Genomic DNA, 243,793 nt, shown 5'->3' on the forward strand with positions numbered 1-243,793 from the left:
GAAGCATACTGTATCCTTACAGAATTAGAGCATAGTCTGGCGCTTGCATCTGTAGATAGGGCTAAAATATGTCTAAACAGTGTTGCTGAACTATAGGACACAATCCAGCAAGAATTCGACAAAAGAGAACAGGAGGGAAGCATGAAGTTCTTTTTTTTTTTTTCATATTTCAGAGGCCTCCTATCTATGAGCTGAGGCTTCTGGAAAGTTCCTATTTTAGCACAGCGTCATTCTTTCCAAGGCCAGGCCAGTTGCTCAGCTGAAACAGCTGCATACGTAATGCAGCAGTGTCTAACAAAGGAGTGGCTCGAAAGCAGCATCATCATGCCACTGTACCATCCTATAAATTATATTGTGCTTCAGCCTGCGGTGCCAGGGACAGTGAAATGGAGAGAGATAGTAAGGGAAGTAAGAAATAAATGCAGGGGAGCTGTAGACAACAATCAGTGGGAGAGAGATAAATAGCAGCAATTAGATAGCTAAGATGCAATTGTCATATCAGATGAGATCAAAGGTCCCTATAGTCCAGCATTCTGCCTCCAGCAGTGATTATAACCAATTCTGCACAGGCAGGTATAAAACTCCATGGTGGACAATTCTGACAGCCAGACAGATTTGTAAGCAGGGTGTACGGCTCTCAACTGTAGAAAAGCATCTCTTTCTGTGAGTAACACCTGCTCCCTCTACTGCTATAGTTAACAGCAGTTTCCCAACATGAACTCTTTGTGGTCCCAGGTTTTCCTGGCATTCTATGGAAAAGAGAGCTGATACTATCATAGATCCAGTGTCTCATGTTCTTTCAGATACACATTTGATTCACATGGGATGTAACACAAATTTGCATCCCTCAATTCCTTTCTCCCGAGTTACACCCTCTTAACCCCTCTGCTGCTATCATTCCAACAGGCAATGTGGACAATTTTCCATTAATTGAAATTGTCGTTCTCTCTTCTTGCCCTCTGGATGCATCTACCACTATAGCCATGTACATGAAACTGCCTGAGTTCTGGCTTCTGTGGCAGAGACAATGCAGTGTGCTGGAGATTTCAGTCTTACCTTGTGCAGCAAATGCTGCACAAGGTCTCATATCAGCACATACATCTTCCTAGCTAACTATCGGCATGGACAAACATTTTCTTTCCCAAGAGAAACTCTTATAGGAGTGATTTAACCTTGGTTGTTCCCAGGTTGTTTTTTTTCTCCTGGAGTGGCCATTTGTACCATGGAGTAAACAGCCTGAACATCCATACCCTCATGGCTTCTCTTGGGAGAGCAGTGACTCTCCCAGAAGAAACTGAATTTCTGTATGAGGCCTTTGTCTTCCTCTCCAGAAGTAGAAAGTTATATAATAAGAGGCCAGATTTACCGATAGACTTTGGATTGCTTTTTTTGTCTGTTAAACCAGGTTTATGGCAGCTTTGTATTGCTGGAGCAGCAGGAAGCATCCAGAACATACCAGTGAATGATGCCTATGATATTTATAATGGAACCCATATTTTCTCCAACTGTGTTTTACAGTGGCACTGGAAAACGGTTGAGATACTAGACACTGTGATCAGTCTCTTGCAAGGTGGGAAGGACACATAGGAAGGCTTAGAGCTCTTTCCTTCTTTCATTCCTAGCAGGGCTGTAGACATTCTGAAAAAAAAAGCATAGATTTACAGCAAACCTCATATAATTAACCCTGCCTGAGTACTTTTAAGAACATCTCTGTAGTGCCAGAACACAAATGTATTATCATCACAACACCCCTGTGAGGGATGAAATTACTATTGTTCCAGTTTTACACCTGAGGGAATAAGGCAGTTACTTGCTCTGGGTCAGCCAGAGGAATGCAATAAAGACAAGGAGTAACCACAGATCTGAGCTTTAGCACAGCACTTGCATCATGGACCAGGCTTTTTCTCCTAATGCATCTTTCTACTTTTCTGTAAAGCAGGGGTTCTCAATCCCCGCCCGGTTCTCAATCCCTAGTCAGCTACCCATCCGCAGCACGGTTGGCTGCCAGACCAGAAGTGGCTGCAAACCAGCAAACCATGGCCCCCCAGAGCTGGGTGGAAAGGCTGCGGCTCCTTTTACAGGGCCTGCGGCAGTGCAGGGTTTGGCCCACTTCCCACCTGGTGGTAAGAGTATCCTTACCTATCTTTTGGTTGGAAATTCTAGCCACGGTTGGCTGCAACTGCTGGGCTGTGGTTTGCCAGGCTGCAGCCACTTCCAGGCCGCGGCATACAAACTTTGAGAAACCCTGCTCTAAAGCAAACTAGATTTGATTTGATTAGATTAGGTTCTAAAGCAATGGCTCAGGACCCACAGGTCACATACAGCCCAATCAGCACACTGCTGCAGCACTTGTAACATCCTGTTAAAACATTTTTAAATGGACACACAGGAAACAAGTCACGTGGGTGCACCCCACATAACACATTGAGAGCTGTAAGTGTGGCCCACTGTAGCAAATAGGTTGAGAACCACTGTTCTAAAGTAAACTAAATTAAGGCTTTTCTGATCAGTGTGTTCTTTAGATATAGATACATATTTAGAGCTAGAGAGGATACATGTTTGTGAATTCTTTGTACCTTAGAACTGGGAGTTGAGGTGTGATGATTTTTGTGATTTTCCACTCACATATAGATTTAGCCCTAGGCCTCAGAAAACAGAAGGGAAGTGGGAGTGTGTGAGGCTGTAACATTGCATTTACCTGGCTATGTGTGATGAAAAGCTGGCTGTCTGTTTGCCTTTTTGTACCCTCTTTTTTTAATTTAGGTTTGATAAAAGATATATATATTATTTAAATCAGATTTCTGATTCATCTAGGGACTGAAGTTAGGGTTCAGTCCTGTGGTAGATCCAGAGGATGTGCAACAGAGTGCAAGAAACTGGCAGAGGCATCACAAATATTAGTACCTGGTCTCTGACTGCTGAGAACATCATGATGTCTCTCATTAGAATTAAGTTTCAGGTACCATCCTAATACTACTGCTGGATACAACTCATGAGCAAAGTGCTAATCAATTAGTAAATAAGCAGGATACCTGGGAGCTGGTAGTGCTGGTCTTGTATAATCCACAGCCAAAATCTTTTTCAAGTTCCCAAACAGTTCCTTTATTCAAAGTCCTTCTTAGTAAAGGACAGTCAAACAAATAAAAAACATGACTGTTTCCCTTCAGACTAACAAATGAGACAGTGCTTCTTCCCCTTCCAGCATTCAAGACTTTCCAGCTTCAACAAGCTCCTCTTACCTTCCTTGCTCACTTTCAGCTAGTGCCTTTTGAATGCTCCCAGCCAGAGATCTACCCAATAGCCTGTTCCCTTCTGCCTGGACCTCAGAATCAAGCAGGTCTAGCTGCCCCTTCTGCCTTCTTAAAGGGACTTGATATATTGTTACAACACTCTCCACTGTTTTCTAACCTGGGGAGGGCAACCTGCAGCTCATATGCAACCAGTGGCACAGGCAGCTTCTGTGTGTGGCCCATGGCAGACTGAGGAGGGAACAGGCAGCATAGTAGCAAATATGGCACAAAGTAAAAAGCAGATCCACAGATTGGGCAAAAGATGGGGATCACAGTGGCACTCAGGGAATGTGCAGGGCTAATTTGTGACACGCCTGCCAAAAAGGTTGGCCTCCACTGAACTAACCTATTAAAATGTCAGAATTAAAAAGAATTTGTGAATAAGCTGTAGAAGGGCTTAATAAATTAGGGAATTGCTTATGCAAATGCTCATAGTTATAGCATATGCCCTGGGCAGCAAGAAGTTACACAAGACACAGAGTAAGATATTTTCTGTAGTTGAAAATCTGCATGTTTCAATGGTTATAACAATTGTTGCACCTTTCATTAGAAAAAAACTAAAGTGAATATGGAAAAGATGATTAAAATTGAAGATGTAAATCAAGACTTTCCAGTTGGTAATTTCAATTGTGATGTAAATGACTGATTGAAGCTGCCTTGATTTAAATTAATCTACTGTGTCAGTGTGTTCCACACCAATTAACCAACAAGAAGAAATAGGAGATTGAAAAAAAAAATCACCTGCCGTCAGGCTGTTATGTTCCTTCTCTTTAGTAATCTTCATGTTCCTATTTCCTTCCTACCCTTCTGCTCACACAAATAATGAGAAAACATCCAGCTTCCTCTGGGAGGAACTGCCACTGCCCACACAAAGTGCAGCCTCTGGGCACAACTTGCCTCAGGCTCTGCTGGGAACACTACTTTTGTGTCAGCACGTCTGGGTGCAACATTTCAGTGAGGACCTGCCTGTGTTTTTCCATGGCTGCCTTTTGGAGTATCTTAGTAACTGCTTTCCTGGGATAGTCCTTTCTATATATGTTTGTGTGCATGTTTGCTTATACATATGCAACGGTATGTGCATGTGTTCACGCCTGTACCTGTATGCCTCTGCTTGTGTGTTGAGTGATTCATTAGTGTTCATGTTTTAAGGCATGTGGAATCTTACATATGTATTTCTTAGTATGCCTTGGAATTTGTTACTGATTCTATTTTGATGGCTAGGTACCTGGGTTTGTACAGAAGTACACAGATTTTTTGTACAGGGATTGTTCGCATCTTGTTTAATCCACATCAGGTTCATGAATTAAGAACAAGCCACTGCTCTTCTCCATCTGATAGGTAAGCAGCATATTCTGAAATAGAAGACTCCAAAAACAGCTGGAGCACCTCAGCAGTCCTACACAGCTGTTTGCTTCAGCTATATTTATCCCAGGATAGTTTACAAACCTTCATCTTTACAGGAGGTTAAGGAACCTAACCGTGAAGAATCTGGGCTGTATTATATTAATTGCATTGACTGAGTCTCTGCGTGTGGGTTTATGTGCATCTCAGGGACTAAGCCTCTGACTTGTAGGCTCTGCTCTGCATAACTGCAGAGTTCTGCCAGGAGTTGATTTTTAAAATGCTTTTTTAACTGGAAGGGTGATTTCTCTCTTTTAAACTTTGAGGTGTTTGGTTTGTGTGATGTTGTGGCAAAATGGAATAACCATGGCTGGATTCTTTTGTACATGTTTGTATGCTCATTTAGTACCTTCTGCCAGCCTCCTCTCCATTTGTAGTAGTCTCCTTAATGGATTACAAAACCACCAGTGCTGGGAGAGGCTGGGCAGGCCTTGGTTGGGAGGTCATGTTTGGTATCTGTGGCGCGGTAGACAATTCAGCATAACAGGTACCATGCTGGGAGCCGATAAGCTGCTATAGAAACAGGCACTTAAAAATAACTATGCTAAATTAACATAATATTTTGATTATGACAAGAGAGAGGGAAGGAGAGGTCCCTTCTGTGCTCCCCATTGCATCTTCCTTCATTCTTCTTGAATTGCAATTTTTAAATCTCCTTCAGGCTCTCTCCATTGCCTTTAATTGTGGGGGAGGAAGTAGGAGCTCTTTTTGACAGCTATCACCCGCTCCTCTGCGGTATCTCTCTGTTTACAGTGGGTGTTTCCTTTCTGTCAGAGGGAGACAAGGCGATTTCCAAAATAGCTCTGCATCAGTGAATGCAGCCAGCCAGCTCTGCCCCTGGTGAAATGGAGGGAAGGGGACAGTGGTGATCAGCATCCCATGGGAAATTTCCACTAAGGTATTGGACTTCAGAGCTGCCATTCTGGTTCAGATATTAAAATGGGAACTGCCTACCAGCAATTGCCCCACTCCCTCATCTTTCCAAGGAATTAATAGACAAAGATTGAAGTAAAAAAAATTCTTTTGGCCTGAAACAGCTCAGTGCTCCAGTAGCATGAAAGTCTATCTTGCTGCCTTGTGCCTCACTGAGTTCTGATATACCTCACAATCCATACCCTTACAGATCCAGCTCAAAGGAGAAATCCACAGTGGATTTGTTGATGCTTACTACCATTGCTTTGGCCCTGACACCCAGATCCCATCCACAGCTCAGCTCTGGCCTTCTGTGTGTAAGGATAGGAAATCTCTACAATCCCCCGTTGCCCAGGGGAATGCACAAGCCTGGGGGCTGTAGCAGGGGGACTGCATGTGCCTGCGATGTCCTTAACTCAGTGGGTACATCTACACAAGACACTTTACTGGTCATGAGATTAATTTAACATGCAATAAAGCATCACCACCTACACAAATGTTGGATTTACTGTGTGGTTTGCTAATACCAAAAATACAGGTACTAGATTAACTACTGTGCAGTAGTTAGACTAACTACTGTGCAGGAGCAATTTACTCCCAGTCAGCTTAGGCAGCAGGGGGCCACAAGGAGCAGGAGAGGGGGAGCGGGGAGCTCCAGTGCAGAGCTCAGGATCACAGCCCAGCTTGGAGTGTTGCATCTGCCACCAATCCCAACACTGCTTGTGCCCACCATGGCTCCCTCCAATCCCAGCACTGCTCAGCTCCCAGCTCCACTCCCCCAGGCATGGGCAGGGAGTGGGAGTCAAGTGAGGCATATGCTGTCTAGGCAGTGGCAGGGCTGAGGGGATGGGGAAGCTCTCTGTCCCCAGCTCAGTGCTCTGGGAACAGGCAACACCCTTGTCCTCTCAGCAGGCAAAGCGAGGAGAGAATTCAGGGCATTGCTGCCACTCAGCAACAGGGCATTGCCCCAAGCCAGCACTACCAAGCCAGGCTGCAATCCTGACCTCCATGAGGCTAGGAGCTGTCCTTCTCTCCCCGGAGCCCAGGCCTGACCCCCAGACTCCCTGCCAGCCCGGGGCTTGCACTGAGGGTTCCTGGAGCTCCCACTGGACAGAGGAGGGCAGGAGGGCAGAAGCAGCCCTGGACTCAGCTGTTCCCGGTGGAAGCAAATTTGTTCCTAACTCAGACACACATCTAGACATTCCTGGGTGCAGTTTACTGTGCCTTATTTTAATGCACAGTAACCTTAAGGCTCAGTAATTGTACATGTAGGGCACCTATAGACGAGTGTTGAGGCTGCCCCAATGCACTCAAATTCCAGTGCATTGATTAATCTAGTCTGCTGGAGCTTGGCAATTACCACACTTCAGCAGCACTGCTGTGTCTCATGTATCAGTGGTCCTGCATTTAAAAATGGCAGCGGAGGCACTTGAACTAAAGGTCATCAAGTGAGCCTCCACTGCCATTTTTAAACACAGGGATGCTGATACATGAGACACTCTAATTAAAGCACTGCTTTAATTTTACCCACCCCTGGAGCATGTGTAAAAGTGCCCATAGATGCATCCAGTAGTGCTTAAGCTTCTGACCCCAAGAGCAGGGTCATTCTGTAGGCCAGATCCTGCATGGGGTGGGTGCACAGGGTCAGTCCACAGGTGTGATCTGGAACACTGGCCCGGCCCCATGCACCAGATCTAGCCACAGAGGAACCTGACAGAATCCAGCACACTGGATGGTGTCATCTCTTCTGCAGGGCTTCCCTACAGGTCTGGAAATTAAGTGGTTGGGGATTGCTAACAGTGTTAATTGCCACAGGCCAAAGGTTGAGTAGCACTGCCTTAACTCATCCCATCCTCCAAGAACATGCCTTTCCCATAGGCAGCTGTTTTACCAGCACACTAAGACCCAGGCTTATGAGTGCTATGGATCTGGGTGCTTACTTATACCTGAGGGACATGTCTACATGAGACACTTTACTGTGAAGCAGACTAATTTTCTGTGCAGTGAAGTGTCACTGTTTACACACGTGCAGCTATTAGAGTACATGAAACTAACTCCATAGCAGGATAGTCTGGTAAAATACAAATATAATCCTGCTGCAGAGTTTTTTACTGTGCAGCAGCACACATTTAGATGCTGACCTGGTAGCAAATTGCTCCCAGTCAGCCCAGATAGCTGTGGGCCAAAACTCCTGCTTAGCTTAGTCCCAAGCACTGGAGTACAGGGGGCAAACTGTCCCCAGCTCTGGAGGCAGTTCCAGGCAACACAGAGCTCAGAGCTAAGCCCCAAACTCCAGGGGGTAGGGGGTGAGATGCCCCAGAGCCAAGGACAGCCCTACCACCCCAGAATGCAGGCCTGCCGCCAGTGCCCCATGCCAGCCCGGGGCTACCCCACAGTGCCCTCTGCCAGTCAGAGGCTGTCACCTGGGTAGGTGTGGTGAGAGATAAATCAGTGGGTGGGACTTAGAACAGTAACCATTTAAGTCATAGTGGTGAATTATGCTATAAGTGAATTAACATGTGTTTACAGAAAGTACTGGAAGGGAGCAAGATCAATATTGGTGAAGTGGGACAGGCCAAAAGGTAATTTAGCAAGTGCATAAGTGGTACAACAAAGATGAAGAAAAAATATTTGAAATATTAACAAGATGGAGAGAAAAAAGGAGAAGGAGAAGTAAAAAGGGTTTAGGACAGCATTGAGCACATCTGAACCATTTAATAGCAGAGTGGAATCTAGGAAGTCCTCTTGATAGACCAGAACAAAAGCAGTCATTCACTATATGTGTAGCACTGTCAACTGTAAACAGATACACAGAAGATTGTTTTTCATTCCCTGGGTGTATTGTTTGCTACTTCCTTCACTACCCCACACCTGAAATAATTGAACTTGCCCTAGAGGTGGTGTGGCACTTAAAAGCCAGGCACGTGATGAGGAAGGAGTTACTTACAGAAAGCATGTCTTGTTCTTATCCTACTTGCGACAATAGAACAGTGTGGTGCCAGGGAGATGGTCCATAAATCCAGAGTGGTCTTTTGCTGAAGAGCCAGTGGTGACGTTCTTATGATATACCTTTGAAAGGTTGCAGCAGTGGTCACTCTTGGATTTTGTTAAGGAAGTTTTTAATTGCTATATGATGTCTGATGTCAGGATGCAGACTATGAGAGAAAACTGGTATCTACTCAATGTTAGTTGGTCTTATTGGCAGCACTGCTACATTCTCATTTTGTGCCTTGTGAGATTCTCCAGGGGACTCCAAAGCATCAGACAGAAGACTGAATCTGGCCAGTCCAGATCCCAGTTGCAGTTCACTGATTCTGCACTTTTTATTTTCTGTCTGTGTCAGCCACAAAGCATTCAGGTCTGGTGGCCTGTAACAAAGTCTGTTGCATCTTCTCAAGTGTGGACTCCTTCCTTGCCAGCAGGTTGACAATAAGAGACTATAAGTTCTTAGTGGTAAGAAAAAGGATCAGGATATGAAAAAGATGCTTAATTGTGCAAATTGGGTCAAATGGAGGATAGGAAAAAGGAAGGTGAGAGCAAAGCTGTGTATGAAGGTGAGAACAAGAAGATTAAATGTGTTGTGGAAGGAGAGGGAAGACCATTCAATCATTACTGCTTGTTGCTCAGTCTGGACTATTTTAAGCAGGCAGATTTATTCACCAGGGGGCTCAACACTCATTTCCCAGGATGCCACCTCTGCTGGTTTCTATTAATTAGCAATAAATAATAAATGTGAAGGTAATACCACAGCTTATACCACAGCTTTATATAGTACTTTACCAAGGTCAAAAGAAGCAGAGCCACTGTCCCCAAGAGCTTCCTCTACAAAATCTAAGAAACATGAAACACGAAGATAGGCCAACAACTGGGCAGGGGAAAGGAAGAGCATGAGAAGAAACACTTGCAGTGCAGGTCTTAGTATGCAGCCAGTGACTGTTACAAGGTTTGGTCACTTTAACATATAAATTTATGCAAGACAAAGGGGTAAGCATGGATAGTGCTGGAAGTTAAAGCAAGGTGAAAGGAGATGGTCAAAGGAGAGAATGGAGACATTTTGCACCCAGAATTGCAATGTAGCCCTGGGAACAAGCAGGTTTGTGAGAGAAAAGACTAAAGCAAAAGTGAGAGGCAGTGGCAGAGTCATTACCACACCCACTTACTTGTGACTCTACTTTTTCTTGTTCCTGGCTCTCCTGCTAGCAGGGACCCCTTTCATTAATCTTTTCATTCACATCAGTCTTCACCAGAAGTTTTGCCTTTCAGCAGTTGTATTTGTGCCATAGACCATCAGAGCACAGTTTGTGTAACTCAGATTAATGATGAGTTCTGCTGCTACATGGACACAAAATGGGTATCACTGCTCTGACTAGGGGACCCCATACAATGTTACCTGTGGCTGCCGTGTCTTAATGGACATAGCAGTTAGTGTCATACCCATTCTGCTTCTCAGTGTGCTTTCACTGACCTGTCTCATATAACATTGCAGGGTATGCTGGAAGCCATTGTATACCAATGATCCTAGGAACACAAGGCTCAAACTCCACAGACCTCATGGCTGCATAGGATTTGATGAAAACAGGAGCTGGCTTGCAGGAATCACTTGGCATTTTTTCATGGGTGGATCCAGGATTACTAAAGAAGTGTGCAGCAGACTACCCTTCAAATCATGCAGTGTAGGGGTGAGGTATGGCTGGAACACTGGAGAGTCAGGGAGTGGGTGCATGAAGGAGGGAGGAAGGAGTAACTCTGTGCACTTCTCTGTACCTAGATCAGCTAGGGACAGTGTGGTATCAGCAGAAGTGGGGAGTGTCCACACCACTCCAACCCCCTTAGATCTGCCTCTGAATCTGGGCATCTGGAGCTGCGATCTCATAGAAATAGTTTCTGGAGAAGGAGCTCACAGCTTTTCCTTGGCATCGTAGTACTCAGTATAAGCAACAGCTCCTACCAGTGCTCACTTTGCATCTGGCAAGCCTGCTGTTCAGAGCAAGCTGGAGTTCATGAGAGCTGGCTTTTGGCATAGAGCTCAGAGTGAGTAGGAGTCAGTCCTTGTACAGTACATAGAAAAGGGAGGTACATGCTGGAGCTAAGTCTTAGCAGAATGCCAGAGGGATTAGGAGTTTCACCGAGGGCTCAGATGTGATATTTTTTACTCCCTGGTTTTTGAAGTACAATATTTTTTAAATAAGCATTTTTTCACTAGAAAAGGAGACTCTAAAGGAAGTAACTAGCTCATCATTAATCAAAGAAATCGGCCTTGTTCTATTCTGTAAGACTCTCATGGTATTTCTTTGGCCTGTTTTCTTTCTTTCCCTAGATCTGACCAGCTCTGATCATCCTCATGAAAGTTAGACCTTTTTTCATACAGTTTGGGGCTCTGCTCCTAGATATGCATATGCTCTGTTCTTTTTTGATAGCTACTGAGTGGGAACGCTCCTTCTGCCAAACCCAGATTCAAGCCACTTTATGGGTCATTTAACTGGTTCAAAGCAAAAGAGAGCATGCCATAGTTGCATGCAGCAGAAAGAAATTGCTGCTTTGGAAATTTGTAGCAGTGCGGAAGGAGATTATTTAAATAAAAAATTAGAATTACAAATGAGCTCTTCAAAGGACAGCTGTTCCTGTTGCTGCTTGATCTCTCTCTGTACAGTATCTGAGCATAGAGAGCTCATGGCAGGTATTTTTAATCTGCTAACTTCATTCCAAAGAGCTGCTTTTGAAAGTCACGAACAGCACAAAAATAAAGACAATGGCTAAGTGTTTCATCTCAGGAGAGACAGAACAATATTAATGGTCAGATTCTCTTTTTGGATGCATATGCATTAGAGGCAATTATTTGGTTCAGTGATGGATTTTGAGAGAAGAGACAGGAAATCAGGGAAAAATAAGAGAAGAGAATTAGGAAATAAATTAGCAAGTACAAATGAATAGTGACCAAGCAGGTTCACTGTGATGATTCCAAACACAAACTGAAGCTCAGCCCTTTAAAAAAACTGAGTGCTCTCTCCAGCAGCAAAAGGGCTTGGTAAAGCAAGTCAGATTAGCTGGATGTGCAGGTGACCCAGAGAAGGAACAGCAAAAAACACTGGACAGGGGTCAATAAAACCAAATGAGGTCTGGGTTAGAGGAGGGCTGGATGTTGATTCCCACAGGCCAGTTAGTGTCTCAAAGCTTTTCATGTTTGACAAGTCAGATCTTCCTCCTTTTCCTTCCAGCTGTGAGCCCACACGGGAGAAACAAATGTCACTTGATGTTGCATTTTCCCCACCATAGTAATTTTCATGGTGGCACAAATGCTGAGCAAATGAATGTCACTATTTATATCAGGAGCAAGCAATTATTTCGGGCGGAGGGCTGCTTCACAAGGTTTGGTGAGCTGTCGAGAGCCACATGGGTAGCCTTGCCTCTTGACAGGTGCCCCTCCCACTGCCATCATCTTGGGACTGGAAGTCCCACCCCTAAACCCTGACCTTTGCCACCAGAAGTCTCTCCCCTTGCCCCCAGAAACACTCCTTTTGGGAGGGAGGGTTGCCATCTTAGAACCAGAAAAAAACAAATCATACACTAAAAGTCAAACATCTACTATAACATACTTTAATTTTATTACAAAATATATTTTTGTCCTGATTTGTGTTTGTGTACTGTATATGGAGGTGATTGCATAATAACTCAAAAATAAATTCCTAGTCTTTTATATTGTGTGTGAGGGAGTGTGGCTGTGTGTGGGGGGCATAGGGTATGTTGGGGGATTGTGTGGCATTTGTGGGGTGTGGGTGTGTGGCTCTGAAATGCACTGTCTGCTCCTGCAGTCAACACAGGCAACAATTGGTGGGGGAGAGGGTGTCTGTGTGTGTGGTTTGTGGGGTGTGAGGGAGGGTGCGAGGACCACCACACACACTCCCCCATGACAGCAGGTGGGGGCACTGGAACCTGGCTCTGGCCAGCGCTGAACATCTCAATGAGGAGCACAGCCCCCACCAGGCTGTTTGTTTCCCCAGCCCTACCTGCACTCACAGGGCACAGGAAGCAAGCCCCAGGCCCTACCCACTAGGCCAGACAACCTAGACACTGGAGTCAGCTGCTTTCCCCACCCCAGCCCACTCCAGTACCTGGGGCTTACTTCCTGTGCCCCCCAAGTACAGGGAGCACTGAGAAAACAAATGGCCCGGCAGGGGCTCCACTCCTCGCAGTGCTGGCATGAGCCAGGAGCCAGGCACCAGTGTAAAGCAGAGCATCCCCCCCGCCCCCCACCACTACTGCTGCTCCCACTGCCTGCCACGGCTGTGCACCACGGGGGAGTGTGGAAGGGCTCCCCAAACCTCTTCCCCCTCACACCTACACCCTGCCCAGCTGAGCTCCATGCTGCCCCCAACCCCTGAGTGAGGGCTTCGCACTGTAGTCACCTCCAGCCCCAACCCCATGCTTTGTGCTCCCGCCCTGCTGCAGCCCCATCCCTGCCCCCAGCATCCCTACCTGCCGCCTGGAGGGAGTGGGACACCAGGGAAGCCTGCAGCAGCTGCCCTGCCCCATGCTAGTGGGGACCACTCTTCCTCCATGAGAGTGGGAGCAAGACATAATAGGATATGTTGGGGGTGGGCGTAGGTGCCTTGCTCCCACCTTTGTGGGTGGAAGGGCTAAGCAGGGCACAATTTGCTGGGGGGCCCTGCAGGTTGGATGAAAGCACCTGGTGGGCTGGGTGTGCCCTGCAGACTGTATTTTGCACAGCCCCGATCTACATCATTCACATGACAAAAGGTACTAATAGATTGTGCTATTTTATTGTGGCTGAAGTTGATATAGTCTGTGGTGGTAGAGTGAAGGCACCTTGGAGCTGCCTACACACTCCTACCACCCTGGGCAGGTGTTCTGTGGGATTGAGGGGCCTGATCCTGTACTCCTTGAGATTCCCATACAGGATTGGGCCTCTCAAAGCCCTAGAAACATCTGCCCAGCTTTCCCTGTTTGTAGAGATGTGCCCCAGGGGCATCTTTTTGCAAGCAGGAAAACCTGTGTGGGTTCCAGAGTGGAAGCCAGGACCCAGAGAATCCCAGGCATCCTGGCCACTGTTAGGACATCCTGATTAGATGATGAGATAGTTACCTTCCCATGTAAGTACAGCTTTGGCAGCAGATGGGAGGTCAGCCATGAGTTTTGCCTGTTGGTCTGCTGTAGTAAGCCACGCTTGATCCCGTGCTTTTGCTTTTGTGACTTCTAACCATTCTTGGCTATGCTTCTGGACTCTCACTTTTTGACAATCCCGCTTAGATTTGGTATTTTTTTCTGACTCTAGAACCCTGATTTGGCCTGCAACGTGGACTCTGCTCCTAGAATTCCCCCTTGGTTTGGGTACCTTGGATTCTGGCCCTGTCTCTGGCCCTCCCTTGGTGCCCTACCCACTAAGCTAGACAACCTACACACTAGTCCTTCCATTTCTCTTTCCCCATTCTTGGTCACTGCAACCATACCTGTTTCTGTGTCCATTCAGTGTGGGTCTGTCTTTGACTCTCTGTGACATGTCCCACACACTCAAGCCTCTTGCTGAGTCTTCCTAAATATTTCTAAAGACATTCTTCACAGTAAGTGTTGCCAGAATTTGGAGTGGGCTTCCAAGGGAGGTGGTGCTCTCCCCTACCTTGGGGGTCTTCAAGAGGAGACTGGACAAGCACCTAGCTGCGGTTGTCTGATCTCAGCGCTCTTTCCTGCCCAGGGCAGGGGGTTGGATTCGATGACCTACTGAGGTCCTTTCTGACCCTAACATCTATGAATCTGTTTCACTGTACCCCTTCATCTTCCAAACCCTTGTAATCTCCTAACTGGTTGTAATCTCTGACACTGCTGGCACTAATTCACATAAAATGCTATCTTCATTGGCTCCCTGTCCTGTAGGGTGTCAGCTCTTCTCAGTTCTGCCTTTTTTAGCTTTGCCAATGACTTATGCTTTGCTTGACCATTTTTTGCTGCTCCCACAATCGTCTTGGTGTGTTTCTGCCCTTCATGTCCTTGAGCTCATGGGCAAGACCACTAGCCTCCTCACATTCAAGTTTTTCCTAAAACACTGAGGAACGCACCAGAGGATGGTTGGTTAGGATAGGCTGGTGGAGCTTTAGGGCGGTTTGTCAAATATTGCCCAAATAAAAAAGAATAAAAAGGCATTCAAATATTACAAAACCTGCCAGTTTGGCCAGTTTCCACATCAGCCACTCTATCCATACCATCCCTTCTCTTGGTGCATATAGCTGTTCTTTTTTTTTTGTACAATCCCATGCCCTGAGTAGCGTGTGCTTTCTTTTCTGTTTAGAAAATGCCTAACACATGGACAATGCTACCAAAGTGAAGGAATACACCATAATAGTATCAGTAGCAAAGGGAGAAAGATTAGACCATTCTGCGTAAGGAAGAGCATGGTCATGTGAAACAGTGGTGCCCAAGACATGTTGCCTGGAAAACAGCCATTTCATTGCACACCTGACTGGATTAATGGGCTAATAAAGGTAGTTTGCTTGCTGAACACTTCATTGCTTCTGACTGCTCTCTCCAAAACAACAGACTGCTTGCGTAACATGTCATGCAGCATCGCTCCTGGAAAAGAGCATTTTACATCTGCCTCAGCAAGCAGGTATCCCTCAGCCAGTCTCCTGCTATGGGGACATTTTTATGTGGCTGAGCAAACAGGTGACTGGCTCTTGCCATACTCCTTCCACAGAGGGATTTGCTTATGGCTGAAAAGGTCCTGCTGACTTGTATGTAGCTTCAGCTAGGTGTTCTCTGGAACTGATCATGGAAATCAAGAAGTCTATGGGCTGATGAGAGGTAATGCATTGCTGGACCTGGTACTGACCAAAGGGGATGACCTAGTCAGTGACCTAAGAATCGAGGAAAGCCGGGTGATAGTGACCACGAGCCGATCACCTTTACTATCCATCTGTGACAGGAGTATCACTATTGGAGCCTTTCCGGGAGTGGCTCCGCCCTCCTGTAATGGGCCAACCGCCTGCTTACTCATCTGCCACACCTTGATCTTACTTGATTAGTAGGTTGTTGTAATCAGCGGGAGGCTGCCCATTTTTTGCGCCCCGATGACAGGGGGCACTACCTGCAGCTCCTTTTCCTCCCCTACACCACAGCCCAAGCCTCGCAGATGGTGTTGACATGGTTTGACCTGGGCCCTGTTATGTCTTGGCCCTCCTCTTTACTCCTGGGGCTCCTCGCTGCCCCCCCCTCACTCTGGGGTTCCTTGCTGCCCCCCTCTCGCTCTGGGACTGGGGCCAATGCATCCCACAAATGCTGTGCCCTCTCCAGTGCCAGGAACCCCCATGCTACTGGGGAGTCCCTATGAGGCCTCCTCCAACCCCTAATAGCCTCACCCAGTCCTCCAGTCAAAACAGTGAACATAAAAACACAAAGCCCCTGGGCTACAACATAAAAACTAGACCATCTGGTCAAACCAGATTCACTCCCTACTAGAGAGTGAGGGAGAGTGGGAGGGAGGGCTCCCCAACCCCAGCAGAGACCAGGGGATATTCACACTGCCAGAGTTCTCCCCTCTGTCTGTCCTAGCTGAGTTCCTGCTCCCACGGCCGCTGCAGAGGAACTGCTCTCCTGGCCTCCTCCCTGGGCTTAAGAAGGGCTAAGCCCTACCCCTTCCTGTCAGCTGGTTTTACTGGTTGCTCCCAGCAACCAGCACCCAGCCCTGGTGCCTGGCAGCTGAGCCTCCCCCTTCCTGCCACTAGGGGTCTCTCCCGAGACACCTCCACTTTCAGGCGCAGGGCACCTGAGTGCACTGCGACACCATCGCAAAGCTGGCAAGTCAGTCAGCAATACAGAAGTCCTCGACTTCAGGAAAGCTGACTTTGACAAGCTCAGGAGGCTCGTTGTCAAGGCTCTAAGGGAACATGACTCAACAGGAAGAGAAGTCCAAGAGGAGTGGTGGCTCCTCAAGGGAGCAATCCTGACAGCACAAAGGATGGCCATCCCATCTCAGAGGAAGGGTAGCAAAAGGACACAGCAGCCCCCTTGGCTCAGCAGGGAACTTGAGGACCTCCAACACCTCAAAAGAGACTTATAAAGGATGGGAGGCTGGAATTGCCACCAAGGAGGAGTACTCAGCACTGGTCCATACCTGCAGGGAATGGATCAGGAAAACCAAGGTTGCAACTGAACTGTATAAAGGATAACAAAAAGTCCTTTTTCAGATATGTAGGGAGTCGGAAAAAAGCACTGGTTCAGCAGAGGTAACACTGGACCCCTGCTGAACCAAGTGGGACAGCTGATAACCAACACCCAGGAAAAGTCCAACTGCTTAATGAGTACTTCATGTCCGTCTTTCATCAGTCCAATGGGATTGCCCTGCCTAACAAGACATGGGACGGCCAGGGTGAGGATGTATTTATACACAGCATCAGTGTTGATCTAGTAAAAGATCACCTTGAGAGGCTGGACACGTTCAAGTCAGCTGGTCCTGACAGATTATATCCTAGGGTACTCAAGAAACTGGCAGGTGTCATAGCTCAACCATTGGCAAAAATATGCAAAAACTCATGGCGCTTATGTGAAGTACCTGAAGACTGGAAGAAGACCAATGTGATACCCATCTGATCCCGGGAATTACCGGCCAATCAGCTTTACCTCAATCCCCGGTAAGATTCTGGAGAAAATTATCAAAAAGACCCTATTGGATAAGCTGGCTGAGGGCAACATCCTGTGGGATATCCAACACAGATCTGTCACAGGTAGGTCTTGCCTGACCAATCTTATCTTCTATGATCAGGTGACATACCGCCTAGACAAGGGAGAAGAGATTGATATCATATATCTGGATTTTAAAAAAGCCTTTGATCTGGTGTCCCATGACCTCCTCATGGAAAAATTGGCCAACTGTGTCCTCGACTACACCACCGTCCGATGGCTGGGAAATTGGGTCCAAGGTTGGACCCAGAGAGTAGTGGTTGATGGTAGCAAATCATCATGGCACTCTGTGACCAGTGGTGTCCCGCAAGGCTCTGTCCTTGGACCGGTTCTCTTTAACATCTTTATCAACGATGTAGACATTGGTGTTAGAAGCGCATTGGCTAAGTTTGCCGATGACACTAAACTTTGGGGCATGCCATCCACACCTGAGGACAGGCTAGTGATCCAGGGTGACTTGGATAAACTTAGTAAGTGGGCAGATACAAACCTGATGATGTTTAATACCAATAAATGTAAGGTATTACACCTTGGGGAAAAAACCCTGCAGCATACTTATAGGCTCGGCATACAGACGCACAGGCCCAGACAGAGACAGAAAAATGCAGAGAACCAGATGTGTGGGCACACAGAGCTGGGCTCCTGGGCCACTGGACAAAGTTTGCTCTGAGGTATGCATGCACCCACCGATATGCAGCTAATGCCGGAGCCTGGAGCAGATGATTGTAGCCTCCCGGCTACAGCCAGCCCAGGCTCTGGGTAGCTGCTGCCAACCACACCAGGGCTTGCAGCCACCCAGCTGTCTACTGGGAGCAGCCCGGGCTTTGTGGCTGGAAGCAGCTGCCTAGAGCCCAGGCCAGTGGTGGAGCAAAATGGTTTCCTGTGCCGTGCTTGGCACACGTGCCAGGGGTTGCTGACTCCTAGTCTATGAAATCTACGAAATGGGTAATTAGTCCAAAATTAAGTGCCCATTTGTTTCATGTATCTGGACTAACTTTCATATCCAAAGACAGTGGGAGGAAATCTGTCATCACTCTACATGTGATCTCGCCCACTCCTCAGAGCACTGCTGCTCTCCTTCAGTCTGGTGCTGAGAGACTGCCGGATGGCACTGTTCTGATAGTAGGAGGCCATTCCCTGCTAGGTTCATTGGCAGGGAGTGGCTTCCTCTGTACCAGTAACACATACAACAGATCTGGGCAGGGAAAACCAGTGCTTCTTCCAGTTAAGATACAGACTGCCCAAAACTTGTGTTGTGGTGGCTGGCATTTCTTTCTAGTGGAAATGTGTTTGTTCAGCAGAAGTTGGGCAAAAGGAGAGACTTGCACATTTGCAGACTAGATACTAGCAGATACAAGCACCAAATTAGGTATAGGAAAACTTTTACCTCGTCCCTGATGAGGACAACATTCATGCTCCCAGGATATTTTTTTTGCCATAGACATGTGTGGATCTAGAATGTTGAAAAGGGGGGTGCAGACAGTGAGATGCATCATCATATAAAACAACACATATTTTTTTCCAGTTCAAAATGAACTAGAAACGTTACTAATATGCTAGGGGCATAGGGCTGTATTATTCAGTTTAGGGTTGAAGCAGAAAAAACATAACTTAATTGGAATGAGTTAAAAACAATCTGGATTACTGTGAAATAGGAGTATTATTACCAGGAGCAGCTAACAGACAGCAGAATTGCAGAACAAAGGCTAGGTTGATTATTGCAACATCAAGACCATGAAAAAAGAAGAGAGGGTCATTAACACCCATGGAATGAAGTGGTTAAAAGGGATCAAATATATTAAAATGAGCCATGAAGTCACTTGACACTCTCACTGCTGCCTGACTAGAAATGCTCCTTAAACTTTGAGGGCAGGAGGAACGGGCAGGGAGGGAGGATTGCACCAGTGCACCTCCCCTGAATCCACCCCGAGCATAAATGCCAGGCAGGCTCTCTGGAGTGGACAACAATACTACAGATAGGTGTGCCCTGCCTTCCACTTCAGATCTGCAAACGGGCACTCATTGCTTCATGGGAATGTAGCAGTCCACCCCAACATCCTTTGCCTTTCTCACACCTTTTCTGCCCAGAGGCCCAGCACATTTGTCCCTCTCCACCACCACTTGCCTCCCACAGGACTAGATCTTGATCAGTCACAAAACAGGGTAGTACAGAAGACTGACTGCCACCAAAAGGCAAGACCTCAGGTGGGTGCTGAGAGCCTTAGTGTCAGACAAACCAAAGGATGAGAATACCATGGGGGCGAGCACCAGATTCTTCAAATCCCTCTGTGCCTCTATCTTTCAAGATTCATCCATCCCAGGGCTCCTGTCCTTCCAGACTCTTTCTGATTAAAACAATTGAAACTCACTTTATTGCTGCTGCTTCCAAACACAGAACTGTGGCCAGTGTAAGGGTATGCAATCACACTTATCCTAGTATGACTCTGCTTTCTCCTTCATCACCCTCAGCAATACCCTCCATGTCAGTCCCTGCCCAACTTCACTGTCACCATTACGCGGCATGAGATTTCCCTAGAATTGGCATTCTTGGTGTCTTCCTCCAACAGGGCATGATTTTCCTTTTATTTCCTTCTTGGGCCTCTTTTTTCTGCTGGTAGGGCTCACACTACCATAGTTTGGCGAGACATATCTGAGCATATAATTAAAGCAGTGAAAGATCCTTTGTCCTTCTAAACACTAGAGAAGTCAAAGGGAAGCCCAAATTCCATGAGGCACAAATACACCAATGTAGGACTTGCACATGACATAATGTTTTCAGTTTGTGTTTATTACATCTTCACAGTATATATTACAGTAAAGGTGAATGGCACTATTCCACTTTATATTGTAATGACACAATTCAGTGATGATGACAAAAAGTCATCAGCCAAACAAATTATATGGTGGATAAGCTGCTATGGGTCTGTTGGGGGTCAGGGACTCATTCAGTAAAGCAGCTAACATAGCGGGAACTTCAAACTGAAACCGTGACCCATACCTTAGTCAGAAATTTGCATGGCAGCCCTTAGGTTCTGTCCAAATTGCAATTCAAGCCTGTGCTAATGGCAGCCTTGTTGCCCAGATACCATGGTGAGGAACATGCAGAAAAATCTAGTTAAAACATAACCATCCTTAAAGTGCTGTTCTTCAACGTTCGGCATCTTCTAGTGATTCAATTCTTGAACCAGATTACTGATTCCTGCTGGTACTTATGGCTAAGAAAACACCTTAATTTGGATTCTGAGGTCTTCTACCAAGTTACACAACTCAATAATACCAGCTGGTAGTGAAAGTGTCCTCTTTGGTAGAGTTAGTAATTTAATTTTCCACTGACACTCAGATTTTTGATGTTTTTTAACAATTTAGGTTCAAGGTGGTATTTGGTTAGCCTAAAGAAAGGTGGAAAACTCTTTTCTGATCATAATAAAAGAGAAGGACTATATAAAGGAAGAGAGAGGCAGGTGTTCCCCTTAGTGCAGTGTGATTTGCTCCATTCAATATTTGAAGGCAAAGCTGATCCTGAACAGGAATGGTCTAGATTTATCCTATAAAACACAGCAGCATGAAAGGCAAAGGGCATTGAGATATGTGCAAATATAGGAGGTGCTTCACTAGGTGTACAGAAGCTCTGTAAACTCTGGCCTAGCAAAACCCACAAAATCCTACTTGAAGTACCAGAGGGTAAAATTAGCTGGGAACTGGACAGCAAGTCATCTGGGTACAAACAAACTCAATGGGTTTGCAAGCCAGAAGGACAAGGGCTGATCATGTGAAGCAGAGACTAGAGATGAGAGTCACACCCAAGTTGAGCCCTCTCTACATACTTGGAATATGCATTCTCCCAGGAAGGACCTCAGACAGCCTGTTTCTCCTTCCTGCCTTATTATACAAATGGTGAGCTTTTGGTCAGCCTCACAGTTCCCCTCCTCCCTCTCTTCCCCTGCCACCCCTCCATATAGGCAGGCACCCTGGTCTTCTGCCAAGCATATTGTATAGTCTTGAATTAGAGGTACAGCTCTGTAATAAAGCCAAGAGGAGGCTTTAAAGAAAAATAGCTCACCTTTACTAAGTGTTTATAACACACACATATACACGTATTTTTATTTATACATTATTTTGTTGAAACTGGAAAACTAAAAGGAAGCACAGCAGTAGCCCTAACAAAGCAGCTATGGACTCCTAATAGTAGAAATGAAGTAAGGACAACACCAGCTTTTGCCTCAATGTGTTACACCCTGCCAGCAAATGTAGCATGTGCAGGTTTAACAATGGAGAAAATGGATCCAAAACTGTGGAAAAGCCAAACTCTTTGGAAAGCCATTTCTGGGGTAGCTGCAAAAACATGCCTTGGTTTGAGTTCCATGATCTAACACTTCTGTACTGGAGTAAGCACAGGACCAAACAGAACTGCAGCAGCCCCTGCTCATAGGATAAAAGGAAATGTAGAAATAATATGTAAAATTGTTCCCCATTGCAAGGGACTGATAATGGGCAAGTAATGACAGGCAATTGGTGTGCAGAGCACTACACAGCTAGTGACAGCTGGAGGGACATATGTGGGGAAATGTGGAAGGTATACAGAAAGAAGGGAAAGGTGGAGAACAGTAGAAGGCAGGTGTAGAAGAGCTGGTATAGGATGGCAGGGGAGAAGTATGTAGAAAAAATAGGCATATGATTCTGGCTGAGAGGTAGGTGTGAACAAAGGACAAGCAACATGGACAGTAGGTCTGTTTCTTCACAAGGTTGCAGGGACAGCCTTGTGAAGATATAAGAGGGAGGCAATCTGTCCATAATGAATGAGGGGGTAGGTTTTCTGGGAGAAGCGAGAAGCACCCAGGGAGAGTGGAAGGGAATGTGCTTACAAGTGAGAGGCACTCTGGGATTGGCATGAGGTATGCTTTGATATTGCTTTGTATGCTGTAAACATTTCATTTGTGCCGCACTATAAGTAAATGTTCAGTTCCAATTGATATATATTCTGTTACAGTAACTGGAAGCCTGGCATAATTCTACATCTCCCATTACTGGCTGATCTTACAACTGGTGTGAAGGAAACACTGGCTGATTTCACACTTGATATCACTTACGTATCATCCTATTCTAACATGCACCATCTAAATCATAGAAAAAAGTCTACTGCAGAACATTACATAATTTATGTGTAAATCCATTTTGCTCAAGTGTATGCTCACTCACACGTCAGTTCCTTCAGTACTAAAATTACCAAGATTTGGCCTCTCACACCTTCCCTGTATAGAAGGTATGGCTCAACCAGTACACTACAAATTATATCTAAAAGGACACAGATAGCTCCACATCCCGTGATCTGGGATAAAAAATAATATTGGAAGCAATTTCAGATTCTACTCCAGTGCCTTGACCTCTGAAACAATCACATTTTGTTATTTTTAAAGCATTTTATCTCCGCTCTTCAAATTGACCAGTTGAATTTGACTGTCTACAAAGTGCTGTCAAAAGCACAATGTAAGCTACATGGGAAGAAACTACTTTTCTTATATCCCTTTCAGCTACTGCAGCTTTAGGTGTTTCTTGTAACTATACTGGGCTCAAAATTTTCAGAGGTGTGATTGTTGGTGTCCCTTTAATAGCAATATAAATTGAATTAAAATCAGGTTTATTTATCATTGGTGATAATTTATTCCAAAAAAGTGTTTACCGTGGCTGAGACACAGTCACCATTTTGTTTTAGGGGTGTGATTGGTGTGGGGGGAAGGTTTCTTAACTTGTCTATTTTAATTCAGACTGACATTTGGCAGAAAAGACAAGAGCTGATGCCAGTTTTTTGTGTGCTAGGCTGTGCTTGAAGGGGGAGGAGAGAGAGCGAGAGAGAGAAGGAATGCAAGAACAGTCAGAAAAATAACTGCAGTGGCTTCAAATGGAGGGTTTCCCGTTAATATATATTCTTGTATTTGTCCTGGGGGAACATTCTCTAGCATTGACCTAAGGGGGTGAACCTAGTAGAGAGGTAAAAAAGCTTATTCTAAGTCTATACATTTAACAGCCAATCCATATTATGGATAAGGTAATGCAGACTTTGAATCTACTTTAGCTATCCAAAGCAAGACACTAGATGAAAAGCAGAGAAGAAGGGCTAGAGGTTTTCTTCCCTCTGGATTATTGGCTTCTTGGAAGTACTTTTAAGGATTTAGGAAAGCACTGCTGATGTTCACATCCCCACTTTCTTTCCAGCTCTTCCCCATAGAAGGGACTGCAATGCCATCAAGCTCTGTTGCCATGAGTTGTCAGGCAGCTTCAAGAAATGAGTTTGGAGAGGACTCCACTGAGTATGCATCAAAACGTTCTACATACATTTTAACATGAGGCACTGATTTGTTCAACTGCCTAGTCTGTTCCAAAATCTGTTGTGGGAGTTTCATATTCCAGTCCCCCCTGATAATTTGTTATGGATGGGGACAGTTAAACAAAGGAATTGGGTCATACAATTACAATTAAAAGCAATCATCCAGGGCAGTCTTTTAAACTGAGGATCAGTCATGATAAGATCTCCAGCTGATGGAAGAAGGGCCCCTTCTCCTCTCTAACGCAAATTATCTCTACCCAGTCATCATCTGTTGAGCTTTTCTAACCCCTCATTCCCATTCATGCAAGGACTGCTCACTTTACTATCTTTTGGCCATCTGTTCAACACCCCAGACTTCCACCTGTGCCATGGTATTTTCTAATTAGCCCTGTAGCAGGCTGTCCTGCCAAAGGGCTGGGATATGTCTGAAAGCACTAAAGGTGGTACCTCTTAAACTGTTCTGAAGTCCTTATGTGACTTGGATGATTCTTTGTATGTTTTGAAAACAAGAAGTAGTAAGAATTGTCTTTGTCCTCTTCAAAAAGCAGTGAGTTCTGTCAAGCAGCAGACCTAACATATTACAGTTGATGCATCCTGTGACATTGTATGGAGTGTGTAGCTGTGGAAGAGTCTGGATAATTCCACCAACGTTATCTACTAGGTCCTGAAGAGCCACATATCATGTCAAAGGAGGTTCTTTAGGTGAAAGCATTCAATGCAGTGATAGTGGTGTCACTGACACAGGCAGGAGGTTGCTTGGATTGGAAAGTAGAGCTCTTTCACTCCATCCTCACCTTCATTGGCTTCGCAACACAGTAAGCCTCCCTTCTGTCCAAAAAGATCCTAACATAGCTCTCATGGGTGCAACTATATGTTCATTAATGTGCTGTAATTATGGTACATTAAGCTGAGTACCTGTAATTACAGGTACTAACTTAATGCACTGTAATTGGCTCTACTGTGCAGTAACACTGGTGAACACTTTTTTCATGAAGCTAATGCGCAGTAGATTGATTTTACTGCGCATTAGCACATTGGCATGGTTTTTGCCAGCCATGCTAATACGCAATAGAATTCGTCTACTTCACCTTCTCACGTAGACATACCCAGTAAATCTTGTTTCTGCTGCTCCCACATCATATGGAAGGATATCAAATGGAACAGAAAGTGTTGCCTTCTCCTCCAGGGCTTACCTGAACAAAACAAGCAGTAATTGGACCTTGTCTTGGGATATCTGACATGACAACACATGACAGCACATTTTGTACAACACATAAGAAAAGTTAAAGGCATGAAAGCATATATACTCCATTCTAGAGCTGTTGGTTTCATGTACCAATTCATCTTAATGCAAGGAGTCACTTGGGCACTTGCTTGTTAAGGACCAAATTGGGTGCATTCAGTCGCTATCAACTTTGATTAAACTCAACAGGAGCTACATCATTCTCAGATAAAACCTAGCCCTGGGTGCAGTCTGGAGTGAGTGTATATAGGATGCCACAGATTAAATGTCTCAGAGGGGCAGGGAAGCTCTCTCTAGATTATCTGTCCGCTAACCAGAAAGAAAATAGACTCCAAATACTCTGTAAGTACTGTGGAGAGATGTGTGTAAATGTTTCTACCATCTCTTAAGTAATCTTCCTTGCTCCTGTATATTTCTTTTACTCCTTCAGTATAATAGGCCCCTCTACACAGTTTAATTTTGTTTGGCTTGGTAAAACAAAAATATAGTCCAAGAAACATCATCAAATTATTTCATTAGTGTTTTGCTTCTCTGTTTCCTTCTTGTGCATAACACCAGATTCCTTTAAGAGATGTCTCTCTAACCCTAGTTTGCTGGGTTAACTGGTCCTATCAATGAAAAGGATTCATGTGCCTGACTGAAGAGGTATATTCAAAGAAAACAATGGCTGTACTCTGGGTCCTGCAGAGTTTTTGCCCCTTACAAGCTGGTCCTCTTGTGTTCCTGTCCCTGCCACTTATGTTACAATTCACTGGCAAAAGATGAGTTTAAACAATGGTTCTCAGCTCAGAGTATGAAATGTTCTTTCAGACAGTTCCTCTAACAAAACAGAAAGCTGGCCAATGAGATGGTGCCTCTTACCAAGCAGCCTGCAAACTGAAAACTGGAGAATCTGCATTGTAGAATAACAGTCTAATCAGATGTTGGGAAGAGCTCTTCCCATTTGAAAATACATATGGATTCTGTGCTTTTCTGAGCTTTGGTTGCCCTAAAGAGCTCAGGAACTATCTCTGATCTGTGCACATGGCTCTGCAACAAGACAGTATGCCTGAACTATAACAACCACCTGAATCCCAAGAGTCATCTCAAAACAATAACATGGTAATTTAGGCACCCTCTTTCTTCTCCCCTTCTTTTCTAACCCAGGTACCGGTTTTACTCAGTGGTCACATTACAGATGCAGTCCTTGGAACACTTATAGGCATAATCATGATTGTAACTCATCAGCAAAAACACCATTCCTCCCAGAGTCGTCCCTAGAGGTGTGCGGGACCTGGAGGGGAGGGGGATAGAGTGGCTGGAGCCAGCAGAGTGTGGGGGTGTCAAGCCAGCAGCGCTTGGCAGCGGTGGCAGAGCCGGCAGCGGCAGCAAGTGGCCACAGTGGCAGAGTCTCGGGCCCTGGGGCAGTCACCCAGATTCACACCCCCCCAGGGACAGCCCTCACTCCTCCCATGAGAATGCGCACAGTGACTAATCTACAGACATTATTAATTCCCCAGCTCATTCTGCATCACCTTAAAACAGAGCTTGAGAACTATGTCCTGCATAATATAGGTATGGGTGACTTGATAGCCACTTACAAGTATGTCAAGGGTGAACACCAAATCTAGGGGAACAACTCTTCAGAAAGGCATCCCCAGGGAGGACGAGGACCAACTGGCACAAGTTAATTGAGGAAAAAATTAGGTTGGACATTAGGAAAATCTTCTTTTCTGTAAGGGTATCTAAAATCTGGAGCACACTCCCAGCAGAGGTGGTGCAGTCACCATCCTTGGAGGAGTTCAAGAGGAGGCTGGACAAGCACCTCGTTGAGCTTGTTTGAGCCTATTAATAACCTCCTGCACATGGCAAAGGACTGGACTTGATGATCTTACAGGTCTCTTCCAGTCCTTTGATTTTATGATTCTATAATGTATGGACACAAAGATCTCTTTGATATCTACAAAGCTTTTTTTTTTTTTTTTTTTTTTAACTTTGCTGCACTTAGCTTGGAGTCCAGTTTTTCCTGCCTACTCCTTAATATATCAATGTTTTAACCCAAACTTGGAGGATAGAAAACCCAGGGATCACTCTAGCTACAGATTTTAGATTCTACTCTAATTATATTATTTTACACCATGGTTGTCCTGTGACACAGCTGACGTCTGTTCACAATTTCCTCCTAAACTATGTAATAAAAATGCGGCAAATACAGCAAGTACTGCTTCAAGGCTTAACTCTATGCACTATGTTTTCAGGGCACTAGTTATTTTGGAACAAATTCCTCAGATAGGGTCCATGTCTCTATATTTGCCTGAATACTGAACATTCAATTGGCAATCATTAAATGATAATAACAGTTGGTAACCAATAAATATTAATAGTATAACCATGACTTCCATGTTTCTCCATCTCTCTCCATCATGTCCCCATCAGGCAATACATGAAAAGTGTGTTCGGCCATAACAAATGTGCCTTTTGTTCCCCGCACTTGTTAGCAATTAGAGGGGAGAAATATCTCATCTTGGATTCGTCTTGGTACCTAACAGTTGCCTTACAAGAAGTTTTTTGGGTAGCAGGAGCATCTTTTTTTGGTTTTGTTTTGGTACATTGTCACACAGAATGGGGCCAGACTTAGGAGCAAAGCCCATAGGCTTAACTTCAGTGTAAATAAATATCTGTAATAAATAATAATTTGTACCAGAAGAAATAACAAAGCCATTCTAGCCAGGGAGGAAACTGAAGTTCCTTGACAAATTAATAAAAGTATCATTCAGCTTCTTTTCCCCACAGAGAAGGACTTTATAGTCAGGGGTGCTGTCAGATAGGTAGGAAGGGGCTGCAAGACGGTCACTACTGACCTCACAATGTGTGTGTCACCTGGAAGAAAGAGCTGACTCAGTTGATCTCTTCCTGAGCTGGGAGGAAGCTCAGGTCCTGTGGCCTTAGTTCCTCCCACCCCAACCTTCAGATCAGAGTCCTAGCCACCTGTGTGAGTGAAGCAGTGCTTTAGATTGTGCTCAGCGACACTGGTTTCATGACTACCCTTAGCATCATCTCCAAATGTATGGAAGAGGTTTGAGCCAGGAGAGCTCTAGAAGGATGGAGGGGTATATCAGCATTATTTACAGAATAGCCTGTGGAGTGAGTTTTAGGAGGCCCATCTTCTAGGCAGATGGCCCATTGCACCACAGAGGATACATTTCTGTTCCAGAAAAAGGCAACAAATTCAGGATGCTACCAAGAACCAAAGCACATACACAAACTCAGAGCACTGTGTTTGGGTCACGTTCTGGAATGGGCTCCCCTTCCACTCCCCTTCCCCCTCCTTCTGCTCCTGTACCACTGCTTTTTTTTAACAACAATGGAGTTTCACATTTGGAAATGGTTTTGGCTGCTGTGGGAAGCTCATGGTTTCTTCTGGCCCCAATCTGCTCTAACTGAGCCTCCTCTGGGTTTGAGTCAACAGATCTGTGTAAATTTTGGATCTCAGGAACCTGGGGTAAGAGTCTTTCTCCATGAGGCTGTGTATTTTCCCCTGGGCCTCATCAAAGCAAGAAGGAGAGGGCTCCTGCACATTTCTTCTTGTCACCTCCCGTGTCTGGAAGTCTATGTTCACCTAGGAAAAATGTCCAAAAAAGAAGTTGATATAAAGTAAGCCTGGGCTTATACGGTTAAAACTGTTTGTCACAGACATAATTGTTGTGATAAAAAGCATGAGTTGGGGCAGGAGTTGTAATATACTATTCCCCAATTTTCATACTTAGGCAGCTTACAATAGGTATTTAATATATATTAATTTCTGTGCTATCTTGAGATGCTCAGGACCTTTGCCACTTATATTTAGGTTCCTTATTATGGATTTTGATGCCTATCTTTAGACACTTATTTTAAATCTGAAACTGTAGACCCCTGTCTTTGTTACTCCAGCTAGCCCCTCACTGATGAAGAAGACTCTTTTACAATACTTTTTACAAACTTCACTCTATGCATGTCAAAATTAATAAAGAATGATTTTTTAGGGGCTCAAGCTATTAGTAAAATTGGATTAAATGGCTTTATATTATTTTATTTTGAAATAAATTGTTTGGATTTTCTCATCATTTGCCATTGCATCAAAATATATTATGCCAAGACTTTTCTACTAAAATTAGTATAATGTTACGATGAACCCATGTGCTATAATTTTCATAGATTTTGTCTTAATAAAAATATGTCTTTATCCTGGCTGTCATGAGAAAACTGACTGAAAAGGCATCCCTAGGAGACAGTTTCCCATTGCTACTCTGTTGAACTACTTAGGCTTCCATAATTATATAATAGGGAATTATATAATCAAGGAAGTAGACCTCTGTGTCTTGTCTCATATGTTTGTGGCACTGGTTGGTTTCAACATTAGACTTGTGGGATCAGAACTCCAGATTCTAAGCCCATTGGGAATGCATTAAGCATAACAGGACACAGATGATCTTATCCAGCTCCCATTATTGTGATGAAAATATTGTTATCCACTTCAATAGGAAATAAATTTGACCTCAGATTGCCAATGCTGGCAGGTCGCAAGTTTTGATAAAAGTCTGAGTTTTCCTCATTGACACCACAGAATCTCCCATAGTCCAAAAGAGAAGAAATGGCAAACTCTCTCTCAGGGATGCCTTTGCAGTCAGCTTTCTAAAGATCAGTGTCATTAAGGCAGGTTGTTTTTCAGGGGAAACATTTTTAAGAAATTGGATGTATATTCACTAGAACTCCTGGCTGGGTAAAGATATGATGCCACAACCTGAATCACAGTATAAGGTGTGACATCATCATCTTGTTAAAGGGACAATTCCCAGCTCTAAATTCTGTACTGGTTACTTAAAGAGTACAAAATCTCGTTGGTGAAACTTGTGGCAAACCAAAGTGTTCCCAACCACTCCTTTTTCTTCCATCACTTAGAGAGTTTTCTTTCTAGGCTTGCCTCTGAGACTAATCCCACCAGAAGGCATATGACTACCAACCTCTCGAGGGGCTTGCACATCAATAAATTCTTCAAAGATCCTGTGAGCCTTTGATGCCAGTTTGGTTGCTGATCGGGTCTTTTTAAACTCTTCACAGGCCAGCCAGAACTCCAGGTTCTCCTCGCTGAACTCTGTCTTTAGGAACGCGCGGAATGCAGCCACCCCATCTGTGAGGGGGAAACATTGGATTTATGCATGAAAGGAGAAGGAAAACAGGAAACAACTTCAGGCAGGTCCAGGTAAATCCTCGCAGATACTTCATATTCATCCATTCACCCATTTGTGACTAAGTCAACATTTTTCAAAATACACCATTTGTAGTCTTATCTCCTGGGTTTCTCTTTACTTATTTCCACACAGGAAGGACCCTGGATATTCTAACTGTAATGACTACAATAAACAGGAAAAGGAAGAAATGCTGAGTGATAACTGCCTCTCTGGGTAGGTGATCAAAATGCTCTTAGCTATTTTCAGTGCTCACCATTTGGGGGATTTCAGTAACATTCCAGGCCAGCTGAGGTCACATGTTGTAAACCTAGTAGAATTTATTAGGAAATGTGAGTGTCCTAATTTCTATGCCTTGGTGTGGCAGAGCACAGGTTGTGCCTGCCACTTTAAGGGGTCTGAGCAGGTGGCAAACAGCCTGCAGGTGAGAGCAGACCCAATCAGGCGGTCACATGTTAGGCAAGAGGCTGCCTGATTGGTGGAGAGGCTGGGTGCCTGGGTATAAGGCTAGGCCCCAAGAGCAGGGCTGGCAGTTGCTGCAGGGGCCAAAGGAACAATATCACCCAGCCAGAGATCTGCTGCTCCCAGAACAGCTTGGAGATTCAGGATAGGAACTATGGGGATGGAGGAAGTTCCTGGTCCTGGGGCATGACCTAAAACTACATCCTGCTAGGGAGGATGGTGTGGTGGGGCTGCTTGTGGTGGGGTAGTCCTCAGGAAATGTCACACCTGTGCCTCCCCAGTGAAAGGCAAGAATGGGGCAGTGGAAATCCTCAGCCTCAGCTGCCTTGCAGGGGACCCGGTGGAGGGGAAAGGCTAGGGGAGTGCACCCTGACAGAAAAGCACAGGGCCAAGGCGCACTGAGTAGGGCCTGAGGCAGGGTCCAGGCTAATTGAACAGGCCTGAGACAAGGCCCAAGGGGCATTAGGCCCAGCAGCCAGTGAAAGGCAGGATATTGAGGCCCCAGCAAAGGACATGCAAAGAAGGTCCAGTATGGCGGGTGTGGCAGCGGAGCTTGATTGGCTGCTGCAGCAGCTGGGCCGAGGCTCCCAGATGATGACCCAGAAGCACATCAGGCACATCTGGGATGCCAGTTCCAGGTCAAACCCAGCTAATAAGGACCCACTGGGCCCAGTGGGGGGAGCGCAATGCGGAGGTGGAGTTTAAAGGACACAGTGTGCAGGAGGACCAAAAGTGGCTGCAGTGGTTCCATGGCAGCCACACTCCAGAGGGACAGCCCCTGCAGGGGCAAATGGTGGAAACTGTAGCAACAAGCAGCTCTCATTGGAGCTGGCTCAGAGGAGCTATGTCAAGTACCAAAGAGCAGGAAATTGGACCTTGGCAACCATGACAGCCAGAGACAATCCAGGAAAATCTGCAGGCAGCACAGTATAGCTGTGAGTACTGGGGCTGGGCACAGGGGAAGGAGAGCTAACTTCCCTAGCCTCAGTATGTGGACAGTGTTGTGATATGGACTTTTTAACTCCCAAGCTGGGGAGATGTACCTGTGTGGAGGATTTTGTATACTTTTGCATCAGTGCCAGGAAGACACTGTTGCAAACTGTGATTGGACATTGTTTACCTGTGTTGTCATCTGGGAGGCACCAGGTGGATGTGTAGGAGAGGCAGAGCCCCGAAATGCGGGACCTATGACATCTGTGTGAAGGCTGTATGAGGACAAAGAAGATTGGCCTCTCTTCCTTTTTATAACACCAAACACACGGCAGGTGTGGACTTATAGTACTCCCACAGACGCCCAAGCCAGCAAACTGACTACATACTGGGGAATAAGTACACCCTCTCTGGTCAAGAATTCTTGCTGGTCATCGAAGGACAAGCATGGGAGGTTACAGGGGCATGAGGCCCAGGTAGGTTTGAGGATGCCTGAAGCCAAGTTTGGGCTGGGTGAGGCTGAGTACAGCCCAGCTAAGAGGCCGGGGGGAGTATTAATGGATATGGATGCCATGTGCAAGGCATGGGACATGGTATAAGGAGAGGTTTAGAGCTGTGTATTCACCATTGGCATCAGGGCAATTAAACGGGCAGCCTCCTGTCTGGGAACAGCTTAAGTTACATCAAAGGCACAGCAGGAGAGGCAGGTGGGTGGACTGCCCTAAACAAGTGGGCAGGCCAATATTCAGACCAGCCCCGGGACGGCCCACTTGTTACACCTGGCATATTCATAGAATGAGCCCATGTGGATTCAGCTGTTATATTTCCTTTCTCTGCAAATCTAAGACCAAGATCAGCCCTGGAGAAAGTGGAGCCAAAATCTATGAATTATGCTCATCTACTCTAGGGCTGAATTTGGCCTATAACATTTTTCCATTATGATGCTCTAAACCCTTTGGACTTTTACCATGGGGCAATTTAAGGTTTATGACAAGAACCCTCCTCGGCCAGCATTACCCCGTGCCAATTTTTATCTCTAAAAATAGCTACAGAACAAGGGATGGTAATCAGTGAGAGGGTGGAAGAGGTCTTTTGGAAGTCTCTGAAGGTTCCAGAAAGGTTGTTTCCAATCCCTCTTCCTCCTGGCTTTCATAGGTAGGGTGAGTGGAGAGAGTAGGGAGCACTTCCTGCAACTATACATTGCATACATACTCATATATAAGTGTGCCCACACTTGTCTGGCCTGTTATGAGTTTGCCTTAGGACCTGGTCTCACAATATCAAGGGCTCCTTAACAAATCCTCATATTTTCTTGTCTTTGTTTTCTCCCCCATGCTATGCACACAAGAGAAAACACTCACTTTGCTGCATAAGTTTCACATACAGCTCCAGTGCTGGTGAGCACCTCTTCTATTTTGATCTACTTTAACCCCTTGCTGCGCCCTGCTTCTGCACTAGATGCCAGACTTGAGCTGGCAAGGAGACTGAGAAGCACTTATTGAAACCCTGTGAGCACTGCAACCACTGTGGTTTGTGCCCCCCAGCACATACCCTGTATGTTTCAGTACAGAATGTCTTGGGCTGTGCTGCTGGTTTGGAGCCTGACCTCAATCACCTATCCTTCTTGACAGGCACAATGTGGCTGTTTCTATAAAATGTGTCTTTTTCCACTCCATGTTCCTGATCTTATTCCTCACTCTTTGGGACAGGGAATCTCAGCCTTGTTAACTGCAGTCAGAGGGGGAGCTACTTTTGTAGCCCTGGCAATATCCAGCCCCAACAAGAACTGCAACATTTAGGTATGGGCCTACTAAGTACCTTGGGAAGGCTGCAGGACAAGAACATCCCAACAATTCATTAGGCTGAGTAGAAACCGCTGGGCACATCTCCTGGGGCAGCAGTATACTGACTAGAAAGGACAGAGCTTGGCTGCATATAAGCCCACTCTCTGAGCTGGGATGGGCAGTCCAGGCCTGCAGGCTGCAGCAGAAGGAGCTGGGAGGCAGAGCTGGCTGCCAGGGGAAAGGAGGGACTGGGGGAATCGAGGCTACTCCTTATGAAGGTGACAATGGTTAAGGCCTTGAGGGGACTGAGCTTGACTTAGAACCAAAAAGTTAATCCTTTATGTGTTGGTTGTCTTTTCTTTATTTCAATTTATGATGGGAGGACTGGATTGTGGTTGTACAGGAGGTCGGAAGGTCATGGAGCAGGGTGCCAGGGGTACTCTCTGCTTGTGAGGCCAACTTTGATCAGAGACATGTAAGGCTGGGGCTTAGGAACCCAGGGAGCCTATACACATGCACCGAGGCTGCTCCCACACACTGCTAATTACCATGCTTCAGCAGACATCAGCTCATTTGATGAGCTTTAGTTAAAGCACCCACACTGCCATTTTTCAGCATGGGGATGCTGATATATGTGATGCACCAGGCACTTTAATTAGAGCACTTTTAGAGCCACTCTAATTAAAGCACCACCACCCCACTCCCAGGGCACATGTATAAATGCCCCAAGAGTCCAGGGTAGTGGATCTGGGCTGAGGATGCTCATCCAGACAAAAAGGGGCAAAGGCCAAGAAGGCTGAAACCCGGACAGTGGTTTGGGGCTTGAGGGGCCCAGTGTCTCTTTGGGACCAAAAGATCCCATACAAAGGGGGAAATGAATCATCTGTGAGGCACTGCCATAACTATGGGGGTGGCTGGAAGTCATGATTCTAGCCACTAAGACAAATAAGACCCTCTTAAAGAGGGAGTACACCTATGTACAAAGAAGTAAAAGGCACACAACAGGACACTTTACATTGTATAATGTGACTTGTATACAGGGATTACAGAGCTGCAGCACTGGAGAACAGCAGGGTGGGGGGTTGGCATGCTGAGAAAGATGTACCTGAAAGAGATGATGGCCCTTCCTTGAGCCTGTAATGCAGGGCATGTCAGAGATCTCACTAGCCCTCTTTCTCACCCCAATCTCATTATTTTCCCTCATTTCAATTATATCCTTTTCTCTTTCTTTTTTCACTTTCCCTCTCTCTCTCTGTTCCTCTGCTCCTTGCTTGCTTCCTTGCTTCCTTCCTTCCTCTGTCTCTCTTCTTTTTTTCTCATGGCTATAGGAAGAAGAGACCTCCCCTGATGCCACTGGCCAAGAAGCCCTTTGCTGCCAGGGGCACATACTACTTGCATGCATTCTTCACCCATAAGAATCTAATACTTGCCCTTTTCCCAAAGACTTCTGTAACCCCCATGTGCCAGGTCTCTATACATGGAAAAAGCCCTTCTCTTAGGTCAGATATCTGGAGTTATTTGTAATTATCTGGAGACCTGCAGGTCATTGGACCTGATGTAAGAGGGAACATGAGGACAAAAGTGAATCGTCTGTGGGTGGGGTTGTTCAGATCCTAGGGCTGACTGGCTCCCTCTCCCTTTGTCCTTCGGTCTCTGGCTGATCACCAGTATTTCCAGTGTGGGCAGTAGCGGTTATGTCTCAGAAAATGAACATGAGATTACTGAGTGCTATTAAACAGGTGCTGCACAGTGAGGTTGCACAGCAGTTTATGATGGGAAATGAAGCAGTATGTTGTATCTAAGTGAAAATGTGGGGTGAATTTATGTATGTGGGATGCCACTACCTGAGTTAGCTTGCATGTTTATTGTAACACCTTCCCACTCATAAACTGAATCTTGAGAGGGTTCATTACAAAAGGTCAGAATTTTTGCTTCAAAGTTCATCTCATCTGAATGAACAGCCTGTCTCAACACAAGGCTCCAGCACTGTCAGATTCAGTACTGGCTTGAAGAAAAGAGCATCATCTACAGCAGTGGTCTCCAAATTTTTTTGATTGCTCACCCCTATCAGTAAAAAATTTTTGAACACACCCCCTCAATATATGTATATTTATATTTGCGCACCCCATCAGTAAAAAATTTTTGAGCACACCCCCCCAATATATATATATATTTATATAAATATACATCTAAATAGAAGTTCTAATATTTTCTTCCCGCACCCCAACGGATCGTCTTGCACACCCCCTGCTGTGCACGCACCCTACTTTGGAGACCACTGATCTACAGGGTCATCTACTGAAATATCAATTTGAGAGACTTGGAACAGCTAGGAAGTCCAATACATAAAACATATACAGATAAAGTGCAGAAATGAAGAGCAGGATTAGGAGCCTTCAGGTATGGCAGCATGGGCTATCCACAGAGTAAAGTGGCAACCTTGTCCAAAATCATGGTCCTTCAGGAAGTACTTATTAGGGACAATGGCCTTTAGGATAGGTCTCATATACTTAGTTAGACATTTGACTCAAAAAAGGAGCTGTGAGTGTAGAGATCCTTGAAAACCAAATGAGGAAACAGTCACCATAGAGCAGACAGGATAAAGACAGTGCATAGAATTCCTCGACTCAGGGGAGAGAGTCAGAGCCCGTAAGAAGAATGGACCAAGGAGGAATCTGCAAGTCTGTGACAGCTGAGCAATGGCAGGCTAGTCACACTCTTTTACGCTTCCCTTGTGAATATGAGCCAGATCACAGATACGTTACTGGTTTTACTCACTTCTTACTCAGCCATAATGCCTGCTGGCTTCAGTGAAGATTTAGCCTGAATGAGGACTTCAAGATTTGTCCCTTTCTGTACCCCAAAATAGCAGTAAAGTATACTGCAGAATGAAGGAACGGATTGTGCTATAACATAATCTTTCGCCAAGATCTTCCTGGGGCAGGATGATTCCCTTGCTGCTCCCAAATCAGGGTTGTGTCTTAAAGGCATAAGTTAGCTCTGTAGGCTTTAGGTAACAATCATATATAGTACTAAAACACAGCTCATCAACAATTTCATTTATTCATCCATGCAACTCACCTTTGAATTAGGTTGGTATTATTGTCCCTGTCACACAGAGAGGAACAATGAAGCAGGGATGGTCAATGACTTTCCCAGGGTCGATGACAAAGCTATGATTAGAACTGATTGTGTTCTTGACCTCACCTCTGAGTTTCTTCCCTTAAATCACAGAGAGTAGATTGACTATTGCAATAAGGAAAGGGCTTTGCCGGCCAGAACATGATGGCTGTCAACCAAGGCCAGCCTCATCAGCTTAAAAAAGATCTAAAGCTAACAGCTTAAATCATAGACCAGGAATCTAGCCATGCAGGAAAGGGAAAGCTATTAATGATTATTGTTTAATGCTGTAAATGTGATTGGCACTTTGTGTAGGGAATGATCCCTGTGGTAAATGGAGGAATTGCTCAGCAATAGGAGAAACCATGGATCCTGGGACAAAGGAGACAAGGCTAGGATTCTCTGGCAGCATGTTGGCTGCACAGGCAATGATGAATAAGAGGTGGGGGAGGATGACCTTCTCTGACCTTAGATGAATTCTGTGGAAAGCACAGAATATGGATGTGCTATTCTGGCTTGAAAATAACCAGAAAGGAGCATGGGCTCCTATCCCACGATTTTGTGATAATAATGGCAAAAGGTAGGAAGAAAACACAAGAAATTGTACACTGTGAAGAAAGTGGGGGGAAATCTTCACAAAACTAAAATGAAAATTTCACGTGAAGATCTTTACATGTCTGACTCTGACCTGAAAACAAATTCAGGGTTTAAGGACACACTGTCCTGCTGGATGAATGACAAGCCATGTGTCCATTCCTGGGAGGGTTGCAGAACAAGATATGCCACTACTTGCATTTCTTCTAGCATCCTGTCAAAAGGAATTTCCATCTGGCAGACTAGACCATGTCTCCTGGGCATGGGATACCAAGGGAGGCTTACTGTTCTGTCACTTATTGCACATACACTCTCCAGACCAGACTGAACTCCAGTCTCACAGAAGTCATCATTAATCCTCATGAGCATGAACTGAGAAAAGATGCCAATATATAGCATATTAGAGTCACTTCTCCTGTCTGTTTAATGCACAAGGAAACACAAAGCACAGAATGTAGGATGCCCTTCCTGTGCTTTCACATCCCCAGTTTTTTTCCACTACTATATGCACTTAGAAAATGAAAGGTCTACATTATTGTTGGTGGAGCAACATGCCCTGCCCTGTCTCTGGCAAATAAAGAGTGAATAGCAGTCTACGCTCACAAAGGTGCTCCTGGGAGGGAAAATAAGACTCTTTCTAGGCTCTTGCTGCTCCTTGGATGTGCTGTGAGCTTAGGGACAGAAACCCCGAGCCAGGGGAATCCATTTGCATTATGGTTTGAGGTTTCCTGTGACCAAGAAGTAAAGCTACTGTCTCAACAGGGGATCTCTTTATAGTGATATTTAATCACATTTTGATTTAAGAAATACTTCCCCATTCTAGTCTACCCTCCTCATGTAGCTCTGCAAGTATAACAAGACTTGGCAACCATTTGAGGGGGGATTTAATAGCAGCCTTCAACTACCTGAAAGGTGGTTCCAGAAAAGATGGAGCTTGACGGCTTTCGTTGGTAACAGATGACAGAACAAGGAGCAATGCTCTCAAGTTGCAGCAAGGGAAGTTTAGGTTAGATATTAGAAAGGAGGGTAGGAGGGTAATAAAACACTGGAGCAAGTTACCCAGAGAGGTTGTGGACTCTGTATTCTTGGAGGTTTTCAAAACCCAGCTGGACAAAGCCTTGGCTGCGTTGTTCTAGTTGAGGATGGTACTGCTTTGAGCAGGGGGTTGGACTAGATGACCTCCTCAGGTCCCTTCCAACCCTCATTTTCTATGATTCTATCATTTGTCATTCAGTTCCTGAGCACATTTTATGGTCTAGCACATGCCGTAACTGTGGAAATTGTGGAGGCAGAAGAAGCCCAAAGCCTCATTCCAGATTCAATTTTGACCCAGGCAGGTGAAAACTGTCTGTATCACAAGTGAGTTAAACCATGGGAGTCTTTAATCAGTTTGTAATCCACATAGGAATTTCTATTCCAAAACAGACTCATGGGTCACCTAGTGAAATGACGGTCTGTGGCAGATGCATCAAGTGAAGTGTTATACCTGCATAACACTATAAACCACAGGGGAATATTCTCCCTGAGCCTAGCTGGTGATTAGCTCATGCACTGAAGCATAAATTGAAAATTACACTAGACTGTTTACCTGGACAGTTATAAGGAAATTAGGGTGACATGATTCTCTCCTTTTTCAGGTGTCAGCTGATAAGGTTTCCTGGGGTTGGTCATATAGAAACACTTAAGTAGTCACAAGGTTCCTTTACCTGTCAAATGTTAGTGCTAGTTATGTTGATGTGTGCTTCTTAATAGGAAAAAAACCTGCAGATAACTGATTTTTTGTCTGCTTCCACAATGAATCTTTGGAACTTCTGTTGCCTTTCTGATGCAGGTGTGCACAAATGAAAATATCTGCAACTTGCAAAAGATAATTCCTGTCACCCAAAGGTCACCACACCAAATAAATACCACTCTAGTTTACACTGGAATGATGATGTTCCAATGGAATTACTTCATATCCAAACATCAATGTAACTGAGAATAGACTTTGACTCTCAGACTGGCAATTTTGGAGGATTCAGGTACAAAAATATAATCATGGAATATGTCTTTAGAAAGTGGTTTATTAGATTACTTATGTCATTAATCACTGTGTAATTTCTACAGTGATTGCTATTAGAAACCAGCACTTGTCATCAAAGTTGTCATGATTACTTCCTAGTTTAGATAAAGGGAAAAACTGGTATCTGTGAAACCACACTGGAACCTGTTAATAAATGTTGACACTTGTGGTGACTATTATTCTAAGATTTTGTTTATTTTTATTCTAAGGTTTGGTTTATCATTCATATCTGCCAACTGAAAGAGGAAACAACTTGTATAATTCCAGTGCCTGACACCTTAGTTTCATAGTTTTTGTAATTGAAATTTCCCTTCAGATAATTGTACCACTTAGCTTTCTTCACATCCTAATATGGGAATCTGGAAGAACAACTGCAGCTGGTCATTTTTTAATTGACATTTTATATTTTGACCAAAATACCATATAAAAATAAAATATTTCCTACCAATCATTTCTTGCTCACTGAGTTATTGTTGTTGAAATATTATAGCACCTTTTTTATTCTCAGGTCTTAAAGCAGTTAATAACTGTCAATTAATTCCTTCACAAAATGTTTCAAAGAAAGACAGCAAAATTATATTTTATTAAAACAAAATTCTGCACTGGTTATACAATCTGTCTAAACAAATAATCCAGCCTTTCCCCCCTTGCCATGTAATCCTTCATCACCCATTTTCACTTCTATACTGCCCACACAACTTCACTGTGCTCCCTTGTTTTATTCCGTTATGGAAATGTGCTACTGAATGTATATTGCTGATTTTACTATTTTGCTTATAACTTCCCCAAATTATGTGTTGTTGGGGTAGAATATAGAATAATATTTTTCTGAACAGAATTAGAATGATTGATCTGTTGAGTGGTATGAAAGTGGGTTGATTACATGCTTTTTAAGGCTTGTATACATAAAACTTTAATATTTGTATTCTCAGCCATAAATTATGTTCTGTGGCAACTAAAATAGCATCAGTTTCTTTCTGGTGAGGAATGCTGTAGGCTGGGTTGTTCAAAGGCACTTAAGGGATTTAAATGCCCATTGGATTGCCCATTAAAAGGAAATGGACTTGGCAGCTAGATCCCCAGGTGACTTTGAAAATTTCAGCTGCAATCTGCATTAGGGTTGTAGCATCATTGCAGAGGAATGAGATTATCCAATTTATTCTTTATTGTTCTTTTTCAAATGTTAAGGAAAAATGTAAATGGGCACATCTACACAAGATGCTTACTTCACGGTAGGCTAATTAGGTGTGCAGTAAATGTCTCAGCATCTACATGTGCACCCCTATTAGGCTGGAGTAAACTAGTTTACTCTGCAGCAGAATAGTGCTTGTTAATACAAGTACTGTCTTGCTACAGAGTAAAAATCTCCACATCAGCGCATGTGTAGATGCTGCCCTGGCTGGCTGGGGCATGAGGGTACTTCATTGTGGAGGCTACCTGCTGGCTAGCCCCATGCTGAAGAACACTGGCTAGCCCCACATCGACCCTCAGGACATGCCAGCTGGGACTGCTCCATCCTGGCTCAGTGTGCTGTAATTCTGGGCACACATACTGTGATCCTGGAGTAATTAGTTCCAGAGCTTATTGCTCTGGATGTAATTGCTGCACATTAATAGGCACATGTAGATGTACCCAGTGTCAGCTAGTGTCATTCCAGTGGGGAGTTACTGAATGATAATAGACTGTATAGCTGGGGGAGTGTGGGGGCAGGATTCTTATTCTCTCCAGAGTCCTTTAGTCCTCCACTGATTCTTCTTCATACTGCTGCCCCAGCAGGGCCTGTGCTCTTGGGGATTCTGTGTACTTGCACTGTGACTGAGGGGAGAAGATGAAGAAAGTGGGTTCAGAAGACAAGGAAGGTGCTGCAGGAGCATTTCCCTAACATAGGGAGGAAGTTTAGCCACCAGGGCCAGATATAGATATTATGTTTTTATTGGCATAAGTGGTCAGATACCAATCTATACCAGTAATAGAATGGAAATTCGGCACACATAGCCAGTTTAAAAATGGTGGAACCCTGTCTAAGATTTGCCCCCTGCCCCCAAGAACAAATGTGTGTTCTGTTCAGAGAACCTGATGTTACTCCTTAGCAATAAGGGTGCATAGTCAGCCTGGTACAGCTGGAATGCTGGACACCCAGTGCACCTAGATTCAGGCAGAATGTCAAGGGAGGAGTGCACACTTCTCACCTCTGAAGTAGCAACAAGTAGCAGTGCTGAGTGTCCCATGCCAGTCTGGCTGTCTCAACTCACTACCGGCAAAATAATTTATGTAAACCTCTGCTCAGTGGTCAGAAGCCCAATCTAGTGCTCTCTTAAGAGCAGGGGTGGGCAAAATATAGCCCACAGGAAAGATCCAACCTGCTAGGCCATTCTATCTGGCCTGTGGGGCCCCTAAAAAATTTAGAAAATTAATATTCATCTGCTCCTGGCTGCCTGTCAAAGATGACAGGAGACAGGGGCAGTAGGACCCAAGGGGAGCCAGCAGGACTCAGTGGCAAGGCCAGCCCAGTCCCGCCCCAATCCGCCCCCAGCCCCCTTCTACCCTTCCCCTCAACTGGAAGCCTCTGCTTGCTGCAGCTTTCACTGCTTCCCTACATACCCACTGGCTGCTCCAGCAGCACGTGGCCCCTGGCTCCATCACTGAACTGCAGGAGCACAGGGCCCACGCCAGTACCCCAGGGCCAGGAACAGGAGAGTGTGTGTGTGTGTCTGTGTGTGTTTGTGTGCATGTATGTGTGTGTGTGCGCACATGCAGTGAGGGAGGGAGAGATAGTGTGTGTGTACATGCGCACGCGTAGTAAGGGAGGGAGTGTGGGGGAGACGGTTTGTGTGTGTGCATGCACGTGTGTGTGCGCACGTGTGTACACATGCACAGTGAGGGAGGGAAAGCGTGTGTGTTTATAGGGCGAGTCCCACACACGCACCTCACCATACCATACATATACACGCCCCTTGCCCTGCCATACATGCAGGCCCCCAGCCACCCTCCCTCACACATTCCAGCCACCCTGCCCCCCCAGACACAGCCCCCCACAAACCTCATCTCCACCCATACCTCACATATCCACACACCAACAGCCCCCCACAAACCTATACCCACCCCTCCATGCCCCCCACCCTCCCTCTCCACAATATACAAGAGTAAGACTTAATTTAAGCTATTGTGAAATCACCTCTATGTACACTACACAAACACATGTAAATATTTTTTGAAATCAAATGAATGATGTTGTATATTTTTTATTTTTAGATTACTGTATTCTGGGTTTTGCTATTTTTCTGGTTATGAGATGACAAACCCCTTGACTGCTTGCCTAAACTCGGTAAGTGGCCCTCCGCCTGAAATAACTGCCCTCCCCTGCTTAACAGTATGTATAAAACCAGAATTTGACCCTATATGAATTACCCCAGGTTACCTAGTAAATCAATATAGGATCAGGATTAAAAACCAAGGGATTTTTTTCCTAGTCTGTCCTCTACTTTCACTGGACAATACCCCTTCCAGCAAGCTACTGTGACTACTCCAGATACCTTAGCTAAAGATGATTATGGTAACTTATTATGGAGGGCTATTGCCCATGCACTCTGATCATTTAAAATATACTCTGTCCATATTCCATCCTCAGCAAACATTTATGAACAAGTATATATTCAGACAGAGCATGGTCTCTACTCACATTTATGCGACAGAAGTATATCAAAGGAATCTGCCCATCTTGTAGCTTCCTCTGTTGATAGTCTTCTAAAAAAATTGAAAGAAGGAAGTGATAACCATTCATTATTTATGCAAAGAGCCTTACTACAAACTGTTGAGGAACTTGCCTGGAAAGCTGCTAGACTTGAAAAAAGTTTTATTAGACCATGACTTTGGATTAGCCAAAGTAAAGAGTCTGTCCCAAGAGTTATAGAAGCCCTAGCACATGTTGATACAGGAGCCTATGGTAATGGTTAACTGTAATGTCCAGGTACCCAGCTAACTGCATTCAACTGAGCTGCCTGCTGTGGACTTTAATCACAAGACTTAGAACATCAATTAAATGCTTCTTCTACCGTAGGTCAAAATAAGGCCATAGAGTGAAGTTGCTCTGATCATCTCACAACAGGGCTGACCACTCAGAATTATATTTGTAATTATAACAGGTCAAATTCCATCCTCAGATATATGCACACAGTTTTCTCTTACATCAGTCAGGTTGGACTGCATATCCTGTCTGAGGAGAGAATCTGCTCCAGTATATGTATGATCCAGGTATTGTCTAAGAAACTTGCTGCTTTTTCAAGGTCTTAGGTTTCCTTCCTATCTTTCTGGCTGTGGGATTGGGACTCAAAGCCTAAAAAACACAGTAAAAGAAGGGAAATAAAAAGTAGAAAGGGTAAGCAGGAAAGGCACATTTATACTTACTTCAAAGCCCTGTTGGGCTTGTCAGGAAGAATAGCTGTGAAATCATTGCATGAGTCTGATTTATGAGATAGGCAGCCCAAGCGAGTCCTCATCCCTCTGTTCCTGCAGTCAACATGGGGGAGTAGGGTGTGGATGGGGGAGAACCAGAGAAGATGACAGTTAGAAATCTAGCTAGAAATATGTAATGTAAGATCTCAGTGGCTCTATATCTAATGAGATCTCCATGTAGGGACTCTGAGGATATAGCCTTTCTGAGAGTAGCTGGGATGAGATTTTTGTTTGGGCAGATAGAACTGAAATATCCATCCCACTCTAAGCCCTTGCTCAGAAGGTAGTCTGCTGGTAAGAGTGGTGAACTGAATTGAAAAGCCACAGGCTTGGAATGGTTCCCTGTGAAGCTCTGTGCTAAAGGATAGAAGGGGAAACTGTAAAAGCATGTCAAAAATCAGTCCCAGCTGTTTCCCAGTACAAGAACGGCACAAATATCATGACCACTCACATGTAGGGAGGCAGAAAGGATGAGAAATTGGCTCTATGTGTCATCTTATAATACACAGTCATAACAGCCTACTGGGATTTTGGACTCTGTAGACTCTGTGGGCTCAGCCTGACCAGGGCTAGTTACCACAATAAATACATATTTATCCATGCAGGGAATCACTTTATCTTGTCTTCTTCTAAGACATGTTCAGCTCTCCACACACCCATCATATCCCCACCAATCCAGTGTTTGGGAGACACACACACAACATTGTAGCAATTGCGTAACAATTTGACTGGGAGGTGGCAGGCACCAGGTCATCAGAAAGAAAGCTAAAAGCAGGCATAGAACATACAGATGCATCGTTCTATACTGGCACATTCTATATTGTTCTACATGGTGTTTAAAGGAACAAGAAATACATCATTCATTATCTCTTATCTAGCACAAAGACTGGAGGATTCTCCCTACAGCAAATGAGACCATCTTCTTCAGGTGATGAGAAGAGGAAAATTCAGTAATCTAGCCCACACTCTTCTGGTATTGAACCCCGTCCTTAACTAGAAGGACCCTCTTCACAGATTCACAGAAGTTTCTCTTAACTCTACTGCAAACAGATGGACAATTGTTTTTGTGACTGCAGAGGGGAGCAAAAAATGTTTCTGTTCCGTATAGAATTTCTTTGCAGAACACTTTAACATTAGTCCATGACCCAATTTTCATCATGCCCAGTTTTTTCCTTTCTTTTTTCTCCCTCAGATAGTTTACATTATAGCACATTTTCATATAATTTTAGAGCAGATTAAATGTTAACTGAATGCAATAAGTAAATCTCCCTGATGCATCGTGAACATCTTGGAGAATTTCACTATTGCAAAATATCAAAATCTTTAATAATAGGAATTATAATTGCACCAAACTATGGACCTATGACCAAAGGATTGTAAACATTGATGCAGAAACATTACATACAAAAGGGCATGCTCTTCTATAACTATATGCATGATTCTGGTGCTCTTTGTGTGTATTCTACGACCTTCTTGGTACCTTTTACAGCAGGACTTAGCCCTCCTCAAAAACCTTTGTCCTTCCTGCTCTGACTGGTTGATTGTTCAGCAGAGGTGTGACATGCATGATCTCAACACCACTTAAACTTCTCTGATGTCTAAGATCATCAGGGAATAACAGTACAGTACATGGAAGACAGAGACACTGCAGCAAAAAAGGGGCTTGTCATTGGTGGAACGCTGACCTGACTTCCAAGACAGCACATGGGAGGGAAAATAAAAAAGCAGGATCCAGGGGAGGTGGAAAAGAAAAGGCAGGCAGGAAGAGCTACACTGCATTGAGCTTAAAGTCTTATCAGACAAGGGAGAAGGCAACAAGATAGGAAGGGGTGAAAAATGCATCATTTCTTTTTAGTTACCTCCATGGAATCAGCAAGGCAGCCATGCAGGCATCCGGTTACCAGTTAACCCTGTAATTGTCTGGTTTGTAAGGCAGTCAATGCTGTTTGCAGGAGATAAGACCGCAGGGAGAAAGGATTTACTGTTTCATGTACTGTCACTTAAAATCAAAAAATCCTCTGCAAAAGGAGGGGCAGCTGTTCTCAACCCATTTAATTTTCTTGCCTCCTAAAATGGGGTGTGTTGAATTTTCAATGGAAGCTGTTCAAGAGTCGAAAGTTGATCATAGCAGGCAGTGCTGTCCCTCCTTTAAACTGCTAAGACCGAGGTTTAAGTCCAACTTCAGGTCTAAGTGAAATAAGCCAGGCAGTCTCAGCTCACCAAGGAGTGGAAGGATTTGACATTATGGTACATGCCATTCAACACCATTGGAAGTCTCTCCTCAATGGGTACAGTTCAGGACTGAACTGGTTAAGAAGACCAAACTACCTCTTGCCCCTGTCATCCCTCCACGTCATGGTTGGTGTTACTGGCACTTCAACTATCCTGTAAATAAAATAATATGAAGACTTCATGCTTCTGTTGATGCTGGTTCTCTATCCATCACAGGCTCAAGCATTCGCATAAAAAATACAAGCATAATTTCTGGTATATCCAATCTCAGGGAATCTTGGAGTCTGCCTGCCTGCATATAGCAGGGACAGAAATGCACAATCTGTGAAAGGCTGAGGGGAAGGAGAAAAGGACAAAGAAGGTGGGCAGGGATCTTAGGCTTCAGCACAGCTGCTGCTCATTTCTTTGCCTGCTGAATGAATCTCGTTTCACAAAGAAAGCCAAGGGTGTACCAGGCAGGAAACTGGTGGGACTCAGAGTGGGATGGACCTGCACTTAGTTTACCTCCTCATCCCAACAGAGGGGAGGCATCTGACTACCATGCTATCCTCTGACCCTTAAGGGCACTTGTACATGTGATGGGGGTTTAGTCCTTCAGGGTTATAGTCTATGCCCCCTAAATTGAAACAGTGGGTTTTATTTTTCTGTCCCTGTATACACATCATTATCCTGGTGGCTGCAGGTGCCCACTGAAAGCAGAAGTGGCAAGGGGCCTGATCCTTTTTTTTTCAGTGGAGCCTGCCCACCTCTCCCACGGTGAGCTGCCAGCAGGCCAAGTGGCCCCTGAGCTGCAGGGGTCCCTCCCTGATCCTTTCCTCTGTGGTGGCAGTGCCCCCTGGGGCCAGCTGGGGGGGCTGCTAGCAGGCCAGGTGCTGCCCCAGCTCAGAGTCATCCAATCCAACTCTTTCCCAAGCCTGCCCAGGCTTCCAGTGCCCCGTGCACTGTCCCTGCTGCCTTCTCCAGCCACCAGCAAAACCCACCTGCCCTCCTGCTGCCTCCCCACACTACCAGAGGCAAGCCAGCCTGTTCCTGGGTGGCCCCAGGTGTCCTGGCGACCACTGGCAGCTGCTGAACGTGGAAGTAACTAGGGGCCTGATCCTTTTTTTTTCCAGCGGAGCCTGCCCACCCCTCCCATGGCTGGGGAGGGAGCTGAAAAATTAATGGCTACAACGTTCCAAGTTACAGCCTTGCAAACTAAACGACATTGAGATGTGGTTTAGTTCGTGATGATGCACACTCATTTAAAAAACCCCAAACTCGTGTACGTGTAAAGTGTGATGCCATTAAGTCACGCAAAGGGAAATTTTCATCACGTGTACATGGTAACGTTGACATATGTACAGGCACCCTTATAAGAGACCACTTAGCAGAAGACAAAGGAGTGGAAGAGAAAGGGGACTATCTGTGGAGTGGAGAGGAAAGGGGGCTGCCCATGTTTGGGCCCAAAGAATTTCCACAGCTGCTACTGCCAAATACAGCATCCATTTTAAAACCTGATTACATTAAAAATGCACAAAGCCTCATCCCTACTAAACTAATGGAACAAGGATTGTGCTACGTGCCAATGAGTGCATTTTCTTAATCCCTATCCTGACCGTCTGCCTTCCACTGTGTTTCAGCTGAAATCAATCCCTGTAATTCTTAAGCCCCTTTGAATTTCCTCATTAACACAGTCTCATCCATGTTTGATGCCATAACACATGATTCCCTAGAATCTAGGAGCAAAGATTTCTCTTTCCCACTGCCATACTAGCACTGGCCATTGAAGTTGGAGCTGGACATCTATTGACTCTCCTCTATCACAGACCCACACACTGGATGCTTCTGCCAAGGGACCACTCTGCACTTGTCTTGGGCTTCTGATTTACCATCGTTCTGTCCCCTCTGCACCTTCCCTCTCTGTCCTACACAATGACTTCTCCCACAGTGACCCACACAACTGAGCCCTGGTGAACTTCGCCCAGATCCCAAGGGATTTCTCTTTTCAGTACAATAACCACATGTCCAAGGATGGTGAACATGAGGCTCTGGTGATCTCTCCTTTCCATCCTCCAACTTGCCAATATTTCCCTCTGCTGCAGATGAAGGTAACTGATTAAACCTCAGTATATCCAATCTGTGACCATGTAGAACTGGTTCCTGTAGAAATCTGTGTACAGAGCTCACCCCAACAGTTTCACCACACAAACTACTTCTTTTCTCTCCCAGAGTAGATTGTCAGCATCATCAGATACATGGGTTGAGGGACCACAAAGAGGACCAAGAGGGGAAATTTGTTGCGACTGTGACATGCAACTTCAACAAGATGATATTGTGGAATCATCCCAGGATGTTAGTTAAACAAGAATAAAGAAGCCATCACAAGGGAGAAAACTAACAGCACATAGGTTTAAAATGTGAGATCAGAGATTTCTAAAGAGACTACATCCACATATATATGCAGAAAGTCAGATGAATTCAGCAAGGAAAAGGCATTCCAGACAGACAGACAAACACAGAGACATATAAGAGATACTCACTGCCTTTGACCTGTCCTCACGGCCTGTGGGTCTTTGCCAATTGAATGATCGGAGAGGCTCTACAGAGAGAATAGAGCAGTCTCTTAAGATGCAATCCCTTGCATGGGATGAAAGTCACACTCAGACACACTCCCCCACCCCACCTTCTTCAAGCAGCAGCACAGCTGAAAGCAGCTCTCTCTGTATCAGATCCAGTAAACACTAAAGCAGCCTAATGCAGCAGGCTGAGGCTTGGCTACACCGCAGAACTGGCTCACACATCTCATTGGTGGGATTTTAGAATAGCCCACCTGATCAGAACATTTTGTTGCATCCCTCATCATCCACCTCCTTGCTAACCTGATCATAAATCCCTTATATTAAAATAGTCTGCTGCTCAACTTATTCTATACATGACAAATGTTCGCAAGAAAAATTCAGATGGGATTCCCCTGTAAACAATCTCTGTTGTTATCAGCCTGATTAAGTTGGAAGAAAGCATCGACCTGCATCATTTTAATAAACTCCTCTGAGGTTTAGGAGAGTTACTGCTCTTAGATCATAGATCATGGAGGTTTTCCACAGATAGCGACTGACAAAGAGGAGATACTGGAGAGTTTAATTAAAGAGCCCAAGTGTCAGCAGGGCCAAATCAAATCTGTTAACAGGGAAAGAAGGCTCCTTATTGGACCTAACATGGTAAACATAGGGAAAAAAATCCACATGACAAGTTACAAATGTGCATTTCCCCTCTGCTCTACTCAGACCTGCTGTTATCTCACTTTCTCTCATGGTTCCTCTCACCTGACTTTCTCTGCTAACCAAAATTCCCTGTCATCTCGCCCCATAGGATTTCACTTGATATTTCTTTTTTGTCACAGTCCTCACTATTGTTCCAAATCCCCCTCTCCCTCTCTCTCATATGCAGATCAGTGGACTCTTCTATTCCAGACCCTTAGTCCTGAACTGGCAGAAGTGTTAGAATGGCTACAAACAGACATCTCATTTGTCCTGGGATAAACCATTTTATCCCAGAACAAAGTGCAGTTGTTTAGACATCCTTCTCTATTGTCCTAAGGTAAATCCTAAAAAGGTTCACAGGATAAGAAGTACTAACAGTTAAAGAATTATCCCAGGATTGCACCATTGAAACAGTGGCAGAAAAGCTGGTCTGCTTTCAGCCGCTCACTAAACCCTGATCAAAAGTGCAATGTGTGTACATGCTAATCCAGAGATATTTCTGTACCAGGACAAGCAAAGGCACAACTTGTCTAATGTGACCAGGGACAAATGCAACATTTATTCCTAACCACTGAGAGTGCGATTTATAAAAGCACATGAGAACATGTCTACACAACAGTTGGGCAGTGTGATGGAGCACACGTAGGCATATCCAACAAAGTCCACCTAGCACAGGTATCAATAGCAGTGAATACATAACAGCATGGATTTTTGTGAAGGCTTCATAAGCTTGCCAGGGGTCCTCAATATGATGCATTCAAGTCACTACCAGCACCAAACTCAAGCCACTACATCTTTGCTGCTAACATCAAGCATGCTAGCTAGATTAAAACTTGGTCATGTGTAACTTTTCATGCTGAATTGTGCCTCTGATTTCAAGACAGACATAACCCAAATGGTTTGAAAATCGATGAGGCGTAGGTGCCTAAGTCACTCTTTACAATTACTTAACAGTTTTCTTTGAGATTGTGATGATCTACTGTTATCCTCCCTCCTCTAATACCAAACACCAGCCCCTTTGAATCCAGATCCTAATTATACCCTCAGGAAAGATACGAAGTTTTCCCCTGGGTTACACAAACATACCATTGCCTTTCTGTCTTACTGCTCCCTCCCTCCATTCTGCCTAGAATTAGTATTGTCCAAAGCCTCACCTGCCCTCTTCCCAAGCAAGGGCTCCTGGAGTTTGTGTTCCTTGCATCAACTTAAAACATGTCTTGATACTACATATCATGACATGGGCAGTGTCCTCAGAAAAGAAACTTATGAGTGATTCAAAAATTATTAAGGATATATGGAGGGTGGGGGAGCATCTTTTAGCATTGTAGTGGCAAATTGTTGGCTCTTCATCTCAGAAGTATTGTTTTATAACGTGGATTTCTCTGGGAAATTACTCAAGTATTCTCATCTGAGTCTACAGAAAGTCCTCGACTTACAACTTTTCAAGTTACAACGAACTGGTAAGCTGGTAAATCTGTTGTGGTGGGGGAGCAGATCAATGCCCCCCCCCCCCTTCCCCCCTAGCAAGGGAGGAATTGGGGCTGGGGCTGGGGCTGAGACAGGGGGCTGCCCAGCCTTGGTTTATTAAAAGCCCAGAATTGAAGAAATGTGATAGCTGATACAGCTTTCTGGCATAGTTTCATAGTTTCATAGTAGCTAGAGTCGGAAGGGACCTAGGTAGATCATCTAGTCCGACCCCCTGCCTTAGCAGGAAAGAGCACCGGGGTCAGATGACCCCGGCAAGGTGCTCATCTAACTTCCTTTTAAAAATCCCCAGGCTAGGAGCCTGCACCACTTCCCCTGGAAGCCGGTTCCGGGCCCTAGCCGCCCTGACTGTGAAGTAGCGCCTCCTAATATCTAATCTAAACTTACCCTCCGCCAGTTTGTGACCGTTATTCCTGGTCACTCCTGGCAGCGCACGGGGGAACAGGGACTCCCCCAATACCTGCTGATCCCCCCTGACCAGTTTGTAGCAGGCCACAAGGTCCCCCCTTAACCTTCTCTTGTGGAGGCTACACAGGTTCAGGTCCCGTAGCCTCTCCTCATAGGGCTTGCCCTGCTGACCCTTGATCATACGAGTGGCCCTCCTCTGAACTCTTTCCATATCGTCCACGTCCCTCTTGAAGTGTGGCGCCCAGAACTGGACGCAGTACTCCAGCTGCGGCCTGACCAGTGCCGCATAGAGGGGGAGGATCACCTCCCTGGACCTGCTCGAGATGCATCTGTGGATGCATGACAGGGTACGGTTGGCCTTCTTGACTGCCTCCCCACACTGCCGGCCCATGTTCATCGTGGAGTCAATGACGACTCCAAGATCCTTTTCCGTCTCCGTGCTGGCAAGAGGGGAGTTCCCCAACCTGTAAGTGTGGTGCCGGTTCTTCCTCCCCATGTGCAACACCTTGCACTTATCAGTGTTAAACCCCATCCTATTCTCATCCACCCACCGTTGCAACCTGTCAAGGTCAGCTTGTAGCCTATTGCACCCTTCTAGTGCACCCACATCCCCCCACATCTTAGTGTCATCATAGTGGCATCAAAGGTTAAAAGTCAGAGTTTGTACGGTATGAATACTCTTGTGTTCATACTGATCTTGTTCAAATTACATAACAATCATCTTGTTCAAATTAAGTAACAATCAACTTCAGCCTTTATCCAAATTCAAAATAATGTCACAGAGTTCAGCTAATTTTTAGCATTCCTTTTTTTCTTTTCTTTTCTTGTTTGAGCTACTGAGGCACTTCTGTTTGAGCTACTGCAATATCAGGAGAAATACTATTTTTGTTATACTCCCATCTAGATCAAAATTGTCTCATACAGAAAATCTTGCAAAAGGCCAGATCTTCTGGGCTTTACAGCATCTGTTCTAGAACAACAGAGATCCCTTCTGGATAGCTTACTTCCAGGATCCAGACATTTAGACTTTGCTTGGATCTGAATTATATCAAATCCCTGAACCATCAATTCTAGATGTCATGAATCTGGGGACTGCCTGTGAATCTTCAATCTGCTTTATATCATAGTAACTCCATTTGTGTCAACAGTTTGAGCAGACTCAAGCCAATCATTTTCCCTTCTGACTTCCGAGATTAGAGTTGTTAATGCATTTATTTCTTGAGGTGAATTTTGGGCCATCCCAGGAGTCTCTGTAGAGACTAATATTTCTCTCCATTACTTTCCTAGATCAGAGTTCAGTTAATCAGGAACAAAATAAATGCACTGTATTGACACATGTGCCATAGCAAATGTAATTAAATTGAAGATAAAAAGAATTACATTTTACAGTGTAATAATTTAGAAAGCTTCTGTGAGGTAGGGGAAGAGGTTTATAGCAAATTCCCTCTAAAGTAGCCCTCATGTTTTTGTTTTTTGCAGCCTTACTACACTAGCTTCTATTTAAAAGCTTTTAATAAAAATGTAATTTAGATATTAGATTTGAATCATGTCCAAAATTTTAAATCTCTTTAAGAAATCTTTTAGCGCAGTTTCCTGATGACCTACTAACTGCAGGCATACAAATCACAAATGTGTGTTTTAGTCCTATGAGGTTATCACAGAGGACAGAAGGACAGAAGGAATCACTAGAGAGGTTAGAAAGCTTAATGAACCTATTCCCTTTACATTTTATCTCTTCTTCACCATCATGCTCCTTCCTTCAGGGCTCTGCAGCATCTCTAAATTCAAATAGTTCCCTGTCTTCTTTATGCCACTGATATTTTGCTCATAACAAGTTGATTATTGTGTTAGTTATTATGATTACGGACATACTTCTGGTTGTTACCCGCCGGACATGGCTTTGAGATGCCCCACTATGTGAAAACTCTTCTACAACAGTTACTTCCACTGGCCCAGATTTGGTTGGATCCAGGCTGTCTTGCAGATAGTCAGTGCTTGTTATGTTGCTTGTCTCTCTCTGGTTAAATGGATTCTCCATCATTCGTCCTTGCACAAAGCAGCAGAGTGGTATTCTGCTCAGAGGGCTCCCCACAAACCCAGAACTATCCCCTGGTCTACACAGCAAAATGAAGGTGCAAACATGTCACTTGGTAGCGCACACATGCAAATTTAATCTAACTAGAATGGATAGCACTAGCTGTAGACATGTGGCAGTGTAGAGTTTTGCACATGCTAGCAACCAGAGTACCACTGCTGTCTGCTAGGATAGGGTTTCTTTGTCTTTTTTTTTTTGTTCCTTTTATTCTGCTTCTCCAGTTTGCTGAGCCCTCTTCACCACCCTTCCTTTTCTCCTTCACCTTTTCTTCCTCTTTTTTTAATCTTTTCTTATCTTTCCTTCCTGACTGTTCATCTCTCACCCAGACCCTTGCTATTTTCAGCTTCATATCAGTGTCCTGAAACTACCTGAATTGCTCCCCGGGCACTTTACTCAGTATAGGAACATTGGCTGCTGCAGAGATTCCCTAGTGTCTCTTCTGGCATCTCTGTGGCAACCCTCCTCCTGCAGCCGTTCAGTTTACCCAAAAAGCAGTACCTGGGTGGGCTTAGGTCAGGGAAGCACCAGGGCAGCATCCACTACTCTTTAACTTTTCTTCCTAAATTGTGCTGACCTTTTGTCAGCCACAGTTCAGGATTAGGCCCCAAGCGTTGCATTTTTAAAATGTTACCAGTGCCTGATGTATGATATGAGAAACTCTGCCAGAGATCCCTGCTGAAGAAAAAAGTTTGGGATTATGTGAATGTCACATCCCTGCCACTTGAAATTAGCCCTGCTATGAGCAGCTTAATGGTGAAGTAGAAAGATGTGTAAAGAACCATGAGAATTATCCCCCATGTGACATCTCTACAACAGAGTCAAAAACATGCTTGGAAAACATTCAAGGCTGTGTAGTTTAGAGTTTTCTGAGAGGCTCATGGCTTCTGTTTCTTTGGGACTTCAAAACCTTTTCTTTACTGGCATAAGCAGATTGAAAAGACTGACTTGAAGCCTGCTTCCAGTATGTGGGCAGTCAGAGGAATCTGGGCTATAAAGTTCACTTTGAAACTTAAAGACCATAATTCAATGTTAAAAATAAAATATGGGCTATTAAAAATCATTTCCAAGGGTTTGCCTCCCTGCACTTCAGCACTGGGGGCATGCTTCAATTCTTCCTCTGTGTCAATGATAAAAGTGGCTTCCAAACATGTCTGTCCCTCTTGGGCATCATGCTGTGATAGATGCAGCCAAACAGATTCATTCCACTGTGAGATGGTTTCTTGCCTCAGCCTGTGTGTTCAAGGATCTCTCTCACTGTTTCCTCCACGCAGGCAGTATGAAAAACCCTATGGTCCTATGAGTTTATTGCTTGCGTATTTGTCTCTCCCAGTTCTGCCCCAACCCTCTCACTCTCCTCCCCTCCTGGCATTTATATTCTAATCACTCTCTGCATCTTATGCATTGCTCTATGCATGTCCTTTCCCAGCATCTGATAAAGTGAGCTTGGGCTCATGAAAGCTTGTGCTACATATATATCTACTCTGGTTAGTCTATAAGGTATAAATCTGCGTGGCCTTCTAGTATGAAAAACCAACAGCCAGGCAATCAGGATGGCTCCCAGGTGATATCAGTGTGCAGGCATGGGAATGGAAGCACCAAGATTCCCTTTTAATGTGATTTACTCTGCTTCCAGAAACATTCTCTTAGGTAACCCACCCAGGTGCCATGGCCCCGTGGTATGTGAAGAAATGTATTTGTGTATGTGCACATTGGAGGATGCACTTATGCATTTCAGAGCTGATGATGGTAAATGTAGAGCAGAGACACTGAAAAGATTTAACATCACATGAAGCTGTTCAGTGTAGCCTTGGAGCCCTCCCAACTTTCAGCCTCCCTGTTGCAGCTGATGTCAATACAGCAGTATCTTAAATGCAGTTGGAACAAGTCCCTTCAAAATGGAGCTATTGTTGAGAGTGACAGATCTTATGCAGGAACGTGTGAGTTATACAATCCCAAACCCAACTGTTTTCACTGGTAAGATTATTATTTTTCTTAGCATGTTATATAGTGTCTATTCTTAATTACACCCACAGCTGTTTTGAAGCACAGGACACTGAATACATGTGATGCTGTGAGCGCTTTAATTAGAGCGGCTCTCAGAGCTTCTCTAATTAAAGTCCCCCCCCTCCACCTCAGAGCTTGTGTATAGATGCCAAAGACTTACATCCTTTGTGCCCAATCTTACTTCCTGGCTCCCTAAACTGTGACTTGGACCATGAACGCCATGTGCCCCCAGAGGCTGGGGGAGCACAGCGAGCTTCCGCAGGTGGCAGCGTGGTGGTGGCAAGCAGGGAGCTCCTGCAGGCACCGTTGGCAGTGTGGGAAGGGTGGCAAGCAGCGACCTGTGGTCAGCAACCACCCATAGATGCCACCAGCAGTGTTGGCGGCACCAAATGGTGATCGCAGACCGCTTGCAGATGTTGCTGGCGGTGTCAGCAGCAAGAGCAGGGGGGTGGTGAGTGGCAACCACCCACAGGCGCCATTGACAGTGTTGGCGGCACCTTTTTGCAGGGGATCCACCACCATGCTCGGGGGTGCACATGCACCCACGTGCACCCCCTATGCATCACCAATGATTTGGGCTTTCACATATGATAGTGTTGCAGGAGTAGGAACTGAGAGTGAAGACAGTGCACCCCGCATTCCCATGTCCTGATGTGCCTATTCACAGACAAGTTGCTACTGTATAACAGTGTTTGCCACAGATGTCTGTCAGGAACCAGAAGCCTTGGGGACCCTGAGAGGCAGAGATTGAGAGTCTGTGCTTTTTCCCCAATTACCTTGCTATTGGAAAAACGTTTTGATCCTTTCAGTCCAAAACAAAACTGAAGTACTATAAAGGCCAATGGAAGTGGTGGGGCAGTGAGGTATGCATGGTAAGGTGGAGTTGTTAGCACAAGTGGCCAGAATCAGATCAGTACATAAACATCCTACCCTCGCTGGAATACTTATATCCTTTTTTCTTCTTAATCCTCTAAATCTGAAAAGGGTCAATGCTATAGTGGTTCAAGCAAGGAGGAACATCTCCAGCTCCACAGTATTGTTTTCTAAAAGTTGTGGTATGCCCTGTTCTTACAAAGCAGAAGAACAGACATCCAGCATTGGGAGGCTGACTCCCAGAGAGATCTCAAATATTCGGAGACAGCGAACTTCCCCCTCTTTATTGAGGAGGACTAACACACTGGCATTAGTCACAACAGCATGAATAAATTGAATGCTGAATATTAAGAAAACCAGCAGACATCCTCCTGTGCAGACATAGGGAATGTCTCTGCTGCAGTCACTGCTGTACTACGCTGTGTGGAGTAGAGACAGCGTAAACCTGGCTTTAAGCTGGCTAGCTTGGATCTCTGTGGCAGTCCAGCCCCAGCAGCATGAAACTCAGCATGGGCTAATTTGCTCTGCTGAGAAGCTGAGTAAATTAGACCATTCTGACTTCGATGCTGCTGTGGCTAGGCTGCCATAGGGATCCAGGCTAGCAAGTCTAAAGCTAGATAAAGTATATGCCGTATTTAGTCAAATATAAGATAACTCACAATAATTAGATACTAGGGCTGTGCGAAGGTTTGGGTGCTGATCTGATTCAAAGGAGATTTGGCCTGATTCGTCAGCTGAATCTCTGAATCAAATCAGGGGACCAGTTAAAAGGTCTGAATCTATTCAAAGCTCTCCAAACAGATTTGGAAAAGATTTGGAGAGCTTTGGCGATTTGAGCAGTCCCTGCTGGCTGGAGCAGGGAGCTGGATCCGGACTCCATGCTGGTAAGTAGGGGATGGGGGAGGGGAGGCTGGAGGAGGGGGGAGGGGACCATGGGGGAACCCCTGCCAGGCCCCATCCCCTGCCTGCTCCCCCAGCCCCCCGACCAACCCCCACTGGATGTCTCAGCCCCATGGCTAGCCTGCCTGGCCCCAGCTCCCGGTTGTTTAAAGAAAAACAACCCCACACTCACCAACTCCTGTAGCAGCCTTGGGGCTTCTGGGAGAGCCCCCCATGCAGCACAGGGCAGTGGGGGGCAGCAGGGATCACTCCCCACCTCTTCCCCCCACCTGGCAGGAGCTGACAAGTTGAGGCTTTTTTTTTTTTTTTAAAGGGCCAGTAGCTGAGGGGGGGGTGGGCTGCCATGGGGGGGGCAGGAAAGTGGGTGGAGTTGGGGGGCTCATGGCAGAGCCCCCCAGGTGGCATGGGGCAGCAGGGATTGCCCCCACACCTGGCAGCAGCTGGTGAGGGTGGGATTTTTTCCCCACAAAGCTGGGAGATGGGGCTGGGTGGGACTAGGAGAGCAGGCAGGGGATGGCGCCAGTTCAGAGGTTTGGCTGATTCAGCAGCTGCCAAAGCTCCAAATTAGATCCAGTCGAATTGATTCAGGACAGTGATTCGAATCACTGAATCGAATCACTGTCCCCTGAATCAGCCAAATCTGAAGTGAATACTAGCTGCTTCGTACGGGCTTATTAGATACTAAATTAGAAATTTGTTATAATTTTCCAGGTATAGAATCTAATTATTGGAAATTTGCCGTGAATTTGACCCTGTCCCAGGAAGAGCAGAGAAAATAAATCTAGGGGGTCAAGTGACAGCATTGCCTTCTACTCCCCCAGCTTCTTCCCCCTCCCTTACTGTCAGGACCTGCTCTCCCTGAGCACATGGAAGTGAGGGACAAATCTGAAAACATTAACCTGGAAATAAACATGCCTGTAGTAATTTGTACAAAATTACTACAGGTACATATTGACTTAGTTCATCCAGAAATTATGCATTTTGCCTTTTTTTGACACTGCTGCAGGTTTTCACATTGTTACTCCATAAACACACTTGTAAGCAGTGCTTTTGTACTGACTTATATGTAATGCAAACTTTTTTTTGGAAAAATATGTTTCTATATGTATAAATATATATATACACCTATACCCTTACAGTCCTGTATGTAGTACAAACTATTTTTTGCAAACATATTTATTTCTATATATATAAATAAATATATATACATCTATGCCTCTACAAACCAGTCTCGTGACTTCTGTGGTTCACTTGACAATCCAAAACACACCTGTACAGTTACACCATCCTCATTCCCATTACTATGACTATAACATGCACCCACTCTCCTAAGTACCTGTGGGCCCACATGCCCTTCACCTTTACTTTTAGCCACCATAAATATACAAAGGAACCCTCCGCATTTCCTTCCTGTTCCCCCCTCCCTGCAACCCTCCCTCTCCTGATTCCCCAGTCCTGTCACTCATTGCTATAATCAGCATTATCATGGTTGTCCTGGTCATCACAAACTTAATGTACATTTCCATAATGTGCATTATGGTGATTTAGATGCACATCTACACGTGCATGCACTCAGGCGCATTGACACAGTGTGCGGACCAACTTGGGACTAAAGTTAGTCCCAAGTTAGTCAACGTACACAGTGTTAATGTGCCTTAGCGCATCTGCACAGGTGTTAAGGTGCTTTAGCTATTCATGCCTAAATTTGATAGCTGATTTTGCAAGTATCAAATTTAGACACAAATAGTCTAAAATCACCATTTTAAAGGTGTATTAAGGGCATTAAGGGACATGTAGACCCACACTCTTAATGTGCCTTTAAAATGGCTAATGCACCTTAAATTGGCACATGTAGGTGTACCCTAAAATGGGTAAACACATGGCTTCATTAAATCTAGACAGAATTTCTCAGGGAAAAGCTAGTTGATTCATTGTCCTTTGAGCTACGTGGAAAAAGGGTGATCATGGTCATGAAAAATCTTTGGTGGGGGCTGTCAGAAAACCCAGCCCAAGACTATGCTCATCAGTACCACACTCTGACTCTTTAATTGGACACTCTTTAAAGCAGCAGCATGATTTGACTGGAACAGCTCTGAAACCACCCCCTTTACCTCCCTCCCCCCCTTTCCACACACATGCTCTAAACCTAGAGGTATGCAGATGAAAATGTCTTGGAGCTGTCTCTTGTGGCTCTTTTTCGGTACACTGGAGAACAAGGTCTTCAGAGCAGCCACAGAGGGGTGCCCCAGGGCATCATTACAGCCATCTCTGGCTATAGAACAAGTGAACAAGAGCAAGTGGGTAGGGAATGCCCAGGAACAGCCCGTTGGGTCATGCTGCTGCCCTGGTGTAGACATGCTTTAGAAAACAAGGCCTAAGAGCTGTTGGTGGCTTTCTGTGCAATCCTGCTTCATCAGGATGTGGCAGAGCCCGATGATTATGGGAGTGACGGTAATGAATTCTGTATGTGTTAACATGTGCTGCCCTATGGATATGGGGTATTGGATACACACCAGCAAGTGAAGTTTGGTGGAGGCAAGGTTAAATCTGTGCTAACAAATAATTTGGGAAACCTGTAATGGACCTGAAGTTTCCAAGGGAAGTGTGACATAGAGATCCTATGAAGTATCAGAATCACTGACTATCTAAGTTCAGCCTTTAAGACCTTGTGGCTGCAGCTGCAATCTATTTGAGACCAAAATGGCATGCAAATCCATCTAATAGGGATGGAAGCTATGTCCATGTGCATTCTTCACTGCTGTTCCAAAGCCTTCAGAACCACAGTGTACAACAGGGTATGCAAGCCTCATTCACTGAGAGGGAACAGGACTTTTGACAACCCTGAAGAGGTGCTAGGTAGTATGGAGAATTAGCTCCCCATCTAGCACAGGACTCTGGTGCATGTTTAACTATAACCATATGAGTAGTCCCATTGATCTCAGTAGGACTGCTTGCATGATTGCATTTAGACACAAGCTGTAGCACCTTGCTCGTTTGGAAGCTCCATGTGCTATTTCAGTGAGGGCCAACCTTTGTGGCAGGTGTGCCACAAATTAGCCCCCACGCCATCCTTGAGTATCACTTCAATGCTTTCCACTTACCTGATCTGCTGCTCAGCTTTCTGCTCCCTTACCAAGCTGCTGCTCTGCTTCCTTCTTTCTGCCCTGGGCTCCCTGCCTGATCTGCTTCCAGCCCTATCTGCCACTTTTTTGCCTGCCCCCTCTCCAGCCTGCCATGTGCCATATACAGAGGCTGCCCATGCCTCTTGTGGCAGCTATGTCTCAAGTTGGCCACCCCTGTGCTATTTCACTTGTGAAGACATTTGTTCAAACATGGATTCTGACAAAAATGATATGAGATAGAAGAGCTCCAGCTAGTCTCCAGAAGACCTTTTATTTTTCCTGTAACAAATTACCCCATAAAAATTATCGGCTTGGGAGGCTGAGCTGGAATAACAGGGGTAGAACTGGCCTAAGGTGCATCAACAGAGTTGCAGTTTGCTGGATTTCCACATGCTATTCCAGGCTGAAGGACTGACGGGAATCCTCAGCTGAGCTGGAAGTTTGTACAGGAATTGCTTATGCTGATCCTGACTTCGGTCAGTATGATGCTTCTGCTCAGGAGAGGCTTTGGGCTGGAACATCAACTGAGTTGCAGATAGGGGCTCTGGTGTGGCATGACAGAGTTATGTAGAGCTCCAGTACTAGGGTCACCTGGGAAGTCTTGCTCAGAACTGAGGTGAATTTGTGGAATTATGTGGGTTCCTGATATTAAAATAACAGAAGTATCATGGACCTGGACTGAGATACATTAACTAGAAGCCACCTGCAGATGCCTGCATAAACTTTAGTGCTATTGGCCCCTCTTATTTCTTGATCATTCTCATTTACCAAGCACTCCAGTGCATCCAAAATAAAACAAAAATACTGAACTGTTCTAATAGAATACTCCATGGCTGCATCTACACAAGATGCTGACTGGGCAGTAGCTCATTACTACTGCACAGTAGCATCCCATGGCGTAAAGCATGACAAAATGCTGTTGTGCAGTAGTAATGAGCTACTGTGCAGTCAGCATCACCTAAAAGCCATTTGGCGATGATACTGCTCAGCCATTTAGTATACACAAGTACTAAATGACTGCACAGTAACAACTGCATAGTCAGTGTCTCATGTAAATGTGGTCCATGTGTAGTAGGCATCCAATAGCCAGTAGTGCAGGTAAATACAGCTCTCCTAGAATAGACCCCAACTAACCCCTTGTCCCCAAACTCTCCTGCTATCACTGCAAGTTTTCACTACCTCCAACACATTCTCCTTTCACTCCAATTAGTTTTATTTTTAAAATACTCAGTAATGGTGTTAATCGTTGGTGTTAGTCACAATGGCATGTGTAACCTGGGATGTCGAGTATTAAAAGAAAATGTGATCCATCCTTTAAAAAAAAAAATGAATGAAACTAAAAATACAGTGAAGACATCATTTCTGCAACATAACTCCAGCAGCATTTACTGTTATTTTACCAGAGTAAAAGGACCGTAGCTAATCCAGCTAATCCAGCTGAAACAGACATCACCCCTAGAACCAGAGTCCTCTCTCCTAATACCATCCCCGGTGAGGTTAGGGGGAGCGTGGGAAGGAGGTTAAGAAGAAGGAATACACAGTTCTTTTTGCAATTGCTGATTAAAAACAGTGCTATGTTGCTTAGACCATGCCACAGAAAGATTAACATACCAAAAAAAGCATTGTGGTGACATTAATTGGGGTGACAGTAGAAGGTGATCTCTCCCCCTCCCCTCTGTGCCCATGTGGAGGCCTGTTATCCCCCACAAGAATTAGTGATAGCATAAAGAAAAAGCCACCGTTGATATTATAGCTGAGCCGCGAACCAAGAGGCCCACAGCCCTGTCATACAGAGGCCCAGCCAAAAACCTTCCCTTTGGTAGTAACGAACTCCTGGGTCTTACCTGTCTTGTAGCTGTCAGCATGGTGGTGGCTACGTGATTTTGGCAAGTGCCTGACGGACATGGCTCGTTGAGACCCTGAATAACAGGGTCTGCAGCCTCCTGGTACATCAGAGAGCGTGAAGGGCAGCCAGCCTGACCACAGATATCTCTAGAATAACTGCAGCAACATGCTACTCTCTTAGCTTCCCAGCTCTGCATCTCATAAAAAGAACAAGAGCTGGTGGAAGGAGGGGGGTTATGAAAGAGAGAGAAGGGGGAGAAGAGAGAGAGGAAGCTCTCACAGATGCACACAAGCACAGCAGATAGAGACACACAGAGACTTGTGCAGGATGGCACTGCCTGACTTGCTCTCATTATTCCAGTACACTGGCTGCTGCCTGAGGCTCACTCCCCAGAATTCACTTGTTCTGTGTAAAAAGATGGGGAAGGGGTGGGGGGAGAATTATTCCTTGGGGATCACTGGAAGAAGGGAAGGAAGGAAGATTAGGACTCACCTGTTTGGGGTTGCTGCTGCTGTTATTGTCAGTATTATTGATATTTTAACTGGAGAAAGAAAGGGTTATGTTAGAGGTGAGAAAATAGAGCCTGTTATTATAGGAAACTGTGGGTGGTTTTACACACGTTTCTAGATTCACTTATTTTTTTGACTACTTAGTTCTCCTTTGGTGCATAAAAAAATCCTAAAAGCCCTATTTCTCAGGTATACTCAGGGATGGTTTAAGGGTACCCTGACCCCAGACCTACCAGATGGTGTCTTGTGCACACCAGCCAAATCAGAATCACATACAGCTCAGCTGTTCTGTATGGTCCCTTTTGCCTGGGCTAGGCCATGAAGAGTCCAAAGGGATTCAAGAGGCCAGTGTGGACCAACGTAGTTTTTTTCTTCCTAAGGTGCAGCATCTGACAGCAGCAATGAGCTTGGAGCTCGCTCTTTGTGGATGCCCTGTTCTGGCCAGGCCTAAAACCCCAGCAGTAGCATACTTAGGGGAGGGCTAACTGGGTGACCGCCTGGGGCCCCACACTGGCTATCAGCTTATGTCCTGTGAGGAATTTGTGTTGTAGATGGAGCAACATAGGAGATGCAATGAACCTAGAATATACCTCAATGTTAAAAAAACTCTTTCTTTCTTCAACTTACTAAAAACTTTGCTCTTTCTTCAGCTTATGCCTCTAAGGGGCCCCAGATGTCTCTCTTGCCCAGAGCTCAACAACCCTAAGGCCACCACTGACCCAAGTTCTCAGCCTCCCCAGGAAGGATCCTGAGTACGGTGGGAGGGGATTGAAAGCCCCTATGTGGCTTAGAAGCACAAATGCCATTGAAAATAAGTGGGACTTACGTTCCTAACTCAGTTTTTTTAAATCCCACCCTTATCCCTGTTCATTCCAATCTCATATTTTAATACTTTGATGGAGACAAATATGACTTTGGGCACATGATTTATCAGGATCATAAGAAGAAATTGGTGAGGTACTTATGTGAATCACATAACCTCCAAGCAGTACTCATTCTGTTAGCCACCTGCTCCCAGTTGTGAGGCTTCTCCCTCTCCATTTTCAAAGAGGCACTTGAGGATTTAGCTACTCAGCTGCCATGAATAAAATCAATGAGTGTTCAGTGCAGTCAAATATGAGTGCAAACTTTGAAAAGTGCTCCCTGCCTGTAGCTGCCAATACCCAATGCAGCTATTAAATTGAGAGCACACACCTCTGGTGCCATTTTTTATTCATTTATAGGACATAATGACTGGCTCGAGGTCACACACAAGTCTGAGTAGAGCTAAGAATAGGTCCCAGACCCCCTGAGTTGCAATCCAATGTCTGAACCACCAGGTCATCCATTTTGCTTCATGACCTAGTTATCTAACAGGAACATGGCTTCACTGTGGGTCACTCTGCATGGGAGCCATCAGACTGTATTTCATTCCCAGCAGGTAAATAACCTTGGAACAATAATTAATGTTTTAAAGCACAAGGGGACAGATCCTGTCCCCTGTCCACAGTTGTAGAGGGCCTTGCCTGCAGCAAAAGCCATGCAGATCTGTTGCCACAGGATGATAGTTTTAGGAGTCACCAGATGGTACCAACAGGGCATCAGAATTCAGGAACAGAAGTGGGGCAGGTGAGAAGGAGTTGGCACTCAGTACAAGGAACCACTGATCATTTGGTCAGCATCATGGGACCATAATTCCAACTTCCAGGGTAGCCCCACTGCCCCCTTTTGCTCATACAAAGGGTTCAGATATCTCTTTCCCAACCCAGCAGAACCTTCCATGCTATTCAAGCTTTCTCGGTGGCAAGGATTTGTCCCTGTGGAAATAAAGACGCCTATTAAGAAAAGACAGCAAGAACTACAATGCAGCCTCCCCCACCAAGATATGATGAAGAGACTTGAATACAACTGTAAGAATTAGGAACAGCCACAGGGCTTGATAGAAGATTCTCTGGGACTGGGAGATAAGGGGACAGCTCCATCCCTGCCAGAAACTGAGGGCACTCAGGGACAAAAGTAAGAAAGGTACAAACCCAAGCTAGGAGGCAGGCCTAGAAACAGCCCCAAAGATGTAAGATCTCTGAGTCAGTTAGAGATAGCGTGCAAAGATTTGCTGCTCCCAAAAAGGAACAAAGATATATATAAGGGCTTTATAACAGGTTTGCCAAAAACTTACTCAGAATCAAAGTTTGCATTATAGTCTGATTTAGGTCCTCTCCCTCTGAGCATTAGTAGATCGCAGCAAGAACCACAGACATAGTCCCAGGCTGGGAAATCTGAACCACGTAGCAAACCCAAATGGCCAAGTTTGCCTGTCCTTGTGAATGGACCTTATAAATAACTGAAAATCAGGTGCTCAGGTACCACAGCAATGAGTTTTGTATTAAAAACAGCATGCCTAGATAAGCCAAAAACAGAAAGGTTTGGGACATTGTTTCTGGAACACTAGATAATGAGAAGATCAAGGCAGAGACTCCCTTTAATGGTGTCTGTACAGGCCACAATCATAGATGGCCTCTCTGGGTTCTGCTTTGATACAAATAATCACTAGCAGTGCCATCTGAGACTAATCTGCCAGAGCTGCAAGGTTTTAAGCAGCAGACATTATCCACATTTCTCCAAATAGTTCAGATCTGTTTTCACATAGAGTTACTTTTGAGAGAAGCCACCCATAGCTGTCTCCTTTCTGGAGCACATAACCATCTGATGTGTGTCCAAGACATGCAACCAACCACTTGTTCCCTAGAGCATATGTGACCATCCACCCACTCCTGGGAACACATATCTATTCAGACTGCTGACGAAATGCAGGGCCACCTACCTCCTTACAGGTCTTGGATTGTTGGCCTAGCCATGGGATGGGTCATTTCTGAATATGTTTGCAACATGGTGCACAGAACTACATAGCCTAGAACAACATTGGTGCCACTTGCAGAGGATTTGGCCCCAACTGTCAGTCACTAACTGTGAATGTTTTATATTTGTAGGAACAGTTCCTCCCGCATGCGCCAAGACTCCAGCTGTGTGTGAGAAATCAGGCAGTTTGTTTTTTGTGTGTGTGAAAGCCTAAACTTAGAGAGCAAGATGTTAATTCAGGGAAAAAATAGGCCATATTTATGTAACTGTGAAAAGTCACAGCAAAGGATACAGATCCGATGAGAGAGAAATATGGGCTCTGAGCTAACAGCAGAATTACTTTATTCACTTTGCCTTGTTTAAAAGTTACAATAACACATTCATCACCCTGTGCCACACAAAATGGCTCTCAGGGTCTTTCACACAAGAATAGAGGCCTCCTTGTGTTTGTATCTCCAGTTGTCTGTAGGACTTGGTAAGCCTTAACCACATTAGTCCCAGGGGGAGTTTCTGCTTAGATGGACTTGTGAGGTCTCTTATTCCACTGTTCACTCAGTGTCTCAGTTTTGGGTTGCTACCTTAAGACATTATGGGCTGATTTTCAATGCTGAGCATCCCCAGCTCCCACTGTTGTTAAGTAACGTCTCTGGCAAATGTACAAGTAAAGGCGCAATGGGCTCTGACACATGATTCCCACAATCATGCTTTCTGCCAGACCACACATGTGTGGCAAGAGGCATGATTCTTGGATCAAGCATCAGATCCTGTCACGCCTCATTGCTGGTGCAGAAGGAGCCCAAGTTCACAATCCTGGGCTCCCCCTACACTGGCAAGTAGCAAACTCCCATGGTTGGAAGCTCCCATAGCAAGTTACTGTGGCACCAGGTTAGGACCACCAGCCAGATCCAGCCCACAGACAGATGGGGCACTGTCCATGGAGCCTGCTGGGCAAAAAGGTTGAGCACGATTGGACAAGCCAAGAAAGGTAGTTCAGAAAGGAGACATATCCTCACTTACACAGCACTACAAATGGTGATCTTTGATGGCTGTACATGCAATATGGAATTAAGGTGAGGGAGAGGACAGTGAGGAGCAGCACTGTGGCCTGGCACAAACATGAGGCTCTTCCCATTCTGCAAGCATTCCCATTCCCATTCTGAAGCTTTCAGTATGTGCAAAAAATGTCACAAAGCTTCCAGAAGCAAATATATCTTTGAAACTCATGGAAAATCTCATACCACCAAAATAAGTGTTAAAAATAAAATTTAAAGGCCTCCAGGAAAGACTTTTCTTGCCATAGCACCCTATAATAGAAAACCCTTCATGAGACGTCCCCGTCCCATGCCAATCAAAACCTCTTCTAAATAAAACGACTTTAGGGTAAATGCCTTTGGTAAGAAGCTTCTGGGGAATACAATTTTTGTGGAACTGGCATTAATTTCGTCTCTCCCTGAATCCAGACAATGATGCTTTATGTTGCAGTGTCGAGCAGAACCTAAAAGTAAACTACAAACTCCTCTTGCTCCAGCCTAGCCAGGACTAATCTGGGCCCTGTTGCTCTTTCACTGTCTTTGGCTTATAATGGAGCTAACTCTTCTGCCAAAAGCAGCTACAAACTTCAAGATCACTTGTGGTTCAAAAATCCATTTTGAAGAATGTTTTTCCAGCTGTGTGACATATGCACAGGCCTGCACCTCAGCTGTTAATTATTCAGTTTAGTCCCCATGTGGCTGAACTAGCCTCTGGCAGAGTGTCTGAGACTCATTAATAAATAAAGCACACAGAGAAGGCATTTGTGTGTCTCTCTTGCCAACGATGGAACTGGGACTGTCTGAGCAAGGAGTTAGAGGCCCACTAAACCAAGTCATTTGTCCTAGTGTCCAAGCTGCTGGATTTGGCAGCTTTGAAAACAGTGGTAGAACCAACTTAAACACTTCCCATAGGTAAAAGCTTCTCAGCTATTTGGTCCTTTTGTACTTGAGGTCCATATGCTTAGGGAAACACCCTCTGTGGTGGGCTAGTAGGTGGTGTTCCTGTGTTGAGCCACCCATCTCACTGTGCCCAACCACCTTCCAGGCCCCTAGTGCCTCCCTAGGGGCACCTCATGTCTGGCTGACCGCCTTCCTGAGGCACACCTGCAAGCCTGGGGGTAACACCACCACCACCCAGGGTCTGGACTGATCTTTGTCCTATGCCCCCCAGAAAACACAAGCCTAGTAGTTCTTAAGCATACTTGACCCACTGCAAGAACTTGAAGTGCTTCCCTCAGTCTGAAGCACAAATAGTGGTTTCCCTTAGCTGAACCAAGGGGACTCCAAGGCATAATCTAGGTCCTCTCCCAATAAGTCTCCCACACTAGGTACGAAGGAGAACTTTATTGGTTACCAGGAGTAAGTTTAGAATAGGGTACAGGGTAGAGCAATATCAGAGAAATCCCTTAGAGCAAACAGTGGCATGGTAGTCTTTGATTACATATCTGTGTTACTGCAAGCTATATATATATAGTTAGACCCCAAGTAGCTTACTCACATGTATCATCCGGAGGCAGATGGAGATTTCTTCTGAAGGCAAGCAGTTCATTGAACATGAGTTTCAAGAGAGCGAGCGCAAGTTTCAGATGGTCTGGCTTCTCTGAGAGTTCTCATCATGGCTGCTTCCCCACCTTCTGGGCAGTCCTTAACTTCTGAGCATATGACCTCATTTACCTGATCCAATGAAGGCTAGCAGCTGTTGGCTTCCATTCAACCAATTTGAAATGCATCACTGCTTGCCAGGTAGACTGGCAGGGTCTCTAGCCCCCTCCCAGTCATGATGACATTTCTTAGAACAATAGGGAGTTTAAGCCCCCACCCGGGTGTGTGAGGCCAGTCATGTAGCCAGAGGGAGCAGATTTCCCACTCCCTCATGAATGTAGCTAGCTCAGGTTATGATTCAGGGTTACCTGAAGCCAATGGGGCCAGGGGTGTCTGCCCTCTGCAGTGACCACAGTAACCAAATTGTCAGATTGGTTACCCACCTGATAGCAGAGTTTGGGGAAAGACAGAGATGGCATTCTGCCAGACCCTCCAACTTTGACTGAGAGATCTTAATGTTGCTTCATTCTTAAATTTCTGTTAGCAAAACCTAATGAAAGCTAGACTGTGGGTATTTGATGACAGAAAATATACCCAGAGGGGCACAAGGTACTAGCTAAGTTAAAAGGAGGCAGGAAACAGGCCAGTACAACTCTAAAAAAGGGCAGCAATCTGCGGAGCAGCTACCTGACGTACTTGAGACACTAACTCATAGGCATTCTCATACATCATCTATCACTCAACCAATGGGTTTGTAAACCCATTACATCCTTGGGCTGACCAGTTCAACTCCCCTGCTAGTTTGTTAACATTCACCAATATTACCTATCCCAACTAGCTGATTTTAATACTGAGACTCAGCTGCCTTTTCTGCGGTAGCAGCACATGAGATATCTCCCTGCAGGGCACTACCTGTTTAAGATAAGCAGCATCATGATACAAAGGTGCAGAACACTGCTTTTCCCATGGTGGCTGAGTAACTTAAAGGCATACGGCAGAGGGATCATGGGATTTTGCATTTGACCCCAGGTCTCAGAACCGCAGTTGTTTCCAGCTGGATTCCTGCAGTAAACAGTGGGGAAATCTCACAATACATAACACTCAAAGGTTGTGAGGGAACCCACTTGCACTGCTGAGCAGTTACTGGAGAAAATGTCCCTGTCACATGGAAGCAATGATGCATAGTGAGTGAAGAGTTAGTTTGTCTCTGTAGACACAGCTATTGTGTACTATCTGCACCAAACAGTGATTACTCTGCAGGATCTCACTACAGAATTTTGCACCTGGTCTATTCACTTTTTGTCCTTCTGGATGTTGTCCAGAGTAGGCAGAGACAAAAACCTGTTCCTTGGGCCATGACAAGTCAGGTAAACTCCCTGAAGACAAGACAGAGTGGATGTCAGGTCATGAGGACAGCAAACAGGCTGAGGTGGACTGAGGGCCTGAGTTTGGAGGGGAGATGACCAGAAAGATGAAGGTCTGGATATTCTCAGAGGGGAGACAAGTAGCAAGGATAACTGTCTGTTGATCAATGGGTTGGAGGGAAAGAATGGGACATTGAAAAGAATCCTCTCAGCACACCTTGTACCTTCTTTTTCGGTGGAGGAAGTATAGTTTAGTGGTTTGAACACACAAGCTAACAATTGCTAAGATGAAAATGCAGCTTTTTGACAAAACTGTCCCACCTTCTTCCTGCTTTTCAATAATGAATTACATTCAAAACTGAAACAGTTACTGGAGCGATAGGCTACCCAAGGCCTTCATTTGTATTTCTCTGCCAACTCATGAATTACCGTCAAGTTAATTTTAACAAGCCATTCTACATCACCACTTTGTATTGCTGCTGGATTGACTCATGCTTGAGGCAAAGGCAGTTAATATTCTTAACCAGGGATGAACCTAAGGGGAATCCCATCACTGGTTCCATGTGGAACAATTCAAGGACAAGTCTCTTGATGAGAATCATTTCAGTGGGGTTATGTGTCACTGCACAGCTGAACAGGTGGAAACTGAAGGTGGGAAAGATGCTATTGCACAAATGAAACAGTTTCCATGTCCATGCATGTATGAGAAAGGCTGGATAACACCTGCATGCATGAGGGAGGTTTCAACTCCCTTAATGAAAACTCTCCAGGGGCACTGGAGAGAAGAAAGGTATCACCCTGATGACTGCAGATGTTAGAAACCAATTCAAGCTATCAACTGGAACAGGCGGCTGATTAGCAGTGTGCATTTAGGACATAGGCGGGCCATTATTTGGGCCTGGGGACCACGTAGGGAGTATTGATGAACTGTCATGGGTCAGATTAGCAACCCTCCTGTCTCATACACAACAACTCACCAAAACTCCCTATGTGGGATGGGGCCACTGGCAGGTGGGGAGCAGTATTTGGGAGCAGGATGGGCAATCCACTCCCTGCACACCCTTGCCCTGTGGGGGAATGGGGAGGGGTGTGTGCGGGGAGGTATATGCATGTGTGTGGGGGGTCTGGCTGGGCACTAAGTTCCAGGAGTCAGCCGTGGGTAAGGGCAGGGGGCAGGGCCATGTGCAGCAGAGATTGCCCAGGTGGTGCAGCCTGTGGTGCTCCGCATGGGAATCAGCCCTGCTGGCTCCCACCTGGGCCAGCCCACACCACACTCCTGCCTGCACCTGCTGGCCCTGCCCCAGCCAGCATACAGAGCTTACCAGATGGGCTGCTCCCAGTGTGGCAGCTCCCTTTGCCTCCTGTGGTGGCTCCTCCTCCTGCTCCTGCCCCTGCTGTGCTGTTCTGGATTGGTGGGGGGAACTTCAGATGGGCAGCTTCTTGTGCAAGGGGCTCTGGCTGCAGCTCCTAAATGCTTTCCACCCACTCCACCCACCTGCAGGTGGCTGCTCATTGCGCCAGGTGAGCAGAGCAGATGGAAAGCAGCTGGGAGCTGAAGCCAGAGCCTGGTGTGCTGGGGCAGGAGCCTCCTGGCTGCAGCTCCCCCCCTGCAGAGGCAGCTGTGGGGCGAATCCAGTCAATTTCTGGGCGCCCCCCACAGACCTGATCCAATCAGCTGGCAGGATGGATCCAGCTCACAGGCCCACCCTGGGCAAAGATGCCTTACAGAAAGTGCCATGAGTTAGCGCACCACAGTACCCAAGTGGGAGTGGGTCTCGGAGCCTGCCTGCACCAGCCCTAGCCAGCATGGCGTGGGGGGCACTCCAGCAGCCTCCCAGGAGGCTGTAAGACCACCGCCTTTTCCAGGCCTGCCCCTGCACTCCCACCAGCTGGCAGCAGTGGGTGGGGGGAAGGGGAAAGACAGAGCCTCAGTGTTGTGCAGCCCCCACCAACTACCCCTGCTGGGGTCTTGGGGGGAGCCAGACTGGGCCCATGTGGTGGGGGGGCTCCCTTCCTTCCCCCCCCCCCATGCTAACATCTTCACAACGGCAGCCTCATGGCTGCTGCACCCGGAGCTGGGTTGGGGGAAAATGGAGTCCCCCTGCCATGCAGGCCTGCCTGGCCCAGTTCCTTACAAGACCTCAAGCAGAGGCAGCTGGGTCCATGAAGCAGGGAGCTCCATTTCCCCCCAACCCTAGCTCCTGGCACAGCATCCCTAAGGCTATCATTTTCAACAGCCAGGGTGGGGGAAGGACTGGAGCCCCTCTGCCACATGGGCCCAGCCCAGCTACCTCTGCTTGAGTCTTGTGGGGAGCTTCCTTCCCCCACCCCTGCCCAGCTGCTAAGGGAGTAAACAGGTTTTCTTTCTCCTCTCTGTGAGAGCCTGAGGGGCAGGGTGAGGCCCCTGCTCACCAGAGCAAGCACCAGGCAGCCCTTCAAAGCCTCAAAGGATGGGTGTGGAATTGCCTGAAATTAACTCTCGCAGGGAACCAGTACACAAATTCCCTAAGGCACTCTGCCCTAAAGTACTCCCTCTGATACTACATCAGACAAGGGTCAAATTTTCACATAATCAGCCATTTTAAAAGCGTTCTGCAGCCATGAACACTTGTTGTGTTATGGCTACAGAGTGCTTTTAGGGGCCGCATCACATGAAAAACATAATTTCTCTACACACCTGTTGTCTGGCTTAGCAAATAAATGCTCCACTGTGATCATGCTACTACTCCTTCCTGCCCCCCACCCCAGGGATATTCCCTCTCACCTTTTAGACCTTTTAACACTTAAAGACTCAATGTCCAGTGTGACTGTCCTTCCAACACCTCCCTGTGATGGAGTGCTGCTTCTGAGTGGGCCCAACAGGTTCTAGAGAGGTACAAAGTGTTACTTGCAAGGAATATTAGCACTGATGCTACAGCAATCTCCCCAAGACCACTCCTAAATCCCAACTTCTATCAACTCTGGGATCTCATGTCTGTGGGGTCTCTTTGCAGAGCCCTGGATCAGTGCCCCTTCAGGGCTACATGCTATAAGACTCAATAGACAATACTAAAGCTGGTTCTGATTTACAGAACCTTGCCTGAGTTTTGTTTTTACAAAATCTAAGCCACAGATAGTTCAGTGTATCCAGAAGGAGTTAATATTTATTTGTTAGTTGATCTAATAAAAGCTATCACATCTACCCAAAGAACCTTGTCCAGAAGGAGAAGGAATTTCAGAGTCCAGATGGAAGGGAGATGAGATAAAGTTTCTATTAACTTCCTTTCCTTTTTGTGTCCTTGTGTCAAGGTATATAGGAGACTTCACAGATTCATTGGAATCTGACAGGGCTGTGCTATGAGCACTTCTGCTATGGCCTCAGACTTGCAACCTCAAGGCTATTAACCATGCACCTTACCACCCATCCCAGCCCTTCTTCTATTAGCTATATGGCAGCAGCATATCATGTTGCTACAAGACCACCAGGTTTTACTTTTTTTTCTTACAATAAAGAAGACGAAAGAAGGAAAAGATGGGTGCAGAACACACAAACTGAATCCACTTGGGTTCAGTACATTCTCTGATGCAGAAATGAACTGTAAACTCTTTTACCTTTATAAGGAAATGGTGTCTCTTCTCTCAGCATTTTTCTCAGATGATGTATATGATTTTCCATCCACCTGAAGTACAATTTAAGTAACAGCAGAACTCAAAGCAGCTTGGAGTAGAAAAACAAATATGCCTGCAAAAGGACACAGTCAAAGAAAGTGTGGGTGGCACAATATAAAGAATTTAAAAACAACCAACCTGCAGCTGAAAGGCCTGGTACTGAGTCCTTTGCAGAAGCTTTTACTGTGACTAATAAAAAGGTGAGTGAGGGGCATGATAGTTTGCGTTCAAGCTCTCTTGTCTGCCAATGTCGTCATTACCCAGAAATATGGTGGGCTGCAGTTCAGGAGATATCCAAATGCATGGGCAAAGGTCAATCATTGTAGTTTATGGAAAAACAAGTAACAATAATGGACACAGAGAACCACTCAGTGTTGCACCCATGCTGTGCATCAGCAGCCTGTCAGCATTGACCCTATGCTGGGACCTGGGATTGTCCATATCTTTTACCATGCCAGTGACCATCACATCAGAAATGGGGATATAAAGCTGTAATGCTAACCTGGTTCAAATAGGAAATCTGCTTCACCTGCAGTGAGGCTGTATTCCCTAGCCATACCCACGTCCTCTCTCTTTTGTTCTGGAGGTATTTAAGGAGAAGAAAATTCACCAGCCAGAATGGTGCCGGCTCCACTGAGAAAGGACTTGTAGAAACCAATGCATTTTACATTATACTATAATAAGAAGGCAATCCTGAGAGCATCCCAGTCTGCTACAGAAACATATTACATAGGGGATTATTAATTGCTCTTCAGATTGTATTTTGGCCTCCAGTTGCCATGGAGGAAAACCTAAATGACAGAAAATGGGCCTTCTGGGGCATATATAGAGGACAAATGGCAACACCACCAGACCTCCTTGTACTCCAAGTGGCACAAGCAGCTTAATGGCCTCCCTGAAGCAGTATTACAGCAGTACTAAAGCTGCTGTAACTTGCACCTGGGAGGCACCCAGGTCATGGCTGCTCCAGGGGAAGAAGCATAATAATGCTGTAACAACACGTTTGCCCCTTCTCCTTGGTATCTTCTGTGCACAGCTCAGTCGCTCTGTCTGGTCCAAGGACTGAAACACTTTGGCCAAGTGTAAACAAGCATGGTCATACAGTATATGGCACCACAGACTCCACATACTGCACCTTCAGCTGTTCTACATACTGCAAAGTAGCAGTGCGGTGGGGTTTTTTGACTCCAGGGTCAAAAAACCTGCACAAAAAAAATAAGTATGGTGGTACACATGGGGATCTGCCACCCTGCAGCAGCAGGATCCCTGCAGCCCCAACCGGCTCCAGCCTCCCTACCTCACCCGCGGTAACCTGCCATGCAGCAGGGGGCTCGTGCCACAGGTGTTCCCTGGGAACAAGTAGCAGTAGAACAAGATGTGCTGCTGCTTCTTGTCCGTGGGGAAACAAACTTCCATGCTCGTGTGGACACAGCCTTTGTGTCTACCAGGTGCCTTTGTTTGCAGCTCTCAGTCATGATGTTTTTCTGGTGAGGAAGAAGGGATTTTAAGTGGTTACACTGTAGGCCTCAATTTAACTATTGCAAAAGAATGAAGAGCATAGGTGCTGACTTCATGGGTGCTCCAGGGCTCAAGCATCCACCAAGAAAATCAGCGGGTGCTCAGCACCCACGACTTACAGCCATGCTGCTTGCAGACGTTAAAAATGCACTTTACTGAAAGCAGCAGCATGTTACTTCAACTCGGTTCTGCAGCATCTGTAAAGATCGGATGCTTCAGCAGGCTTTTTGGCACTTTTAGCTGAAGCTGATTCAACCACCAATTAGATAAAAGCACCAAGAAAAGCCCCACTAAATTGCCCAATCTTTACAGATACTGCAGAGCCAGGTTGAAGTAATGCTGCCTCTTCTGGGTATGTGTGGGGCTTGACGTGGGAACAAACTGAGTTTAAAGTGGGGGCGGGGGTTACATGTGCAGGCACCCACCAGCAAAAACCAAAGTCAGCACCTATGATGAAAAGTAAAGGCCACATCTACAGTAAAATTTCCGTTCCTGGTAGTGTTATCCTCAATCATGCCACGATGCTCTGGGCAGGCTGCCTCCTACTCTAGAAGGCATTTAGCTGTATCCATACAATGCTGCAGGTGGGCTTTTTAGCAACGTTGAATGCCAGTTAGCCTGCCCCAGTACTGCTCAGACATGACTACACTGCTTTTAATTTAGCAGGTAGCTCATACCCACATAGAGCAGCAGGCTGCCAGATACGGGTCGCATCTACATGTGCTGTTCAGGTGAAGCAATAAACTTTGGTGCTTATCACACCAGTGTATTGCTCCTGGGAGCCGCATTTATACGTGTGCCTGGGACTGCAGCACATTGAGCCGAGTCAGCTGGCAGGGGCCTTGGGGGTCAGCCTGCCAGTCTGTGGCTGCTCCAACCCAGCTCAATGTGCTGCAGAGGGGCTGGCTGGGGCACAAGAGTGCTTCAGTGTGGGGCTGGCTGGAAGGCAACCCCTGCACTGAAGCACCCTTGTGCCCCAGCCATCTGCAACAGAGTCTACACATGCAGTGCTGCAAAGTAAAAAACTCCACAGCAGTGGAGTTAATTAGTTTACTGCATCCTAATAGCACTGCACATGTAGACAGTGATGTTTTACTGCTGAGCTAATTAGGCAGCTCTGCAGTAAATGTCTTGTGTAGAGCCCACAGTAGTTCATTCAGTAGATATGGCCAGTGTTGTGCCAGGTTAATTGTTTAGATCAAGAAACTGCTTCTTTATGTTCTGTACTGTTCCATTGTTCTAAATATAACCATGGAATGTGGATTTTTGACTAAAAATATACCTTATTGTGTCTGGCTAGTGATTAAGTGGAAATAGAAATTATTGATGGAAAAGAGCTATGAGTATTTTGTCCCGTCAAGGCCAGTGTTGGATTGTTGCCAAGAATATATACATTTTTCAATCCTTTGCTCAGGCTTGTACTATGTGTCTCAAGGGAAGGGGTGTCAGTACCTCCTGAGAGAGACACAACTTGAACATTATATCCTGAGACCATATTGGTCTTCTGTACCCCTAGACACGGTGGGAAAATGCTTTCCCACACCACAGAACCCTTCTATATACTGCAAAGCTCCTAATTTTGACCTTGGTGTGTAAATCACAAGTTATTCCCACATGAATCATATAGGCATGCCTTTGGAGTTGATCACTGGAGAAGACCAGGTAAAATAAAGGCACCAATTCAGAAGCATTTCACGTATGTTACCTGGGATAAATAAAAGCTTCACAAAACAGAGACATCTAAAATGGGTTTTACCCTGAAACCTGGTTTCTCCGCCTCTCCCTTTATTGGGTTTCAGAAGCTAATGATGTATGTACCAGTAGGTCACTATTTCTGGCAATTCCAGCATGCTTTATGTTGTCAGGCCACACAGTTCAGCTCTCTGTGCTTCTCCAAGTGCACTCTAAAGCCACAAGCACTGTCTATAAAATAGCACAATGTTTATCAAGAGACACAGCTGCATATATTTAGAAGACTAAAATCATTTTTAGAAGGGTCCAGTAAAGGTCACAAGGCTCTATAATTTGTTTTCCTTCATATAGCCTTTACTGGATCCTCTATGAATAGGCCTTTTGGGCCTGGATTAGGCTTTCATTTGTAGTAAAGTAATTGCTGCTGTTGCCAGGTAACTGCACTTGCCACAGCACATAGAACCGGGATTGACTTGAAAGCCAGCTCATGGAAATGGCTTGCTGTGCTGCTTTGATCAGTCACTCACAGACAGGCAAAAAAGGAAGCAAAGCAGGCAAATCCACAATGAGAGGAAATGCAGCCATAAAGAGGGTCAGTGAACTCCATCCATGACTAGTAACACAACACATGTTCCAAATGTCATCAGTGGCCCTCCCCTTCTGGTTATAATTAAGGTCTCCCATTGCTGATGTTTATTTTTTCTGAATCTCATTGTTTGTTTGCAGCAAATTAGGCTCTCTTTAGGGAAGAATAATTGTTTTCCTAGCCACATTTCAAATATGGTTTTCCCTGAATTATATGAACAGCTGGTCGTCTCCAGAGTTACGTGATTTTGCAAATGAGCTTGCAGCTTGCCTGGTACATTTCCAAGGATAAAGGTAAATATTTTTGGCCTGCAAAAAATTGTAAATGTAGGGTAGTTTTTGGCCCTGATCCTGCAAAGTAGTCTAATCAGGCAGTCCCCAACACCTTTTAGAGTTTTATGTGGAGCAGTTTGCAGGATGGAGGCCTCTGGATGTTTATTACATAGCGTTACTCTATGTCTAGATCAGTGGTTTTCAACATTTTTTAGACTCACGGCACCCCTCAGAAATTGCCAGTTTTTAGTTTTCATTCTTTTTTTTTTACTACAACAAATAACAAATCAATTCTTCTGTTGCAAAGAACTCAGAAAGACTACAACTGTGGATTTCTGTTTGAAGTCTCTGGATTTATCTGTTGACTCCTATTTGCAAGTCTATCAGTGCTAACATTATATGGCGCTTTGTGGCACCCTTGAAAGGATCTCAAGGCACTCCAGTTGAGAATCACTGGTCTAGATGCATTGGTCATTATATAAGACTAGAAATAGTTTCCAAGGCCTTCTCAGCTATAACTCTTCCCCTCTCACAAAGCCATGTGTCTAATAAAATTATAATAATGCTTTGCACTCAACAGCACCTAACATGGGAGGGTGTCAAAGCCCTTTGCAAGCATTCATAAAAATTGTCCCCTAAGTCTTCTGTAAGACACAAAAAGAGAAACCAAGGCACATGCTGGCCCTACATTGTGGGTGCCATGATTTCTTTTTATGGGGGACTTCATGCCTTTTCTGACAGCTTTGCAGAGATAGCCATAGGAACATGGCATGGGCTTGGGCTCAGGACCTTTGAAAATCAGGCCAGAAGTATATGAAGTTGAGCACATTAAAGTAGAGACCACATTTGAAAATGGTGGCCACAGTTTCCTGTCCTAAATCTGATAGGAAGCCTGTTGGCATCCCAAGAATAGAATATAAGATTTCTGAGTCCTACTTCCATGCTGGAAGACCACACTCCCTGGGTTCACTTGGGACTCAGCATTATCTGGGTTCCATCATACATTTAAATCCATAGTTGTCACTAGTGACTTAATTAATTAAGTTACTTGTACATGATGAGAGAGCCCAAAGTGGCTCATGGATGTTGAGCATCCACTCATTTTTTAATGGGTGCTTGAGCCCTGGAGCACCCATGGAGTCAGCCCCCGTGAACTACAGTGCTGTCTGTTTACAATGTAAACAGTAATGGACTTTCCCCAAACAGGCAGTCTGGATAGTTATCCAATACTTATACCTACCCAGTCTATTTCTGAAGTGAGGCATTTGGAGTGTGTGCAAGTTTCTACTCCATCAGATTATTTATTCAGGATCTTCACCCCAAAAGGCCACAAAGCTCTGTCTCTGCCATGCATACTGAACGACCATGGTGGTGACTTGGGAGAACCGAACAAGAACTTTCTCTTTTACTTCTTCATGCAGCTAATTCCCAAAACAGTAATATGCTGCTAGAATCAGGAAGGAAGTGTAATGGGTTTGGCAGGAAGGAAAACTTGTGGCAACAATACCAGGGAGCTGACACACAGGACCTGATTTCACAGCATTTATCGTTAGACTCTGCTATTCAGATTTCAACCCTGTCTGCTCTGAAATGTACTTAGTCAGAGTTTTGTGATCTCCATGGCTACAATACAAGAACAGCAAAAAATCCATATTAGAATGTCTTGATGAAACATAAAGCATTATTCTTATTCTGCTACAGTCTGAGCTTTTAAGATATACAAAGATGCACAATGCAAGCTGCTAATGAGGCAGAAGAAAGCAGTGTTGTGTTTGCTGAGTGGTGAGGTACAATAGAGTGCATTGTTGTTTTAAATTTTGTCACAGAGAAAAGACTTCTATGGATCTTCTTATGACTCGATATCCACAGACATACACTTTCTCTCACCTTGTTGACCAATACAGAGTTATTTTCTGGAACAAAGCACAAACAGAAAAACAAAGTAGAACTACTGAGTGAGGCAATATGATTATAGACCATGGCTCTCATTTTCAAATGCATTAATGATACCGGTGTTAGCTAGTGCAGAGTTTCTTGTGGAGGGGTTTGCAGATGAGACCTTAAGAAAGGAAGGCCTGTAAAGATTTCCCATTGACTTCAATAAGCTTTCAAGCAGGACCTATAAATGCAGTAATTTCTTACAGAATCCACATTGCTGTGTTTCAATGCTGTTATATGTATTTATGTCTATTTGTCCTTTGGGGGTTGGTTTAAACGCAGACATCAGGCTTAATACCATACAAACAACACTGGAAGATGCAGCCCTTACCTCAAGCTGCTTACAAAGTAAGCATAACTGTGTGTGTTGTTTGCGCATTGCTTCCAGGTTAAATACATTGTCTGGGGAATTATAGATCAGTCAGCCCAACTTCAATTCTTGAATAGATACTGGAACAAATAATCAGTCTTTCTGTAAGCACCTTGTAGATGACAAGGATAACCAATAGACAATATGGATTTGCCAAGAACAGGTCATGTTCCCCTGTGGATAGGGACAAAATAGTGGATATGATAAATCTGGACTTCAGTAAGTCGTGTGATAGTATACTACATGACATGCTCCTAGACAAACTAGGGAATATGGCCTAGAGGAAACTCCTGTAAGATGGCTACACAGATGGCTTGAAAAACACATTTAGGGAGTAACTATCAGTGCGTGGCTTTCAAAAGGGAAGAATATATCAAGCAGGGTTATGTACAGGTTTGTCTTGGGTCTGTCATTTATTTGGATGAGAGAATGTAGAGGACAGGATTACAATTCAGAATGTTTTTGGCAAATTGGAGAAATGGTCTGAAATAAATAGGATGAAATTCACCATCAGTTCACAATATTCCTTTATTAAGGGACAGATCAGTTAGGATAGAGATGAGATGAGGGACCACCTTCAGGAACTATAAATTGGTATATTTGCATATTCTTTATTTTATGACTCTTTAGGACTTTAAACATTGACTCATGATCCATCTTTTGGTGAATTCAGGCATTGTCTCCTTCCCATGGTTTTTGCAGTGGCCTCAGGGCTTTGGGGGGGTTATGCAGAGCCCCCCACGCAGTGCAGGGCAGTGGGGGGCAGCAGGGATCGGCCCCTGCTGGGCAGGAACTGGTGAGTCAGGGGTTTGGGGGGGGTTCTTAAAGGGCCAGAGCTGGGGCAGGCAGGGCAGCCATGGCAGGGCTGGGACAGTGTGGGGGGGGGGGGGGTTGGTGGGCTCATGCAGAGCCCTCCCATGCAGCATGGGGCATTGGGAGGCAGTGGGGATCGCTTGCCCCTCTCCCCACCCCTCGCCTGGCAGCACCCGGTGAGTTGGGGCTTTTTTTTCCAAAGTGCCAAGAGTTGAGGCAGGCAGGGCAGCCATTGCCATGGCTGGGAGAGCAGGCAGGGGATGGGCTGCTGCCAAATCTCCGAATCAGATTCAGCCAAATTGATTCAGGACAGTGATTCGAATCACTGAATCAAATCACTGGCCCCTGAATAAGCCAAATCCAAAGCGAATACTAGCCGCTTCGCACAGGCCTACTGTCCACCTTCCAGAGTCTTAGTGATTCTGTATCCTTTTAGTCCTGTAACGTGGTATATGAACAATTTTCTTGAAGTCCCACCACTTCAATTTAATGAGCAGTTATAAGGCTGGTTGGGTTTTGTTTTCACTAGGTTTGCATGTGTGTAGCTCATTCCTGACTAAGCCGTAAGGTGGAGTCACTAATTTTTTTTCCAGCTGAGTACTGCATTAAAATCAGGCTTGACATTCTTATTTCTCTTCTGCCCCAATTGCTGGGATGCGTTTGGAGATTTTCAGTGAAGAATCCACAGAAAATAGGGACCAAACCAACTGAAGACATTTATAACTCTGTGTTCTCCAGAGAAGAATTCTCTTCAGCAGTGTTTAAAATATGAAGCATATGCACACTGGGTACACTTAAATAGTTATTTTTGGTTTCAGAGTTAGTAATCCAGATCCTTAACTGGTACATGCTGGTGTAATTCCACTGCTTTTCATCAGCTTAAGATCAGTCCCACAATCAGAATCAGTAACATCCTTTATTTTTAAAAGTCCCAATCGACAGCTTACTAAAATCAAAGGAAAGACTCCCAGAGACTTCAGTGGCTGGGATCAGATCTAACTGGGGAATAGCACTGAATCCAATGTCTCAAGAGCACAAAAAAAATTAAAATCTTAAATTTAAAGTTACACCTACTGTAACTTGGCACCTGCTAATACTGCCATTAATTGAAGATAGGTCAAAAACTGAGGTCTCAGAGCGAGAGATATTTACGCCCCCCACCCCCACCCCATGGCTGATCATGTTTGATTTTTGCATTCAGATCTAATCAGTAATTCAGAACTGGGAAGTTGAAAACCATTCTCTGAGACTACCTTGAGATTTCACGGTCCTGAATGTAACATCTCACAACAGGGTTCAACTTTCCGATATACATCTCTCTAAATCAGATCTTAGTTCATCAAGGCATGAAACGTAAGTTTAGCTTGGAAAGCATGCCTAAATCCCCATTTGGCACTTAAGTGCTTTGGTGAACAGCAGTCAACTTAAGCTGTGCTTAAAGTTAGTTGTGCTTCAGTACTTTGCTAATTTAGTATCTCAGTAGAATACCTTGCTTTTGAAAATAGGGCAAGTGTCCTTGACTCGATTTTCGACCAGAGGCCATTTTTTTGTCTGAACAATCGCAGATTTTCCGCTTCCTGTTAGCTTTTCTATAGAGTTGACACCTTTATGGTCAGCTCCATCTGCTGGCTGTGGGATCCCTGCTGGTAGCAATTCAAACTCTGTCTCTAAACAGACAGAATTTCCACTTCCTTTGTAAATATGTCTGTTCTAATCCCTCCAGAATGAGCTAGTTACACAAACATGCCAGCCTATTTCCATTTTTCACACTGAAGTTCTCTATATAAGGAACTGAGGAATGTATTTGTATATCCCAGGAGAGATGATGAATCTAAAGTAACAATGGAGGAAAAATGACCCTCTCACAGGTCCCTAACCGCGTTTCAGCCCACAAGCACTAGCACCAAGCGCTATTTTTCAGGAATAGTTATTCTTCTCAGAGTTCAAAAAGATTTTTTAAAACTCATTTGTTGTTATGTAAAAAACCTTAGGGGCTGTTTCTTTTTTGCCACTAAATAATGCCAACAAGGATTAAAAAAACCCACCTGGGAACCTCACTAACTCACAATAAAGATCTGTTGCAAGTGACTTGATTTCACAAAGTGAGGTATAAGATCAAGATAGACAAATATTGCAGACACTGCATCAGAGATTATACTTTAGTACTTCTTTCTGTAGCATTCAGATAGTTTTACTTATACCAAGGGTCCAGCTCTTTATACAGTAGAGCCACAATCAGCTAGTGCAAAAGTGAGCAAGCTACAAAGAAGCTTTGCTTGTCCTTCCTGCCTTGCTTTGTGTATTGATTGTTCAAACCTCAGTATCTGGATCACAGTCTTTAATTACATGATCACGTGCTATTGTTCAAAAAGTGCAACATCATATTATATCAGGTTTTAAACAGCATTAGTTACACAAGTGCAGTCATTTCATTCATTTATATTTACACTATCTTAATTGTCACAGCAGACCAGGGTGTCATTTTAGGCTGTAAACCTGATTTGGCAACCTTTAAACATGTTGAATAGCATTTCTTCATTCTTAGTGAAGTCTGTAAGTGATACAAAATGATGCCTTTAAAATATACTGTATTTACTCAAATAAATGACTCTGATTATAAGATGACCCCCAATAATTAAATTTGATATATGAAAAATGTATAAGGTATCAGATTTACCCAAAGAACTTTGTCTGCCTAAATTTGTTATAATTTTCCAGGTATAGAATCTAATTATTGGAGGTTTGTCTTGAATTTGTTCCCCTCACCCACCCCCTCCCCCCCTCCGCTACAGCACACTTCCCTCCCAATTTTTTCCCCTGAAGCCCCTTCCCCCTTTCCTTACCGCAGACCCTGCTGTCCCTGAGGACAGCAAATTGAAAAAAACCCTAAAATTAAATATTGCTGTAGCAATTTGCATATGGCACCCCATACACTTAGTTAATCCAGAATTGATGCATATTACCTTTTTTTTTTAACTGTTATAAGTTTTAGTAAAGATAAACACACTTTTGAACAGCACTTTGGCATATACTTATATATGGTACAAACCATGCTTTTTTGTAAATATATATAGATATCTATATATAGATATATAGATACATTACATTATATTATTATGTATATTTTATATATATATAAAATTTATATTTATTTCATATATATATAACTGCCTCTAACAACCTGTCAAGTGACCAGTATGGTTCACTTGGCAGATGAAAAAATGCTTTGACAGTTACACTCTTTTAGTCCCATTACACAGTACACACTGCGCACCCATGTGCCCATCACCATTCCAGTGCTTTCACTCATTGTTCTTTTCAGAGGGTTTGCTTCTGAAAAGTCTTTGCCAGTCCCCTCCCCACAATATGAGGTCTGCCATTTCCTTCCTGTCTTTCCTGTCTGTAGTACCAGTACATTTCACGCCACCCCCTTTTAATACAGTCCTCAACTGTGGGGTCCGTGTGTGTTTATGAGGAAGCAGGCACCCTATGGATTTTTTACCCCATCATGAGGAATGGAAACCCTTTTCTGTGTGTGTTCCAAGCCAAATCAGCCAAATCGAGTCCAAATCCATGAGTCAGTCTAGAACCATAAGTGGCCCTACAACCAGCAAACAGCCTCCACCCTCACCAGGTGCTTCAGATATTTCACAAGTCCTTTGGCAGGCAACCTAAGTGCAGGCCCAGTCCTGGGGACTTGGGGTTCAGATGCCACCAATTTTCGCCTTGCCCTCAGTCATTGGCCACAGGAGCAAGCTAGGGAGGAGCTTCCCATTTCCATAAAGTGGGCTTTAAGCACCAACACCTCAGCAGGTACTAAACCATGCCAGAAAAATTTACCCCTGGGAATGCTTAAGCTAAACTGCCTTCGTGGACCCAGTTACAAGGGATGCTTTACTACATAATTTATTGGGCTAGGTTCCACCAAAGTAAACAGCATTTCAAGGCATGGTAGCCCCGCATCTTAGTACTGCTCAGAATGTGTGTGTACTTCAGCTACTCCCCACAAAGGATTCATGTGCTTATTAGCTCCCCCCTCCCAAGAATGAAACCCAGTGTTCTTGTCATGAGTCCTGGGATCCTCCAAAAATTTATATGCAGATGAGGTGCATGGCAACCTGGTCTGGTTTCACCTCATGGAGGGTTGGGTCACACTAATCATATACATCAGGGGAGCAGGGCAACAGAGGGATTCTGGATGAACTGTTTAGGGCCCTATTTGGTGATGTTTGCCAGGCATTTAAGGCTGGTCAAGAGATAGGAATCATTGGAAATGGTAAAGAAAGGCACGGCTCAGCTGTGGGAGTGAAGAGAAAGTTGAAATGTATTCAGTGTTGTGGCTCACTATGACTTTTTAAAAGAGTTGACACTGAGGGGGGCTGCATGCAATGGGCACTACCATATATCTTATTCAGATGGGCTGTGCTAATCTATTCTTGTGGTGGGATGAGGGGATGAGCGAAGAGGATGACGGAAGAGATGAGGATAGTGAAGATAACATGGACTAAGTACTGGGAAGGGGAACAGAGGGCTTGTGGGGCAGAGAGTGGGAAGGAGGGGGAGAGCTAGGGGGACTGGAGGCAGTTTGGCGTGATTGTAATGGAGAAAGCAATGGCAATGGGCACAGACACATAGGTGCACAGATGCAGTTATTGTAATGGGAATTTGATGGTGTAATGTTATGTGTGTTAGGAATTGTCATGTGAACTGAACTGGTCATGAGATAGAGCTGTTCGTGTGTGTGTGTGTGTATGTTTGTGTGTGATTATATATATATATATATGAAGAATAAAAAGTTTTCCCAATATGGGCCATGTGGTCATGCTCAGTGTTGGGTGCATTTAATCAACTTCCTAGTTGGTTTCCATTACTGAGAACATACTGCTTTTTGGCAGCAGTTTAATGATGGGCAGAGTATTAAGTGAGATTTCCTTATATGTGATTATAAGACACGGGGCTTTTTTGCCATGCTGATGGGGGAAAAAAAGCTTGTCTTGTATTCAAGTAAATACAGTATTTATAATAAAATTCTCTTTCCCTGGAGAAGGCTATTGTAATAATTGAAGGCCCCAAGCAATTCCCATTAAAGTTACTAGATAAAACATTTTTACTGACTTGGATTGGGTTTGGATGAGGCCATAATCTGTAGCTACAGCAAAAATAAAATACTATTTACTTTCCAGCAGCAATGTGGCCTTCCTGACGTGCAGTTCAGGATATGCCACTGTGAACAGCAAAATTAATTTAAAAATAATGGCTCTGCATACGCCAGAACATGTTCATCATTAGTCTGTTTATCTGTTTTGCTTAAGGTCAAGTATTTAAAAACAGCAGCTCTCTGAAGTTGCCCATGGAATGAGGAATAACTCCCAGCAGAGACGCATTGATGACCAAAGCATAGGTGAATCAGTGACCAATTTGCTTGATTGTAGGAACACTAAAACCACATGTAGAATCTCAAACAAAATACTTTGTGCTACTGGAGTTATGTTTGAAATTACGTATCAGACATATGATAATAAAAACAGACCAAAAAGACTTTGGCTACTAAAAAAACAGGCAACACAGGAAGAGAGGAATGCTTACTTGTGCTAGGGCCAGATATGAAATCAGTATAAGGGATAAGAAACCAGTTCAAATCTGCAACACAACAGAAGTTCAGTGCACATAAACTGCTTTCAAAATGACTAAAACTGGTTTAAGATAAATCTGGATGATGTAGTATCTGACTTAACTGAGTTAGGTTACATCAGCTTATTGAACTTCTGTCCCAGGTCTCTTCCAGTTTTAAGTTCACTCCCAGTTCCCCAGCATCCCGCAATGCTTTTCAACTTTCCTGAACCTCCGTTCCCCACTTGCAGGATGAGGGGACTAATTTTGGTCAAAGCTATTTGCTCCAGCTGAGCAAGGAGGCATGCTCTAATGTCCCCCAGATTCTGGCCTGGGTCACTGCAGGCATGTGGCTGCATTTCTGGAATCTAAAGTGAATGTCTGTTCACTTGTTTACTGGTTCAGTTTACGCAGTTTCAACTAACTTGTAAAGATTGAATTGATTCAGCATCAGGCTTTTTGATTGTCTGTACTTTGTCTTGGTGGCTAAAGCCCTTGACTGGCAATAAGATCTTAGTTCCAGATTTGACTACAGACTTTCTTTATGACCTTTGGCAAGTCATTTAAACAATCTGTGCCTCCCTTCCCATAACAAAGCTCCAGGAGGCAACCAGACAGAAGACCAAAGCCCTGTCATTGGAGGAGGATGAAAAATAGCAACTGTTGCTGCCCAGGGTACACAGCTGTCAAGCTATGCCTCTGCTCCCTTCCTTGTCCATAAAATGGGGAACTTCCTTTCTCACACCCTTTATTTTTTTTTTTTAATTTTAGGTGTAGGCTGTTTGGGGGGGAATTCTCTTCTATTTTGTACTATACCAAGTATCAACTGTCTCTTTAGAGGCCTCTAGGTACTGTGATGATAATAACAACAACAACAAGAGTCATAGTATTAATATTTATACTAGTAAAGTGTCAAAGGCATTCCAGCTAAAGGAAATGCATAGTAAAATACCTTAACCACTTTCACTCAGCTGGTGACACCAGCCTCTCAGAAACACTGGCAAGCTGAGTAAGGACTGACTTGTCCTCAGCCTTGCTGTTTTTTAAGTGCACTGTAAATAAGAAATGTCAAATGAAAATAATAGCATGTCAGTGACAGGGCAGACTGACGAAAACATGGTGTCTTGGGGAGCAGGAGGGCTGACAGGATTTCTAAATGAAGATCTTCGTTTATATGTATTTACACTAGTGGTGTTTTATCTATCTATCTATAGGAAAATATAGTGATGTAGTGTGTGTATATATATATATGCACACACAAAGCTAATTAAACCCATATATATACATCACACACACACTACATGCTCCGATATACATTCAGATAGATAGATAAACAGATAGATATGGGGTTAATTAGCTACATTATCATCTATCTATATATCTATATCTATATAGATACTACCCTAGTTTCCAACATGCACATAGGCACAGCTAATTAATCCCCTACACATATATATTGGTCCTGCTAGATATAGATATAGATGGCTAATTAGTTTTGTGCACATGTTGGAAACCAGGGCAGCATCTATCCAGGGGGCATAGGCTTTTTCAGCTGAGAATCTGAGCATAAGATGCTCTAGAGAAAAGGAAATTAGCAAGCAGAAAACAGAGAAAATGACAAATTAAACCGAACACAGAAGTTTGACCTTGGTCCCATTGAAAGCAATGGCAAAACTCCTTTTAATTTCACTGTGAGTAGGACTGGACCTAGAATCACCACAAGGTAAGTAGGGATGCAGTCAGCATGGGTTTTGTTCCGTCTTACTTTTTCTACTGTCCTAACCAGCTGATTGTCACATAACAATTTCTGATGTCTGAGGACCTTACAAATAACCTGCTGGAAGCAGAGAATATCAGCTAACGTTCAGCATGCGATGGTCTGGCACTTCACATGTCCTGTGTATGACTCATTCTCTGAGGATATTATGGGATAAGGTAGCTCATGACCCAGTATGCACATCTAGGAGCTACAAATAAATGGGCTCCATCCCAGAGGCAAGTAGATAGTCTTGTCCAGCTTTATTACTTTTTAGAATAAAGAAACACTTTTCCCCACCACTTACCCTTCAGTTTTATCCTTCTTTGAGTTCTCAACAGCACCTCTGAATGGTGTGGGGGTTCTATGACTGAGACTATTCCTATGCCCATTACAAATTTTCCAGTTCACTTGACATAGGGATACATGAAAAGAAAATTTTTACAGGTCTGCATAGACAGATATTTTTTAAGTTTGGAGTAAACTAGAAAGTCAAAAAATATGCTAAATGTTTTGTGCATATATGCTTTTCATGCATCTTGTATAGTTGTATAACCTACACATCTTGTATAGTTATATATGCTAACATGCATGTGATATAAACTAAACATGAATTGGAAATGTTTTGATGTTTTCAGAATTTTTTCTAGGGTTTTTTTGACTGAAGTAATTCTGCAGAATTCACATAAATTTGCAAAATGTATTCAGTCTGCCAGAGTTTATTGCTTTTGGTAGAAGAGGTTTTAGCTGAAGAGCTCTGCCCAGCTCTAAAAAGACAGCTACTCCACTGAGGGCTACAGAAATAACTTCACTCAGACCAGCTTCAGTTCCCAGCTGAGACATTCTTTCCCAATTTTGACAGTAGATTTGCTTCATGCAAGGGCAAAAAGTGGTTTTGAGAGCAGTGGGTTTCATTAGCAGGATTAAATTGTGTTAGGGGAGCCATTTTCAAAGACAGCTCAGCTGCTGGAGGTTAGTGTACACGAGGCGTAAGTCAAGGCCCAGAATTCACATCAAGACATTATACATGATGATAATATAAATCAGCTATATTTTGTATAGCATTTTTCTTATAACTACAGCTTACAAAATTCCATCCCCCACAAACTACATTCTCCTAAATGATTTCACAGGGATAAATGAGAAAGAAACACAGCTAAATAATAAATAACAGCAGAAGGCAAGAGATATAACAGGATATGCTTGGAGAACAGAGATGCTTCCATCTGAGATTTGAAAAAAAGCAGAGAGTCAATGAGGCAAAGATATTCACAAAAGCTTTTCCAGTCAATCAGAGGAGCAAATGAGAAGTCTGCAGTACTACCAACAGCAAGGCTTTGCAGCAGTGATGCTCAACCAGGATGCCACAGCACCCTGAGATGCCTTGAGATGCTTCAAGGATGCTGCAGGGTGCCATACAATTTTAGCATTTTTAGGCATGCAGATATGATTCACAACATAAACCCAAAGATACCAACCAGAGGCCATGTCTACATGTGCTGTTAACATACAGAAAGGTTAATGCGCATTAAAATAAGGCATAGTAAACTGTGCCCAGGAAGGCATCTACACATGCACCTGCTTGAGAGTAGATTTGTTCCCAACAGGAGCAGTTGAGATCAGGGGTGCTTCTGCCGCCCCGCAGTGCTTTGCCTCACTGCAACAGCCAGGGGGAGATCCAGGCTGTCCTGGAAGTCCACCCAGTGCTGGCATGGGGGGGCAGGGGAGGTTGTCCCAGCAGCTGGGACTGCTGCATCCCAGCTACATGGGGATTGGGTCTGGACCCGATCCCCACATGGCCGGGAGAGGCCAGGAGGGTTCCAATCACCACATGGTCAGGCAGCATCCCCACTGGGTGGAGGCGCCTCTCCCAGCCACATGGGGATTCTGTTCCCAACCCAATCCCCATGTGGTTGTGATGCAGCAGTCCTGGCTGCTGAGACAGCTATCCCCACCATGTGGAGATCAGGACGGTCCTGATCCCCATGTGGTGGGGAGATGGCTGCCTCTGCAGCTAGCACAGCTCCCCTCCACATCGGAGCTTAGCCAGGCAGCAGCAGACCCCCTGCACAGTAGCCATTGCACACAGTAGGGTCTTGTATAGACACACTCACATAGTGATACCTTACTGCACAGCAGATTACACTAGTGTAGGGGCGGGCAATTATTTTGGGCAGAGGACTGCTTACTGAATTTCAGCAAGTCATCGAGGAACGCATGACAGGTGGCCCAGGGCAGATTAATATTAATTTTCTAATTTTTTTAGGGGCCCCGCGGGGCAGATAGAATGGCCTGGCGGGCTGCATCTGCCCCCTGGGCTGCATTTTGCTCACCCCTGCGTTACTGCAGTAAATCATCCCATGTAGGTGGGGCCAGAAAGTCATAATATTAAAAACATTCTAACCTGTTGCAGTCTTTCTTAGCTCTTTTCAACAGAAGGGTTGTTCTATTAATTTTTTTGTACTCAAAAACAAGTGAAAAATAAGAGCTGGCATTTTCTGAAGGGCCCCTTCAGTCTAATGAAGGGTGATTTGAGTCTGCAAAGGTTGAGAACCACTGCTTTGGAGGAACAGTGAAAAGGCCAGTACTTGAAGGTTAAGGCAAAGGAAAAACAAGTTCTGTGGGACTGACTGCAGCAAGGCTTGAACTGGACCATACAGTGAATGGATGCTTGAGGGAGGAGCTGGCGTGGCTCTGTTTCTTCATCAGATAACATGGTCTGGTGCTTGTGCACAAACTTCAGTGCAGGGAAAATGATGACAGAAGGATTGCAAGTAGAAAGTGAAAAAGGAATAAAGGCATGAATTATAGGAGCAAAAGTAGGATCAAGCATGCTTAGACAGCTTTGCAGAAACAGCTGTAGACATACATTTAGGAAAGGCTGGAAGAGAAAATAAGTTCAGGATCAAGGATGGTGTAATGTCAAAGTGAACAAGTCAAATGGGAAGTGTGAGTTAAGAACAGGACAAAACGCTGAGTTATCTATCTCTACCCAAGAACAAGATATCTGCCTCTGAGAAACCTCACTGGAGAAAGATAACAGAAAGGGAGATAATGTCCTAAAGACAACTCAGGAAGATAGTAAGGCTTTCAACCCTGGAGGCCACTTGGAGGCTAAAGAGAACAGCAGGAGACCTTAACAACCAAACCCAGCGGCTCACTATTCAGGAGGAAACTTTGGGAGGACCAGATCCTACAGTTTTGTGACGCACTTTTTATTTTCTCTGTTCTCCCCAAAACCAGTCCAAGTTCATTGCATTTCAAAAGGGTTTAAAGGCGTGTGTTCTTCTTCCTAGATGCCCTCTTCTGTGTTGCCAGGAACGAAGCAGAGAGAGGAAGGTTATTGACTCCATAGAGTAGAATGGCTTATGATATTTGTAACTTTCTGTGTGGATTACTGTCTGAAGCTCAAAATGAGCATCCAAGTTAGCCTATAGCGAAATGGCACCAGCTGGAGCTAGCTAGAAGGAACTAATTTCAATAATAAAGTAGTGGCATGAAATAACTAGTTTGGATCTTTGGTTGGTTCACTGTTCAGGTCACTTCCTAAAATAGCTGAAGGTCTTATTTGTTCATAATTTCCCACTGAGAGACATCCAATTGTTTTCTATTATTGACATTTTTACAAGAAACAGAAAGTTCTCCAATTGAACCCACTGATACTCCTTTGTCATGCAAACAATAACATCTTGTTGCAACACCAAACTGGAATTGGGGGCACTGGTTTTTATTACATGACCAGCTGCTGGAAAATTAATCTTGAGGTCAGTATAATAACACTTGCCCCAAGGCTAAGAAACTTTCTCACAGGGTCCTACTGGTTACAGAAATTGTGTCCTCCTGTCCAAATGGAATATGGCAGTGTGTGCTGACACTGTTTTCTGATTCTAGGGATGATAGGATTTGGGCGGTATTTGTTTAGGTGGGATTCTTGCTTTCCATGCCACTGAAATGGCAAGATTCCTCAGGGACTCATGGAACAACTTGTAAAACTGCAACCAGGCTGCAGTGTGTACGCCACATGACCTTGCACACTTTGCAGGATTGGTTTGAGTGAATATTTGGACAGGAAACTTCCAAGAAAAATCCAGGTATTTTAGGGAGGTGCAGTAGCACAATGAGGGGTGGGTGAGTGGGGCACTAGCCCCAGATGCTAAATGAAGGGAGGGGCTGGAATGGCACCTCCCCCACCCCCCCACCCCCAGAGAGTCTCTGCCACTTGGGAGCAGCCCCATACCATGCATAAGTAGCCCTAGGCTGTGTCATTAGGAGCTGGCTGAAGGGACACCACAGCACCAGCAGCCAGGAGGGGATAAGGGGAGGGATCAGACACCAACACAGACAGCGGCAACCGGGGTCTTTTTGAGGCTTCCCTCAAGACTGAGCTTCCTCTTCCCCTCCCCCTGTCCCCACTCTTTAGCAGGGAGGAGGTGACTTTTGCCCAGGTTACAAAACCTGTTAGTCATGCCTCTGGGCAGGTTTGCTGATGGCTTAAGAAGCGGTATTTTTCCTATTGAATTAGCAGCTATACAGTGCTCTACACTAGTGAATACCACGCTGGGGTCCACAGGCCACTGGTAGTCCATTTGAGCTGGATTGTACCAAGATTCACACCCACTTTTTCAAATAAAAATGTGAAGATAAGGTGCACGGTGATCTGTGAGAAATGCTGAGGACTGATAGTGGTACATTGGTCAAGAACATAAGGGAACCACCACCCTATATTGATGTCTGGGGGCGTTCTGTGAATGGAGGCACAAGAGAAACACAAGATCCTGACCACTTGGGCACATGTTATTTCCACATGTTATATCAACTGGATGGCATACTGCCTGTCCTAAATTACTACGGAGAGAATCATGGAAAGATCAGGCTGAAACAGACCTCAAGAGGTCATATGGTCCAACACTTTACTCTGGCCAGATTGTCACTGTTGCTTCTTGTTCCCTTGTTTCATGTTGAGCTATCAGTATGCTTCAGTTACTAGGAGTAACTCCATTGTCATGAACACTGTGTATAATCCATGTATCCTCTGGTTTAATCATTCATGCCTTTGTCAAAAACCAAGCCAAAAAATTCCTAGATTCAATTATTTTCACCACAGGCACCCTGTGTAACCCTAATGACCCTGGGTTAGACCAGGTGACCTAGGTATTTCAACACTGAGCATTGCCAAGCTTAGCTTTGGGGCACCTTATTCCTGGAATTAAATCCACATCCTTGAGTTAGGTACCTTGGTATGGGCACCACAGAATGGGATTTACAAAAGCCAGTACACTCCTCAAGAAGCTGCCCAAGGCAGCCAATAGGAAATGGTAAGGAAAGATGGTCTTAAGTTCTGTCTGTCTCTAGAGTTTAGGTATCTAACTATGCTGCAAGGAAGTATCTCCATTTACTTGGGATTCACAATCCTGCCCCCTTGCCTGGAGTTAGACACTTAAGCCCAACCCTATCAAAAAATGGAGAGAGAGCACACCTTTATTTAACAAAATGCTGGAGGTGGTGTTAGCTTTGCTATTACACTTTTGATACAATGAGCTAGTGGTTATAGTACTCACCTACTATGTGGAAAACCCAGATTATATGTTCAATGACTGTTTAATGTGACATCCTTAGAAGTGATACGGAGACTAAGTTTTCCCCAGTGCTGATGAGTGTCTCTCTGATATAATGAATTTTGAATTATACCACTCATTGTGGGTAGAACAATTTCAAGAGAAGGGGTTGAGATTGCTTCTATCCGTAAATAAACTGTAGCCTGATAATTAGAGCACAGCCCCAGGAAGGGGGGAGCTGTGGGTTTAGACAAGGGATTTGAAGGTGGGTCTCCTATGTGCTAAATGAGAGTTTTAAATACTGGTCTACCATATGAAAAGGAGGTAGCTCCGCCACTAGCAATGAAAGCAGTGATTGCCACTTTGTCCTGTGCAGAGCCTGCTTCTAGCATGCCTACTGGAGTAAGCCTCTCAGGGACATGGGTGTGGGAATGACTGGTGGGTCCCAGTGGGCAGAAGGTGTGACAGTAGACCCTGGGGCATACAGCATAAGGTTGGTGCTGAGTTGCTGAGACTGATATAGCCAAGGCATTTAGGAAATGTTACTCATGAAAACTAAAGGCCTTATGGACTTTGGATGCCTACAAGTTTGGGCAGCAGCACTGGACTAGTAGCTTTGACCACTGCAATTATGGATTTTTTCACCTAAAACCCACATAAATCCTTGTGTGGATCTATCCTACAGTTTCCCTGTGGCTCAGTTTCCAGTCCATGAAATACAGATAATGGCATTTCCCTGCTTCACAGGGGTGTTGCTAGGGTAAATACATTAGAGACTGTGAGGCACTCAGGTACTATGGTGATGGGGCTAATAGGTAGCTTAGACAAAAAAAAAAAGTGCTTTGGGATGAAATGTGCTATATAAATGTAAAACTTTATCCTTACTATTCTTGTACTGGAAAACCACATTCCTGGTGACCATCCTGAACCAAAGTCTTCTTCCCAAGGGACTCCTGATTACAGCCTTTTAAATCTGGAAAGAGTCCCGAAGGATACAGGACATGTAGAGAAGGAGGCATGACACTCTGCTCAAGCCACCCGAAATATAGAAACTCTAATGATGTTCATAAATAACGTGCAGGGAACATTGCGGTGTCACGGCATTGTAAATAGGACTATTGATGTCAGTGCATCTCTAAGTGGCAATAAAGTGTTCCCACAAAGTGAATTTCTTAAAATTAGGTGTTGTTTCAAAATTACCGCAAGTGACAGCATTTTTAACATGCTAATAAGTTCCGCCACAGACGAAGGTGGCCTCATTAGCCATTAGTTAGTGAATGCAAGCAAGGGAGAGGTAAGATCTTTGCTATAAATTGAAGCACATTTAATTTAGATTTTATGGGATAAATATATTTTTAAATAGAACTTAAATTTCACATGACATTATCTCTGTCCCATTTTAAAAATAGGCTCACAGTGTTTGGAAATCTACTTCTCTCACACCACAATGGTTATAAGGGTTTTTTTTTTACTGGAGATTAAATACTAGTCCACAGTGGGGTCAAATATAGGCCTCTGCTGAAATCAGTGGAGCTAATCCAATATATGATAGGAAGATTTGACCCTATAAAGTCTAGTTCAATGATTTTCAAAGTTTTTTGGCTATGCACCTCTTTACCTGCAAAACATTGCTGCTTATACTCCCTAAACCTAATGCATAGGGCCCACTTATATCACGGAGAGACTAAACAATTTTCATGGGTAAGTCACGGCATAAAGAGAGCAAATGTCCCAGATATGGCTCTGCTGGCCTTGCCCCTTGGTGCTGTTTGACAAAGAGGCCCTGGAGGGGAAGAGGGACGAGGGAGCAGCCACCATCTTGTCTGCTGGTTGCCACTCCCCAGCACTGATTGGTGGAGAGGCCCCTGTGTGGGAAGTAGGGATGGGGGGGGCCACCAGCTTGTCTGCTGCCCTTTGTCCTGCCCTGTCAGCCACCACTTTCCTCCCCGACCCCTCCCCAGGCTGGCTGTGAGGCCAGACCATGGCAGCGAGGACAGCTAGCTCCCACCATTTTTTAAAAGTTTTTTTTAAAGTAAATTTCTCAGACAATCCCAGATTTTAAGGTTTTTCACGAAGTTGTGAATTAAGTAGACCCCTACTAATGTGCCCCTACACAGGCATTCCTTTGGAAGCGTTAACACCAGCAACTGCATGCAGTAATGCCATTGCTTACCATGAACTGATTGATCAGAAGTTCTACTGCTATTCTTAAAATTTTGGCATGTACCCCTTGGAAAAGCACCATGTACAGCTGGGGGTACATGCAGCAGTGTAAGAATGTGGTCAGGCGCCTGCCACACACAGGGGCAGTGGCTGCAATCACAATCATGTATCTGTGGCAAAAGCCATTTTCTTTCACGCACAGCCCCCCACCCTGTCAGCTGCCAGGATGGTTGCCCCTGTCACTCTGCCCTAGTTATGCCACTGGGTACATGTACCGCACTTTGAAAACTATTGATTTAAGTCATCATGAGTTGCTCAGGGGCTTGGGAATAGCCTAAGGAGTTGTCACTTTTGCTTTACCCATTCCAGTTTTTGGACTTCACAGAGCAATTATGATTATGTTTATCTTTAAAACTATGCGTAAGTTCCACTGAAATCACAGACAGCTTTTCTTGGAGGACAAGGGGATGATGTTGCAGATAAGTGCTGAAATCAGATTCAAGAGGCCTATGTCCCATGCCCAGCTCTACCACTCACTAGCTGTATGACCTTGGTCAGATGGTCTGTCCCCCTTCTCTTCTCACACCTTATAGTCCTCTTGTCTGTTGAGGTTATAACCTCCCTGGGGGAGGGCCTGTCTCTTTCTGTGTATTTGTAGATCACCTCTCACAGTGGAGTCCTGACCTTGATAGGGGCCTCCAGGCAATACTGTCATATACAACCCAACAAATTAAACAGCAATTTCTAGTGCTTTGCTAGGTCACTACTGGATGACAGTTAGTCCAATGATTATCTGAAGTGAATGAAATGCACTCGGTATTCTCTGCTTAGTGTCCAATAGACAAGTGTCCACACGATGAGAAGAATGTTTGACAGTCACAACAGAGAGACAAAGGACTGAACAGGCAACAGAAAATGAACTAATCTCTCTTTTCCCAAGGCAGTTCCTCCAGCCATGTCAGCAGAGCATTGTGGGAACATTTGCACTGCTGCTTCCTATTGTGAAGACAAAGATACAGGTTTATGCTTTTTGTTGTGAGCAGAACATCCTTTACCAGCAACTAATTCCCACCCCCCAATTTTTTTAAAAAGATTTAACTGTATGGAACAAGACAACCATCAAATTCCTTTTATACCTATACCTTGATAGGTAGCTTTTGGGGGAAGAAGCCATCTTTTGTTTGGTGCTTGGGACAGCTCCTAGTTTAGTTGGAGCTGTCCCAAGGACACACTGGTCCATGAATGGGGTTTTTAGGCCAGGATTGGCCAACCCGCAACATGTACTGCAAGTAACACAAACAGCGTCTGTGTATGTGGCATACAGAAGATTTGGGAGGGTTCAGGGAAACACATATTCAGATAGGGCAAAGAAAAGAAAGTAGAGCATCAGATCAGGCAGCAAGCACAACTGGGAAGTGGGGAGGAGAAAGCAGAGCAACAGACTGGGCAGGGGAAGGGGATGTTAGTGGCACATGGGGAGGGTGCAGGATTTACCTTGTGGCACAACTGCCAAGTAGTTTGGCCCCCATTGTTTTAGGCTGCAGTACAGCATGAATAAAAGTATCTGCAAAGCTGAGATTACCAAAGCCTTTCCATTCTGAGCATCTGTGTTTTCTCGCTTTAGATCTCCAGCAAGAAAAATGTTCTAGGTCTAAGTTATTCAGCCCAAAAGAGAGCTAATCATTTTAATGATTCCATAACATTGACCCCATTTTGTGGCAGTGCAAATCTTTTTGCTTTGATTTAATTGTTAGTGTCTATTAATAAGGATAATACTTAGCCCATATGCATGGTTTGCTATTTATAAGTTCCCAAACACTTTACTGAAAGCATCTAGCAGATGCTGTTTTGTTTTATGACATTACCTTTTCCTGTTCTCCCACTGATTAAAAGCATCTCACGATTGTCCTGTGGTACCTCTTCTGTGATGAAAGATACATTATTTAAAAATATATCTGGAATATTAATTAATGAAAATATATATGGTTTTGAAAAGAAACAGCTATTCATGTTAAGACCCATGTGGTCACAGTGAGCTGGTCATCCCAGATACATTCTTTTTCTTTTACGATGCAGCAGGATTTTCCAGTCTAAAATCACTCATACCAAAAGGTTGCTCCAAGATAAGAGATGCTTATCCTAGGAAACCTTAGTCCTCTGGTTCAGTATTGCAAATCCTTCAACTCAAACAGAGGATCCGGCCACCTAAACATTTCCTCTATGCATCTCTCAAGACTTCCAAACTTTCAGTGATAATTATTAACCATGCTATCTGTCCTCTTCTCTGCTCCCCAGACAATTAACTTTGGGTATTCACTTGCCTACTCCCTTGTTTTGTTCATGGGATCCTTCTCACCCTGAAACGCTGCACCCTTTTCTGTCATGGGATCACTCCTATTGGGCACTCCTTTGACCCATTTATCCCCCTCTCCTATACAAGAAACAATTTCTTAGTATTAGTTTGTCTTTCTAGAATAAGGGGTACTGGAGTATTCTGGTGAGTCACTGTCTTATCTCAACAGCCCTCAGAGCTAGTCTCCTCTATCGATATATAAACAGAATCTAAAGCAGAAGGGAAAATTACAGCTTGTCATTTTTTTTGCAGCATCAGAGAGATCTGGCAGATGAAAAGGGCTTTAAATTATATATTGTTACTGTTTCAAATGATAAATTCATCAAAATCAGTGGAACTCACAGGCAAGCTGGCTAGAGAATTGAGAATGCTGGCTTGGGGGGAAGGGAACACATTTCTAAGAATACAAATTGAAGACAGGTAGAGCCATTTATTATTTATCTTCTCTGCTAACAGTAATTGTACATACCAATGCATTTTGCAGAGGTGGGCAGATAACATGAGTCCTGTTTTACAGATGGAGAGTTGGTTGCAATGCCCCAGTGGTAGGAGAGCAACTGCTGGTGGTTGTGGTATTTATATATTTCTGACCTATTTCTAATGGCTTGGGTATAAGCAAGATCTGTTAATACCTCTGTGCTACATTCCACTCTTGGTGTCCTCAGTGTGGCTTGCAGCATCCACAATCCTTACAAGGAGCATTTACTGTTGCAGCAATCACAGTGCCCCTGGAGAAGGTACTGTCTGCTCCTCCTTTCATGCTCCACCTGTTCTGCCCTGCTTGCTTGCTTTCTAGCAGCTGATGCTAACATGGGCAGCCCCAAGGAGGAACAGGACGCATTTCTAAATGACACTGAGATAAGTTTTTCCAGCTTAGAACTCACCAACACAGATTTTCTAAAGGGCTGTGCAAACCAGCCAGTAAACACTTGAAGGCCTGGTCCTTTGTGTCTGGCTCTGTACAGATAATCAAGAGTGGACAGAAATCCTTGGGTTTCCCCTTCTCTCTGTTCACTAGCATAGGAGCTAACCTCAGTGTACCCATGCCCACGGGTATATCAGCACTGAGTTCCTGTCATGTCCTGGCATGGATGTCCCTGCCCACCTGCTCCTGCTCTCTCGCACCAAACTCAGGATTATAGCTGGGGATCCTCTCACACTGACTAGTTCAGTAAGGACCAGTCTTTTGGGCAAGTGTAACACAAGTTAGCCTTGCACCCTCCCTAAGTGGCACTCCAATCCCCATCCCCGCTCAATATGCAGGTTGATTTTCTGCTCCCACCCATGCCACAGGTTGGCCACCTCTGAGCTAGTGCATTTCTAAGTTTGTCATGTGAGATGTACAAAAGAACATCTCTGGCCAGGCATGATGTCTGGCTCTTCTGAAGGCCAGCATTTCCCTCCACAGTCAACGCTGATGCAGATGTAGAATGGGCTACCAACAACTGGGAGGCGAGACTATAATTTTGATACACGTGGAATCACATCTACAAACTCGTTGGACCTTATCTGACTTCTGACCTTCACTTCCTTGGCCATGAGTCCGAAAATGTGTAATTCTCCTGCTGACTATCTAGTTCAGACTCCTGTGAGTTCAACAAGTAGCTTTTGAGAGGGAAAACACAAGATGACATGTGTTAGATGCCAACACAAACAAAATGCCAACTGGTCAAAGCTGGCCACTGGGAAATCATGCAAGTCTTCCTATACCGTAGTATAAAAATTACAGCTGGTCAGATTTTTCCTGCAAAAAATTGCAACAAAAATAATTTCTTAATTGTTTTTGTCAAAATATTGAGTGAAAAAAATTTGACTTTTCAGCCCCCAAATTACCAAAACCAAAAACTAATGTTTTTGAAAATGGCTAAAATGGCTAAAATGGTTGGAGCTTTTTGGTTTTCTGACAGAAAATCATAACTTGCTGAGGAAAGCAGGCATTTCCCATGAACGTTGCAATCAAATTAGAAAGGAAATTTTTCTACCAAACTAATTTCAGTTTAAAGTGGACTCACATTGCCACCTTTTAGCTGTGGGCTTAGCTGTTTCAGATGTGGCAGGAGAGGCAGTAATGTACAGCAAGCAACCATGCCTGGGGATACTGGATGACCCCTCAGTGTAATTGCAGTGAAGTGAAGGATGCTTAACAGATACTGGAGGGCTTCTAGGTATCTCTATACCCATTCTGGAGCAAGGCCAGCATGCCACCAAGGAAATAACTCATATCCTATCACACCTGCTCTGCCCATTTCCAGAATCACAAATCTGAGGTGTAAGCAGATTGGCATGGTCCCAAAAGCATGTCCCAGAACTACACTCTGGCTCTCTAGATCAGACTAAATCAAAGCATATTCAGCATTCACAGGAAGACTTCTATCAAACAGGCCCTAGGGAGCCTGAGCACAAGACTGAGACATGCTCTCGGGACCACACCACAACACTTAGACTGCAAATTTCTAAACCTGGGTCTATGGGGAGCAGGTGCCAGTGGCTGGTGTATATTTCTTCAGTGATGTGTTGACTTCACTCTGAACACAGAAGATACATCCTCTAGACTCCACTCAGGTGTCCTTGAGGCTATTGAATGGCTAAAAGTTATGTGATGCATATCTAAACTCCTTTTGACTTTTTTTTACTTCAATACCACTGTTCTTGCTTCCCTGCCTTCCAGCTGGCAAGTTAGACATTTTTCCTATCTTTATCATTCCATTAAATAAATAGCATTCTGCCCTAATATCAACATGGTTCATATTTCAGTATTTAGCAATGATTCCATGACAGTCTGCTCATTCCACATTTATAACAGGCTTCAAACTATGTGCTAATTATTGTGTATTATAAGAACAGTAATTAATAAATCTGTTTGCTTCAAGTAACAGCTTCCATGGTATCTATTTAAACTGGGAATCACTTTTTCCTCCCCAGAGTGTCTGTAAACTTTTGTGTATGATTAAAACAAGGCATCCAATTACATGATTTCTTTACAATGGCAATTAAACTTAATTAATTGATGCTGGTGTCCTGACACTTAGTACCAGTGAATAACATGAGGAGAACAATATACACAGAGAACAGGAATAAGGGACAGTAACAACTTTTCATTTTTAGTTCCCGTTGGCAGACACCTTGGAGGATTCCTATAAAAAAGCATGACCAGTAATTTTTGGTCATCACAATGATACTAACATGTGGTCTGGTCTCATCCTGTAGTATGAGTGAGACTAGTGAATCAGGGTCTGGCAGGGCTATATATTGGAGTCTGGCTAGAGGTTTTACCTGCTGGCTGCATCACCTATTGCTCAGCCTCTTTGCCTTGTAGTCTCTGCTCAATAAGAGTTTGGATGAAGTGAGCACTCCAGTTGGATCCTTTATGTATGTCATTCCTCAACACCAAATATTTTTTCTTACTGATCTGATTTTCAGAATACCAAATATTTTAGGGTCATTATCTCTATAATTTAATTGGCTATCCAAGGTAACCCTAATGTCTTACTGAAGTTGTTGTCTGAACATCTGGCAAGTCTTCAACATATTTTATCTCATTTGTTCTCGGGTGAAATTTTCTTTGGGGCCAGGGCAGAGCCTGAAGCCAAGGCCTTATCACTTTCCTTATGGTGAAGCTCCATAGAATAACAAGCAACCCAAAGTGGTACAATCCTGGAAAGCTCTAGGGGAATATCTTTGCATGCAAAGATTGAAAGGTCAGCAATGCAACAAGCTATAGCCCTTGGTCTGTTCACAGGACAGGCAATTATGGCATGGCATTGGTCTTACCATGCTCCTGAATGCATCTTCTTAGCCCTCAAAACACAGAGAGAAAATGTGTGTTAGCAATAGCTAAATTCTGGAAGTGGGAGAGAAGAAGAAAGGACTGAGGGCACAGGTTGCCTAACCAATGCAGGGACACTCCAAGGAGCCACAGATTTTGACATGCATTATCACATGTATTGTGACATGTCTGAGATCAGACTGTGGCCCTTCACTTCAGGCTGTTTGAGCAAAGTTGTTCCTGCTACTTAAATGGTGATCTCTCAGGGACAGTGAAATTCTACTTACCATACATGCACGCAGTGCCTAGCACCACGGGGGTAGGTCCCTGAATGGGCATGAGATACTATCATAATACAAACAGTAAATAACAGTAATTATAAGTATGGAAGGTGGGAGACTTGCCCTCTGTGTTAGCAAATGTTTGCATACTCCACTGCTGACACATCATCATGTTATATGCAACAACATTACACAAGACCTGAGAATTTTCTTGTGGCACAAATAGATTAGGTAGAGCCTTAAAACTGATACTTGAAATCTGAGAAATCACACCAAGCCAGTTGCCATGACTGGAGAAACAAATCAGCCATGAGTCCTGGCTGTATGACTACTAACAAGATTGTGGTCTGGATAGGGAGCATTAAATATACTGACATCAACAGGAACAGTGAAACCATTACTTATGTGATTTTCTATTTTAATGCAGGGCAGGTAATGTTGACTGGTGCATAGGAACAAGATGACCATTATTTAAATTTCAAACAGCCATGTATTATAGCTGGGGAAAGGCATCTTCAGTACTGAAGCATTTACAGATTTATGCTTCAGTCTCAAATGCTTGGGAATATGTTTCCTTTTAATTGCTTTGTTTTTGAGCTTTTAGTCTTTTTAGATGAAGAGGTATGTACAGGCAATTAGCTATTCTGATTCTTGATACAATGAAATTTCTGGCTTCCAGGCACAACAACATATTAACTAGTGCATTGGTATGGATCGGCCTCTGATCAGTGAAGCATTTTGGATTAGAGACCTGTTCCAGTCCATTCTACTCTACTAAACTGAGACTGGAAGCAGAAGGGCCATAGCATAGGAAACAAATAAGTTGAGCCAGTATTTGTTTTAACCAGAAAGGGGATTCTTAGGAATGCTGTTCCCCAGAGACCACGACTACCATAGTATGTTTTTATATCTGTTGCATGATTAATCTAAATTCCCCTTTCTGTAATCTGCATACTATGGCTCATCATTTCTGAGGTCACTAAATATTAGTAATAAAGATGAGATAACTCAAAACCAGTTTGAGGCACTGAAAGTAAATTTGCATCGTGTTCTGATGGATAATGGACAGTCAGATGAACTGATTTGTTGATACAAAAGCTTATGAGGTTGCCCTTAACATTTGCTCTTGCATGTGAGTTTGATAATGTTGGGGTAAGTACTGCTTTCAGTATCTGGTGGAGAAGAAAATGAAAGGGTTGCAGGTTGCTGAAGTGTGTTAATGATAGGAGAGATGATGTGATGAATGCAGGAGAATTCCTCCTTCATTTCTCACTTCCATGTGTCTGAGGTTTGGGTTTGGAAGAACATGTCTTAATGCAATACTAATTGTCAATAAATTAAGTTTTAGGTTTGTGTTTGTTGCTACTGTTTGCTTAAAGCACAGTAGCACTTAGCAGCACTGGATACCATAAGTTCAGTAGTGCTAGGCACTAAATGAACACAGAACAAGAGGCAGTTCTTGCCCCAAGGAATTCATGGTCTAACTAAAAAAGACCCACAAAAAGTGGGGAAAAGGAAGTACAATTCCTCCTTTACAGACTGGGATTGGATGCACAGAGATGTTTGTAAAAATTAAGTTTTTTCCATTCCTTCTTCCCTCATGCTGACCCTACAGAACACAGATGAGGCTGCCTGATACTTCAAGCATAAAGGAAATCCAGATGTGCTAAATTAAACCTAAACTCTAAATTTCCTGGATTTAAATAGTAATATTTGGTTTTAGAAAAAAAATAACATTATTATGATGTTTGCATACCTTTAATTACTGCTATATATTCTCAGTTCTAACATTAACATTATTTCTGTGAACAGGGAAAAGATAATATCTGAATTTAGAAGCTAAACTATTTGTGCAGAAAAAGTAGAATAGAATCTTATCAGAGATCCCCTTTATCACAATCTCTAGTTCTTTTCCTAACAAAAATTTGGGGTCTATAGTTTGTAATAGCAGTGGCATCTAGTGGTCAATTCCTTTATGGCAAGTTAATTTTCTAAGTGCAATTTTCCAAGTTTGATTCTTCACATCAGACTTTTGAAAGGACCAAAGCTTTTCCATTTAATCTCCACACAAGCACTGTATGACCCAGGAACGGATGAACCAGGTTTAATATAGCCATCTCAACCCTTTGCTAATAAAACTTAATTACCACTATACCACATAGTGGTTGCAGATGAGAGAGTTAGCATGTAGGCTAAGGGTATATTTATACTGCAGACCACAGTGTAGTGGAAAGACACCCAAAGTTTGCCCAGGAAGAGATTCATGATGCTGTGGCTAGTCTGTTTCTAGTAGCTGAGCTACTGGTAACTTACACCCGGTTCAGGTTGTCTGTACTGCAGACTACAGTATAGAGATACCCTTGAGTTGCAACCAAGTCTCTTTTGCAAATCTGTTTTTTCAGCTGTTCTGTAACTTCAGAAATAAAAATACCCCTTTTTTCCTATAGGCAGGCAAGGTTCTTTGGGTAGATGTGATATATTTTATTAGACCAACTGACTAGTTGGAAAAAAGTTCTTAGCAAACTTTCAGGCGCAGTCACCCTTCATCAGGCATAGGGAGTATCTGCTGGTCTGACTCTCAGACCAACAGAGACCAGCAGACTCCCTATGCCCAATGACGTGTGACTCCACCCAAAACCTTGCTAAGAACTTTTTTCCAACTACTCAGTTGGTCTAATAAAAGATATCACACCTACCCAAAGAACCTTGCCTGCCTATGTCCTTAGATCAACACGGCTACAACCAAAAACATATTCTCCCATGCAATTCCCTTTGGAAGAACTCTGTTAAAAATCACTAAGCATCCACTCAAAACCATCTTAAAATCTGCCTCTGCCATAGTACTGGAAATTGCTACACATTGCTGCGTGCATGTGATTGTTTAAAAGACTTGATGAAAAGCAAGTATGAATGCAATTGTGTAGGGGTGACATGTATATTATATACAATGTTCTGTGCCTCTAATAGTGTGTGCTTATTTGTAGGAAATATACATGAACTGGTGTACATGTAGGTTAACTTATTCTGAAAGAGATGAGAAAGTGGACAGAGAGAGCCCAGGAATAATACTGCAGGGACACCAAATACCTTCCTGCCCCTGCCTTCTCCCAGGATTGCATCTTATCCGAGCTACAGATTGTCAGCTATGCCTGGCCCTCCTGGAGATCTCCCTTTCTTTTGTGCTTGAAGGGGCCATTTACTATTACCTAGAAAGAGGCAACTGGCAACATTGATGCCCAAAAATCAGAAAGACCAGAACTCAGAGGCATGGATGCATCAGCTTCCTCGGTCTTCCTGAGTGCCTTTTAAACTTACATCCAGATGAGGGTGTCACCTCAGCACCGATCCTAACAATGGATCATTTCAGTGCATTTAAAAAATGCCTGATATGTCACAGGCAATTTGGAGAATCATACTTTTGTATTCTCTGAAAAACTGCATGCACTTTTCAAGATATTATCACCTGAAGGATAAAATAAAAGATTGTTAGATCCAGTGGGAGCCTTGTGGAAAACTCTAGCCTCTCCAGCACCAGTGAAAACATCCATCAAAAAGTGAGCCTAGGTAACACTTTCTAATCACTTGGATCTCCAGAGTTTCTGTTGGTTTTTGAGCAATTGCTTTTTGAGTAAGAATACACCAACAGATAAAGACTAGAGCTATTTAAGATGTGTTCTTCCATATCTTCCATTATGAGAAGTGAACTCAGGTTCCTCACCCAACATTGACTTTCTAAAGTAGGAAAGAGAGAGGCTGTTTACCAGCAGAGGGGAACTCAGAGACAATATAAAAGAGGGCTGGTTAATTGTGAAAACCACCCTACAAGCTACACAGATGTAGCAGAAACTGTAAGAAAATCTGTGGTTTCTGTAGCTTCCATGAGAAGGGCAATTAGGGTCCAAACTTTGGGCATCCCTTGTGAAGTGCAGGCCATGACTAAGGACATACCCTTCCAAGGAGCTGAACTCTTTAGTAAGAAAAAGAACAGCGCCTTTCTTTCACTCAAGGACTCCAAAGTAACCCTTCTCATCTTTGCTACCTCCACATCTAACCTACCAAAAACCCTACTATCCTCTGTCCCAATGGCAGTACATGCCATCTTACCACAGAGGTTCATATCACAGAAATATGAACTTTCATTCTGACCCAGGAGAACTTTTACAATCTTTTCTCTGATGCCTGATGAAGGGTGTTTGTGCCTGAAAGCTTGCAAAAAAAAGACATTTTGTTGCAAAAATCTTGTTGGTCTAACAAAAGATATCACCTCTACCATAAGCCCTGATTGCGTTTTCCTCTAAACCAATATGACTACAACCTAGATACCTGACACCATCTTACCACAGATGGAGTATTACTCCAAACAGCAGCTGAGATACAGGAGAGAGTAACCTCCTTCAACCATTTGCACTCTGATAATATCTCAGCAAATTGACTGTGTGTGATCAGACTGATAAGTATTTCCTTGGGTAACTGCATTACCACCTTGCACTGGCTGTGGTCCAATATTACTAATAATATATGGGTGCTGCACATTATTACCTTTTTGGGGGGGTCTATGCAGCCCACATGAAGGCAACCCAGATAGGGTTATGGTGGTAAATCAAGTTCATGGAGAGTTTCCCCCTAGATCACTCAGTGAATTTGTATGTATTACCAAATGACTGGCATTCCTCTCCTTGAACATCAGCGCACACTCTGCTAAGCACACAAGAAACATGGGCCTGCTTCAGAAAAGTGCCAGTTTCTGAGATTTGTAAAACAACTACAGATGGTTATTCACTTATATTTGTTAAACATGAGACTATTGACACAGCATCCATGGCAGATGCCAAGTTTGGAAGAGCGCTATTACAGTCCTTATTTGATTAATCATCTGTAAGTCCTTGACACACCATCTAGATAGGATAACGCTTGTTCCTCACTGGGATTGGGGTCCACACTGATTCATACAAGAAGAACAAAACAGTTATTTGTCCTACACTTACTGCAGCACTTCAAAATGATGTAGTCAGTGTGGATTCAACAGTTTACCCTCCAACCCTGCTCATAGTCTTTAGCTATAATGGGTTTAGAATTGCAATGAAGCTTAGGGAGGGTTACAGCCACTCCATTCTTTATGCTCTTGTTTGAGAGCATGAAGAGACATAGAATATGGGTTATCTAAAATAATCCAGGCTGGTGTGCATAGGACACATGTTCATCCACAGCAGATCCACACAGATGACAGTGTTTCAGCTACTGTAGGGCAAGTAGCCATTCTTTTTTTAATACTGTGCTGTGGAATCTAAAATGATCTTTACAATTTACAAATGATGAGCTTACAAGCAATGTAAACTGCATTTAGTGAAGTTTTATTGAGCTGGATTTTTTCCATATTATGCAATTTGCTTAAAACTTTAAGAATAAGCGAATGTGTACACTTTTTTAAGACTGAGGTAGTATTTCTTAACCTTGTGTTGTAACTTTTCTTTCAGCAAATCTCTTCCTCTTTGGGTAAAACCAAAGCAACATGTTTGAGAAATGGGGTGTGGAAGGCTGAGATATAACTGGAGGTCAGGTTGAGCAAAGGGCAGTTTATAATATAAACGTATGAAGTGCAGGAAAATGACTCTTTCTACTTATTTCAACGTGATCATAATACAAATGGGAAAGAAGTAACTGTATTACAGTTAGTACTGTTTAATAGAGCTACAAATATAAAGATGATGATGCTGCTGCTCTTTGATTACATAACACAGCATTATCAATCAAAAAAAAGTTTAGGGTTGGAGACCGGCACTGCTATCTATGGCTGTATCTAAGACGACCATCAACCCTGACACAACATGGGTGCCTACCACCCTAACCTGCTGCATGTAAAGCAACGTCCTGCTTCAATGAAACGTCAGCATAGGGCCACGCTGCCGTTATAGACAAGGCAACACCCCAGGGGTGGAAATTTCTTCCTGACCCCAAATGTAGCGATCAATCTGACCCTGAGTGGAGGGGCAACACCCTCTACTCAGGAACAGTGGTGGCCTTAGGGGTGTTGGGACTAGACCAGGGATGGGCAATTATTTTGAGCAGAGGGCCACTTTCTGAGTTTTGGCAACCCATGGGGGGGTCCACATGATAGGCAGCCCTGGGCAGATAAATATTAATTTTAGGGGCCCTGTGGGCCGGATGGAATGGCCTGGCAGGATGCATCCAACCCCCGGGCTGCATTTTGCCCACCCCGAGCTAGACAGTCATTTGGGGCCCCTTCGAAGCTTCATTTTGATGACCTGTAAGCCAGACATTTTCAATTTCAATTTAACTTTGCCCTACTGCACAAAACTGCAATGACAGTATCTTAATACAATATTGATACTACAGAGTTTTTTTAGCATGGAGCTATATTCTAGGTTCAAAATTTTGGGGCCCCCTAAGGTGTGGGGGCCTGAGTTGCTCTCCCCTAACGCCGCTACTGCCGGCTTTGGTCCTAGCAGGAGCACTGGCACAGCCCAGTCAAGCTCGGCTATCCCCAACACCAAGCGCCGCTGCGGGAGGCTTAAAAACAACCTGACACATGTAGCAGGAAGGCGGGGGAGAGAAGCAAAGGCCGTAGCAGGAAGCCCCGGGCTCCTGTCTCCCTCCTCTCCCATCCCCCGGCTTTAACCACAGTGAACAAGCAGCAGCAGGGTGCGAGCAGCCTTGCCCTACGTACGCAGGAGCAGGGCAGGCGGCCGTGCGAGACCGGCCTCGGGCCTGGAGCGGCCCCGTGGGCCGGCGCGGCCCTGCCAGCCCCCGGCGCGGAGCGGCGCGGCCGGCAGTGGGCATGCGCATGCGCGCGGCGGGCAGGCAGGGTCAGCGCTCAGGGCTCGGCGCGCGGGCAGGCTGCTCGGCCGCGGCACAGGTGAGAGCAGGCGGAGGGGCTGGGGCGGGGCATGGGTGCCGGCAGGCGGGGCCGGCCTCTGATCCAGCGCCCGGGCTGGTCCTGACTTCACCTGCCTCCCTCCCGACCCCCCGGCGCTGGGGTCCGGCTTGGGCACCCCCTGCACTGGGGCCATTTCCCGCTCCCTGCCTGTCCTGCTTGAGGTGCGGGGCTCCTGCCTTCTTGCCGGGTCCGCACCGAGGGGTTTGACCCCAGGGCTGATAGAAAACTTCTACTTCAAGCAGAGACCCAATGGAAGTGCTGTCAGTGCCAGAGGGGTGTGATTTGCAGTGACATGCACACCTGGAGAAACATACTCGCCCATGCACGCGCACCTGGAGAAACATGCACACACGGAGACACGCACACACATGCACACAGAAAAACACACGTATGCGCACAGAAATGCACACACGTGCACACGGAGAAGCGTGTGCGTGGAGAAATGCACACCTGCAGACAGAAACATGCACACACAGAGAAATACGCACACACACAAACACGTGCACACATGGAGAAACATGCACATGTGCACATACAGAGGAAAGCATGCACATGCATACACACAGAGACCTGCAGATGTGTGTACCCACACAGAGAACTGAATGCACATGCACACACATATGCACACACACGTTGTAGAAACATCTTTGCAGTTTACCTAGACTAGGTGCTACCTTCCCCATGCTCAGCCTTTGCTACTATAATATACGTACTTGCATTTGCTTGTTTTTCTCAAGTTGCACACAATCTCTTCCCTTTCCCCCACCAAGAAATGTGTGAAGTCCACTTGTTCTGAACTTTTGACTGTAGAGCTTTGTTATTAACAGAGGTTACTCGGAATCTGCTTCTCCTGTCAACAAAGGAATATATAGATATTTTTGTCTCTTTCTGACTTCTCTCCACAGCGCAATGGCATCCCAAAAGAAGTTGCAGGGTCTTGTAGCAGCTACAGTCACTCCGTTGACGTCAGATGGGTAAATACTACCGTGGACCAGCACAAGGGATGCTGTCAAAATTGGCAAGCCCCTGTTAATGCTAATTATACCTGTGTGCTGAAGAAGCATTATGATCCTGACTTTTAACAGAAAATGAATGAATGTACTGTAAACTTTTATCCCAGAACTTTATTTCTCTACTTCTTTGTCTACAACTATTTACTGAAAAAAAATCAATTTTCTAACTATCTTTACCATTCCAGCTATGATGGGTGACACAGAGCAATGGGGTTCAACCTTTTTGGCAGGCATCTCGCAAATTAGCCCTACATCCTCCCTGAGTGCCACTCCAATCTCCTCTCCCTTACTAATCTTCTGCTCTATTTCTGCTTCTTGCCCTGGGCTCCTTGACCAATCTGCTGCTTTGCTTTCTGCCTTATCTGCCACAATGCTGCCTGTTCCAGCTCTAATTTTTTGGTGTGCCACACAGAGGTTGCCTGTGCCACTTGTGATGTGTACCCCAGGTTGGCCACCCCAACATACAGCATGGGGCATATGTGTGTGACAGTAGTGAGAGAGTGACTGGTATTCTATTCCAGGCTGTGCATTTGTTAGCACAGCATTTGTGCAACAAGTGATTACTATAAAGTCTTTAAAGTACAAGTTAGAATCTTTCCAACTAGACTTTCAGAACTCAAGCCAAGTTTGCAGGCATGGGAATGGGGAAAAGCATTCTGACTTGTAAATAAGTAGATGTGATCTGGGGTTGTAGAGAGACAAAGCATTCAGGATTTCACTCTGTCACACGTGGAACACAGCTGGCCCATTCTGTCTTTGTGCGAGCAAAGAGAAGGGTCAAGGTAACATTTGACAGATGCTGTTAGCAGATTGCATCCTGTGATTATGAAGGCTAGCTAGCCTGGGTACTTGTCAACACTTGTGCAAATGCTGTCTGTTTAGTCCTTGCAATTGTATGCAGTTGTACAAGCCATGTCCATGGGAGGCACATACAGCACTCTACGACCACTAGCTAATTACACCTATGCAGTGAAGAAGCATTATTACCCTAATTTTAACAAATTGCCATGCAGAAGCCACTGGCTGGATTTTTATAGGTGCTGAGCATATGCAGTTCTTAACTGTAGTTAAAGACATTCAGCAGTTCTAAATATCAGGGTCTGAGTGAGTAGCCCAAAGTCCAACAGCTTCTGTGTAGTAGAGCTAGAAATGGAACAAGAAATCTTCACTCTCAGGTCCCTATTCTCTGTCACCCCATCTTTGCATTTGAAGGAGGACAGTGAGATGGGGTGGGAGAGGCAGAGATGATTTTAAGCCATCTATGTCTTTCTTTAATGCAGGGGCTTCTTGGCTCCTGGTATAAACTGGATAACCACAGAACTGTTCGTTTCTCCTTTCCATATGTCCTCAGGAAGCAGAGAATAGTCATAGTGTGTTCTGGTCTCCCCAGCTCCCTGACTCACAAAGGGAACTTAAACAAGGGGCCAGGAGCATAACTTGTGCAGAATCCTTACTGTCAGGCCTATGCTGGCTGGAAAGAGACTGTTGGGATGCAGGATATGTTGCCTGCCTTCTTTACAGTCTCTTTACACTGTCAGAGTAGTTGTTATGGCCCCCCCCCTTTCCCAGAGGATAGTGAATCAGGAGTTGTGCTGTTTTTCTTATAACTTAAGAGCATCCTATTCAAGTGTTAATTCTTCTTAAGCTACAACATACAATATGAGAAACACGCATATTCTGTGACAGATGTAAGTGGTTTGTTTTGTCTCAGTTGTGGTTGAGCCAAGACCATGGCCCATTCCATCCCTTGGAGAGGTTAGGTGGTGAGTATCCAAGAATCCAATAGGAGGGGAAGCTGTGAATAATAATATTTTTACTGTGACCTCCTTTTAAATAACTTCTAAGTGCTCTACAAGCGACAGGCATACAAACCAATGAAATGCAACACCACAGGACTGGGCAGCCTGGAGCCATCTAGTGGAATACTGAGGGGTGGGGAGGGTGAGAAAGACTTAAAGAAGTCATTAAAGAAAATTGTCACCATTTTTTTTAACCAGTTCTGAACCATACAGTTCCATGTTTCTCTCTGGTTTCTGTAGTGAGCATGCTCAGTTTAAAGTTAAGTTCAAATTTTTTTCCCTTGCCTTTTTTTTCTTCAAACTCAGCCTGGTTTGGAGACAAGGTGTTCTTTCATGTATTCACCAGCAATAAAAGTTCTGAAGGACAAATTATCCTTTGTTGACACAGGCACAATCCATTGTGCCCGAGCCAACCTAAGTTTGCACAGATTATTGGAATTTTGCAAACAGTTCTGTTGATGTAGAAGAAAGAATAGAATTCAGTCCAATCTATCGTATCTCTGCATTTGTAAAGAGCAGTAAATAAGAGACATTGTGAATCAATAAGTGAATTGATTTTTTTTTGCACTCATATCTGAAAGACTACCTAAAAAGACTTCCTAGAATTCATTTTGTTCACGTCAGCCACCTGAATGAACCCTGTTGGGACTGAAATGAAAATCAGTAGTACCCAGTTTGAAGCCATGCTCTTGGGGAATAATAAAATGAATTAATGCTATAAGCTGGGAGTTCTTCAGTTGGAAATGAGGAAGAATTGAAAAACCTGGGGGTAATAGTTGATCACAGCATGACTGTCAGTTTCCAATATGATGTGAAAAGGCAAACAGTCCCACCTTGTATCAAAGAAGGTGCAGGTTTCCCTCGCTTTATGTGTTGTGTATGTGCAAATTCACTCTTACGCGATGACCCTTTTTAAACCAAAAATTTGTCATATGCGAGGTAAATTCACTCTTATGCAATTGGTGTGGTGGAAGTCCGCAGTCAGCTGCTTTGTGCAGTGCATTGTGGGAGTGATGCGCACCAAAATATAGTCTCCTGTGTGGATCTGTGTTCCTCGCTCATTGTCTGCAACACATTTCTGTAGTTGCCATCCCCATTATGGTACCATCACACTGTGCTTGTGTGTACTGTCTGCTGTTGGTGAGTACCAAAATTGTCTTGTAAAAGTGGTAGAAATGGGTCTGGGGGCCAGTACAGTTGAGGTCTTGGAACGTATCCCTATTTGTTACTATGTAAAGTGGGTTTCCTTTATGCAAATTTGAGCTATGCACCACTTTCCAGGAATGCGTGTACAGCATAAAGCAAGGGAAACCTGTATTTCCAGTAGAGACAGAGATATATCAAGCCATTTTACAACATAATCTGGAACATTTTGTTCAGTTTTGGTTGCTACATATAAGGAAGATCATTTCAAAATGTAACAAATGCAGAGAAGGATGATCAGGGAAATGGAGTATGTATCTTGCAAGAGAAGGCAAAAAGTTGGCTTATTTGGTTGAGAAGGGAATCTGATTGTTAACTGTAAATTTGGTGGTGGTGAACCCCCATAGAAGGAGAAGAAAGAGTTATGGTAAAGGATAGTGTTGGGACAAGAACAAATGAGTAAGCACTGTCCGTGAATACATTTTAGGCTGAAAAGGAGAAGTGTTTCTAACCATCAGAGCAACAAGGTTCTGGAACAGCTTCCCAAAACAGTGGAGTCAAAAACTGTAATGAGTTTGACCATGAAGCTTGATCAGTTTGTGAATGGACTTATAGGATGTGGTTGCCTGCAATAGCAGGAGACAGGAGTCAGTGACCCAGGAAGTCCCTTCCACTTCCATGTTCCTAGGAATTTTTGATGCCTGCAGCGGCTTCTTTAATCTTGCTATTTTTGCCACGCGCCCTCCCCACCCTTCCCTGATTGGCTGGGGGCCCTGATGGTCCTGCTGCTTGCTGCTGATTAACTGGGAGGCAAAATCCCTAGCATTTTTACAACTGTGGCTTTTGCCTCCTGGCTGATCAGCAGCAAGGCCACCAGGGCTCCTCTGCCAGTCAAGAGGGGTGGTGGGGCAAGCAGTGAAAATAGCCAGATTAAATTAGCTGCTGCATAGTGCATTCTTGCTGTAATTTCAGTAGGTTCCTACCTATGTTCGTTACCTCTTTCCAGGAGTCAGTTTGCTTGGCCACTGCGGCAGAGGATTTAAAAGGGTCAAGACTGAGAGGAAGAATTAGGAAATCTTACAGTGTATGCATTAAAACCCTGGGGGAAAAATACAGCGTTAAATACCCTGTAGCAATGACAGAACAATGACATCTAGGTTTATGTTTAATTGGGCTTAGACTCTTGCTCCAGAAACCCCAAATTAGGTTTCATGTACAGCAGGGCTGTCAAACACGGCCTGCAGACTGGAACTGGCCCATGGAGCCCATGCACCAGCCCTGGCCCTGTGCAATGCATGTGGCATGCAGGCTGGATTCATGCAGCCGGTGCCCTGGATCCCATGGGACATGTGCAGTAACATGTTCAGCCCATGCACTATGGGAAGGGCATGGCTGGGGCTAGCCCCAGAGGCCACAGCACATCCCAGGGCCAGTTCATGCTTTATGTGGCGCACAGCTGTGTGCACCGCACATGGCACAGAGGGCTGACATGGGCCACATGCTCCACAAAGTACCCCACCAGCATTGGAGTCAGCATGCAGGGCTGGTCAGCCTGGAGTGCATGCCCCATGCCAGCCCCTGCTGTGTGCAGTGTGCTTGGCTAGTCTGGCACATCGGGCAGTACATACTGGCCGCAGGGCTTGCTATGCAGCCTCCAGGTATGCAGCCCCCAGGTTCAGCATAGGATGCATGGTGCCCATTGCACATGGACTAGACCTGGCAGTGCAGGTGGCACAGAGGGTCTAGAGCACAGGCTGCATGCAGTACCCTGAACCAATGCCCTGTACTGTCTGTAGTGCTGGATCCAGCCCATGCACTGTGGGCAGCAGGCAGCGTGTACCTTAAGCCAGCCCTGGGGGCTGGCACATGCTGTGTATGGCACGTGGGTTGGACTTAGCATCATAGCTACTCCACAGGGGGTTGGTCCCAGTCTGGCCCTCAGACCAGCTTCTGGGCCAGATGAATTTGACACCCCTGATGTACAGCACACTTTCTAGACTCAGCAGTCTCAGTCCCTAGTATCCTGATTAGATGCTTCATGTACAGAGTTTCCCCTACATCCTAATGAAAGCAGCGTGTGAGAATTTTGGTCTAGTCTATACTTGTGTCTCTGCCAATGTGTTAGGGAGAAATGTACTAGCAATGGACTTGGACAGGGCTTCCTTCAATACAGATGTTGTTTATAGCCTTTCCTTTTTTTATTTTCTTTTATTTCAGAAAAATTAACCTGTCTGTGATTGGTCAGTATGTGGATTACCTGGTAGATAAGCAGGGAGTGAAAAATGTTTTTGGTAAGTCTTTATTAGAAATTACATTGTGCCTCTTCTCATGGGATACAGATGTACTGTGTCTTGTCAGCCAAGATGGGGTGGAGTAAGGGAATGGAAGTATTATAAAACTGTGTTTTTCAGTGAAAGAGAGCATAATCTAAACTTATAGGATCTGCTCTTGCCCAAAGTTCCAGTTCTGTGCAGGATAGAATAAAAGGAACCATTTTTTTTATATCAGTGCTTTCTAAAAATGTAAAGATCTGCCTTAAATAAAACTGGCACAGCCTCTGCAGGTTGGCCAGACCTTAATGAGTGTGTTGTGTTCTGTTTGAAACAGTGAATGGCACAACAGGAGAAGGGCTGGCGCTGAGCTCCCAGGAGAGGAAGCAGCTGGCAGAAGAATGGGTGAATCAAGGGAAAAAAAAGTGAGTATCTCTGGGGAAACATTTCTGTTTGCCTAAATATAACTGCTTAGCTAAGCAGAGAGATCTGATTTAATTGTGCAAAGTCACATCCTCTAGTTACTTCCCCTATATTTTTTCCCTGGCCCCTTTATCGGGATGTCGCTAGAAGTGTCAAAACAAATAACTGTAGTCCTGTCTGACTCAGCCATCCATGAATCACTGACTTCTTTTCCACTCCTGGTAGGGCTTCTGGGTCTTCTCTTCCCATTCCTTTAGTGAAGGGGAGGAAAGATATTTTGGTAGATGTCCTTTTAGAATGATTTGGGAATAGCGAAAGAAATGAGTGATGTGACACAAGAAATCTTTTTATCTCCACTAACATGGCCTGTGTAAAAGCAATATTGCAACACCTCACAGTCTTTCAATATGTGTATATATATTGAACACAACACCCCTGAGGGGTAAAGAAATGCTGCTGTTTTCGTTTTCTAGATGTGGAATCAAGGCCTAGAGTGACACAGTAAGTTCAGGTCTTCAGAGACCCAAGTTGCAATCCCCTAATCACTATTCTGTCCTCCCTTTGTGATATCTTTTATAGTTTGATACTGCTTTTCTTTGCCCTCTTTGACACTCGTGCCAAAAGTGAAGCGGGGGTGTGGAACAGAGAAGGAAGGGACATAGAAAGTAAGAAAAACAATGGGCTAAAGGAGGTGGCAACAAATGTGGTGCCCAGAATTAGCAAGGCAAGATGATGACTATGTGGAATGAAGGAATGGTGTGAGCAGTAAGAAGTAAGAGGGAAGGGAAAGAGAGACAGCACTTATAAGTCCTGCCAGTTAAGAAAACTACCTGCTATTGGGTGGTTTCAGCAGTAAATGCAGCTGGGCCTATGTTAAATTGTTTTGTTGGAAGTTTAGGTGCCGTGTGTGTGGCCGGCCATAGATCACACTGAATTTAAACCATGCTCACTGTTGGTTTTACTGAACCTCTTGCTGACCCCTATTCTCAGCACAGGATGAATTTTCTGAAATAGACAAGGCTACTTGCCTTACATCTCATATGGGCACACACGGCCAAGGATGCCTTCTCCCATAGAGCGCACTGCATGATGTTCTTGATGGAATACCAAGGATTGGGCAGGTAGGGAGCAGCTTCCAGAAAGCTGAATATTGATCAGCTAGCACAACGCAAAGACCTGGAAGCTTTTTATAGACCTTAGGCCACATCATACTCATGTAGGTAAAAGTGGGAGAAATCAGACAGGGAGGGAGACCAATTAGGGCTTTGTCTCCCCTCTGCATCCTCCCCCTACTCCTGCTCCATGACATTTGGGCAGGGATGGGAATGCTGCAGCTCCTTCCTCCCATCTCCTTGCAACCAGGGAATTGGCAGTCCTCACAGTGGTGGGGAGACAGTCAAATGTAGGTGATGTGAACTGGTTTGTACCAGTGAAAACAAAACAAACGTTTTGCCAGAAAGTTTTTATTTGGCTTTACATTTTAGGGATTATTCTTTGGGAAGTAAGGCAGAAATGAGAAGACAAAAATATTTCAGAAGGTAGGATGAGGAGAGTGTGTGTGATTTGTATGTTCCCAAGAGAAATCTGGGTTTAGTTTCTTGTTAAAAATATATGACATTTCCCATAAAAAAATAATGGGTGTTTCTTTATCCAGCTTTAAGATTAGCTCTCCGAATTTGCTGAACACGATAGGTATTCTGCACATTCGTTTTTATCTGTGTAAAGTGGTGTCAAGCACCATGAATTGTTCACAGAGATGTACAGTAGGGGTATGCAAAACGGGCCCTATTTGATTTGGATTCGAATTCAGCCTGAATTAGGGGCAGTGATTTGATTCATTGATTCGGATCATGGTCCCTAATTCAATTTGGCGAAATCCAAATCTGAAGATTCAGTGCTGATTCAGAGAATCAGCGATCTGGACATAGACACAGCTTGAAAAAATTTTTCTACGTACCTTAAGGTAGCAGGTGCAGTACATGAACGCTGTGGGGCTGGGGCGTATGGAGCATTCCACGGGAATGCAGGGCGGCCCTTCACATGCTCAGTGGCGAACCCAGAAGTGGACTGGAACTACTTCCGGTCTGCTTCCGAGTCCACCGAGGAGCATGCAGGGGGTCCCCCCATGCTGCCTTGGTTCAGCGATCGGCTGCAGGGGGACCCCAGATGCCCCCACCAGACCCAAGAGGCACCAGTCGCCAAGCCGGAGGGGTGTAGGTGAACCACCCCCCCATCCCTCCCCTGTGCACTCCCCAGCAGACCCAGAAGCGGATTGGAAGTCCTTCTGGTCCACTTCCGGGTCTACTGCCGAGTGTGCTGGGGAGCCCCCTGCAGTCCTGTGGGACACTCCATGTGCCCCAGCACTGCAGTGTTCACAAGTCCCTGCTTCCTAGAGGTATGTCGAAAAAACATTTGAAGCTTTCTCTATGTCCAAATCTTTCCAATTCTCTCTTAATTGATTCAGAGGGTTCCAATTAGATTCGGAGAGATTAAAGTGTTCTTTGATTTGATTCGGATTCAGAGATTCAGCCACCGAATTAGGCTGAGTCTCCGCCAAATTGAATCAGGGACCAAAGCTTCACACAGCCCTAATGTACAAATCTGACTCCACTAGGGGCAAGGCAGAAGGTAACCTGGAGAGCGTTTATTTTAGGACGATCAGTGGACTGTTGTAAGGCAGAAACTCTAGGAATTAGATTATGACATCAGGACCTGGGTGTGGAAGGGAAGTAAAAAGTGGGGTGCTGGACTAATCTTCCTGTCACATGTTGACACTTTTAGTTCTAGATCTCATTTAGTTTTAACAGCTCTGTGAAGTACCTGTTCTGGGTTAAATACTGGGCTTCATATACAAATTCTCTGGTACCCTTCACCAATGCTAAACTCCCATGATTCTTTGTTTTTTCTCTTGTACAGGTTGGAACATGTGATCATTCACGTGGGAGCATTAAGTCTACCAGAGTCAAAGGAACTGGTGTGTATATGATATTTTCCTAACCCCTTTCCTTTATCTTACTGTTTGTGTATTTGTTTGTTTTCCCCCTGAGTTTACATGCAAGTTACCATTTCTTCTCCATCTTGGGGGACCTTCTTAATTCTTGAGTACACAAGTGCTGAGTCTAATCAGATTGAGCTGGTTTGCTTTACCAACATTTCCCTGGTGGTGCTGTCACTGTGCAGAAGGTATTACTATTGGAGCCCCATCTTGAACAAAGACTTCCTTGTCCAAAGTGCTGAATAAATGCAAAACAATGTGGGTTTTTATATATATATATTTATATAAACTAAAACTAAAAACATGATATATAGATATCTATATATCATGTTTTTAGTTGTAAAGAAACCCATCTGAAAGTTACGTGATGTCCCTCACGTGAACTAATCCACTCATCTCAATAACACAATTATCATGTTTTCTTGCATATAGCACTCACCTGCTCCCCCCACCTCCAAAATTATCCCCCCAAAAGTGGGGTAACTGCATTAATCAGAGAAGCTAATTTGCTGTCTGAAATAGAAGCACCCTGCTTTGATTCCTCCTCCACAGTGCAGAAGTTGTGGTATAAAAATTTAGGCAGTTAAGGCAGTCAGTTGATTTAATGGTTCTTATTGTTTCTCCTTTTTCATGCTTTTGATGTTCCACTAATCTTGCTAACCTTTATTAGGGCAGTTTTGCTCTCTGCTACCTGCTCCTAACCTCTCCCCTCCTATTTCACAACCAAATCAGGAAAAAGAGGCTGAGTCACCTGAAGATTAGATTGTGTCCCTGCTCTTTATGGCCATAACTCTGGTTGGGGGGAAATGTATTCATTCTGCCTTTCAAAAACAAGATGTGCATATTCCAGGGCATGCTGCATGCCAGAAAACACAGTAATAATTTAAATTATGTTAATGGCTTTACCATGGGTCATTTTTAGGAAAAATCCCAGCTACCCTGGGATGGTAAGGCTACTGTGAGTTAGTTAATTGGAGAGGCCAGCCTCACTGCCCTGAACTGTACTCCTGTTGTGGATAGGTTTAATATAAGGTTTCTAATTTTGAAGGTTTATGTTAAGCAGTTAACTTAAGGAACATAGGTTTGGAAGAGCCCTCCTGGAAGTCTGTCAGCTTGTCATGAGGTGGTTGTCCTGATGTCACTTTAGTACTGCTGCATCATGGTGTTTGCTATGTCCTAAAGAGTCTCAGGGATTCTTTAACATGCTGCTGGGTAGGTGTGCAGGATTCAGAATCTCTTCTCAAAATCGGGATGCTTCTGGAGAAAGGGTGACAACCTGAAAATATAAGTGACTGAAGGTCTACTGCTGTCCTACACAAACAAACCCCCAATTCAGCATAAGTTGCACGAAAATACAAAGAGGGTTAGTAGCATTGTGCTAGTGACATGCAAATACTACAGTGATTGGTGGATTAGGAAACTAGACCAATTGTACGTTTCAGTAGCAACCCAAAAGTACTAGCTACCGGTATTATCTAGATCCCTGAATATAACATATCTTTCCTGGCTTCCTCCACTTCTCCCCTTCATTCCTTTCTTTTTTTTCCTCAATTATTTCTTCTTCACTATCTCCTGTGAGTCTTCCAGACCCTCCCACTCCTCTTTCTTGGCTATCCCTTGCTTCTGTGTATGCGTACATGCATATGGTAGTGTAAAAGTGATGTTGTAGCCATGCTGGTTCAGAAATTATATGAGGGGCAAGGATGCAGAGAAATTTTCAGGCCAAGTTCACTTGTTTCCTGGGTAACTGCTTGGGGAAGGGTGGGAATCCAGGTCATGTAAATAAGTGGAAGGAGGGATTTTAAAAAAATCTTAGGGAGCCAAGTACTGATTTGCCAGCTCTTCTTGATTTCTACAACAGTAGATGCAGGCAAGCTGCTGAATCCCTATGTCCCTCTTTCCCTATCTTTACAATGGAGCCAGTGACACTAACTTATTTCAGGGCAGATAAAAGCTATTAGCCTGGGATACTATTTATTAATCAGGTAGAGTGTGCTTAGACATGTATGTAGTCCATTCTGTTTATGAAAGGTTAAATTTATCTCCAGTGTAAACTGGCACAACTCACGCTGACCTCTGATCTGACTTGGTTCATAACTTATGTTTTTCTTAGGGTTCATAACTTATGTTTTTCTTAGGGTTTCATTCATAGCTGTGGAATGTAACAATCAAGATGGTTCCTCTCTTCTATATATGTGAAAAACATCTACTGCGTATATATATACCTCTTGTTTTTCCTTTCTAGGCCAGACATGCAGCTGAAATAGGAGCCAGTGGCATCTCTGCAATAGCCCCCTTTTTTTTTAAACCTAAAAACAAAGGTGAGTAGGCTTGCTGTGGCTGTCAGACTCTGTGAGATGCTCTTCTTTATCAGTTTCCTGAACACTCAGAGTATTAGCAGTATACTCTGGGCAAGATAGGAGGGCTGTGAGAAGCTTTGGTCCCTGATTCAATTCAGCAGAGATTCAGCTCAATTCGGTGGCTCAATCTGTGAATCCGTATCAAATCAGAGGACCCTTTAATCTCTCTGAATTGAATTGGAACCCTCTGAATCGATTTGGAGATTCAGACATAAAGACAACTTTAAATGTTTTTTCTACATACCTCTAGGTAGCAGGGGCTCCTGAATGCTGCGATGCTGGGGCGCATGAAGTATCCCACAGAGGTGTGGAGGCTCCCCAGCACACTCGGCGGCAGATCTGGAAGTGGAACAGAACCACTTCAGGTCCACTTCTGGGTCCTCCAGGGATCATGCAGGGGGCTCCCCCATGTCCCCCCAGCTCAGCGACTGGTGCCTCCTGGGTCTGGGGGGGCACCTGGGGTTCCCCTGTGGCTAATTGCTAAGCGGGGGTGGGGAGGGGAGACCAGCACGCTCCCCAGTGCACCCGGAAGTACTTTTAGTCCACTTCCAGGTTTGCACGTGGAGGTCCCCCCCACACTTCCCCGCACTCCTGTGGGACGCTCCGTGTGTCCCAGCATCACAGTGTTCACAAACCATGCCTGCTACCTCAAGGTATGTAGAAAAACTTTTAAAACTGTGTCTATGTCCGAATCATTGATTCTCCAAATTGGCATCAAATCTTTGGATTTGGATTCAGCAGAATCAAATCAGGGACAATGATCTGAATCAGTGAATCAAATCACTGTCCCTGATTCAGGCCAAATCCGAATCGAATAGGACCCACTTCGCACACCCCTTCCAGATAGCCTAAGCCCGATCAGCCCCTAACTGACACACCTCCGAGCCTTGCAGGTATTATCAGTTCCTGGTTCTGTGTGTATCATATTACTAGAAAATATAACAATTTGTTGTGGTGTTTTGATTTATGCACAACCGTCACAATATGAAGAAACTATAGGAGCACAAATAATTATTGTATTTACTCAAAGACAGCCCTGATTATAAGATGACTGCCCACTAATTAGATTCTAGTTAGGGAATATTTACAATTTTGTTATAGTTTTACAGGTGTAGACTGGCGGGCCATTAGTGGGTGTTCCTGTGCTGAGCCACACACCTTCCAGGCTCTGAGTGCCTCCCTGGGGGCGCCTCACATCTGGCCCACCTCCTTCCTGGAGGACACCTGCTAGTCTGGGGGTAACGCCACCACCACCCAGGGTCTGGACTGATCCTGGCTCTGTGCCTCCTGGGAAACACAGACCTAGTAGTCCTTGACTCACAGCAAGAACTTGGGGTGCTTCCCTTGGTCTGAAGCAGAAATAGTAGTCTCCCTTGGTCAGCTGAACCAGGGGGACCCCAAGGCATAATTTAGACCTTCTCCCAATAAGTCTTCCAGGCTAGGTACAAAGGAGAACTTTACTGTTACAAGGAGTAGGTTTGGAATAGGGTACAGAGTAGAGCAATATCAGAGAAATCCCATAGAGTGAACAGGGTGGCTGGGTAGCCTTTGATCACGCAACTGAGTTACTGAAAGCTATATATCTAGTTAGAGCTCAGGTAGCTTACTCACACGTATCATTGCGAGGCAGGTGGAGATTCCCTCTGGAGGTAAGCAGTTCATTGCTCATGAGCTTCAAGAGAGAGAGCAAGTTTCAGATGATCCAGCTTCTTTCTGAGTTTTTTTCATCATGGCTACTGCCCCTCCTTCTGGGCAGTCCTTCACTTATATAGCCCTTATAACCTCATTTACCTGATCCAATGAAGGCCAGCAACTGTTGGGTGCCAGCCAACCAATTTGAAATGCATCACTGGTTGCCGGGTAGACTGGCAGGGTCTCTAGCACCCTCCCAGTCAGGCTGGCGTTGCTTAGAGCAATAGGGAGCTTAAGCTCTGATGCCAGTCACGTAGGCAGAGGGAGCAGGTTTTCCCCCTCCCTCTGGAATGTATTCAGCTCAGGTTACACCTCAGGGTTACCTGGAGCCCATGGGATGTCTGCCCTTTGCAGTAACCATGTTAACCAAATTGTCACATAGCAGAGTTTTTGGGGAGAGATAGAGGTGGCATTCTGCCACACACACTCGAACTATTAGAGGTTTGCCTTGAATTTGCCCCTCTCCCACTGCTACAGCAGGGAAAATAGATCTGGGGGGTCAGGTAGCCCCTTTGCCCTCTGCTTCTCCCCAGCTTCTTCCCTGGGCAGCCTCTTCCCCCTTTCCTTACCGTCAGACCCTGCTCTCCCTGGGCACATTAAAGTGAGGAACAAATTTGAAAACAATAACCTTGAAATTAAACATGGCTGTAGCAATCTGCATGTAATACCCATGCACTTAGTTCATCCAGAATTGATGCATGTTATCTTTTTTTCTTCTTGAAACTACTGTAAGTTTTAGCACAGGTATTCCATAAACACACTTTTGAGCAGCATTTTGGCACCTGTTTATATGTAGAACAAACCTTTTTTTTTCACCAAAAAAATCACTGTATCTTTACAGTTCTGTCTCACTAGTTCACCTGGCAGTCCATGACACATCTACAGATAAACTATCATCATCCCCATTACAATAGCCATAACCGCGCACCCACTGCCCGCACGTCTATCCCTATCTCTGCCCAATCCAATCGTGTAGGAGACTGCCTTAGCACCCTCTTCCCCCTCCCAAATGTTTCCCCAGTCCTTTCACTGGTTATTGTCATCATCATCGTTGTTATCCTCTCCAGTTGTCCCACCTCTGCACATTTTGTGCCAGTGTTTTCTCTTCCATGTGTCCTCTACTCTTCTCCCTGTCATCTTGTTTTGCCTTCCTGTAGTACACCTGCAGCTCAATCGCTCCCATTCTGATGCAATCCTTACATGGGAGGTTTGTATGCCTGTACATGAGCAGGTTCCTGGTCTTCTACAGGGTACTCCTGAAGCAGATGAACTGGTTGAAACAAGCTGTCAGGGTCCCTTGCTGCTTGGTCAGGTGTCCAAACAGCACTACCTCTTTGGTGAGGGTCATGACCAGTTACCATCATGTCCTCATGATTCTCTTCCACATCTCTCTGGTGTATGGGCAGTTCCAGAGAAGGTGGTTGATTGTTTCCTCCTTCTACCAGTAGGTTTGCCTGGTGCAGTTCTGTGGGCCCCTGCCTTTCTCTGTGTCTCGGTACCCACATGGGGAATGCCCAGTGGGTTACCTGCCAGTTCAAATCTTTATGCTCCTTCTGCAGGTTTATGTGGAAGATTAGCTCTCACATGGCCTGGCAGCTATTGCTGAGTAGTATATCCAAGTGTGACAGTCTTGTCCCTTACCCTTACCACATCCTGCATCTTACGGTGGTTGGCCAAGGTCACTGGAGCCTTTTTGTGCAGTTTGTATTTGCTCTAAAGGTGTTCTTTCAGTGGTGTGTACCAGTATTACAGCAGGTGCCCTGCGAAGTATCTTATAAAGCAAGCCATTTTACAGTCTGCTTCAGTTGACAGTTTGCAGATTTGGTCCATGTACTTGGCCTAGTGGAACAGGAGAATGTTGTTAAACAGTTAGTCTTGTTTAAATGTCTGGTCCACATGGAACTGAGGAGCAAATTTGAAAGCAATAACCTTGACATTAAACATGGCTGTAGCAATCTGCATGTAATACCCGTGCACTTAATTCATCCAGAATTGATGCATGTTACTTCTTTTTTCTTCTTGAAACTTCTGCAAGTCTTAGCACAGGTCTTGTCCATTTAGTCTTGTACAGCGTGGTCCTTGCAACATTCTCCCATCTCGAGCCCCAAAAGAAGATGCACATGGCTCTTTGGATACTATGGACAACTTTCTCTTGGGGAGCAGGGGGAAGACCGGATGTACATAAGCACTGGTAGCAACACCATCCTCATGAGCACCACATGCCCCCCTATTGACAGGTGATGCGTGTTCCATAGTCCCAGTCTATGCTTCACTTTGGCCTCAGTCTTTTCCCATACCTTGTCCATTCAGCTCCAGATTGAACTCCACCCCAATGATTTTCACCACCTTGTGTGGGACAGAGACTCCCAGGGCCAGCAGGTACCCTTGCTCACATTGAGCTTGGCCCCTGCCACTGCTCTGTATACCTGGGTGTGTTGTAACACTCTTTCCACTGACCACTTGTCACTGCACAGGACATTGAGGTCATCCATGTAGGCTTGGACTCTTGTTTCTGCCTCACTTCCCATGGGGATCTTCATTCCGCTGATCCCAGGATCTCATATGAGCTACCGGGTTAGCAGTTCTGTCATGCAGATGAACAGGATTGGGGAAAAATGGGCAGCCCTGCCAGGCGCCTGACTCCAGTGTGATCGGGGCAGTCAGCAACCTATTCACCAGCACCCTGCTGCTCACTTCAGTTTACAGCATCTTTATCCAAGCAATGAAGGTCAGGGGGCCCACCATTTTCTTCAGCATCTTTAACAGGACCTGTGAGACACTTGGTTGTAAGCTTTCTCCAGGTCAAGATTCAGCATGGCTGTGTTCCGCCCTCTCTCCCATTGGTACTACAGCATGTCTTGCAGTTGTAGCGTGGCTTTGTGGATCAGTTACCCTGGCACTGTGCATGATTTCTTCATGGATCGTGGCACTTGTAACAGACTTAAAGCACTCAACCAAGACTTTGACCATCAGTTTATGGTCAAAGTTCAGGAATGCCATGGATTCCCAGTTCTTCAAATCCTCCCTCACCACCTTCTTATGAAGAAGGGTTATGAGGCCCTGATCCATCCCTACCTCCAGGTAGCTCTCCTGCAGCCATTCCCTATACACCTTTAGCAGGTCTGGACCCACATGGTCCCGGGGGGTGACTCCTTGAGCAAGCTTTCTGTCCCAGAAGTCTTACAATTTTTTAAGCTGTGGGGAGTCTTGGTGGTCTCCTCCAGTGTCTACTCCTCCACCAGCTTCTGGCCCTCATTCCCCCCCCAAGGATCTGGGTGAGCTCCTGCAGGTAGTCCTGCATGGCCTCTGGGTCCTGAACTGTTTGGGGCCCCATTTGGTAATGTTTGCCAGACATTTAAGGTTGGTGTAGAAACAGGAATCACTGGAAATGGGAAAGAAAGGCACAGCTCAGTTGTGGGAGTGAAGAGGAAGTAAAAATGTATGCAGTGTAGTGGCTCACCATGACTTGAAAAAGAGTTGGTGGTGTGGGGGACTACACTTAATGGGCCCCACCATTAAATCTTATTCAGATGGGTTACTACTATCAGTCGGGGTCCTTTTTTTAATCTGTTTGATATTGTCTGGTTTCTAATAAAATGTTACCAAAAAAAAAGGTTCCCATCAGATTGTTTCTCCCACATGGGCTATGTGTTTTATAGCAGAGGTTCCCAAACCTTTTCTTTTTACAGACTCCACTTCCAGATTTACCAGCTGTCTCCGTATCCTTTCCAGCACGTTTTATATTTTAACTCCTTAAATGCCAATCATTGTAATGAAAATTAAATCTGCCATTTCACAATTTCTCCTGTGTACCCCCCAGTGGTACATGTATCACAGTTTGGGAGCCCCTGTTTTATAGTCATACTCAGTGTTGGCTGTATTTAATCAACTTCATAGTTAGTTTTCATGACTGAGCACATGCTGCTTTTGACAGCAGGTTAATGATAGACAGTGTATTTAGTGAGATTTCCTTGTATGCAAATGTAAGATGTGGGGCTGTTTTCCCCATGCCAGCTGGGGGAAAAAAACCCCTCATCTTGTATTTGATTAAATGCTGTATGTTTTTTAACCATGTACCATAAGTAAGGCCAAGAGCATATACATGTTGTGGTATTGTTGACTTTTGAAACATATGCAGTGGGGACCACTAGAGTGGTCATAAAATATTTAATTCCTGTACAATATGCCTGCAAAGTGCAAAGAGATGGGACAATGGCAGCTCCCCAGAGCAAGCCTGTGAACCTGAAGTCCTCTTCATTGGAATGACCTCCTTCCCATGACTCAGTATGTGACTGTTTTATTTCACTCTCTCTTTCAGATGCCCTGGTTGCTTTCTTAAGGGAAGTTGCATCTGAAGCCCCTCACATTCCATTTTACTACTATCACATTCCTCCTTTAACAGGTGTAAAGAGTAAGTACCACTTGTCCACATCAGGGTGCTCTCACCTTCAGGAGCATCTGTCAGCCTCAAACCTCTTTCCACTGTCTGCTGCTAGACCACTAAGAACAAGATGAGATTAGCCACCAAGCCAGCTTCCTAGACCAGGCCTTACCAGTTAGTCAAGGAAATTTTGACAGCTTAAAGAATTATACTCTTATCTGGCTTTGTGTAAAATTAATACTCCTCACCACCGTAGGAGTAACCAGTCTGTATTTGCCAGTTGCTCTGAAATGCCCCTTAGCACAGATGATCAGTAAGGTCTAAGATATAACAAAAAGATGTATTACATAAACAAGAGAAATCTTAAAAGCAGGAATATTGAGACAGACAGAAACATAAGAACAAAACTTGTAAGAATTAGATATGATCTTACCTTGCACTTTACCCTAAAATGCAGCTTCTGCCTTGGACTCCATCAGTTTTCTGCATGTAACTTGTTAGCTTGCACTATCCAGCCTCCATCAGCCAGGGGCCTTAGTTATCCAAAGCCCACAAGTCCTTAGACAACCATTTTCCATTCCAGGTATGTGTTAAGTACCTTCACCTTATCCATTCATCTACAATCACAGAATCATAGAAAATTAGGGGTAGTAGGGGCCTCAGGAAGTCATCTACTCTAACCCCCTGCTCAAAGCAGGACCATGCCCAACTATATTATCCCAGCCAAAGTTTTGTCTAGCCAGATCTTAAAAACTTCCAAAGATGGAGATTCCACAACCTCTCCGGGTAGCCTGTTCCAGTGCTTTACTACCCTCCTGGTGGGGAAGTTTCTCCTAATAATCTGAATACATTCTTCTTTTCAGTTCTCAGGGAACATGTATATATTATTATGTGGGTAATTCCCAACTCCCTACGATATGCATCTGTATATCGTGTGATACGTCATTCCCAATACATCCACAGTGGCTAATACTGCTACTGCTTGCCCCACTGCCAAGTGGATAGGGATTTGAGCCATGGGGCCAAATTATTTTGATACCTCTGTTATAAATAATATACAAGCCAGGAACTGAAAAATGATGGGAGAAAGCCACTAGTAGCAAAATGATAGGCGCTCTTCAGCTGAGTGGGGTGTGTGTTTGATCACTGTAATCCTGGCTGTTGTCAAGAACTAAGATCTAGGGGAGCAGGTGTCAGTGAAAAGGTTGTGTGAACAATATCATGGTACTGATGTAATCATCCTCAAGTGCATTTGTTCACCTGTTCATTTATTTCAGAGATATTTTTATTATTTGTTTTAGAGCAGTTTAAGTAACCAAGCGCTTAAATGTGGACCAGAAAGTTGTACAGGAGCAAGTCTGCCCAAGTGAACTCTGGGGGACGGTGATGCTTTTGGGGAGGAGAGCAGGGACATCTCATGATACTGAAGTATGATGCTTCATTTGAGGTTGGTGTTCTGTGCAGTTTGTATTGAGGACCTGTTGGATGGAATAAAAAAGCAGATCCCCACCTTCCAAGGCGTGAAATACAGTGACACAGACCTCTTGGACTTTGCGCAGTGTATGGACAAGTATAACAAGGAGCAATTTCTGTTACTCTATGGGGTGGATGAGGTAAGGGCCTCCCCTTCTAGCAATACTCTAAAATCATATGGCTGATGCTAAGATGTGTTGTGTCAGAACAATTGCCACTCAGAATGGAATTTAATCCCAAACATTGTAATGCCTTGTACTTTTACTGCTTTTACTTCCTTTTTGTTTCTATTATATGAAGTAAAACACTTTGTCTTTCACCAACTAGCAACTGTTAAGTGCTCTGGCAGTGGGGGCAACTGGAGCAGTTGGAAGGTCAGTTCTTTTGTACTTCTTATGTTTTGTTGCTATATATTCCTGGTATCTCTGGTGGGGATCCCAGTTGCTGCAGTGTCCAAGCATTCACAATCTTTAATGTATTTTTGCATCCTCATAATGCCCTTGTGAGGGGGGAGGGGGTGCTATTGTACCCCACTTCACAGATGGAAATGAGATCCAAATATAGGTTCGTCTACAGCAGGGATGTCAAGCTCCCTTGGCCCCTCCCCAGGTCAGAACGATTACATTCTGAAAATAAAACGTTATGCTACAAAACCTGGGTGTAACTTACTCTGATCACAGTGGCCTGTCTAAGCAGTGCTTATTGATTCCTCTTTGGTTTTTGGCAGCACATACAACTACTTGGGCCAAGCAAACAACTTGATGTTCCAGGCTTATGCAAATCAGGACTTTGCCTTAGCTAGGAAGTATCAGGTATGGCATCTCCACCTATCTGTAACAGGGGTGGCCTTTCTTTCCACCCTTAAACTTCTTTTATTGAAAAAAGTTTAATTCTTTCACTCTGGGTGTTTCCCATGTCCTGTATATATTGTACTGTACTGGTTTCTCTCACCACCAACAACAACCAGTCTGTCTGGCACCCAGGTAATCCATTTATTTATGTTTTAAATACACACTCTAGGCATTTACCCATTATCTTGTTTTAACCAGTCACAGCTGGCTTTTCTTCCCTTTGGGTAACCTGCTCTTCAGCCATCAAAACTGTGTGCAGCAGATACTGTTTTTCTTTTCTTCCTATGGGCAGGAATGTTTGGATTAGTCCCAATCACGTGCATGCACATCGTTGCTTTGGATTTGGCCCTTTTCACATTCCAATGTATGCTCCTTTCACCCAGCCTTCTCCCTCTGCCCTTCCAGTGCATGTGCATTCACAGCCCCTTCTGACTAGTCTGGGCTACCTGGCTACACCACCTGGCTCTCCTGCCCAATTCAGACTGAGTTTTATGTCTGAAAGACAGCTATAGCATTCTTTAGTAATGTAATACCCTGCTTCAGCAAACTGTTGTGACCATGCAGCATGGTAGGTTTGAGGAGCAGCCTGTGAGTTGGACTCAGGTCCTTCTTGGCTTGCCAGGAGAGAGATATCTAGCCAACTACTGGCTGAAATTATCTACAATTTCTCTGAAGGAAGCACAAGAAACTCTTATTGACACTAATGAGATTTTTGCTCAGGAAATAGTTCCACCTGTCTCTGCTGAAGCTCCCAATCTAGGACAAGGTTACTGAGAAGGTTATGATGGTCTTTGTTGTAATATTGGTTTTCCTAGACACCAGCCTGTCTGGTTTCAGGCCTGTACATGGTATAGGAATGACACTGATTGCCTGGGTCAGTCTCCTTCTGGTATAGAAGAATCAACAAGTATCCATGCTGATTAGTTTAGAAATGTCAGTGTTCTTTAACACTGTTCCCAGGCAGCTATTTCTGTTCTGTCTGAAATCATACTAGGAGTGCATGGAGCCATTTTTGAGTAACTTGCTCGTTAACAGTAGGCAATAGCTTTTTGCATTGGGGTTCTCTATGCAGCATTCCTTGGGTCGGGGTGCCTTTGCTGTTCTTACACTGAGGCCAACTGGAGGGTAAGAAGGATATGTGAGTGATAGTGTAGTCAATATGCAAATGATGCACCATTTTCATATCTCAGTCTGGAGCATACAGATTAACCCCTCAGCTCCTTGTTTTTTTTTAAAGGATGGACTAGTACAAGGATGGGCAAAATACAGCCTGTGGACCAGATCCGGCCTGCTGTTGGGTGCCCACCAGGTGATTGGAACTGGCCCCTGGGTGCCCCTGTGGCACTCTGCGTGGGGCCGAGCCTGGCCTGCTCCTACTTGGGACAGCTCACAGTATACTCCCACCCGCACACCCCAGCCCCAGCTAGCATGTACAGCTTCCTGGTAGGGCTACTCTGGGTGGGGCCACAGCCACTTGTGTACTGCTTGGCTGCCCATGTGATTCCTGCTCCTTCCCCTGCTGTGCTGCTTCAAACAGAGGGAAGCTGCAGCCAGGAGGATCCTGCCCCAGTGCATGGGGCTTCAGCTTCAGGCTACCTTTCATCCACTTGGCCACCTGGTGCGATGAGAAGCCACCTGTAGGTGGCCAAGTGGCTGAAAGGTAGCCAGGAGCTGGAGCTATACGTGCTGGGGCAGAAGTTGTCTGGCTGCAGCTCCCCTCTCCACCACTGCTGTGCGCACGCCCGCCCCCCCTTCCCATGTGCCACAGCAATGGCAGGAAGAGGAAGAGCCACTGGAGGCAGGGGAAGCTGAGCAGTACCCAGGTAGCTGCAGCCGCACTAGGAGCAGCCCCGCTGGGAAGTCATGCACGTTGGCTGGATCTAGAGCTAGTGGGGTGGGCATGAGCGCAGGCACAGGCTGCCCCTGGCAGGAGCATATGGCTGCTGCTAGGATGTGTTGTGTCTGGACAATGTGGGGCTTGGCCACATGCGGAGTGCTTCAGGACCAGATGCTGGCCAGGAGCAGGGTTACAGACCACATCTGCACCAGTACTGCCTGGGCAAGGTCTGCTGTGCACACTCCCCTGCACTTCTTCCCCCCACCCACCACTATCTGGCTCCCAGGACTTAGTGTGCAGGCAGCCCCCTGCATGTACATACTCCCCCCACACCTATGCTTGTACCCACAACCGCCTACATGCCCACCCCCACACACTCCTCCCACTATATGAAAGTAAGACTTAATTTTGAACTATTATGCAATTGTTTCTATACGCACTATTTAAAAACATAAATCAGGACAAAAATTATTTTTTAAAATAAAATTAGAATATGGTATAGTAGATGTCTGATTTATAGTATGCAATTTGTTTTTCATCTATAATTTGTTAAAATGATATCTTTTGAAAGATTTTGTGTGCAGCCCTCAACAGCTCACCAAAACTCATTAAGTGGTCCTCCACTCAAAATAATTGCCTACCCCTGGACTAGTGGCTAGAGCAGTTCGTTGTTTAGCTAGGATCCTCTGGAATAGGAGGTCTGAGTTGTAGGCCTTCAGAGCGTGGTGCAAGACTCAGCAGCCTTCTCAGACTATTGGGTGAAGGGAGCAGGTTGAATGAGAGCGATGGCTTGAGTGAGCCTGGTCCTTTTGGGTCATTTTATACTTTTGGAAGGGGGTGGGGGGACTTTTGCCTAGTTGTATGTATTTATATTATTGTTGTACAAGTATATAATACAGTTTGAATAGCTGTGTCTTGTATACATAAAGAAGTGAATAACAGTACTCTTGTCTTTGTCTTTTCTAGTTCTGTATTGGGGAATTCCTCAGCTTTGTATTCAAACTAGGTAGGTGCTGCAGTAGATTCATCCTTCCCTCATAACACATGGATAGTAAGCCTCTGAATGTCACTAGTGCTCCCGAGTTTCTACACCAGGAATTCCTTCCTGAAGGATATACAGAGTAGATGTCATGTCTGCCATTTCTCGAGCTATCAGCAGCTTTAAAAATGTGCCCTAGGTTGCTTGCTTCTTATCCTGACTCTTCCTATGCATTTTTTCATCCCAAGCTCCCTTCCAGTTCCATTATTTTGGGGTGTTCTCAATTCCAGACAGAATAAAATTAGTCTGACAAATAAACCCAAGGAACCTGATGCTCTTTTCCTCTTCCCTACTGTAATTTAGGAGTAACTGTGTCCACCTCAGAGTTATACCTGTGCAGAAGTAAATGAGAGAGAAAAGTCAGGCCCTGGAGTTTTAATGCACTTTTAAGGGCAGAAAAATTACTCAAAAAAATAATATTTTTTATAGCTCAGGCATGCTCCCTATATGTTTTCAAAGCTATATTTATTTACTCCACTGCCAGTTTTTTTTATGCTGCTAGCACTGCAGAGCCAAGATAGCTTTGGAAGAGTGGATTCTTTCTGATTTGTACATGAATAAGTTGTCAAATAAAATGTTGTTTCAGAACCTGTATGTAAACCTAGCCAATGGGGATGGGCCCATGGAAGCAGGCCCCATTTGATTCAGATTCAGCCTGAAATCAGGGACAGTGATTTGGTTCATTGATTCAGATCACTGTCCCTGCTTCAGTTCGTCCAAATCCAAATCGAAGATTCGATGCTGAATCAGAGAATCAGCGATTCAGACACAGACACAGCTTTAAAAGTTTTTTTTACATACCTTGTAGCAACACGGCTTGTGATCACTGCAGTGATGGGGCAGATGGAGCGTCCCACAGGAGTGCATGGGGGCCCTCCACGTGCTCAGCAGCAAACCCAGAAGTGGACTGGAAGTACTTCAGGTCCACTTCTGGGTCTGCCGGGGAGCGTACGAGGGGGGCCCTCCCATATCCCCCCAGCTCAGCGATTGGCTGCAGGGGGACCCTGGCTGTCCCCCCCAGACTCAGGAGGCACCAGTCACCAGCCAGGGGAGTATGGGGGGGCCCACTACACAAGCTCTGGCAGACCCGGAAGTGGACTGGAAGTGCTTCTGGTCCACTCCCGGGTCTGCTGCCAAGTGCAGTGGGGAGCCCCCCGCACTTCTGTGAGACATTCCATGTGCTGCAGCATCGCAGCATTCACAAGCCTCCTGCTACCTAGAGGTATGTAGAAAAAACATTTAAAACTGTGTCTATGTCTGAATCACCCCAAATCGATTCGGGGGGTTCTGATTCAATTCAGCGAGATTAAAGGGTCCTCTGATTTGATTTGGATTCAGAGATTCAGCCACTGAATCAGGCTGAATCTCAACCGAATTGAATCAGGGACCAAAGTTTCACCCAATCCTACTAGCCAGGTCTTTTATGGGTTCCTGGCTTGGGTTTGCAAAGTTGAGAGTTAGAGGAAATGTTTGTGTATTAAATACATAAATAACTCTAAGCTGATCTAGAAGACAAAGAGCAACTGGAAACCCCTGCAAAGCCACTTTTCCAGAGTTACTTTTGGAAATGTAAGCATATGTTAGTAAATATTGTGTAGGATACCTTTTGGAGGACAGTATGCCTAAATAAAGGTGGTTTCTGCTATTACCTAATTGCACCATTCTCCCTGCTGAGAAGTGTTTAAACCCAGGGCTTAGTCCTCCATGTCACAAAAGCTGAAAAGTTTGCTCCATTAATATTTTAGAGCCCCCGTTTAGTAGTGTATGTTGAAGTGAGATGATAGGTAACCTGCTCTCCTTTTTCCCACCTAGGTTTCGGTGTTGCACAGACTAAAGCGATCGTGACTTCCTTGTCTGGCATTCCAATGGGTCCCCCACGACTTCCACTGATGAGTGCCTCTGAAGAGTTTATCATGAAAGCAAAAGCCAAGCTGGACAGCCTACCATTCCTCACCACTTACCCAGCCAAGTGATTTGATATTAATGTGGATCTGGAGGTTTGGGGCCTTCCTCCATTGTTATGATCCACCTGAACGTCCCTGCTGGGACGCACCAACTTTTTTCAGGGAATTTGACTTTCTGTCAGGGGTGACCTTGGTGGTCTATAACTAACCTTCTCTCTCTTAGCTTTATGTGGAGGGGAAACTCTACAGTAGTTGCCTTTGCACCACAGGGCAGAGGCTTGGTATCTTCCAAAGAAAACAGCTTCTCAGAGTTGGAAGAATCTGGCTTTTCCTAAACAGAGGAGAAACATTCCTGAGTTTCTCTGAACTGGGAAGAGGACTATCTCCCTATTTCCATCTACCAGAATTCCCTCCAACTAGGTCTGTTGTTGCTTTTCCTGTGTTTATCCTTTCATTAGCATCCTCTTCTCAATGTAACACTATCCTGCTGCCTAGCTTGGTATTTTAATGCACTCATTTTTTATATAAACCTAAAAAACCCATGACTGCACACTGGTAAGGAAACCAAGGAGTATTTTTGAAAGCTTCATGCCCAGAAGACATTTCTCTTTTTGTAGGTTTCCTTCCCCTTAGTTTTTGCACTCTTTCATCTAACAAAACATTCAAAGACCCTTTTTTTGTGACAGGAAGCACTTTCAGCCCTCTGATGCAGGGGTCAGCAACCTACAGCCTGTGGACTGGATCCAGTTTATGGAACTTTTGGATCCAGCCTGTGGCTGTGGGACTTCAGCAGCATTTGGCGGTGGGGAGCTTTGACTGCGGACAATCTCCCTATGTCACTGTGGGGATGAGCACTGATTGCATGGTGCTCCGCCTGTGCTGCTGTGGAGACAAGTGGCAGTAGCAGCAGGGTCCTAGCACCTACCCGTCTGATTTTGACTCAGGGTGGTTATTCTAATTTGCAGCTGGAAGAGGTTGCCTGCTAGGGCTATGTGAAGCTTCAGTAACTGATTCAATTTGGCCCAATTTAGCAGCCAAATCTCCGAATAGGAATAGAATCAGGAGGCCCATTAAAAAGTCCAAATCGAATTGGAGAGATTTGGAGATTCAGAAGGCTTGCAGTTTTGTGATACAAGTTTTGCTTTCAACAGTTTGAGGTGCACAGACTTAGAAGCCAAGGTAGAGTTAGATGATTGACTAGGCTTTTCTAAAGATTATAAGAAATTTAGATAAGCTTTCTTTTTCGTCAGACATGGAACGGGAGATGGTCTCCCCATCAGCCAATGAGTATGTGCATCTGCACTGAGTTCTTGTGCTACCATTCCTTTGAGAGAGGCTGCAGAGCGCCAGCCTTACAGGGCTCTAGGTAGAAGTAAGCCCATGTACACTCCTAGTTAAAGCTATTCTAGGAAAATTTCTAGACTGTTTTTCCCAAGGCTGTTTATAACAATTTACTGTTTATAATAAAACCCAACTTTGTTCTGGTTTTCAGTATAATTCTGTTTTTCCCAAGGCTTTTATTTTGTTACTTTTAACATTATTTCTAATGGGAAATCTTGTTACTGTTATTCTAATGATGTTTACAAAACAAGACACTTTTTAATAATAGGTAATATAGAAATAACCTATCTAAATATGTGAACTTCAAGTGAGTAACTTCTTTTTGTTTTGATAATCAACAAAGCTGCGAAATCATTAAACTGGGTTTCTTCATGAACTTTTTTGTGTAACATTTTGATTATATTTCTGTGGGTTCTGGGGATCATAAACACATTCTTAAAAATAGTTGCATCACTGTTTTCTTTCTGCTTTGGAAAAATGCCCTTTGTGAAGCAGTAGAGAGGCAGGTGCATAGTAAGGAATTGATTTCTTTCTTTTTTAAAGTTAGTAATTGTTTTTACTTTTTGTTGCAATTTGGGATGAAAACAAATGTTAAGAGATTGAAACTTTTCCGGCCAGATTGAAATCCTAAATTTTGTTTACCTCTGCTTAATACATCCTAGTGGCTGGTGCTAGGGCTTGGCAACCCAAGCTACCCTGGCTTTGTTTTTGCCCTTTCATCTTCAATTTTGACCAAAAAACCCCACAAAACAAAAAGGAATTGGTAATTTTCTGCCTGAGCATCTAAAATCAATCCAACCAGAAATACAGTATATGAGGTACAACCAGGAATTGTATATCCAGGATACACTTTTATTTTTTTACCTAAAGATAGCAAAGGGTCAAAAACAGTTTTCACTAATTGTTCCTTTTAGCATAGCAGTCCTCCTATCTGTCTCTGTTTCTTCTTTAATAGCAAGGGTGTTATTAGTGTTGTTTAGTTCTCTAAAATGCCTAGCTATCTAGATACAGTACTGTGTGTTCCTTGCATAGTGAGGCTAATATGGTCACCCAGAATGGTTTGCATGTGCCATTCTGCTGGAAGGATAAAGTTTGTATTAGTATATTTAAGTTCTGTTCTCTCAAATGTTGATTTTTTTGTGTGTGGCTATTTCCCCTTCTCTATACAGCTCCTGACCTTCCAGGTGCTGAGTTTCCTGGATTGGAATCGAATAAGCCCTTAAGCACATACTCCACTTTAAAATGAGATAGTCACTTTGACTAAAAAAGGACTATTCAAATGCTTGAAGTTAACCATATGCAGTATTACTTTGGATCCAAGTGTTGAGTGCTCAGGACTTTGCAGAATTGACTGAAAAATGACACTGGACTTTCACAGGACTTTTACTCTGTGCAAGAAAATGAGAAAGCTTAGGAAGCAAGTCCCAGCTTTTCTTATGTTCCCTGGTTTATAATAAAACCCAACTTTGTTCTGGTTTTCAGTATAATTCTGCTAACCACCCAATTGCATTACCTTAAACCAGACCAACTTCTTATCTCAGCTTGGGGTAGCACAGTGGTGTCAAATACATCTGGTCTTTCAGGCCAAATGATTGATGCACAACCAACCCATGTACTAGATGAATTGCATGGGGATGGCCACATGGGCCAGATCAAGCCCATGGACCCTCTGTTACATGCCAGATCTAGCACCCATGGCGCTCACTCCAGCCAGTCTGGGGCCTGGAAGGAAGAGGCCCAGCAACCTGCCATGGGAACAAGCCATGATACTGCTGGGACTCCCAATGCCATGGGTCCTGCCTAGGCATTTGGGTGTTACCAGGAAAAGGTCTCCCATCAAGATAGTGGGCCTGACTGCCTGGCTCTGCAGGCCAAATTTGGCTTGTGGTCTATAGTATGTTTGACACTCCTGGAGTAGCAGAAGGGTAAGAAGGCAATAGTAACTTATTCACAACTACTTTTCATACTTCTTCCATTTCTAGTCCAGCTCCTAGTACAAGCTAGAGGAGCACTTTAACCTGTGCTGGCTGATGTGGTCTGTGCATAGTAAGTCATGGCACAGCTTCTGTGCCCCCTAATGCATTTCCCTGCACCTTTTCATCTGCCTATAGTTTCAGTCCTGGCACTCCTGACAGTATGGTTACATACAGCTGTAAAACTTAGTTTTGTTTTCTTTGCACCATGTAAAGGTGACCAATGCCTACTTAACAGCTGAGGTGTCCCCTTTTTCGGCTACTTTGATGTACGAGGAAAACCTGAAGTTTTTTCCTTTACATTTTAAATTCCTTAATTTTTTTTTTATTTTACAAAATCAGCAGTGTACATCTTCTCTTCCTAGGCCTTGCTCCAACACTAGCTGGAAGCTCTCACAGTACAGTTATTGTGAGCTCTACCCTGTGTATGACAGATGCCTGTTGAGTCTTTAGCATAGGCTTATTTTACTTGTTTACTCATTAGAGTTAAAGCAGCAAGAGCTTTAAACAGGTTAATATACAGACCCTTCAATCCCAGTGGTTTATCTCTGGCCCTTGTGGAATCCGCATGATGCGAGTGCTCCTGTCCTAGCAGAGGCCTCTTGTGTAGATAAGTGAGCTGGCCACCTATATGCCCAGGAAGAAGGATGTGGCCAGGAGGACCCCTGGCAACTGAGGCCATCTTTCTGTCCCTCATCCATGTACGTCTTCAGGCAGTTTCACCGGCTCCTTGGACTCGGCGAGCCAGTGGGTGCTGACTGGTGTATGCTGCTCCATGTCCCCCCAAAGAGCACTTGCTGTTAGTCTTTGACCCTTGCTCTTGTCTGTTTGCTTCAGTTGTCCTAAGGACTCTGCTGGTGAACGCTTACTAGTCCCTTCCAAAAACAGAGGGTAACTGTTTCTGTGCAGGCCCAGGCCATGATTCCTCATGTACCAAATAGGCCCACACAGACAGGACCTCTGGTTGGAAAGCAAAAATGCAAGAGTCAGCCACGCTCCCCTGTGGAGCAGCAAAAAGCACAGACCCCTCTAATCTGTGGGGTCCCGTCCAGGGACAACGGGCTGCCAGCACCTGGTGCTGTCCCCTGCCCCTCGAGTGTTGGGCCTATGCTGGGAAGCTACAGGTCCAGGAGTCCTGTGATCATACGGCTGAGGGAGCTGGGACAGGCGCCCCCGAGGGGAAGTTTCAACCCCTCTCCTGACTACTGCGTGGTGGATTCGCTGTCGGCTGGGAGTCAGGCAGTCCCCAGTCCGCTGGGGGCGCTGCCCCGCCCCGTCCCTCGGGCCAGCTCCACCACTGTTCAGTGCGCATGCGCCCAGCGGGCGCCATTTTGCTGGGCTCGGTGGGCCGCGGCGTCTCACCTGTGACAGCACCCGGGCCGGGGAATAACGGCGCAGGTCAGGCACTGCAAAGCGCAGCCCCGCGCGGGAGGAAGGAATGGGGCGGCGTTAGTGCGTGTGCGCAGTCGCCGTCAGGCTCAGTTCCACCCGGAAGCTGCCTGCGCGAGGGCTGGGAGGGGTGCGCTGTTGTGGCGGCCGCCAACTGTCGCGTGTGCCCGTAGGGCGGCCCCGCCATGGGGGACGTGAAGAACTTCCTGTACGCCTGGTGCGGCAAGAGGAAGGTGACGCCGGCCTACGAGATCCGCGCCGCGGGCAACAAAAACCGGCAGAAGTTCCAGTGCGAGGTGCGGCCAGGCGGGGCGGGGCGGGGCGCCGTGCGGCGGCTGCTGCTCTCGCGCGCTGTGGGGGTGGGGCTATGCGGGGAGGGTGGGGCCTGGGTGCGGGAGGGGCGGGGCTGCCCCGGCGTATGTAGCTGGGCTCCCGGCGGCATTCAGGGCGCAGTCCCAAGGGCAAGTTCGGTGGCATACTGAAGGTCTCTGGTGCTTGGGGTCTCATGCTTATATTTGCGCCCACACCTTTGTCACAGAGCGGAATGGAAGGGTCCCCTGGCAGCCAATTCCAGAGCCAAAGGGGTGGGGCAAAAGTGCTGGCACAATAGCGTGGCAAAACCAGAAGCAAGCCCCCCCCCCCCCCCAATAAAAGATATCACACACGCACCCTGTGCCGGAAGCAAGCCCCACCAATAAAAGATATCACACACGCCTTAAGTGGGGAGGCTACAGGAAAAGGGGACAGCATATTTCTTGGAGCAAGTAATGAAAAAACAGAGAAGGAAGTGCCACTCACAGTTTCAAAACAAGTGTGCCAAGTGGGGACACTGAACAGAGCACACCAAACAGCACCCGCTGGCCCTCAGATGAGTCTAGGAAGCCAGCAGACACTGCCCGGTGCTACTCTGCTTGGAGACGGGAGTAAAACAGGGCAAGGAAAGCAGTGCCCAGGGACCCTCCCGGCCAGAGCCTCATTCCTCATCAAGTACACAGCCAGCTTGGCCAGGGCTAGGAGGAGGTTGACCAGCAGGTTCTGGTACTGGTAGGGCCATGGACAGGGAGCACATAAATAAACAGGTGAAAGGAGAAGTGGAGCCAGAACCTCAGGAAGAGGTTCTGGAGGAGGCAGTACAGGGACTGCAGCCATGTCTCTTCCCGCTCACAGAAGGGCCTGTGGGAAACAGGAGACTGGGCAAGACAGACCTATGATTTGACCCAGTAAAGGGCAATGCTTATGTATGTGTGCAGCCATATATATGTAATGAAAGAAGCAGTCACCAGTTCTAGTATGTGTCACATGTACGAGAGGATTTGGTGACCCTGTTGTTTTGCTGAGAAGTGGGTAGAGATAAGCTGTTCTTTCCTTTGTGTGGTGTGAAGCGTTATACCAGCCTCTGTTCCAAGAGAGGGATTGAATATTCATATCTGAGTGCCTTGGATTAAAGGGGATCATTTGATTGAAGGCTGGCGACGAGGCTGCTGTAGGTCTCAATCTGGATGACACATGTTTAAGAAAGCGAGCACAGGATGGGAGAGAAGACTGGGGAATTCATTGCTGCCTTCAGCACTTAGAAATGCCTTCAGGAGGTATAATATGCAGTGGAGCCTCACACAACATGCAGCCAAAGGGCTGATGGACTACACAGCATGTGTCCACCAGCTGCTGTGCAGTTGAGCAGCTCTGATTTAGGTTAATCACTGGGGTTCTGCGCTTATTGGGGCTCCGCTGGGTTTGGTGGTTGGGAGATGCTTGCCTTTATTAATTCTGCAAATCCATTTCTTGTCTGCAGGTTCGAGTGGAAGGCTTTAACTACATTGGCATGGGCAATTCCACTAACAAGAAAGATGCACAGAGCAATGCTGCTCGGGACTTTGTCAATTACTTAGTTCGAGTGAATGAAGTAAAGAGAGAAGAAATTCCAGCTTTAGGGGTAAGCTACTTTTTATCCTTGCATGTCATACAAGAGGCTGGGGATATTTTCATTGGGAGCCACCTTGTAATGCAAAGCACTGTATAGGTCTTTGGCAGCAAGGCCAAACTTGGGACCTTTGGACTTAAGTCCAAAGTCTGTGAACTACTTCTGCCTAATACAGTAGATCTATTAGTCAAGACTGTAATAGGCTCATTGTTTTCTATAACACCAGATACCACCAGGGAGGAACACAGTGGCATACTAAGCCAGTTTGGGTTGTATATGCAAGGGAAAACCTCTTGGTAAAACTATTAGAGGAGATTTCAAGAGGTAATTTCTTGCTGCTCCTCTGTTTCATGTGTAGCTGTTTAACGCTGTATAGGGAAGCCAGTAGTGGTTGTGCAGTCCGCTGCAATATTGCCCTCTTTATATTTCTTCTACATCTGGTCTGTCTTTCGTCTTGGATACTTCTGATTCATTCATGGCTCCCCAGAGCAGTTGTTATCAGCAGTCAATTTTACTTTATTCGAGATTTAAATAGTAGCCATTAGTGCATCTACACATGTGCCTTACTGTGGAGTAGACTAACTAGCTCCTCAGTTAAACGTCACAGTCTACATGTGTGCCAGTATTAGGGCACAGTAAATTAATTAACTCCACTATAGGATAATAGTGTTGGGGACAGTACTATCCTACAGCAGAGTTATTTACTTTGCTGAAACACATGTTTAGACAATCACAGGGGCTGGCTGGAGCATGAGGGTGCTAAAGTGTGGAGGGTGTCTGTTGCCTAGCCCCACCCTGTGGCACCCCCAGCCAGTCCCTCTGCTGCTCAGCGTTCCTACCCGGAGCCCAGAGCTGACCCCCCAGAGCCACTTCCAGCCTGGGGCTGTTCTGCCCTAGCTCAGTGTGCTGCATTCTTGAGCGCATGTGCAAATACTGTGCCCAGGAGCAGCTAACTCCATTGCAAACTGCACTGATGTTTGTTTCATCGCGTTAATAGCACATGTAGATGCACCCAGTGAAGCTGGCATAGCCATGGTAGAACAGAAGATAAGATTGTTATCAAAATGCTAGAGGGGTGGTATCAAACATATGGCCTATGGAGCTGTGTTATCTGGCCAGTAGGGTTCCCAGAGGGGCTAGGAATTTGGGAGCTGAGTGTGTGGGGGGGGCAGGGCCAGGCGGTCCTGGCATCTGCTGCTGAAATCTTCAATATAGAGGCCCAGTGGGGACAAGTGTTGGCAGCAGGGGGAGAAAGCAGGCACTAGCTAGGTTACCTCCCACTGCTGCTATGTCTGGACCCAGCCACAAAAGAGCCTTGTAGCCCAGATCAGGTCCGGGGGGGCTGAGTGAGTTTGATACCCCTGCACTAGAGTGAGTATACCTGCAGACTTAAGCAAATGAGTTCTGAATATTATATTTTAATAGGACTTGTGTTTTGAAGGCATTGATAGCTTACATCATCCCCCTTGTCAAGAAAAGCTTCTTTCTCAATACTGATCAGTGAGGTCTTGCCTCATAAAGCTGTTTTGAGACTTCCTTTTAAAATATCCTGTTTTTAGTGACTTATAACTTTAACTGCTTGGGTTGAAATTTTCTATTTTGTTTGTCTTTGAATGTTTTTGAAAAAATTCAGCCAAAATGCTTGGGCTAGTTCTAAGTATAAGACTCTCAAGTATATTTTGGTAATAATAAATTCTAGGAACCTTTTTTTTAAGTGCGCTTTTCACCAGGGACTTTAAATTTGGAGGAGAGTGTGTGACCATTTGTGATCCTTTTTAGAATTCACCCACACTTATTAGGTTTTGAAAAATTGCAATTTCATATGTTTGGTAGATTCTTTTAACCTGGTGAATTGTAAGCAGATTTTATGTGCGTTGAATATGCTGCAGTCTGAAGTTAAACACGGTTTTCTTCTGAAATCTCAGCCCAGGGTTGCTTCAGCCTGTGCTGGATATGCATGTCTGAACTACAAGCAGGAAGTCTCTCTTGTGTTTTCAGTGACCTTCTACTTCCTTGCTGTGTCCTTACAGTGGGAGAGAGACTGTGTGATTCAGATATGCATTAGACATGAGAGAGACCTGCTGCAGGTAGGAGTTCGAGACAGGAGACAGGGATTGATTTATCTGGTAGCTGGGATGGAGATTGAAATTGGCTCAACAAGGACAGCCTGATGGGGAACTAATAGTTTGTGGAGGTGGGAGACATAATGAAGAACCTGGGTGTGGAGGAAGAACTGGTATTGGATGGAGAAAAAGAATGGCATCACGATATGGGAAGTGATGATTTGGGGCACTGTGACTGGATGAGGTGTAGGAAAACACATTAACAGGCTGTCAGTAGGAATATAGAATTGTGTAAATGTAAGCATAGGACAAGAGGGATCTGATGCGAGGAGGAGGATCTAGGGAGGGTGGTACTGGCTGAGTACAGAGACTGATGTGAGATTCACTGGATTAAGACTAATTTCATAAACCAGGGGACTGGGATAAGATGTCTAAGGAAATGCCTGAGACCAAATGAAGACAATGAGTCTAGAACAGGGGTGGGCAATTATTTTGCCTGGAGGGCCGCTTAATGAGTTTTGGTGAGCTGTTGAGGGCTGTAAGGATAGCCCTGGCCCTTGGTAGCCATCTTGGGACCAGAAGTCCTGGCCCTAACTCCTGACCTTTGCCACTAGAAGTTCTTTTGGGAGTGGGGTGTTGCCATCTTAGAACCAGAAACAAATCACATGCTAAAAGTCAAGCACGTACTATAACATATTTTAGTTTTTAGTACTGTGAGGGAGGTAAGGAGCCTGGGGGCTCAGAGTTGTCCAGTCCCGGCGTCGTCGGGCATGCCTACCAGGCGCAGACTCAACACGCCGGGCGGAAACTGACCTCTTGCAGGGCCCCGGAAGAGAGAAGGCCCGGAACGGATGGCGGCCGCATAAAAGAGGCGCCAGAGCCAGACGACGAGGCAGCAGGACCGGAAGGACGGGACGGAGGAGCTGCCGCCAGAGAGAGCCCCTGGAGGTGGAAGCGAGCCGCCCGCGGAGGCTGTAGGACCTTCTGGGGCAAGGGCAAGCCCCAGCAGGGTTGATGAGTCGAGGGAATCAGCTGGACGTGGCTCCGGACTGCTTGAGGCCGCTGGGGCAGACTGCAGGAGGGGAGCACTGCTGGTGCTCCAGCAGCGTGGGGCGGCAGTGCCCCAAGAATTCCTAATCAGGGCGGAGGAGTGCCCGGAAGGGAATGAAGCGGGGGTTTCTTAACCCCGGATTACCCAAGGTGACGTTGTCACGCCTGCAGGGAGGAGGCGGACTCACCCTCACGGGGGAATCCCTGAGGGTGACGGTCAAGATAATTTGCTTCTACTAAGCGGAAGCTCGGACTGGCATCGTGATGTGGCTGGCCTAGGTAGGCGGTCACGCTACCGGAGGCCTGGGCGAGGGTGTAGGGGAGGAGGAGCCCTCAGTGACGCGGGACCCTGCACGTGCAGCAAGTCCCAGTTCTGGACCAGCACGCACCGTACAGTCGGAACTGAACCGGAACCATCAAAGTCGTGGCAGGCGAGTCAACGGCGCGTGAGAGTCAGGGAACGACCGCTGCGAGCAGGAGACGGTCCCCGAGTTGGGGAAGGAGGAACAGCGACACAGCGGTCAACTCTGCCTACACCCCCCCCCATTACAAAAATATTTTTGTTATGATTTGTGTTTACGTAGTGTATATAGAGGCAAACATATAATAGCTCAAAAATAGTCTTACTCTTGTATATTGTATGTGGGGTGTGGTTGAGGGTGAGGAGGGTGGGGTTTGTGAGAGGGTGTGGCTGTGTGTGTGTCAGGGTGTAGGGTATGTTGTGGGGGCAGAGTGGATGTGTGAGGTTTGTGGGGTGCGGGGAGGCCTCCCGCACACTCCGCCACCACAGCTCTCCATTGCTCAGGGCTGCCAGCTGGAGCTGTGTACCATAGAGGGGATTGTGAGCGGAATGGTCTCCACACACCCCCACCCTCTCTCTCACCCACACCTTGCCCACCTGAGCTGCATGCTTCCGCTGCTCCCTGGGCACGAGCTCCGCATTCACACCAGCCCCAGCCCCATGCTTCTTGCCCCTACCCAGCTGTAGCTCCCAGTTCCCTACCTGCTGCCTGGAGCAAGCGCTGCATCAGAGAAAAGAGAGGGAGCAGCTGGAAGCCAGAGAAGCCGAGCAGGTCCCCCAGCAGCTGCAGCAGTAGTCTTGCCTTGCTGACTGAGCCAGGCCCTTCTACCCATGAGGGTGGAGTGAGGCGGGCAGGCTGGGCAAGGTACAATTAATTGTTGGGCATCCATGGGTCAGATGAAATGGCTCAATGGGCCAGAACTGGCCTGCGGGCTGTACTTTGCCTGCCCCTTGTCTAGAACAAGGGTCAGCATCTTGCGGGCCAGATCCAGTCCATGAAAGGATTGTATCCAGCCTGCAGAACTAGGACAGCAGTGGCATTTAGTGGCATGGGAGTCCACAGGACAGGGTGCCATGCCTTAAAACTAAGTTCTGTTAATTTGGCCCATCACTCCTCAGAGGTTACTAATATTTTATCTAGAATAAGGAACCAGAGGTGGGGAAGAGACAGGATGTAGTTATAAATACTTAACATTTGAGCCTCATCAGTATTGTTGAAAGAGGCCTGGGATAGTGTTGCTGTATAGTGATCATATCTTTTGGTATAAGAACTTTTCTGTTGAGTATTAAGAATGTTTATTGTGTTATGAAGCTGGTACTACAGTATTTTCATGCTTGGACTGTTGCTGTTCTGTAGCCAGCAGTTGCTGATGCTCCTGATGGACCAGTGCCTGGTGTGGCAGGAGATAATAGTGTGGAAAAATCTACTTTGGGGGGACCTCTTCCTCCACATTTGGCTATCAAGAGTGAATCAGGTAAGATTTTGAATATCTGTAATTTACATATTTTTGTATACTTGTATTTTTCTATAAAATTAAGTTCAGTAAAATGACAAAAAACATTGCATTTTTGAGGCCGAGATGATGTGATTGGCTTCATGGCATCCAGTAACACATCTTTTCAGAATTCCTTGATTTCCCCCCCCCCCCCCGTGCATCTTAATTTTGATGACAGTTTTTTTTTCTGTAGGTGAAAGGCCGCCTCCTGGGCTTGGAAGCTCCAGCTATGGAGGAGCACAGTGGGACCGTGGAGCAAATCTGAAGGATTACTATTCAAGGAAGGAGGAGCAGGAGGCACAGGCAGTATGTTGTCCAGTGTAATTTTTTATGTAATTTTAGCTGGTGAAAAGGTATTTTTTCCTTCTAATTATTTATTGATCAGATTTTTGCAACTGGTTTTGCAAATTTAAGTTGATTTAACTCTGGTTATAAATTTATCTATGAACAGTAACCAAATAATTTCTTACCATCCAACAACCTACTAACTCTTAACGAATCTATGCATTGTTTAAACTTTTATAACAATAATTTTGGGTACCCTAGGGGGTGGTTGTCTTTATGTTGCCATTTAGCTTGTTTACTTACGTGATGGAAATATGAGAAAGTACTAAGATATTAGAGATGTAACATTACTAGTGAATATGCCTGACTATTCTAGGGCGTGAGGACAAGTTATTCAGAAAATCTGAGATTAAGTTATTGCAAACATGTTTTAAAACATGAAAACTGACAGTTGTCCCCAATAAGTTTAATTTATTTTAAATATTAGACCTTGGAGTCGGAAGAAGTAGATTTAAATGCTGGTCTTCATGGGAATTGGACCTTGGAGAATGCCAAGGCACGTCTGAATCAATTTTTCCAGAAGGAGAAGATCCAAGGAGAATATAAATACACTCAAGTGGGGCCTGATCACAACAGGTTTGCTAGTTTCATTCCTATCTTGCTGTATCAAAAATTAGTATTATTTTTTGGCAACAAGTTTCCTGGCCTAGTTATCCTGTGGTTCCATGTGGAAAACTTCAATTCTCTTCCTCAGTCAGTAAAGATGATAACTGTGGTGACCGTAAACCTGAAGAAGAGCATGTGTCTCATGTTTATCCTCAGCAGCTCCTTCCCTTACTTTTCATTTAAGTGCCTTTGGCTGGTTTTGCAGAACGTCTAATCCAGTGTCAGACTAGTAACAGTGCTCAATGCCTTTTGAGGGGAAGGAGAAGAGATCCTTCCTTGGGCATTGGGATACTAATGATGCTGTGGAGAAATCTTTATGACTTTCGACACTTGCTTTTTAAATTGTGTCCACATTTCCTTGTAGACATATAGCTATGATCTGATTAATTGTTGAAGTCTCAGTTAAATTGTTGGGAAGCCACCTCTTGGTAAATATTCATTTATACCAGTCAAGGATACTGGCAGTAATCTGACCTAATGCTTTACAGTTCATTAGGCACAAAACATCCCTAAAGGACACTTTACTATTACATGGCTAGAGCTGATCAGTTTTTTCAATGCAAGTTTTCCATAGAAATTCTTGGTTTGACAGAATTTAAGTATTCTTTAGGAGTGTAGTGATTGAACTGATTTTTCAGCTGCAAGCAAGCAGGCTAGCTAGTTTCCTGCCTAGTTCTCCAGGTGGCAGAGAGCTGCGGCTTGGCCACGGAGGGAACAAACTGAAAATCTCTATTTTGGTTTCTGTTTGGTTTGGAACTCACTGTTTTCCTTGTGATTTGATTTTTGAAAACTTTTGCAGTAAGACCTTTCCATCGAGCTCTGTTGACTACCATTTTATAGTGCTTTTGTGGTCAGAAATACTGACATACCTTAATTTATTAATTTATCAGTTCCATGTAAATAAGCCTGTCAAAGGCTCCTGTACCCTTTGTCTTCTGAAATGTGCGTACTGTGAGGATTTTACATTCACTCTAATTCTATAATTTGTGAGCTACTTATAGCAGGTAGCTAGGATCTCAGGATTATTTTTGTAGCTGATTCCTATTAGCTACAAAGAATATGTGCCAGATATGTTAAAATGTTACCTGAATGTTCATATGAAGAAGTCCAGTTCTTGCTATTGTTCTTGCCATTGTTTCAAGTCACTTCACTTCCACATCATTATTCAAATGGAGATGCTTAACCTCTTTCAAATGAACAATGTAAGAACTTAGTTTTTTGTATGTTACTATGCAGTTAGAGTTTATTCTAGGTATGTTGCTCAATTGAGTTTTTATTTCTGTAGCCTGCATATTGTTACTGCTCATGTGATGGTACAGGTTCTTTGTGGGAAAAGACCTTAAAATCTATGTGCTTGAAAAAATGAGGTGGGGTTTGGTGACAGTATGTTTCTCAGCCTGCTTGCTGTTCTTCCAGAGAGCATTCTAGGGTGTAGTATTTATTACTCCCAGGAAGGCTCGTATGGATTACTCTCATGGGACTTGGCATATTAGAAAGGGGATTATGATAGAAATCTGCTGCCACACTTCTTGTTTAAAGATCTTTTAAAGCATTCTGGCTCTCTTAGAGGCCGAGAAAAAATTTGCAAAGTTGGTGAATTTTTCTGACAGATGGTTGCTGCATGGTTTTGGAATGTCAGGATGTTCCTGGAGAGCACCAGTCCTTATGGATATCAAGTCAGTTTTAAGATCTATATACATTCACAAAAACATCCACTAAAAATGAAAATGTGTTTCTCCATTAGATCCTCTCACTAATAGAAAGCAAACTGACATGCCAATATGTGGAATGTTATTAAAATAGATAGATTTATCTAGCTATATCTACACAGATATAGAAATCTGTATTGGTCTATATCTATATCTATCTAATAACACTACATATATTGAAGTGTCAGGCTTGCTCTCTATTAGAGGATTTAATAGAGAAACATGTTTTCTTTTTTAGTGGATGTTTTTTCACTTTCTCTTAAAGACTGAATGGGTACTGGGACTTGATAATATCAGTAAATTTAGGCTTTTTCTGTATTTGACAAGAACATGTATTTTTAAGTGTTTACACGGTCCTCCTGGTACATAAAATAGGATCTGACCATTTTGGCAAGTGATGTTATGGGGCTTTTGCCTTTTGGAGCTCCACTGGTGGTTTGGGACAGCAGTGCAACTCATTCTGGGCTGAAAGTGGTAGCAGTCTGCAACACCAGAGATCTGTATTCATTCACACATGTGGTGCTGCTTAGGCTGTACTAAGCAATCACATGGGAGTTTATTGTAAACTGATTTCTGGTGTTGCTGTTCTCCCCTTAGGTGGAGGAGAATGAAATTGAGTGCTGACTATAAGCCTGGCTGAGAAACATGCTGTCTTCGGTGTCTTTTAATGAAAGGGTGGCTGTTGGGTCAAAGGCCACTGGCTCTCAGGGACACATGAAGCTGCTGTGCCTGAAGGTCAGTTCACTAGTGGTGCAGGAAGGAGTTTTAACTTCTAATCGAAATCCTCACTTAACCTCTTTTTTATTTACAGCAAGAATCAAGGCCACATCTAGCTGCAGGGTGCAGGAAGTACCAGAGGCATAGTGTGCAAAGAGGAACTGCATCTGTTAGAGCCCAGTCAAACAGCTTGGATCATATTTGCAAGTTTAAACCCAACATTATAAAAAGATGGTTTTAATGTATAATCTTCACATACCCACATGATGAGACTTAAGGTTTTTGAAAAAAAGATGAAAGAGAGCTACGTGTCAAACATGTAGAATTTCACTGGAATTTTTTGGTGTCTTCACTTTTAAACTTTTTAAAATTTCAGCTTTAATGAAAGTGCCAGTAGTTTCTTAAATGAATTTGCCACCTGGCTACTAGGTCTGCATGTTTTCATGGTGTATAGGGCTACCTTAGTTGTAGGCAGGTGCCAAATCACGTGGAAGTAAGGACTTGGTAGTTCCAGTGTGCAGCCTCTGTCTGCTAGTGTTACTGCAATTTTTAATGTTAGGCAGCATTACACAGAGGAATAATGTTAAGTGAATCACTGATAACTGACTGTTATAGCTTTACTTTGTCACATTTAAACATCTGGGTCAAAGGAGGGTAGAAGCCTGTCTAAGCACACATACCTTGATGCTGGAGTGAAAGATAAGACATGTGACCTGCCAGAGCATCCTCTTTTGGGCTCTTTAGCAGTTCTCTTACAGGGTTAACTTTAATTGAAGTTATTTGATTCTCAGAATTAACTGTAAGATTCATCATGAATTTGTGTTAACGAATCAAAACTGAACTTACTGGATTTACTAGCTGTTTTAATAGATTTCATAGATTTCATAGATTTAGGGCTGGAAGGGACATCAGAGATCATCAAGCCCAGCCCCCTGCCCCAGGGGCAGGAAGTCAGCTAGGGTCAAAGGATCCCAGCAAGATAAGCATTCAGACATTTCTTGAATGAGTCCAGAGTAGGTGCCTGCACCGCTTCTGCAGGGAGTCTATTCCAGATCTTGGGGGCTTGGACAGTAAAGAAATTTTTTCATATGTCCAGCCTGAATCTGTCTTGGAGGAGTTTATGACTATTGGTCCTAGTATTTCCTTGGGGCACTCTGGTGAACAGACATTCTCCCAGATCCTGATGTACACCCCTTATGTACTTATAGGCAGCTACCAGCTCCCCCCGAGTGTGCTTTTCCAGGCTGAAGAGTCCCATGGCTCTCAGGCTCTCTTCATAAGGCCTATTCTCTTGCCCTCTGATCATCCATGTGGCTCTTCTCTGGACTCTCTCAAGCTTCTCAACACCCTTCTTGAATCGCAGAGCCCAGAATTGGATGCAGTACTCCAGTGCAGCAAGAGGATGACATCCTGAGATTTACTTGAGAAGCATCTATGGATGCAAGCCAGAGTTTGGTTTGCTTTACCAGCTGAGACATTGCATTGGTGGCTCATGTTCATCTTGTAGTCAGTCATGACCCCCTAGTCTCTTTCAGCAGTGGTGCTAGCAAGCGTAGCACTTCCAAGCCTATAAGTATGCTGTGGGTCGTCGCCCTCCCCCCCGAGGTGTAATACCTTACATTTATCAGTATTAAACATCATCAGGTTTGTATCCACCCACTTACTAAGTTTATCCAAGTCAGCCTGGATCACTAGCCTGTCCTCAGGTATGGACACTATGCCCCAAAGTTTAGTGTCATCCGCAAACTTAGTCAGTGTGCTTCTGACACCACTGTCTACATCGTTGATAAAGATGTTAAAAGAGAACCGGTCCAGGAACAGAGACTTGTGGGGCACCACTCGTCACAGAGCACCATGATTTGCTACCATCAACCACTACACTCTGGATCCAACCTTGGAGCCAATTTCCCAGCCATCGGACTGTGGTGTAGCCAAGGCCACAGTTGGCCAGTTTTTCCATGAGGAGGTCATGGGACACCAGATTAAAGGCTTTTTTAAAGTCCAAGATTATGACATCAGTCTCTTATACCTTGTGCAGATGGTATGTCACCTGGTCATAGAAGGAGAGGAGATTGGTCAGGCAAGACCAACCTGTGACAAACCTGTGCTGGCTATCCCTCAGGATGTTGCCCTCAGCCAGCTTATCCAGTAGGGTCTCTCTGATAATTTTCTCCAGTACCTCCTGAGCTTGTCAAATTCAGCTTTCCTGAAGTCAAGGACTTCTGTATTGCTGACTGACTTGCCAACATTGCGATAGATAGTAAAGGTGATCAGCTCGTAGTCATTATCACCCAGCTTCCCATCGATACTTAGGTCACTGACTAGGTCATCCCCTTTGGCTAGTACCAGGTCCAGCAGTGCTTTACCTCTTGTTGGACCTTAGACTTCTTCAGTCAAGTAGAGCTCATCCACGCATGTGAGGAAGCTTTGTGACCAATCGGATTTGGCTGAGTGCTCTTCCCATTAGATGTCTGGATAGTTAAAGTCTCCCATGATAATCATGCACCGAGAGCGTGCAGCGTCAGCCAGTTCCCTGGCAAATTCCTGGTCGAGCTCTTGTTTCAGGTTAGGAGATCTATAGTAGATTCCTACCATAATGTCTCCTGTGCCACGTTCCCCATGTATTTTAACCCAGAGAGACTCTAGTCATCTTTCCTTGGTGCCAGTGTCAATATGGAGGACGTGTAGCTGTCCTTGACATAGAGAGCTACCCCCCCACCCCTTTTATCTGCACGATGTTGCCTGTACAGGGTATAACCATCATACCTGTGGCCCAATCATAGGTAGAGTCCCAGCAGGCCTCCGTTATCCCTGTGATGTCATAGTCATTCGTTTAGCAGGAGGACCAGTTCCTCCTGTTTATTCCCCAAGCTCCTGTCATTGGTATATAGGCAGGCAAGTGTCCCACTGGGAGGGCCCTGCCTTCCCTACAGTTTTACCAGCTGCCAACTTTGCCAGCATTTTAAAAGTTAAACTCGAGGGGTTTTCCTCCTTACATGTTATCACCAGTAATGAGAACTACACAGTCCAGATTCTGCTCACAGTTTTCAGTGGTTGCACATTAACTACCAAGTTGCATTGGGTATAAGTAAGGGAAGAATCTGCAGCTGGAACCAGTTAAACAGTTCAGTTGATGTATGAGTCAAAACAGACTCCAGCTTACTTGGCTGCATAACCTTTATAAGGCTAGAGGCATTAGTAGCTCTTATTTTAGTCATTAGTTTGTTGATGTGAGAATCTGTGACTGAACACACAGGGAGCAGAGCTGGTGATTAAGAAGCTTTTGCTTCTACAAAAAAATACAGAGAAAACACCTCTTTATGAATGTTTATATGGAATTATTGAAGAAAATTGTTGGGTTTTGATGAGCTTTTCTCTAAACAGTCAGAAAGCCTGGCCATCTTGACAGTGTCTCATTAGTCACTCTCAGCATTTGAAACCTTAAACATATCTCTGTGTGTTACAGGAGCTTTATTGCAGAAATGAACATTTATGTCAAGCAGCTGGGCAGAAGTAAGTGTTTCTTTCACCTTCCTATCTTGTTAGTGATGGATGTCAGAGCAGACAACATGAGGACTTTTATAGGAATACAAGCAGTATGAGTGAGAATTTTTCCTGCATTGTTGTTTGTGCACATGGGCTGCCAATGGGTAGATTCAGGCTCACTCAGTGTACAAAGTTTTCATACCACTGGTTACTCTTGGGAAATGCTGTTACTTTTTTCTCTGCTGAGCTTTCATACTGGCTGTTCCTTACATCAGCCCTTTCTCCATAGGCTAAAAGATTGGTTAGGGATAAATGTCTGTGGCAGGGATGTCAAATTAACTTCCCGCTTTGTATCCAGAGGATGGGGCTCTTCACAGGCCAAGTCTGGATGTGGTGGCAGTGGCAGGGCAAGTGGCAGCTATGGGAGTTAACACAGCTGTTGTTCTTTCCTCCCTCTCCTCCCAACACAGCCCCCACCAACATTCATCCCCAGCTGGCCTCCATACTCTAGATTGTGGTGGCAGGCCCCACCCCTAAATTCGCAATCCTTCTAGGAACCCCATGGCCCAGATGATGCAGCTCCATGGGGCACACATTTGACACCACTGATCAATGTTATGTAGGATTTTTCTATGCCTGGCTAGTGAAATAGTCTGTCAGTCACTTAAGGGATGATAATGGATTGGCCTCTTCCCTCTTGGAAGCCCACTGCAGAAAACTCCAACATGGGCCCATGGCTAGAAATAGAAACTTTCAAGAAGGTCTCATCAGGTTAAATATCTAATCGGTTATATGGGTTCAAGGTCTATGGGCCTAGAGTGAAGGAACATCGGGAGAACCTTAGAGGGTCACACATTTTTAAAACCGTTAGTTAGAATTTTTTATTATACCAAATACATATTCTCACTAGTCTTAGCTGAATACTGTAAGGTTAGACCCTCCTTATTTGACCCTCCTTATTTTGCAATGCTACACACTGCATCAATTATTACAGAAAGCTTCTGAGTAGTTATAAAACCCATTCCATGTTGATGCTTTGTGCTGAAGCTGCTTACTCAATTGGAAAACATGCACCCTTGGCCACTATAATCTGTACTCCTTTTTTATTTAGGGATATATGCTCGTGAACATGGATCAAACAAAAAGCTGGCTGCGCAGTCATGTGCTCTGTCCCTAGTCAGACAACTCTACCATCTTGGTGTTATTGAGCCTTACTCTGGACAGACAAAGAAGAAAGAAGGAGAATCGGTAAATCTTACAGGGAAGCAGATATTCCCTTTTCTTTATGAGGTCTTCGAGTATCCTCTGAGCCAGATGGAACAGTATATAACCTGACAAAATGTATTTGTCAGTTTATACACAATGCTTAATATCCTGGAATCTAATACAGCTTTCCGATCTTCTGGACCAAAGACGGATTTTGACTTGAGGAAAGATAAGTTACTCAGATCAGGGAAATAACAGTGAGTGAGTGAGAGACCAATTGGAGCAGCATAGAGGAATGATACTAGATTGTAAAATAAAATCTTTTTAGAACACATCTGGATTTGTTTTATCACTTTAAAATAACAAATCTAAGAAAAATGCTATATTTATTTAATTTTAAATTTCTCAGCTATCCAATCAGATTCTGGCAGCACTGTAGTATTTTTCTTGCAGAGCTGGAAGGGCTTGTTTAATTGTTCAGTTAAAGTTGATTTTTAAAATAGTATGATATTTGTGTTGCTCTTAAATGTTGAAAAAATACTTTTATAAATAAGAATCTTGAGCTGACAGTGCCCCTTCAACATTTCCTTTCCTGAAAACTTCTTTGTGGTTCAGTATGTTTTTTCCCCCAGTGTCCTGAGGGTCTTTCTTGCTGATCCTATATTTTGAATATCTTGGTTTTCTTTATAATATTTAATTCCCTAGGTGGAACCTTATGAAGTGACGCTGTCTCCTGATTTGGAAAATCAACTTCAAAGCATCATACAAGATCTCTGTCTTGAGATTGCACCATGGGTGAGTGCGTGACTCACATTTTACTCCGTTATATTTTTAACATGAGACGAACAAATTTGACAGCTTATTTGTCTAAAATTGTAGCCTGAAGATTCCAGCAATCCTGTTTTGCTTAACATCGGAAAGCTGGCCCACTTTGAACCATCCCAGAAACAGAATCATACAGGAGTTGTTCCTTGGTCACCCCCGCAGTCCAACTGGAATCCTTGGACCAGCTGCAATATTGATGAGGGTCCCTTGGCATATGTAAGTGTAAGGCAGTTTTGAAAAATGAATGTGTTCTTGTTCTGATATTCCTGGAATTTTTAAATGCATCTTATTGTACACCTCGGAATGTTTAAAAAAAATCCTTCTCTTTAGGAAAATTCCTTTGATCTGGCCTCTTGTCATTTGGGGCCTAGTAAAGGTCCATTGATTTCAAAAGGACTGCATTGATTTCAGGCAGTCTGAAGTAGATCCTTTGACAGCAGTATTTTGAAAGTGCCACTAGTTAGTGTTTTGGGTCCTGCTTTGCCTGTCATTCTGCAGTCCTTGGCACAGTTCGTGGTAAAGTCAGAAGGTAAAACATACATGCGTCTTTAGACTTCAGTTTATAACATTTTGCTTTAATGTTTCTAGTCCCCAGTGTTTATAGGAGTCCAGTATGTTCGTAGTCAATAGAGGAGAATTATCAGATCAGCACCAATAAAAGGGAAATAACATTATCCACTATTGGCTTTTTTTGGCTACAAAGGCCAAAAATGTTTTCCAATAATTATCCCTTTTCGCCGGAGCCTCTGGACACCTGGGTTTCCTCTGGCCCATGGGGCCTCCAGATGCTTGGGTTCCTTCCCATGAGCCAGGGTGACCCCAGATACACCCCCATTCTCTCACTAGCAGGCTGGGCTGGAGCAGAGCAGCTGCTATGGTGTCCCAACTGGGACATGTTGCAGACTGTGGGCTGGGGCCAGGGTGGCTGCTGTAAAAGGTACCAAATGCTGCAGTGCTGGGGCGGGGAGGGAAGGGGCAGGTAGAGCTGACTGGCCTGACCCAGCATGATTCAGCCCGGAGTTCCTGGGGGTCTGCATCCCACAGGCCAGAGGCAGAGCCTGGCAGGGGCCAAGGCAGCTGCTCCTCCCTGCTGTGTGCAACAGAGTCCTTCCTCCAGCCTCTCAGCCCAGCTGGGTCTGCCCTTCCCAGGGCCAGGTCCATTCAGTTTCCCCTGCAGGGCATGGGCTTGACATCTACCTGGCAGCAGCAGCACCAGGCCCTTCCTCTGCTGGAGTCCAGCTCCCAGGACCTGGGGCCCAGCTTTGGGGAAAGAGTGGCCTGATTTCTCCTGGCCTGGAATAGTCCTGTGGCCCTCCACTGGGCAGAGGTAAGAGAGTAGGGAGCCTAGCTCAGAGACCACTGAGTCCTGGGTAAACAGGAAGGCTCACACCTTCCCCCTCAGCCTTGCTGGGCAGGCTCAGGCAGCTGCCCCCCAGCTGGGGTCAAGGACATCATGTGGAAGAGTAGAGGCTGAAGGGCTCCACACAGCCAATCGTAGGCTCTGTTAGGTTAGCCTTGCTTGCTGCAACTTGCAGAGGCACTTTTACATGTGCTCCAGGAGTTGAGGGGTCAGCGCTTTAATCACAGGGGCTCTCATAGCTACTCTAATTACAGTGCCGCCACATCTCCTGTATCATCATCACGGTGCTTAGAAATGGCAATGGGAACACTTGAACTAAAGTTTAAGCAGCCCCGCCACCATTTTTAAGCATGGGGTCACTGATACACAAGGTGCTGGAGTCTTGTGGAGCGTGGCAGTTCACACTCCAGCAGACTCGATTAATTGAGAACAGCTGATTGCACAGTACATGCTGCAAATATTTCGCATGGAGGAAATGCCAGTAGAGCTTTCAACATAACGAACTTAATACAGCACCTCAGGATGTGCCATGCTACTGAATACAATGATTTCCTAAAGATGACTACAAAGAAGAAAGAATCGGGGTGGGGGAAAAAACTGCACCCGCGCAACTGTCATTACACAAGACACACAAGGTTCTTTGGGTAAATCCAATACCTTTTATCAGACCAACTCAGATAGTTGGAAAAATTCTTTGCAAGCTTTTGGGTACAGATACTTTGCATAGGGGAGAGGAGGCATCTGCAGTTGGTCTGTTCTGTTCCTGGATGGAGTAGAAAAGCAGCCACAGGGCAGTACGTATGTAAGAAAGCCAGTCAGTGACAATGTAAATTGAAAATTGCCTTACTTGGTACAACCTACACCCCTGTATCATTACACAAAGCACTAAAAGGCTCATAGAAATTTGGAAGTGGAGATGCCAGGGCTAAAAAAATTACTAACCATTTAGTGGAATTTATATCTCTGGATGATCAGCTATTTTCCATTGTAGAAGATACTGGATTTTGCCATCTCATTGAATGTCTAGAGCTTCGTTACACATCGCCCAGCAGAAAGTTTACAGCTGAGACTGCTCTGCGAGAGCTCTACAGTGTTGTTTTAAAGCACATGCAGATGCTGGTTGAAGATGATCATGTATGAACACTTAGCTTTATGACTGATATTTGAAGTTCTGATGTGTCACCTATGTCAATGCTGAGTTTAACTGCACAGTGGATAGACATGAATTACAATTTACAGAAGGCAGTACTACAGGCCCAGGAGTTCAGCAGTTCCCATGTGGCTGAGGCTATTTCAATGGCATTTGACAAGATGTTTGCAGCATGGAAAATCCTGAGGACAAAAGCTCATGCCATTATCGGGAAAAATGCAAGAAACATGGCAAAGGTAATGCAAGATTCCGGTTTGCCAAGCTTACCTTGTGTAGCACATACATTCCAGCTCATTTTGAAAAAAGGAGTGTTATCACAGCACAGCATCTCACATACTGGCTGTCAGATGAAAAATCATTGGGCGCTTCAAACATTCTCCATTGACCTATACTCATCTTCAGGGGGTACAGACTGAGCTCAGAGTGCCTTCCAAGAGGTTACAGCAGGACATACAGACAAGGTGGAACAGCATTTCCTACATGCTGCAAAGCCTTTTGGAGCAGAAATGTGCACTTGGAGTGTATGCATAGAGATGTAAAATTTCCGGAAGTTTTGAAGCTATAGAAAAAAATGTTTTTATTGGAAAAAAATGGAAATATATGCGATACTTATTTTCTTAGCACCCTTTACAGATCTAAATTCACTTTCCTACTTCAAGAATGTAAAATGCATTATGTATAACTTGATTTGCTCATAAAATTACCATGCTTGGTATATTTATTAAATTTAAAAGTATACTATATTCAGGCAATAATTACAAATTTACTAATTGAATTTAATTTAAAATGTTTTTAATTTTTTGCTACAAATGGAGCTACAAACTGCTGAACTCTAAGGAATCTAACATCTTTTAGTTTTTGTCAGTTTATGAGAAGCAGGCAAAAATTAAAGTTGAAACCAGAAGAAACCATCAACAAAGAAAGTTTATTATGTATTCTGGACTTGGTCTCCTGCACAGTGACAAGCAGATACAGAAAGCACTAATTTTTTAAAAAAAAGCTGAGATAAAAAGGAAAAAAACCCCCAAGAATCATTGAATACAAATTTTGCTACATGAAAATGTCTAATCAGTCTCATTTTCTGAGCTATCACTATCAACAGTTTCTGGTTCTTCTGATCCTTCATTTTTATCATCTTCATGGACTTCTGAAAACTGAAGGTTTGCCTGGTTTGAGACAAGCTTCTCTTCTCTTTCACATGCTAGTTTATTTCTTGTTTTGGTGTGAGTATTTCCAAACATAGACCAGTTTCTTTCACACACCACACAAGATGGAGGAATCTGAAGCGGAAGGAGTCAGAGGCTGTGTTGTGCAAAGGGCTTTGCCACCATGTTGCAGGAGGAATGTGCTTGGCAGAGTCTCAGACTGAATTTGGGGGCCAAATACCTGAAGATGTTCTGTATTCTGCAGCATTTGAAAGTACCTTTCCAACATCAAGTCCTAAGTGTGTTGCTTGTTTTGTAAGCCAGTTGAATGCAGTAGCAGTGCTATCATCACTAACATTTTTACCTTTTGAATCAGATCCAAGAGATTTGCAGCAGCATGAATTGATTGGCAGTAAAATTCTTCCCGTCTGTTAATAAAGTATTTCACTTTTCTTTCATCTGTACTTGTAAGCAGAGATGCACATAGATTCTCAAAAACAGTTGATTTTATCTGGGCCATTTATTAAGGAATGTCTGACATAAGTGCACTGTCTGATTCAGATGCAGTGATTGCTGAAGAAATTGACTTTAGAAACTTCAGGGAGTTTTGCTGCTGAACCCAGAAGACATCCTCATCAAATATAGTGTTCCTTGCGCTTCTGGATAGTTTAAGATCCTCAGTTATAGATTTCATAGACATTAGGGCTGGAAGGGACCTTGGAAGATCATTGAGTCCAGCCCTCCACCCAAAGGGCAGGAAGTCAGCTGGGGTCATAGGATGCCAGCAAGGTAAGCATCCAATTTTTTCTTGAAGGTGTTCAATGTAGGTGCTTGAACCACCTCCGATGGCAGACTGTTCCAGACCTTGGGGGCTCAGACAGTAAAGAAATTCTTCCTTATATCCAGATGGAAATGGTCTTGCAGGAGTTTATAACTGTTCAACCTCATCATCCCTTGGGGCTCTCTGGCGAACAAATGTTCCCCCAGATACTGGTGGTCACCCTTGATAAATGTATAAGTGGCCTTCAGGTCACCCCTGAGCCTGTGCTTTTCCAGGCTAAAGAGCCCCATGGCTCTCAGCCTGTTGTCATAAGGTCTGTTTTCCTGACCTCTGACCATGCGCGTGGCTCTTCTCTGGACTGTCTCAAGCTTCTCTACGTCCTTTTTGAATTGTGGAGCCCAAAACTGGACGCAGTACTCCAGCTGCGGCCTCACCAAGGCCGAGTACAAGGGGAGAATGACGTCCCAGGATTTGCTTGAGAAGCATCTATGGATACAAGCCAGTGTTTTAGTCACTTTAATAGCTGCAGCACTGCATCGAAGGCTTATGTTCATCTTGTGGTCAATGATGACCCCCAAATCTCTTTCTTGCATAGTGCTAGCCAGTGTAGCACTGCTGAGCCTATAAGGATGTTGCAGGTTTTTCCTCTCAAGGTGGAGAACCTTGCATTTTTCAGTTGGCCATTTTTCAGATGGTTAAACACCATCAGGTTCTCGTCCACCCATTTGCTGAGCCTGTCCAGGTCAGCCTGGATCGCCCTCCTGTTTTTACTGTTTCTTGAAGAGCTGCTCTGTTTTTAGTAAATTTTCAGATGAAATCACCATTCCACCCTATCTAGTTTTACTACAGAGTTCGTGTCACTACTTTATTCTTTTCTTCCTGCTGCTTCTTAAAGGCTGCAGCTACAATATGAGAAGTTTTTACATGTTTTATAACTTTTTTTGCTGTTCTATAGATCTTTTGCAGAGGGTCCAACTTCATGATGTCATTAAGAAGCAAGTTTAGCCCATGGGATATATATCCTGTTGTACTAATACGTGACTATCCACTACTAGCCAACTGTCCATCAAGAATGAGAGGCAGGGCGTGCGGGTGGGGACAGAGGCCTGCATCTGGCTCCCCCTCCCCTTCCCCACTGCCATTTCTGGCCTGTGCTGGGCCCAGCACCCTCTGCCCCCCATGCCCTCCATTTTGGGTCCAGGCTGGGCCCAGTATGCCCTCCATACTGCCATTGTGGGGCTGGCACCGAGCCTGCCCTCCCCACCTTCCCTGCCATTTCAGGGCGGGGCAGGGCTGCTTCCCCCCACCTTCCATTTTGGGATCAAGCTGGGCCCAGCACACTTCCCCCACCTTCTCTGCTGCTGTTTCAGGGCTAGGCCCACTCGTTCCATCCCTTGCAACAACCTGGGACAGCTGCTCCCCTCACCGCTGGCTCCCTCCTTCCCCCTCCCCCCGCACCCTTCACCGCCTTGTCAGCCTGGGCCTGCTGCTCCCCGCCCCCTCCACCCCCCCATGTCAGGAGGGGGCAGCAAGGGAGAGAGAGAAGCAGGGGAGTGCTGGCCTCAGAGGCCCCCCCGCAGAGCGTCCAAAACCTTTCTCCCCCCCCCGCACTGCTGCCACCACCTCCAAGGAGCAGCTCTGCTGGCTTCTCCCCTCTTCCCCACCCCCCCAATTCTGTCCGTTCCATTGCTGCTGTCTCCAGAGAGCACGGCAGGGGGGGTGAGGCCAGCTGTGCTGGCTTGGCCCCCCCTACTCCACCCCTGTGTCCCCATCATCATGGCGGCAAACTGCCACCTCCCATGTGAATGCTGTATTCGCACTCTGATTGGCTGTTTCCATCAGCCAGTCAGAGTTTGAATAAAGCATTATGGACAGGTGGATAGACAGACTATGGCTTATGTAATATCAGTATGATCTCCCATGCTGCTTTCATGTTTCAACATTTTGGGGGAGTAAAGGGTAGCAATATATGAACACCTTGTCTTAAATATTTTATTCGTCGTTCTAAAAGAAAATATTTCATAAGAGGGTTTCTTTTCCAAAAATTTTCCATTTTTCCAATTTTTTGGAAAAAAACAAAAAAGTCCTTGGAAAAAACAGAAAAAATCAGGGTTTTTTCCCTAAATTCTTTGTTTTTTTCCTGGGCCTTCACATCTCTATGTATGCATCTGATTATGAATTGGAGCAACTCTCGTGATATATCAGTGGGAGCTGATAGAAAAAGTAGTAATAATTCTAGTGCCTTTTGAAGAATTTTAATACATGAATTGAGTTCATCCCTGGCTTCTGCTTCTGATGTCATCCCATCCATTGTGGCTTTAAAAGGCTTTTGAGGAAAGTTACATATTCAGACCATGGACTTAAAACTATGGAAGTTACTTTGCTGGAAGCCATGGAAACGCACTTTGCTGAAATTTGAATCAGAATTTCTACAGCATTGCAGTGCTGCTGGATTCAAGATACAAGGACGGTACTTTACCAACAACAGCAAAAAGCTGCTGGCTACACAATGTTTGTGACACACCTGGAAAAAAGGCAAGCCAACGGGAATGACATGGAACAGACAACCTGTCACAAAGAAATCAAAGGAAGCTGGTGACAGCACTACAAAACCGAGATCCCTGTGTTTGATGTATGATGAGATATTGGAGGGGAAAGTACCTGTGGAGTTAAAACAGATGGGGTAAACAGTAGTGTAACACTTCAGACACAAAGATATCTGAATGAGCCCACGCTTCCACAAAGTGCAGAAAAACTGAAATACTGGGAGAGCAACAAAAGCCAATTTCCCTCCCTCCCCACTTTGGCTGAAGCGGCATGGAAGTTTCTCTGTGCCTTCTGCAGCACTGTTGAGAGTGAACAGCTGTTGAGTGCAGCTTCAAATGTTGTGGATGGGAAGAGGAACTGACTGATGTATGAAAAAGCAGAAATGTTCCTTTTTGCCGAGGAAAAACTTCCACTTGCTATGCTGAAGTTGTGAGTAAGCAATGAGGAAGGCATAATAAATATGTCTTATTTTTTTTACTCTACCACTACTGTAATTTATTATTGTTGTTGTTGTTGTTATTATTATTGTTGTTATTATTATTATTACTATTATTACAATGGTTTCTACTACTAGAGAATGTTACCTCAACATTTTTTGTTAGTAATGTTTGCATCTTGATCTCCATTTCTTGCAGGTATATTTTGAAGCCAAAATGTTTATGATTATGCAATTTTTTCCAACCTTATTGGGGTGATTTTTGTAAAACAAATTGAGTATTGAATTTTATAACGGCCTGTCTGCCAAATGAATTGTTATGTGAGTGTATAAAGTTATACTGCAAACTAGAATTTTAAGAGTAAAGGTTTTAAAGTTAATATGCGTTTGTTTGTTTTTATTTTGCTACAAAATGTTTCTAGAAGCAGGGATGCAAACAATTATCCATCTACATGCCTGTGTAAAACAAAAAAAAATATGTTTATTTGTGTCAGTAGTTTAAAGTGCCTTGCATTATTACTAAATATTTCTTATTGGATCAATATCGGTCAATATGGTTAGTTAATAATTAACTATTGGTAGCAGCCAAGAACATTCTTATCAGTACATCAGTAAGGTTGTGAGTGACACTGATTTAGTTTACCTGTCATATAGAAAACTTCAGTTTGCAAATCTTGCTAGAGATGTGATTATCAGTTTCCTTTTTGCTCTAATTAAGTGATCCCTTGCTAGCAAAGCTGAGAAGTAAACTTTTGTTTTTGTTTTTTTTTCAAATGGATTACCAGCTTCAGTAACTGATCATTTTCTTCCTTCCCTTTTTATACAGAAGGATTCATCCCTGGGCTGTGCCTATGTATATTTATGTCAGTAGGCTGTTAGTTCCTCAAGACGTGTGTTGGATATACTGGGTGTAAGGGAGGCACCAGGAAAACGTACTCCTCATCTACTTGTGCTTTGCACTAATGTGTGCTGAAAAATGTTATGTAGCTGCTTTTCAGTGCTTACCTAGGGTCATTCTTGGACACGCTCATGCAAACAGAAGCATGTCGCTTTTCTATATGTGGCTTTGAGTCGCATGTGGTTTTGTTTTGTTTTTACAATAGCACTCCCTTATACTGTCCAACACAGGGACATACTTCTTGAGTACTACCATATGGAGTCTGTTTCTCATCCAAGAAGGGTGTGCAGTGTGTTTTGTCTCCTAGATCTCAGACAGTTCTTTTAGAAAAGCTGCTTTGGGATGGACCATTTAACTCCAACGTGCTGGCACAAGTGAATAAAGAAATTGTAGGATAGTTAAATTATGTTGCTCTTTTTGAGGAGCTAGATGGTGAAGATCTGGTTTCTTCTGGAATTATTGTATCACTATGGTTATTTGTATCTTAGAGTTGTCAGCAATTTGAATAACAATCTCTACAATGAGTCCATTACCCATGTGTTTACTTTCCAGGCTACCCCAGAGCAGATAAGCATGGACTTGAAAAATGCTTTTTTGTACCGTCTGGATCAGGATCAAGAATTACACAAGGTAAGAATTGTTGATTATTAGGTATGGTAATGGTCTTCTAGAAGGCTTTCTTGCTCTAAGTGGCTTTCCCCCACACACCTCTCCTCCCCCCCAAACCCAGAGATGTTACTCTTTTAGGGTATGATATACTCTTTTTGATGCAGTGTATTGTGGGTTTCAAGTAGAAATGGACAATAGGTGCTTGTGCAAGTGAATGCAGGAATGGTAATTTTAATATGTTTGGGTAAAAGTTGTTTCTTGTAGGTTTGTTGCATATATAAATCGTTTAAGGCATGCAGGCTACACGAAAGTACAGGTTGTGCAAAAATGAGGTTGAGACGAGTAGATATTGAGCAGATTGTTTGTATTATTGAAAATTGCTGGAAATGTGCTGTCGCTTTCAGATCTTAAAAGACCGGGAAACACTGCCTGTGAAGAAGTTTGAGAGAGAAATTCTGGATGCAATTTATCACAATTCTGTTGTCATCATTCGTGGTGCCACTGGTTGTGGCAAAACCACTCAAGTTCCCCAGTACATTTTGGATGATCACCTCAGAAATGACATAGGTGCAGAATGTAACATTGTAGTGACACAGGTGAGGAATATATGCGTTAAAACTACCTGGGTTCATGGTGGGAGATACAGCCTGTTAAGATATGCTAAAATTAGAACAGCACATTGAAGACTAGAGAAATTGATCTGTTACACATCTTGGAAAATGTTTGCTCTCTTGTCAACTGTAGATGTCAGGAGTACTCTTCTGCTATACATATGATAACGCAGTATTTGCTATGTGTGTATGTGAAGAGTGATTTGTGTTACAGTGGGTTTATGATACGGTTTCGTGAAAATTATGTGAAAAAAAACAAAACAGTATGCCATGCATTTGCATGTAAACTTGTTCTTTTGGATACACAGTAGTGGAATGCCCCAGTTGATAGATAAGCTGTGGGTAGGTGAGATGTATTGGCTGTGTGAAGGAGAGGGATTCAGTGCACCTAGAGAGGAGGGAAATGGCAACATGTAGAAACACACCCGGCCCATGTGATTTCCCTCCCCTACTCCCTTCTGAAACGGTTTGTTTGCATTTTGGATCTTATTTTTTCTGTTCTTTCTACTGTTTGGGTATTTGTACACATGTCTATGCTGCAGTACCAGGCACTTTTAAAAGCACCCAGCGCTGTGGCACATGCATTTGTATAAATGGCAAAATGTGTGTCACTGCTGGCAAAATAGCAGCAGTGCACTTTTGAACCAAAACACATCAAAGGTGTTTAGTTCAAAAGTGTACTGCCACCATTTTCTGTGCATTGACGTGCATTTCGCCATTTATATAAATGCATGCAACACAGCACTGGGCGTGTCAGCTTGCATGCTCCTCAGATTTGATTAACTGAGTCTGCTCCAATGCGCTGGATTTCTGGCATGTCAAAGCAGACAAAGGTGTATGTATAAATGCCCTTTGTTTTCTGCAGTAGTTGCAGTGTGAGGTTTGTCTATTAATTTCAGTTCAGTAAAAACTGTTAATGGTTTTTATTTAATTTGCTTGCGCTGCACAGCAGAATTTCCTTAAGTTATATACAGGCCTAGGGTAGAAGAAGGGTTTTGAGGTGTGTTGATAGAGCTGTAGAGGCTTCTAAAATTATGCATGGCACAAGCCCCTACTTTTGGTTCTCTATATTCATGAGTATTAAAATGATCTTTTTAAAAATCTCAATTTTTAGTTTTTTCACTCTTTAGCTTTTGTCCAAGAGCATTTCTGTCTACAGAAATGACTGCCCTGCAATGCTAAAGGCTAGGAGGGGTAGGTCATTGGGCACATTTAACTTTTCCAATGTAACCATTACATGCTTCTGTTGATAAATTTATACAAGTTTCATCCTCATTTGGAAAACATGTTTCACCCTGCAGCCCAGGAGGATCAGTGCAGTTTCTGTGGCAGAGCGTGTGTCTTTTGAGAGAGGAGAAGAACCTGGGCAAAGCTGCGGATACAGCGTACGATTTGAATCCGTGCTTCCCCGGCCCCATGCCAGTGTGATGTTCTGCACTGTAGGTCTGTTCGATATTGCTTTGTTGTTCAGATATGGGCGTTATTGAATAACGATATAGAGATCACAGCACTACCAGCAGACAGAAAAGAGTATCAAATCAATGGTTCTCTGAAAGAATCTGAATATGTACAGTCAGCTTTTGTTTGGTCTGTATAGCTTGTTAGCGAACTTTCTATTATGGGAATTAAAATGTGCCAGTTTAGTTTGGTCATGATGAGGCTCATTGAAAATAGCAAATGAATGATGAATACAACTTGGATATCATAGCAATAGCATTACTTCTAGGTGAAATGGGGGGTTTTCACTTCTACCTGGAGAAGAGGGACAAGGAAGTGATGAGGGCTGTCTCCTAATTATAATGTTTATGCTCCCTGCGCATGACAGAAATGAAAGCATGGGATTTATGGGGTTGCAAAATGTGCCCTTTGTGTATTGGCATTAAACGCATGTTGCCATTACTTCAAATAGTTATAATAAAACTTAGTTAAGTACCATCCAACTTTGCTTCTGACTGTTACCCTTTCTATTAAGGTGTCCTCCTGAGAAAGCTGGAGGCTGGGATCCGTGGAATTAGCCATGTTATTGTGGATGAGATCCATGAGAGAGACATTAATGTGAGTTGCTAAGCTGGAGCTTTGCTTGCCTGCTACCCCAGTCAGTGTTATTGTGCTTATTTACTGCTTTGTGTTCTTGTGTTTTAGTATGTGAAAGGGAATTGTACATTGTACTAACTGCATAGATCAGGGTCTGGTATCTTATTCTCTAACAATGTCTTTAGAAATATTTCTCCTAGCATGGGTCTTTCATCAGAAGAATAGAGCTTTAAGAGCTCTTCCAGTGCTACTTCATTTATTAGGTTTTTGAAGATCCTCTTTAGCAAAGAGAGCAACACAGTACAAGTATATAAAGTGATTGTATACCATTGATAGGGATTAAAGTTCAGGTGGAGAAAGAGTATGAAAATCCAGGTCAACCTTGGAATTTTTGTTTTTCAAGTCCTGAACTACAGTTCTTGCTAAATAGCAGGTGAACCAAAGTTAGAGCTTCTTGAACTTTGCTTTTGAAACCTAGGTAAGAAGTATTTTTCTCTAACAAGCTGACCACTGTTTGGAGATTGTGTAGGATTTGGAGAATTTTAGACTAATTTCTTTCAAATAAAAAAAGACGGTTATTTCTTTAGGTGAATGCACATGTTATCATTTTTAATCATTTGGTTTGCCTTATATAGCTTGTCTGTATTTCAGTATTACATTTGTTATTAAACTTTACTTACATTAAATAAACTAATAGATTTTTGGTGGTTGGCTCTTTGAACCTTCCTTGATTCCCAAAAATTCCTGTAGGCGTTTACAAGCTGCATACTAAAGGATAGCAGCAAAAGATTATTGAGTGCTATTGTGGGCTTGTTCACATGGATGTCAAAACTCTCTTAAGGAATATGGGAATCCAGAAATGGCTAGGGAGTATAATTCCCCAACCCTACTAATTTATTTTTTGAAGCTACGGGAAGTTTCTCTGGATGGTATATGACATAACTGTTTCTCTCATTGATTGTGCAGGTTTCTAACCTTTTCTGGTCACCCTGGAAGATGTGATTTCTCTAAGAAACTTCGTGTTCTTGCGTTAATACTCTTATTTTCTTTCTATACAGACTGACTTCCTCCTGGTCGTGCTGAGGGATGTAGTTCAGGCATATCCTGAAATCAGAGTCATCCTCATGTCTGCCACCATTGATACCAGCATGTTCTGTGAATACTTCTTTAAGTGTCCTATCATTGAGGTCTTTGGCAGAACATATCCAGTTCAAGGTAAACCACTGGTTGAGCATGTATGTCAGTAGTTATTCTAGTTTCTTTGTGAATATTATGCAGTCTAGAGGGGATAAAAGAATAGTTGGGTGAAATGGCATCTCTTACTGAGATGAAGTCATGCTCTTTTTGGCAAGGAAGAGGGACAGTCCTAACAAAAAATTCTGGTGTATTCTTTCTGTTGGTCCCTTGGCAGGCTAAACTGTTGTAGAATGGTTCAAAACAGGTTGCTTTTACATAATGCAGATACTCACTGACTTGGAAGTTGCTTTAAATGAATCGGTATAGAACTGTGTGTGAAGAATTTGAATGAGCCTGTAAGTCTGAGATGAGGTACATCAGTTGAACAAGTCTGGGAAAGACTGGAAGGCTACTGCTTATACTTAACATGTTCTGTGGATAAATAAAAGGCTAAAGTTTCCAACTCTGCTAGACAGGCATTTCTCACCAATACTCATTGCAGACTGAGGTAGAAACCTTCTCTTTTTTATCAGTGTTATCTCTTGGAAGGGGTGCTGAGGGGCTGTGGTAGAATGATGCATTCCTTTAATATCACCATATGTAACAGTCATGTGTACTGATGGTCTGTTTTTGCAGAGTATTTTCTGGAGGATTGTATTCAGATGACTCAGTTTATTCCTCCATCAAAGGATAAGAAGAAGAAGGACAAGGATGAAGAAGGTGGTGAAGAAGATGATGTACGATGGACTTGCTTACATGAGTATACTATACAAACACTAGATGTAACAAGTACTAGCGTAATGCATGCAGAGCCATATTTTCTCACTTGTATAGCACTCTGGCATTCTGACTGATAGTGGAGAGATCATTACAAATGATGGATCATTTTAATAAGGACTAATGGGTGACTAGTAATAACTAGCAAGCGTTTATTCGCAATATTAACAAGAGGCGCAGGCAGAATGACTAAGTATCAAAAGAACAGAATAGATCCTACATTGTTCAGTAGAACATTGCTACTTGAAAACATTTTTTTCTGCAACTTTGCCAGTTATCCTTCATAGTTTCATTGTTGTTGATGTAGAAATGGAACTGAAAATATGTTGTGTATGCTTGTGTAATTGCTATATACTTACAGTTATTTTATGAGGTTCTAGTTCTAAGTTAAAAAAAACCGAAAACTTAAGACCTGTATTGCAGAAGGAATGGATATAGTGTGAGCTCAGCAGGTGAAAAGCCTTCAACGAAATTATAGGTTCCTGTTTTCCTTCTGTTGCAGTTTATACTGCCTGTACTTACCTGCATCAAGAATCTGTATTCATTTTGCTGCTTCAGGAGCTGGTAGTCTCTTGAAACAAACAGTATACACAAACCTAGACTTAAGTCAGCTTAAACAGTTCTCCCTAATGTTTTTTCATTGCAAATAGATGTTAAGAGCTCTATAGCTAAGAGATTAAAGGGAGGGGGGGACTCTCTTCTGTTCTGTTTAGCATGTTTCCTTGTGCATTAGAGATTTCTGTAGTTTTTATGTAACGGGTGTCTAGATTTGACTTATATTGTTGTGATGTGGAAATAAGCAACCATGTAGATGTAGGAACATGTAATTGTGAAATCACAAAATCCTCAGTGGCTTTTAGAGACAAGCTAAAGAACTTCAGATTCTACACCTAACAAGATTTCAGGTTGACTTCTTTCCCTGCATACACAAGATACAAGTAATTTGGGATTTTAATATGTAATCGGGGACAGAACCAGGAGGATACACTTGCACCCTCCTTTGATTCCTATTCCACCTGAAGTTTGAAACCAACTGCCTGGCGGTGGCAGCAGCATTTCTAGTTAGGCAGTGCTGGGGGAGTCGATTGAATTCTTGGTTTGTTGTAATCTGCCTGATCCTTTCCAGAGTCTTCCTTTTCATGGTCTTGATGTTCCACTAATCAAGCTATCCTTTGTTCAGCAGCTGCTTGTTAGCTGCTCTTGAAGCTCCTGTTTCACAGCCCTGCAGATTGTTTCCAGTTCATTCCAATGAAGCTATATTAGTTTTGGCTTCAGTCTTAAACTGAATACAGCCCTAGGCCCCTAGTGTATTAGAGAAGCTTCTAGTTTATTTTTAACTGGAGAAAATACAGGATTTTTTTATGTGATGATACACCTCATCATCTGTATCCCCCTTTTCAGCATCCTGGATCTACCTATGTATGTAATTGATATTTTTAAAGAGACATATTTTTCTTTCTCTTACAGTAGTAACTACCCTTGTCCTTCTTATTAAGGCTCAATTTTTTTAAGAGTTTTTTCTGTTCCTAAATTATAATTTAGTTTGCTTAGAGTTTTATTCTTGCAATAGAATGTACTGTATAGAAAAAGGCTTGGGAAATGAGACCAGGCTACCTCCATAACAAGGGCTGTTATATATGAGTGAGCATGGGACAGTTTCGTTGTTAGTCAGTTCAGTTCTGTTCATTTGTTTGCCTGAGTTACCACTGATCCCCAAAGTGTGAGTATTATCAAATAAACAATGTGTGACTTTTTTTTTTTTTTCAAACCCTTGCAGGCCAACTGCAACCTTCTCTGCAGTGATGAATATGGACCAGAAACAAAACGCTCCATGGCTCAGTTGAATGAGAAGGAAACTCCCTTTGAACTCATTGAGGCCCTGCTTAAGTACATTGAGACCCTGAATGTTCCAGGAGCTGTGCTTGTCTTCTTGCCTGGCTGGAACCTGATCTATACCATGCAAAAGCATCTGGAAATGAATCCTCATTTTGGTGAAGAAAACTGTTTTATTCTGCTTATTTTTCTTGTTAAGTACTTATGGCACGTGTAAATTTGAGGCTACTGGCAAATGTTAAGGCAATTGGAGTTTGAGGAATTATGTCCCCTCCCCAAAATTGTGTAACCTGCAATAACAAATATATGTGGCTGATTATGCCATTTTCTGGATGAGGCATAAAACTCCCCAGATCCCAATTATGTGATTGCCTGTGAATGAGCTGCAGAGCAAAGCAGTTTGAAGCCACACATACAGCTGAGGACTGGGGGCTCATAACTTGTACCCCTGCTTTTCAGAAGTGCCTGGTGCCCTGTCAGGCTTACATCACTCTGCCCCTTTAAAAGAACAGGTATGTGATGTGAGCAGGGTGCCCATGGAAGCAGCAGCTGGGGATCAGGGAGCTCACTCTCCAATTGCCATTTCCACATGCAGCAGTTGCCACTTCTCTTAAAGCGGCATATAGCTGGGATTTCTAAGGGTGCCTGTACGTGAGTGTAGAGGCAATTACCACGCTCCGGCAGCCTCCCGCATCTTGTGTATTAGTGTCCTTGCATGTCAAAATTGCAGCGGGAGTGCTTGTACTAAAGCTTTAATTCAAGCACCTGTGCCACCATTTTGAAGTGTGGGGAGGCTGATGCATGAGAGAATGAAGTGGTTTAATTAGAGCAGCTCTCTGAGCTAGTCTTATTTAAAGTGCTGTCCCCCACCCCACCCCTTCCATCCCCAGAGCACATGTAAAAGTGCCCTAAGTTTCCCAGGCTCCATGAGCCTAACATCACTGAGAGGCTCCTTGATCTTTAGTTCATGGTGCCAGTGCCTCACCTACCTCTGGGGATCAGGTGGGGCAAGGGGAGCAGGTAAAAATGCGATCAGGAAGGAGATAAATGTGTTCCAGACTCTGGGGCTGACCCATGCCCAATCCCAATGCTTATCTGAGCATCAGAGTCTGGGCAGGACAAGACATGCAACATGTTCCATTTAAAGTGTGAAGCAAACCAGACAGAAAGATGTTCTGTCATTATGTGGAACATCTTTGTGACTCATTTGCTACATTGTCATGCCATAAATTGGCTTGAATGTAGCATGTTACAGTTAAAGGTGTTAATCATGTCATAAGTGAGCCATAAATGTAATGTCTGCGGGGGGGGGCTGAGATCTGGAGTATGGAGGGCCTGGTCATATGAAGCAATGGGAGGATAAGGAGGAGTTAAACTTGGATGTATGCTTTTCCAGTTATGGCTAACCTTCTTGTACTCTTTTAGGAAGCCATCGGTACAGGGTTCTGCCATTGCATTCACAAATTCCTCGAGAGGAACAGCGTAAAGTGTTTGATCCAGTGCCTCCTGGAGTGACCAAGGTAAAATTACCCTCTGCTTGCAAAGCAGGGCAGTCACAGTATCTTATACTTTTGGGAAGTGCATTTAATGCTGATGTTTGTGCATATAAGCTGATGTATATTATCATGCAGGTTATCCTAGCCCCCCTGTAACTAACTATAAACGTATCCCAATAAGTACTTCTGTTTCCACAGGTTATTTTATCCACCAACATTGCTGAGACTAGCATTACCATCAATGATGTTGTCTATGTTATAGATTCATGCAAGTAAGTTCCATGTTCAGCTCTCTGCTTTATATAACACATCTGGAGTACAAAGTACATTTTGTGAACATGCAGTACTGCCTTTTGTTCTTGGAGCCTATCCCCTTGCTTGAATTTGGGTACCTCATCTCAATTTTTATAACAGTTGAAAGCTCTTAAAAACATATTGGAGCTCAATAAGCTGTCCTTTGTCAATCAAAAACCATGGTGGTGGTGTTCATGTGGGTGTTAGTGAGTTTCCTGCACACTGGAAACTTCCATTTGGAAGAGAGCATTACAAGCACTTGTATAGCTGATGGAAAATATTAAGTGTGTTAGTTTAATTTATTCTGACTTGCTGCATGTAAACACAGTACGTTATGAATAAATCCCTAATTGCATGAGAGATCTAATCTTCTGAGAGAAGATCTTAGCAAATGGGGTTTCTGTTGTAGTTGGGGCACCAGCTTTTTAAGGACAGCTAACATTGAAGTGTTGTATTAAATGATACAGTACAGAACTGCTTTGACAGTACTTGAGATATGCAATATTTGAATTTCCATTGTTTCTGTTACAGACAGAAGGTGAAACTGTTCACTGCTCACAACAACATGACAAACTACGCCACAGTCTGGGCATCAAAAACCAACCTGGAGCAACGGAAAGGGCGAGCAGGCCGTGTGCGGGCTGGATTCTGCTTCCATTTGTGTAGCAGAGCTCGCTTTGAAAGGTGAGCCTATGCTGCTTCTGGAACATGGATATCTTAGAGCACTTCAGAAACCATTAAACTGTTTCTTCAAACCAGACTGGGAAAGCAGATTAACCTAAACTTGCAGAGATAAAAGATTGCCATGAAATTCTGTATTTCCTCATCCACAGAGTTCAGTGTAGAAGTCATGGGTCTTTTCTATTTTTAACTCAAAAATCACACAATTCCATTGTGTCATGATATTCAAGGAAAGAGTTAAAAGTATGACTTCAGGATCATCCCCTGCTCCCCTTCACAGAATGTGGCCTGTCAGCTTAATATAACTCTTTCTCTTAAGTCATGCCATGCTTCACTCACTGGAAAACTGCCGGGGATCCAGGGAGCAGAGGAACTTAGGAAGGGATTGGATAAGATGCATAGATCCTAATAGTCAAAAAGCTGCTGTAGTGATATGCCAGACCCTTCTTTCTGTCCCATGGAAGAGATGATGGTGAGGATCAGCAGAAAAGAGACAGATGTTCCATTTTGCCCTGCTCCCTGGCGAAAAGCTTTGAACATCTCAGTACTGCCAGGCTCTCTTCTTCCTAGCTGCACCTGCTGACACCTCTAAGCAGCTGTAACTTTGACTTGTTCAGTCTACCACAGTCTTCTTTAATGACAAAAGCCAGAAAACCCGCACTGTCAGCTGCAGGGGGCTACACAGCTGTTGGATTCCATATTCCACCCCTATTCAACAAAGCACCCATTCCTCGAGGAAGCAGCTACAGTGGAGTTATGGTTGTTTAACAGAAAAACCCTGTAGATTCACAGGTGTCTAGAAGAGGAAAGAGTTTGCACTGGGAAAGCATGGATGTTACTATGCTCATTTTGGAGTGTTGGTTCCATTAGATGCTAACCATTTAAAAGATGCCCATTTCTAGAGTTTGTCTCAACTGGAAGGGGCGCTTCACCAAGCATAAGAGCTTCTCTTTGCTTCTAGAAACATGTATGGGCATTTGCCAACAAGAGCATTTGTCTTTTTGAGTAGGAACCAGCAAGTTGAGTTGGGTGGTGACAGAAGTTATGGACATGAAGTAGACAGCATGCTGCCAGCTTCTTTGCTAATATATAGAGACAGGTTGGAAGGAGTTGACCTGTCCTGAAGAATGACACTTAGCAGTTGGTTGTGGGTGGGGCAAGAAGGTGCAAGAGATGGGAAGTATTGAAGAGAAGTACTTTTTAAAATAGTCAGTTCTGGTCTTGGGAACATACTGATGGTGGCTTGATCAGGTGACTGACAGAGCATACTCATGGAAAGAGGTGGGTTGCACTTGATAGGGTGATCTTTGGGAGCGGTTGGGCTATGAATATGTTCAGAACTGTGATGCTTTGTTCTCTCCACCTTTTTGCTTCCAGACTTGAAACTCATATGACACCTGAGATGTTTCGAACACCACTGCATGAAATTGCTTTGAGTATCAAACTGCTAAGGCTGGGAGGAATTGGTCAGTTCTTGGCCAAAGCAATTGAACCACCACCTTTAGATGCAGTGATTGAAGCAGAGCACACCCTCAGAGGTACCTCCGGCAGTGGTGCACAAGGATTTTTGTATAGGCAGACTTGTCATGTGTATACAATTTGGGGTGTCAGGGTCTTCTGCATATCTAGATCCTGTATCCTTGGGCAGAAGACCTCTGTCTGGTGATGCCCTTAGTTCTGGAATGCATTGTGTGGGTAAGAGTGGGCTTTTGTAACTAAAGAAATACTCAGATTCCTAAATTGCATGTCATGACTTTGAAAAATTCAGATTCAAGCTTCAGGCTTACTTTTTTGTTTTTACTTTGCCATTGATTTAAACTAGCAGTATAACACTGCTATATATGAGGGGGAAAAATATAGGGCGTTAAAACCTTTAGGAGGCTGGTACTAAATAAAGACATAACATGGACTCGTGGCTTTACAGTTATTTTGCATATATGTAGTTCTTTCTATCCCAGGATCTCAGTAGTCACTTCAAACATTAATAGCTTGACCTCTGTGTCTCAATTTCCTGTTCGTCAAGCTGTTGTGAGGCTAGGTACCTTGCCTCAGGCCATACAGATAGTCTGTGATAGACTTGGGAAAGGAATCCTGGTTCCTTTTCCCTTGGATGTCTCAGACCAGTTTCTTTAAGGACCCAGCAGGGTCTAAACAAATTATTTGAATTGATGGCTTGTTTGATAATACGTGAAAGATGTTTTGTCAGCCTGACGGAGGGTATTTACACCCAAAAGCTTCCTAAGAAGAATTTTTCCAACTATTTGAGTTGGTATAATAAAAGATACCAGATTTACCCAAAGAACCTTTTAGGGTACTTGTGTAATGCAGTTAAGTTAAGATGCCTTCCCAATGCCATTCTAAGACTTTTTAAATTCATTCTTATTTTTCTAAAGTTGTGACAGTTATTCAGTTAGAGGCGGTGTTGAAATCCATACAAAGGAGCAAAAATAAATATATTTATACTTAATTGTGGGACTTGATGACTTAATGGGGACTGTGAAAAGCTAGTGCTTTTATAGGCTGCTTATGAAAGCATGGAAATGTTGGGGTGAACGCTTTCATCTTTAGAAATGTCAGAATTGGTGTTTTTGTCTGGTATTGTTGGAAGACCTGTGGAAAGTCTCAGAGCAAGGGATGTTGAATATCTATAAAAATCCTTTCTTCAAAATATAAACTAAGCATTTGAGCTCACTGGGTGTTAACCAAAACTATTTAATGTTCTTCCTCCATTGTTTCGGTTTCTAGTCTTTTCACTCTCACAATGTTGTTCATTGGTTCTTAACCTAGAGACTTTATAGTAAGCAAGACCAAAATTTATGCCCTTCTCCCTCAACCTCCAAAATTTTCATGCCATCTTTATACCATATGGACACACAGAAAGAATGCATAAGTTTCTGCTTTGTGGGTCAGCTCTAACCTTTAAGTATAATAGTGGTATAATTCATAGGTTTTATCCTAATGCAGTTCAATAAATGTTATGATTGAATAGTTTAGCTAGTCAGCAAAACCATAAGCTTCCCAGGTCAGTAAAGCAAATAGTAAATAATTGGAGCTTACTTGATTTTATTAGTGACAGTTTGCTGAGGATTGGTTCAGCTGGGACAAAGCATCTTAAAAAAATATATATTTTGCCCTTGTGTAACCAGTATTGAAAAACCAATTGCTTTTAAGCTGTGGCATAAGAATGAAGATGAGGTCTATCACAGGTAAAACATTTCCATCTCTTACCTAGTTAGTAATTGGCTGGACTGTGTAATTGCCGGAACTGTTTTGCTGACAGAGAAGTCTTTTGTTTCAGAGCTGGATGCCCTGGATTCCAATGATGAGTTGACACCTCTTGGAAGAATCCTGGCAAGACTCCCAATTGAACCTCGTCTTGGCAAAATGATGATAATGGGCTGCATTTTCTAGTAAGTTTATCAGTCCCAATGGTGGGTTCTTTGTTATTTCCCTAGGTTTCTGAATCTTTATGCATGTACTGTACAGAAAAAGCATGTATCCAGAAAGGCCGTGAATGTCATTGTGAGGGATAGAAAAACGAATGAACTAATAAATCCATCAGTGAAATAGTATTGCTGAGTATGGGAAGCCAGATATTATATAATGAAGAGGAAATACCTAGTTGCAACCAGGGATGAATAATTATGAAGTGAGGGAATGGGACTTCGAATATTAGTAAGAAAGGGGTGAGCCATAGATGGGGAGATGTGGACAGTTAGTATTTAGGACAGACTAAAAGAACCCTGAGTCTGAACATCACACAGAAGGAGATAGACGTTGTGTTTAATCATGTCAGTCCAGGGGTTCAAGGCTTATCCCAAAGGTATTGAATAGTACTGTTAGTGGATGAAGAGAGGAAGAGACGGTGCTTGTTGTGAACACTCACGCTGTAAATTTCTAATAACTAGAATTTAAAGTACCATATTTATTTGAATAACTAGCAAAATGCCTGTCATGAATGACTAGGGGGCGCGGAGTGGGGATGGAGATTCACATCTGTCCTGCACCCTCCCCCTGCTGCTCTGGGTCTATCCTTGCTCTTCCCTCCCTGCCCCTCTCCTGCTGGCATTCTGAGTCGTGCCCCGTTCCCACTCACCCCGCAGCTGGCAGTCATTCCCCATGGGGGGGCAGAGGGAGTGGAGGCATGGCTACAGAGTGCTGCGTGGGGGGCGCACCCCGCCTTGCAGCCATGTGCTGGGCCCTACACACCCCCATGCCAGCTCCCCACATGCCCCATGCCACACCCCTCCATGCCTCCGGGCTGCAGCTGGTGGGTGATCCCCATGCAGGGGGTGGGGGGGAGGGTGGGGGTGTAGCCATGGGGTGCTGCGTGGGAGGTGTGCACCATCCCACGGCTACGTGCTGCACACCCCACTCCCTGCACAGCACCCTCCAGCCACATGCCCTGCTTCCCATGCCATGCCCCCACACAGCCATGTGCCATGCCATCCCGCAGGGCCACAAACCACGCACCCCTCCCCTTGCTTCCCTTCCCCCCGTGCAGCAGATCACACCCTGGCCCCCTCTGTCTGTCTGTCTATCTGTCTGTAAGGCTCTGGGCGCTGCATATGCAGTGGGCCCAGAGCATTACAGACAGACGCACACAGTGGAAGTGCTATGGCTTTTATTGTATTAAAATAGATGAGGTGTTCTTTCCCCCCCAGTCAGAGCAGGGAAACCAGCCCCCCATCTTACATTCACATGCATGGAAACTGTGTCAAATACATCGCCTGTCTTTGAACTGCTGCTAAAAGCAGCATGTGCTCAGTAATTAAGTTGATTAAATGCAGCCAACATTGAGAGTGACTATAAAACACTTCAAAAAACAAATAAATTTGTGTCTCAGGTCAAGTGGGCCAAATAAGATTTTAATTCTATCAACTGAGCAAAACTCAACCATGCAAGCCTGTAACGTGTATAGGTACAGTCCACCTGGAAAAGATATTTAGGATTTCCCACTGAGCACAGTCCCCCTCAGTGCCAACTCTTTTTCAGTTCACAGTGGGCCACTACATTGCATGCACTTAGACTTCCTCTTTACTCTGATAACCGGGCAGTTTTTTCACCAGCCTTAGATACCTGGCAAATATCACCAAATGGGCCCCCAAACAGTGTACCCAAAATCTATCGGCCCCTCTCAGCCTGTCACATGAAAGTGGGGCCCTGCCCTCTATGAGCTGAAGCCAGACCAATTTGCCCTGTATTTCATCTCCATATTGATTTTGAAGGCTCCCCAGACTCATGACAAGAACACCCGGTTCCAGTCACAAGTTGGGGGCTAGCTAGCACACGGCTTCTTTGTGGGGAGTATCTGGCCTACACACATATGCTGAGCTATGGGGTTATCATGGCTTAAAATACTGTTGACTCCGGTGGGGCCCAGCCCAATGAAGTATATGGTAAATCATGAGCCTTTTGGTTTTGGACTAATATCATGTGTCATTTATACCAGGGCAGGCGATTATTTCAGGCGAAGGGCCACTTACTGAGTTTTGGCAAGCCATTGAGGGCCACATGACAGGCAGCTTAGGGGCAGATAAATATCAATTTTCTAAATTTTTTAGGGGCCCCGCGGGCCAGGTAGAATGGCCTGGTAGGCCGCATTTTACCCAGCCTTGGTTTATACCATGACCACTAAGGCACTTTTCTTACTTGCTGGGGATAACTGCTTTTCTGGCACAGGGTAGTACCTAAGCAGAGGTAATGTATAGTTAACCCCCCACTTTCATTTCTAGTGGGAAGATCTTGGCTTTATACCCACTTTATGGAAGTGTGAGATTCCTTCCTAGTTTGCTCCTGCAGCCATATGGCTGGGGGCAAGCAAAACTTGAGGGTGTCTGAACCCCAAGCTTCTGGGCTTGGGCGTGCACGTAGGACACCCGCCAAATGATTTGGAAGCATCTGAAGCCCCAGGTGGAGGTGGAGGATATTTGCCAGTAGCAGGGCCTCTTATGGTTCTTGAATGACTCACAAATTTGGAATTGATTTAGCTGATTTGGCTTGGAACACAAAAACATTTCCTTAAAATTAAAAAAAGTTTGTATTTTCTTTAACTAGGTGCTTAAGTGCTACTTAGAAATGTGTTTATAGAGTAACTGTCTTAAAACTTGCAGCAGTTTCAAAAGTAAAATGAATCATTTCTACATAAGCTAAGTTTATGGGTACTATATGCAAATTGCAGTAGCCATGTTTATTTCCAGGTCATTTTTTCCAAATTTGTTCCTTACTTCCATGTAGTCAGGGAGAGCAAGGTCTGACTAATTGGGGGAAAAAGGCTACAGGGGAAGGTGGGAAGATGGGGTAGAGGGCACAGGGGAGGTTGACAAATTCAAGCCAAACCTCCAGTAATTAGATCTGTACCTGAAAAACTATCAAACATATACATTTTCCATATATCGAATAAAGTTACTGGGGATTGTTTTATAATCCAGTAAATACAGTAATTAACATGCTACTTCAGTGGAGTGCTGAGAAATGAGATGAGCGCTAAGGTACTGGGGTCTCTGGGCAGGAAGGTTTTATTCATGTCAGGAGGTCTAACAGGTTGGACAGCCCTGTCAAAATTGCTTCTGTGGTTTCTGTTTCAGTGTTGGGGATGCTGTTTGTACCATCTCTGCTGCCACCTGCTTCCCCGAGCCTTTCATCAATGAGGGTAAACGGCTGGGTTACGTGCACAGGAACTTTGCTGGAAATAGGTTTTCAGATCATGTGGCCCTACTTTCAGTCTTCCAGGCTTGGGATGATGCAAGGTTCGTTAATTGTTGGTTTAGTGCAGAATTTAATGGAAGATTATGGTTAAAGTGGGGCAAATAACCATAGAACCTGACCAAGCGACCAAATGGCTGGGATGGCCAAGACATAATATTTGTCCTATTCCTGATGTGAGCGTCTCAAGTCCAGCTTGGTCTGTTTTTGTTTCATTCCTAGAATGGGCGGTGAAGAGGCAGAAATAAGATTCTGTGAACACAAACGACTCAACATGGCTACACTTCGCATGACTTGGGAAGCCAAAATTCAGCTCAAAGATATTCTCATTAATTCTGGCTTCCCAGAAGGTAATACTACATGAAAGTAGTCATTCCCTATTGTCCTCTTTCATTCTGAAAGCTGAGTGGGTTTTAAACTGTTCATTTGCCAGTCATTGTGCTGTGATCTAGCATAACATGCATATACATAGTAGTGTTTGCCACTGTTAAAGTGATTTTCATGTGGGTCTGTCCAGATGTATTTTGTGCTCTCTTAGCAATTACAATTAAGGATCTATGAGTGTAGTGAAGAAATGGAGGTAAATTCTTATGTGCTTCAAATTCACATTTCCTTCTGGATTAGAAGATCGAGATTGTCACCTGCAGAGTTGCTCACAACTCTTGCATTATGGTAAGGAAGTCAGTCACTTGGGACACTCCATCCCCCCCCCCAGGATCAGAACAGAGATACAGGGCTGGAAAGCCATTCTTGGCAAGTGCAGCAGGAGGGGTGCATAGTGATAATCTATTTTTATGATGAAAGGTGTTTTGATGATAAGGGTTTTTCAGCATTTTCTTGAAGGTGACCAGGTTCTGAATTCGTTTAACTTCCTCTGGAAATGTGTTCCATGTTAAAAGGTCCAGACGGATTTGATATCTTAATACTCTGCTTAATAATACTTAATAGTTGCCCTCCCTTTGCTCTCAAGGTTAAGTACTGCAGTAATCTTAAATTTTATTAATAGGTTGGCTAGTCCAGAAGCACGTTAGTAACATTTACCCTGCCTCTCTAGGAGATCACATCTCCAAAACGAAAGTTGGATAAGGCTGATGCAGCAACTGCCAAACAAGCCTGTGACTCCTTGGTTTTTTTTAAAAACTGGGAGAGAAGGGAAATGACTCTTTTTAATTTGATTTTATTTTCAGTTCTCGTGAATCATGTTACTCTTGAATCATGGAAAATGTGTTTCATGTATTGACGGCAAATACATTTTTTGTGAAACAGCAGTAAATGTTATCATCTTCTGAGTGCAGAAGACTTGAGAACAGATGTCTGTGTGAACAGATACCCAGGTCAATAAACAGTCAAGTCTGATATCCTGACTAATTAATTTAGCTAAGTTGTACTCTGTCAGATCTGGATAAGAGACAGTTTTCTGTTCTGTCAACAGAATGCTTGATGACTCAACCATTTAACAACACTGGACCAGATAACAATCTGGATGTTGTGATCTCCCTGCTTGCTTTTGGTGTGTACCCTAACGTCTGCTACCACAAGGAGAAAAGGAAAATTCTTACCACTGAGGGGCGCAATGCACTTATTCACAAATCGTCTGTCAACTGCCCTTTCAGCAGCCAGGACCTAAAGTATCCCTGTCCTTTCTTTGTTTTTGGGGAAAAGGTAAGGAGTCTAAAATTCTCCCTGCCACCAAGCTTTACCCTGATCCTTATTGCTTCACTTCAAAAGGTCCTCCTAGGCACTGGATTGCTTTTCCTTAGGTGACAACTTTAATGTTAGTAAAACATGGTGGATTTCCGGCCTGGAATTTTCTGGTACCAAGCCCTTGTTCAAAGCTGTCCTCTCACTGTTGTCGTCTTCAGCTCGGTTCAGGATTCCTGTAGTATTTATTGTTTTAATTTACATTTAGCATGGCCCCAGAGCATTGAACATTCAGTGTGCTGCTTAGTTTGGTATTGACAAATTAAATTAACTGCTGGACAGGTAATCAGAGAGAAGTTGGAGGCTTTAGGAAGTGGAAAGGGGACAGCTGTAGCTTTTGGCATTCAGGAAGCTTTGGTTTTCAGTCAGAATGCATGGGAGACTTTGGGTATTGAAGGTGGCAAGTGGTAATTCATCACCCCTCTGCCTCTGCCCAAAAGAAGGAAGAAAATTTAGATATGCATTTGGGAGCTAGGGATTTGAATTCCTCATTTCAGCAAGGCTTTATCATGTCTAGCTGTTCCATTGCACTCCACAATATCTGCCACTGCATTGAATCCTGGAAATGATGCATATAAAATTGAATTCTCTTTAGAGTGGGGTTTGTTGACACACCTTTTAAGATGAATGGCAGCTTTTCAGATATTCATGGCTGCCATTATAAGCTGGTATCATATTATTGTTTTATGTTCGGACCATGTTTTGAAGGTTCTCTTTATACGTACAAGAAGTATTGGCTTATTTCTTGAAATGAACATGTATTAACGCTATCCAGCAACTTACAGCCTTGCAGTATAAGGATGTTTGTCTAATCCCAGTACCTGGGGGGAGTCTGACAAATCCAAAAGGCAGGTCGGTGCTGCACCATCACAGAAAGGGTGCATCCCAAATGTTGTACAGCCCATCTCTAAAGTGGGAGTTCAGTCATCTTAGTGTATTCTGTCAACACTGACAAAACATGAAATGGTTTATATAAAGGGCTTGAGCAGACTTAATTGCACCAGAAACATAATATATATCATATTGCTGTGTATGGCACCGTAAACATTGATAGCACCAGAAAATGGCAAACCAGCTCCAAAGATCTTGCATGTAAAACATGGTGCCATAAATTCAAATTTGTGGTGTCCCAGCAGTCAGCTGATTGTCAGCCTTGGATACACATTGTACCAGGAGCTGTCCAGTCCCAATGATAACAGCGGGTTGCTGGGCAGGAGAGTTGCAGGCCTCCTAGCAGCGAAGCCCCTTTGCTTCCCCGGGTAACCTTCCAACCCTTGTGCCTGTCACTAAAGCTGGAACATTTGCTGCTTTACCCCACTTTACAGCCCTGTACTACAGCCCCTTCAGGGCAAGACAGTAAATGTGCCAGCTTGAAATGTGCCAATTTTCAACATGGGGTAGTCCCAGACTACCCCCTCCCCTTTTGCTGGCAATTACACTTTTGTGGTGTGTGGAATTTTATGTCCTACCCAAAAATCACATTGCTTGCCACACACATCTGGCATGACAGGTCACATTTTGAGGATGGTGCAAAAAGTTCCCTAGACCCCATTCACATGACTGTCTCAATGCCTGCCAGCAGCCAGAGTAACACATCTTCAACAGGAATTGCATTTAGACCCCAAACCCATATCACGTGGTCAACTTAACAGCTCTAAAACAGGAATGAATTTTGGTTTGTACCAGCCCAATCTGATTTTGGAGAGCTTGCCAAATCAGGAAGAAGCATCTGTCTCGTCACTTTTCCCTTTAAATCACAATCTTGGGATTATTTTGTGTTTGTGTATTTTTTAGTTCCCATGGACACTGCAAAGTAGTACAGTTTTCATTTCCTATTTAAGATCTGGGGTTTTATTTTCCCCCTTCCACCTGCAGATCCGAACCAGAGCTATCTCTGCCAAAGGAATGACTTTGGTGAGCCCACTGCAGCTGCTCCTGTTTGCCTCAAAGAAAGTCTTATCTGATGGAGAGATCATTCTGGTAGATGACTGGTATGAATTTCCAAGTTGATCATGGATGTTTAAGTGTGCGAGAGAGCAATGACTGAAGGGAAGCAGCTGGTATCACAGCTAAAAGTATGTTTAGAACGGGGAAAATGTAGGTCAGACTATGCAGTAACAGATTAATTTCAACAAGGCATTATCTTTGGTGTGTGTAAGGAAGGGAATGGTTTACTTTGGCAGCTCCTTTTATTTTATAGATTAGGTTCCTAAATTAAAAACATGAGGACCTGGCTGAAGTCCATGAAAGCTACTTTTTCAGTTTCTGAGTTTGCGTAAGGTGATATAAGAGTTGCTTCCACATGAGTAGACAAGCAGAGGGAAAGCTAACTTCATGGCTAATGCACAGCAGCTGGATCAGGAGTACTGGGTTTTTTATTTCTGGTTCCGCTGCTTTCTCTGCCAAGCTGTCATCTTTACCTCAGTTTCCCATTCTGTAAAACAAGATTACTGACAGCTAACTCCCCAGATCTGTTAAGGCTTACTTCTAATAATTAAAACATTGTTTGCTATTTGTTGGCAGATGCTTTATAGCAAAATGATTTGTATTCTTAGAGGTTGAGGCTCCCCTGCACTTTTGGACCTGTTGTAGCATTCTGTCTTGGGTTATATCAGGGGTATCCAACCTGCAGGATGAGTGCCACAAGTGGTAGGGACAGTCTTCATGTATGCCACATAGATTGGGAGGGGACAGACAATACTGTGGCAGATAGGACAGAGAACAGAAAGCAGAGCAGGCAGGGAGCACATTGCAGAAGCCAAAAGCTGAGCAGGCAGGGAAAGGGTATCAGAGTGGCACTCAGGGAAGGTGTGGGGCTAATCTGTGGCATGCCTGCCAAAAAGGCTGGCCCCCACTGGATTATGTAATTGGCAGTACATCCCGTGTTCTGAGTCCAAAGAGAACAGCAGGCCAAATACTTGGCAGTTGTTTTAACTGTTTTTTGTTATCTTGTCAGTTTAGAAAATTAGTATGTTTTGGTCACACTGTCCTGGGTTTTCAATTTCATTTCCCATTGTTAGGAGATAAGAAATAGAAAATCAAAGATACCTGTTTCCATGGTGGTTTGTACAACACCTACTAAATACCCATTCTGTTGAACATCTTTCTCTAGTCCCAAGTTATCTGTAGCATGTCATTTTTTCTGTCCTAGGATCAAATTGAAGATGTCCCATGATGCAGCTGCCTGCATCACCGCCCTACGTGCAGCAATGGAGGCTCTTGTTGTAGAAGTAACTAAAGAACCTGAAATCATCAGTCATTTGGACCCTGTAAACGAGCGAATGTTAAATGTGATACGCCAGATCTCCAGACCTTCAGCAGCAGGCATCCACCTCATGGCTGCCAATACAAGGTTAGCTCAGACCTGCTCATTTGTACCACTGGATCTTTGCTCCACTCCTACTAATTAATACCTGCAAATTCCAAAGGCTGAAACATGTGAACTTATGCCAGTGAGAACTGTTGGGTTTTAGTTGGGAAACAGGTTACCAGATATGCATAACCAGTACGGAAATAAAACTTTTATACCTATTTTCAATTGGTGATAATGTAGGATGATAATGTATGCATCTTGGCTGGGATGATCTAATTGGGGCTGGTCCTGCTGGCGTGGGGGGTTGCAGGTTGGGAGTGATGGGTCACAAATGGGGTCATGCTGAGGAAGTTTGGGAAGCGCTGAACTAGATGGTCTCTTGAGGTCCCTTCCAGCCCTAATTTTCTGTGATTCTATATCATGTAAAAATGTTGGCAGTTTTGGTTCTGATTGGATTTTCAAAGATGGGCACTATATCTTTTGTGTCTTCTGAGCACGTTGCTGTAAATGTACATGTAAATTCCGCCTACGCAGGAATATTTAGCTTGCTTGCAATTTCATACCCCTTGCATCAATTTTTACTGTTTAGTCTACAGAACAATTTTCAGCAATGACAGTAACCCTGTCAGGGTTGTCTTAGTGTGGGCACTGCTGCTGCCACAGCAGCCAGGTAAGGGTGTTCTGCATGCCTTGTGCACAACCAGACTGGGAAGGGCCTGCAGCATGTGGGGGCTTTCCTGTCTCATTAGCGTTCTCTGATAATCCTAAAAAAAGGCAGGAGAGCTAGCGTGTGCCCCAGTCCTTCCCGGTTCAGTTCTTCCATGCTCCTCTCAGAAACCAACACACATGGGACAGTTCCACCTATCCTGTGTGCCTGTTTTCCAGGTGCCATATTGGGCGGACCAGGAAGAGCTGGGACACAAGCCAGTTCTCCTGCCTGCTTTGGCTTATCAGACAACCCTGCTGAGGGAGGAGTGCACTTGGGTGCCCCAGCCCTTCCTGGCCTGGCAGTGTACCAGGTGTGCAGTGCACTTTTACCTACTGGCACCTAGGTGAGAATCATTGAAGGTGAGGCAGCATAAAATGTCTTCTTAGGCAGGGTCTTTTCAAATTTAAAAAAGTTGGGGAACAATGCAAAAACCTGACCCTGAAAAGGTTGAGACCCACTGGTGTAGGGTTTCCAGTGTATCGCACCTGGGAGAGGTGAGGAAATAGAAAGTGACTAAGTAAAAAGTAGATTGAAATGAAGATAGTAGGCGTGCATGCAGACAGCACTGCAGAGGAAGGCAGGGGGCCTTCTCTGGTCCCTGTCTTTACCATATCTGAAAAAGCTACTTCTAGTGACTTGCTCAGCATTACATAGAAAGTCTTGTTAGAAGCTGGGATAGGTCTCCAGAGTAGGGCATTTTTCAGCTAAACCACGAGACCACTTTCCCTTTCTGTAGCCCTACCTCATATACATTCATTCATTTCAACTTATGCAACAAATCTTTTGTATAAGAGGGCTGACCAGGAAAGTCTTCGCATGTGGATACATGTAACAATTGTCACTGTTGGGAAACCAGTTCACAGTTGTCATGGGTCAGAGGTGTCCACTCGTGTAATACCCAAGCATTCCAGGTATGAGTCACTGTTTAAGTGCCAAAGTACTGTGGCTCTGACACTTGGCAGTGGGAGTGCATACTTGGCCCAGAATGCCTTGCTGTGACAGTGGTCGGGGGAGGAAATGGGGAGCGCTTGGATCCCCACTTCGGAGGTCTTGGAGGGTGGGTGACCTGTGTCTAGGGCCACTTTCACTTTTTTGCCTTCCCTTCTCTCTTGAACATTAGTTCAGTTGCCTGTGCCTGACTGAACTCTTCACTGTGCTTGCCTGGCTTGATGCCCAGAGGCAGAGGAGTGTTTGGATCCACTTTTCTAGGATCCCAGGAGCTGAAGGGGACAGGAGGGGCTGCAGTCAAGTAGGGACACAGCTGATTGTAGAACCATAGCTTTTTATTGAACACAGGCAGAACAAGCAGTTGTTTTTTGTTTTGTTCTTTTTTGGGGGAGGGTCCCCCAAGGTGCCACCAAAAGGGAAAGAAAAGAGTTCTGGCCACATACCAGGATGGCTAGCTGGGAGGCTGAGGAATGATGCAGTATGGGATGCCTGGAGGCCTGACCAGGTTCATGTCATGGGACGCTTAGTGCTTACACATAACGCATACCTGTTTGTCGGTGCACCTTTTCACAAGAGTATGATTTTTTTCCAAGTACATTTTTAAACTGTTGCAGGCAGCTTTAAACTGATTTAATGGACTTGTCTGACTGTCCACTTTGGGGTTTAAAGTGTATTTAAACTGGTCTAAGTGCTGCACGAGTCCATATCTTCAGATGAACATTGTTGTTACTGTGGCCGGAGGCGGGGGGTGAAAATGTTGACTCTTAAAAACTCAATGTGTTTATAAATACTTAAAGATAAAATTGAATTTCTTTCCCAGATATGGAGATGGTCCTCGCCCACCTAAAATGGCTCGATATGACAATGGAGGTGGATACAGAGGACGGGGAGGTTACCAGCGTGGCTATGGTGGCAGTTATAACTCATACCAAGGACGAAGAGGGTACCAAGGAGGTTCTGGGGGAGGTTACAGAGGTGGTGGTGGATATAGAGGGACTGGGGGAGGGTATCGAGGCTCAGGGGGGGGATATAGAGGGTACCAAGCTGTCAACAGAGGTGGCTTTGGAGGTGGGTATGGAGGCCCAGGAAGGGGAGGTGGTGGTGGTTTTTGAAATCTCTTGAGGTCTTCCTTGTACTCTAAAAAAAAATGTGCATGTTTCCTTCCTCAGTTCCTTTGCTACTGCTACAGAAGTTTGCCAGTCAGTCTAATTGTTCACAGTAGCTTGAAACAAATATAGGTTTAGTAGTGAGTGATGTGTTACATCCTGAACACATACTACAGAGTCTGCAACAGTTTGTATTATTTTGTTCTTAATAAAGTGTTCAGTTTTCAAGAAAATGTGTTTTGTTTTTGACTCCTTCCAAGCATAAGATGGAAGAAACTTTTCTCCCAGTGATAAAAGGTTGTGAGGCACAGAAACAAGTTTTTCAGACTCCTACAGCTTACAGGTAGCTGTTGCTGATTCAGGCAGAGATAACAATGAATGGACAAAACAAAATTCAGTGCCAAAGCAGGAATTTGAAATTGCAAGACTTGAGCTCAGAGATACTAACATGTGGGGAAGTTTTTTTCCCTGCGAAATGCACTTGCAAATAAGTCCTGCTGCAATGGCTTTATGAGTGCCAAATGATGTTCATCTCACATAGCAAAACAGCAGTCAGTCAGCTTGTCCAGTGGCTGGCTGCTAGTATCTTCTGTATTGCTCTACAAAAAACTGCACCAAGCCTAATAAAGAAGCCCCGTAGACTAATTCTGTAGAGCAGATACAGGAACCTGGGAGGGGGAGCTCTTTTCAAGGTTGGTGTAGTGTAGTTTCAGATACTGCAAACAGGAAAACTTAAGTATGAACTACACCTTTTCTTTCAACTAAGACAAGGGTTCCCAAACTCTGGTATGCATACCCTTAGGGGTACACAAGACCTCTCTGGGAGGTACACGGGTAAAACTGTGTTATAGTGGATTTAATTTTCGTTATAATTGGTATTTAAGGGGTTAAAATATAAAACATACGCTGGTAGGGGTATGCAGACAGCTGGCAAATCTGGAAGGGGGTATGCAATAAGAAAGAGTTTGGGAACCTCTGAACTAAGACGCTGCTCAAACCCTGTGTGAAAGGAGAGGATTCTCGCCAGTCCAGTCCGGTGATAGCAACATTTTGGGCCATGCCTTCTGAAGTGAAGAGCTTTACAGCACCCAGCACACATCTGTCCCTATACAAGGAGGGACCCAGATTGAACCTCAGTGTGGGTGTAGTGTTCTTCCTGGCGTGGTCACTATGCCTCCTGGCAGCTGCTCAGCCCTTGCCATCTTATGACTCCTTGGGCAGTCTCCCCTTCGCTTGTCTGCCATGCCTTGATGTTATTTTTAAAGAGAAGGGAGGCTGCCCCAGGGCGTCCCAAGCTGGTTCTCACTTATAATGACCACAGATGTCCATGGTCATTGCCTTAAGGGCCAATTACATGGACTCCATCCTTCCCAATTGCCATTCCCAAGCTTCTCAGATAATATGCTAACATAGGGGTCGGCAAAATATGGCCTGCAAGTCAGATCTAGCCTGCTCAGGGATTCTGTCCAGCCCACAGCAGGTTCTTCCATCCTGCCTGGCCCAGGTGCAGGGAGCAACTCAGGCTGTGACACATGCAGTTGGTCCCATTGCCCCCAGGTCTGCAGGGCTGGGGTGGTGCAACAGCCAAACTCCATTTCCTGGCAGCCCTGGCAGTGGTGGCTCCTTCCAGCTGCCACCACCCCACTGTCCAGGCACTCTGACCTGGCCACCCAGCACCCAATGCTGGAAGCAAGACTCATGTGGGCAAGGCGCTCAGTCGAGCAGCTGTGATGGGGCTGCAGGCAGGCAGGGAGCCGTGTCTGGGAGTAAGACGGGTGGGCAGGACCGGGAAGACCCCGGAATCTTGGGGTGGTGACAGTGCAGGGCCGTGGTCCGGGGAAAAGCCACAATCTGCCCCTCACGGCCCTGCAACAGGCACTGGTTCCGGTGGCAGGGGCATGCGGGAGGGATTGGGCCTCTGCCTGGTAGTGTTACTGCCCAAAGTTCACAGCCTCAAATGCAGCTCTCTGGTTACCCATGGCCCCATCCTGTGTGCCCTGCCTATCTGGCTCCTGACCCATCTCCAAGGAGACTCTGGGGTGGGGGTGAAGGGGCTGGGTCAGAGCCAGGATGGGCAGATTGCAGCTGTTCCTCAACCCCATGTTGTCACCGCCCCTCAATCTCTGAGTATCCATAGAGACCGGCTGGGTGGATGGGATGGGGCCACATGGGTTGGATTAGCTGTGTCTGGGGCCGGTGGCTGAGATCTTGGGGCGGTGATGGCATGGGCCAGGGCTGATTCCTGATTTAGCTGATTCCTTCCTGGAGCTAGAAGCATGCTGCTTTGATCCCTGCTCCACCAGGCAGTAGCTTTGGTATTACTCTTCAGACAGCTGGGACTCAGCAGCACATTAATATTGAGTTAATTGCCCACTGTTCATCACAGCTGTTAAAGATCAGCTGTCTTTTTTAATGATCTTTAGGGTCTGCCAATGAAGCTAACCTTTTCTAGGGCAGCTTTGCTGTCTGCTAGGGCTTCTGGTCTCTTCTGTTTCACAGGTCTTTAGCTCTTCCAGATCAGAGAGGTCCACCCATGGAGACCAGCCCTCAGCAGCAGTTAAGAGTTTTAGTTTAGCAGGAAAGGGAAGGTGAGTCAACTGAAGATTAGGCTCCTTCCCTATTCTCTGAAGCCATAACTCTGGAGAAAAGAACATTTTCTTCAGAATGTCTTTCAAAAACAAGATGCATACTATATTGGGAGGGTATGTAACCTCAAAACCAGGTATGACTGAAAGAATAAATGTTTTGCAATTTCTGTTCTCTAGGGCAGCACTTCTCAACCTGTGGGTCATGACCCAAAAGTGGATCACAAGAATATATGGAAGGGTCACGAACAAACGTTAACAATGGATCAACAAACTTTTAAAAAATGGGAAACTGTCTTTACCCTTTCAGGCTGGCAGAGCTCCAACCTGCGAGGGACTTCTTGGGGGCCCTCAGGGCCCATGCATACCCCCTCATTCCCCACACACTGGGGGCCAGGCCTGTAGGCAGTGGGTGAGGAGTACTGGGCTGGGACTGGCCACTGATGTTTACAAACAGGTCTTGGTACAAAAAAGGTTGAGAACCACTGCTCTAGGGTGTTTATGAATTATGAGGGGGGGAAAAACCTGCCGTACTGTTCAGTACTCTGAATATTGCTAAGAAATCCCAAGCTTATATGTTTTCTTCCAAAAACAGCAAAAATTGCCTAATACTAACAAGTCGTAATTGTTAAAGGAGGGAAGGCTGATGACTGAAACCCTTGCTTAACCACCACTGAAACTTGAAGTGGAGGCAATAAAGATGAACTGGCTTTCTTGTAGGGGGAAAAAAATTGTTGTTTTTTTTTTTTAATGCAGTGATAGGGAAAGCCAAGCCCCTTAAATTTGCAGCTGTACCAGTAGTAACATCAGTAAGAGGACCAGTGGAAATGAGTATGTGGCAGGATTTGTCTAAATGTGCTAACAGCAGCTCTAGGTACATGGTCAAGATAGTTCTGTATTAAAGCCTCACTGTTACTGGAACATTTGCACTGGCAGTTGAGGAAAAGCTAAGGATGAATGTTCATCTTTTCCTTCTTCCTAGTAAGTACTTCCATGAAATTGGGTTATAAATCAAAGGAGGGAGTTGGGTTTTGTTTTTGGGTTGTTGTGTTTTTTTGTTCAGCTTTAAGCACTGGATACACTAACTTAATCCATAAAGGCAACATCAGTCACTTTTCACATTTAAATTTAAAGAGAGTTTCACTGACCTAAATCAGAAGCACTGTTTCTTTAATCAAAACTTTATGTGACAAAAGTCATATCAGCTGCATGTTTAACTGTTAACCACACTGATACCGTTAATGTCATCTAATGTGTTATTGCTCATCTCCAAGCTCAGGTCTTGGATTAGTTTGGAAACAGTATCTTCCTCTGCATCACCTGAGGCAGTGAACTCCAGGAACCCTTCTGCTACAGTACTGAGCTGGTCTGTAGGCTGAAGGATGGTCACTCCATGGCCATTGTTACTATAAACGTGGTTATTTTTCATCTTCAGCTTGGGTAATGGAACCACCTATTAAAGGATTCAAAATGGACTAGTTTTGTTGAAGGATGCACTATGTTCTTAAAATGCCAACATTTTCTTTCATACTGTATGCATTTACATGCAGAATAAACTTATTTTCTCTGGAGGTAAGGATTTCCCTAAAAATAGTCATGTCTTATCCTAGGCCTCTGGCCTAGGAAAATTAAGACATGACTGCCCTGTTAATTGCACTGTAAATCGTAATGTTGCCACATGATCAAGGAATTAATAATGCAATTAAACGGGAAAACAGCCATAAAAATAGTCCACAAAAGATACAATATTTTTGTGGCTGGTTTCCATCATGCCTTAAATTGAATGTGTGGCAGGGTAACCAGAACCAGCTCAACACTCCACTGCAATCTTGGCCCAGGGGCCACACCAGAGTCTTGAGCCAGTCCCAGGACTGGGATAGCTGGTCCTGGCTCTGGGATGGGATCGGGGTCTGGAACTGACAACCAGATAAGAGGGTTGAGCAGCTCCAGTGCAGTTCTGGGTTGGAACTGGCAATCAAATGGATTATCAGTCCCAGTCTGGGATCAGCCTGGAATCCCAGGCTCCCCCTGCGCTGGCAAGTAGTAATGGTGCCAGTGGGATCTGAGTCCTGCACATGTAGCATGATGGGAGGCACGATTGTTGGGAAAGGGGATCAGATCCCACCAGGCCGTTAAATGAATGTGTTGTCACTGGCCCCTGTGTCACTGCACTGGTTAACAAACAGCTAATACAAAGCTGAATGGGACCTCTGAATAAAGATCTAATATGCATGTTTTAACTTAAATCTGAGTGTCAGTAGTAACTGGAAATTGTAAACCCAAACAGTAGCTTCACTACTATAATTTCAGGTTACCTACATTGTATCTGACATCTCTTTGATTTTCCCAATTTCTGCATCCAAAAACACTTTCATACTTGCTTATACTGTACAATCAATCATTAACTAGCAATCCATTCACTATGGCCAATCCTGCTTTAAAAAAATTGACAATTTAAGTCCTGAATGTGTCTTAACTGACATTTAAAAACAGCCTAGCAGTTTTTATGACATATCTATAAAGCACACAGTACATTTGTCAAAGTTACTGCTTACCACAAGAGAATACTGTGGAAAAACTGTTTCACAGAAAACTTAAACTTCAGGACATTTAAAGATACTGTCATAAATATCTGCTTGACATTTTTTTTCTTTATAGTATTTAATGCTTGTATTTTACTTCTATATTGTAAGCCTGCTTCAAGACTAAAACAATGCAACTATAATCCTGGATTATCTGATATAAAATGCTGTCTCAGCTGTTCCCAAACTCGCTCTTTTTTTTTTCTCAGTACAAACTCAACCTAGTATCTGAAAGACAAGCTTCTTCATTTACTAGTAAGATTATGCAATTATAACTTAATGAGACATTAGCTATGGGACATTAGCTAGGAGTAATGCTGAACTCTAGAAGACTTTTGCAAGTAAATAGGAAAATGGTCATAGCCAAGATTGGTTTACTAGAGGTGTCACTACAAAATCAGTTACTGCTTACCTCTAACATTACAGATGTAGCTATATGAACTAGCTTTAAATCGGCTATGTTCAGGTACCAGACAGTCTAGCTGCAGCTGCAGAGCTCATTACAAGCTAGTTTGCTCTGCCGAGGAATAGTTCTGGTCTGTGCTATGCTGCAGTATGTAGTATAGACAGACATACCCTTTTCTTTCATGCATACCATCTGTTTTGCCTCTCTCCATCTGTATTTGCAATGTCTCTACTCACCTCTCTTTAAACAACACACCTTTGTCTGTGCCTTTTTAAAAAGCTGTCCATTAGGTTAATGCAGCATTAGGGGTTTTAATTCAAATACCTGAGCTAAAAGAGATTTTGTGGATATTCTAGTCCAGTTCCTTGCTGGCAGACATATGTATCTTAACTGCTTCTCATTAAGAATTCTATACACCTGTGTCATTTTGCAAGTTATGACAGTATGCTAGACTTTAGTCTGTGTCAAAAGCATTTCATTTCCCAGATTATCTTCTTGCAACTAGCTGCAACTGGTAGCAAAAGTATCATGAAGCAGGTACTCTTGACTGTGCTATCATGTCAGTGGCTGTATGGTCTTAATGCTAGGTCTTCCATAGTTCCTTCTATACCTGATTCACTTAGTTTTTGGGAAATGCATAGGACAAGAGGGTCCAAGGTCTGGATCTTACATGGCATGGCTTTGAGTTTCACCACCAAGTCCTCTGTACCCAGAAAGGATTTATGCAAAGACTAAGTTTTAGGTTTCATGTAAATTAATAGATGAAACTAAAAAAATGGAGAGCCTAAAAGGGACTCTCTATCTTCTCTGCCCTACCTTTCCTATTGCCTCAGAAGAAACACAGGCAATTGGTATACCTCCTCCCCCGCACCCCATAAATATCCCCCCATAAATACTCTCTACTCCATAAATATCTGGAGACAAGGATTCTTCCTAAGACAATCAGCAGCCAACACACTGAATGGAACTGCCTAAAGATAGGAAAAGGAAATGCTTAGTACAGGGATGCATGCTCAACTTTACCTCTCTCCAGTCTGCATGCGCATTACTTAGGCTGCAGGGAGGTGCTTCCACCCCCTCAAGATCCACTGTCTTGAATCATCTCTTAAGCATAAGTAACTAGTGCTTTCTTTCAAAAATATAACAGGGTGTCTTCCTTCCTTTTTTTATACCATATTTTAGTAGCTATAATATTTGCCCAAAATGTGGGAGACCAAATATTTATTTAACTCTCTGGTTGATGGTTTAAGACTGCATCATCCTAGGCTACAGGCTATTCTGGGATGTAGCAGGGGATGAATTAAATACAACACTTTTACACCCCTGAAACAGGGACCCTAACCCCTGCCACTTGAGGTATGGAGCCAGCACCAAAGGGCTGCAATTAAGTAGGTGGCTGGTAAAGTCCCTCGTGAGACAGAGGACCTACATCAGGCCTACATGTAATTAAAAGTTTTCTGAGCCGTCAACAGAGGCACCTCTGGGGATGAGTAGAATTAGAAATTTTAGTGCCTAAGGAAATTTACGGTAAAAAAACAGAGGCACTTACAAGTGTTGGGCATCTTCCAGAACAGGCACTAGCTGATCAGTTTTCAAAACCAGTTTGATCCTTGAGCAACTAAAATTCCACCTTAAAGGTTTCTATCTCTCTCTCTCTTTTTTTAATCTGGCCCCTAGTGTATGGTATACACTACCACATCCTCATACAAGCTGTTCTTGGCTCTTAAAGCTGACATGGAGTTCCAAACTAACTGCTACACACTTTGTTTCTAGGAAGTTGAAAGAAGTCAGCATGCAGTACCATGCTCCTACCCATTACTTGGTAGCTAAAGACTTAATCTATGGACTGACTTGAAACTTTAGCTAAAGAAATGAATGCAATTGTTTAAAGTAAGCCTCATGGTCTCTAGTTGTTTAGTTTCTAACAAAGTTCAAAACCTGCAAGACAACAGCTGTTCCTGTAGACACGTTTGTTACAATTGCTAGGAAAAGAATATAGCACAGTGTAAACTACCTTGATATTAATTCCTCCTAGGGTACCCTGTGATGTCTCGCTGCTGTTGAAGTTACTGCAGTGGTGAATTTTGTTACCCTCCAGACTGGCTGTGCTACCTGGGTACAGCTCAACACCAGCACCCTGTGCATTAAAACAGGAAGAAATTAAGTTGAATTTCACCTTGCAAGCAAGGCTTGGCAAAAAAACAGTGTTCAGAGTACAGTTAAGTCTCTAATAAAGTGGTTCTACAGGTTCACAGAAGATAGAGAGATTGGTACACTGTAATTTACTGCACTGAGGAACTGGAGCTCACACAGGTCCTTGTAAATATTGGGGTTGGCTGGGCTGGGTCAGCTGGGTGGCTGGACTTCTCTTTTGGCTTGCTGCATGAAGGAATGACTTTAAAAAAATGACAGTAAATGTAACTAGGAAGTTCTTAATTACTGTTAGGCAGCTGATTAAACTGGCTGGCATAGTGGAAGTGCCCAGGAGCAACACTGTGAAGTGTTATAGAAGAACTATATTTTCTCCCTTTGTTATACACTGAATAACTACAGAAATGAGTTGCATGTAAATGAAGGCAAGAGACCTAGAGGAGGAGGTAGCAAGGCTCTGACACATCCTGTGCTATGAGGACTTCATCAATTCCATGCTGGAGGAAAAAACCTCTAGGACTGTGGAGAAATGACTGCTGGAGGTGGTGCTAGAAGATGAAGAGGGCAGGGACTCCCAGAAGGTGGAAACTGGAAGCTTGTATCTTCTGACAGCAAGAAGTTGTCATCCCCATGTGCAGTGGTTTGCTTGGAGAACAGATATCAAGTGTTAACAACAGAGAAGGAGGAACACATTCCATTGGTGGAACAGGCCAAGCCAGGAATCCCCAAGGAGGGGAGGATGGAGACCACTACCACAAAGAGGTAGCAATGGGTGATGGTGGTTGGAGACTCCCTTCTATGGGGGACAGGGATGCATCTGCCAGCCTGACCTGTTGGCTCTGCAGGTCTGCTTGTCTGGAGCGTGGATCCAAGATGTCACAGAAGGATTACCGAGACTTGTCCAACCCTCTGACTACTACCCCATGCTGCTCATCCATGTGGGCACCAATGATACTACCAGGGTGACCCTGAGCAGATCAAGTGTGACTACAGGCTCTGAGTGCAAGCGTGAAGGGAATGGGGGCACAGGTCATGTTCTCAATCCTTCCAGTCAAAGGGAAGGGGCCTGGCAGGAGCAGATGCATCCTGCAGATCAATGTATGGCTGCGCAGGTGGTGTTGCCAGCAGAGATTTGGCTTCTTCAGCCATGGGATGTTGTTCCAAGAAGGTTTGCTAGGAAGAGATGGGATCCACCTGATGAAGAGAGGGAAGACCATCTTTGCAAACAAGCTTGCTAACCTAGTGAGGTTAACTAGGTTTGCCGGGAGATGCAGAACAAAGCCCTGAAGTAAATGGAGAAGCAGAGGACCTGAAGGAAGCAGAGGCAGCAGGGGAGGCCTTATTCTTCCTGATAAAGTAGGGTAATCGGCTAGTCACCTGGTGTCTGTACATGAATTCACGGAGCCTGGGAAACAAGCAGGAAGAACTAGAAGTCCTTGTGCAGTCAAGCAGCTATGATGCAATTGGAAGAACAGAAACTTGGTGGGATAGCTCACATGACTGGACCATTGTCATGGATGGGTACAAACTGTTCAGGAAGGACAGGCAGGAAAAAAGAAAAGGAGAAGTTGCATTGTAAGTAAAAGAGCTGTAGGATTGCTCAGAGCTCCAGTATGAAAATGGAGATAGGCCTGTTGAAAGTTGATGGGTTAAGGTTAGAGGGGAGAGCAACAAGGGTGATGCTGTGGTGGGTGTCTGCTATAGACCACCAGACCAGGAGGATGAGGTAGATGAAACTTTCTTCAGACAAGCAGAAGTTTCCAGATCATAGGCCCTGGTTCTTATGGGGAACTTCAGTCACTCTGACATCTGCTGGGAGGGCAATACAGCAGTGCAGGAAGTTTTTGGAGAGCATTGGAGACAACCACCTGGTGCAAGTGTTGGAGAAACCAATTGGAAACCATGCTGTTCTTGATCTACTGCTAACAAACAGGGAAGAACTAGTGGGAGATGTAGAAGGGAATGGGAAGTTGGGCAGCAGTGACTATCAGATGGTTGAGTTCAGGATCCTGACAAAAGGAAGAAAGGAGAGCAGCTGAGCATGAACCCTGACTTCAGAAAAGCAGACTTCAACTCCCTCAGGGAACTGATAGGCAGGATCCCCTGGGAGACCAGTCTGAAGGGGAAAGGAGTCCAGGAGAGCTAGTTGTATTTTAAAGAAACCTTACTGAGGGTGAAGGAACAAACTAGCCTGATGTGCAGGAAGAATAGCAAATGTGGCAAGTGACCAGCTTGACTTAGCAGAGAACTCTTCAGTGAGCTTAAACACAAAAAAGAAGCTTACAAGAAGTAGGAGCTTGGACAAATAACTTGGGAGGAGTATAAGAATATTGCTCAGGCATTCAGGGATGAAGCCAGGAAGGCCAAAGTGCAACTGGAATTGCAGCTAGCAAAAGACGTGAAGGGTAACAAGAAGGGTTTCTACAAGTATGTCAGCAACAAGAGGAAGGTCAGGGAAAATGTGGGTCCTTTACTGAATGGGGGAGGCAATCTAGTGACAGATGATGAGGAAAAGGCTAAAGTACTCATTGCCTTTTTTACCTTAGTCTTCACAGGCAAGATCAGCTCTCAAGACTACTGCACTGGGCATCAGAGTTTGGGGAGCAGGTGAACAGCACTCAGTGGTGAATGAACGGGTTAGGGACTATTTAGAAAAGCTAGATGTGTAGAAGTCCATGGGGATAGATGCAATGCATCTGGGGGTGCTGAGGGAGTTGGCTGATGTGATTGCAGAGCCACTGGCCATTATCTTTGAAAACTCGTGGCAATCGGGGGAGGTCCTGGATGATAGGAAAAGGGCAAAAATAATGCCCATGTTTAAGAAAGAAGGAGGATCCAGGAAACTACGTGCCAGTCAGCCTGGAAAAATCATGGAACAGATCCTCAAATAATCCATTTCTAAGCACTTGGAGATGGTGATTAGGAAGAGTCAGCATGGATTCACCAAGGGCAAGTCAAGCCTGACCAATCTAATTGCCTTCTATGTGGAGATGACTGGCTCTGTGGATGTGGAAAAGGAGTAGATGTAATATACCTTGACTTTAGCAAGGCTTTTGATACCATTTCCCACAGCATTACTGCAAGCAAGCTGTGGAAGTATGAGTTGGATGAATGGACTGTAAGGTAGAGAGAAAGCTGGCTGCATTGTTGGGCTCAATGGGTAGTAATCAATGACTGAACATTTAGATGGCAGCCAGTATCAAGTTGAGTGTCCTAGGGGTTGGGTCCTAGGACCCATTTTGTTCATTATCTTTATCAATGATCTCCAATGACACTAAGCTGGGCAGTATAGTAGATACACTGAAGGGTAGGGCTGGGATTCAGAGTGACTTAAACAAATTGGAGGATTGGGCCAAAAGACATCTCATAGGTTCAACGAGGACAGGTGCAAAGTCCTGCACTTGGGACAGAAGAGTCCCATGCACTGGTACAACCTGGGGACTGACTTGCTAAGCAGCTGCTCTGCGGAGAAGGAGCTGGGGTTTACAGTAGACGATAACACAAATAGGAGCAACAGTATGCCCTTATTACTAAGAAGGCTAACAGTATACTGGACTGCATTAGTAGAAGTGTTGCCAGCAGATCAAGGGAAGTAATTATGCTGCTCTATTCTACACTGGTGAGGCCACATCTGGAGTACTGTGTCCAGTTTTGGGCCCTCCACTATAAAAAAGATGTGGACAAGTTGGAGAGAATCCAGTGGAGGGCAACGAAATGGTTCAGGGGCTGACTTCTGAGGAGAGGCTGAGGGAACTGGGACTATGTTGTTTTCAGAAGAGAAGACTGAGGGGGATTTGACAACTGCCTTTACTACCTAAAGGGATGGAGCTGGACTGTTCTCAGTGGTGGCAGATGACAGAACAAGGAACAGTGGTCTCAAGTTACAGCAAGGGATAAGTTGGATATTGGGAAAAACTCTCACTAGGAAGGTGATGAAGCATTGGAACAGGTTACCTAGACAGGTGGTGAAATCTCCATCCTTGGAGGTTAAGGCCTTGACAAAGCCCTGACTGGGATGATCTACTTGAGGAAGGTCCTGCTTTGAGAAGGGGGTTGGACTAGATCAGTGGTCTCCAAGCTTTTTTGATCGTGTACCCCTATCAGTAAAAAAATTTTGAGCACGCACCCCCAGCGTATGTATATTTATAGAAATAGAAGTTCTAATATTTTCTTCCCGCACCCTAATAGATCGTCTTGCACACACCCCACTTCGGAGACCGCTGGACTAGATGATCTCCTGAGGTCCCTTCCAACCCTAATTTTCTATTATTATGTGAATATATAAGAAAACCAACTGCCATATAGGTTACCTTGCAGGTTTACTCTATTTTACTACTTTTGTAGGTGTACCAACTAGTTATTCATTTACTGTTAAACCTTTTTTAAAACCTTTTCCTAGTTTCGTAGAAGATGTGTTACTTGATTTATTATCTTCAAGATGTGATTTGCAAGGGCCTCAAAACTTTTTGCTTGTCATGTATTTGGCAGCCCAATCAAGCCCTTGTTACCCTTTAAGAAGGGAGAAGGAAAGGGAAAACTTGGTTAGAAGCTGAGACTTCGTTGCACCCAGGTTTTGTTGGCCTTCACAAGACAGTATCGGGCACCGTGTCTCCAGTCTTTTCAACAGTAACACCTTTTCACAGGTGGGTAGTGGAATTTTTACTGTTGGTCACTTAGCATAATTACCTTAAAATTACAACTCTGGGAAAATATTTTAGTTTATACCAGTTTTAACAAGTTAAAGTGCCAAGTCTAAAAACTATGGCTTAACAGTATTCAGTCTGGTTTTTAATACGTTATAACAAGACAAGATAACTAGCAAGGTTATGATCTCTGCCACCATTTACATGATGATATCTGATTAATTAGGTACTAGGATAACTCATCACTTTAGTCCTTATCAGTGTAGTGAATCTCTACAAAAGTCCTACTGATTTGTACATAAAGCACTTGCTCATTCATCATCTATTAACAGTCATTTCCAAACAAGCACACAATACATTACAGTGAAATTTGTTCCTAATCATTAGTCAGCTGAAAGTAATGTCCTATGCCCTTCCTACCACCTGTCAAGCCAGCTGATGCTCACAAAGAAATGGATACTCTTCAGCTTTTTTTGTCTCAATAAGACACAGACAATTAACCATTCTGTCCCACAGACTTATCTTCTATTATGGCAATGAGTGCATGTAAGAGTGCAAAGCAAAAATCTTTGACCCATTATTTTACTCCCTCATAATGTAATTCTGAGTACTCTGAATTAGTGCACAGTTTCTTACTACAGTAAATACCATGAATCTGTATAATCGTATAGTGAGTCAGTCAAAAATGCTTCTTTACTGTCTTGATACAGCATGGAAAATCTCACAAAATGAAAATGGTTGATTACTGACAATTAGTCACTTGTGAATAATTAGTCATCCTTGCCAATCCTCCTGGAGTGATGAATTAAGTAGATTTTACTCTAATTCCATAGCTGAATATGGAACTCAATCATAATAACCAATCCAAACAAATCTGCTACAGAAAAACAGAAATTAATTTTAAATGACAAGCAAGTTTTCAAGAGAATCTGAGCTTAAGGTATTGCTACTCAGAAGTTAGCTTTTTAAAGTAAAACTTTCAGTCAATTTACTGTATAATAATTTTCATATACTTTAAAACTGAGTATGTGACATTCAAGTAGAAGGAAGTACCTGAGCTCCAGTGATCTCACTGTCTGTAATAGTCAATGAAGCCCCAGTAAGTACGCAGACTCCAGTTCCTTCACATTTCAATATACAGTTTACTAAAGTCATGTGACCAGATTCAACAACTACAATACCATCAATTGTCCCTTGCTGTACCAAAGTAAGGTGCATTAGTTTCACATTTTGGCCTTTTGATACCACAAAGCTTTCATGAGTAGGTTCTGAAAAAATCACAATTTCTTCTGGTCTTCCAACTCCTAATTGAAAGGAGAAAATCAGAGTTAACATTAGTATGATGCTGAAACACTACCTTACTTAGAATATTACTTAAAAAGTTACCACACTTTCATTATAAGTAAGATTTATCACTCAAACAATGAAAAAACAGTAAAACTACAAAGTCTGCCTGTAACTTTAGTTCTCCAAATTTGACTCTACACCAGATGTACATGGTTTCATGCTGCATTCATAGTTCCATAGATTGTCAGGGGCTGGAAGGGAACATGCAAGATCATCGGGTCGAGCCCCCCTGTACTAGGCATGAAAAACAACTGCGGGTCAGGTGACCCCAATGAGATAACTGTCCAGTCTCCTCTTGAAGATGTCCAGGGTAGGTTATTGCACCACCTCTGGAGGGAGTTTTTGTTTCACAATCTAGATACCATGACTGTGAATGAGTTTTTCCTACAATTGAGCCTGAAGCGATCTTCCAGCAGTTTGTATCCATTACCCCGTATCTTCCCCACGGGTGCCCTGGTGAACAGTTGTTCACCGAGCTCTTGATATACTCCCCTGATGGAATGGTAAGCTGCTATGAAGTCCCCTCTCAGCCTTCTCTTCTTTAGGCTGAAGAGACCCAAGTCCCTCAGCCTCTCCTCGTATGGTCTGCCTTGCAAGTCTCTGATCATGTGGATGTCTCTTCTCTGGACCCTCTCAAGTTTTTCCACACCCTTGTTGAAGTGCGGTGCCCAGAGCTGGGTGCAGTATTCCAGCTGTGGTTTCACTAGTGCTGAATACAGTGGAAGAATCACTTCCTTGGTTTTACATGAGATGTATTGGTTAATGCATGCCGGAGTGTTGTTTGCCCTGCTGGCTACTGCATTGCACTGATGGCTCATGTTCATGTAATGGTCAACTATTACCCTACATCCCTTTCAGCCGTGGTGCAAGTTAAATTGTCACCACTGAACCTGTAGGTATGTTGGGGATTATTTGCCCCCAGATGGAGCACTTTACATTTCTCAGTGTTGAACTCATCTGGTTCTGATTTGTCCACTTCTCCAGTCTGTCCAGGTCTGCCTGTATCTGCAGCTTATCTGCAGGCATGACCACACTCTCCCATAACTTGGTGTCGTCCACGGACTTGGCCAGTGAATGCTTCACCTCCATATCCAAATCATTGATAAAGATGTTGAAAACCACTGGACCAAGCACAGACGTTTGAGGGACACCACTGGCCACTTCTCGCCAGGACGACACAGATCCGTTCATAAGAACTCTTTTGGTTCTACCTTGCAGCCAGTTTCCCACCCACTGAACCATCAAGCGGTTAAGCCCACAATCTTCCAATTTTCCCAAGAGGATATAATGGGATACTAGATCAAAGGCCTTTTAGAAGTCCAGGTATATAATGTTAATCTCCTCACCCATGTCCAGGTGGCAAGATACCTGGGCATAGAAGAAGATGAGATTAGTAAGACAGGACCTGCCGCAACAAAGCCATGTTGGCTGTCACTCAAAATCCTACCATCTACAAGTGAGTCGCTCATAGACTCCTTGATGAGCTTTTCTAGGATTTTCCCTGGGATAGAAGTTAGGCTGATTGGCCTATAGCTGCCCAGGTCCTCCCTCTTCCACTTCTTGAAGATGGGCACAATGTTGGCCCTCTTCCAATCCTCAGGGATCTCCCCTGAGTGCCACAATTTTTTAAAAAGATTTGCCAGGATTCTCACAATAACTTCAGCCAGCATCTTCAGCACTCTCAGATGAAGTTCATCTGGTCCTGCTGACTTATGTCTAGCTTTTCTAGTTGGTTATGCACCAGCTCAGCATCAACAGTGGGAAGGCTGTCTTTTCCACCATGCCCCATGTGAGCCTTATCTTGCACGTTTTTCCCCTTGGTCCAGTGGCAAACTGAAGCAAAGTGGGCATTCAGGAGTTCGGTTTTCTCCTGGGTGTCTGTTACCAGCTGGTACTATTCATCAAGAACTATTAATGACAGTTGTGTAACAGACTTGTAACATACCAGTTGAATCAACTAAACATCACTACACTTTCTCAAATTCAGTTCCATAAACATAATGCTCAAAATACTAAAGCTCTGAAATTAGAGTGAAACAACGAGCATCTATGGAGACAAATTCTGAGAACCTTAAGTTGAGATAGCATAGCAACTGAATAGTACAAAAACCAAAAGATGTCTGTTAGCACTTCAACATGACTCCTGAATTAATAGCAGAGGTGATTTCTGAGCCCATCTTATTGATTTGTTCTAGAAAATACAAATAGAACTTATTTCCCAAGATACACTACAACCCATAACAGGATCATGTCTTGAAGATGGCTCCTTTGGTAGCATCTAAAGAACTAATACAAACTCCTTTTTAATACATTCCTGGCAATTCCAGCAACCAAACTACAAAGGCTATTCAAAACAATATTCAGCAGACCTCCTAAATGATCCGCATTTGGAGTAAATTTTATTTCAAACCAATATGATAAGTAATGGCTTAATAGGAAAAAAAAGAGGACCTATGAGAAAAGCATCAGGCAATTTCTCCTCGACCTTAAAAGGATCCTCTCTAATGTTGGTAGATTGGAAAATGTCACCAAATTCCTTTTCTGGAAGAAATACTTTGGTTTAAGCAGCCTCTTTATAGAAGAGATTCTTTAAATAGGTACAAGAGTGGACTTTGCCAAACAATATGCATATGTTGAATGACTCATTCCTGGTTTATACTGGCCATGTTAGCCAGCTGTCTAGATACAGGACTACATGAACATCAAGAAAGAGGCAAAATGGCAGCATTTTTTTATGTAAAGCTTACCAGTTGAAACTAAAATCCTTGCTACAAAATAACAATCAAAATATTTTTAGAAGGGAAAGGACAGGGCAAGCTGGCTCTATATCCTTGGGTGATGCATCACATTTGGGGCCCTACCACTGAAGATACGAGGGAAGAAGAGCAGGCAAGAAGAGCCACCTTTTTTGGCATTTTTAACTGTCTTTTTTCTCATGTGGCTGAAGCGCTTTCTTCCAGAATTGTAACCAGAAATTTAACAATGTTTAGAAATCTTATAAATGGAAAAGAAAAGGATGAATAGATTTTTCCATCTCTCTTATGCCCAAAGCTATCTCAGTATTCCCCTTGAGAACTAACAGTGGTTTTCATGTCTTTTCTCTAGCATTTCTGCTATCTTGGGGCTGCAATGATCCTTTTCAGACTACTGATCTTACATATTCCCCTGTAACTCAAGAAAATGTTATGAATCATGAATATTAAGGGGAAAATTGATGCTGTCGTTCAAATTAAATACAGGCAGTCCTCGGACTTACGACACAATTGGCTCCTGAAAACCGTGTCTTAAGTCAAAACGTTGTAACTCGGAACCAATTTCCTCATAAGAAACAATGTTATCAATGGGGGATTGTTCCTGAACCAAGGCTCAATACCCTATTTTCACCAAAATTTACTCCAGAATTTTGTACCCAATCAATAAAAAATACGTAATATAGCTACATTCATATATTTATATGGTAAATAGCAATCATATTGATTTGGAAGGACTTCTTTGAGGTGACTTTGCTGGACTTTTTGAAGGGCTCTTGGCTGGAGTCTTCCCAGGAGTCTTGGCTGCAGGTTTTTCTGGAGTCTTGTCTGCTTTCTTAAAGAATATGTCCAAGGAAGCTTGGACAGATGTACTCCAGGGAGATGAGCGATGCAGTGAACTTGTTCGCTGGCATGCCATTGAATCGGATCAAGTGTTGTAAGTCGAAACTGGCATTGTAAAGTTGAAACAGGGTGTCAATTTATAAACGTTGTAAGTGTGAAACGTTGTAAGTTGAGGACTGCCTGTAATCTGAAATGCCTCCCTATGCAAATTACACTTGAATCACTAATTCTAATCTGAAGACTTTACTTTTACTCATCTAACGTAAGACAGAGGATGGGCATGAAGGTTCCCAATCCAGCACTTCTGATAGATAACTCTTCATAGGTATGACATGAAGCAATAATATATACAGGCTCAGCTGACCACAAGAGGGACATCTGTTGACATTTCATCTGTTTCTAATCCAACGTGAATAAACTCTAATGAAGAAAGCCCTAACTAGGCTTAAGGGAAACAAGTTTAGATAATATTCTGTAAGGCTAAATGGGAATTACTGTATTTTCTTGCATACAACACACCCCAGAATATAATATGCACTTTGCTTTTGAAAGGCAGAATGAAGAAAACAAGATCTTGTAGTAACTGAGTAGCTCTTGCTAGGAAGCCAAGTCTGTTCATCATTCTGCTCCCTGTGGATCCCTGTCTTTTTACTTTTGATTTTACCCCGTAAGTGATAGAACCTGCTCTTACCATATTTCTTCCATATAATGCCCACTCCAAATCTAAGTAGTCACAAAGCTTTCTCTCATGCGTGGATAAGCTCTATCTGATGCAAGAAGTCTATGGGCTGATGAGAAATAAAGCGCTGCTCGACCTGGTTCTGGCAACAGGGGATGACCTAATCAGTGATCTAATAATCAAAGGGAAGCTGGGTGAAAGTGACCACAAGCTGATCACCTTCACCATCCACCATAAAGCAGGCAAGTCAGTCAGCAATACAGAAGTCCTTGACTTCAGAAAAGCTGACTTTGAGAAGCTCAGGAGGCTTGTCAGTAAGGCCCTAAAGGGCCACAACCCAAAGGGGAGGGGAGTTCAGGATGAGTGGTTGCCCTCGAAGGAGCAATCCTGGATGCATAAGCAAAGTCTATTCTGTCTCGGAGGAAAGGCAGCAAAAGGGCATAGCAGCCCCCTTGGCTCTCCAGGGAACTAGTGGACCTCCTGCATCTAAAAAGAAAGACCTACAAAGGATGGAGGACTGGATCCACCTCCAAGGAGGAATACTCTGCACTGGTCTGGACCTGCAGGGAGTGAACCAGGAAAGCTAAGGCTGCAATGGAACTCCAACTAGCTACAAATATCAAGGACAATAAAAAGTTCTTCTTTAGATATGTGGGGAGCTGGAGGAAAAGCAAGGGCAACATTGGACCCCTACTGAACCAGGATGGGACAACTGACAACCAACGCCCAGGAAAAGCCAACTTGCTAAACGGGTACTTTGCGTCAGTCTTTCATCAGTCCCATGGGACACCCCTGCCCATTAAGGGACAGGGAGGCCCAGGTGAGAGAGATTCCTTACCTTCCATCAATGCTCACCTCGTGAAGGAACACCTTGAGAGGCTGGATACCTTCAAGTTAGCCAGCCCTGACAGTTTACACCACAGGGTACCCAAGGATCTGGCTAGGATCATAGCTCAGCCCCTGGCATGGATCTTTGAGAACTCCTGGTGCTCTGGTAAAGTGCCCGAAGACTGGAAGAAGGCCAACGTGGTGCCTATATTCAAGAAAGGGAGGAAAGTGGATCCGGCAAACTAGAGGCCCATCAGCCTGATATCTATCTTGAGGAAGGTCTTAGAAAAGATTATCAAAGAAGCCATTCTTAACAGACTGGCCAATGGCAACATCCTGAGGGATAGTCAGCATGGGTCTGTTGCAGGTAGGTCTTGCTTGACCAATCTTATTTCCTTTTACAACCAGATGACCTATAACCTGGACAAGGGAGAAGAGATTGATGTCCAATATCTTGACTTTAAAAAAGCCTTTGATCTGGTATCCCGTGATCACTTAGCAAAACTGGCTAACTGGCCTTGGCCTCACCACAATCCGCTGGCTGGGGAATTGGCTCTGTGGTAGTACCCAGAGTGGTGGTTGACGGAAGTCAATCATCATGGTGCGCTGTGACCAGTGGGATCCCTCAAGGCTCTGTCCTTGGGCCTATACTATTCAACATCTTCATTAATGATGTAGACACTAGTATCAGAAGCAGACTGGCCAAGTTCGCCAACAACACCAAACTCTGGGGTAAAGCGTCCACACCTGAGGACAGGACGGTGATCCAGGCTGACCTTGACAGGCTCAGAAAATGGGCAGACGAGAACCTGATGGTGTTTAACACCGAAAAATGCAAGGTTCTCCACCTTGGGAAGAAAAACCTGCAGCATGCTTATAGGCTCAGCAGTGCTACGCTGGCTAGCACTACGGAAGAAAGAGACTTGGAGGTCATGATTGACCACAAGATGAACAAGAGCCTGCAATGCGATGCTGCTGCTAGTAAAGCAAGCAAAAAGCTGGCTTGCATGCATAGATGCTTCGCAAGCAAATCCCAGGACGTCACTCTCCTGTCGTACTTGGCCCTGGTGAGGCCACAGCTGGACTACTGCATCCAGTTTGGGGCTCCACGATTCAAAAAGGACGTGGAGAAGCTTGAGAGTCCAGAGGAGAGCCACGTGCATGATAAGGTCAGGAAAACAGACCTGATGATGAGAGGCTGAGAGCTATGGGACTCTTCAGCCTGGAAAAGTGCAGGCTCAGGGTGATCTGGTAGCCACCTATAAGTTTATCAGGGGTGCTCACCAGGATCTGGGGGAACGTCTGTTCACCACTGCACCCCAAGGGATGACAAAGTCAAATGGTCACAAACTCTTCCATAACCGTTTCAGGCTGGACATAAGAAAGAACTTTGCTGTCTGAGCCCCCAAGGCTTGGAATAGACTGCTGCCGGTGGTGGATTCCAAGTACTTACTTTGAACACCTCCAAAAGACATCTGGATGTTTATCTTGCAGGGATCTTATGATCCCTGCTGACTTCCTGGCCCTGGGCCAGGGGGCTAGACTTGATGATCTTCTGAGGTCTCTTCCAGCCCTAATGTCTATGAATTTTAAAGCCATTGTTATCTGAGAGAAAGGCGTGTGTTTTATGTGAGGAAATATAAGACCCTGGATTGCCCACTGTGTAAGTGTAGAACAGGTGGAACTGAAGTGTTTCAAGCTCACAGATACTCTTGTCATATAACTGCATATAACTCTTATTGATCACCTACTTATAAGTGAAAATCCATGTGGAATGAACAGCACTTTTTCTAAAAGTCTTCTGATATTGAAGCTTATCATAGCAAGAATGTAGTTCTGGGTGCAATACTGTCATTTTAATAAGTCATTCTACTGCAGAAAGACAACATGGAGAACAATTTGAAAAATAACACATTAAATGCACTGAATTAAAAAATGTGTCCTTTTCTGTGAGGAAGGACTTAGAAGACCTTCACAACTTGCATCTACAAATCAGATACAGGTTCACAATGGAAAATAAATGACTGGACCTACAAAATCAAGCAGACATCTAAATTTAAACAATTTTTGGCTGCAGTTTTGCATTTGTGGTCACAGATGCATGAGTGAAAAGTGGATTTCCAACCCATTACAAATTAGAAATATATATATTTTTTCTAACCATAGTGTTGGTATTGGCCATTTAGAAATATTATCAGAAAACTTCATTGAAGAGGATCACATACATTAGGGTAGCTTTATGATTTTGTTGGTTATAAATTTCTTCTTAAGGTTGAACGAAATGAAGAAAAAAACCTACTTGCTAGGGTGTCAAAAATGCATACAAAATAAAGGTTTTACTTTATTTAATTCACTGTTTCCATTTATTAATTGGGGAAGCAACTTTTTAGCAATAAGATTACTATATCGCTGGTTTCCTAGCAATAGATTTTTTCCTGAATGAATACTTCACTACATTCCTGTTGTGCTGTGTTCAGTTGCACAGCATTTTACACCATGGACTGACTAGTGAAACTTTATATTCTGTGAAATATTTTTAAATTAAATGTTGCTAATCCAATTAAAATACACAGCAAATAATCCCTCTTCCCACCCCCCAATTTGCTTTTTATTGTTAATCTGAAATACTAGTAAAGAAAAAAGTAAAGACCAGCTAAAAGCACTTACTGACCTTTAATAATAATATCTTCAGTTAACATTGAAAGGTTCACAGCCTTATATTTTCCTGGGAAAATGACCACATTGTCTCCACTGTAACAGCTGTCCAAAGCCAAGTTTAAATTATCATGTTGTTGAATCAGTGTGTCAACAGAAAAATCTTTAACCTACAGAGAAAAGAAGTAGCAACTATTGAGTTAGGGCAAAAATTGCACAATTAAAACTTTTAAATTAATAGTAGATTTCAAGATCTTCTGCGCTGTTCTATTCTGACACTGTCAGATGCCTTTGTGGAGTTAATTTTAGATTGCTATTGGAACTTAGGCGTAGAACCACCTATTTCTGACCCATCTTCCTAAGCTTTGCACAACATTCAGCAGCATGGCTGACTCTACCATGAACAACAGCATAAGATGAACCCATTCCTTTCAGTTTAGTAGCATATTTTCCCAACAGCTAAGTATCCTCTGTCCAAAAAAAGGCCTTCTTCTGTTGGCAGCTCCTTCTTGCTCCCCTCTCCACTGGTGCTGGCCCAGTTCATAGTTCAGATCTTGCACATGGGGTTGGTCCAAGAATATAATCTGGTGTGCCGAATCTGACCACACAGCAACATCATGCATCAGCCCAACCCCACATGCCACATCTGGCCGCCAAGTAACCCCAAGCACAGCCACATAGGACCATGACATCATATAAAATTTGGCAGCAGGGGTATAATGGCAGCATTAATTGCTGTAGTTCTAGAGGTCAGAATTTCTGACATGGCTCCACAGGCCAAATCTGGCCTATGGACCACAGATTTGAGTACACCCTGTACTAAAATTTCAGTATCTCAGAGTAATCTTCATTTTTGAAGGCTGAACTGCAGCATGAAAGCTGTTGCCCACATTGTATTGCAAGAAAAAAAATCCTAAGCCCCTGTAAAGATCAAAGAAGAAAAACATGCCTGGTCATAATGCTCATAATTCCAGCACTACTGATCTCTCTTGGCCCAAAATTCTCAAATTAAAGAGCCCCCCCGCCCACTCCCAAAGCACGTGTAAAAACACCCCTAAATATCAAAGAAGGTAAAACCCATCCACACCCATCATGTGAAAAGAACCTGATAGACAGTCCCTGGGAGATTAAAAGAAGCACATGGGACAAAAGAAAGACAATATTTACAACTAGGTAAAAGTATGTAGGGGAATTTCACCTCTAAGGCTTCTTCCTCACCATTGTTGCTCAGGGAATAGCTGTAGCAGCATACCATCGGTCTCTCCCCAGACTCCTCTGACAATTTGGTTATCATGGTCACTGCAGAGGGCAGATTCCTCTGGTCTCATCTGCTTCAGGTAACCAAGTTGTAACCTGAGTTAGACACATTCCTGAGGGAGGGGGGAAACCTGCTCCCTCTGCCTACATGACTGGCATCACATACCAGGGTGGGGGGCTGAATAAACTCCCTGTTGTTCTATTGATCTGCCAACATGACCAGGAACGAGCTAAAGACCCTGCAGGTCTACCCGGCAACCAGTGATGCATTTCAAATTGGTTGGCTGCCAGCCAAGTTGCTGGCCTTCAGATCAGGTAAATGAGGTCACAAGTGTTATATAAGTGAAGGACTGCCCAGAAAGAGGGGCAATAGCCCTGATGAAAACTCAGGGAGAAGCTGGACCATCTGAAACTCTCTCTCTCAACTCATGATCAATGAACTGCTTACCTCCAGAAGGAATCTCCACCTGCTTCTGGATGATACTCATGAGTAAGCTACTTGAGATCTAACTAGATATATACCTTGCAGTAACATAGATAGGGCAGTACCATGCCACTCTTTGCTCCAAGGAATTTCTCTGATGTTGCTATACCCTGTACCCTGCTCCAAACCTACTTGTAACCAATAATGTTCTCCTTTGTACCTAGTGTGGGAAACTTATTGGGAGAAGACCTAGATTATGCCTTGGAGTCCCCTTAGTTCAGCCGACTAAGGAAAACCACTATTTGTGCTTCAGGCTAAGGGAAGCACCCCAAGTTCTTGCAGTGAGTCAAGTACCCTCAAGGACTACTAGGCCTGTTTCCCGTAGGGCGCAGGTCCCAGATCAGTCCAGACTCTGGGTCGTAGTGGCGTTGCCCCCAGGCTTGAGGGTGTGCTCCAGGAAGGGGGTTGGCCAGATGTAAGGTGCCCCAGGGAGGCACTTGGAGCCTGGAATGTGTTTGGGCACAGTGAGATGGGTGGCTCAATGCAGGAGCACCCCCCACACAAAAGCTACCTAGGGCATTTTCAGTAACAAATGCAACAGAGAGCATGAATGCTAGTGTCGTGTGCTGATGAGACATGAAAGGATTAGTTTGAAATCCAATCTTTATAGATGGGAATACAAGAAATTGAGACCATAAGGAAAATAGATAAATATTGGCTTATCTTAGTTCCTATTTGGTTATATGAAAAACTTTGGGAATCTGAGGATAGTCATATATGAGCTCACCTATCCACAAATTGGAAAGACATCATGCAGGGATTCTGGGCCAGAGTGTCTGATGAAATGAAAGACTTGACACACCTCTTTTCGTTTGGGTTATGAACAGGTCAGCCCTTGGTTAACCTTAAGATAATGCCCTGAATGATGGAATTTTTGAATTTCCACTAGTGATTTAAACAGAAGTGTCTGCTTAATTTGTCTGTGAAGGTTTTCTGACAGCCACTGAAAAGAAGAAGTGATGTCTGATGGACCAGTTACAGTTTGATCAGTTCATGGCACTGGAGTGGAGGGAAGGTGAGCTCTCACCCTGTGCTATCTGTTAATGTTAAATATAGCCAGTCCTGTGGTCCCTATCATTATCTACGAATCTCTTGGAAATGTACTACAGAAAGGATTCCCAGCCCTTAAAAATTACCCTGCCATTTGCATCTGCATTTCCCCTGGGACCAGAGACCTTATGCATGTAGACCATCCATGAGTGCTCCTCACTCTAACAGTGAGGTATCAATCAATATAGTTCCTGACAGTTGAAGGCAAAAAGGACTCAACTACAGGCATTTGTGGGGTCTTGACCCCACTTCAAGGATAACTGCTAATGGGGAAACAGACAAGGATACATCCCAGGAGAATTTGCCTGAAGTATACATCAATCTTTACAAGACCTACATACATCAAAGGTTTAGTATAGTGTCACATAGTTGCATGACGATAGGATGAGTGGCACTGTACAACCTAGTTTCGTAGTTTCTAGGGTCAGAAGGGACCTGAGCAGATCATTGAGTCCAACGCCCTGCCATGGCAGGAAAGGGTACTGGTGTCAAACGACCCCAGCAAGGTGTACATCTAGCCTCCTCTTAAAGACCCCCAGGGTAGGAGCCAGCACCACTTCGCCTGGAAGTTGGTTCCAGATCCTAGCCGCCCTGACAGTGAAGTAGCGCCTCCTGATATCTAGCCTAAATCTGCCCTCTGCCAGCTTGTGACCATTATTCCTGGTCACTCCTGGTACTGCTCGGGGGAACAGGGACTTCCCCAATGCCTGCTGGTCCCCTCTGACTAGTTTGTAACAGGCCACTAGATCCCTTCTCACCCTTCTCTTGTGGAGGCTGAATAGGTTCAGGTCCCGTAGCCTCTCCTCATAAGGCCTGCCCTGCTGCCCCCTGATCATACGAGTGGCCCTCCTCTGGACCCTCTCCATGTTGTCCACATCCCTCTTGAAGTGCGGCACCCAGAACCAGATGCAGTACTCCAGCTGCGGCGACCAGTGCCGCATAGAGGGGAGTATCACCTCCTTGGACCTGCTTGAGATGCATCTGTGGATGCATGACAAGGTGCTGTTGGCCTTCCTGACTGCATCCCCACACTGCCGGCCCATGTTCAGCTTGGAGTCAATGATGACTCCAAGATCCTTTTCTGCCTCTGTACTGACAAGAAGGGAGTTCCCCAACCTGTAGGTATGGTGCCAGTTTTTCCTCCCCAGGCGCATCACTCTGCACTTGTCAGTGCTGAATCCCACCCTATTCTTATCCGCCCACCCTTGCAACCTGTCTAGGTCAGATTTCAGCTTATTCCTCCCTTCTAGCATGCCCACATCCCCCCACATCTTAGTGTCATCAGCAAATTTGAACATAGTGCTTATTACCCCCTTGTCCAAGTCACTGATGAAGATGTTGAACAGAGCAGGCCCGAGAACCGAGCCCTGGGGGACCCCACTGCCCACATCCCTGTAAGTCAAAAATGACCCATCCACCACCACTCTCCAGCCAGTTGGCGACCCAATTGACTGTGTGGGTATCGACACCACAGTCCCCCAGTTTCTTAATGAGAATGGGGTGAGAGGCAGTGTCAAAGGCCTTCCGAAAGTCCAGGAAGACTATGTCCACTACTACCCCTGCATCTAAGGATTTGGTGATCTGGTCATAGAAGGCTACCAGGTTGGTCTGACAGGACCTCCCACTGATGAACCCGTGTTGGTTGCCCCTAAGCATAATCTCCCCTTGTGGATATGCACCAGAATAATTTTCTCAAAAAGCTTGCCCAGGATCGAGGTAAGATTAACTGGCCTATAGTTTCCCGGGTCCTCCTTCCTCCCCTTTTTGAAGATGGGAACCACGCTGGCCCTCTTCCAGTCCTCTGGCACCACACCAGAGCACCACAAGTGCTCATAAAGCTGTGCCAGGGGTCCCACAATGACCTCAGCCAATTCCCTCAGTACTCTAGGGCGGAGATCGTCTGGACCAGCTGATTTGAATACATCCAGTCCTTCCAGAAGTTCCCTAACTAGTTCCTCACTAACCCCTGGCTTAGATGCGCCTCCCCTGGGATCTAAGGAGGGGCTCAGATGGGGAGTGACTGTTCCGGTCCCTGCTTAGGAAAATGGAGGCAAAGAAATCGTTAAATATGTTGGCTTTGTTGTCTGGTGTGACAACCAAATTTCCTAACGTGTCCTGCAGGGGCCCCACATTACCCAGAACCTTCTTTTTGCCCGCTGTGTATTTAAAAAAGGACTTCTAGTTGTCCTTGATCCGGGAAGCTAGTCCCAGTTCCATCTCCACCTTGGTCTTCCTGACTGCCCCCCTGCATCCCTGAGCAACTGTAGTATAGTCCTCCCTGGTGATGCCCCTCCCTTCCACTGGGTATGCACCTCCCTTTTAGCTAGGAGACATTCCCGGATGCTTTTGGTGAGCCATGGGAGCTTATGGGCCCTCCTGCTCCCTTTGATCCCTGTTGGGATTACCTCCCTTTGGGCTTGGAGGATCGTCTCCTTAAGGAGCGACCACTCTTCTTGGAGACCTGGCTCCCCTCCCCTCCGGGACCTCAGTGCTTCCCCGACTATTCTCCTTAGCTCATTGAAGTCCGCCCTCCTGAAATCTAGGGCTGCTGCTTTGCTGTAGGCCTTTGCCACCCTACGCTGGATGATGAATTCCAGCAGGCGATGATCACTGTTGCCCAGGTGGTCAAGCACCCACAGCCCCCTCACCAGGTTGTCACCCGTGGCCAGCACCAGGTCCAACAAGGCGTCTCCCCGGTGGGGCTGTGCACCTCCTGGGTTAGATGGAGGTCCTGCATTCTGGCTAGGAACTTCCATGAGCGGTCAGACCTGGCTTACTGCTCTTCCCAGCAGATGTCTGGAAAGTTCAGGTCCCCCATGACGACCACATCCTTTGACTTCACTACCTCAGTGAACTGACTTAAGAATTCCTGGTCGAGCTCTTCCCCTTGGTTGGGAGGTCTGTAGTAGACCCCCACCATTAAGTCTCTTTCCCCTCGACTGCCTTGTATTCTAACCCAAAGCACTTCAGAGAGCCCTTCTCTGATTCTTTGCTAAATGACGAGGATGTGTGTTCCTCCTTAATATAGAGTGCCACGCCCCCACCTTTCCTTCCTATCCTGTCCCTCCTGTACAGCCTATAGCCCTTGACATTCACTGCCCAGTCATGCACTGTGTCCCACCACATTTCAGTGATCCCCACTGTGTCTGGGTTGGTGTCAGCTAGCAGAAGGGTAAGTTCCTCCTGCTTGTTTCCCATACTACAAGCGGTTGTGTAGAGGCATTTGAGGCCTCCTGTGGATGTGTGCACTGGTGGATGTGTGTCTTGATTGGGTTTCTGTGTTGAAAGGTGTGGCTCTTCAAGAGAGGAGCAAGAATTCAGCATGCCTGTCCAACTCCAAACAATGTGCCCTGAAATTGAGAGGAATCAGCTGGTTGTGAACATGTATGGCATAATTCACACTCTAAGAGTTGTAAGTGCTGCCTTACATATGGAACCCTGCTTTGATATAGCCCAGTCTTTGCAAGACAGCTAGAGTAGATGGCAAAGAAGTCCAAAAGTGAAGGGCTATACTGAGGTAGCTGAATCCAGCATGCTGTTATTTACCTGATCCACTGGAGAAGTAGTAAGGAAGAATAAACTGTTTGCTACAATCAACCCCCTACCCCAATTAAAAATTTCAGCTGGTAAAAGGAACAATTGACAGCAAAATGCCCTGCCACTGAAATGCCATACAGGAAGCAGAATATATCTTAGTAGAAACCTGAAGATGGGTCATGACTAGCAAGGGCTTTATTATAGTCTTGAACTGCTCTAGAAGCTATAGGAGGGAAATAGCTTGTGCATATATCATGATTACTAGAGAGCCTGGTTACCAAAAAAAAGTCTGAAATAGGAACCGCCAAAACCTCTAATACTAAAGAAGTGGAAACAATGAACTCCCATAACCAGACGACTGTGAATACAATCCAATAACGCATTTTGAAGATCCAGATTTGAATCCAGTTTTTTACCCCCGCCACCTTCCGGAAAGGGAATTATCATCATTTACTTTAGGAAATAAATGATGGAAGTTCTTTCTCCTTCCTTAATCCTGGTTTACACGGATCTGCAGCTGCTTTTACTGCTGTATCCAAAAATCACAAAAAGTTTTAAACCACAGAATGGTCTGTAGTTCCGTTTAGCCCTGGAGAGGAGTCTGACGCTCAGGAATGCAACTAGATGCATCCACTGTGGTGGGGGAAAAAAGGAGGCAATGGACTAAGAATATATATCAAAGATTCACTTGTAGAATGGATTACAATTTTGCAAGTGGATGCAACCCACCATGATGTCCCAGTTGTCTCAACCCAGTTCAAGCATACCAGTCACTTTGATGGAGCGATCAAGAGATGAAGTTCAAGTCAAGCAAGAAATGTGATCAAAATGGTTCGAGTAGAGCTGATATCCAAGCTACAAGGTTTGGAGCTGAATGGTTCCATTTAGCCGATTTGGAGATAACAGTACATATCACTTTCACTATTATGACGTCTATAATGGCAAGTTCAAGTTCTTTTTCCATAGCTGTTTTGTTCACTGGTACTTAGAGCAATAAGAAACAATGAACCCTGCCAGTGAGCAGGTTTTAACACCTTATCATGCAGCACCACCTATTTCAGACGGACCTTTTATAGTCCCCCATTTACAGGTGTGAGAGACCCCTTCTACGATTGTTGCTGGGTACACAGTTTGGAGGATGGTACCTTGAGAACCTGCTGAGGCCAAAACCCATCAAAAAGGCCCCAACACACTAGTCTTACTTCAATAGGCAACTCTGCTTGTGGGGGGAGGAGAAGGAATGCAAATATGAAGAGGACTGCCTGCAAGATTTGGCATCTGAGGCCTGTTGTGAGTGATCTGTACAGGAACAGCAGCAGGCTGCTTCTGCAAATCAAGAAAAATAACAAAAACTTGAGAGAGGTATTAATGTAAAGAGAATTGAGTAAGTTACTGATGAATATTTTTTAATGATCCTATTCACATAGCAAGCAATGATCTAAAAATTCATTTCAGATTAATGGATTGACTACATACTATAAATGCAGATCTATCTGCACCCCACTGGATGAGAAAACTGTATTCATAGATTCATAGATGCTAGGGTTGGAAAGGACCTCAACAGATCATCGAGTCCAACCCCCTGCCTAGGCAGGAAAGAGCGCTGGGATCAGATGACCCCAGCCAGATGCCTATCCAGCCTTCTCTTAAAGATCTCCACAGTAAAGGGGAGCACCGCTTCCCTTGGAAGCCCATTCCGAATTTTGGCCACTCTTACTGTGAAGAAGTTTTTCCTGACATCTAGTTTAAATCTGCTCTCTGTCATTTTGTGACCATTGTTCCTTGTTACCCCAAGACGCACCCTGCAGAGCATCTCCGATCCCTTGCTACGTCCCCCTGATGAATTTGTAGGCGGCCACAAGATCACCTCCCAGCCTTCTCTTGTGGAGCCTGAAGAGGTCCAGGTCCCTCAGTCTCTCAAGTCTATCAACATCCTTCTTGAAGTACAGCACTCAAAACTGGACGCGGTCCTCCAACTGCAGTCTGACCAGTGCCACATAGAGGGGAAGAATCACCTCCTTTGTTCTATTTGTCATACATCTGCTGATGCATGATAAAGTGTAGTTAGCTTTGCTGATAATTTCATCACACTGATGACTCATGTTCATCTTGGAGTCAACTACAACTCCGAGATCCCTTTCCACTTCTGTACTGCTGAGAGGCTCACTTCCCAGCCAGTAGGTGCGCTGAATATCTTTGCACTCTAGGTGCAGCACTCAGCACTTTTCCTTATTGTACTGAATCCTATTGTGTACTGCCCACTTTTCTAACCTGTCCAGGTCTGCCTGCAATCTTTGCCTACCCTCCAGAGTGCGCACTTCACACCACAATTTAGAATCGTCCGCAAATTTGGACACAGTACACCTCACACCCACATCCAAGGCACTGTATTACACAGTGTTATCATCATTGTCATTATCATCGTATTAGACCATTTCAGTTAAATTAAGAGGTTCACTTATGAACAAAGGTCTTGAAGGAAAACTACATACAACCATCTTCTAGGTTATTTGGCTTTGTTTATCATATTTAGTCTGACTCAAAATCTGAACCAGAGAGTCATCCTCACCATTTCTGCTGTCATTGTTTTAGCTACAATATGAGTTACAGGTTTTCCATCACTTCTGTATCCTTTTCTACGTCTTAGGATCCTTGGTGTCAGAGGTCCATGGGCTCTGAATTTAGAAAGACATTTAGTTAGCTTTAAGCAAAGCATTTTGAGTGTATATGAGACACACTGATGAAGAAATGTTGTGCTATATCTGTTACAGACATGAACAGATACACATTTAAACCTAAACAATCTCCTTATACAAAACATGTATACCAGAAATGCCCAGCATCACAAAACCATCATAGTGCTAAATACAAAATGTTCAAAGGCTAAATGTTTGGTATTTCCTCCTTGTCTAGGCAAAAGTAATTTATTTACCACATAGATAGCCTACTTAGCATCCACAAATTCTTAGAAATTAAATCACAAATTAATTAAACATGTGAAGGTATTAGGCTCTGAGCCATATTTAAAAACAAAAATTGAACTCTAAACACTGCTTCTATGCTATTAGTTTCAAAATGTTTGTTTGACTAACTAGCAAAGACAAGACCCAAATTGTTACAGAGCCATTTTCAAAAAGTATTTTCTAGCTAGGCTCAACAGCTTAACTTGGTCTTCTCTCACAAACTAACCCCTATGCTATGCCAAGTGTCAATGAAATGTACAAGTGTCAGATAAAAAAGCAACCAAACAAACAAAACACAACAGTCACATTTCTTAATACATGGACACATCTTAAAGTATGCTTATGGTGCAGAGAGACCAAAAATTATAGTGTTCCATATATTCTTTTTACTGGCTCACTAATATCTGTAATAAATTCTTTCAGCTTAACAAAATGTAATGAGAAATAAATCTGGAAGAGATGCAAGACAGGGAGGATTGGGTTCAGCAGGTGGGAGAGAACAGAGGTAGGAAATGAACAGGTTAGGAAACAAAGAGGCTTTGGTATGCAGAGGAGAGACAGGAGCAGATGGATTAGGAGCCTGTATTTAAAAGACACATTCTGAAGTCTCAAAATAATTTGTTGCCATTGAAAATATCTCCATTCACATCTAGTGGAACACCCACAAGACAAAAGCTTTCAGTTGCTACGATTTACTCTTATCTACAGAACAGCTCCCTCCTATTTAATCAAGAATCTGATCCCGGATGCCGGTCCACATGTAGAGGCAGTATGGTTCCACAATAAAACTATGGAGGTTTTAAGCCTTAGGAATTAACATAAAATTAGAAACATTATGATTGCATAGTCAAACACTCAAAAGTTAGAAAGTAATAAACTGTGTTTTGCATACAATCATAATTTGGCCTTCTTGGGCCATAATAGCATTTAATTACACATTCACATAGTATCTTTTCAGAAGAACCCTTTTCATTCAAGTGTACTAGAAAAATTGAGCTATAGGAATAAATCAATGTTTTTTAACTAATGAGTTTGCTGTCCACAGGTACCTTGTTTCATTTGCAGCAAAAGTCTGAAGGTGTGTAGTGAAAGAGGAAGCATTACAGGAGAGAAAGGATGATCTCATATTTAAGGCATTTATATTCCACCCTTTAGAAACAGATCATATTCCTGCCTGTACCAGAGTTCCAAATGATACCATCTTAGCAATGACCTGCAAAATTTTTTAACTACATATTCTTTACACTCAACTTGAAACACTTGTGAACTGACTGGCAAAACAGCTTAACACTCGCAACCACAAACCAAGCTCAATGGTTAAGGTCAACTATTTTGGCACTCCATTATAAAGCACTAAATACTCTATAAACCTCCCCCCTCAGGCTACTAAAACCTGGCACCCCAAATGAGCTATCAACTCAGACAATCTTTGTTAATCAGAATAGTACCACCTCACTTCACAGGCGTTATAATATTGAGTTCTTTATGAACCCTAATGAAATAAGATACTTTAAAATTAGAAACAACCAGAAAGCCTATGATAATATTAATTCTATGCTGGGTGTAGGGTTTGAATAATATGAGCTAAATAATGCACAGTGAGACAGATTAAATAATTAGGATTAAAAGAAATATTGAACAGCTACCCATGCAGTCAGCATTCTTCATTCTGGACACCAGAAGTGGCTGCAAGAGTTCCTGAAGTGGCGCGGGCACTTTTACAGTGAGCAAGATTGGCTGCGGGGAACACCCCCACCAACCTCCCACTCAGCGGGATTGGCTGCCAGAGGACCCAACCCAGCCGCTGACTCGTGTCAGAGGGGGCATGTGCCCCCCCCAACTCAAGAGGCACCAGACATCCATGACCCTACTGTTCTTACTATTAGGAAGTTTTTCCTGAAAGTTCATTTAAGTATGTTTTGCTGCAGTGTAAACCCCCTGCCTCATGGTGTGTTCTGTGGCAAGTTGTTCTCCCTCTTCCTCTGGCAGCCTTGCAAATATCTGAAAAATTTTGATTGCGACTGCCCCTTCCTCCAGTCACCAGTCTTTTCTCAAAGCTAAACATACCTAGTTTTTTCAACCTTCCCTTGTATGGCTTGCAGGGCCGTCCCTAGCCGGGGGGAAATTGAGGCGACCACTTCAGGCCATACGCTTTTGGGGGCCCCACAGGGTGGGGCAGAGCAGCGGCAGCACAGAACCGGGAGGAGTGGTGGCTCCGTGTCCAGCCACTTGCTACCTACCCTTCCTCCTCCCCAACCTCACTCCAGGCAGCTTCTTTGGGTCCAGGGCCAAGATTGGGCTTGGGGCAGGGCCCCGCATGGCCTGATTTGCCCTGGACTCCACACCCTGCTTAGGTCAGCTCTGATGGCTTGCATTCCCATTGCTTTATCATCTTTCACACATCTTTGGATGCTCTCTAGTTTCTCTGCATCATTTAATAAAAGTAGTGCCCAGAACTGGATACAATATTCCAGCTGAGGACTAACCAGCTCCAGATAGAGTGATACTTCTGTATGTTGCTTATAATACTCTGTTAATGCAGCCCAAAATGGTAGTTACTTTTTTTGTGACAGCATCACATTACTGACTCATGTTGTGTTTATGATCCATCATAATTCCTATATCCTTCTCAGCAATGCTACTGGGATTGTGTGTCAAAGATTGTCATAATACATCTGTCATGACTTGTGCTTGGGTATCCTTAATTCTACCTTTGTCCTTTTTAATTTCAGTCTTAACTTTCTTATAATATATTTCTTTATGTAATATGAATTTATGTTACATACTTTTGTACAAAAAAATATTATAGTTCTGAAAGTGTCCACATAAGGCCTGCAGCAAAACTGATCAACTAAAGAAAAAGAAGAGGGGAAAGATGGAGATTTTTTTTATTTTTTGATTTTACTGACCTAATAGTTTCACCAGAAAAAGGCAACATTTGATTTAGTATTGATGAAATAATTCCATTACAAAGATCAGTTTTGCTAATCAGCGAGAAACTTTATATACTTGTAAGAATAATACTAGTTAGCAGAAAACATGTAAAAGTGAAAAGCACAGAAGTCAGTTACCATTAGACTGCACTGCTAAAGAAAGATCTCAAGTTTTAACAAGAAACTATTAAAATTACCTGAGACGTAGGTCCTCCCATATTTTCAGCAATCCACATAGCATTACTAACTCATAGTATTTTTTCCAGCATTCAACAGCTTCTTCTGCTGAAGGTTCTTCTTTAATATTGCTTTGATACTGAACCAATTCCAAATGCATGTTCTTATACTTCTCCAGATGTTTTCTAAAACGATGACCAATTGGAGCAGGAATAATTCCACTCTCAATATCACACCAACTTTGAAAATGAGAATAGAAAAGTTAGATTTTAAACCACAAAGAAACCCAAAGACTCCAGAAAATGTTTTGCAACATACTTACATTTTAATTCTCTCTTCTATCAGAGCTGCATAGGTCTCACAGCTTTCATCATCATCCCAGTCTCTCCAAAGGAAGTCATAGAAAAACCTAATAGAGATGTAACATAGACTCTGTAATACTGCACATTTCTAAAGGAACAGGGGGAAAAAACCTTTTACTCTCTACTGCAGTGGTCTAAAGTTCTGAAAAACAGTACTTCACCTTCTTAGATACTGTAACACTATAATCTATTTCCTGCAAGAACAATCTGCTTATTTCTAAAATCTGATCTCTCTTTTGTGGGTCTCTCACCTGTGTATTTATGCAAAAACTTAGGTGCTTGCATAAGCACTTTGTTCATGGCTGACTAATGAATGATTTTTTTTTTTTTACATGGTGTGGCAAGACACTGTTGGTGCCTGCCACTTTAAGGGCTGAGCCAAGCAGCCACCGGGTGCTTGATTGCGCAGCCATTTTTAGATCTCCGGCCACCTATATAAACAGAGCTGCTTGCTGTTGGCAGGCCAGGCAGAAACCGCCTGGCTGCAAGACTGAACGCAACATCCTCAAGGTAATGGGCAGGAGCTTATGGGGATGAATTACAGGCTTCTGGTCCTGGGCATGGCCTAAAACTGCACCCTGCCGGGAGTACGTGGCCTGGTGGGGTTCTCAGTGGTGCAGGAGCCCCCAGGAAATACCAGGCCAGTTACCATCCCAGTGAAAGGCGGGTCGGGGCACCTTAATAACCCCGGCTCCCACAACTGGGTGGGTTACCCCATAATAGGGCCAAGAAGGCGGACCTAGGTTAGAGAGTGGGCTATGGACTTAGAAGCCTGACTTAGAATACCCTCGACCGGTCAATGCTGGGGCCAGGACCAGAACAGTCAAAAGGGCCAGGGCCCACCATGAGGGACGGCCAGAGCTGAGGGCCTGGAGTTTCCAACTGGCCTTGGAGGTGAGGCCAGGGCCAGGGCTTGTGTGGGCAAAGGTCAGGGAGCTAGGCAGCCCAGAATGAGGGCGGAGTAGGTCGCCTGACTGGAAGGATCCAGTTGGGGTCCAGATTGGAGGATTCTGGGACCAGTGATGATAAGAACAATGGATGCCATCTGCAAGGCTTGGGCTGCAGTATAGGGGAGGAATGAAGCCGCAGATAGCGCCCCCTGGCATCGGGCCAAGAAATGGGGCAGTCCCCTGCCTAATCAATATCATAATTATATATCATCAAGGTGTGGCAGGAAAGGAGGCGGGCAGTTGGCCCAGAAACAGGTGGGTGGGCCCTTGGTAGACTGGCCCCAAGGAAGCCCCCTGTTACACATGGACACCTGGGGTAAGGACTAAGGTGCAGGTAGTTAGGGAAGGTCACCTGAGACTTGGGCAATGACTAGGTTCTCAGAAGGTCAGAAGACAGAGCTGAGGTCAGGGTGAACCAGGAGGCAAAGCCAAGAGTCAGAGACTGAGCCACTAGATCCAAGGGGATTTTCTAAAAAGCCAGTGTTCAGAAACAAAGCTGAGCAAGGTCGGAAGCCAGAGAACCAAGAGCATAGAATATAGGGAGGCCCACCAAAGCAGACCCCCAAGAAAAACTGCTGGTTGGCCCACAACCTGCCACCACAAGTAAAACCAAAAAGGAAATGTGCTCTTTCTAATAACCACCCAGGAGGCTCCAGCAGGGGCCAGCTGGATCATGAGCTGGGGTAGGTCTGCCAGACAGAGCCACAAACAGGTATAGGCAACCAGCTCAGGCTGGGCTGCCCAGTAGGTCCCCTGACATCTAGAGCACCAAAATATGCTATAATTGATTTATTCTCTCTCATCTTCCAAACCCCAAAGTTAGGTTTGGCAAAAACCCACTTTGGGGATTTTTTTTGTTTTGATCAGGATGGTGGTCAATACTGATTTAAAGCAACTGAAACTGGCTTTCATCAAGAAAACATCCAGAAACTTCTATAATGTACTTAAACAGTCATATCTGAATATTCCAGAAACTTCTCAAACTGTAAGGTGACTGTCATGGTGCATATCATGAAACCAGCCATCAGCGTTTGGACTGTTAGTTTGGCTAAAGTTGCAGAAAAAGGAAGAATGAAATTTAAGTAAGTCTGTCTGGTACTTGTATTTCTTCAGGTGAAAGTTATGGTAAAATGACTGAGCTTAATAATGTTCACATTACTTCAGGCTAAATATGTAATTTTTAGTTGTGCATAGATAACTTTGTCCAATGATTCCCCTCTACTTTGAAAGCCTACACAGTGCCCACATCTGCTCTGTCACATTCCTGAAGAAAATAAATAATAACTGCTAAAAGCAGATAACATCACATTTACATAGCTACAGTACTGCTACAGCCAATGATAAAAGGATGACTAACAAGACATTCATGCAACACGCTCATTCTAAACTAAAACAATGTTGTTAAATTATAGTTAAGCACTGCACACCATAACCATATTGAAAGCTGAGTGCAACCTGGGCTCCAGATTTTGTATTGTTTACCTAGTGTTAAGAATAACAATTAACCTGATGTAAATGTTGAAAAGCTTTGTTTAAATAAATAACCGTGGTTTAAGCTATGTGTGTCTTTAATAAGATAATGTATTAATTCTTAAATTTAAATTGCAATGCCTTAATATAAAACACCAACATTATTCTTAGTAAGCTATAGTGGTTTAACTAGTTCAAACTACACAGAAAGCAATAAGAGCGAAATACTGTTTGAAAGGTTTTTATTCTTACATTTATATTTTTAAAAATGCTCTGAGACCTATTCTGCACCCCCTGGGCACTGCATTCAGGATAGGTGTCCCAGTTGCCCCTCCCTAAATTAGAATCAATGATCAAAACTCAATTAAAACCAGGACAGTTAAACTGGTTTAAACCAGCATTTGAAATCAGTGGTAAAAAAAGAACTGTCCAAGTCTGGCCAAGATGTTTCTGTAAACTTTAAACAAAAACAACTAAACTTTAAACTTCTGTAAACTTTAAACAAACTAAAGCACGCCCCTCCTGGTAGCTTTCCAACATGTTGCCAGCAAGTAGAGTCAACATCTCCAGCCAAGAAGACAAGGTATGAAATCTGATTAAAAGAAAGATTAGCCCTCTTCAGGAAGGTCTTGCTTTTCTATTTTTGTTTTTACTTTTTAATTACTAAATAATTTCTCTAAATCAGGGGTTTTCAACCTTTTTTTAAACAAGTGTACCCCTGGTGGCTGGATGCGAAGTGAGGGGTGGGAGGGAGGGGTTGGGGGGCTGGTACATAGCTGGATGCAGAGCGGCGGCAGCAGTTGCTGCGTGCAGGTTTCCCCTACACCTGTGCATCCAGCTGGCCAGAAGGCACCTGTGCAGCCCACAGAGAGGTGTCACTGCCCTCGACACCCTGGCATGTACCTGGGGCAGCGGCAGCACAGGGTGGTGGGTGGCAGCACTCTGTCCCCACCCCCATGTACCCCCTAGGGCTTTCCCAAGTATTCCTGGGGCTCCACGTACCCCCAGTTGACAACCCCTGCTCTAAATGTCCCCATCTCTATTAGTAGGAATTCTCGGTAAAAGGTGACAAAAGGAAGCTGAGAAAAACTGAGGCAATATAATGCAAATTAAACAACACTCTGCCTAAATGACCCTGCTCACCAAGCACCCACTTAAGAAATGGAAAAGTTAGAGAATAATGTATTTTAGCTTTTTCCATTTATCTTGGTGCTTCATGATCTCCTGCAACTGTGGAAATATGTTCTACCACTGGTTGCTTCTTAAATGGGAGAGAAATACACCTAGCTAGTAGCCAACTACCTTTTTTTCTGATTTTATGGTGTCCTTCCAGACAAGGCAGCAAACATGAAACTTGACAGTGGTATTTCTCTTAGTTCCCTTCTCTTCATGTTTTAACAAAAGAAACCCATCTTTCTACTCTTTCTTTTACCCCCCATATGAAGTGTTTAAGTGCAAAGAACACAAGAAGGATTAGAAGAGCGTTCTACAATGCAAGGCAGGCCCGCAGCAGTAACCCAGAAGCAGCCTCCAGCAAAAGAGAGAGGAAAACGCACGGCTCCATGGACATGGTAAGGACACGGAGCACAGCTGCTAGGAGTCCTGCCCCAGTGGCACCACCTACCCTGGGCTCCTCTGAGGCCTCCACTTAGATGGAGCTCATGGTGGGGACGGCGGCCCCCTGCCCCCGGCTGTGGGGGTGGCCTGGCGAGGACCCAGAGGCCAGTGGTGAGAGAGGGGTCTGGTGGCTCCCTTGCCTGCCCCTCCTGTGTCCGACTTCAGGCTCTGGCAGCCTTGGAGAAGAACGAAGAGGATGTCTCTGTGGGGGACAGTGCCACTCCACGCACAGCAGACTGCGCCAAGAGGGAGCAGCAGGAGGAAGAAATGCTGAGTTTTTGTCATTGGAGACTCCATCCTGAGGGGAACGGAGGGTCCCATCTACCAACCCGACCCCATGGCACAGAAATCCTGCTACCTGCCTGGGGCTAGGATTCAGGATGTCACAGAGGGGATCCAAGCTTTCATTTGACCCTCAGACCAGTACCCCATGGTCCTAATCCATGTGGGAACAAATGATGCAGCCAGGAGCAACCCAGACTGCATCACGAAGGACTACAAGGCCTTGGGGGCCAAGCTCAAGGAGACCAAGGCACAGGTGGTATTCTCCTCTATTCTGCTGGTAAGTAGACGCGGACGGTAACACAATGCCTGCATCAGTGAGGTCAACCAGCAGCTTCAGAGCTGTTGCCACCAGGCAGGCCTCGGGTTCCTGGACAACAACCTGCATTTTCATGCAGGGGATATGCTCGGGTGGGATAGGCTTCACCTCTCCCCTAAAGGCAAGCGTGTCTTTTCTTCCAGGTTGGCTGATCTCATATGGCATGCTTTAAACTAGCTTCATCAGGGGATTTGGCCACAGGAGGACACAAGGACACCTCCCAGCCAAGACAGATGACGAGCACAAAAAGTACCCAGGTAAGTGACAAGGATCCAGATAGTCCTAGGAATCAAGGGGGGTGCATGCACCAATAGGAGGCCTTAAATGCCTTTACATTAATGCTCAAAGTATGGGGAATAAGCAGGAGGAAGTTGCCCTTGGATAGCTAGTACAAACCCAGACATAGTAGGGCTTACTGAAACCTGATGGGATTCAACCCATGACTGGGTGGTAAACATTAGGGGCTGCAGACTATACCGGCAGGACAGAACAGGGAGAAAAGGCAAGGCTGTGGCGCTCTACGTCAAAGAGCAATACATGTCCTCAGCTAACAGGATGGGATCAGAGGAGGGGCACACTGAAGTGGCCTGGGTCAGAATACAAGGTGGTCACAGGGAAAGGGACTGAACAGTGGGGGTCTACTACAGACCACCCAAGCAAGGGGAAGAGCTGGACCAGGAATTCTCAGGTCAGCTCGTGGAGGCAGTTAAGCCAAGGGACGTGGTTGTTGTGGGTGATCTAAACTACCCAGACATCTGCTGAGAGGAGCAGTCAGCCACGTCTGACCGCTCATGTAGGTTCCTTGCTGAGATACAAGACCTCCACCTAACCCAGGAGGTGCACAGTCCCACCAAGGAGAATGCCCTGTTGGACCTGGTCCTGGCCACAAGCAACAACCTGGTGAGGGGACTCCAGGTCCTTGACCACCTGGGCGATAGTGATCATCACCTACTGGAATTCACCATCCAGCGCAGGGTGTCAAGGGCCTGCAGCAAGACAGTAGCCCTTGACTTCAGGAGGGCTGACTTCAATGAGTTGAGGAGATTGGTAGAAGAGGCACTGTGGTCCCGGATAGTAGGGGAACTAGGTGTCCAAGACGAGTGGTCGTTCCTTAAGGTAGATGATCCTCCAAGTCCAAGGGGTGACAGTCCCAACGTGAGTCAAAGGGGGCAAGAGTGCTCAAAAGCCCCCTTCGCTCGGAAAAGGCATTCAGGAACACCTGAAAGTCAAAAAGGAGGTGTATATCCAGTCGAAGGGAGGGACTATCACCAAAGAGGATTATACCTCCATCGTTCAAGTCTGTAGGGAGGCTGTTAGGAAGGCTAAGGCAGAGACAAAACTAGGGCTAGCAACAAGGATCAAGGACAACAAAAAGTCCTTTTTTAAATACATAGGGAGTAAAAAGAAGGCATCAGGCAACTTGGGGCCCTGCAGGATATGCTTGGCAATCTGGTGGCTGCACCAGATGAAAAAGCAGACCTTTTTAACAAATTCCTTGCTCTGTTTTTCTGAGCAGGGACCAAGACATCTCCCCCACCAGGATTCAGGACAGACTCAGGAGAGACTCCACAAGGCCTACAGTCCGTGAGGACTGAGTTAGGGAACTTCTGGAGGGGCTGAACACGGTCAAATCAGCAGGTCCAGGTGCTCAGGGTGCTGAGGGAATTGGCATGAGTCATTGTGGGGCCCCTGGCACAGCTTTACAAGCACTCGTGGTGCTCTGGCCAGGTGCCAGAAGACTGGAAGGCCAGTGTGGTCCCCATTTTCAAAAAAGGGAGGAGGGAGGACCCAAGGCCATTAGTCTTACTTTGGTCCTGGAGAAGCTCTTTGAGAAAATTATCCAGGAGCACATCTGTGAGGGACCAGCAGGGGGGATGATACTCAAGGGCAACCACCATGGGTTCATTAGGGGCAGGTCCTGTCAGACCAACCTGATTGCCTTCTACGATCAGGTCACAAAATCAATGGACGCAGGTGTCACGGTGGATGTAGTCTTTCTGGACTTCAGGAAGGCCTTTGACATTGTCTCCCACCCCATTCTCATTAAAAAGCTAGGCAACTGTGGCATTGATGCCTACACAGTCAGATGGGTCGAAAATTGGCTAGGGGGCTGCACCCAGAGAGTAGTGGTGGATTGGTCATATTCAACCTGGAGGGATGTAGGGAACAGAGTTCCCCAGGGCTCGGTCCTCAAGCCTGTACTGTTCAATTTCTTTATTAGTGACTTGGATGAGGGGGTGAAAAGCACCCTGTTCAAACTTGCTGACAACACCAAGATTTGGGGCTAGGTGGACACACTAAAAGGGAGGGACAGGATACAACAGAACCTGGACAGGTTACACGGGTGGGCAAATATGAATAGGATGGGATTCAATACTGACAAGTGCAGGGTACTGCACTTGGGCAGAAAGAACCAGCAGCATACCTCTAGGCTGGGGAACTCCCTTCTCAAAAGCACAGTGGCAGAAAGAGATCTTGGAGTCGTTATCGATTCTAAAATGAACATGGGCCACTAATATGAGGACGTGGTCAGTAGGGCTAACCGCATCTTGTCATGTATCCACGGATGCACCATGAGCAGGCCCAAGGTGATCCTCCCCTTCTATGCGACATTAGTCAGGCCACAGTTGGAATACTGCGTCAAGTTCTGGGCGCTGCACTTCAGGAGGGATGCGGCCAGCATCGAGAGGGTCCAGAGGAAGGGCACTCGCATGATCGGGGGCAGCAGGGCAGACCCTCCAAGGAGAGGCTATGGGACCTGAAGCTGTTCAGCCTTCACAAGAGAAGGCTGAAAGGGGATCTAGTGGTTGTCTATAAACTTACTGGGGGGACCAGAGAGGAATGGGTGAGATGCTGTTCCCTCGAGCACCTCCCGGAGTAACAAGGAATAATGGCCACAAGTTGACTGAGAGGAGGTTCAGGCTAGACATCAGGAGGCACTATTTCACAGTCAGGGCGGCCAGGATCTGGAACCAGCTTCCAAGGGAAGTGGTGCTGGCTCCTACCTTAGGGGACTTTAAAAGGAGGCTTGATAATTACCTGGCTGGGGTCATATGAGCTTAAACTTACCAGGGGTCATATGAACCCAGTATTCATTCCTGCCCAGGGCAGTGGGTCGGACTTGATGATCTGCTCAGGTCACTTCCGACCCTATACCTATGAACCTATGTAGATCCAGGAGTTTGAGACAATGTTAAAATTAAAATAGAAGCTTTTTCTTGACTGGGGTTGTTAATAGGGGACAAGCCCTGTTACTGAAAATAAGGCTAGGCACTTGAGGTAGAAAGCTGCAGAACACTTTTGCAGCTAATTGAGGTGTCCTCAGCACAGAAGGAGGAGGAGCCAAGGTCTATATCCCTGTACCTGAAACAGGGAGGACAGTCTAACCTGGGCAGAGATGGAAAAAGTAGCTCATTGCTGGGAGCTCTGTAAAGCACCGTGGCTAAATGGAGACTGACCTTAACCCTCTTAATTGAAGAAACTCTCTGTGAAGGAAGCACTGAAGCAGTACCAGAGACTGGAGAGGGAAGTGGGAGTAGGCCCAGGCTGGGAAAAGCCAGCAGAGCTGAGAAGCTTAGAGAAGGGCACCCCAGCTGAAACTGATTAGCTCTGGCTTTGACTTTGTTTCCTTTGAAGCCATGGGGCATGGGAGTGGCTGAAAGGAAGGAAAGAAGGCCACTGAAGATGCCCCACAGAGGGGCCAAGGCTATTGGCGGGCTGCCCAGAGGCCCAATAAATGTTGACCAGGCTGTCGGAGACCTGAGAGAAGGTGGAGGGGCAGGAATCCTGAGAGACCAGGCAAAGCAGAGGACGACAGTTTCTCTGGAGGCAACCTCCCACAGTAAAACAGTAATATCAAAGGTGTGGAAAGCGGACAGCGAGCATACCACCAGAGTGTAAGCAACAGGATGAAAGTGGCCACTTCTGCTGTTTTGGGTGGATCCTTTTAAAATGTGTTGGAGTAGTTTTGTCCTGTTGTCACAAGGCATCTCCTTGATATAACAGGATCTGGAAAGGTACATCTAGCCTCACTGTACAGAATTATCCTCAGGACTACAAGAACTCTGCCATTTATTCAACACTTTGCAGTTTCTTCAGTCTACAACCGTTGTTTGAAGAGAGAGTGATTTTTGTTTTTGTTGGGGTTTTTTAAGCAAAGAAAACGAAGCCATTTGTAAAGAGTGACTAAGATGGACAGAAAGCAGAAATGCACACAAATGTTCATGCTTAAAGATTTTTCCTTGCTCTGTGACTAACTTTATTGAACTGGTTTTACAGTTGCTACTTTAAAATGGGATACTCTCCTCCCTTTAAAGTGGACATTTTAGTACAACTTTAAAGCCATTCAGAATGCCCAGTGGAGCTGGAATGTTGCTGACGTGAGCAGCTAGACATTCAGAATCAATTGTTTAGATAAAAGTTGCTGTTAAGCTTATTAAAGTGGCAGGCTAAGTCAATCTGGCACTTGTGAAGGGAAATGGGAAGAAAAAAAAGAATCTACTGACACAAACAGGCTGGAAGTAAAGAGCAGGCTGCTTTGCTACACTAGTAAAAGAAACTTTTTTCCGTGCTGTTTAAAATGTATATTGCTCTCTCTAACTCCCTAGTGCAATGATTCCCAGGGCTGGGCTAGGTCATTTTGACCAAGAAAGGCTAGAGAGAAAACAGATCTATACTAGTCCCAACAAATCAGTAGTGCTAAATTATTCAGCTGCATCCTGTAAAAATGAAACAAACACAGAAAGGCTCCCTCAAATAAGGTTCCAATATGGCTTTATATAATCCTCCTTTTTTTTTTTTTTTTACTACTGCTTTGTTTCATTTTTGCAGGATGCATTGAAAAATCTAGCTCTGGGAATAAAAGTCTTAATTGATATCAGCAGTATAGACCAGGGGACTCTGCTGACACACTGAGGAAAAACCTAGTGGAAGTAGCTGTAAGAGTGGGAATAATGAAACCAAGCTATGTTGCACAATTCCACTGGAAAAGGAGATAAGAGGACCAGGATCAGTGCTCAGTGTTCTCAGGCTGCTCTGATACAATGGCAATTTATACTCAAATGGCTCAGATTTTCTTATTTCTTAATTTATAGCTTGTATCATTTGGGAGAGGGCATTTTACTAAATTTTTTTTCTTTACTCTCACATTCTCAATAATCCTCTAGCCCAGTGGTGCCCAACCTTTTACCCCTCAGGACAGATGGACCGTGCGCTCGGTCCATCTGCAGCCTGGATTTGGCATGTGGGGGCCCAATCTAACAGGTGGTGGGGTGTTGGCAAGTGGCCCAGCCTTGGCCCTGTCAGGGAGGGGGGAGTGGTCCATCACCTTCCTGGGAGAGGGAACAGGATTCGGGCTGGGGGAAGGGAGAAGGGGATGTGACCTGGCCCTGATCCTATGTGGGAGGGAGGGCGGCTCAACTCTGGAGGGCTTGGAAATTTGACAGCTGGGGAAGGTAGCAGTATTACTTGCCACAGCTCCCCTACCACCAGTTTTCCCAACCTGTGGGAAGCCCTGCAGACCAGACACCACGGCTCCGTGAGACACCAAGAAAGTATGGGGGGGGCCAAGAAATTCTGCAACTGAGAAAGCTGCTACCATACAAAAGAAAAGGCTTCCTTTAGGTACTTGCAGCTTTTTCAGAATGAACCTAAACACTAGGCATTTCTCAACCTTTTTAGACTTGAGACAACCCCTGGAAAATGCCAGCTCAAGTTTTCATTGGGTTGGTTGGTTTGTTTGTTTTTACTATGGAAAAATAATAGAGAAATTTTCTGTTGAAAAGAAATTGTAAAAATCTCAAGTTGAAATTCAAAATGTTTTAACACTATGGACTCTTATCTGCAATCTCTGGGTTTATCTTGTGAATCACGTTTTCACACCAAACAGTGCTAAAATGCCCAGAAATCACCCTTTCCACAAGCAGTCAAGGAGACAAAAACAAAAACAATCTTATTATATAGGAGAAAAATAACTATACAGGAAAAACTGACCATAGGCTTGGAGACAGAAACCTTTTTGTCTTTTTAATTTCTTACTTGCCTGGCTGGCTATACCCTAGCCCTCCTGTGAGGCCTGTCATATCTCCTGATAACTCTGCCAGCCCTGGCTGTGGGGACCACTGAACCTCCAAAGCCTGGGATCCAAAAGACCTTGATTCTATCATATCTAGACTCTTAAAAAAACAAAACAAAACCCAAAACCTTCAAACCAGATATTTTTCTCATCAGCATGATTTTAATTGCTCATGCATCTCCAGAAACCACCAGGAGTTCTTGGTCTCCCTGAGACACCTGGCATTCTTCTGGCTCTGATGGGCCATTTTTCTCAGATGTCTTTTCTATACTGGAACTGATTTCTTTATTACAGGCAGCCCTGGGTGTTTGCTAAATACCTCACTTGATTATCTGCCAGCTCTATCATGAAATTACAAAAGTACATTTGTATCAAAAACTATAATACAGCTATAAACATGACAAAACTGAACTCAGCTTTATATTAGCTATCAGTAGAAACCAAACACCGTAGGCATAAATCTAATTTGGGAGAATATCTGTGCCTGCCACACAGCAAACCCCAAAGGCAACTCAGTTTTGGGGTGAATCCATGACAGGTATATTGTGCAGCAGAAAAAAAAAGAAGAGTTTTTGTCCTGGGATAGGTGTATACATGCACAATTTACTAACCTCTATTTGCATGATAAGGAAGAATAACCAAAGTTATGGATCACAAAGCTGCTATGGTATCTTTGAAGCAAGGGAGACTAGCTTACCAGACAGAAAAGGCTGGGGGGAGAAGGAGTAAGCTTTCCTGTACTGTGAGGATCAAGCATCTAACAAGATTATCTTTAAGAACACAGAATTTAGCTTGTAATATCTGTTATTTTGGACAGTCAGGCTAACAAAAACATCCAGAAAAATGCTAAGAAAAAGATTTTTTAGTATTGCTAGACTGTGTTTTAAAACAGCCCGAATTGGCTTGCTTGTTTGCTTTTGACAAAGAAAATAACACTCATTAACATAATGAAAGAGATTCAAATACTTAGTATTTATGCTGAATACCTTGCAAAAAACCCAACCCAAACCCCAAATAAAAACCCACCAACAGCCCCCAGCAACACTTTTAAATAGAGTCTATCCTGTTACCATTTTTTGCTGAGAATCATATTTACTGAACATATCTACATTCTTATATGGCCTCTACTACAATATGCTTGGAGCACCTGGTCTGTGGTGCTCAATAGCTAAAGACTTCAAAACAAAGCTGTTTCAAACTGGAAAATGAAATGTTTTCATTACCAAAATGTTGAAACAATTCCTAAACTTCCTTTACCAAAAAAACCAAAACAACTGAATAGGAAAACCTTTCCTGAGAACAGTTCTGTTTCAAGTAATTAATATGGTTTTTAAATATTAAAAAAAACAAAACAGCAACAAACATTTTGTTAAAGAAAGTTTGATCAGCTGAGTGAAAATAAAGTGCTAAGCACTTGTGCCTATACTTCCAGTGGCTAAAAAGTCAAGCTGTTGAGGCACAGTTCCAGAATCAGACAGTCACAGAACCTGGGATCCAAAAATGAAGTCCCTGATTTGAGAAAATCCACTGGTCTGCGAGTTTTTTTAGGGGTGTCAGCTGTAATTCATCAAAATATATTTTCATTGTTAACACTTTTTGAACTAGAAGTTAAAGTAGATGTCACGTTTCAGCTGCCATATCTTTTTTTATGGCAGCACAAAGTGAAAGAAAATAAATGTCCCTACCATTTGTCACACCACAAACGCCAAAATTTGTGGCCACAACAAAAGGTAATTGTTTCTGCTGCTTTACTGCAGTGGATGTCTATTTACTTATGGCAAAAGAACATGGGCAGTGTGCAATCTCTAGCAGCCAGCTCTGAGGGCTTCAAGGGACTGATTCTGTGCACCTTGGGAAATTCAGGGTAGAATTGGGCCCTTTTAAGCCTTTGGAGCACTTGCTTGGCTCTCCCTTTTTAATGAGATGGGGCCCCAGAATCTCCAGAGAGGTGTCTGGGTAAGTGGGGAAAACTGGGTTTTTCCTATTTACACAGACAGTATTTGGGTTGGATTATGGATTCATTTCCATAAGCAGAGAAGGCTGGGCAGGCACTCAGGACCATGCTGCTCAAGCCCCAGGAGAATATGTTGCCCATTGTCCTGCAGCATCAACAGGCAGAACAGACAATGTGTTTCACCTTAATGAATTAGATCAGCTGTGCTGGGACACATCATGGCACAGCTGACCTGCCTCATTTGGCAATGTCTGTTTCTAGCCTAAGTTTTGTTTTTGAGTATTCTTACACTATTAATGAAGCAGTTATCTTTCCAATATTACTATTATAGATATAGTACCTTAGTAGTTAACATTTCAACATTGTCAAGTAGTAAAATGAGAAAATGCTGGTTACCTCACAACATCCAAAGCTTGGGCAATATCAAATACTGCAGTATCCTGTCCCTCAATAGGGTAGACTTCCAACAGAGGAACACAGTGGTCCAATTCCTCTAAAACATTATCAACCAGCTCTCTTGGAATATTTGCAATATTAGAGGAAAATGGCTCAGCAATGGATATAGATGCTTTGAAGTTAGAGGAGGAGCTCTGAGGTGGTTTCCAAGTAACCTATCATGTAAAAAATATGTATTTATTTTTTTGTACAGGCTGATCTTGCAGTACTTACACACAAAGTTATTAACTGCACAAAAGTTCAATTTCTAGAATTGTTCTATGATACAATTGTGAAATTATCTTTTAATTCCATTTTAAAGGAACAGTATAGCATTAATTTAAATAATATGTTATGCTATAAAATAACAGGTCGACTTGTTAATTTTTTTCTTATTTTTAATATTCAGGCAGTTGTAGTAGTCACTATCTAAAACTAAACTAAGAAACATGGTCAAGCACAGTGGTGATCGACTTTTCATGGTATCCCAGTGGAAAATCTAAGCTACAATCTAAATTTAGAAAAAATATGGAGCAGTGTGTTGAAGTTCAAAATGTTGGGAATCACTGATCTACCTAGTGCCAGGTGAAAGCAGTAGGGGAAGGACTTAACTCTGCTGTGCCATTTCTGTTGTCTGCTTCCTCCCTACCTCTGTTTGTACCTTCAGAGTCTGACATACCAGTGACTGCCCCCCCACAGCCCCTCCTGCCAATCCCAGAAGAGTGGAGAAAGTAGAGGAAATTAGCCAGGCTGCAAAGTGCGATTCCAAACCCACAACTGCCTGTCTCTCTGCCTATAGCAGAGAATGCTGCTGGGAGTGTAGGGGTAGCTAGCACAAATATTGTTGGGAGGTCGGCAGCAGCAGTAATCCCCAGTGGAGCAGCCATGGATTCTGATGAGTATATGGGGCAGGTACATACAGAGCACCAGACTGGGGGAGTAAAGTTTTTCTATTTCCTTACACAGGGGAATGGAATCCCAATTGAGAATCAGTGGTGTAGAAGTTCTTAGTTATAGTTCCTGAATATACAGGAACTATATAGGTATTTGAGTGACTGCATTTACATTGTATAACAATTGCATATATTTGAAGTTGCTTAACAACAGAAATAGCACTAAGCACTTCCAAATTACACTTATTTCCATTCACTTGTAACCTTTGGTCCTTAGGTTGAAAAATGTCCAAGTCTAATCTGTCTCTCTCTCAGAAATACAAATTTCAGTCTTCATAATACCTGAATAATAATAATAAAACTGCAACTCTAAGGAGGACTTAAGTAACTGTTGACTACCAACTAAAGGTGAGGTCCAAGTGTGAGGTAGAGAGGGGTTAACTGTTATCTTATGGTCAAATAGGAAGATGTTCTCTGCTACAGTATTCTTGAAAGAACCTAAGACCATGCTGTGTTTGATAAACCCTCCTTAACTAACCCTGTACTTTTTGTTCAGAGTCAAGAAAATACCAGCTGTCACAAAACTCAGCAAACTGATGCAGGCTTGGCCTGGGGTTTTAATTAGAACAGCTGGGTGAAGTCAAATGACTTTTTGCAGAACTTTAAAGAGGTACACTCCTCTCAGTTTGGAGTCCAACACTACTACCTCCATGTTGGAGCAGGAGCAAGTGCCATTTGCCTCAGTTGTCAGAGGCTTGGTTTGGAAAATTAATTAAGAACTGTAGAGATATCCCTGTGACTTCCTGTAATTAATTACTTTGACCAAAATGATCACTGAGATAGGAATGCATGCTACAGCCTCTCTCTTCAGGTAAGCTATTATTGCCAGCTATCCTTAGAGCTTTGAAAAACTAAGTGATAAGACTCTTTACTTCGGTGAAATGAACTGACTAGAGAACAGATGCCCCCTGGCTTCCTAATGTGGTTTGTCCTTAGATTCTGCTTGCTCCTTTTGAATCTGGTTGGCACCTCAGTCCCTGATTAGTACCTCAGCCCAGACCTGGCTGCCCATGACCCCACGCAACCGTAGGAACTGAACCAAACATCTCTAGAACAGAAGTAATATCATCCAGCGCTCTTCTGTAGTCTGGTACTTTGGTTTCTAAGTTTCTCTCAACTGGATGATTTTGTCCCATTTCAGAAATCATCACAAATACCCAAAAAGGGTGTCATCAACAATTCCATTGCATGAAAACAGACATCCTTCAAAATTCTAGTAATCTAGATAATACCAAAAAGAAACTGCAGTCAATAACCTGGAAACTACAATCAACTACATGAGTGTTATTTTTTTAAACTTGACTACAACATACAGCAGAACTTCTCTGGAAAATCCAGGGGTTTAAGAACTTCCTAGAAACATTTGGAAAAATTACCAATAATAATTGTATGCAAAATGTTAGGAACCTTGTTTTCCTCTCCCCCTGCCCCACACACGCCCATAGAACTTTAAAAAATCCTTATGTTTGATTCATGTCATTAAAGAAAAACAGATTTAATTACCTCAACAAGTACTCCAACAAAAGGTATAATGACATCCTCAAAATTGATAAAGAAGAGCTCTGGATTGGTCTTCCAGATTCCAAGCCATTTCTCTTTTACTTTCAGTTTTTCCAAAAGGTACTTACTCATTGCCTCATTAGCATCTTCTGCCTATTGCACGAACAAGAACAAAAGATGCATTGAATATCTATTTTTAAATTATTCTGTGCATTTGAATCTTTCAAAGGACTGTATTTTTAATTAGAATGAAGTAAGAACATAAAACTTGACATTAATCCATGAAACTATACAGTATACCCTTAAAAAGCAATAAGAGAAGAAATACAGAATATGAGGGAAAGGACCTAATATGTGGGAGGGAAAAATAATGGAGAATACAAAAGCCTACTATATTAAGGGAGGAAAAGGGGGAGACAACACAAGCAAGAAAGAGAACCAAGAGGAGAAAGAAGATAACTGCTTTATATTAATAGGCAAAATATTAAAATTAAAATGCATGGCTATATGTAAACATGACAAGTAACAAACATCTCAAATTTTTACTAGGCTGGTATCCTTTATGGATTTTTTTTTAACATAGCATAACTTTTTAACAGCTTTACATCCAAGGTTTTATCTACAAGTATGAACTCCTCACTGACAAACTTTTTGAATTTTTACTCCTGATCAAAGCAAGAATTGTTCACATCACAGCCCTGTCTGATTTCAACAAAATCTGCAAATTCTGCTAAATGCCTTGTCATGGGGACATGAAAAAAGAAGGAAGCTATAATATTTTTATATCACTGTAAGTTCTATGACAGTATTTGTGTGGTCATATCTGTGTTCTGAATTGGGCAACTGCCTTTCCATACTGCTTTACATTCTGTTCTGGCCAACCAATCTGCCTACCTATATAAAATTTACTGCTCCATGGTCATGGTGACCAAGTGTCAGGTTTACTTTTAAATGCTGGTTTGCAGCAAGGTCCCACCTTTGTGCTTACATGCTTCAAGTGTCAGTGTTTTTCTAACTAGCCCTGTGCTAGTGCTAGTCATTGTACTTCCAAATGGATCTATACTGAGAAGCTAGATGTCTTCATTCTACTGGGAGTGTAGGAGGGCCTGGGGTCCAGGTACAGAAACTATAGTTTATATGAAGGTATTATCATGGCAGTGGACAAGTCAAAACTAGGAACAGTGAAACATCATATCAAAACCAAGGATGAATGTATCTTACAAGGGAAGTAAGAACAAAATACAGACCCTCTAGCAGCACTCCAGATGCATATCCATGTGAGGTTTGGTATGGGAGATGAACAGTAACCTGTACTTCTTCACAGAAATAGCTAATGGACACCTGAAAGCTAAGTACTGTGGGACTGACCACTCCTTCCATGAATGGGTATCTAACAGACAGTTCTTTGATGCACAAGAGCCTGAACAAGACACCTATACAGACAGAGCTGGACGCTTTGGACCCTCATCCTTGTTAGCGGGTAGATGTCTGCCAATGATAACACTTAGATAAGGAGCTGTAAAGTGACAACACCAGTCAATAAGACCGCATTTGCCTTTATAATAAGTGATCAATACTGAATAACATGCTATACAACTGATATTTATTTTTATTCTTGGTACTGAACATTGCCATCTTGGGAGAAAACAAGACAAGTTGGCAACAACAGATTTTTTTTAAAAAGGGTATCTTTTCACAGACTTGCAACTGAGCATTCTATGTTATAATGAAGGAAAGTTAAGAAAACAATTCTTACTTTGAATGTGGCTATTGTGCAATTGATATGAAGCAGCTGCATTGAAAAAAAATCACAATTTGAAGTAAATCTTTTTGTGAAAACAAGCCTTGAGAAAGGAGACAGCAGTTTCTCCAAGTGGTTGGGATCACTGATTCGTCCATCAGGGCTTCAGGGTTATAAAGGGTGATTTAACAGCAGGATTTTGTGCAAGTGTAATTGGCACCTGATTTTTAGTAAATATGGCTTGGATCCATCCCAATATAAAGACAGTACCACCATGATCTCCAGTGAGGATGGAAAGTTCTCATGTTTTGTTTGTTTGTTTTTTTGACTCAGCAATAAAAACCCCAGTAGCTTCTTGCACTAACTCTGCTGCTATAGTTCACAACCTTTTTAAGCTCAAGATCTGGCATTTTCCAAGGCCTGCCTCATTTTTTCATAAGAACATAAGAATTGCCATTTCCTAGGTCATATCATAGGTCCATCTTGCCCAGTCTCCCAAGTCACAGTGGCAGAGTAGATGCTGAAAGGGAGTGTGAACTAACTGGGTATGACCAGGGTTGTTTGGTTCCCCTCCTCTCCTTCCTCTCTCACTTGCAGCTTCCAGCACTTTGGTCTAGGAAGTTCTAATTCAGAGGCTATATCCATAACTCCTATAATTATGAGCTGCCTGATGCCCCTCTCCTCCAAGAATTTGTCCAATCCTTTCTTGAAACTGGTTAAACAATCAGTTTCCACAACATCTGGTGGCAACCAGTTCCAAACTTGAATGACAAGCTGAGTGAACAAAACTTCCTTGTTAGTTTTCATCTTTTTACCACCAGTCTCATTTTGTTACCTCCAGTTCTTGTACTGCAAGAATAAATAATAAATCCTTATTTACTTTCTCTTTGCCGTTTAAGTATCTTGTAAAACCTTCTCACTTTTGAGTGCAGAGAAAACAGAGCAAGTTGCCTGTTACAAAGAACTCAGGAAGACCACAGCAAGCCAGTGTGTTTAACACTAGGGATTCCTGGCTGAAATCTCTGGCTGGGTCCAAAGCATGGATGTCATACATGCAGGTGTTCCCCATGCTGCTACTTTGCAGTGCAGGGGTTTTCATGAACCTGGAGATCCCAGCATCAGGAAAACCCATACCAAATAAAAGCACAGTAGCATACATGGCAGCAGCATACATGGCCCAAAACTGGAGCCACACTCTGAATGCCAGGCAGGCTCCCTGCTGCAGCTCCCTGAGGCCCCCAGGTCAGGCTGCTGGGGCCAACAGTTGCTGGCCTCAGCCTCCCTTACTCCACTCAAGCTAATCGTCCCCTGGGAGCGCTGGTGCCACACATGCTCTGGCATGCAACAAAGCAGCAGCAGCACAAGGTCTCCCACTGCCACTTGTCCCTGGGGAAATGCATGTTCCTGCTTGCAGGGATGTGGCCTCCGGGTTCATTTGATGACATGTTTGCTGTGTGGCATCCTGGGCTCCCTGGGTGAGAATAACTGCTCTGCTGTACCTGTTGCAAAGATGCTATCATTTTTGCATCACTTGTAAACTTCCTCCACGATTCTTCAGGCTGTTTTATTCTGATCGCTAACCACCCTTTTTTCTTCCCTTTTCCCCCTTGTTTCCCTCTTGATCCCCCCCCCCTCCCCTTTGGTTCTTAAACCCTGGCTCTGCTCGCATCCTCCTTCACCCTGCCTAGGTGAAGCCCTCCAGACTCGCACCCCGGTGGTTCTTTACGCGGCCCCAGCACCTGAAAAGGCCGGAGCCCCTCCTCTCCCACTCCCTGGCGAGCGGACGGGCAGGCCGGCGGCAGGAACCGCTCACCCTGCAGCCCCGCAGCAGCTGGTCACAGTACAGCGCCACCATGTCCCTCCGCTTCATGACACCCACTTGGGACGAGCATTGGGCCGGCAGCGGGGCGGCGTCCCCCCCAGTGTCCTCCCCCTGGCTGCACAGCGGCAGCCTCCGGCTGGTCCCCGCTCCCGGCTCCTCGCCTGGCTCCTCCGCAGCGCACGACGCCATAGCCGCGGCCAAGCCCGCCACGAGCTCCGCGGCAGTTACCCGCCACGCCGGCTCTCTGGCCAATCGGTGGGCGGCGCGGGCCCGCCGGCCAATGAGAGCGTGCCATAGCGGCGCAGGCCGTTGCAGCTCTAGCTCCCGCTCTGGCTTGTGCCAGAGGGGCGGTGCCTCCTGTCTAAGGGAACGTGCGGTGCTCCCTGGTGTCTCCTCCGAGGCCATATTGGGAGGCTCCCGCTGGTCGTCGCCCCTGCTTGGGGATATTCCGACCTGAGAGGGCGGCCTTCCCCACCCAACTGCGTAGGGAGGAGACTGTCTTTTCCCCGGGACAGACCCGCTATAAGTAGGTGAATGACGTGTCTGGGCCTGCCACTGCACTCTGGTGTTTACTTCTGAAGAGGCGGAGTAAAGAAAACCCGGGCGAGGATGCATTCTGATATGTGCGTTTAGATCACTAAGCTGACCTAAAACGATGCCCAGAGGTAGCGGAAGGACATTCCAGGTCACATACCTGGCTGCAGTAAAGTTAGCAGTGGATAGATATCTTGCTGCTCTCACCACTGTAACAACTGACAGAAATAACTCAAGTGCTGTAAGAAATCTGACTGATAAGATGTAAAGAAATACTGACTCTGAAATACTGAAATTCAGCTAAGGGAGATTCAGATTCAAAGAAACAACATGCTGGCTGGGAGGTAAAATGTCAACTAATGTAAACTAAAATTAAACCAGGTGGCTGCATCCATAGGAGCACGGAAGTGTGCTTCCCTGGGATGAAGAAGCAGTGGCACACCATATATGGCTGGTGTTGGTCCCTGGAGAGCTCCTGGGCCATGTGGGCTTTGGCATAGGGCCCGGGGGGCCCCAGCAGCCTTACCTGGGGGCTGGGAAAGCTGCAGCCATGGCGCTCCTGAAACTGGCAGCTGGAACCTGGCTCTGGCCTGCCAGGCTCCAGTTTTGGGCAGCTCACGTTGCTGCCACATGTGCTGCCCTGCTTTTTATCTGCGCAGGGTTTTTTACCTTAAGATCTCCCAGGGTCAAAAAATCCACCCCACACTGCAAGGTAGCAGCACAGAGAATGCCTCAATGTGTGGTGCGTGACCCATCTGCAGTGTTACATACACCCATCTCTGCTCATCTGGACATAGTCCACAAGGCCAAATCCTGGGGGGGAGCTATCTGCAGCTGTCGTTGGACTCATCTGAAGTTCTGCATGCCCATTACCTTTCAGGCTTTGGCAAACAGAAAGGGAAGATTCCTCCTAATCAAGCAGCATTTTGATGTATTGCATTAAAACAGCAGTTGTGAAATGGCAAATGACAATTAAAAATTAAACTGAAAAAATCGCAGTGTTCCAGGCTGAATTAAAAAAAGAAAACATTTCAGGCTTGTTGGACTTAAAAGACCAAGACAACTAGATTTTGTTTAGAATGGCCAATCAAATCGTCTGGAGAAAAAAACTGGAAATCAGGAACAACGTAAAAATGCTGGAAGAATTAAGCCATGCAATGCAAGGAGCAGAGAAAATAGCCTGGTGGAATTCTGCTTAGGGTTTAAGAAAATTATTTTTTAGAAAGCTTCCTCATGTGGAAACCAAGGCCCTTTTACAAACAGATACCCCAGGTATTGTCCCATAATCTCCCTGTTATATACAGACTTATTTGGGAGATTTTAACAGACATAGCAGAGAGAAACATTTGGTTTACTGAGAATGTTTCTCAGTTAGTATAAACGGAATAGATTATCAGTCCCTTATCAAATAGCCGAACTCATGAGTGTAAGGGTCTTGCACAGATGCATAAATCTACACAGAACAGGGCTTAGACATTTTCCAAATGACTCTGTGTAAACAGTCCCCCAGTCTTTACAGTGAGACCCTCAAAACAGGCTGGTGTAAATCTAAGCATAAGAGGAATGTTTCTGTGATTGGGCATGTGTTAATGGGTTCTAGATCAGAAGAGTAAACACTGAAACATCAATGTCATGATGACAGTGCCCTACAGCAGGAGGGTCACTTTTTTGTAGTTTCAGGAAAGAATGAACTAGCGCAGTGACAACGATTTATTTTTTTTTACTTAAGGAAAATTTTTTGTGTCCCAGGTGAAATTAGCCAGATCAGGTCCAAATCCGTTTGAATCATTCAAGAACCATATGTAGCCCTGCTATCGACAAGTATCCTCCACCCCAGCCTGGGGCTACAGGTACTTCAGAATCCTTTGGCAGGCATCCTACATGCAAACCAGAGTCCAGAGACTTAGGGTTCAGATCCCCCCGAGTTTCAGTTGCCCTCAGCTGTAGGGCTGCAGAAACAACAAAGATGGCATTCAATCTTAAATGTAGCCTCTCTCAGTTTAGTGTCTGCTCACCAATACATTTCTCACACACAGATGGGGAAATTCACTCTTGCTTTGAGTGCAAAGGGGTTGCTAGAGGGTTATAACACCTGTCTTAGTAGATGCCACAGACCTGAATTCACCTGATCTAAGCATATGCAGTGCTCAGTTTTCCCACGCCTGTCACAGAAGCCCCTAATATGTGGAGTATTTCACAGTGGGATTAAGTTGGCAGAGAAGAAATGGTAGGATATCCAACCAGGGCAGTCTAGGGCCCATGCACAGCTACTCCTCACTTAATGTCATAGTTACGTTCTTTAAAAATGAGACTTTAAGCAAAACAGTGTTAAGCAAATCCAGTTACATCACAGTAGTTACCTACTAGCAGGCAGTGGCCAAACAACATTATAACCGAACACTGCATGACTTTAAACAAGTATGTTCTCTAATAGATCAGTGACGTAATAATGAAACAATGTTCTGTGTTGCTTCAGTGACAGATAGAGGGCAGAGACAGGTAGATAGTTATGTTAGTCTGAAGTCATAGAAGGCAAGGTAGATTTGCACCCTATAGATCAGAGATATGTAACCTTCTGTTAGCAGAATCTTACTTCATAAGATACTATGAAGGGACTGCAGGAAGCTTCTAAAAAGAAAGCAGTGATGAGAATACAAAGAGTAGGGAAGGAAGGGGAACTGCAGGAGAGGCAAGATGGGTAAGAGAAAGGAAAACAAACAAACGAACATAGCGGTTATGAAAGCTAGTCCAGGTAATGGGATAAAATGGTCTAAATTCAGACTACAGATACTTAACACAATCCAGTTCATGGATTATTTCTTGTTCCACAATTTCCTGTTCAAGTTCATTTTTAAATTTCTGTTTTCTGAGAACAAATAAGCCTTAAAAACAAACAAACCTAATTCTTAAGAACAACCCTGATACTATCATGCCAGTGTCTGATAAGGGGGTGCTACTGTTGTAATGAACAAAACAGCATACATACAGAAAACCAACAGACAACTTTCCCACATATTTACAAACTTCTGACCTAGGACCCCACATCACAATACCAGAAGGAATGAAATTAACTCTTAAAGATGCTACCTCTGGAAACAGGAGAGGATTAATGTTTTTACCTCCTGGCAGTCCAACCCAGGCAACTTTTACTTTTTACCTAAGACTCACAAACTTAGCAACTCGGGATGCTCCATTGCCTCTGGCATTGGCGCTATCACACAGGGAGTTTCTGGCTACCTTGACTCAATCTGATTTGCATATGCCATGGGAGCTGCCAGCAATTTGAAAGATACCACAGATTTCCTAAAGAAACTAGCTTCCACTGACAAGCTTCCAGTTACTACGATATTAGCTACCATGGAAGTCATAATTTTATATACCGACATCCCCTATCAGGATGGATTATAACCCATAAGGAACTTTATTCCCAGTCAAGATATTGCTTCCATTTCTATCACACCCTCCTACTTCTTTCCTCATACACAACGATTTCAGATTTGGGGACTTCCTATAGCTACAAACAATTGACACTGCCATGGGCACCCTTGTGACCCCCTAATATCCCAATGTATTTATGATGGACCTTGAAGTCCACTTCCTCTGCAGCTGCCCTTCATACCAATGACATCTTCTTCATATAGACATATGGGAAACAGTCTCTAGAGAAATTCCACCAGGGCTCTAACAACTTCCACCTCTCCATCAAACTGACGCTGGAATACTGCACCCAGCAAATTTATTTCTTGGTTGTCACTGTGAAAGTTTGCAATGGCCATATCACTGCTACATTGTATCAGAAACCTATCCAGTGCTACAGGTACTTCCATGACA

At 44.3% G+C, this 243,793-nt stretch overlaps 4 protein-coding genes across 7 annotated transcripts; 2 read left to right on the forward strand and 2 right to left on the reverse strand.

Moving 5' to 3' along the window:
• Positions 1–26,835: 26,835 nt before the first annotated feature.
• On the reverse strand, positions 26,836–61,831 carry RGS8 (regulator of G protein signaling 8). Of its 2 annotated transcripts, XM_090048177.1 has the most exons (6): positions 61,664–61,831; positions 48,213–48,271; positions 43,414–43,515; positions 42,689–42,753; positions 29,833–29,999; positions 26,836–28,451 (listed from the first exon to the last, which is right to left on the reverse strand). In XM_090048177.1, exons 1-6 carry the CDS (start codon positions 61,769–61,771, stop codon positions 28,269–28,271), a joined length of 684 nt encoding a protein of 227 aa, XP_089904303.1. In that variant the 5' UTR covers positions 61,772–61,831; the 3' UTR covers positions 26,836–28,268. The 2 variants fall into 2 exon arrangements, with proteins under 2 accessions (XP_089904303.1, XP_089904304.1); XM_090048178.1 differs by lacking the exons at positions 48,213–48,271; positions 61,664–61,831 and adding an exon at positions 45,321–45,371.
• A 46,011-nt stretch (positions 61,832–107,842) lies between these two features.
• Positions 107,843–133,963, forward strand: NPL (N-acetylneuraminate pyruvate lyase). Its single transcript, XM_090048166.1, has 12 exons — positions 107,843–108,141; positions 109,068–109,136; positions 114,335–114,408; positions 114,725–114,812; positions 117,727–117,784; positions 120,051–120,126; positions 126,176–126,268; positions 127,703–127,851; positions 128,039–128,085; positions 128,439–128,523; positions 131,366–131,405; positions 133,251–133,963. The coding sequence occupies exons 2-12, from the start codon at positions 109,072–109,074 to the stop codon at positions 133,409–133,411; spliced, it is 936 nt and encodes a 311-aa protein (XP_089904292.1). The 5' UTR covers positions 107,843–108,141; positions 109,068–109,071; the 3' UTR covers positions 133,412–133,963.
• Positions 133,964–137,956: 3,993 nt separating this feature from the next.
• On the forward strand, positions 137,957–186,307 carry DHX9 (DExH-box helicase 9). 3 transcript variants are annotated; one of them, XM_090048164.1, is made up of 28 exons: positions 137,974–138,054; positions 138,219–138,341; positions 139,838–139,978; positions 144,738–144,855; positions 145,070–145,182; positions 145,649–145,797; positions 151,720–151,766; positions 152,851–152,987; positions 153,651–153,740; positions 153,825–153,986; positions 162,640–162,717; positions 163,101–163,292; positions 164,609–164,750; positions 165,280–165,362; positions 166,400–166,556; positions 167,154–167,254; positions 169,072–169,285; positions 170,553–170,647; positions 170,822–170,895; positions 171,449–171,601; positions 172,976–173,136; positions 174,897–175,008; positions 178,186–178,347; positions 178,526–178,653; positions 179,736–179,965; positions 181,880–181,995; positions 183,156–183,356; positions 185,795–186,307. In XM_090048164.1, exons 2-28 carry the CDS (start codon positions 138,231–138,233, stop codon positions 186,084–186,086), a joined length of 3,759 nt encoding a protein of 1,252 aa, XP_089904290.1. In that variant the 5' UTR covers positions 137,974–138,054; positions 138,219–138,230; the 3' UTR covers positions 186,087–186,307. The 3 variants fall into 3 exon arrangements, with proteins under 3 accessions (XP_089904289.1, XP_089904290.1, XP_089904291.1); XM_090048163.1 differs by having other exon boundaries at positions 137,957–138,341; XM_090048165.1 differs by lacking the exons at positions 137,974–138,054; positions 138,219–138,341; positions 139,838–139,978; ... (1 more) ...; positions 145,070–145,182; positions 145,649–145,797 and adding an exon at positions 148,163–148,271.
• Positions 186,308–189,839: 3,532 nt separating this feature from the next.
• Positions 189,840–239,617, reverse strand: SHCBP1L (SHC binding and spindle associated 1 like). The gene is made up of 10 exons (XM_090048685.1): positions 239,420–239,617; positions 235,869–236,018; positions 233,374–233,588; positions 220,273–220,359; positions 219,971–220,189; positions 216,447–216,552; positions 207,566–207,719; positions 199,501–199,751; positions 193,668–193,790; positions 189,840–190,118 (listed from the first exon to the last, which is right to left on the reverse strand). Exons 1-10 carry the CDS (start codon positions 239,615–239,617, stop codon positions 189,879–189,881), a joined length of 1,743 nt encoding a protein of 580 aa, XP_089904811.1. The 3' UTR covers positions 189,840–189,878.
• Between the last annotated feature and the right edge of the window lie 4,176 nt (positions 239,618–243,793).

The sequence above is a fragment of the Crocodylus siamensis genome, chromosome 5 (assembly GCF_052110815.1).
Source record: "Crocodylus siamensis isolate JL-2025a chromosome 5, ASM5211081v1, whole genome shotgun sequence".
NCBI classification, from domain to species: Eukaryota; Metazoa; Chordata; order Crocodylia; family Crocodylidae; genus Crocodylus; species Crocodylus siamensis.

Excerpts from the sequence above, each read along its gene's own strand:
- SHCBP1L (XM_090048685.1), bottom strand. The coding sequence starts at position 239,617 with ATGGCGTCGTGCGCTGCGGAGGAGCCAGGCGAGGAGCCGGGAGCGGGG. Across the intron at positions 207,720-216,446 it reads AAACAATGACAGCAGAAATG|GTTAAAGATTTTTCTGTTGA; the intron begins GTGAGGATGACT and ends TTTTCTCTGTAG. Across the intron at positions 190,119-193,667 it reads TAGGAGGAATTAATATCAAG|GTGGTTCCATTACCCAAGCT; the intron begins GTAGTTTACACT and ends ATCCTTTAATAG.
- NPL (XM_090048166.1), top strand. The coding sequence starts at position 109,072 with ATGGCATCCCAAAAGAAGTTGCAGGGTCTTGTAGCAGCTACAGTCACT. Across the intron at positions 109,137-114,334 it reads ACTCCGTTGACGTCAGATGG|AAAAATTAACCTGTCTGTGA; the intron begins GTAAATACTACC and ends CTTTTATTTCAG. Across the intron at positions 114,409-114,724 it reads GGGAGTGAAAAATGTTTTTG|TGAATGGCACAACAGGAGAA; the intron begins GTAAGTCTTTAT and ends TGTTTGAAACAG.
- RGS8 (XM_090048177.1), bottom strand. The coding sequence starts at position 61,771 with ATGTACCAGGAGGCTGCAGACCCTGTTATTCAGGGTCTCAACGAGCCA. Across the intron at positions 43,516-48,212 it reads GTGAGGACAGGTCAAAGGCA|GAACAGAGGGATGAGGACTC; the intron begins GTGAGTATCTCT and ends TGTTGACTGCAG. Across the intron at positions 28,452-29,832 it reads ATGTGCAAGCCCCTCGAGAG|GTGAACATAGACTTCCAGAC; the intron begins GTTGGTAGTCAT and ends CATTTTTCCTAG.
- DHX9 (XM_090048163.1), top strand. The coding sequence starts at position 138,231 with ATGGGGGACGTGAAGAACTTCCTGTACGCCTGGTGCGGCAAGAGGAAG. Across the intron at positions 169,286-170,552 it reads GGAAATGAATCCTCATTTTG|GAAGCCATCGGTACAGGGTT; the intron begins GTGAAGAAAACT and ends GTACTCTTTTAG. Across the intron at positions 171,602-172,975 it reads AGCAGAGCTCGCTTTGAAAG|ACTTGAAACTCATATGACAC; the intron begins GTGAGCCTATGC and ends TTTTGCTTCCAG.